The sequence below is a fragment of the Molothrus aeneus genome, chromosome 12, assembly GCF_037042795.1.
Source record: "Molothrus aeneus isolate 106 chromosome 12, BPBGC_Maene_1.0, whole genome shotgun sequence".
NCBI classification, from domain to species: Eukaryota; Metazoa; Chordata; class Aves; order Passeriformes; family Icteridae; genus Molothrus; species Molothrus aeneus.
This window is the reverse complement of record NC_089657.1, coordinates 7245982-7489774: the sequence shown is the minus strand read 5'-3', so window position 1 is coordinate 7489774 and position 243793 is coordinate 7245982. Positions and strand designations below refer to the sequence as shown.

The window sequence follows — 243793 nt, the reverse complement described above, 5'->3', positions numbered from 1 at the left end:
ACAATCCTTTGTTGCCTCTAAATGCCTCATTCTTGAGTGCTCCTGGTCGTGTAGATGGGTCCGATTTTTGACAGTTCATTATTGCGCTTTTGTCCATTTAATCTCCCTCGCTGTGTTTTGCATGTGCATGCCTTAATGAGCTCCGTTGGCAATTAACATGTTTCTAGCAGCAAACTGGTTGCTCAGACGTTTGGAGAGCGGAGTGCAGGGAAAAGGGCAACGCAGCTGCCTGTAGGTTGGTCGCTTCCCGGTGCCCGGCGCGGTACCGGGACGCACCTGGGAGCCGCCCGGTGCCGGGGAAGCGCCGGGCTGGGCCGGGCGGGCCGAGGGGGAAGCACGGAGGCGCTGGCACGTCGCTCTCTGCTCAGAGGCACCTCTAACCCTCCCCCCGAGGCACCGGCACCGCTCAATCTGTTGTGTGCGCGGTTGCGGCGCCGGGAAAGGGGTTTTTGTGCGGGTTTTGTGTTATTGAGGCTTGCTGGCAAGAGTGCCGAAGTGTGAGCAGTCGTGGACAGCAGAAACATCTTGTGAGGGAGAAGATAATTGGAGTCTCTGGCGTGTGTGTGTCTGACAGAGCCGCCCCTCCCCCGCGATCTGCGGCTTGTGTGTGCCGGGATCCGGGCGAGAGCCGGGGGGGGGTCCGGGGCCGGCCGGTGGCGAGCGCGGTGCCGCGGCCCCTTCCCGGAGCGTCCGAGATCGGGGCAAGCCGGAGCGACAGCGGGTCCGGGGAGGGCTGCCCGGCGCCCCCCAGGAGGGGCCAGGTGACCGAGCCCACCGGCGGCGGCGGACACGGCGCTCCGGGTGCCCCCGCGATGCCCTCAGCCGTGACGGGGATGCCGCCCTCCCCCCAGACGGCTCTGTCAACAACGCCGCTTTTTATAAAAATGCGATAAGAACGCACTTCCTTAATTCCCTCCCTGGGAGCGGGTTTCGCGCTGCTCTCGCCCATCAGGAGAGCTGAGGAAGCAGCCTGCGCGCTGTCTGTGGGGCCCGCAGCCGCGCCTGGCTCCCGCTTTCGGCTCCCGGCTGGCAGCCCAGACCTCTCCCCGGCGCCCGAGGTGCCGAGAGAGCGGCGCTTCCCCCGGACCTGGCAGCGGCACCGGCTCCGTGGGCGCCTCTCGGGATGCGCGCGCCCCGCTCCCGTCCTCCGGGACCTCGTCCTGCCGCGGCCGCCCCCGGCACGGTGTCCTCAGGGAGAGAGGGGTCCCTCCCGCTGTCCCCGGCCCGTGGGTTGTCCCGCCCCGTCTGTCGCGGCGGCGGGAGAGCCGGGCTCGGCTCCCGCCTGCCGGGGCTTCAACCGCAGCCCCTTCACTTGCGGGACCGCTTCCCCCTGACAGGGTTTCCGGAGAGGTGACGGGGTTTGCATTTTTTTTTCCTTTTTAAAATTTTCCCTTTAGTCTAAAACTCTCCCAATTTTTTTTAACAAATTCTGTTACGCTCTTTTCCCGCTGCCAGGATCACTGGACATTCTTTTTCGCTCCTCAAACCGTCAAAACGCTATTTCAGACACTCGAAAATGCAAACCCCGGGAAACTCTAAAATCGCCCCGTCTCTACAGCGGGAGCGCGGGGTCCGGAGCCCCGGCCCCAGCCCCCAGCCCTCTCCTTGGAGAACATCGCAGCCTAATAATGAATCCAGAAACCCGGAGCGAGGGGTTGACTCCCGTTCCTGCGCTCGGCGGCGAGCTGTGCTCGTCCTCGCCTCCCTCTATTTAACCACTCAATTAAGCGGAGGAAGGTGAGCTCCCCATTACGCCGTCCCCAGGCATTTCAGTGCCTCTCTCGTTCCCCTCTTCATTGGCAAACCCGGCCCGAGCAGCACGCACACGCCCGGCCTCCTCAATCTCCTTTCTCCGCTAGAATAATATTGTTCCTAACGACGTGGCCGGAATAGACACTTGCGTATTAAAAGTGAGGGAGGGGGGGAGATGAGAAGGGAATATTTAGTGTAATCCAAGTGCTTGATTATCCATATTCTGATCACAAAGAGTTTCTGAGGCCTGCTGGGAGTGATTAGATTAATGTAATGCGGTTTGAAGGGTCTGTGTTTTCTCTCTTAATTTGGGTCATTACTCGGAAAGCAAGCGTGAGATCATTTTATCTGCATGCAAGGAAAGATAGTCATTCAGGAGCGGTTTAAACACGCCGTAATGAACCGACCCCGAAAAGCGGCGCTGGGAAACTCCGAGCCGCCCTTCGCGCTGCCGGTCGGGGCCGCGCAGCCCCGCCGGGGGTCCTGCAAGGGCTCTGACCCCGTTCCGGGGGGCAGCAGCAGCCCTCTGAAGCCGCCCGGCTCCCTCCCGCCCTCCTTTTGCTCCTCTGGTGCCCGCGGCGCTCAGCGGGCCCCGGAGCGGCAGGGCCCGGCTCCGCAAGCCGCGCTCGCACGGGGGGACAGCGCCGTGCATCCCGCTCCCCGCTCGGGCCGGGGCCCAGGTGGGAAATGAGACACCTGCGAAGGGCCGGTTTATTGTCCCGTGATAGATATAGATATAGATATATTCCTCACTTATTCGAGCGTACATTTAAAATGGAGATTTACAGACACGTATAAAGAGCGCTGTCCTGGCGCCGGGCGGGGGGCGGCCAGCCCGGCCCGTCCTGGCCCGCTCCGGCGGCGCAGCGCGCCGTTAAATAAGATTCCTCTTATATACAACTGCGGCTCGGGGTCGCTTGCTACCGGCGGCTGAGCTCGCTGGGAAAAGGACAGAGAAGCGAAGGCTGGTTTGGATAAATAGTGCTGGCCTGGTTGAGCAGGTCCGAGTGTGGCGGCGCGCCGGGCCCTTAGCTCTGCCCGCTGCGCCCAGGGTCCCGCGGCGGAGGAGCGCTGGAGACGCTGTCGTGCAACTTTCGGACGTGCTTCTTTAAATCAAAGTTTCTGCAAAATCCTTTCCCGCAAGTGACACACGTAAAGGGCTTCTTGTCATTGTGGGTGTGCATGTGGAAAGTCAAGTTATAGATCTGGTGGAAGGCTTTGTTGCAAATGGTGCACTTGTACTGCTTCTCTCCGCTGTGGGTCAGCTTGTGGTTCTTGTAGTTGCCTGCGAAAGAGGAAAAAGATGGAAAAGGGAGTTACCCGAGGGTGCCCGGGCAGCATGGTGCACAGGTAAGGGGGGCTTTAGGAAGTGTCTCCACCCGCACCCCCGTCCCACTTGTCAAACTCGGTCCTCGTCAGCGCGGAGCAGCGCGCAACTGGCACGGCACAAATGAGAGGCAGGGTCAGCCCGGTGACCCGCGGCAAACGGAGGGCTCTGGATTAGGACCAAGGCCCGGCACCTTTCATTTAAAAAGCATTTAGGGGGAACCGTCAGCACTGCCCGGCGATGCGGCCCAGCTTAGAGGGAAAGTAATTGGGAGCGGCGGCAGATCTGTCCGCGCCCCTCGCTTTCCCCAGCCGGGCAGGGCTCGCCGCGTTTAATCCCCGTTAATGATGGGCGAGGGCCCCGGCGCGTCCCGGCTCAGCTCACCTTTCTGGTGGAAGCCCTTGCCGCAGAACTCGCAGACGAAGGGCTTGTAGCCGGCGTGGATGCGGATGTGGGTGTTGAGCGTGGAGCTCCTGTTGAACGCCTTTCCGCACTGGTTGCACTTGTGGGGTTTCTCCTGCACCGGGGTGCGAGAGGCCCGTCAGTGGGGGCTGCGCGGAGAGCAGGGGCGGCCGCCGCCTCCCGCAACCCGGCCGCCCCCCACCTACCTGGGTGTGGATGATTTTGTGCCGGCACAGGGTGCTGGCCTGGCGGAAGCCCTTCCCGCAGACCTTGCAGACGAAAGGCCGGGCCCCCGTGTGCACCGGCATGTGGCGGGTGAGGTTGTAGTGCGCGTTGAACACCTGCGGGGAAGCGCCGGGAAGGCGAGGTCAGGCACGGCCCCGCCGCCGCCGCCCCCGGTTCCCCCACCCGATGCCGGCGCCCCCCTTACCTTGCCGCAGACCTCGCAGGTAAAGTTTTTGGGCTTGCCCTCCGCCGCCCCGCCGCCGCCGCCGCCCCCCATCTTGGCGTGGCCCTTGGGGGGGCCGCCGCGCTCCGCCGCCGCCGCCTCCTTCATCACCTGGTCCAGGTGTCCCGGCAGCCGCTCCTTATGGGCGAAGGGAGGCGGCGGCGGCAGCTTCTCGGCCGCCAGCCCCGCCAGCTTGGCGTTCTCCAGCAGGAAAAGCTTCTGGTGGGCCGAGAGCCCCCCCGGCGACGGGGCGCCCAGCAGGCCGGCCGGGAAGAGCTGTCCGTGCAGGAGGTCGGCCGGGTGGTACGCGGCGTCCAGGTAGTTGAAGTAGTAGAGGGAGCGGGGGGCGGCCGGAACGGCCCCTGCCTGGTGGATGACCTGCGGCTTGATGAGCCGGCCGCTGGGCTGGCCCAGGGCGAGCTCTGCCTTGCAGCACACGCCGCAGTTGGCTTTGCAGAGCCCCGCACCGCCCCGCAGGCTGCTCTTCCACAGCTCCGAGTAGTTGAGAGTCTTGGAGGGCAGCTCGTAGCCCAGAGGCGGGATGGGGATCACGCAGGGCAGGGGCGAGCACAGGCTCAGCGGCTTCTTGCCTGGCTCCGGCCCCGGCCCGCCGTGCCGCTCCTCGAAGGCCGGCTTGGGCTCCGACGTCTTTGCCATGATCCGCTCGATGGAGAAGGCCAGGGTCTTGGAGGGGTTAGCGGTGGCGGCTCTGCCGTCGTGCCGGGGGCAGGAGGAAGGCATGACCGTCTCCAGCGACCCCGGGCTCGCCATGTCGCTCCGCCGTGCGGGAACTTGGTGTGAGCAGCGACTCGCTCCCGCGCTCGGCTCTGCATTCCAGAAAAGCCAGGAGACAAATCAATTTAATAAGCACCTTGTTCTCCCCCCACCCCACCCCCCACCGGCACCCCCTCCCTATTTACATTCAAATGAACATATTCAAGAACAATGGCACGTAGGGTACCAGATTACTGCTCATTAAGCGGAACACGCTAAAGTAACATGCAAGCTAGACCTTGTTAGTATTAAAAAAAAAAAAAAAAAAAAGGAAAGAAAAAGAAAAACCTTCCCCAGCCCGATGCCACCCAGCCGAGCCCCAGCGATGGCCACGGTCCGGGAAATGCGGGAGCAGGGGCGGGGGGCACGGCGAGGGGCGGCGGGGCTCGCCTTGGGACCACTTACCTTTGCCCAGCTCCGGCGAGACTCATCCAAGCAGCGCAGCGTGGCCACAGTCACATTTTGATAGCAAACATCTTCCTGAGCGTCAGATCACGGTCTCGAACATTTAAAGCTGACATCATATGAAGTCACTTTGAGCAGAATGACATGGGGATGCCACCATGGATCTTCCCCAAGCCGAGGCGCCGGGCTGGAGCGCGGTGGGTTGGGGCAGAGAGAGGAAGACGAGCCCCCCCCTCTCCACGCACAATTTCCTTCCAGTTTAAGACGCACAAATCGCTCGTGTGCGAGCTGGGTTTTTCCTCTCTCTCTCCCTTCTTAAAAAGCAACTTGCAAAGCAGAGGAATCGTTTTGCATGTGGCAAATTAGAAGGCAAGTGCGATTCACAAGTTGGGTGGAAAAGAGTGCTCCAGTTCTTGCTGGGGTTAGAAGAGCCACTCCGAATGAGCGTGAGGATTTTTTTTTTCTTCTTCTTCCTTTTTTTTTTTTTTTTTTAAGAAGGGGGAGAATGATTTTTTTTTCTAAAGCAACTACCACGCAACCATGCTCGAGTTATTTTGGCAACCCATCTGCAATCAGCTCCGTTGCAACCGAGCTGGAAGATAATTAATAAATTGTCACTTATCTGCGAGCCTCTCCAGCATGTATAAATTAATAGCCAACCCATTAATTAGGACAGTGTATTAATGTTAATTAAACTAAGTTTAATTCCAGCCCTCTCCCCTCTCAGGGTAACTGGTGATTAGCCTTAAATAAATGCGGAGGGAGTCGTGTCCAGGACTCGAATTCGCTGCTGAAAAAAAAAAATTTAAAAATAATAATAAAAAAGACCCGTGTTCAGCAAAGGGAAGTTCTGCAAGTTGTCACCCCCTAAAGGTGTCCGCTGCCCCGGGGGGCACCCGGCGACTCTCCCTTGCCCTTGTAGCCCTTGTCCTGCCCCCCCATCACTCCCCCCAGCACTTTCTTCTTCCCCCTTTCCCCCCCGCCCCCCCAAATAGGCGACGCTACATTATAGCGCCTGGATGCCGGGGTTTCTTTCCTTCCTCTCTCTAATTAAAACACCGTGATGCGGGAGGGGAGGATTTGCAGAAACCTCAGATGCGAGGACGCGGTAATTGAGAGAGTCCCGCGTACACCTGTTTGGGGGGGCCCGGCTGCAGGGCAGCACCCCCCGGGCTCTGATTAGCCGCCCCGTCCCTCGCCGGGGCTATTCAGCCGAACCAATTTTCCCCCGGCGATTCAGGGCGCTCAATTCTCTTTCACTTGTAGCCACTATAGCGCTGCGTGGAACCTGGTTTTGTGTGTTTCTAAAATAAAGGGGAGGATTATCCGGGGGAGAGGGGGGGAGCGAAGGGTTTAGATTGAGCCTGGCCAGAGGTAAAGCAAGCAATGAAAAGGCCCCTATATATATATATTTTTCCCCCTCCCTCGCGCGTCTAAGAAAGTTTAGAGGAATTCGGGGGTTTTGTGCGGCGCTGACAAAGCCGCGCCTCCTCTCCCCGCCGGGACAGCTCGCCGGCGGCTGTTTGCAGACAGGCTTTTTCACCTGCGAACCACAACACGCTCCAGAAACAAACTTTAAAAGCGGCGGCCGTCCCGGGCTGCCTGCGGGCGGAGGGGAGCGCCCAGCCCCGGGGGTTCACCCCGCCTGGAGCATCCATCAGGTGCTGGCGCCCGCCCAGCGCTGCCCGCCCGGAGCTGCCGGGTCAGCGTGCGGGGGAGCGATGGAACCGTCCCGCTCCCGGGGGAGAGGCTGGGACGGGACCGCGGGGAACCGCAGGAGCCGTGCCCGGTGTCTGGGCTGCGGGAGAGCCCGGCTGAGCCCCGGGCAGGCACGCTGCACCCGAGCCGCGGTGCCCGCCCAGCCCGCGCCTCCTCCGGGCAGCGGGAGCGGGCAGGCGGCGGCTGCGCTGGGCTGGACTCCGCTCACTGCCGGGGCTCGCCGGCTTTAGCGAAGTATTTAATTAGCCTCCACAAACTTCTTTTCCTCGCCTGCAGATTATACTGAGTGGAGGGTTGGGAACTATTTTACACCTTGCCACTCACATGTTAATTAATCTCTATCTAACCCTAATTGCAGTTTATTCAAGCACCGCTCAAACAGCTCACCCACACAATAAACACTGGGGCTGCTTTTATCCATATTACTCCCCGCTCACACGTTGAGTAATTAACTCCAGTACCAACTAATAGTGCAAACAAATATTTTCTGTAAACGAGATGATTTCGGGCAGGATAAAAGAAGGGCTGCGGAGCCGGGACCGGGAGCTCGCTGCCAGCTTCCCCGAGCCGCCCTCGTCCTTGCCGGGGTGTTTGCTGAGCCGGGTCTCTCCCTCTTTCCCTCCTTCCCTGGCCAAGGGGGCAGCTGGCGGCTCGCTGCTGTGCACCCACCGCCCTGCTCGGGGCAGCGGCTCCCGCAGGCCCCGGGGCTCCTGGGGGCGAGGAGAGGCAGGGGGGCCCTCGCCGAGCCCAGGGGCTGCCTCCTTCCCGCATCCCGAGGCCGGGTACCGGCTCGGGCCGTGCCGCTGCCTCCCGGCCAGCTCCAAACCGGGTGCCGCACGCCTCACGCATCAGGGCGTTGAGATCCCAGCTAAGACCCGGGCATCAGAGCTCAGTATTTTAATTGAAATCGCAGGTTTAGGCACAGCTGGAGGCCGTCTCTATCGATTCGACTTCTGCTGTTCCGGCGAGCATATTACAACTGACTGACTTTGAGACAGCTGCCCCGGCCCCGCCGCCTGCCCAGCACCGAGCCCGAGCCCCGGTGCTCCCGGAGAGCCGGGCGGGAGGGCTGGGGTGGCTTTGGGGGGGCCCAGCGGCCCAGCCCGGCTTTGGGGGGCAGCAGCCTCTGCACGTCGGGCGCGCAGCGGGCTCCGGGCTCGGCCCCGCGTCCCGCCTCTCCCGTGGAGGCAGCTCTCCCGTGGGGTTTTAATCCTTTACCCCCGACATTTGGAGGGAGAAATGGTTTGCGGATTTTTCCCAAGAAGGCGCACGCCGCAAAGACGTTCCCATTGCGGACGCGATCGCTCCTGCGGTTATTTTTACACCGCTGCCTCCCCAGAAAAACGAGTGCGGTGCCCGGGCGGGCCGGGCCGGGCCCGGGCGGGACACGCGGGGTCACCCGGGGCTCCTCCAGCGCCCGCTGCCCTCGGGGGTCCCGTCCGCGCCCGGCAGCCCCAGCCCCAAACCCTCCCCGGCCGCTGACATCGAAAACCGGCGGGGGTTCCCCTTTCTCTCATCCACAGCCAGCCCCGCTCGGGGAGCGGCTCCCGGGGACTGTCCCGGGTCGGTCCCGGGCGGGCGGGAGCGCAGGGCCCCGCAGGCTCGGCCCGGCTCCCGCGTCCGTCGGGCCGCCTCCGCCCAGGCAGTCGGCACTGGGCATTTCTGGTCCACTGGAAGATAACTTAGGATCCTCCTAGTTATTTAACTTGGCAGCTGCTTAAACTCTGCAGTGGAAGCTGCCGAAAGTTATTAGCATTATGCTTCAATCTCCCCGAAATGGTGGCTTTGATTTCCATGCTGCTTTGCTTTTTATAGGTATTTTTCTAAATACTTTTTTGCCCAATTCTTTTCCCTATTGTTTTTTACTAGAAGGTGACGGACTGCCGGGTCAGCCACCGGCCCGGGCAATTTGGATGGGGCTGTCTTTGTGAGCCGGAGTGGGGGAACAGCTCTTCCTGCGGCTTTGCAGCTTTGTGCAAGGGTGCGCCGGAGGGGCCCAGGGTTGGGCTGCGAGAAGGTCTGGGCTGCGGTGCCGCCCGGCCCTGGCCCCACCGCGCTGCATTTGGGTTTGTCTCCGTGCAAGGCAGCGATTGTGACCTCGAAGGGTCAGCCCAGGGATGGTCCCCAGGTGTTTGGCCGCAAGTGAGTTTGCAGTGGTCAGAGACTGGACAAAATAATGAGCAACGAACAGAGAAGCCAGGGTAGCGAAGTTTGGGGCAGAGGTGAAGTGAGGGTTGTTATCCATGTGAATCTGTCAGGTTATTCTTTTGAAACTTCGATACTTGGTCCAAGGGAGCAGTGCCCCTGCAGCTCTGTGTGCCTCAGTTCCCGCGGGCAGTCCATCCCATGCTGCAGAACCCACAGCATTGGGGGTGACCCTCCTTCCCTGTCACCCAACAGACACAGCCACACTGGGGCAGGAATGGTGCCTGGCAAGGCCACCTTGGATGGAGCAGTGGCTTTGAGACCCTCCCAAGGTATTTTTTCATTCCTTTTATTGAGTTATGGACGTTACTGCCTGACTATAGGCAGATAATTTTATTTTATATTTTTAGATTTTTTTTTTAATTGGGGACCTAAGTTTTTGGAGCACTGTAGAGGTTCCAGAGGAAGTGTGGTTGGTGGGATGTTGGAAGCAAACTGGCTGAGTCCTTGCATGGCTGTACTGGTCTATATTGTCAGTGATGGCAGGAGTAACATCGACATTTTCAACCTGAATCCAATTTTAAAAGCTGGTATCTGACCTGCTTCTAAAACCGTTTGCAATCTAGTCCCACTGCAAAGCAACCGGCAGGGCACCGTGGCAGGAGCTGCACAGAGTGCCTCGATGGCAATCAAATGGGCTTATGTAATTCTAAAAATGGCAACTCCTTACTTGCCACATCTCTTTCTGTCTGTGCGGAGAGTCCTGCAGAGCTGCCAAACAGAAGCAATTGAATGAACTCTTTTCCCGGCTCATTCCTCCTTCCGCAGCTCGGAGAAAGTGAGCCAGAGCCTATTCTAGTTTGCCTGTCAACAGGAATGGTAACTAACGGCTCGATCCCAGCCAGGCTTTATGCCCCAAAAACGCTGCCTGCCTGCCTGAGAGGAGCAGAGAGAGACATCCTGAGGGAAATCGAGTTCCTGGTGTGAGACTGGTCTAGCCCGGGAGGCAGGTGAGGAGTCCTTGGAATCCACACCATGTCCAAAGCCAACCTGTCCAGTAAAGCAAGGAGGAAATTGTTGAAAGGGTGAGCTGCTCTTCTCCATCTTCATTGTCAGAAATAGTCATCCTTCGCATTGCAGTAATGGAGCAATGCTGCCTTTCATTTCTGAACACTGAAACTGAAAGATGTTCCTTCCTAATGTTTTGAAATGTTGTACTTTTTTTTTTTTTTCTTGATGGAGTGGGAGCTTTTAAGTTTTTCTGGGTTTGTAGGGGTTTTTTCCCCTTATTTTCTATTTAGGAGAAAAGGTGGGAGGAAGTAGAGAAGGAGAATATAATGGGGGGATGGCCTTGTTCTCACTTTCCTACTGAAAACGTTTCAGGAAAAGGAACAAAAAACAGTGAAAATGGGTAGAAGCCCACTTCAGTTTCATGTTCCTATTCCTTCCTTTTTTTTTGCTTGGAAGAAGGAAGGCCAAAAAAGTAAGTGGGACAAACTCCACGTGTTTTGAATTATTCTCCCCTTAATGAGATAGAAAAACATCTCATTTTCAAAATTACTTCCTTTTTAAATGAAGAAAATCAAACAGAGAAAGAATCCTTCCAAAACCAATCTTTCCACTGTCATTTTGCCACTCACTCCTCACTCAGTGCTGTCCGGTCTTTCTGGTTATGCCACACCAGGTTGTTTGAGGTTTGTATTTGCCATTTTTTGAAGTGTTGTCACAGATGTTCTTACCTGCTGCACAGCTGGACTCCATGGGCTGCACGGTGTGGAGGTGGCAGTGGGTGGCAGCACCTTGTCCCCTTCCCCTGGGGAGGGTGGGACCGGCTGGACTGCAGCATCCCTGTCCCTCATGGTGGCTAAGGCAGAGAGAGCCTGGCAAGGCTCCCAGATTGACAAGTGAAAGTGTTGCTGTGCTGCTTGGGCACAAGAAATGGGTTGATTCATGAAGACATGATCTAGAAAAGCCACTAAAAATCCCCCCAACAATGAGAGCCCAGACTAAAAAAACCAGACCTCATTACTGGAGGAAAAAACTTCAGTGCACAACCCAAGTATTTCCTGAATGTTCAAGAACACCCACAAATTATGTAAAAATAGATGAGAATTTATTTATTTGATTTAATTATGAGCCTAGATTGTGATTTTTGGGGTGGGGCTGGAGATAGTGATATTGAAAAAACAGTTGTGCAAAAAGCCAGGGCAAGTCATCAGCCCTGGGGCACAGAGGAGCTGCTTCAGCTCTACCTCACAAAACACAGAGCACTGCAGAACCCACCAGGAGCTCTCAGACTTCTTGGGTGTGGAGGGTCTCACCAGGGTAGCTGTTTCTCCATGGAGCTCTAGGCCTTTGGTCCCACAGTCCGTGGATGAGGCTGGTGCTCCATGGCCATGGCCAGTTTGTGCTGGAGGGTCGGGCTCATTAATCCCTGCTCATACACCAAGCACATGATCAAGGGTGGATCTGTCATGGTGAGCATTAGCTGCCCTGGTGGGTCCCATCCCCACTGGTTGACTCCCAGAGCTGCTGCACATGGCTATGGAAGATGTTCCTGTCCCTGCTGTGAGGGTCTGCATGGGCTCGGAGGCTGCCACGTCTCTGCCTCTGACGTAAAACCAAACCCTCAATCTTTCCCTGTTTTAGCTGGATAGAAAAATACCTTTCCTGTTACCAGAGTTCATCACCACCACATTCACCACCAGTCTTTGAGCTATTTATCTCCTCCTACCTCCCTTCCAGTGCGTGCTTCTCCTCTCCAGCTGACAGCCTGGGACAGCCCCGACATCAGCTGCTGGTGGAGCTCTCTGTGCAGAAAGCCAGTCCTAAACGGGGTGGCCTTTGCTCCCCCCAGCTGTCATATCCTCCAGGATCTGCAACAAGTCCTGATTTTACAGACCCCATCTTGACAGTCCCCAGTCTGATCTGACCACCTGGTTTGTTTTTGAATCGAGCACTTGAGTCATAACATTTCTGTTTATTTCAACAACTGTATTCCTTGCATAGGAAATGAGCCAAGATGGTCTAAGGCGGGGATAGCAAAGCATGTCATGGCTGTAATTACTTTTGCTCTCCCAATATAAAATTTTACAGTATAATCAAAACCTTATTTTCGTAGCACTGGACTCTGTTATTGACTTAATCTTCTTAAGTGCTCCTATTATTCCAGTGATTTCATCGTTGTATGTTGATTTTAATCTTTTGATCTCCATATTAGCTCCTGCCTGCAACTAATTTGTTGCTCAGTGTTTTTCTTTGTTTTGACCTGTGAGGCATTTTCCTCATGGCACACAACTCTGCTGGCAGATTGCATATAATCTCTGCACTTTTTTTCTCCCATATTTTGCATAGTTACAACAAATGCGGATTTATGACTCGAAATGGAATATGTATCTTTCAGAAAGGCTGAGGAAAATATCACTTCAGGTTTAGCTTGAAAGCCTAAACTTGTTTGATTAAAGGAAATAGAATGGAATACAGCTCACCAGAGAGAGGTGTCACACAGGCTTTTTTTAGTCCAGCAAGTTCATGATGGGTGAAAACTGCAATAATTATATTATATGCAGTCAGGATCGAAGAGTTCTGAAAGCAGTGCTAGACCTAAGATGAAGAGGGCTGGGTTTTGTGAATGGCTCAAAGGACTCTCCCAGCCAAGCTTGGTTTGATACAACAGTGGCTTTGTTGAATCCTGGCAACATGGAACAGGTTTTTGAACAAATACTGGTGATGGAAGCAGAGTTCTCAACTTCCCAGCCAAAGTGCAGAGGTTGACATAGAGCTCAGCTGCATTTTGGTTGCCCATTAAACAGCAGCTTTTCCCTTTGGTAGTTGATGGTTTAACCTGTGCTGATTTATCATGTGCTTTGTTTGCATTAGCTTTTTCTTTTAAAGCTTAGAGAAATAATTTTTGCCTTAGGTTTGCTGTGACTTTTTAAAAAAGAACACAGCCTGAATGTTGGCAAAATCATCTTTGCTTTGTTGCATGCCTGTTTATGCTTCTGAACACAAATTGTCTTCTAATATTTTTGACGTTTTGGTCACTAGAAAGGCAGAAAAGCAATTTCTAAGATGCCTATGGGCCAGAAGACATGCATTACAGCAGAGGGGAAAGAATCTGTTAGTTGGTGAAATATAAAACAAATTGGATGAACAGCTGCTGACACTTGTCAGTCAAATAGTTGATAGCATTTTCAGTCTCCATGCCACATGCTTTAAGTAAGTCTGTCAAAAAAAGGATATTTTCGCTGGACTTCCCTGTAAATATGAGAGAAGTTTTGGCCTGATCTATCATTTAAAATTTTGCTGGCAGAAGAATGAAATTTTCCTCTTTTCCCAAAACTGATTGACATAACTGCACAGGCAGATTCTTCATCTAGGTGCAGTTGTACTGGCACCAAGTCCTTTGACTGCTGGAGCTCGTTCCATCACAGCAATGGGCTGAAGTGAACCAGCAGTACATCTTTACATTCCTCAGCCACCTGTGCCAGTGCTACATCTATCCATTTCTTACAGGTGCTGCCCAAGGTGTAGCTTTGCTCTGCAGGAGCTGAGCCCTGTCCAGACTGTAGTCTGTGGCCAGGAGGGATTCAAACCCAGGAGGGATTTGAACCCAGATTGATATTTTTCAGGCAAAACCAAACCATTTGTATTTGACATTTCTTCAGGGTTGACCCAGGGTGGCTCTTCCCACTCCTGGTGCCACAGTGCAGCACTCATTTAGGGGAGGGTTGGGCTGCCAGCACAGCCTGGCCACGTGCAGGCTTAAAGGCAGTGGGGATCAGGGGCAGTGCACTCCTTTGCTCAGCCACAGGCTGCAGGCTGTGGAGTGGGAGGTTCAATCCTGCTTTGCAGCAATGCTGTAAGATCTTCTCCCTGCTTACACTAAAGTACATAATCTTAAAGCTCATCTTTTGGGTCCAAATGCCTTAAAAATAGTGAGTTGGCTAATGCTTCCCTCTTCTGTGGTCAAGCCTCAGGACTGTGGAATTTCTGGGGTGCTTTTTTGGGGTTTGAGGTCACAAAAAGCTGTCACAGGCCACAGGGTCACTGCTCATGACAGAGGCACTCAGTTGAGGGTGTCCAATCACTGCTGCTTTAGGGAGGTACCGACGCGTGCTAGCAATGCACAGCCAGGGAGCATCTCCTCAAGGCTGCACCCACACTCTCTCATTCAAAAAACTGAGCAGGGCTCACTATTTTGAAAGGTGGCAGGTGGAAGTGGGCTGTGTTTTTACCCAATAAATATTTTGTGTTTAAAAAAAAAAAAAAAAAAAAAAAGAGAGACATTTCCAGAGCAGAATCAAGCTGTTTCTCCAGCTCTGCTCTGCCTGACTGCCAGCAGAGCTATAAATTTCCATGTCCTTCAGTGCTCTTTGCTACCAGCCTGGTGACCACCCCAGTAAGGCTTTCCTAGGGCTTCTTCTTGGAGCTGTTGTCCTTCACAAAAGGCATCAAAGGGAGAGGATAAAGAGGGCATGAACTCACGTGTGCAGCAGTATTTCTGTGGGTCTCAAGTGGGTCTCACCCCCTAGAAAGAAAGGACCAGGTGGTGCTTGCAGTTTGTTCCTTACTTTAAATCTTGTGAGACTTGCTTTATCAGGGAAATCCTGGGAGTGCTTCAGGGTGGGATTGAAGGCTCCAAGCATAATGAGGTCAAGGAATTGATATTTTTTGTGTGCATGCCAGTGACAGACCTGCAGAGGCATCTGAACTGGTTTTGATAGACCGAGTATGACTTAAACACTCAATTACTACCCCAGCTCCTCCAAGGACTCAGGGCCAAGTAGTTGCCCTATAAAGGTGGGTAAGAGAGGGAAAAGCTTCCTGTGTCTGTGGTCACAAAGCCAAATTCCTGCCTAAGTCCTCAGAAGTAGCTTTTTCTGGCAATGCTTCCCTCTACCAGCAGCACAGAGCAAGACAAGTATCAAGTCTGCTGGGCTACAGTCAGGGCTCAAAATTAGTCTATCCTGGTGCATCAGATGGCTCCTCAACACGTAAATGGTGCTAAATGTGCACATCCACCACCCACTCCCGAAGTGAAGCCCCTGCTAATGCCCCTGTTCCAAGGGGGTGGTGTTCCCAGGACACCTGGGAAAGGTGGATGCTGAAGGTGTGGGGTGTGGCCATCCAGGTGGGGCTGCACAGCACCTCCACAGCAGATGCTAAACTGACACAGAGGGAAGGGACCCAAAAATCCAGCACTGCAGGTGAATATGCTCCAGGCTTCCAGCCCAGTCCAGGACTCAACACCCTCTTCACAGGCAGTTCCAGAGGTCCCAATCTCCTCCCATATGTCCAGCGTGGGTCTCATGTTTTTGGGCTCTGGAATATGGTTTAATTGTTCATTATGTCAGGAAGGCTCATCCAGGTAGGACGTTTTTCCATTTGCCCGTCTTTTATTTGTGAGGGATTTGTCCTGGTGCCCAGGCTGGCCACAGGTTGTGTTTGGGGGTAAAGCTCACCAGTTCTTCTGCTGCTCTCTCAAATGACTGAGACCTGGGCTAGCAGGAACCAGTTCTGGTGTTCTAGCAGGAATCAGCTGATGGGAGGGAGGGACTGCAAAACCTCTCAGAAACTATGAGTCTAACAGAGGATCACAGAATGGATTGGGTTGGAAAGGACCTTAAAGATGATCTACTTCTAACCTCCCTCCATGGGCAGGGACACCTTCCACTAGACCAGGTTGCTCAGAGCCCCTGACCTTGAACATTTTCAGAGATGGGGTATCCATGACCTCCCTGGGCAGCCAGTTCAAGTGTGCTCCCATTAAACATGTTTTCCATCAAACCAGACTTTTATTTAATTTCAACTCAGGGTTTGCCTCTGCCCTGCTGCACTAAGACTGCTTTGGGAGAAGTTAAAATTTAAACTGAGGCCTTTGAAGGAGGGTAAGTGTTGGGTAAGGCTAATGGCCAAATAATAACAGGGGCTGAACCAGAGCAGACATCAATTAGATGTCGAGGGACAAATCACAGGACACAGAGTGCAGATAATGGTGGAGACAGCTGTGGTGGTCATAGCAGAAATGCTCTTGTACCTGGGGAACAGTGTGCCCCCAATCCTGGCCTTTGGGAGCAAATCAGGAAACCATCTTCTTAATTAATAAACTAAAGAACACCCATGAGAAAAGAAAATGCCTTTATTCTGTGAGGTTGGGGCTCTTACATCTCAGCTTAGTTTGGTTTTTTTTTTCTAAGGCAGACATAAAAAGACTCCATAATTTATTATTAGGACATCTGAATAGTTATTTATTGAGAAGCCACAGTTCTCACACTTTTACAACTGTCGGCTTGTATAAGGCAAAAAAAGCAAGATGGATCACTATTTTACACAGAAAGTAAAAGCTCTGGAGAAGGAACTGATGGACATGCAGTTACTGGTCAAAATGCAATGTACATGACATATATAAAAACCATTGTGAAACAGAGGAATTGTAAATTATGGTTACAATCTACCGAAATAAATATTCAATATATTATTATAAACACATTTGTAGAGTCTAAGAGTGTAATTAAAGTTGTCTTTGTACATACACGGTTATTTGAAATTTAAACAAAAATGTAACATTTAGAGGAGCAAACGTCAACATAAAACAACTGCTTTGGACTTGTAATGTGGCATGATATATCCATAATGATAGGATTAATCTGGTGTGGCAATTAGAATGACTAATCCTCTGGGATGTAGTCTCTATGGAGTTAACTGCATATTGAAGGGAAGAGCCTGGGACTTTAACAAGGATGCAGAATGATTCAAACGGCTGTCTGGGTTTGTTTGTTTTCTGGTTTTTAAATGAACAGAGAGAGAACAAAAAAATCATTTGTAATTGCCTGGTTTTTCTTTTAAAAACAAAGCTGTTTTTTTTTTTTAATTAATTTTAAGCAGTTGGCATCCACAGAAGAGAAAGAAATGAAAGGACTCGAGTCACTCATCTTCACAACAATTTACCATCAATGTATATACAGTACATTAATGAAGCATTGTTTAAACTTTAATAACAGGGACACACCTAGGATGTTTTCTATGTAGTTTTTCCATTAACAGTATTAAACAATGGTGCTCCATATTGCTTATGAACATATAGATATGAAATTAGGAAACCGATGAATCAAAGAGAGGTGCTAATCTTATTACCACACAGCTAACATGGCATTTGTATTGGTAAACTTCTCATGGGCATTTAGAGCTGACATAAAAATTCCTAATGTGGCTAACTGAGTTACAGACGAGGTACATGCACGGATACCAGGCGACCCCCAGCCGCTGCTCCAGCTGCCCCTAGTCATCCTCCTCATCCTCCTCATCGCTGTCCTTCATGGTGATGCCCTGGAGCCCCCCGCCCTCGCTGACCGACGCCGTGGCCTCCTCCACTGTCAGCCGGTTCCGGATGGTCTCGTAGGTTTTGCTGTTCAAGGTGGAGTCCAGCACGCCTTGCAATCGGAAATCTCGGTACGTTTTCTACAGCACACACAGGGAGAGGTCAGGGCCAACACCAGCACCCCTGCAGGAGTCAGCCTGTGCCCCTGTGCTGGGGGTTTGGGGCCACTAATGGGGGAGGCTGGGATACCAGGGAAATCCCAGTCCTGGGGACGTTTTGCATCTCCTGGGAAGTGCAGACGCCACAGGAGCATCTCTGCTGGCCACTACACCCTCCCTCAGGGTGCCTTGGGCAACAAATTACAGCTCTGGGACTCCAGCCCTGCCTTTGTGGGCTGGGCTGGGCAGCTTCAAAGCAGCTCAAGGGAGCCTTGCATAGGGCGGGCTGGTGTCTAAAAAGGCATCGAAGCAATATAAGGGCTCTGCTCCAACTGACTTCCCTGGCTCCTGGATGTGTTCATCCTGCCTCTAATGTCAGTTATTTCTCTTCAAGCAGCAGGATGCTTATCCCCTGTACCCACAGACATGATTACACATTCCTGGAATGCTCCATATTAAACAATCCTACCTACAGTATAGGGATTAAATAAACTAAGTCCAGGATACTGGACGAAATTATTGAGGTATGAATATAAGCATGGGCACATGTTTCTTAAATCTCCCTTTCTTCACCTCAATCTGGAATTGTATTTCCATGGTTCCTGTACTTCTCTTGTTATTACAATTAATATCTCTTATTTGAATTTATGCTTAAAACCTTCTCAACTCTGTGAGATAAACCCCTGTTCTCGTTGTTCATTTAATTCTGCTTTGTGCTCTGCATAGAAACTATTTACTGTTCTGCTATTTCAGATAGTCTTTGGGTTTGTTATAGCTGCTTCTGAATGTAATATTGGTATAAATAAAGCACAAGGAAAAAAGCTTTCCTCAGCTAGCTGACAAGTAGGAATAATCTGTCTGTGCCTGTTGTTTTCAGTTATGAAAAGCACATTTAATACATTTCAGTTTTAATTTATTCATCCCTTCAATGTGTTCACTGCACACAAGACCATAAACATTATAAAATACTAGACCAAAAAGCATTAGATAGAACCTAAAATGATCAAAAATATATTTACCCCCTTCTGTGATCTTATTATTTCATGTAAACCACTGTGATTTCACACTGAAATAATTATCATTAGTCCAAGGCACACACACACACAGATATACACATACACGTGCACTTAAAGAAAAAAATGCTACTTTCAGGGTATGTTATCTCACCTTTGTGATCTCTCAGAGTTGATTATATACATCCATTGTAAAAGAAACAACTTCAATTAACTATGAGAACAATCTCATTTGTATTCTGACAATAATCACGAGCCATAGCTGGGCTTAAATGTTTCTAGCAAAACAGTGTTAAAAACTTTTGGGTTGATTTAACCCATTTTAACACCAGAGCTCACAGGTGTGATCAGTGAATTTGTGATCAGTGAATTTGTCCACAAAAAGGCTAATTCTGGTGCACTTACTTTACAGCAAATAGCAAGAGAGTTTGGTTTTTGTTTTTAATGCAAGAAGTTAATTTGTTCTTATTTGCACACCTGTATTTTACATCTCTCTGCATTTAAAGTTCCCGTTTATCCAGTGCTACCTGCCATAGACCGAGCTATCTTAATTCTTTAAAAGAATATTAATGAATCCTTCATTTATCTGCCAGTGACAGAGCACATGCCACACACGTGCAGGAGCACACAAAGGCTCCTCCTGACAGTGAGGGGCACTGGGAACACCCTGGGTGCTTACCTTGACTATCCTGATGAGGGTTTTCAGCTGGTAGATGTGGAGCTGCAGGTCCATGCGGTCTGTCAGCCAAGTGCACACAACACTCATGGAGCTGGTGTACCATTGCTGCAAGAGAGACACGGCTTCTCCAGCACCCACACAGGGCTCTGTGCAATGCCCTGAGTGACACCTGTGCCCCCAGCATCCCATCACAGCCACCTCTGACCCTCACAGCCACCTGCCAGCCTGCTCATGGTGGGCCACAGACTGAGAGGGGAGACTGGCATCTGCTCTTACACAGAATTTCCATGCATGGGCTTTTACATTTTAATAAAAATAATAACAAAATAAAGTTATTAGGAGGGTAAAGGCCACCAGTAGTGCCTTGAAATCTGATTTTGCCATTGATGGCACTTGCCAGCAGTGATGTGTGTTCGGCTCGAGCCATGTTTTAACCTGTTTCTCCCACAGTGAGAACACAGTCCTGCCTTTAAGGATTTTGGTCCCACACTCAGGTTACTTACCATCTTCAAATTCAATCATAAACAGGCACAGGATGAGTCTGGGACCCTGAGGGTGAGCAGAGGGGAGGCTCATGCAGGGAAAGGTTTGGCTGGGGGGAAGGATGCTGGTGTAAGCACCTACGGGTGGGTGCCTGCCCAGGCTGTGTGGGAAGTTCTTTGGTTTCACCCTCACAGTTATGAAAGATGGAAAAGCAGCAAAGAAATCAGCTTGTTTCAAGCTGCTGAGCTCACAGGGCCCCTCCAGGGGCTGAAATTGTGCTGCTGTCTGTGCAAAAGGCTCCCAGCAGTGTGGCAGCAGCCTGCAGTGCAGGAAGGCTCTTGTGGGCTGTGGATCAGAGCCCTGCTCATGCAGGGCTGACATGGCACATCTGATGCCCACAGATGAGCAGTGAGCCCTTAAGAGGAGGAAAAGCAGGGGCTGGTGGGTGGGTGGGGAGCCACAAAACCTCCCCAAGGTGCTCAGCACAAGGGCTGGTTACAAAGCAGGCAAAAACCCATCACACCTCTGTATGCACAGCTGCACCCTTCTTGTGACCTCTCTTACACACAGAGATCAAAGCCCATACTGCAGACCAGATGTAATTGATCTAGAACCAGTTAAAATAGTAAAGAAACTGCACCAGACCAGTTTATGAAGATCCTGACAGGGCACCATCCATAGTCTGGGATGCAGCTGCCTCCCAACAAGCCTGAAACCTCGCACCAGTCCAAGTCAGGTCTTGCTGCCCCCCTCAATGCCCCCTCGGGCTGGGGGTCTCTGACACAGAACATGCCCTGTCCTGCTGCTGGTGCAGCAGGGGAATGGAGACAACTGAACATTCTGTAATTGCAAAACTTGCCAGCGATTTGCTTCCCTCCATCCTTTGACACCAGCACCCACAAGGTGGCATGAGGCTCACCAAAGTAAACAAATGAGTCTAAGCTAAACCAGCCCTGCATCACAAAAATGTGTGCTCAACACACATCTCTGAGCTGAGTGGCAGTACACCCAGGAGCTGCATGGGGATGAATTTTCCCCCCAACTCCAATGATGCTCCTCTACTTTAATTTCTATACCACCTCTTTGTAACAAAGGAAATAAGGAGATGAAAGAGTCACCGAAGAAATGGCATGTGGTGACCTCATGCTCCATGCTTACACCTTGTGTAACTTGTGGCAGAGATTCTGCTGACCCTTCCTCTCCAGGACAGAAAGCTGGCAAGAGCTTGGTTGAGACTAATTGAGACTGGCAAGCAGGAGCTCTCAGCTGTCACCTGAGGTGCTGGCACCCGACTGGGGTTGAACAGTGAGTGAAGTGACCTGGGCAGCTGGTGTGGACCTGATGAGCACAGGAGACATGAAGGTCTGGTGGGGTTTCATACCTTCCAATGCCCTAGACTAGTCTGAGAAGTCAGAGTGTCCCTGGATATCCCCCGAGGATCCCAGATACATGGACCCAGGGCAGCCAACAGCCAGCTGGTGGTTGGGTGGCACAGAGCAACTGCTGCCACTGGGGGATCTGCCTGGGTTTCCATGAAATGCTGCAGACCCACGTGGGCAAAACAGAGAAATTGTTAATGTTCATAAAGCTGCTTTTTTGCAATCAGTGTTAACTGAGTCATGCTCTTGGGTGACATTAGCTGTGACCCAGGGCTGTGCTGGCACATGGATGCCCAGGTCAGCCAAACACCTCCTTCCCCTTCTGCCACCTCTTCAAATCGGAGCCCCCAGAGGAAGGGCACAACCATGTGTTACACACACACGCCCCCTCCCTTCCCCTGCCGCCTCCCAGCTTACACAGAACGATCTGCTGGGTGTTTGTGTCAACTCTGCATGAGATGAGAAGTCCCTGGCAGGGGCAGGTCCTGCCATTTCTGTCTGTCCCACGCCACACACGCCCACAGGGCTATGTGATCCCAAACAGAAATTATAACCTCTGCCCGGAGGGTATTGGCAAGGTGACTTTGCTGCTGTGAGACCTTCCGAGCAAGCCAAATGAAATGCTTTTCTGTGTTTCTGGAGGGCACTTCAAACACTCTGGGTTCTGGGGAGATGCAAACTCCTTGGAAGCGAATGTGAATTGCAGCCCTCTCCTCTCGAGCAGCGGCTGACAAGGGCTCAGCCAGGCGCAGCGCTCGGCTGCATGAAAGGAGCTCTCTTTCTCAAAGCCAACTCACTCCCAAGACTTTCTGCTTTATGAGAAAAAGACAAAGTCTAATTCATTGATCTTGATACACAAAACCGTCACGTCACTTCATAGAGCACACACCAACTGCTGAATTTCAGCCCTGCATATTCATAAAAATAAGTTAGCCCATAAATTAAATGTTCCCTTTAGCTCTCGCTAGTGTTGATGTGCTATAAGACGCATAAGCCCTCTGATTCATGACTAACCTACCAAAGAAGATAACATTTGCATATGACTATATTATTAAAAAAACAACAAAAAAGCCAAATGCTCCTAAACAGAAACGTATTCACCTCAGACAAAAGAGCACAGAGTGGTCCTGTGGGGACACTGGCCACCTTGCTGTCCCCAAGGGGGTCTGCCATGCCCTCAGGGGCAGTGGGCTTCGTGCTGGGGACACAGGGTCCCCTCTAGGATCCAGCTCCAGCCTTGTGGCTTGTTCCCAAAGACAAGGTGCAGAGGCCACAGCCCAAATACTGAACTTTGGGCTCTGACAAGGGGTTTGCAACACATTTCAGGCACATTTCATTGGCACACCAAAGTAAATATCATAAATATATTTTCTGCAAAAAAACTCCTCATGCCTGGTTGTACAGAATAAATAGACCTCCCTGATGGTCCAGGCCTGTGGACAAAAGCTCACATGTAACTAACTCAGTGTAGTACACACACACATTACTGGTGCTGCTGGCATCCCTGTCCCTCACCCAGGGGACAATTTACACTCAGTCTGGGGGCACAGGGTGAGGACAGGCTGTGGAGCCTGCATCCTCATGGATGCATGGTGGGTACCACTCCTCCAGCAGGATGTCAGCAGGGTAGAGGCAAACCACAGCCCCATGGCTGCACACCATGAGCCAGCCCCAGCAGAGGAAATGCAGACACTATCAGAGCCCAGTCACTGCAAGCAGGTACTGTATTTGTACAGACAGAAATTCAATCCCTCTTTCAGGTTTGTTTTCCTGTTCTCCTGTCTTTCACAGCAACCCTCATTGCTGGGTGCTAGGCTGGGTGGATGAGGTGGGCCATGGGCCAGTGGGATGCACCAGGATGGGCATTACAGGAGCTGTAGCATTAAAAAAGGTGCATTTCTATGGTTGCCCATCCAACCCACCCCAACCAGCCTGAGCAATAAGCTTACTTGTTCCCCAGCCCTCTGCCTTCTTTTTTTTTTTTTTTTGAATGCAAAAACATGATCAATAAGTTCCTGAAATAGCAAGTTTGTCTCTGAATACATAAATTGTAGAAATTGGTATGAATAAATCTGCAAGTAGCACACTGAATGTGGCACATTTTATCAAAACCCAGCCCTGTGCTGGGCTCCTGTGCTTTCTGGGAGGTGGTGTCATTACACACACCCGGGAACATCTGCAAAGCCCCGTTCTCTTTGGTGTGAGCTGAATGGAAGCATGACCTCCTGTTCCTTGCCATGAACCTTGAGTTCACACTCATATTTTACATGTTACAGGAAGCCACAGCTCACCCCAGGAGTGCTGCAAACAGAATCTCGTAAGCCAGATGCAACACTGCTTCTTAAGGCACCTGAAGGAGCTGTATTCTTCATTCAAAAGCTTACATACTAGTAGCTTAAGGTCACTTCAGCTTTTGTAAAGAGTGGGACAAAACCAGGAATGCTTATAGGGCTGGGTTGTCAGCAGGGTAGCAGAGGGATTACAAGGAACCTGTGACTCTGCCTCTTTCTGCCTTTACTGGTAGTTTTTTTGTGTGTGAACAAGTGCCATACAACAGATTGAGGCTGGTATAAAGGCCTGGGACTGTGCAAGAGCACCCTGCTGAGCCTCAGCTGTGCTTGCAATTAGCAATAGGCATGAAATGATTATTGTTGTGGTGGCTGATGGCAATCTGAAGTGACAAGTTTTATGGGGGAAGTTGTAGTAGGGATGTTCAGCAAGTTTCTGCAAACCATTAATCGAAGGTTGCAGCACAGTTTAGTCAAAGCTATTTTATGTCATTCCAAAGGTCTCACAAGGATGCTGAAAGAATATTTTTCTGCTCTCAGTGCCTTGGAACGGAGTTTTTCTAGGTCAGGGATTCTTTACTGCTCTATTTAGTGTCAAAAATACCCATTTGCCTCAAATTAGCAGAAAGCTTGTAGTTAAGGGCTAGAGATTAGGCATACAAAATTACTCAGCAGGTGACTGCTGGGTGGATTTGGGGTTGAGAAGTCTTTAAAACTGACTACAAGACATTATATACTTCTGACAAAAGAACATAGTAATCCTACCTGCTTGCTTTAACCACTGTTGTTTGTCTATTATTATGTGCTTTAATGCTCATAAGAGCAAAACTACTGGTGATACTACTCAATTACCATAGTAACTCTCCCCTATGACCTCTCATTTCAGTACTCGCTTTCCAACCAGAACCAATCCAAGCAGGGCAAATCTATTTAAAACTGTGACACACACTGCACAAAGAGGCTCCGAATGCAGGCTGGCTCCCTCTCTTTGTCCAGGACATGGGCTTGTTTTGAAATGCTGAAAGGCAGCTTTGAAATGAACCCTTGAATTCAAGGTGTTTCAAAGATGAGGAACTGGATGCTGGGCGGACGCCACCACAGCCTCCCTGAGCTGGCCAGCACGAAGTGAGGGGGCCACAGAGGTGGGAAGGGAGAGAGGAACAGGCTGGCTGTGAGTTGTACTTCCCAAAGGAAAACTGAACCTGCTCTCAGGAAACAGCTCAAAGTGATTTGATCAGTCAGGAAAAAAAAAAAGATAAAATTACCAACTCTTTGTTTCTGGCATTTGCACCCCTGTCCAATGGGCCAGAAGCTCAGCTGGGGGAAGGCAGAGTGGGGCTGTGATGATTTACAAGTGCTGACGGTAGGGGACAGCTGACAGAGCTGTGTCCATCCCAGTCCTGGGTGGCCCTGAGATCAAATTGGGGGTTTGGTGTTGTCATGAGTATTCATGGCAGCCACCTCCCCTGAGCAGGTGCCATCTCCACAGGGAAGGGAGGGATGCAGCCCCAGCAGTGCAGGGACCCACTGCCTGGGGACCAGCCCGGTGCACACAGCTGCCAGTGATGGAGGAGGACTTGTGTGGAGAGTGGGAGCAGAACTCTTCAGGAGCAGCCTGCAGCCCCAGGCACTGTGTCCCTTCCTGCACTCTCAGTGTGCCCAGCAGCACAGCCAGGTCTGTACACCAGAACTGCCTGCAGCCCTGCAACCCAAAGCCCAGATCTCCCTATGGCACTCATGGAAGGATCATTCTTGTCCATTCAATCTTCTGTGGCCACCAAAGTGCTCCTCTCCACCTTCCCTCAACGTTTCTTTCGCTCTTGGTTACAGGCAGTTGTTGCTGTTCCAAAAACCTGGTGAAGATGGCAAGCCCAAAGCACAGGGCCTCAGAGCCAACGCAGTTCCTACTCCTGTCTATCAGAAATAAAGAGAAGTTCCCAGCATGAACATCCACAGCAGCTTATGCAATCCCTTTTCCAGTGGCCAGCTCTGCTGGGACACTGGGTGTGGATGAGGGCAGTGACTCTTGCCCTGCTCCCAAGCACTGTTAGCAAGGTCCTGGCCAGGCTGGCAGAGCTGAGCCCAGCTGTTTTTCGGGCGGTTCTGGAAACCTGAGTTTTGTGGTGCTGCAGCCGATGTGCTGTGCCCCAGGCAGGGAGAGTGGGGATAGAGCAGGGACAGGGCCTTGGTGACACAAATGTGTCTGAAAAGCTTGAGTTAAGATATGTGGCAGTGGCCCTGGAGGAGGAGGTGGCAGAGCTGAGGTGGATGAAAAGCCACAGGCACCCAAGCACAAACACCATTCTGGTCCCCAGTGTCAATGAGGAGACTGAGATGGACCTTCTGCCACACAATGAAGAAGGAAGAGGCACACCTCTCCCCTACAAGCATACATTTTCTGGAGGGCAAACAGAGACCTGTCCATGCAGCAAACCCCATCCCATCCTCTCATCAGCTTTCTTTGCCACAACTCAACAAAATCCATCCTGTGTTTGGGTGTTACTCCACAGAGCCCTGAAGAAGGGCTCCCCTATCCTGCCCTTCACTGGGGACCAAAAAAACCACCAAAAGGCAGCTCAGCATTTGGAGCTACAAAACCTCCTCCAGCACAGAGGGCCAAAGCTGCAGTGGGCTCGGGGCTGAGCCCCCAGGCACAGAGCATCTGGCTCAGCCGTGTCCTGGCCGCAGCCATGGGTGGCACCAATAATGACCCAGAGGCTCTTTCGATTTACACCTGCCAAGGATTTGGACCATTCCCCCAAGCTGGGCAGGGCACAGGGCTCAGGGCACTGAGAACAACATTGCTGTGAGTGCCCAGGTTTTCCAGAAGCACAGAAATTGGTGTGACGCTGCCCATGTTACAGAAATAAGTTTAGTGGCTGTGGCTCTTGGAGCACACAGCTAACCATAAAATAAGCAATGAGTTAATATTGCAGGCATTGATCAGCTAGTCTTACAATTAATGCTTCCAATAAAAAAAAAAAGCTCCCCTTTTATTCAACAGAATAAGAAATTAAACACTTGAGGGCTCATTCTAAAGAATGAATGAAATTGAATAAGCTACCTAGCACTTGAGATTCCCAGCGAGTGCTTGAATAGAGCAAACCTCCTGAGTTGAATGGATTGCCTTTTGGGACCAATTTGTCTCTTTTCACTCTTTATTCCTCCTTTTTTGCTGACAGATGTACAAAGGCGGAACTGCGCTGTGCAGCTTAGCTACATGCACCCACAGCAGCTGTCACTTTTGTCGAGCAAGTTAATCAAGCAAATGCCACCATATCCCACTTTCTATAAGGAACAACATGTTATAGACAGTAGTCTTGGGAGACGGGGAGGGAGGGAGAGAGACTTTATTTTAACTTTGAGTAGCTGGTATTTTTTTTTTTCCCTCTGTGTGTAAAAAAAAAAAAAAAGGAGGAAAAAAGCAACAGCCAAACCTGGTAGCACAAGCTGACACTTTTGTTTTCCCGTGGAACAAATATTTAATATGATTTTAACTCTAATTTGTACTAGAAGGAGAGCTGTCTGGTTTTAATTAAATTTAAGGGACTTAGAGGAACACAGTTAAAAAAAGAAATAGAAGCTTTTTGTTTGCATTAACGCTTGTTGATAATAATATATTGATTGTCAATTGCTAAGCCCAAAAGATTAGTGTAGTAAATAGAATTATCTGAATGCCACAAGTGAAGTGCTAGCTTCCCGTCTCTGCTTTTCCCTTTGTGAGGCACTCTGAATCACTGGTTGTTATTTATACATTTTCTTTGATAAAACCAACTTGTGTGGCTGATTTTTTTTTTTAAACCCTGCCTCATTAAGTGTATAATAGCATTTACGTGTGGGGCTTTCTGCTTTTTAGCCTTTCAAGCTTAAGCTTATATTCCTCTCTCACAACCATGTTTCAAAACTTGGGATGTTCACAAACAATTGGATACACACCAATATTGTATATATCAGATGCTCTCTTGCTATTGCCAAAGACTAGAAAATAACAGAACATTATCCACAAAGAGTAAATAAATAGTTATCGTCCTGCTACGCTGCTGATGCCAGATAATAACGCTGTCCGGTCATTAGGCAGCTTTTCTGTGGCACATAATTCTTTAAGTTAGGTATGAAAAGCCAACATCAAAAGTGGGTCTGTTGGTGTAGCTCCACACAGCACATGGCAGAGCGCTGGGAGGGCTTCAGGCAGCCCTCAGGTTGCTGGTAGAAAGGTGATTCACCCCAAATTCAGACCCTTTGGAAAGTATCTTCCAGAAAATAAATCTAAGCTCTGGTGACAGTTTGCAGTGTGCTAATTTAACTTCTCTGCAGGGTCTTTGCCTTGGTACGTTCAGGAACCATCAGTGTTTGGGATTTGCGACCCCTTTGCCAAACTGGGCACCCCATGTCTGCACCTCACCCCTGTGAGAGAAGCTGTGCTCAGCAGGGCTCTGGGCGAGTGGCCCTCACAGCAGGCAACATGACCCTCATCTTCAGAACTAAGCCTCTCTATAAAACTCCACATTAAATTCTAGAGATCTGGCAAAATGCTAGCAATTTGATAAAAATCCCCTGAAACCTTGGGGTCTTTTTTTTTTTTTTAAATAAAATTTTGACCTTGTTCTACCAAAGCCTTGTAGAATAAATCTGGAGTCTCCCAGGTGACACTCACAGCTACTACTGAAGTAAAAGTACTTTTTTCCCCTGGTATCTTATGTACCACTATAATGCTATCACTCCGAGTACACACAGCGTGTTCTTCAACATCCACCCCAGAGCTGTGAATTCTGGATGCCTTTTACTCTATTTTATATTCCTTAACTACGAAATTTCATTCTTGTTGACAACGTACCAATATGAGGAAGTTACAAAGTCAAAGGGTCTTGATATGAAAATAATTTGTATTATTATTTAATAAAGTCACAGTCCCTAACGTTGCTTAATAGGGTTAAGCTGCTAGCCAGAGCAACTCATCATCTGTCTAGGATGCAAATGGCATCACCGAATTACATTATTTCTTTTCCCCCCCCTTTCCCAAAAATAAACCACAAAACAACTTTGAATCGCGTAAGAGCTCTGCCTTCCAGCAGGGAAGAGCGCTGGGAGCGAGCGCAGCGCGGAGCCGGGCGCGGGGAAGTGCCGCACGCTCTTTGCAGTACATATGGCACCTGAGAGCACCCACTGCTCGGGGAGCTCGGCTCCAGGCCGTGCTCAGGCTGCCGCCTCACCCTTAATTGCCTGGGCCTTGGACCCGCCGGGGCTCGGCAGGTCGGTGCCACAGGTGTTAATGGGAGGGAGGCCGGGGCTCCCGGGGTGCTGCCTGTGCTGGTGGGATCACACAAATTCCCTGCTCTCCAGAGGGGCACAGCCTGATCTGCATGCTCCTTGCTGCAGATTTCTCCCTGCTCTTAGCCCAAAATTTTATTCCTTTTCAGAGTGGACAAGGAGGGTCAATACCTTTTGTGTTGGTGGGGCCAAGGTTCCCAACAAACAAATGTACCCAAGAAGCTCATCCCTAACAGCCCCTGCTCTCAGTGCTGCACCAACCAGTAACACCTACGCGTGTCCTGTCAGCTGTGACTCCACACGCCACAGAGGGTGCAGGTTTGTCTGTGCTGACCCTCAGTGGCTCTGCAGGCAATCTGTGCACTCTCAGCACACAGGCAAAGGCTTCCCAGAGCAGGGACACAGCCAGAAAGGGATCTGCAACACTGCTGCTCCTTCAGGGGGGAGGAACAACTCTGATGCCTTGTGCTCATTCAGGTGGCCCCCAGCCGTATGTCAGGCTGGTCTGCTCTGCTAGCCAGACACCAAAATCTCTGCTTAGCAAAGAGCCATACACTCACATTCCCAGCAGGAGTGATGGGGAATGTGTCAATGACTCCCCTTCTGCCCTGGGGAGAATCTCATGGAAAAAGCAACTGCACTGCTGGCTCCTTTCTTCCTACAGCCAGGGATGTCCTGGTCCCAATCTGCTGGGGTTTGCTGTGAGCAAACATCAACGGCAGCCCATGCAGATCATCTCTGAATCCATCCCAGCCATGTGCTGCTGCTGCTCTGAGGAGGGCAGAGCTGCCAGGCCGTGTGCTGGTCAGGGCTGGATGGAGGGCAGCAGGCAGAGAAAACTGCAGGGGAGACCCCCGTGCAAAAAGCTACTGCTCCATGGCAGGGGGGGCAGGAGTTGGTGCTCACGGTGATCTGGGAAGGAAGCAGGCTGCCACCCCAAACTTCTCTCCCATCCACAACATCCTCAAACCAGGGACATCCCAAACCTGTCGGGTTTGCAGGCTGAGTGCCTCAGCAGGTGCCTCATTTCCTTTCTGAGACTGGACAGTCCTAATCCTGTTTATACACTGAATTACACCTCCAGAAAATGCCCTTTTTAGGTAACAGGTAAAGCCTGTCCTGGCTACAGGAAGCCCTGAACTGGAAGACCCTGCCTTTCCAGGGTGTGCTGGCATGGAGCATCCCATATCCCTGCACACAGAGCGGGGGCCTGGACACACCACCAGGTGGGCTCTGGGTGCTGAGCTCTCTCTCCTTCACTGCAGATACAGCTCTGCAAAGTGCACAGCATTCACTAGGAACTGCCAAATTAAATCCCCAAAAACCTGCTGCTTTGCAGGAATTTTCTGACTTCTCTTTTCCTAAATGAAAGAGCTTCTGCATAAAAACCTATAAAGGCGCACAAACAGAAAACCACTCCTGCACGGATGCTTGTTCTCGAATACATTTTTAAGTTATAAAATATTCTCTGCTTATTTCCATTTTTCAAAAAAGAAATGAAGTTGACATGTTAAAATCTGAGTTTCTATATAAAGCAGCCTAGTAAAACACAATATCCACACAACTGCTATTTTTCTGTCCTGATTCCAGAGCCCTGTTAGTGTGAGGCAGTGATGATAAAACTGGCTGCACAGTTGCTCAGTAAGATGCACAGCAATGCATGCTATAGAATACTTTCATTATACTTGTTATCAGTTTAAATTGGAAGCTGTCATGAAGTGGGACTTGATAAACTTTATCTGCTTCTTTTATAGCCTGAAAATTCCAAAAAAGTAACTAGAGGCTGCCTGTACATCTGGGCGCCCCTGATTGCAGCAGCTCCCCTGGTCTCTCTCCTTCCTGGGGTTAAACACCGGCTGCAGTGCGCTCCCTGCCCGAGTCCCACTAGGCATTTTTGAATGCTGATATCATACATCCAGGGCCAGGCTTAAGGGAGCACCGGGAAAGGAAAGAGCCGCAGATCAAGAGAAACAAAATGACCTGGGACGGCTAATCTGGCACGCACCGCTGGCTGGCGCGGGCTGAGCAGCAATTGTGTGCGGCTGGGATGCAGGGGGAGGAAAGGAAAAGACGGATTGAAGGCGCTGCTGGAAATCAGACAATTCGTCATTGTCCGCGCAGGGGCTCTGCCCTGCACCGAGAGCTCCTTCGGGCAAAGGCTCTTTGCAGAGCCCGGCCCCGCGGGATGGGGTCAGCCCCGCACACCTGCGGGCACCGGCACATCCCGGCCCTTCCCACGCCCCTCGCACCCCTGCTCGCAGCTGGGACCCAGCCTCCAGCTCTCTCCCCGATGACCCACACGACAGGAGCTCCAATACAGCCTCTTAAACTTAGCTGGAGGGCAGAGAGCACCGTGTAACGCGTCCGCAGTTATAAACGCGCAGAGAGCTCCTGGCCAGAGGCTGCTCAGAAAAAGGCTCTCTCTGGATGGAGAAGTCCATGCTCCTGCTCCCCTAAAGCCTTGGCTACTCACATCTACCAGGAAATAAATGATCTTTCACTCAGTGCCAGCCCCAAACCACAAATCTCTGACGCCCAAAAGCACGGTGCAGATGATGTTAGCAAGCCCATGCTGACCTTAACGTAACGGAGCAATCAGTCTGCCTTCTTAGAATGATTAATGGAAAATCTCCTCTGGAAAAGAAATCAAATTAACTGTCTTCAACCAAATGTCTACTGGAACACGAAAAGCTGTTCTGATAAAGACATTTAGGAGGGGAAAAAAACCCCTTTCAAGCATGTAAAATCCAGTGACAGATCTAGGATTTATTTTATTAAGACTCTCCCTAAAATAAATTAAATGGAGCCTACTTAAATGAGCACTTCAGGAAAGAAGCCTTGCTGAGGGGGAGCCTGGAGGCCATGTGCCCAGTGCATGCCTGGGCTGTGTGAAGCTAACAGAGGGGAATATCAGAGGACAAGGGCTGCCTCTCAGGAGTGGTGTCAGTGCTAAGCTCCTCTCCCCACTCCCCTGTGACTCCAAGAGGGCACATGGGGAGGAAAAGAGGCTGCAGAAGGACAGTGCATTCTATGCCCCCTCTGGACAAAGAGAATTTGCCCCCTAGAAGATATACTGACAACTGCCACCACAATTTTATGTTTTTTCCCAGCAAAAGCGTTGCAGTGAGATCAACTCCAGGTCCAGGTCTGAGCTTTGCCAAGCCAGCAAAGGGCAGCAAAAGCTCTATGGCTTTGGCTCCTCCAAAGTGTACAGAGAGGGAAAAGGAAGCTGTGCTCCCTTGAGATCAGTGTGCCTAATTGTCTTTGTTTCACAACTCCCTCTGGAAGGGGAGAGAGGGGGAAAAAAAAAAAGCAAAAAACAACGCAGAAGAAATAGCTCCATGGAGGCCATATCAGGATGGGAGTGGGAGAGAGTTAGTGCCCTAATGAGCAGTCTAGCTGCGTGGGAGGGAAACAGGTTGTTGTCTGTCTAAGAGAAAGTGGTGAGTGTGGCTACAAGCAGCTCCGAGATGGAAGCCCAGCGCGCAGCCTGATATCCGTTCTTCCCCTGATCCTGCAACCCGGCCTCCTGTGAGTAATTCTAACTCACAGTGAGTAGCTCCACTGACTCACAGCCAGGCTTTTGAGATTGGAGAGGGGAAGAAGAGGGGAGGATGGGAAGGGCTCTGTTTTGGCATTTGATTGTGCCATGCAAGGCTTACGGTCTAGCAAGAAATGCCATGATCCTGCAAGCATGCCTTGAAGGAGCTGCCAAAATTCAAGTGAGTAACCCTGCTAAGGGCAAAAGCTTTGATTTTAAGGATAAGATAATTCCTCAGTGTCTGCAGAGGACTTGCTGAATTAACTGATCTAGCTGTGTTTTGAATTTTTTCAATATATTCAGGTGTGCTATCAGGCTCTAATGTGTAGGTACTGAAACATATGCTGAGCTGCCTGTGGATCCTCCAGTGACAAATGCTTACTCAGGCTCCTGGAAGTGTGTATAAGGATTCTGCTGAAGTCTGGAGAATCACACAGTGTCCTGCATCCTTTTTATCTCTGATATTTAGAAGTCTGATACCAGCAAGGGCAGCCTGCTTTGGAAACATGAGGACTGTCCTGCACCATGTCCCCAGCACTCCTGCTGGGCTCCTGGCTGAGGGAAGGAACCCCAAATCCATGAAAATCCACCAGATGCATCATCTGCCTTGGGATATCATTGGGGCTTCCTAAAAGGCAAACTCAGCTGAGCCTGAGGGACAGGACAGGATGCTGGAGCCTCAGCCAGGGGCTTTTGCCTCCCTGAAGGTGGTGGGAAGGAGATGCTGGCTCCTCTAGCTGATCAGAGGACCTGGAGTGAATGTTCCCCTGCACTGAGGACAGCCAAGGGCAGAGCAAACCCTGCCCTCCCTGCTACACCTGCCAGACCCAGCTAATCCCACCCTGCCATCAAGACTAGGAGCCGTTTCTGCCTTGCAGAGAAGAACAGGCTCATCTCTCGTTTCCGGAGCGCGTTCTCCGTCTGCTGTCCCGGCTGTGACACAGAGCGAGGGAGCTGAAGGCTCCCAGTGCCAGGGAAGTGGTAAAACTGCCTCCTGCAAACAGCACCCTGCCTGCTGCCACCTCGGCGGGCAGTATCACTGCGTGATTAAGTTCTTACCAGACTTTTTGGTAAAGGCAACCTTCCTGATCTGATAACTGCCAAGGACAAGCCAAATACACAGGGTCAATCCATGCACGCTTAATCTCCAGAAGGCAGATTAAGTGTATAATTGACCCATATAATCCATGTATCATCTCCAGTGAAATGTTTTTTATGTCCGGTTTAGGCAGACATGAGGCCCATAAGACAGCGATCAGAGACACAGAATTACCATTGCAGTGGATTTCATCAAAGTTAGAGATGGCTTTTTAATCACTGATCTCAGAGACTGCTAGATTTAAGCAGATGAACTAGCACTAAGCACATCTGTTTTAATCCTTATCTTCTACTCAGGCTGGTGTCTTCAAGAAGTACAAGGAGGAAAAAAATAAATTAATTTTTTTTTTAGGTCCTCGCAATCTTAGGAGCTTCTCTTGGTGTTTTGATCCCTCATATCAAAAGCATGTTTTTGTTTTTTTGGGTAAGATATTGAATTAATCATCAGAGAGAAAAATGCCATCTGCGCTATTCAGGGACTGCATCGGGATGCTGGAATTCGCAGGATCTCGGGAAGCTCACCCAGTGCTCAGTAGCCTTTTGTGTATGTGCTACTCACTGTGGCTGGGGAGGAAATAGTCACCCTATGTTTTACATTAGTGTTTACCAATTTATGTGGGAAAAAGGTTGGCATTCACACTATCTACTAGTCAATCCTAGACTTTCTGGATCACATATGTTATGACGGATTGAAACCTATACTGTGAGTATCTAAGGGTGTTTGTAAAGATACACACACATGCATGGATCTAGAAATAACTTCTGTCAAAGGGCACAACCCTCACAAGTAAAACTCCCACTGCCTTCAGACAAAATGACAGATGTATAAACTCTGATCCTATGAAATTCTGAGTGACCTAAGACAAAGAGGACCTGAATTTTGCAGGATTGGTCTGAAGACTCAAGATCACTCTGAAGATATTTTCCCATGTTTAAGATACGCCCACCTGCTTCTGCCTCATTGTTCCTACAAAAAGTTCCATTCTGTATGTCAACTCTGCTCCCCTCTCTGGGCAAAAAGTGATAAAATTTCACTTCCTGTCAGGCACCACACAGAGTTTGTGATCCTTCTGCATTGTGTGCAAAGTACCATAGGGTTTCAATCCCAAAGCACCCAGCCAGGCATAGGAGTGCAGGGAGAGAATGCTATGATGCTATTCTGAAACTCCTCTGTTACCACTGCTCTCTACCAATGGGCCTTATTACAGTGTTTTAGCTTTAAATGTTATCAAATTAGTGAACCAGGCCAAGTAAATAAGTCATGTTACTCTGCAGTAAACAGCACTGCCAAAAAGCTAGTTAGGTTTTGATTACCAGCAGAACTCCACAATCAATCTGTTCATTCAATGATCCCAAGAATACAGATTTTTAAAATTAAGATGACTCTATTTCAGGGAGGGGGAAAAACCCATCCTGACTAATTTGCAGAATTAAAGAGGATTAACTCAGAGACCACACAGAAATATAACAATAATCTGCCACAAACACCAGTATCTCCTAAAGAGCAGAGCCCTGTTCTGCAGGCATGAGCAAGTCAGGCGATGCAGGGGAAGAGAGATGGTTTCTGAGCTAAGAAATCATGGCAAATACCAAGAAAAGACATATTAACCCAGCATCTCTGGGGACATGGCCTAACATACTCTGCAGCCTCTGTTCTGGGGAGGAAATAAATGGGGAATAAATGGGAATACAGGGCAGGATTGCAGAGAAGTGTGGGGATTACAGGTATCCCAGGCATTCAAACCCCACAAAATATGCTATAGACAACCTTGCACTGTGCACCTCTGCTCCTGCACTGCCCAGGACTGTGCAGAAAGGGGATGTAGCCCACACTGTGAGTGTCTTTACTGGGACCCCACTGGGTGCACAGGACTTGCCTGCAGGCAGGTTTAAGCTGTTTCCTGCCACTGCTGCCCCTATTGGCATGCAACAGCCTAAACTGGACTGAGATTTGGCCAGGGCAAGCCAGCACTGCTGCACTAAACCAGCTGAGGACCCGGCTGTGAAAGTGTTAATAATCTCATTGCCTGGACAAACTGCAGCTAAGAGGATTGCTCCCCTGCCATGCTGGGGGAAGAAGGAACAAAATAAGGTCCAACTCCAACTTAGCATCATAAATACCATTTTTGATTATTCCTCTTCTCTTTCTTATTAACAAGGTAGTTAGTACCTGAAATGTCCTTGGAAAATAAGACCAAAGGAGCTTAAAGACCCCAGGACCATGCTGCTTTGCTGGGTTAGGTGAGAGGGGCAAAAGGCTGCAGGGCTCTTTCTGAGCTCAATAATGGAGTCACACATTTGCTCCCGTCTTTACACAAACATGGGCGAACACAGCACCAGCTTAAATGGGGTCTGGTGACTCCCTTGCAAACCCTGTGCTGGTACTGATCCACCAGGAGCACCTGAGCCATGATGGGATCTGACCACAGGAGCCAGATCCTTCAGCTGCAACCTGACAAAGACAACACATGACTGCTCAAAACATAATTCCAAGTTTTGGGTGACAAGGGCTTGGCACAATCCATTCCCTCCTTGCAAAGCAACTGCCCCACAGCTTGCCCTGCCCACGGGCACACGCTCACACACATGAGACACATGCAAACATGCCAGTAGCATCAGATCCCAGCTCTGTCCCACTGGGATGGGAACAGGAATGGGAACAGCTCCCACATGCTGCAATTCCCACCTGCAGCCAGTGTAAGTCAAAACAGGCAGAGCAATGTAAAAACCCCATCTTTGATTATTTAATTCCACACGGCTCAGGGAGACTTGAGGAAAGCAGGGAGGGAAAGAAGGGTTTTGCATTTTTTGCTTTCCACCAAGGTAGCTGCTCTTTTGCTTTTTAGTTCATGTCAACTGTTAATTTGTTTAAAATATGGCTTGGTAAAACCAAGTATGAGTGGATCAAACTGAAATCAATATTTGTGTTAATTACAGCCTTTTGAAAATTGGAAATAATGGCCCAAATCGGTACAAACACACCAACTGTGAATCATAGGGAAAGGATGAGGGAAAAGGCGGTGTGGGCATTGAAAAGAACAGTCCAGATGAGCTCTGGAAATTTAACTGCTCGTGGAATAAATTTCAACACAAACGAGCAATGCACTCGCAGGCCTGCTGCAGATGGAAGCGACAGTCTTTTGTTTCATGTTTTGTTTTTTCTCCCCATGCCTGCTTGATGGGTGATTTTCTGTCTGGTGCTCACGCTGCAAACTCTCCCCAGAGCCGAGCCTGGAGGAGGCACTGCTGTGCTCTGTGCATGAATGAGGCATTCTCAGTGGATATGGGTCATGCTAGTAGATGTACACAGTAAGATTATTTGACTCTTAATTCATGCCACTTGATATAATGTGATAAAACATTTGACATGAGAGATAAGTTCCATTTTAATCTGGTAAGTTATGGGGAAAAGAGAGAGTGGGAATTGTAAAGGAAGAAGAGGTTTCTGAGGGACAGGTAATGTGCAGAAAGAGAAGTATTGAGTGAAGGAAGAGGTTGGCTGGGGAAAAAGCAGATTTCCCTGCACACTGAGGAAGCAAAAGAGTGAGTAAAGAAAGCACAGAAGGCTGTTAGAGTTCCAGAGCCAGGAGACTGAGACATGGCACTGCTGAGGATGGAAGGAAGGAAAGTAGGGAAAGAAGCTGCTTCAAACAGAAATTGAGATACGGACAAATATCCTAGAGAGACTGAAACAGTAATGCTGCAGTCTGGTCATCAACAGAAAACCTTTACTATAGAACAGCTACAAGGACAGAAAGGCTGTAACAAAACAAGAGCAACAGAAACAGAGATACTTTTGACATGCATCCAAACCTAAAAAACTCAGGCATCACAGGTCACTGTTCTCTCACAGTCCAACAAACTGATCTTGTCCAACTGAAAATTAGCTATGAACATCTGGGTCAGTTCCTACCAGCCATCTTCATCAAGGAGACCATGTCTCAAATTTACCTTTGGTGGCAGACACCACAACATGGTCCTCCTTTATGCTAAAGCCCATTCACAATCAGCTCTGTTTTGATTAGCTTTTAAAATTAAAGTTTAGTATGTTAAATTTGCTGTCAGATTTGGAGTGCTTGTCAATGAAACAATGCAAAACATGCAGAAGAGTTGGCCCTTAGCAAACACATCTGCCAAAAACCTGGCTCAAATTTGAACAGTGAGAGCTATGACTGAGATGTTCTGATACAGAGAAATTAACACATATTAAAGAGCTCTCTTAGAAGATACTGGTTTTTAAAATCCACACACAGACTAAGACACAGTAGACTAGAGATTTAAAGCAGGCAGAGAGGAGATACGAGCCTTAGTCAGAAAGAAGGGAAAGATTTATTTTTTTAAAGCTGTAACCAATAAATTTTCTCAAAATGTGACTTATCCTCCTGTCTTATTTTGTCACATTTTGGGTCTCTCCTGCTTGGTGTCCAAGGAGGAGAGGGCATTTACTTACATCAAATAACCTTTCTATATACATCTCCTCATTGACCTTATCACGCAGGACATCCTGAGAGTGGCGGACAAATGTCACATAGGCATCAGCAACATCCATTCCTGGCTTCTGCATGGAGGAGAGAAGAAGAGAGAGAGAGAAAAACATGAATAGTGACGCAGGGGGCAGCTTCTCTGTGCAGCCTCATCACTGCTTTTCCTTCTCTTCCACCTCCTGCTGTCCTCCTGCAGTTTGCCCTTTCCTTACCTGATGAACACTTACCTGATGTCACATTTCTACAGCTCTCTGCAGAATTTAACTGATTTTTAAAGAGAAATCTAGAAGCATGCAAGATTCTGGGGGTAACAGCATTGCTTTAAAGCAGTAAAAGGAACTGAAGCAGCTGGATGAGAAAATACTTTAAAAAAAAATTCTTGTTTGAGTTCACATTGCTTGTTATATTGGATTCAAACTTACCTCAAATGAAACCCATTAAAACATGGTAACACGAGTCATTACAAGAGCTGCCACAAAATCTTAAATTTGTGTGGCACATTGTAAGTTTGTTAATAACTAGTGTCATTAGTTTCCATTACTGTGATTTACCTCAGATCACAGAGTATCATTTCTCTGCAAGGTACAATTGTCAGCCGCTGTAAATTGAAGTTAGTTAGCACATCCATGTAATTTCCAGGGTGAAAATGAGGACAGTTTGGAAAGCAGTAGGAAGGGAGTTTTTTAATACAAAGCAAACAATTATCAAGCAAAGGGCCAGTGCTTGGCCCTTGGGAAGGCAGTGACATTTCTTAACACCTACTGCAACAATGACAAGGTATTAATTTGAAAAACAATGAGGACAACACAAACGTGGCAGTAGTCAAGTGTTACACTTTCAAGCAATTTTCAGTCTGCTGATTGTACCCCTTCCAAGGCAGGATTAGATGGATTGGTTTGTACCAAGACAATTGCAACAGAATTGCAGAATTAGATTAACTAACATTTGCAGAATTAAATTTAAGTGGTGGGTTTCTGTTCAACACCAGGATTTCCCCTCTGTCCTCCAGCTGAACAGGTTTTTATTTCTCCTTCCCCTGGAAAGACAGTGGCTCACGGACCATGGGGTGGCCTCTGCACAGGTCTGGGGGCTGTGTGAGGCTGGTGGTTCAGTTCATTAAAAATGTTGAGGCTGTCAAGGAAGCCTCCGTAATATGGTTTCATTTCCAGGGGCAGGTGGGGAAACAACTGAAAACTAACCCAGGTGAATGATTTCTGCTCTGATTTACACAAAGAACTGGAGCATCTGTCTGGCTTTGAGGAGAGGAGCAGACCCTGCTGCAGACTTCCTAAGGGTGTCCAAGGTACAAATCTTTTGGAAAAGCTTGAAAGGGTTACACAGCATTTTACTAAGACCACTTCCCTGGAGATGCTTTACTTTCAGAACATAGCGGCCTCAGAGAAGGCCATGCTTCACCCTAGAAGTTACTTAAAATAACTGTTCAGTGTTCAAATTTCTGATGACTAAATATTTAAGATGCATTGAAGCAACTAGGACATTTCATCTGAAGGATCTCCACATTTTCAGGGCAAGAAATAAATTCTGAGTTTTTCTTCCCAAGGCTCTCAAAATCTTGCTCTTATTACTCCAAGAGAATAGGATGCCAAGATCTGCACTGGGGTATTTTAAACCAAGCAACACCTCTTAATGTTCAAGAGTTTGTCTTTTCCATGCTAGGCTCAAGATATGATAATTTTGTAGGCAACATTTAGGTTGGGCCAAAGGGCTGAAAAAAACCAAATGCAGATGATGTGGTCCAAGATGTCTGATAAATTTATCACGTTGTCATATGAGAACATGCAGAACAACACACCTGCATTAAATATACACACATTATGCACACACATCATCCGACTCAACTGAGTTACTCTTGGTTTCCACTGCCCTCTTACTGGGTGCAGGAACTGGTGTGGTATATTAATATCTGTTTTTCTGCATTTGCAGTTGCTCAGGATCCTTCTGCCTGTAAATGTTACAGTAACCCCTTATTCCAGCCAACATTCATATATTACACTTCAACTTAATTTAAATGTAAATTTCTGGCAAGTTAAGTGCTCTGTCTAAGAACATTAAGGGCTCTTTTCCTTATGAATCAAGGTCTAATTAGAGGAGACGATGTACAGTTTCCCTACACCAATTACAGAAAAATGGAAAAAATTATTTTCATTAACAATTTCCCAAACACATGTTGGTAGCTCATCACCATTTCCCCAAAGTAATAAAAAAGTCATTTTCCAAAAGAGTAAAATAAACCAACAATTAGAAGAACAAAAATAAAATAGATTAGCTAATGTGTTAGATGTGTGTTGGCTCAGTTCTAACATGTCTGGACTTTTTGTTTGGAAATTATACTGTATTTGTACAAGTCCAAATGAAGAATCAACAGAATGCACTGCTCCCATTTTTTTTTTTTTCAAATGTGATTCAAGCCAATTGCATAAATATGGTACCTTTTTGACACCATCTGCAAATTGTTGCCTAAACAGCCTCTTAGGTCTCCATAAGAGGGTAACTGCTCATTATTAACATAATGGAGATATCCTTTCCAGTTCAAATGTTAGAAGTATGAAGGCCCATGGCTCAATCTTGGCTGTTAATGCATAATGTGGGTTGCTACACATGCCATAAACCAAAGCACAATGCAAATTACTATGACAGAAGTTGTTTAAATTGTGCTTACGGGTACATCCACGTATTTGGAAGCAGCCTTCACCTGTAAAAGGAACAAGAAGAGAGTTAACACCACCAGTACCTTTTCAGGTCCCTGTTTTTTTTTTAAACTCTCTAAGACCATCTCCAGCCAAGACTCGGGACAACATAATGCTGAGTAGGTTGAAAAGGGTGATGAAACTCACTTTCCTGTCTCAAACGGTGGTATTTTTGTTGTTGTTTTTTTTTTTTTGGAGAGGTAACTTTACTGCTGCTAAAGCTCTAATAGCAGCAGATGATAGTGTGGGAGTTGTGCTTCTACTTCAGCGAGCGGGGGAAGACGGGGTTCGTAAGAAGACATCGTTATTTTCTTCGGAGGCCTCGCTCTCCACCTGATGCCACGTGTCTCCCAAGGCACTGCATGTCTCTCCTGCTGGGAGCTGTATCCCAGGAGCAATGCCAGCTTCCCTGGGAGCAGGGCCATGATGGCATGGTGAGGCTGGCAGGGGCCTGCACCAAGCTAGACAAAAGAAAGGACCCTAATTTTGCTCCCTTCCCATCGTCCTGCCCACGGTGTGCTTCCCTCCTGGGACATTGTCAAGACCAGGCTGGATAAGGCTTTGACTAACATGGGTAATGGAAGATGTCCTTGCCTGTGGCAGAAGGGTTGGAACAACATGATTTTTAAGGTCCCTTCCATCCCATCCTGTGATGCTTTGCTGGGCTGAAGGTTTTCTGAGAAGTTTTGCACATGAATGCCTGTGGCTGGGCTGGTTGGAAAGTTGTGTTCACGTTTCAAAACTTATCCCTGTTGCTTTCACCTGCAGCCTCTCCTGCACTCACTTGTTCTTCCCCCACATCAAGTGAATTAAAAAAAAAAATTATTATTTTCCCTCTTGTTGCTGGCCCTGATGCTGGCAAGAGCTTGCAGACCATGTTGGGGCAGTGTGCTCACGCCCTGCCACGCAGAAGGTGCTCTGAAGCTTTTCTGCTTCCCAGACTGAACAGCTACCTCATTTTCCCTTGATTTTCCTCCCTTTTCAGAAGATACTGTTGGAGGGAAGGTATCAGAGATGGACACTGCACTCTGGGGTGTCATCACAAGCTGGTGTGATCTGCAAGACCCCGCACTGACTTTGTCTGTGATTTTCCATGCAGCAGGGTGCATGTTGCCTGGCGCGGGAGGCGGGGTGGCCCCTGACGTCAGGGCCAACTCTTCCAACTGAGCAGTGCCCAGCTGGCCACAGAGACCTTTTTCCCACTGTAGCATAAGGCACAGTGTCTAGAAAGAGGATGGCTGGGATTTTCCACAACGCTTCTGCTTTTAATTAGGGTAAGCGTTGCCGGCCATCTTTGTTTGGGTGTAAAAGCTCACCTGCTTTTAAATATTTCTAAAGCTACCATTAAAACAGCCTAAATATAACACGCACACAGTTGCATCTTGGGATGAATAAATTATGTGTCCCGAATGAGAGAATGAATGTATGTGTGAGACAGAATGTGAGAGTGGGTGGAAGCACTCATATGGTGTGTGTGGGGGGTGCATAATTAAGCACAATGAGGCGATACAAAAGACCAGACTGGTGGTAATTGCCGAGGTGAACGCGGCGAGCATTGGCAGCGCCCAGGCTGCCGAGCCGGGGGGCAAGAACAGAGGGAAGGGCAGGAGGAGGGCACCGAGCGCCTGCTGCTGCAGTGTGACCCCAGGTCTGCCTGCCAGAGAGGCTGCAGGGGGACGGGGAACGTCCCAGCACATGACTTTATGAAGGAGACAGCAAAATCAGCACCAGAGCAAACACTTGTGCTGTCTCCAGGTATTCCTGTTTCCAGCTGGCTGGCTGGACACCTTGCCCTGTCTCTGCATTTATCCTCACAACTTTCTGGGGAGGTGGTGAAGTGCTATCCCTTGCTCCTGCGGAATGGGAGCGGAGGAGCCTCAGCCTCCATGTGTGAAGGCAGCTGGAGCCCATCCAGTGGATGCAGCTCCAGGAGAGCAGGCAGTCATGGCACACCCACGCAGGCAGGGTGCCCATGTGAGCACCAAACCAGCAGTTTTTCTGAGCAGCAAAGCCCAACAACCAGGAGGAAAGCCTGGAAAATGATGTGGCTCAACAGCCTGCAGAAGTCAAGCTGGGGTCCTTCCTCAGGGCTGCACCTGTACCTTCAAATATCAAATGGAGCACGAAACCAGGCAGAGGCAAACCTGCCAGCTGAGTGTGGATTTAGCACTCTTGGGTCCAGCTTAGCACCACTTTCAAACTACCTTCTCCAAAGCCAAGAGGCGACAAGAATAACTCAGCTTCCTGCGATCTCCTCCCTCCACCCACAAAAAAACTGAGCTGCTTCTCCTGCCCACTCTCCTTTAATCAGAATAATTACTTGTTTTTCTTTAAAGTCAGATTTGGCTACATTTAGTGAAATTTCCAAACTGCCGGATGTTGTGTGATTTTTGCTAGGCTGCCGTTTTTCACAAAGTATGTGACTTTGCCATGAAACATCTCAGTTTACCATACAAATTTTGTGCAGAACAAAAATAAGATCTTTTACTTCTGTCTCCCTTGGGTAGCATGGAATCTTTGGTTATAATTACCACAGGTGTAAAGCTCTGCCTACAGAGGCCATCCAGATTACAGGGAATTTTAGCAGCTGGCATTCCTGTGAGCCAGTGGATCTGCACATGCAGACACCCAGCCAGGGCCTGGGCTGCTGCTGCCAAGATGCACTCAAATGTAGCAACAAACAAAAAAAAAAAAGTCTGGCCAAATTTAGAAGGGTGTTTTCCTCTCAAAGTGCTCTGCAAGGAGAAGTGGCTAGTGAGAATTTATTAGGACAACAGATGCATTAATTTTATCTTGAATTTCGAGGCAAGAATTGGAAATGAGGATATCCTACTAGGTGATAAAACTGTCTGTCACAAGACCCCCGAGTACATGTCACTTGCAGAGTGCCTGGAAAACACGCGATGAAAAGTTGGTGGAAGGGGGTGGGAGACTAATGCTTTCTGGAGCTCAGTGGCTTGGACCATCACACTTTGTTGTATTTGTTCAGACAGGGAAAACGTGGGAGGTGGTGCAAGCATGCTGTAACAAGAGAGAGATTCTGTATTTATCACTGCAAAGACTAAACACAGCAAGTCACATTACTACTGCAGGGAGAGGAGACTTGCTAAGCCCAGTGCCAAGGGGTCAGGGCTGCTCCTCAGCCTCCTCTCCCAGTGGCTTCCAGCAAATATGGGGGCCAAAGCGAGAGACATCCCTTTGTCAGGAAGGAGCAATCCTGCTCTTCTGTCGTGTACCCAGCCCACTTGCTGTGGGCGAGGGACCAACACTTTCCTGAGACATGCACACACCACGCACAGCAGCTATTTGGATACACATCCCTTCCTGACTGAAAACTCATGAAATCCAGGCTTTGGGAAAATGTTTGAAGGCTGTGGGGCTGTTGGAGTGGGACAGCTTGTTTTGCTGCTGCTGGGCAGTTAATTGTCAGTAAGTGTCAGGGAGCAGCAGAGAGGATGCCTGAACCCTATGCACCCACATGCTGGTCCTGACAGGTGCCCAGAGCCCAGGTGCAGCTGGGGCTTTGCTCAGCAATCAAAGGGAGCAGCACTCGGCAGTGTAAACAGTGGGATGTGGTGGGAGCAGTGCAGCACCAACCGAGGAACAGCTTGGATTCACGGGGAAGGAAGGGCTGCACACTACTCTGTCTACACGGGCTGATGCCGGTACTTCCGATGCCTGGAAAGCTGCCGCCTCCACATCCTCTGCTGCTGGCACACAAGCATTTCCTAACCCTCCACAGCACTGGAATGAGAGAAGGTATCCAGGTATCCATACCCTGCATCCCCTCGAGCACAGGTGAGCACAGCCCTGGGGCTGTAACCTCACAGGGTTTATCCAGGGAGAAGAGCTGCACGGCAGGGCAGTGAATGGAACACCCTCCCTTCCTCTCTTCTCTGAAGAACAAAGTGCCTCCAGCACACCTGAAAAGGCAGAATGCTTAGTTTGAACCCCACGGTGGTTCAGATAAGCTGCCAGACTGTGTATACAAAGCTGCCAAGAGCAGTTTCTTGCCTCTGCTGTTAAGCCTTCCTAAATCCATCTCCATTTCCAGATGGATCCTACAAACTGCCTCAAACTCAGCAAAAGGGCCCAAGAGTAGCAAACAGCAGACATTTGCAAGGAACTAAGACAACTCCAAAATGAGATTTTGGAAAGCCTTCCCAGTTTGCAGAGCAGTGCCTTCTGCCTCTTGCCCAGTCTCTGTGAACAAGTCAGTGCAGGAGAGGTTTCACAGAAAGGCAAAAGGACCGGGGTGTGAAATGTGAACACAACTTTCCAAGCAGCCCAGCCACAGGCATTCATGTGCACAAGTGTCTGTGAGCTGAGAGAAGTGAAGTCCTCCTTGCACAGAGACACTCCTGTAAACTTTCTGGCACATGCATTTTCAGAAGACCTTTGGAAATCAGCTGCCATGTGTTCATCCTAAGAAGCTGTCACAACACTTTTCTGGAATACAGCTCTGATTGTTAAACCATTGCTGGATACTGAGGCCAGTTTTGCACAGATATTGGTCTAGTCCTATACCTTGCTAGGAAATATGTGGTGAGCTGTGAATTGGTTCCTCAGTGTTATGGAGAAATATGGCATTAGAAGCACCTTGTGCTTCGTGACCTCATGGCATTTCCCCTACCTTGTTCTCTTTTAGAAACACATAGTCACTCCCTAGATCTCCCTTATTTTGCTCTTTACTATTTAATGGTCACTGTTATGGCCAGAAGACTGAGAGGAATACACCTGCCATGTGAAGAGACAATGAAGCTAATTGCATGTACAGTGCAATGGTTTTTTTCATCTTCATATGTATCCTCTACAGAATAAACTTCACCAAGCTGAAGGATGGATGGGGATGGCTTTTCTCTGTGCATCCTGGATGCTAATGTACTGTATATCGGCATACAGGTTGTTTATCTATTCATGTGGGAGTTACAGTGATCAAACACCAAAGAATGGAAGAATTATTAGGTAGCTGATCTAGTCCCAGAAGAGCAGGACGCTACAATTCAGAAAAAAAAAAAAGGAAAGAGAAAGGAAATATAGTCTGTACTTACAGTAAATGACAGGAATGAAGAAAACAAAGTCCCTTCATCATATCTAGACAGTTTGGCCAAGACTCCTTCCAAAATGGTGACAAACTACAAAGACAAAAAATACTGCAATTATTTTTAATAATTGGACAAAGGTGTAAAAATCTGCATCACCTTCAAAGGAACCAATGGACCTCTAAGCATTGCCAAAGGAATGGACCACCTCTCCCTGAGCACAGTGGACAAGGAGTGGGGAGAAAGGAGTGTTTCCTTTTGGGTGCTGTGGTGTACCTCTTGCTGACTGGGATCCCCCCCTCAGTGTCCTGGGTGGTGCAGGGACACGAGGTGGGGGCAGTGTGTGGGGAATCCAGCAGAGCCTCTCTGGCTGGGGAAGGCTGTGGTTCCTGCTCCCAGTATGCAGTGGCAAGCACGCAGCTAGCTGGGTATTCTTGCAGAAGAATTGAACTGGCATATGTTGGCGGATTATGTTTAAAGGTCTCCACTGTATAATAGGGATGACTTGTTCTCAGAAAGTTTGAAACTAGAGGAAAACACACCCCACCATCTTTCTCCTTACATACCAATTCCCCTCCGTGTTAGCACAGCACACCAGACCTACACAACCACCCAAGGGGAATGCTGGCAGCTAAGCTACAGAAGCTGACTCCGATGAAAAACAATTTCCAAACAATTAAACCTGACATTTTGGAATGTATTTCCCACTACTGTCATCTCTAAATTAATTTCTTAGAAGAGCATATGGTGATCTTGCACAAGATGAGCTATTTTGTCCACACAACCTCGTGCGTAGGAGTGGTGACCACCTCTGCATGCCACCCCAATGGCTCTGCAGCAGCATTTAGCAGTGCCACCCCCTGACTGCAGCTACCCCAGTGCTGTGGGGTGATGCTGACCATGGGCTGTTACCCCATTAACCTAACACCCATTCCTTAAAGCCACTTCTGGCCCAGTATGGCAATCCTCCTAGCAGAGTACTACGTCTCATGCAGCTCCTTATCAACAAAGAGTCACCATGAAAGGACTGGGAGATGTATGATCCTGCCTGTGAGAAACAAGAAGCCAATTCAACATCCTAATGTGTCACATTTTAATGGAAACGCACATATTAAAGATGTTAACAGTGAATCACTTCACCTGAAGCTGAGGGTTACCTTTGCCACTAGGAGTGTTATCATTTCTTTGACGGTTTCCTCAATTAGTTCATCTATTTTTGAATGGTACTGGTGCTAAAGAAAAATAAAAGGAGAGGGGGAGGAAAATATTAGCATTGATCACAGCCAACAGCTCTACACTTGTCAGTCTCTTCCCTTGGTAAGCCACAATAAATAGTATTAAATCAAAGAATTATGCAGCTTATTATTACCCTGGGCCCCACTGCAGTGGCCAGTGACTACTTACACTTGTAGGAGAGACCTTGAGTTCAGGAGAATCCTGCATCAGTTTTGAAGCCTGGGCAAACCCTGCCCTGTTCTGTGTGCCCACAGCTCTGGGAGCCATGTGTGGATGTCAGAAGGGAGCCTCTACCATCCCTGTGAGAACCAGCACCCCGTGTTCCTAGAGATTCTGAAGCCCCTTTGCTCCACTCTGTGGGCATTATCCTGTCCTGGCACATGGATTGCAGCAGACAGTGGGATACACCTGCTGCAGGAGGGGCACAGGCAGCCCCTTCCAAGGGCACCACAAACCACCCAGCCCTCAGCATGGAAATGGGGGGGATGTGCTGCTCCAGGAGACCTTGCAGTGGGCTTAACCACTGGGAATGGCGCAGCACCCCTCCCACCTACTGCAGCAAAGCAGCTGAACCTGTGCTACCCCAGCTTCAGCAGGCACATGGCCCAAGTTAACCACTCATTCCAATACTTTGCTGTTTTGTACTGTGAGATAGATTTTAAAACCACTCAACAAACCACGATGAGCCTTTTTGTCCCATGCAAAAGGCAGTGCAGCCCTGAGCCCTGGGCAGTGGCAGATCCCGTAGCAGTGGCTCAGCACTGGCTGACCAAGGGCTGTGCCTGCAGCACCAGCGTTTCTGAGTCTTCAACCCAATTTCTGCACACGCCAAACCTTGCTTAGCTTGGGAGCTCTGATGCAATCAGCTGCAATATGGCTAGAATAGGTACTAAAATACAGTCTTCTACTAATTTAGAAAAGACCTGTTTCCAATACAAGATTTAATTAGTGAAAACATACAGTATATTCTTATTTTCAATGGACTGAGAAAATACTGATTATGACTGCTTTCCAACACAAAACATTTGATTTTTCAGTCAAACATTTCAAGCACTGGTGCTAGTCACTATATTCATTACCACTTGGCATTAATATTGTTTTAAAATGTTAACATCAAATCACATTGAAAGAGACAAATCTGCTTTAAATACTAATCAGACTTTGGGAAGGAAGACTGTGAGGGCTTTACAAATGCTAGCTGCTGGTCTCAGTGTATGATCGGTACTCTGAACTGCTCTACAGTTTGGGGATTTTTTTCTACGGCAGTAACATTAATATAGGAATTTGGGAAAAAGAAAATAAAAGTAGGACACACTTACCCACTCTTTTGCAAACTTTTCAGATGATTGGGGACAGAAATAAAGAGGAAAGTGCAAAAGACAGGAAAAAGAACATATGAAGATAAACAATAAATAAACCAAAATCTTTTAAAAAAAGAGACGTATGAGAACAGCAGCATCATGCACAGAAACAATAAGCAATGGAAAATGAAATGGGGTCAAAACCTCCTTCGCTGAAATGCCAGAGATCGCTACCTGTAGGATTTGGTGGCAGTAAAACAGCGGGAAGGGACCAGATTGTAGCTGACACCTGGCACTCTCTCATGGTTTTATTTGGCTCCGGAGAGGAAGGGAACCGGCTGTCCACAGGCAGGGTTCAGCCTCGGGGCAGCCACCCAGCCCTCACCAGGGCAGCAGGGCCAGGGCAGGGGACATGGCACAGCACCAGCCCAAGGCCTGGCTGGGGGCACTCAGAGCCTCACCTGGGCACGAGGACAAACGGGCACGGCCACGCCACAGGCTGCGATCTGCTGGGCCCACGCGGGGGAAACATACACGAACAAGCGGGTGATACTTGCATTGGCAGCTCCCATTCCATGTCCTGCTTTGCAGGTCAAGACATACACAAGTCCCTTATGGGATCATAGTTATGATTAATCTTTAATGCAGAGCTAGGCCTTATCAGCTCCCAGGATTGACCTGGCCTTTCCCAGCACAGCTGGAATGAAGCTGTGGGGCGACAGGGACCTGTAACAGCTTGGTACAGGTAGAAGCTGCTGATGTGCTTAGCAGACACAGCCAGGACTTCCTAAGGGAAATGGAGAAGGGGTTGTGCATATATTGGGGTGTCTCTCCCATTATGTTTTCCTTCTGCAACTGCATTTTCTGTGTGTGTAAAACTTTGCAAACAAGTATTCAGCTAACTGCTTTCATCATGTAAGTCATGAGTTTGAATTCAATCATGACTAGCTATGTGCAAAGCAATTCACTGTGAAATGCACTGACTGATGCATGTTCAATAACAAGCTTGTTTCAAAAGCAAATAAGAGCCCCAATGGAATAAAACCACAGCTCTGAGAGCAGGACAGGAGCCTGTGCATGCACCGAGGTGGTGTAGCAGTACCCTGAGCGCTCATTCCCATCGCAGCCGCAATCCCCAGGGCAGAGTGAGCCCCGGTGCCCTGGCAGTGACCATGCAGGACAGGGCCTGCCCCAGGCAGCCACAGCCATGTGCACCCTGTGCCACCAGTGCCACAGCCCCAGCTCCACCTCGGGAAGGGGAGCCTCGGCCAGGACAGGTCAGAGACGGCGGCCGTTTGGAAAGCGAGCGCCTGGTGCTGCTACAGATGCCTGGCTCGCAAAACCAGCAATTCCAACACTCCTTCTACATTCTTCATGGAAACACTCAAGGTTAAAGATCACAGAGCTGGTTTGCTTTACCCAGCATAGCCCCCACTCTCGATCAAGTTCATCATAGCTTTCTATTAGCTCAATTATTACAATCCATAATCAGTGCACTACAATGATTCAACTTGACTTTATGTGATGAGTATCTTGCCTTGTCATGTAACAGATTGTGTGTATGTTGTATTTCTCTAAGGACCATCTGACCTTAGATATTAAATAGAAACATACTAGACCAACTGAGAAACATTTAATACATACATTTATCCCCTTAGATGTATTAAAAATTCAGAGGAAAAATAAATATTTAAGATGGTAAAGTATGTTTACCAAATGTTTTAACAGCTGCCTTTAGAGACAAGGAAATGGAATGAAATGATGGGTGTTTGTTTCACAGGGTAATGCTCGCAAAACGCATTCAAGTATCTGCTAAAGTGAGTGTGGCTGAAGGTAGTGTGGAAGGGAAGGCCTTTGGGGTGGGAGGGAAGCCACAGACCAAGGTCAGGTCTAGGCAAGGAAGGTGCCAAGAGAGTCTCTGCCCAAATACAGATTGAACTGTCAGAAAAATGTGTGGATTGTTTCTAACAAAAATGTCATCTCTGGTTAGGTCTGGGCCAAAGGCCTCACCTGAGCTCTGTGGTGGGCATTGTGAGCCCTTTTTGCTGCCATTGAACTGTCTGCACAGGGACACAGGCTGGAGGAGCCATGTGCCAGCTGGGGCACTGATGGATGGTCCCATCAGCGAGATTCTGTCCCTCCCTGTCTGTCCATTCCTCTCCTTGCTGACCTGTGCAGCTGCTACACACCAGAGATGGGGGGACAGAGGGACTCAGTGAGGCACAGACCCAGCTCCCCATATTACTGAGAAGGACATAGGCTGGAATCCCAGGCTCCCATGCCTCTGCTGCATTTCCAACTGTCTCATCACTTCCAGTGGGACTGGACGAGGCAGGGTGGCATTTTGTCCTCCTCTCCCAGGTTGTAATGACAGATCTACATGGGAACTTTTACCCTCCTCAGCCTGACCACCTTGGCACACAGGTTTAGACAGCTTCAAGAACAGGAGATGGAGATAGTCAAAACACAGAGTGGCACAAGTGAATGGAGGGGGAGGTAGTAATACTACTTAAAAGAAAAAAAAAAAAAAAAAAGAAAAAGGGAGGGTGTATAAGATACTGCAGCCCTAAATGGTAACCTATGCACCAATAATTTATGTCTGCTTTACAGGTTCCATTAGTTTAGCTATCTGTTAAAAACCTCATGTCCCAGCAACTGCTGCTTGCCACAGGGGTTTAGCTGTCTCGCAGCTGCTGCACCAAACACCTGCTGGAAGTGGCCCAGGCAGATTTGCAGCTGATCCCAGCTGCAGCTGGAGCAACCACACAGCCACCTCCTCCCCTGTCTCCTGCAGTCTGAGTCAGGCTGAACCTGCAGTGGGACTGATGCTCAGAATTTGGAGGAAACTGTGGCAATCAGGGAGCATCACATGTCAGCATGGAAAGATGCAGTGAGTGCCTGGTCACACGATACCCGGGCACAGTGCTGATGTGATCAGTCTTGGGCCATCTGAATACTTAACCTGGCAGTTTAATGAATGCAATGAGCCTCCCTTGTTTTCATGATCTCCAAAATCTCCCTGTTCCCAGGGACTGTGCCAGTATAAGGGTTTGATCCTGGTTTGCAGTGGGGAACATCACAAACATAAACCTTTGCAGCTGACAGGGTAGATGCTGCAGCAGCTGCAGGCTGAGGGATTTGGGGAGACACATGGGTATGAATATGGAACAGAAAATGGTAGAGAAGTTCATGTCCAGACCTGGACAACAAAAGCCCACTCAAGATCTGCTCCAGCTGATCTGGAGGACAAGGTAAGACCTCATGATGGGCAGTATGAAATATCTTACAAGGTGCATGTCACAAATAAAATGTCAGAACTGAAATATGTATAAGAAAAATAAAAAGAACAGCTGAATCTGATCCAAACACCACTGACATCAGGGCAGAGAGCCCTGCTACATCCAGTGGCCTTTGGAGCAAGTTCTTTCAGGGGAACAAATTGAAGTGAACAACTGAAAAAACACAGGAACAACTAGCAATGATTCACTGCAAAATCTGACCATGGAAAGCTGTAGTGAAAAGGCTTATCTAGGAAATGCTGACAAGCAGCGGACTAGGTGAGCCAAACAGTATTTGTGAATTTATTCTAAACTGGTATATGAATATTCAATTTGGCTTGAAGTCACTGGAGCAAAATGAGCATTCTGATGCATTTAATTCATTCCAATTTGCCATGTCTTTCTAATTCATAGGTCAATTCACAGAAACTTCAATCTGCAACTATGGCTTCAGAAGAAAATAAAAGTCAGCAATTAATTAAAACAGGTTTGTTATTTGGGAACTTGAGTCATTATGAACCTGGAAATCCAGAATGATCAAGTGTGCTGATTACAGCCAGTACTCGAGGAAGGCAAAGCAGCTGGAATTTCAATCTACTTTTGGAAGTTCTTTATTTTTGTAGGTTTTTTTTTTCCCTTACATGCATCACAGCAACAACTTGGCAGTTCTGTTTTCCTTATGTTTTTCTACAGAAAATAGCCATACACAGAAAGTGTGTTGCTGACACCTGGCTCCAAGGTGCAGTTAATGACTCAATTTGTATGGTCATCATGCAACAACCAAGCTTGAGAGATACCGTATGCATACCACAGTCCTTGCAAAAAGCCACTCCTAAGTGACAGGGATTCCGAATGTTTCTATTCATTAGATTTGAGAGCAACCCCCTGTACATTCATCTGCACACTCTCTATGGAAGGCTAAATCCACAAACGATACAACGTCTCTGAAACGAGCACAACAGGAGACAGGAAATTTCATGACATTGCCTTTAAAAGCTGTGAAAGGAAGAACCTGCATTTTTACCTCTTGGCCCATTTCCATACTGCAAAGCTTTGTAGACTGAGCTTTGGCATCCACCATGACATTAAACATGGTGCATATTGATTGAGGGACTCGGAAATCTGTTGATCGGCTGGTTTTCTGCAGTTTTACTTCAAATGCAATCCTTGTTCTGTGAAGGAAAGTAGAAGATGATGTTTCAGTTGCTTTTAAACATACTAAGACAATAAAAATAAATTTGAAACAATACTGAGAGGAGTTTGAGAGCCAGAAAACTGAATGCTGCTGGGAGTGCCACAGTGCAATTGTTACAAATGTGCTTTTTCTAAAAATGATTTTCCTGTTTAAAAAGAAACCCCCTTTCCAGAATACACATTATTTATAAAGTGTTCAACAGTTTCAGGGAAACTGTGACTCTCTTATGCTTGATAAACAGTGTGATGATGTTACAAACAGCAGTGTCAATGCACACCTTTAATTTGGTTTCATTAGCTGATTAATAACCACACCCTGCTGCACTGAAGCTCCTATTGCTCCCTGACAGCAACTACAAATAACAGAAGCTCCTTCATTGCTTGACTGTAAGGACACTGCCAGATCATTGCATTTATAGTGATATGATAGTATTTGCTCACTGGAAGTTCTTAATTGTCTTGTAAGTTCACAGAAGTGGTTTCCCTGCACCACACACATTCACCAGATTGTATCTGCAAAGCATGCACAGGCACAGGCATATGAACACACCTGCATCACCCACCTCCCTGTTCTCCTGAGGTTTCACTGAGATCAAGTCTGACATCCCTGGCAGTAACAAACCATGATACATCCAAACCTTTGTTAGGCCAAAACCTACAAAATCTGATCCTATGTCCTATTTTAAATACCAAGGCATTTGTGAGTCTAACAAGGGAATGCTTTCCAGTGTGGTGGGCATTGCCTTGCCTTTTTTCAGAGCCCCTCTTCATATTCCAGAGGTACTTCACTAATCTAACCTAACACAGAACAATTATCACATCACACAGAATCTGCCAATAAATTAACATAGGAGCTTCAATTTAGAAATAACAAATAATATCAGCTGCAGCTCAGGAATAATTCTGAACTTAAATGATCCTCCAAGGGTTATGCAAATGAAAACTCATTTATGAATGTGAAGCTCCCGTTCTGGGGATCAGATCGGAGCTGGTATGTAGGTCCTTCTGCCTGGATTTATTAGTGAACAGGCCTTCCTTGCAAGGGCTGCTTTCCTGACAGCCCTGAAATACAACCCAGTGTGGAAGGCAGGGTGGCTCCTCCATGGATTCAACAGTTCAGAGACAGACGCGAAGAAAAATGTTGTGTCAAACTGAAATTGCTAAAGAAACCTTAGCCAGGCCCTGTTTGCAGGTGATATAAATAGGGAAGGCAGCATATTGGTTTACATCAGCAATGGCATTTGAACTGATTTAATTACCAGTGCCAGATTTAGCCTGGACTCGGGGACTAGAATGTTGATAATTACTGAAAGGACCCAAGGAGACTGGGATTTTCCATCTCCTCATGGAAAGGAGCATGTTCCTACTTATGCTCACAACCATTATATATAGTTGTACCAATACAAGCTGGGCCAGGTTTTTACAGAGGGACAACACATTTGTAGAAAGGTTGAGGCAAATCAGGGAAAAAAACCACCTGGCTTCCAGGCACACAAGCTCTTCTTTAGATGTACCTGGAAATTTGTTTATTTTTCCCAGTTATCTCAGCTCAGCTAACTTGTTCTGATTTTTACAGATCATTGCAGCTATAAGTGTGCTGTAGGGACAGCAAAGGGGCCTTAATCCCAAGTGAAAAAAAGAAAAAAGAGAAAATAAGTTTCACTGGTGGTGCTAGAGCAGAGAAGAGAGCAGAGCTCCATCACTGGGTTTTCTCCTAAAACACAGTCTGACAACTGAAAGACAACTAAAGCTCAGTATTTGTGCCAGACACAGGACCAAAGATGGGCTGCTGCAATAAATTGCTCTATGTCAAAGATATTAAATGCAACACATCTCATTGCACTTAAAATGCACTAGGGTTTATTCCAGAATGGTGAGAGAACAAGCCTCGAGCTATCTGCCTTCCTGCCTGCATCTCAGGGATTGAATGTGCCTTCCCCTGTGCTGATACTGCACATCCAGGCTAGTGAGGATTGTACTGAAAATAAATGCCACACTCACACTTGCAGAGTGGCCAGGAAAGTGTGGTACAGGACAGCCACATCACACCCTGCAGTTAATATTAGCATGTATTGACTATATTTGGTATCCATTTTTTCTCTGGTTCATCTCTTTGTCTACGAATTTTTGCACAAAGAAATACCAAGTTCATTTTTTCTTCTTGCCTTGTTATCTCTGATGCAAATGGACATAAATTGCAGTGGAAAAGTTGGAAATTTAACTTCAATATTTTGCTTTCAAAATGACAGCTGCCAGTATGTCTAAAAGTTGCTTAAAGATATCTCTGTTTTGGAAGATCTGCAGGTAACTATGCTATAATGTGGCTGATGATACAACAGCTTTTCCCAATCAACGGCAGACGTGAAACCTGTGTGCCAAGCAACACACTATCCCACTTTTAAAATAATTTTTTCTTGGTTTTTTTTCATGTATCTGTGCTTTTTAGGCAGGTGCTGGGATCTTTCTTGTGGGTATGCCTTCAGCAGTCAGAATCATCACACCAAACTGCATTTACAAAGATGTGACCTCACTGAAAATAAGTAATTACTACAAAGCACAGAAAAATGGGTGATTTATTGCCTTACTGTGAATAAGCACTCAGTCTCAACAGACAAGTGCCTGCTTGGGAGAGTCCACGACTGACAGCAATGGGGTGAATTCCAGTTTTAAGGTGGAATAGCTTTGCATCCCGTGAGCTCTTGCGAGAACCATGCCAGGATCCCTCATGGGCACCCACCTTTTCACACAGGACTCGATCATGTCACTCGCCATCAGCTTCAAGCGCTGCTCCAGGTGCTTCCCAAACTCCTCCTCAGGCCAGTGCAAATCCCGAATGAAGGTCTGTAGGGCATCGAGTTTCCAGAACATATCTTCTGAGGTGCCTGATCCATTGCTGGCAGGACAAAATGAGAACAAAAGTCAGAAATGGCATCGGGGTCTTGGCAACCTGATGTGGAGACCATTCCTGCAACAAGTGTAAGGCAGACAGCAGTTTCATACACAGGACAATGCTGGCCATCTCCACCATCAGGATTTTGAGTTTTACCATACAGTTGCCTAATCTACCTTGCTGTCATCACCCACAAAACTTTCCAGACCAGATGAGTAAGACAACATCATGAATTACACACATTAACGGGAAGAACGTGTGTATGGTAAAAATCAGCCTTAGTTAATAACCACATTAATGTATGTGATTATTAAGAATCAAGGCCAGAAATTGTGGGAGAAAATCCTTGATCAATAATAACTGCCATACTAGGCTGTATGCAGTTATTAAGATTTAGGGTTTCATGCAATTCTCCCCCCTCCAAGTTATATCTTGGGTTTGCCTTGTCCCCCCAGTGTGGCCCCGTTTCCAGGTAAGGGACAGTGCTAACAAGTGGTGAGCGAGGACACACTTTATCTCTTGAACAGCTGAAAAAAAATTGGGGTAAGTCAATTGAGCTAAGGGTACATCTCATATCTCATATCCAGGAGTTTCGGCAGGATTTACTGCTGCACCTTTTTCTTTGCAAAGGCAATTACAGGACAACAAATTTACATTTTTAAAAATTTATTTTGCAACAACTTTGGTCTGCCACAAAATTCTCAATTTCTTTCCCAAGCACATATTCTTGTACCCACACCCCTGCCCAGATGGAAGTCTTTAGTCCTGCAGTGTGTAGCTACACCAGCTCTTTTCACAGTATAATTATATCTCAAACCTCCACTTACAGAATAAAAATACAGGACTGGATTGCACTCTGTTTGTGCACAGAAATTTATGCATCTATAACCCTTTTCTCTCCCTCTCTTCTTCTCCCTCACTTTTTTTTTTTCCAGAACAATTACCAAGGGAGCTTCAAGAGTTTCAACCCCCTCCTCGCATACCACTAATGCTAACACAGTAATTTATAAGATATTTAACACACCATGCATTACCACTTGTGCTGACATCATCTATAGAAACAGATGAGGGAGGGTGTTTCTATTGTGACAGATGCCAGCTGCATTGAGTTAATGCTAGAGGAGCTGGGAACTAATGCAAACAGGGCTACTCCCAGGTGAGAACTGTAGTCCCAACATGCCAGAGGGGTCCTGAGGGAGCCTGGGCTAGCAGAGTCAACAAGATAAAGAATGAATAGTCTTGGTTGTAGGAGAAACATATCTGACACTAAGCAACAGGTAACATGTCCTTGATGGAGGGGAAGGGTGAGTAAAAGGGAACCAGGGAGATGAAAAGATAAAGAATCAGGCATTTCCTTTTGCCAGGGGACCAATTTGGACAACAGTCTCACACGTTCATCTACCAAGAGTTTTTAGTTCAAACCTGTGCTTGGGTGTAAGCAAGCTTTAACAATCTAAAATCTAGTTCCAGTTTTGGAACTGCATGGATTTACATTTAAAGTGATTTAATGTGTACAAATGCAATAATTGGTATTTACTACAGCAATATTATGACATCCATTTGGTTTCAAAATTCTTGAAGAATTATTCTCAGTCTTTTTCTCACTTTTGATTAGGGCTCCATCCAAGTAAACAATATAGTATATTCATTTCCAAAATGCACTGTTCGGATTTTGCTTGTGAGCACCACAATTACTCTAATCACGCCGGCAGCTTGCAATACACCATTGATGCTCAAGCATTTTCAGAGGGATGATCCAATTTTCTGTCATTACATGATTCTTATCTTTTCAAGGGCAATACCACAAAGCATGCACAGAGCAAGATTAAAACTTTCAAGTACTCTTTACAGACAACTGCCTAAGCTAGCCTTTAAAATAACTATCTTAGCATGAATATGAGTTGTATGGCTTTGACACATAAACAACCATGCTAATATTTTAAAAGGTTTTAAATCTATTTAAAAAGATCTCACATCAGTGTTTTCTTTGCTTTCATTCATTACCAGTGCTCTGCAATCCTGCCTGTGCCAGACTAATGGCAGAGGCGTTCTGGTGGACTCCAGGTGTAGATGTAATTGAGGGTGTTTCAGCACAAGGGAACAGGAGATTCTTGGGTGAGTTCTTCAATTTTATCTATTAAGTGAGAGGATAGAAGAAAAGCACCACAGTGCTGTCTGAGACCAGCCTATGCTGACCCTAAATAACTCTCCAGGATTTTAGAAGGAGAATGGACAAATAGCAGTTCCCATGATAGGATATCCTGGGAGATGAGCTACCTCAAATGATGAGATTTGGGTTGAGCCCACTGGGTACCACCCTCCACACTGCTCACTGAGAAATCTCCTAAAAGAGAACTTGCCTAATCTGTGCTGAGGATTTGTGGTATGTTCCCCCTGAGCTTCACACACATACCTTGGGACACTCAGGCAGGAAGCTGGGAGCACAGAGCTCAAGGCTCCTACAGAGTGACTGCTTTGACACTATTTTCCAAGCCATAATCTAACACATTGAAAATCTCTTTCTTTAGTTGCTCATGGCATTATTTGGGCAGTAATGAAGGCTATGGAGCTTTAATTGCTCTCTGGATCATCCCCCAACACGAATGAAAACTGTTACAGGGTGCTCCTTTTTCTTAGACTGCTTCACCAAAGTCAAGACAAAAATTATCTGGGAATTGCAGAGCTCGCATTAAATAAAATTAATTTTTAGATCTACATCTGGTCCACAGAAATTGGTTGACTGGCATTGAAATTGATTAATCTTCTCTTTTGGACAAAACTCTTTGCTGAGACACATAATGTCACATTGTGAGTTCTGTGGTTTGTATGTTATTCAGACCATACCCCATTGTTGACAGCTATTTTGTAAAGCAAGATACTTGCTCAAACTCTCAGTGGGAGTTGAGACAAATTTTCAAGGTTTATACAAAAAAACCCTCAAAATACACATGCCAGAAATTCACTAGTGTCTCATTCAGAAAACATCTAATTAACTGTATCACTCTTTAAAGTTTTATGTAATGCACAGAAACAAACAATACATATCCATGCCAAGATTACTTTAAATTTAAATGAGATCTAATTTGAACTGAATACACACTCAGAATCATAAATAGCAGCCATCCATGACGGTGCAGAAAAGCTAGGCATTTGTGGGATGCCTAGTGGGATGTTAACTGGTAGATTTGGTACTTTAGGGAGATTCACATTTGGTAGATTCACATTGGGCAGATTACTTGTTAAACTCCTGTGGAAGAAACAGACAGAAAGAAAAAATACCATAACAGTGACAATGCCGATGTAGCAGAAGCACATGACACTCAGAAACAAATCTGCAAAGTTCACAGCATGAGGACAGTTAAAAAACTAAAGCAAAACATTTCAGAAAGAAGCATGGGTATGAAAGTTTATGTACTGTGTTTTCAGTCTGCTATAAAATTCAAATTCCTTTTGAAAAAAAGCAAACCAGAATGAAGAGAAGAATTGCAAAGGGAAAAATTGACAGAGAATTTAAACACCTGCGAAAATAACTGCACCTTCAAGTCCTGATACCATTTCAAAGTGCAGAGAGCAGCTTTTCTTCCAAAACATCTCTCTTTTAAGGAAGAGTCTCAGTTCTTACACACATAGGCTCAATGGAAGTACTAAATTATGAGATCTGCTAAGGGACTGGAATTTGAAATAATAAAGAGAGAGTCTATAATTCCAGCCATAAGAGTTTTTCTTGCCACCAAGCTCAATGAAGTTAAAATTTTGCTGCAAAACCTCTCTTAGACCCTCCACAAATAAAGATGGGCTAATCTGGAGTGATGGAACAGTGAACTTCTTCCTCTGCGAAGACCGTGCCCTGATCCTCCCTTGCATTCCTGGGTGCAAAACAAAGGATTGTCCAGCCCCACTATTTGTGCACTGTGAATAATGAATCCAGGACTGGTTTCATGGCTGGAAATGGGCCATGAGGTGATTAAGATATTCAAAGGTTAATATGAAGCATGTGTACTTGGGCAACATGACTTCAATCAGATTTTCAGATGTGCAGCTGCTATGCAAATAGAGATCTTTAAAAAGTGGACAGCTGTATTGATTTAATGCAAGATTCTCTCCTGGAGCAAGGTGCACTGCATGCCCAAAGTTTGGAATGCACCCTGACATATTTCATTGTACTAGGTCTCCAGATGTTGTAATTGGTCTAATTCTGTTTTAATGAGTATCTCATCACAGTTATATTCTACATGCAAAATGAAAACATCAGGAGATCTGGGAATCAGCAAACCACAGAACTCAGTTACCTAATTCACATATTACCTGGCTCTCAGAAGAGAGGCCGGTTTCAGAAAAATGCCTCATTTCTGCCCTCTCCCAGGAACACTGTCTGACCCCCTGGTACACAACCCACAGGTGGTTTTACAGTCCCATGTGAGGAACAAAACCAGATGTGTTTTCACCAGATTTTTACTTGGACTCAGCGAAAATGGAATTAGAAATTTAGGATTTCAGCTTCACCCTGCATTGCTGAAGCTGCTGAAAGCTTTTCTGTTGATGCACACAGGCACTGCTTCAGCATCCAAACTTGCCTGCTCTGACACTGCATCAGGATATGGCACCTTTGGAGGTCTTGCCCATTTCCCTGGATTAAATGAGTTACTTTACAGACACCATTATCTGGCTTCCTGTGAAACTATCAAATTATACACCATGTCTTTCAAGGCATATTAAAATCTTAGTAACTTCCCTGAGACATATTTAGCACTTCATTTCTTACTGCAAGTTTTATATATCAACCCCCAAAGCAGTGGAATTGAGCTGCCTGAATAAATGTTTCCTAACGCATCAGACGATGTGAACCACATCTCTGCAAGAGCTCAGCTTGTCATTGCTGGTGAATGTTAGGGAACAGACTTCATTCTTTGTGAATAAAATCCCTTGTTGGGGAGGAAAATCACAACTCAAAGTTTTTTCTAGTGAAAAAACCCTCACGACTACGCTCTGATTTCTAATTATTTCTATGATTCTTAGTAGATTTAACTTCCTGCTATCTGTATGTTCTCTTTTTCAGGCAAAGAGGAGAATTCACTACTGTCACAAAGCTGTCCATTGTTTCCATTCATACTGTATCTGCTGCTAAGATGATATGACTGTTGAATGAGACATAGACTACATAGTGATTGAGAGAGTGTTAAATCTTCAGAAATGGCAGTGCATGTGGTTAGATACTGATATGGAATAAATAAAGAAATAGCAAGAGGTGGACAACATATAAATGTATAAGGAAAAGCAACTTAAATAACTTAGCCAGATGGTAAATACATAAATCAGAGGACCTTTGGTTTTAATATTAAAATTCAAGAAGTGACAGTGTTATATTAATAAAAACACTGTATTAATAAAATATGACTTCTAGAGTAAACAGTATACTATATTCGCACGGAAACATATTTCTTTTATACAACACATTATTTTGCTGATGCAAGAATATGTTGCAAGAATAAGTTAGTACTTTTAAAACAAAACAAAACAGCAAAATAATGGAGTATATTACGTTAACATACAGTAACTAATGTAAAAAAAATATTCTCCTGAATTGACATGCACAGTTTTTCAGGTTCAACTGATCTAATTATCTGACTAACAGTTGCAGTGAGACCTCTAAAAAATGATTAATATTACCAACAAATGTTCCATGAAGCCTGCAATTGTTCAGACCATAAAACTACAGGTCCAGGATGAGAAACTGTTTCTAGAAGCCAGCCATGCCTATTTAATATAGAGGGCTAAATATAACCTCAGCCATCAGGCAGGGAATGTGGGCATTTGCATCAACAAGATGAGGGCTGTCTGATTTAAGACGACTCAGCTTCAGGACTGGATCCTGATACGTTTGATGAGAGACACAAGCTCTGGAGCTGCACTGCTTGTTTTCCTGGTGTCTTCTGCTTCAGCCCTGTTTGTTTGTGTGAGCTGTGGAAATGCCCTCACCTGGACTGTCTGCTGGGAAGTTCTCAGTGCAAACAGCCTGGCAGTGTACCCCTGCACACCCTCCCAGTGCTCACACTGTACCGCAGCACCGGATGGAACACGTCCAGTTGCACCGCGGCTGCTCCTGTAGACCTGCCCTAGCAATGAAAGGAGGGCAGAAAAATCACAGTATTTTTACTGAGCTGTCTCCTGGGTTCGGAATAGAGCTGAACGAGACCCTTGGTCACACCTAAACGCTCAGTTCCTACAGGATGCCTGAAATGATTTAGTGATGGAAGACGCAAATGCCTGTCTCTTCCATCACTATAAACACTTGAAACCTCACTGTCGAGGCTGAGCAAACGCTCAGGAGCAAATCTTTTCACAAAAGCCTTGATGTGAAGCAAAAGCTTGATAGTGAAGTAGGCAGTCAAATCTGTGCTCTTCCTGTGACTGACACCCAGAATAGTAACAAAAATACTCACTTTCACTACAGCGGTGCTTCTTTTAAGGGGAAACATTTTTCACCATCATTCTGTAGTTGTACAACCTTATAAAATGATTAGTATAATCATATTGTTCAAGTTCTGACATTTTTATTAATGATACATTTATAAATAGCCTGCAAAGGGTTAGTGAGCAATTAATAGATGCTAAAGCCAGGACTACAGAGCAATAGAGAGAGCCCTGGGTCAATGAGTAATGTCCTAGTCAAGCCATTGAAATTGGTTGTCATTGCATGAGCTTTAGCATTTGCTCAAAAAGATCTTTCAACACAGGCACACACACAGAGACACACACGCATACGTGTCAGCTGGCTGCGAGATAAATCAGCACTCTCCGAGAGAAGCTAGCATGAAAAAAACCCATTGCAAACCCTACTTTTCCAAGACCTCTCAACTCACCAGAGAACAGACCTACTCTGCATCCTGCATACTTGGATGACTGTGCGAAGGACAAGTGTTCCACATTTCTCTGCGTGGATTCACACAAGCGCACCAGCTGCTCTAGCTATAGGGCACGGACCCCCTGCAAATTCAGCAGCTCTGCAGAGGCAGATTACAGAGCCCTCATGAGCACATAACGTCCATGCTTTCCCCCCACCATTTTTTTCAATACTTAACAGTATCTCTCTCACTGTGATTTCTATACCTAACTCTTCAGAGCATAAGGTGCAGAGTATTCAGCAATGAAAATAGAAGAAATACATGCTTGCAAACTGCCATCTGGTCAGGTTATGGAGGGCTACATATTTCAGCCTTGACTGCAAACACAAGTACAGAGAAACCCTTTCAAAAGATTCTGTGTTGTGGAATAATTTCTTGGTTAAGAGGAGATAATGAGATTTCCTTCTTGTAATGCACTGTAGAGATCCAGGACAACAACAAGCCTGGTGGAATGGCCAGCTTTGATGATCTGTCTTTGCTGGCCAACTTGAAGGTCTATCTCCAAAGTAGAGGAAAGCTGTGGAAGAATATTCTGCAGTGTTCCTGATTTCCAAAAAAGCTCTGCTGGAGAGGTGTCAATAGAAGGTCACAATTTGGTTGGGAATTGGCTGCTCCAAACAATTTGAGAATACATGGCCACAGATTCAAATGTGCTACAGTATGGATATGTGGGGTGAGGAGAGAGTAGATACAGGAGGGCAAGTCAAACAGAAAAAGTCTCTAACCTGAATTTTTCTGCAAGTTCCCTGTCGATCAGACAAAGACGAGCAGGTGGTCTGCCCAGGAGGCAAAGATGAAGATGCCTTAACATTTAGTTCTGAACAGCACATGAAAAATGTCATAAGATCCTAGGAATGACACTCCTTTTTTCCTTTGCACTGTATGTGCCACCCTCTGGCACTCACTGGTGCCTCCCTTCACCGGGCCACATCACGTTGAGCCAGCGTTTGCAACTCACACTTTTGTGTGCGAGACATAAGAACAAAATATCAACACGTGAAAAAAAAACCCATGGTGCATCTTTTCACCAGATGGACAGAAGCTTCTTGTGGAAAGCACCCACTTTCCTGCTGGAAGAAATCTTTTATATACCCAAGTCTGTAAGAGAAAGAGTCCATCCTGGGCTTTCACTTGGAGATGCAATGCTGAAAGCACACTGTAACTGGAACTCCAGAAGGGAATAACCATCACAAGAGAACTAAGAAAAGCTCTTTTATAACTATCAGAGATAACGTGGAAATGATAGATGCTGGCATACCCAGGGACAAAGCATTTTGACAGGCAAGTAGCACATCCAAGTACTTATGGACATCTATAGTTAACTCCTTGAAGTCATTAAAAAGCAAAAAGATGACAGCTTCTGATAAAAGAAAAAAAAAGCAGAATGATTTGTTTATTGAGTGCTTGACCCAGGTGGACAGGTACACGGAGTTAACTGCCTCTGTTTCATAACAGACAAGGAAATACATATTTTTTACTAAAGCAGAGCTCTGAAACTGAAGTTAATGCTAACTTCGAAGTGCAATTCTGCTTGAAGGAGTGGCTGTAAAAATGGCATTCTCCTACTCGAAAGATCTATTTCTTGTATGTTTTCTGGGTCACATCTGCTTATTTGAAACAAGATTTTTTAGGATCTTTAATCCTGTTAGCCTGCAGACCAAAGACAGCAAATGGAAAGTGAGAGAGGCTCCTGAATGCCAGCCACTTAACCCCACTCAAAACAGAGGGGATGATCAGGTGTCAAGAAAAAGCCCGAGATTTGGCAGGCAGAATCCTTACGGATGCTGAGGATGCACAAGAAAGAAAGGAAAAAACCTGGGTACTCAGACTCCAGGTTGCATATGGGAGGCTGGCTGCTGAACAAAATCTCTTTTCCTTGTAAACGGAACATATTTGGTGTGAAAAGCCCTGAAAGACCACACGTTCTTTTATACAGCAACCTCTGAGAGTGCGGTGCCATTTCACTTTCCCTAGAGAATGACAAAAAAAGCAAGGAAAAGAGTCTCTCCAGAGGTCACCTGGTCCCAGTTCCTGGTCTGAGGCACTGCCAGACTCATGTCACTTGCAAAGGGTCCATCTTTCTCTTTTAGTATCTTTATTAGAAGGAAAAGTTAGCTATTTCCCTTTGTAGGATCTGACTTGGCTTTATAGAGCAAGCATGACAGGGTTCAGCAATGCTTCAAAACCTGTGAAATAACAACAGTAATCCAAAGCACATGTCACATTTTTATCATTCACCAGCTCTTGAGTTCAATTTGGGTTTTTCTCAGGCTCCCAATTTCTTGCTGGTAAACTCCTAGCTTTCCAAATGTAAGAAATCATTATGCTTGAGTCATCTTGCCCATGTTTTACTTTGGTTTCTGCACATCTAATCCTACAGGCAGAGGAGCTGGGACTGGCAGAGCTGCCCTGGACATGGGGAGCCTGGACAAGTGCAGCCACCAGCCATGGGGCTGATGCCAGAGGCACACACTGCAGTATCCCCCCCACAGGGTGGGTGGAAAAAATGAGTGTTGAGAATAAATACAGCAATGACTCACAGGGGTTATAGGGCTGGAACTGAACACAGTGAAGCGAGATTTTTTTTGTTCTGAAAAGGAGCTATGTGAGTTCAAAAGCAGCATTGGAAAAGGCCTTTTAGAATGGGTTCCAAAAAGCCATGGCAGTTAAGAAGGTTTTCCCATTTTCATGCTTCCCTGTTCAAAGGCACACGGTTCAAACTGAGGCAGCGATGCATTTCAAAAAGCCAATACCATTTCCCTCATTAACCTGAAAATCCTGAAGAGATCAGGCCTCCTATTTATAGCATTAAACTAGAATGTTTAAAGCATTTTCTGCATGTCCAGTCTAAGGTTTGCTAATTCACCTCTATATGAATCTCCATCCATTTGCACCCAAATTCCGATTGTATCAAAGGAGGTTTCCTTACTTTACTGGCTCCCATGACTCCCGCTCAAAGCCCCTGTGAATTGACTGTGCAATTGAGGACTCCATCAGATCGACATATCTAACAACAAGTGGAGCAAACAGGTCTTGGAGGTGTTTGTGGAATTTTCCATTGCACAAATTATCTAGAATAGATAAATAAAAGTATAGTAAGACACTACTGTTACTACAACCTCTGTAACAAACCACAGCGTGGCACTTCATCAAACAACGAATTTGTCAGTGAACAGGAAAACTTCAAGAACATAACAGGAGCCAGAGTTCATGACACAGACAGCAGGAATGACTTCTTACTCCAAACAAATAAACAGACAATGAACCTTCTTTTCCATTAATGTAAAACTTACAAATACATTATCACTTCCTGTGAATAAAACCAGTGTAAGAAACACAGCACAGCAAACATTATGGGTTTAGCAGGTGGGAAAATAATTTCTTCTTTGGTTGCTCAGTACCATGATGCTGGAACTTGCCTTCTGAGGATGAGTCCCTGGCTTTTTTCACATAGTCTTAGAAAGCTAGCTGGGGTCCTGGTCTAGGACCTAGCAAAGGCAATGCCAATTTTGCCACCAGCTCCCCAGGGAGGGTTGGACTATCCAGGAAAGTGCCAAATTCAAAACATGGGTTTTGAAAGCATGGGCCCAAGTGCTTCAGAGAATTGTCTTATTTCACAAAGCACTATTCTTCTCAAGTACTTCTGCTTCCGTTTAATTTAATATTTTCCTCCCTTCAATAAAATCTTAAAGCAAGGACTGGCTTACTCCATGTCAAATAAATGCAGTACACATATATAAAACAATACACACATTCAATGACAAATATAGAGTACCTAATTCCCTGCTTATCAGGCAGCCATTACCAAGAGACTTGAGAAGATGAAGCAAAATAAAATTCAACTTCCCACCTTTGACTTCAGTGATTTAAGGGGTGTGCTTTTTCTAGTGGCAATGCAATAAAAGCTGGTGCTAAAGGAGTTTGTAAATCTGTGAATCTCCACCCATCTCAGTTCTCTGTGCAGTAAGGAGAGGCTGAAAGCATTATCAGTAACCTGAGCAGCCCACTGGAAAGGGAATGATCAGAATGCAGAATACATACAGTCACTACGGAGGGAATCGTTAATGAGCTGAAAGAGCGGGAAGCTGTCCCAGGTGTCTGGGGGCTGCACCTCTAACGCTGCATCCATATCCACCGCAAACAGTGACAGGAAGGTCTCTGCGTGCTCAACCATCAGATCTGACCACCAAGCAAAGGCCTTCAGAGTTGGCAGAAAAAGATAATAAAGATGTGTATTAGTTCTAATAAAGCGCAGGGAAAGATGTTAGGCCACATATCGTAAAAAAAAAAAAAAAAAAAAAAAAAGCGCATCTCATGGAAACTACCTTTATTGTAAAGAGAACAGTGCTTTGGGTGCTAGCCTGCATGGGCAGTGCTAATCACAGAATTAGGCACTGCAGTTCTAACACAAAGCTTTCTTGTAGAGGGTCTCTTCAGAGCTCCACTGTAAAGGCATGCAGCTGTAACGTAGCAGAGAAGGTTTCATCTGTTCAATTTACAATAAATGACTTCATTAATGATGCTAAGTATCAGGAAAAAAAAATCAACTAATTCTTATTTCTAAAGTACAGAAATTTGGGAGTTTCTTCACTGTGCTTGTAGGTTTTCTGATGTGTTTTTCAACAGCTTAAATTCTACTTGGATTCAGTACTTGCATTTGTCTTGAAAAACTAGAAGCCTGAGACATTAAAATCTGTCCTAAATCATTCACACCATGTTTTCAAGATATTTCAAACATCACCAGTAAAAGTTATTACAGCACTGTTCATTTTACATGGTTATCTAACACACTACCACCTTCATGATGCTACTGATTAGGAACCCATTACAAAGCTCTACTATCAACATGCCAAGGTAAAAAAAAAATCTATGGCAAGCCTATATTTTCACAGAGGCAGGAAAAACATATGTCTAAACTTGAAAACCAAAAAATATCAGTGAGGTAACTCATTCTCATGCACATGGGTCCTTAAAATTCGCTGTGCGGGCTCTCTGAGGTGACATTCACATCATACATGGCTCAGATGTGAATGCTGCAAATGCATGCATGCGTGTTCAGTAGTCACTTCTGGCTGGGAACATGCAGTATGAGAAGAACTGTCCACAGGACCATGTGCTGTCATTTGGAAGTGATAGGAAATTACTCAGTGACTTAAAGGAGCTAAGGAACAGCTTTGCGGCACTTGGCAAGAAAAAGAAACCTCTAGCTTAGGCACAAGAGTGGAGATGAAACGGACGACATTGGGAATGGAGGAATCAGTTTGAAGAGGAATTGCCAGTCAGGGAAGGGCATTTTTTGCATGTTTTAGGAGACATGAATAAGAAGAATGGGCTTTCACTCAGGGTTCAGTTCTGATTCACTGATGTGCACAGCACAACTCCAGCTACTGGTTCACTTCGTCACGGAGAGGGAACAGCATCTCCAAAACAGGTTACTGCCATAGTTTTTCCTGTTTTGGCTCGACTTCTCAGCTGCCAGTGATAGTGGCAGGGGGTCTTTGGAACTATTTCCACTCCTTCAATCCTTTAAAATATAAAGCAGACTGACACTGCCCTGCTATTATTCCATGAGTCGATACAAAATGGATGTGAAGGCATGGATAGACTGGGCATTGCACTCGGCATTTTCTTCCCAGAGCGCATCCAAGATGTAAACCAAATAACCAAAACAACCACATAATCCCCAAACTAATCTTAGGATTGGGCCTGCCCTGTAATAGGGGTGAAGATGTAGGCACAGCTTCAGTGTCTGCCCATGCCTGAAGCAGCAACACCAGCAGGTGAGTGTCCCAGTGGTCATGGCATGGGGACAAGGTGGCTACAGCAGAGTCCTTTGTCTGCAGACTGTCCTCAGCTTCAGGCCCATGGAGGAAGCTGCCCAGCTCTGCTGCAGCATCTCCTGCTTGGGGATGCTCAGGGGTGAAGTGGCAGTGGTGACAGTGGCCCTGGGTGTCTGCAGAGTCATCACTCTGGGAGAGCCAAACCAAGGTGAGGGAGCCTGTGTGGGGCTGACGTGTGGAGCAGTGCTCTTCAGCATTTTTCCACATTTGGTGCTGGTGTCCAGCCAGGCGCAAGTCTGGATGGCAGTGAATGCCATGCTGGGAGGCATCAAACCTCTGAGGGACCATGGAAGAACCAAAACCATCCAGAGGCAGGTGTGCTCCTGATGCCTGCTCCAACCTGCTCACAGAGGTGGCTGGGAAAGGAGTGCTGCTGAGCAGTGGACCTGTGCAGGGTCCTCTTATCTCAGCAAGGCCTGGCTGTAGTTCTCAGGAAGGCTGCAGGGGCTGTCCTTGCTCTGATGTGGTTTCTCTGGCTGTGCCTCTGCCTGCCCAGAGCCTGCCATGCTGGCACCCACCCAACACTGCCCTGGGTCTGCAGGCATGGAGCGACTGCTATGATGGCAACCAGCATTTGGGGGGAAGGGAAAAGAGGGGAGGCCAAAGAATGTCTTCTGTAACAAATTTCAATATAAACACTTCAGAGTCCTGCAATAAGAACCTGCTTTCATGAAAAAGGAAAAAAAGAGCTATTTTAAAAAAAGAAAAGCATATGATCATTGGTGGAAAAAAATTATGCCCAAATCAGTAACAGTTTTCCTTTTGCTTGAAAAGTCATATTTTAACTCCGTAATTCTCAAACTTCTGTCAGGATCCTCAACCTCCTCCCTAATTTCTGTAAGTAGGATTGGTAACACCATACTTAGAAAACCTTTTTCAAGATGGTAACATTTCATTTATTTACCATCTACTTACCTGCTTTGCTTAAATAATAATGTAAAGGGGGGAAAAGTGTGCTTTCTAGCCAAACACACCTATTATTGTATATTTTACACATGGATACACATGTATATATGTATGACCTCAAGGAGTTAAGATACATATATACATATACACATATGTATACATAGAGAGAGAAAACACAAATTTAAAAACAGGTGAATGGCATTGCCTCTGACATTGTCATCAGTCATCCAGAGGAAGGGAAAGGGAGCTAGGAGACATCTGATGGGAGAGATGATACAATGCCAGAGACCTCCTGCTCCCAGATTTCAGACATAGGCACACGGGTTCTGCTATTTCTGCCTGTGCTGTGTTGCTTTCTTCTCATGGGTAAGACAAACCCAACTGACTAGACATCATGCTCATTTTGTAATGATTTTTGAACATGCTTTGAATATTATTTTCTACATTCTCATTAGGGAGCCTGCCTGGATGTCCACATGGGGAAAAAAGGGGCATGTGTTAATTGCAAAAACTATTGCTTTTCAGTACAGTAAGGCATTTCTCCAGTAAGCAGTGCAATTTTCTGCTGAACAACCAAAGTAGACTTAAGAGTCACACCTCATGGGTCAAGCCTTCTCCAGGTGAGTGACAATATATAAAAAAAGTCACCTGGAATTATACAGGGGCAAAAATAAAGTGTAATACGTCAGCAATGCTCATTGCACAGTGACAGTAAAATGTAGCTACAACACAATAAAAATCAGTGATAAACCACCCAGCCTCTTCTCTCTTTTCCCTGGGTGCAATTCAAAGTGTGCAGAGAGCTGGCCAACTGCCTGTGCACTGCTGAAATGCCACAGCCACCCTCAGGACAGGGATTCAAAATGCACCGACAGTGTGCCGGGCTTCTGGAGAGAGATGGATTTCATCCTTCCAAGTCCCCGTTCAGAACAAGGGATGGGGATGCCTCCTATCTGTCTTGGCATTAACCTTCTGTCTCTAATCAAAACCTTGTGACACAAAAGATGCTGGAGAACAGTTCTGAGCCTTCCTCATCATGTAAGGATCTTGGCAGCATGGCTGGCTGAGTGTGACTGGTCCTGCAACTGCTTCCTCTTTTCAAAATAAGCTGTGTTTTAAAAAACAGCTCCTTCCCAGCTGGTTGTACATCCAGCCTGTGCTGGTGAGGAGTGGAATAAAACAGTTTTTGCACAAGCATAGTGCTCTCAAGCACCCCTTGCTTTAGTAAAAAGGAGGTTTATTTCACTCTTCACCTCATACATTCTCTCTCTACATATAAATACTGTATATCCAGTACAAGGCACATACAGACAAAACCAGAGGAAGACCACTACCATTCTAGGCACTCGTGTAGTACTTAGTCCATCTCCACCACAGTGTACTAGAGGTCGGGTGAATGCAAACGACAGGTAACAACAGGCTGAGGAGCGAGTCCAGGCAGGTAGGGTTGTGTTGGGATGTAACTGCAGCGCTCGTAAAATATACCCATTGCTGCATGCATGGACTGGACTGCTATGCCACATTTACCCTCCTGTGTCAGGCCACCAGCTCTGCAAGCAGCCGACCCAAAGTTGCTGTTACATTCCTCGGTCAAAGTTACGGAAGCGAGGGCAACCAGGGTAAAATCCCAGTAGGAAACATGGCACTGAGAGGGCATGCACGGAATATGACAGGAGTGACTCGTTTCATTCGGTTTAGTCACATACCTCTTTCCCCTGCCAGGATCATCCAAGATTGAATGAACAGTAGAAAAACAGGGAGGAAATTTAAATATGTAATCAGGCGTTAGTTGGGTTTTGTGGATTGCTGTGTATTATCAATAAGTAAAACTATACTGCATATTTAATACACACTGGAATGATTTTTAGGTGATTGTGAAATTATTTATCAAATGCTCTTAATGCAAAATATTGTGAGTATATCTATATCTATATATATATATATATATCAATGGGAAGGAAAAGAGAAAATAGTGAAAGAGTGCAACAATACCTACAGTCATAAACAATAACTGTTCCCTCCGAATTTTAAAATTATTAACTTTTCAATACGCATTCAAGAGCACCAGATTTACAGAGAACTCAGGGCTCAATCCTGCAAATACTTACATGGGTATGCAACATCACCTGCTCAGGGAGAAATGTCCTGACGTGCTGAGAGCAGGACTACAGCCAGCCATGCCAGCTGCCTGTGGGACCAAGTGTTTCCAGGATCAAGCCTCACGATTTTCTGGTGTATATCTGACTATGACATGGTTTCAGTGATTTTCATACACAAATCTTTCTGTTTAGGTGCTTCAAATAGTTAAGAGTGGTTGTATTAGGCCTTAGATAACCCAGACAATAAGTAACAGAGCATAGTTCATCCTAACCTCTGTGACTAGTCATTGAGCTATTACCAATAAGCCAAGGCAGAAGAGGCCAACAGGAAACCAGGTGAGTTCATCATGTACTGGAGGGGCCCAGGGAGACCCCTAGAAATGACCTGAATTCTCAGAAAGGGGCAGAAAGGAGAATGATTCTGTTTTGTTGCAGTTTTCCTTGCTCCCCTCCGGACAGCAGGAGCAGCAGCTGCAGCAGGGACCCCGCTCATGCTGGCTGGAGGCACACACATACAGCTCATGATTTGGAAATACAACCTTTCTGGAAAGTGGACAGGCTTGCTCTTGCAGGTAGTTGGTGGTGAATATTTTGGCCAGACTGGCACTGTCAGAAAGGCTGCAGACTGACATCGAGGAGAGCACAGTTAATTCATCCTTTAGCCCTCCCTCCCCTCTGAAAACACATTCCTCCTGAAGTGTACCTTGGCTTCATCATACTCGAGTGTACTTCCAGCTTTTAAAAAAGATAACCAGCACCAGCTGGGAAGACATCACACAAATATACAAAGCTCCCACCGGATCCTGTGGAAGACTTGGGCGGACACAACCTCGCCGGGGACGCTGCTCACCTCTGCATGGTGCTCTTCGTTTTGCTGTAGGACTTCAATTACCAGCTCTGCCAGACGTATTGTATCTTCTAACTTTTTAGCTGGTGTGACTAACCGGCCTACATTCTCTGTAGTACAAGAACTCAAGTTAAAAGGAAGGCAGGGTGAAAAGCTAGACGAACAGTGAGTTATTTTAGAGGTTAAAAAAAAAATCCCCATAATATTCTGCAGCTTTAAAGATCTTTTCATGCATATGTTAAATGCTTATATAATTAGTACTGAGCAAACCAGAAAGCCACATTCGTTATTATACTATGAAAATACAGTGCTCCAGCTCCAAATTTCACAATACTGTCAGAGTTGGTTTGCTTTATGGTGGCACTTTATTAGCTCAAATAAGAACATCACATTCTCTAAAGACAGCATCTGGCCACTAATGTATGAACAATATGTATCCTTCAATGTAGATGATGCTATTATAGGAATCATATCTATATCATTAAAAAATGCTTTTAAGAAGATCAATTAAAACAAATCTGTCTGCACTTGTAATAAATTGTCAGACTCGAGCAATTTAAATGTCACCTGCTTCTAAAAGCAAAACTCGCAGGTCTGTCTTGCTCCAGGATTTAACTCCACAAGGGTCAGGAGTTATGCATGCTGGAGGGAGTGAAAAGTGGTAAATCCCACACTCATGGGCAAGATTTATATGGGAAAAGAGACACAACTTTAAAACAAAAACCCCGCAAAACAAACCAAAGAGTTTAAATCCTGGAGCTTGGTGTTTACCTATTTTGAGTTCTTTTGCAGTGTTTTCTGAAAACTCTAAAAAATTATTATATTATGTTCTTCCAGGTAATTTATATTATTAATAACATATTAAAAATATGAGGTGCTAACAATACGGAACATTTAGAGCATTTCATTAGAAATAATGTAGAGGAAAAGAAAATAGCCACAATTTCCCTGAAGGACAGCTTCCAGAGAGCTGACCACAGACATGTCTCTCTGGCTCAGACCCAGCTACCTGTCCCAGCTCTCCTGAGCAGCAAGGGCAAAGAGAGGCATTTCACTACACAGCCAGTCCATACCTCTGCATCCATCGGTATTTTGGCCTCTCCATGGTATCAAAGGGCAGCTCACAGCCCAGGGGTGTGCAAACTCTCCCTGTGATGGTTGTTTGGAGCAGGAATGGAGTGGGAGACCTGCCTCCTTGGGATCCATATGCCAACAGGCCAAGTATTCACAGGGCATCTCGCTCCAGCCTTCCACACACCCTGGTTTTTTCCTAGTGTTTGGTCTTACTGGTGGGGCAGAAGCTTGAGATTGCACAAGGTGGCCCGTTCTGCTTGACTGGGTCACCCAGGGAGAAATCCCTGCCTTGCTGAAGGCTCAGGGAGCTTACAGGACTTCATTCTCCCCCTCAAAATCTTGCCAGCCCCTAGTTTTCTCTGAATACCTGTTTACAGGTTACACAGTTCCATATGTTTCAGGACAGTCCCAAATGTGGCTGGTTTTTGGAGGAGCTCAGCAAGCTGGAGTCTGGCCCTGTAGGGGTTCAGCTTGGCTGAGGGATGGTAAAGCACCATGCAAATGAACTGTACAGTTTTACTGATTTATGGCACAGATAAGGGCCTTGGGCATTTCTCCTCCAGTTTTGCTGATGTTTGTTGTATCATTGGAAACATACAAAAGAAAAAAAATCAAGGTTCCCTTTAATATAATTTACTGAGCAAATACTGAAATTGGAAAGCTCCTGGTTAACTTCTCAGTCTTGGTCCTACACTGTCCAGCACCTCAATGGCTACAAGAAGTAGAAACCACTTCCTTTTGCAAAAGAAGCCCAAAGACGGGTCCCTCAGTAAGATCTGGTTGTTTCTGCACCTCCAAAGCCAAGGAGAAGCTTTTCCATTGATCAGTGCAGCATCAGGCCCATTCTCATTTGCAACATTGATCTGCTCTCAAATATAACTAAAAGACAAAAGTGTTAATAAGAACAACTGCTCAAAGATGCTGTCTTTAAAGAAAATATTGATGCTTATATAACTTTGGCAGCCAGCAGATGTCAATCTTAATTTTTTTCCTTCTTATTTTAAATATTTCCCTGGTTAAGTTACTATACATCAGAATATTCTGCTAAGATAGCTGGAGCACTGACAGTTACATGAAACGTATACGATATACTTATCAAACATTTCATCCAACATCATGTAAAGCTCATACATATTTATAGTTTCCATGCAAAATGTTATGCAACAACAATGTTATTTTGTGCTGACGTTGATATTTGAAAATGTTGCATATGTCAGACATTGCTAGACAAAAAAATGTGGACATTTTGAAATAAATGCTACCTCTAAATCTCTAAAGCCTACCACGTCGCGCTAGGTGTTTTGTATGTATCAAGCTGCACATGAGGACTAGCTTTCTACTGCTACACGAGCGGCTGCTAGACTAGGAAACCACTGAATAAAAGAAAGGAAGACTATTACAGTACTTGGCGGCTGTTTGGCCATGCCTTTGAGCATATGATCTATCATGTTAGTCTGCGTTTGAGGAGATGATGGTGGCCCAGCCGGCGGCTTCGGCTTGGGCGGACGGGCTGGTGGTGCGTGACGGAGAGAGAGACGCCAAAAGTAAAGAGACAAATGACTTCATAAACAGTGACAAAAGAGATGGAAATTTCAAAAGGAACATAAGCAGAAATGATCAAATACAAATGGAATAAGCTGCTGGGTTTTTGCTTATCGGTATTTGGGGCATTACACGGTAATGACACCATCTGACAACACGTATTCTAGAAGTCAGCAGATTCAAACATCCTACAGCACCGTGCAATCAGAAAGCTAAAAATTCAATGCAAGTATGAAACCACACTTAGTGCAGTCACACCAGGAGACTGAGATGGGTTAATTCAGTTAAAACTCTGGAATTCAGAAAAGGTGAACTAAAAAACACAACTTGAAGTCAGCTCCCCAGTGCTTAGGCACGTTTAGCAATAGAATAATGAGCCATAGGAATTAATTGCTTTGCAAATATCAATTACACATTTTAGAATTAAACGTCACTGTTGGTTAAAGGGAGCTATAAAATATTCTTGTGCAATTTAAACATGTAAAAAAATCTGTCACTTAAAAATGTGTGGTTCCTGATCGTTTCCAGCTCATTTAATTATTTTCAACTTGGAATTCTAGTGGCTTTTATATTCTGGGTTGAATCATATATAAAAACTTGCCAGCTCTATCAAATATGTTACTTGCTATTCCAAATGTTAGAATACTGCAATCAGGACTTGACCCATCTGTCATATAGTTTACAATATCAGCATAGGAAAAATTCAAAGAAAATAGCCTTTCCTTTTACATACACCCAGAGAATAAATTATATGTTGTGAATATATTAACACAATAGTTTCTATTCCTTTTAATAACAGTTTTTAGCAGCATTGTGACTATTTTTAATCATGCCATTTGCAAGGATTCTGGCATATTTATCTGGACATTCTATTGCCAAAAGTCCTTGCCATTTTGCTTGCATTTTCCAGTGGGGGAAAAACAATCAGTTGGCTTGTGTAAAGGAGATTTCTGATTGCTTTTATTTCTCACAGAACTACAACACTTATCAAAGTATAATAAAGAATATTCGAGTAAACCATTAAGGAATGTGAGTTAGGTTGGTGCCCCTCTCCATACACAGGGATAGATACACATACACACATACATACACACATACACACATACATACACACATACATACATAAAACCACACACAATGCACACACATGCACACACACACACACACACACTCACACACACACATTTTTAGTCTTTTAAGCTGTATAATGATTAATTCAGACTCTCAGATTCAAGCTACTGTCTTTCTTTCTTTCTTTTCCTTGTTTTCTTACAACAGGAAAAGCAAATCTATTCATTCATCTCTGGAGTAATCCTGATCTTTGTTCAACATTTACCAAGGGTGACTTTGTCCCCAGAAACAAACCTCTCAGCCTCAAGTGACAAAAATAACTGCTTTTCTGGGCATTGGCCTAATGACTTTCACTCTGCTTTAAAACATGAGCAAGAATTCAATTTGGCTACTCACTGATTGCTCCTGAGTTTGATATGCAAATGTAGGAAGAGTATTTTACTGCCCATTGCTATGGAGAGCAGTTTGTGCCAAGGTCTCTGGATGGGAAGGGATGGTGGGGAGAGGGAATTGCACATCTTCTCCCACCCATATCTGACAACTACAGGGTGGGAACTCCTCACCACCCAGGGGAGTCTGTTGGGTGGCAAAGTTGGGGGTGTCAAAGAGAGAGAGCTCTTCCTAAGAGTGCCAAAGCCAAGGTGAAAGGAATCTGAGTTTCACCCCATTGCACACGTCAGCACTGCAGCCCTCAAGCATCCTTAAATGTGGAGTCCAGCCCCTGCATCCCTAACAGCTACCCATCCAAAAATAGCTCCTAGGCTTCACAGACATCCAGACTCCAGAGTGTTGAACGGGCCTGATTAGCACAAGTGTTTTCTGTCCTAGGGAAAAGTCATTAATAGAGAAAGAGGAGGAGGAAAAGGCAAGAGATGCAGCAGCATCTTCACGAGTCGATGGTGCAGCGCGTACAGAACAGCTTGGAGGAGGCTCCCGCTGTGCAGTTGTCAGCACAGTGCCCCAGGGTGGCTCTCACTTCTCTGGGGGGCCTGTGAGAGACCCCTCCAGCACCTTACCCTGCTCCTGGCATCCCCCCACCACCCCTCTTGGAAACAAGCTCCCACAAGGCACTGGAGCAGGCTAAGCAACAAACTCTTGATATAATTCTGATCTGGCCCAATCTGCACAAATATTCAGCTCTTTTCACACATTTTAGTTTTTCAGACCCAAATTCAAGGCTCTTGCATGACGGCTGCAGAACCACCTGGAGGTGAAGGAGGGGAAGAGTTCTCTCTGTTCCTGTGGGCACTGAACAGCCATGAGCCCCACCTCATGCTTTTCTTTGTTGTCTCTTTATTGCGTGAAAATTTAAAAGATTAAGGTCTGGCTAAGGAAAAGGATTAATTTCCTCTGTAAATTTAAAGAGAAATGGGGTTGTGACAGCCATGCACTATGAGGCACTAGAGCTCACACCCTTCTCCAGGTCCAGGTCTCAGAGGTGACATGTGAGGTCCCTTTCAGGGATGGCTCAGCTCCCACTCAGAGCAAGGGAGATGTGTGAGGCTGGATGGGTTTTATGGCACTTGCTCGTGATCAGCTGCAGTGTGCGGCAGGTTTTGTTTCACTTTGGCTTTTCTTTTTTCCCTGTCCTTTTCCTCTCTGATCCCTCACTACAGCCAGTTGAGTATTAGAAATTCTCTTGTACTTGCTGCTCATGTGTGTTAGATGAGTAAGATTTAAACACCTTCATCACTGAAATCAGAGCCAGGAGCAAATTCTTACTGCCTGACAAAGTGCTTTCCTGGACAAACTCTTCTAAAGGTTTTTATGCTTCTGTATGATACTGGCACGTAAAATACTTGCAGAAGCTCAAATTACTTGAAAAATTCAGGGTTTGTGCTTGCAATGATCTTCAGCCTGCAATAACAGGTATATTGATAAATCTGTGCTACATTGGTATAGATATTGCACACAATTCATTGTGTGTGGCTCTTTACATACTGGAAAATTTTCAAACTACGTATTTCTACCTCAGCACTGTGATTTCTGCTATATGGGTTACTAAATCATCAGCAACAATAAGAATTACATTTGCAGCAGGAGAAGAGTATTATTGACTTTTCATATTTTTTAGAAGAGTAGCCACTGATTCAATGATTTCCTTATAATAATTAAAAATATATGACCCTTGCCAAGGGCTTTAGCATCCAAGTGTTATATGTGCATTCATTTGTGAGCCAATAATCAAAATGATACAAAAAACTGCTGTTTTCAAGATAACTATAAAGCATAATGAACTTAGCCCAAGGACAAGGCAGGGCAGCCTTTTATTATACTCATGAAGTTAATTTGCATGTATCTGAAAGGGATTTCAGTAATGGTATTTTTTCTCTCAAAATAAGATATTTTATTTTAAAGGAAAGAAAAAAATCATAGACTTTTTTTTTTAATTTAGAAAGAGATGCCAATTCACCTCAAAACCTCAATATACTGAAGAGAGAACTGCTCTCCTGATTTTCTAATGATTATTGAGCCTAGGGAAGAATTTGTGCCTATCTGAATTCTGTCTCATGCCCCAGGCATCAAGTTGCTCCCGCAGTTGGTGGGAGACTCATGGAAGGAAAATGTTAGAATGCAGATCTCTGAATTTCTGAAGCTCTTGCAATAACTTTGTACTGCTTTAGACACTGCCTTTGAAAAGTCAAGAGGAAATCTTGAAAGCTGCGTAACGATTCTTTGTTAAGTACAGCCCAATGCCACTTCAAGGAATGAAACAAAGCAGCATTTCAACACACATAGATACAGGTTATAGTCATGCCTGAGTGAAAGTATAGGATTTATTAATGACTTCAGCCTCTACTCCTCCACACAAAGACTGATATTTTCATCTATTTTACATTTTTATTTACTCAAACAATGTAATTTTTTTTTTTACTTTTTAACCTTTGTGATTTATCACAAATTCTGGAGTGATTGGCTAACAGGGGTTGGGCTGACAGATCACACAGGACCTCTCCTTGCCTCGGACCTGGTCAATTGACAGGCAGCTGAGCTCCTCAGCTGAGGAGTTCCAGATATGTGCACAGAGCTTCCCAGGATGAGATCCAGAAACACGGAAGGCGAGTGACGTAAAGTGAGCATGGGGCTGTGACAAGGGCCAGTACGACTGCCTTGGAAAATGCCACTGCTCCTTAACAACCTGCTGTGCTGCTCTAGTCTGAAACCAAGCTCTCCTGCACCCACTGCCTCGGTGCAGGACGCCTGCCACGCCTGCTGGGGCCAGTGTACCACCAAGATGCTCCTTGGCTGCTGCCAGCTCAGGCTGGTGCAGCCCAAGCTGCCCTGCTCGGTCCCTCTCCTATGGGTGCACCCAGGTCCCCAGCCTGACACAGGCACCTGAGAGATGTCTGCCTCTGTACAGGCACTGCAGCTGCCCCTCAGTGCCCCATGGGCAGCACTGACCCCTGAACTGAGCGGGTTCCAGCTTCACAGCCACCTGGCATCACCACTGGCTGTGTTTTCAAGTGAGGCTGAGCTTGCCCAGGAGCCCACCCAGGGAGGACAGAGTGTGCCAGCCCTGCAGCACAGTGAGGTGTGGTGCCCTGGGAGACTCCTTCCCTGCACAGGGGATGGAGCTGCTGCTGAACAAGCGAAAACCTGGTATTTTTGGATAGCTCAATTTGCCTTGGGGACAGAGCAATAGGACTTCAGCAGGTCCCTCTGCTCTGCAGCTACTTTCCATGAGATGTTCCACTGCTCTGCCACCCACACCCTGGCACTAAGCACTGAGGTGAGATCTGTCTCCTTCACTGCTCATCTCTGTGCACCAACTCAGCACTACCACAAGAAACCTCTCCTTCCAGAGACCAAACCTAAATTGCAAAATGAGAATTACTCAGCCTGAAAACTGAACCTCCCCCTGAGTCTTACACCAAACAGAAGCAATTGTGAAACTGACAACTCTGCCTTGGTGGGCACCACCTCTGAAGCTGCCTGTACCCAACTCCAGCAGTGCAAAGTGGCACTTGTGCTCATGGGATCCCTGTGCAGAAGGGATGGGGAAGATATTCTTTTCTAAATAATTATGTATTTCTGACCTACATAAACAAACACTTATTAAAAGGTTACAATTATTAATCTGAGTGTTTGTAGCTTTGTCTGATTAATAATTAAAGTATTTTATTTTAAATTCTTTTAGCACAATTCCCTGTTTAATGTTCTATTTCAATATTTTAATGCAAGGCAAGAGATTACACATTTCTCAGGAGAAAGGAGAACTAAAGGGTAGCACTTGTGTGTTTTTAAGAAGTTGTTTTCAGGGTATTATTTTTATTCTTGCTTCTGGCAAAATAAAAAAGTCAGGCCAAACCCCAGACACTTTTGACTCCACTTAAGCTGAGGAACCAGTTTCAAGTGAGTCCTGCTGACCTTGCCTGAAAATTTTTTATTTAAAACCAAGGGAGATTCGTGGGCAGAAAGCAGTGGTGTCACAACTCCCTGTGCCCTTTCACTTGCTCCAAGCATTGGGAAGAAACAGGTTATTTTTAACCAAGCTGGGCCATAGGAATATCATTCTGAACTTCTAAACTGCAGGCACGTGACAGGTTGTTGCAGCAAGCACGATGCTCCATGCAGTTATTGTGCTTAATGCACAACAGCCTGTGCTCACTCTAATTTTTACAGTTAATGGTAATAATTGGGACTGTTCTATTTACTTTAGTTTATTTGCACCTTTCATAAATGTAAGAAAAAACTAGTCTGCATTTTCTAAATATTGCTTGTTATTTGCAATTCATTTTACTATGAGGCAATAGATTATGGGCCAAATTTGAGCTGCGGAGGTCTGGAGAAGCCAGAACCTGGCCCAGCCTCTTGTACTGCTCTTCTAAAGCAATTTCCCTGTGCAAACAGAGCTGAAATCAACCAGACCCTTTCTTTTTTCCCCACAAAACAGAACAATCTACTCACAAAAAGAAATGAACAGTTCAAGTTTCAAGGACTTTGGAACTAGGACTCTGGGATACAACAGAAACGAGAAGAGGGGCTGCAGAGCTCCACCATCCCTTTTGCAGAGATGTGCACTTGAGCTGAGCCTTTGCCTTGTTACATGTCACCACAGGTTATAAACAAGAGACAAACATGACTTCTGTCCCACCAGATTGTTTGTTACACATTAACAAATAAATAGAAATAAAGAAATAAAGAAAAACCCAGTCCTCCCATCAGGGCAGAAAACAGAAGGTATGAAAACCAAAAATGAACGTTAGTTTACTTATAAATGTGCTTGTTAGGTGTGGAAGATTAATGGCCAAATCACCAATATTTTTTCACCCAAAATGAGCTGCAGTTCTTTTGAAAAACAAGAAACCTTCTCTTTACAAAGACTAGATTCTCCTCTACAACTGTCTCCTAAGAAGGCACTACATCTCTACAGGGTATTTTTAATCTACACTCTATTCTATGAAAGGAGGAAAAGGAGATTATGTAGACAGCACAAATTAACTCCTTAAGTATCAATGCATCTCCATTTTCAGCCTGAAGGAGTACATATCTTAAGGAGCTATGAAAATAGAAAACAAAATAAATATAACTCAACAGTCCTAACAATTTATAATGCATATACAATTGTTCACCTGCGTCCTTTTGATTCTCTATATGAAAGAGAGAAAGCAACAAGGAGAGAAAAGAGAGAAACAAGAACAGATATGCAGGATTAATGAGCAAGTGGACCGCACAGCCCCCCAGTTATGCGTGATATATGACATTTGAAAAAAAGAAAAGTCGCCCCGTCTCGCCCCCCGCCCCCCCGAGCGTGGGGTTACCAAAGGAAGCTCCTTTCATGGAGAGAAAACGCTGCACAAATAGAAAACCAGAGAGGGAGAGCTCTGAGGACACAGAGGGGGTCTCCGAGTGACAGCAGGGTCGGGGTGTCCCCTCCAGAGCTCGGTGCAAAGGAGTAAGTAGTAAAAAAATCGAGGAGGAGAGCAAGTAGAGTGCATCCTTTCGCTGAGAGCTAACAGACAGGAGACATTAAGATCTGATGTACAGAGAAAGGACAGCCTTACACCATCTTATACACAGGATTGGGTAAAGATTTCATACGCAGGCAAAGGGATGGCTTTTTCCAAGTGTCCTTTATCTGACCTCTAGCTCACTTCTCCACAATGTAGCTGCTACCTTTTGATTGTGTACCAGTGACAAGCACTTTACAAACTGGGGTTACACAGAAGCAAAGTAAAAATGCATTCAGGTCACGGACATAAAGAAGAACTGAAAAAACTTACAGACAGTCTGAGTTTGTCACAAACAGATGGGTTAATTGTCTAACCTGGTTTAGGCTGATAGAAAGTGACTGGACTTCTCACACTGGGTTTCACAGACAGAAGCAACAGACAAGCCAATGCTAAAAGACTTGAAGCAAGGAGAGTGAGTTGGTTTGGATCTGGACTTTCTTGAGGCAATGAGAACAGAGAAAGTGAGGACAGCATGGAGAGGAGGGTGGTAGGTACTCACGAATGGTTAAATCCATCACTTGAGAGGCCAAGCAGAAGACAGGATGCTCATACATTTCTCTCTTTTTCCCTATAAAAGAGGATTTGGGCATGCAAGAGGCTTAGGTCAGAGGTAAAGAGGTTACAGGCTATAGGTCAGAGGAAAACTTCATATCAGGTTAAAAGGAAAGCCACAGAGTATTTTGGGATACACACAGGATAAAAAGAAGAAAATAAAAAAGAAAGAAAAATAAAAAGGAGGGTTAAAATTTGAGATCTACTGGATTAACCATTCAGCATGCCCATGAGTCACAAGAGAGGCTGTGACCATGACTCTAGAGGTTTGCTCTGAACTGTTTGCAAGAATATAATGATCAAAACATCATGAATAGAGGGAAATAGATTTTCATTGGTTTAAGGCTCCAAGATACTAAGGATTTCAGCCTTCAGTATCTAAGGCTTTCACAGGTATTTCTTCATAAGCATAGCCTTAAGCACTGCTGCCACTGATTTGGTTCTGCAATTCTGACAAAAGTGCCTTACACGTGGCTATTCAAATGTCATTCAAAAGCAAGATTTCAAAGCCATGTCCAGTGAACAGGAATGTGTTTCACCAAGGTAAACTTGTCATTTGCTCTTCTAAGGAAGTATTTGAATATGCAGTGGACTATGCTCATGAGAGAAAACCTGATGCATGCAGCTGGCGGATGTTGGGTTGTTCAAATTAACAATCCCAGCATGCTTGGAAATTGGTGTTACAACCACTTTTGTAGAAATAGCATCAAAAAGTGGCTGTGGCCAATCACAGATAAAGGAGGAGAAAAGCAGAAGAGAGCAGATAGTGTGGAATGAACTATTTCTCTGAAAAGGCAGCTGGAAAAAAATAGGTTTGTTGCTTCAAAGTATTCCCAGACCTAAAAGTCACAGTGCAAAAAGAGAGGGCAGATAATTAACACAACCAAGAAGAATTGAGGCACAAAAGGAAAAATACACACTAACTGTTCTACTTTGGAAATGAATGCATTTTTACTTACAGATCATAAAGTTTGTTTTTGCATAGATTTATCTGAAAGAAGAGAGCAAATCTTACCAACGAGTTAGTGATATTTATACAGAGAACCTAAGGGAGCCAGCCCTGGGTAGAAGCATCCATCAACAGAAAAGCTGTTTTTGATTCTCAATCCTTCTCCATCCTTGTCAAGTATATTTAAACATTGCATTTTACAGAATACACCAATTAAAGTATCCTCTGAAGTTGAGTACTTCGATAAATTGTCTGATAATACAGTGCTTATGAAACCTTCGTTCCTTCTCTATTTTTGTCACTCATTACCAAGTCAAGAGTTGATAAACATCCTTTTAGTGCCCAATTCTTAAGTGTTTCTCACTGGATGCATAACAATGAATTCATTACCACTGGTACACAATTTGCATCATTAGACAGAAAAAAAATGGAAAAAGAGAGGACATGTCATGTACAGAACCTGGACAATTTGCCATATAATAACAACCCAATTTTTCATGTAAACAAGAACGAAGAACAAATCAGAGGGAGTTTTAGTTTGGGATTTTTTTTTTCTCCTCTCAATATTGTCCTATAGGCATACAACAATAATCTTGGCTGTGGGAAAGCTTCACACCACACATGACAGAAACCCAGAGTCTAGAGCAGAACATACCATTCATCTGGAACACACAGATTTAATTAATTGGGAACTTGGAAAAAGTTGGGTGGGAGTTTGAAGTCGGGAACAGCAGCCAACAAGGTACCAACATAAACTGATAACATATAAAGAACGACTGAATCATAGAGCTTCAGTAACACATATCCTCCAGCAAACTTTAAAATGTCTTTTTGATGGCTACATGTGTCTCTGGTCACTGGTTATTATTCTCCCATAACTTAAAAGGTCAAAAATATCAGCTTTGCCAGATTCAGAGTGACAAGAAAGAAATCCGATGCAAGTATGGGATCACTGATCAATGACTGCAATGCAAACTGCTAAGACAATGAAACACACCCAGAAAAAAAGACATTTTAAATTGGCTACAAATGATTAAACATAGATTAAACAGTTTTTCAGCTTTTTATTTTTCATTTGTCTCCTGAAGTGTCACAAGCAATTAGCTGCAGTATACCTTCAGCTGTAAAGATGACATCCCAAGTATTTTTCAATTTGTTTTTTAAAACCACGACGTGAGTCTGAATACTACACCACTGGCCAAATGCACTAATGATCAAAGGAAAAAAAAGCTACAGTTCTTTTTAACTGTTTCCTCTCTCCTTTCCAGAAAAAGAAATGATTTGCATAGCTTCCATTCTTAACTGCTTCCGAAGCCAACACCACTGAAAAGATTCTGAATCAACAGCTTTACCGACAAGAGAGTAAATAGCAAATGAGCTTTTTTTAAAGAGCTCCCAGCCACCTAAGTTGCCACCTAGAAAGATAAGAAAAATTTTAATTTCAGAAAGAAAGAGCCTTACCTTCAATTTTGGCATACTCTGATAGTCGAGTATAATTGACTAGAGCTGCTTGCTCCAAGCATTTACGGATGACTGTTTTTACCTCCTCTTGAGGGACCGGAGTAACTATGTCTTTCATCAGAACCTTGACACAAGAAAATCTGATTTGTTGTGGCACACAGAACTGCTTTTCTCCAAGCCCAGCACAAACATCCATTCCTATGCTAGTGCTGTGTGGCTCTCAGGGCATGTGTACAATCACAGGACTCACTACAAGGTCACCTTGGCCAGCCTAAGATGTGGGACTGTATTATTCCCCTTCTGTATTTACACCCTGAAGTGTAAATACAGAAGGGGAATAAAGGGGCTGAAGTCTGTGATGATTTTTTAGGGTATGACATTAAGATCTATCACAACTTGCCCAGTGCCAAACAATGTTTTGCCCTTTCCAGGCTCTACTGACTGACTTGGGTTTGGATCTGGACTTGGCCACACTGTAGGTTAGCAGAGGTGGGAAGGATGTTGGAGTGGGGATGGGGAGGAGGATCATGGCGAGCAGGTTTTATACATCCAGAGGGAGCAAGTCTGCCTCAAGATGGGAATTTCACCAGGCAGCAGCCAGGCATTGCTGCCAAAGGTCTGTGATGTGGATCTTTGCCAGGCAGACCCCCCACCCTTACCTGACAACACAGACAGAATATTGTGCCTTTAGTGGTCAGGCTACACACCTGCCTTTCAGCTGAGGCAGGAGACACCAACCCCACCTAAGCCCCACATTTCAGTGTAAGAAATCATTAATTACATGTCTTATGCAAAGCCAACAGCTCCTCAAGCTTTTTGAGACGGAAGGATACATGACAATAGGTCATTTTAATTACTCTCTGCTGTTTCTGTGCTTACCCTTTCCAGCAGTGACAGAGTGGCTTTCAGTGCACCCTCTGGACGGCCAAATGGGAAGCAATACCTAGAAAAAGCACATCATCTTAGCATTAGACCAAATGCACATGAACAAGCCTTTCCTGAGCCATAAGGATGCTTTCCTAAGTCTGTCCAAGCAATTCTCTAGTCTCTGCCTGGAATGAGCAGTCTTTCTATAGGGTAACTTTCTGAAAGGCTTTGTGGGTGTAGACTAAGGTAGAAAAGAGAATATGGGTTAGTAATAAGCTGAGAGTTTTAGCAGTTTCTTAAATCTGGGTGTTACCTGGAGAGTTTTTAGATCTCCTTGGAGAGATAATACCATCTTCTTCTAAAAATGGGGGGAAAAAAGACCCTATGGAAAGGACATTTATTTCCAGCTGGAGACCTGGCAATGCACCAGGGTGTAGGTAATGCACATTACCCATCTGTGTGAATGTGCACAGCCTGCCTGACCTGATCAGTGTGCTGGGGGCCATTCATCCTTTTTTTGGGGGGTATCTTTCCATACTGTGATGTCCCTGCAGAAAGCCCTGCCTGTCAACACTAGGGAGAAGGTAAATGGGTTATAACTGAGCAGAGAGGAAGAGAGAAATAAGAGGATAAGGATAAGGGATTTTTTGTTGTTATATTTTAGACAAAATCCACAGCTTTACCATGCTTATGGGAGCAAGATGGTTTGAAATATCCTTTAAAGGATATATATTTAAAATCACACGCCAGCTATAAACATGCTTCACTGCCCTGTGTAGGTCTGTGTCACTTATGCAAAATTCCTGTGTGCATTCAAAACCTGCCTTTTGGCTTTGCTGCTTATAGGAGGGAGCTGTGAGGAAATCATTCTTCTCGCATTCAGCCTGGGCTCTGTGCCTTTACCTGAAATGTGTGATCTGATTCTCCAGCAGCACCCGGAGCCGCTCCTTGATCTCTTCGAAGCGCTCTTTCTCGTCCACGGTCACAGTTCCTATCCCGTCAGGCCTGCAGGAGAAATGCCACAATGACTCAGACTCCACCTCAGCACCCTGGGACCTCATCCCACAGCACACTGTCCTTTCCAAAAGGACCCTCAGCAACTGTGAGACCCAGGACAGAGGATGTGCCATGCTGACAGAGGGGTGGCTGCAGCAGCACTGCTGCCAAAGTATCAAAAATAAACAAATAAACAAGTTTCCCTCTCACATTGATAATCTAGATGTGGACAACCCCCCCACCCCCTTATTTTCATTATTTAAGAAATTGGGAAAAGCAGATTTTCCTCGAAATACAGGTATATGCAGGGAGTGCAACGCCAGCTCTTGTGTCAGGATTGAGCTGGTTGCTGATAAAATAGGGACTGAATTTCTCCAGAAAGATTCAGCTGCTAATTTAACACAATTCACAGTATAAAAGAATATCAATGACATATATATATAAACAGAATATTAAATTCTGCACTCTTTCCTAGCTGCTGAATCACCCCATTATAGAGGTTTCTTGAAGTGAACCATCTTCAATATATTCTGCTGAAATGTGCCTGAAGAGTGACATGCATTTTGCATTGGAAATGCAATGCCTCTTCAGTAGTTTAATTTTAAATTATAAAAACGAACACATTATGCAATTTATCTCAAATTTTCTCAGACTACTTGATGCCCCTCTATTTGAGGAGTGCACAGGAGTGTGTTGTGAGACACCCAGGTCCTGCTGCCTTGGGGTATTTCTCATCTTTCACGGAGCACAGTGTGCAGACAGTCCCTGCTGGGGCTCTTCCTGGGGGCTGGATAATGCCCTGATCCCTGTGCTCTTCTGTCCTGTTCCTCTGCTGGTGCCAACACACCCAATCCCCTCCTTCTCCCCCACACCCACATGGCAGAGCATCCCAGGCGAGAGGAGGGAGCGAGTCTGATCCACCCATCCACCAAAGGGATCGGCCAGGCACACAATCATTGGCTCTGCTTCCACCGCTGCGGAGCAAAGCCTCAGGATCTGTGTGCTCCTGGGCAACTCTGCCGGCACAGGCAATCTTGAGGTAATGTAAGACATCTTAAAATTGAACAAATGTTCTTACTTAAAGGCCTCCCCCAGTGTTCAGCTTAAGCTGCATAAATCCGCAGTACTAGACTGGTTTGGCTTTACAAAAGACTTGGCAAGGGATTACAAAGCTTCTAATGAACCTCCTGTCAGGGGTTAATTGGTTGGCTTTATTTTCCTCTTAAAAAATCAAAGGCCCTAAACTTAAAAAGAAAAAAAAATCTATAAAAAAATTAAAATCTATAAAATCTGTGCAATCACTTCTCCTCGACCCTACATTTACTAAGCTCTTAATATCATAAATATGAACTCTGATATTCCAACACAGGTGAATAAACCATTAAAACATTTGGGAAGAGGAACTTGCAAACCGTAGATGATATTTACTGCAAAATTTTAAAGCTAAATATACATTAAATAAAACTTGCAGCATGGACACAGAAAAATACTTGAATACCAGGGCATGTATTTAAAGTTAAACAGCATTTAATCAGAATCTTTCTTTGATTATTTGCCAAATTCAGTTGTGTATTAAGGAAAAAAACAGGAAAAAAAGATTTAGGCTGAAACTTGGATAAAATGTCTCAGTTGGGGAACACATTTCATAAACAATTTTGGAAGTATGGATCTGGTCTCATTAGTAACTAATTAGTACCAGTTATTTTGAAAAAATGAGCAAGCCACAAAAAAACCCAAATTAGATATTGAACAAAAATTAATGTCTTAACATGCTTAATATAATTTATTCCAAAGTTCCATAAAATATTTAATATTCAGATAGAGATGTCCATGCCTTTTGTGATGCTGTGCACCTCACAGCGCCTGGTTTGCTCCTAGGCAGAGAGAGATAATTCAAGGCAGACCACAATAAATGCCATACATTAAGGTGCAGGGTTGAAGCCCTCATTTGACTTTTGGCATTTGGTCCTTGCCCTGTACCCACAACAGCTCAGAGTGTCACTGGGTTAATTGTATCAGCACTGACAAACGAGGCAGTAAAAGCTGCCTGCCCTGGCAGTGATTTGCTGTGGGACTGGAAATGGTCTGAAAATTGTCTCACCCTTTGCTAGGTCAATAACCTCAACTGGTGAGATTTAATGGCAGGATCTGACAGCTTGGGCTGGGTCACAGCCCTCTCACATGAATCTCAGCCTCTCACTGTACTCAGAGCACTCACCACATAACATCTCATGTGGACATCCAGCACAGGCTGACCTGACAGCATCAGGCGTGTCCTGCCAGGCAGTGGTAGCTCTGGAAGCATCATTGACCCACACAAAGACAAAGGGTGGGCTCTGGAGAGAAAACCTCTGGAATGTGGCTTTTGCCCAAGTCACAACATCTGAAGGGATGCCAACCAAACCCCTAAGTCACACACAAACACACACACACAAGGAAAGCCTAATCCTTTGGGCTTCCCCTTTCCTGTGAGCCAGGAGGACACAAACCCAGTGGCTCTGGCCACCAGTCCCTCCACGCTGGGTGTAAGCACAAGCCACTCTCACATCTCATGCAAACTTAAGACAATCTACAGGTCAGCTGTAGCCATTTTTGGAGCAGTGTGGATGTCTGGAAGGGCCTGCCAAGCGAGAGCCATCATCATGGCAAGGACTCCCTTTCTCACCCAGCTGTGGACTATATTGCATCTGACATGATGAGCATCTCTTGAATCTACCTTTCAGATTTTCGGCAAACCATTTTCTCACTGTCCTTCACAAAGTTGACATTTTCGGCAGCATGATAGGAAAGATGTCATGTCGGCTGCTTTTCAAGTTGTTGTCACAGTGGTTAGCACCAGTTCTGTCATCTTTGCTTTCCTCACAATCCCCCATCTTGAGCCATGTCACAAATAATAATACTTCCGATGTTTTTGTCAAATTTCAAATACTATAACCCAGTTGCACATCTTTGGATTTACTAGTTATGTTAATCTTTGTTGCTCATCTTCCCAGAAGCTGAAGCATTAGAAACTCATTAATTAGTGACAAATGCAGGATATAGATAGAACTGGAAAAACACTACCCAAAGCCTTCCACTTAATTTATTAGCTCGATAATTTTGAAACCTAATTAAATATTCAAGTCAAATATACTTTGAAAATATAATCTTTCTGAGGGAACATATTTATTTTCCCTTTTGCAAGAACACAAAGGGTATATAGCTTAGCATCACTGTAATTTAAGATTCACTTCTGTGCTCTAGACAATTTCGGTACATGGCTGATGGGGCTGAAAAAAATCCCCAGGAGAAGCTCAAGCTGCACAGCTCATTCTCATGCTTATTGGCAATTTTGTTTTCAGCAAAGGTCTCCAGCTCAACTTTGATACTAGCTATTTGATCTAAATCTAATGTACAGAAGCATCAACTCCACCAGCGAGCAGCATCTCTCGAAGCTGCAGGAACTGATGTTCTCATGCACAATCCACAACCACATCACTATTGCACTGAAGCAGTGATGAGAAGTGAGAGGAGAGCAAAAGGGTGGAACAGAAGTTTTGGACGTACATGGTATATACGAATGCGTGAGGGATGAAGTGGGTTTGGGTCTATGAATTCAGTTGGACAAACAACATTAATGTCCCCATCTGTGTGGAGACAATTCCATCCAATTCTCTATAGCTCCTGCTCCTGGGTGCTTGAGGTGTACGGCAGAAGCTGTGGGCAGAGAGGGAAGCAGAAGGGCAAAAAAGGCAAGAAAAATAACTAGCGAGATTTTTAATTATAAGTAAACAAGTTTCAGATCACTCCTTCTGCTGCAGATTCACTGTGTTGGCTCTAAACTAGTAAATTCCCACAGTAAATATTTCATATGAAAAGTTTTAAATGCCACTTTCCTAATCCCCCCATGTTTTTAAGTTTTAAACCACAAAAACAACAACATCAACAAAGCAGGTGGTGAAATTAAAAAAAAGGGTTGCAATTTAAACAGCAAAAATGATAGTCCTTGTTTAGCTTAGATGGTTTGTGCAAATTCTGGGGTTAATTATAAATTATAATTAGGACCTGTGATCCTAAGGCCACTGCTTTATTCTACAAGTCCCGCCTCCCCCCATGCCCTTTTCTAATTATACCCGGTGCCCCCAGGGCTAGTTATGCTGCTAAAACAAATATATCAAAATGATTTTTTAACAAAGACTAATATATGAAGCAATAGCATGCATTTGTATGCAATTATAAATATACAGTATAGCTCCAGTGCGTTAATCTCTTTGACATAAGCCTCCATGAAATACCACGTCGGCTTCTAAATGAAAAGACATATCATCTTTTACACCTTTTATGTTTAACTTGTCTACACTTTTTTTTTTTTTAACTGGGGAAAATATTGCTTACACGTAGCAAACAGATCTTTGCACGCACTGTGAGCCCTGGCATGCAGAGCCAAGGGAAAAAAAACAATGTCAAAAACTGATGCAAATAATTTGATTTTTTAAGTAACAACTCAAATATAAAACACGTGCTGCCTTCAGCTCCCTTGCTGGTTGCCAGGTGCAGCACATATGAGCTATACAGTAAACATCGATGATTAGTGCCTTGGACGGCATGTGTCAGGAGAGGCTTTCGCAGCATCCTCGCGGGAGGAGTTGCCTGCACAGTCCCACCGGTTGCACGAGGATGGGCTCTGGGGATGTGGGCAGGATCACGGCTGCCTCTCACATCTCCCCCAGCAGACCAGACCTGAAAGAGCCCACCTGCCTACACCCCTAGGAAAAAAGTGTATTCAGCAAACATCGATTTTCCCCATCTCCCCTTTCTTCTGGGGACTCACATCGTGTGGGAAAGGTCGGCGAGAAGCCCTTTGTTCAGCCCAGTGCTCCTGGGCGCTGCCCCAGCTGCCCACGAGGTGCTGCTGAGCATGGGCACCCTTTAATCTCCCAACTCCTGCCTCCCCTTCGCTCAGGCTCTCTTCCACGCTGCAGCGCCGAGCCAAGTCACAGCTCATCGATTCTCATGTGCCATCCGCACCCCTGACACACTGCGCCGGGTGGTTTCTGAGCCCTGCCATCCCACACCCATTGTGATGAATCGTGTCAGCCTCCTGCACTGAGCTGGTGACCTGCTGGTGGCTGCCAACCCAGCCCTTCAGCACAGACAGACAGCACAGGGAGCACCTGCTGTGTCACCACGGGCTGAGCGCGGCGCTGGATGGGACACGGAGCTGGCACCTCACAACAGGGCAGAGCATCATACCCTGCCAGCCTGAACCTGCCTTACTGCAGCCAGGGCAGGGCATCTGATGAGAAACCCAACACAGCTCTAGGGGAGCACACAAAGATATCGTGATAAAGTGTAGTTACTGCTTAAGGGACAGAAATAATCCTGTATTTCTTTTGTTTCAACTAGCTGTGTGGAAATTTTTATGTGAAACAGACCAGATATGCAATTACAATACAATGGAAAAAATTGCAGGTATGTCACATGGAGTTTTCAACTCCTGAAGGCCTATGACAATAGCATATTTCTGCTGGGTTTACAGTTGTAAAAACAGTAATGAAAGCTAATGGTAACATTAGTTAACAAAACTGGTTTTTCTTGAAAACAAATTTGAGGCCATAAAATACAGTTTACACAAGAAAGGGAAATCACTAATATACCAAATTAATTAACAGGGAGACTTGTAGCTGCTTGAACCCTAGGTAAATAGTCATTGAACAACTTGCAGAAGATTATGGTACTTGGTTGTTATCAGACTGGAGGGAATTCAGTCCAGCATCCTGATTTTGATAAACTCAGTCTGCTAATATTTAGCATGCAAATGATCAATATTTAAGTCTGATTTTTAAAAGTTTGGGATTAGCAAGCACAAAAAGAGTTTTTCATGGTGTTAACTTTAACATTTATAAATAATGCTATTCTATGCCCAAATTAAAAAAAAAAAAAGCACAAGGCCATTTCTGAAAGCCACTTCTTTGCAAGGGACAGAAGCCACTGCTAAAGATTTAAGCACTAACTTTAGACCTAGAAAAGCTGAGCTTAACTTTCTGTTCCATAATACTTCTCTCATGTGCAGACAGGGAAGAAGTGAGGCTCCTCTAACACATCACTTCTCTGTGTGTCAAACAACACTGGCAGTACTGCCACAGCCCTCTGACATGAGGACAGAGAAAACAGGGAGAGAGAAGGCAGGGAAAGATCTTGGTGGCCATGTAAACCCTTTCACAATTTTATTCCAAATCACAATGTCTTTTCAAAACCATTCCTGCTCTTGCCTCTGCTAGTTCTCTGGAGGACTATTGATAAAGAAAAGCAACATAGTGGTGGTACCAAAAGCAAAGAGACATCAATAAACATACAACATGTGTTGTTGGATGTCTGGATAATTATGTGCCTTCACTACCTGTCACCTATGTAAATACATCAGAAATAACAGTTTTTTCATAATGATAGGTCTTTGCAAAAGGCATCCTGTCATACCAAGTGGACAAAACTCCATTATCAACGAATGAGTGACCACAACAATTAAAAAGCATTGAGTTCCTCAGTCTCAGTGAAGAGCAAGTACCTGAAGGCAGTAAACCATGTGAATATAGCTCTTGCTGGTCCCTGTTTTCCTCACACCCTGCACTTGCATAGTCAGGTTTCTCAGGAGGTGAAACTTAGGGCAAGTAATTTACATTTAACTCCATTTCTACTTGTGAAAAAGATGAAATTAAAAGAAAAAATATGTGGGCTGTCATGCAAATAGCAGTGATTTACAACCTTGGTACGGAGAGATCAAGTCAGGGCTCTGAATAAGATACATGAGCCCAAAGGAGAAGGGAGACCAAACTCTGACATGTAAGGCAACAGGGCTCCAAACTGTCCACAAAATCCCATTTTGACCACTTCACCTGCTGCAGCCACAGGGCCAGCCCCAAGCTGGAGCTGCATTTCCAGCAGCAGCCTTCCTGCTCCCACCCTGGCTGCGCGCAGCAGCGCTGCCGAGGCGGGGGCCGGACGGGCGAGGAGGCATCATCCCCACAGTGACACCTGTCATCCTGTCAGCCTTGACCTTCAGGCTGTCCTCAGCATCCACAGCCTGCCTGCACTTCCCGCTGACTGCGAGCGACTGTTGTCTCACTGCCTGACCTTATGCAAACACGATACAAACAGACAGCCCACCTCAGCTCCATCACTGTCTGCTGCTAATACAGGAGATTGATAGCCACATGAAATTATCTCCCTGCCCGACCTTCATTACTGGGTGGCATATTCTGTCTGACAGCCAACTTCATCCTAGGGAAAGCTAAACCACCCATTCAGGGGTGTTTACTGTCTAAAAGTGAAGGAACTCTTCTTTATGAAGAAAATCAACACTTTTTCAGATTCGATGGAAGAAGAAGCCTTTGTTAAACACAAAAATGTCTTGTAACTCAGTCTTTCCCAGACCACTGTGCATCTCAACAACGATGCAATACATGGCCACTCCAAGATGTTCTGTTGGGTGCTGTGCTGGGTCCTGGGACAGGTCTGCCACCTTGACAACTTTTACACAGAAAGTTTCAGCTCTGCCATGACCTGTTAGTTTCCTGGGGAGAGCAGGGCCAGTCATAAGGCAATGTATGGACACAGCAGGTGGGAGGGAGGGACAGAGCTAAAGCAAGCACGGCTTTACACACATCACAACTGCCAGTAAGGACTGCATGGGTAAATACTGGCTTTCCATCGCTCTCTGCCAGCCAGCTCACAAATGCACGATGCATGTGCCCTCAACAGCTCTCTGAAAAGGAATCGTGACTCTTCCACTCAGATATTCAGATTGCTTAGAGTAGACACAGAGATAAGCAGTCGCGTTTTCCTCCGAGACCTCCTGTGGTCCCTTTCTGTGACCTTCTGGTAGCAAAAGCCAGACGCTGCACCCCGCAGACTCCATAGCAAACTGTTGGGTGTTAAGCAGAGCCTGCCCTTGGTGGGAACGCGCAATGCTGCAGCCTTGCAGCTCCCACACAGAGCCTCTCGCAATCCCCAGGCAACAGAGAGACGGCACCGACCAAGAAGGAACATGAACCTTCAGCTTTCGGTTGCGAAGTCAGTTGTCAGCTAAAGACAACTAAGTCACAGCAAGACACCTCATTCCTTTCTTGGAATATTTTAAATGAGTGACTGGAATAGACCATCCGTGGCCAAACTGTCCCTCTGACAGTGCCCAACAGGTCCTCATACAGGTAGCAGCCACACACAGCCCTGGATAGCTGTACAGCATGGGACTGGCTTGAAAGCATGACATTTTCCTGGGCCCACAACTCTCCAGCCCCATGGAGAGGGAATGGGAGGTTGTCACCTTGGCCCATACCATCAGATACGTCCTGCCACCAACCCTGATGAAGAGAAAGCTTCAGCCTTGGCTGTGCTGGACCCTGTGCAGAGGTACATGGGGTAGCTGTGATGAGCATCCCACCTCCTCTCTGTTATGGGCCAGATGGGCTTTGAGCCAAGTCCTGTTCCCAAACCAGCTGCCTGCTGAGTCCTGCCTAGGACAAAGGGCAATGGGGCAGCCACTTTCACTGGCTGGTCCCATCCCCTAAACACCATGTGAGCCATCTTCTAAACACACACCTAAAAACCTAAGTCTCTGATCCCCTGTGGGACTTGGGTGCCCAAATGCTATCCAGCTCCCAGGAGAGTGTGTGACCTGAATGCTGGAGTCAGGTCTCCCTGAGCCAGGGGGATGCAGCTGCCCAGTGTGCTCAGTGATTGAGGAGCCCTCTGCAACACACTCCTGCGCACTGCACACTTTTGCTTACCTTTTTGGCTCTGGATTCGGCTGGGTTTTGGGCTCCTTCTTTTTTTTGGACTCCTTTTTGGAATCCTTTTTTGTCTCCGTTTCAGCGGCAGAGGCTTTGCCCCCCTCACCGTCTGCACTTGGCTGTGACCCACCAAGTAATTCTGCCATAAGTTGGCTTGGGGGAATGATTGAAATGTGGGGGGCAAGGCCGGCAGGAAAAGTGAAAGAAATAAGAAGAAAGCATGAAAAACCTCAAAATAAAACAAAAGGAAATTAAGCTGAAAGGAAACAACTGAAATCACATAACAATTGGCAAAGAAAGAACGAATGAGCAACGGAAAGTCAGAACTAAAAAAGAAACTAAGGAAGCAAAACTTGGTTTCCATGACAAGATGTATGAAAGTAACTGCAAAAGCAAGCGACAGCCTTGCAATGTGAAACCTGGGCAATGCGTGTTGTAACTCAGGGTGGTATTTACCAGAGGTATATGAAAACACCTAATTATTTCATAATATTCCTTTCTTCAGCAACATATGTAAGATACAAAGTGATATCTCAAAGTATACAATATAAATTAACAGAAAAAAAGCAGAAAAAGAAGCTGCAATAGATGCTACAGCTGTCAACAAAATAAACGGAGAGGGGGGAAAAATACAGCTCCAGTTCCTCCCATCAAAGGTTTGTCACATTTGAGAGAAAGGAACTGTCTTCTTCTGAAACTGAAATTGCTTTGTAACAGAGCAAGATAAAATTTCCAGTTATGTCTAAGCAATTTCTGAACTGATGTCACGTGGTCTTTAAATGAGCCATGGGTGCCCAAGGGCTTAAAGCCCTTCTGAGCACTGAAGTTTGATACTGCTGAAAATTTCACTGCTCCAACTTGTCAGATCCTCTCGCAGAGCAATTAAATCAGCACAGTGTATCATTTACTTCTATTTATTCAACCCGTGACAGTCACAGGGACTGCAACTGTATCTTTTTCAGAACTGCATCTTAGCAAGTGCCTGGGCAAGTAAGTTAAAAACCTTCCTTTCTGGATCCTCTATGTGCATTTTTACTGCTTACATTAAACAAGCAATGAAACAAACAAACAAACCGACTATGCCACTAGAAGTGCTGCTGCCAAACATCCACTGTGAAAACAAATTGGGGACTGTTGTGCATTATCCAAGGAAACCTGTATTTGACAAAGTCATCTCTTGTTGGCAGGGCACTGCTAGCCAAGAAGAATTCCTTACCTGTTGCCATGAACATGTGATGCACAAAAGGCAAAGCTGTAGTGAAGTAAGGTGGGGTCAATCATAGCTCCGTTTTCTGCGCGCTCTAGCAAATCTCTGAGGTAGCAGAGATGTCTGTGACAGCCTCTCACTCCATTACGTGCACAATACTCATCTAGCACAAAGACCTGGCCAGGACTAAACCAGCCCTGTTTAGAAATAAAGAGACTTGATTTTAAATATAAGTTATTAAATACAAAGGCTATCACACTTGGAGGTGTAGTGGTCAACTGTTCTAATAAAAAGAAATACAAACCTAAGGCTACATTAAGGAAAAAGGAGAGAGGTCACTCAAACAATACAGTCTGCACATCATCACTCAAACACAGCATATACTCAGTGCAACCATTAACAAAAACATATTATGCTACCATTAAAGGGAAATGTCATTTAAAATGCTGAAAAGTTAGGCCAGTTCATGTCAGTGCCTAGCAAAAAAATACAAAGGAAGAAACAGACACCTTTAAGAGATGACAAGGTTTGGTTATTTAAACAGTGTGAAACAGTAGTCTCATTCTGGGGATGGGATTGTACAATTGGCCGGGAGCAGGAAGATTGATCTGGGGGAAGAGGACAGAGGATTACACTGAAAAAATGACTTCTCTTGCATCTGGCAGGTAGGAATGTCCTGCAGATGGAGGAAGGCAATTCTGCAGTATCAGAAAGGGACGTTTCTCATTGTCCTTATTGAGTGCTGCTAGCGACACGCTCTGACATCGCCCAGCTCCTTGGCACCGAAACAAGGGGAGCTGTGCTCAAGAGCAGGATTCCTTTACACATCCAGGAAGCTCAGACCATTTCTTTGTATCACCCTGAGGGGCTGGTGACACAAGGCTTGTGGTGCAACGTCCAGACTCCCAAGGAGGACGCCCTTCCCTGCAAGGGGATGGCTCCGGTGAAGGTCCTGGGACAGCCAAAGTGGAGCGTGCCTCTGCCTTCAGGAGAGGGGCTAATGAGAACAAGAATAATCTCATAGATTGCTTTTCAAATGCTACAAAATTGTCAATATTTACATGGAAATTTGGGTGCTAAACAATTGCTAAGACGCAGCTCTGGAATGCATCAAGCTGCAAAATCTTTCAGCGTTTAATTGAAAAGTTCCTGCAGCGGGCGGGAGAGTAGTTGAGGCAGAGCACTGCCCCTATAGGCAACTTCTTTGCCACCCCATCTGTTACCCCAAATGCTACATCTTAGAAACAACACTGCTGTGAAAGATTAAAATATATTTTCTACCACTCAGATGACACCAAATCTTTTCTAGATGCCAAAATAGCTGCTTTGAAAAGAGTTGAAGAAATATCAATTAAGAGCTCAAAGACATAGAGAAGGATTTGCTCATCCTTATTGGGCCAACTCCAAAACAGATTGAGAAAAGAATTAAAATAATGAGGGGAAAATGATAGATATAGGGAGTAGCTACAGTGCTGGGATCACTAGAAGTGCACGTTTCAAAATGAAGACACAGAACAATGCAGATGGGACAGCCCTCTGGAAGGCTATTTTTTGGGAGGGGTGTATTTGCCTTCACCACTTTTGATGGTATTTTTGTCTGCTTTTTGGTTGGTGGTATTATGCTTGATTCTGGAGTTCTTTGTGTTGCCTGTTTGTTACATCCTTAGACCATCTCTTGTCTCTCGTCGCATCTTTGGTGATCAGGCACGGTAAAAATATGGAAATGCCATGATTGCTCTGTTTTTGGATATAGGGGTAGAAGTGCAGTTGAAATTGTTATATTCCCCTAGTACAAAGAAAGAACTCATTTCTCCCTATGGGGTGAAATCTTGGCTCTACTGACAGTGATGGGAAGGCTGGCACTGATTTCACTGGAGTCAAGTATCAGAGTCTGAGGCAAAGGAAGCAGAGGCTGAACCCAGCGATCTGGAGCATGCCACATTGCTCCCCTGAGCTGGGGTCTGTGATGTTCTCAGGAGAACAGAAGGGATGATGGTAAACACCCATAACTGCTGCCATGGTGCCATGAGGGGAAGCATGAGCAGAGATCAGAGGTTCAGTGATGAGCCCCAGACCTCTGGAGAGCACAGGCAGCAGACCCAGAGCCTCAGGAGGACCAGGAGGTCTTCACTTGCATGGCAGAGGTAGGAAATAAAACACTTGCTGCTGAATGGGGATCCAATGGAGCAAGTAAATGCTGCTCCCCACAGCCCTAAAAAAACCCCCAAGGTTTGATGAAAAGCAGTATTAAAAGAGATCCCCAACATCTTCAGGCAGATTCTGACTCTTGATGAAGATTTACTTGGCCCAACAAGCTGACACCCAGCCAGCCTGGCAAATGCAGCTGCCACACATGGGGTGTCTGTCCCCAGTGCAGATAGGTGCAGCTCAGTGTGGCCTCACAGATTATCTCCAATGAGGAAACCTGGAAGGGACAATGGAGAAAGGGCACAGAGCACAGGGAGCTCCACTGTGTTCAACAGGCTGAACTGCTCTGATAAGGAGACATATCCCAGGCACCAGCAGGGAATGCCAGGGGAGCTCTGGAGCTGGGAAAAGCAAGGCTTGGTCAGGGCTGGTGACACACAGGCCAGTTGTCTACAGACAAATGCAACTTTTGAGAAAACCAGAGTTTTTGAGGGAAATTACACATTTCAGTAGCTGAATTTTCCTATTTATCATAGGAAATCCAAGAGAATTTAATGTTGGTGGCCTGCTTCATGGATCTCTTAACCTGACTCCCTCACATCATCTCAGTTAGGCTGGGTACTCTGAAGACCTCCCCGTGGCACATGCTGTGCTGTATAATACAAATTATATGAATGCTGACACATCATGGGCAATACAGCTCCAGCAGAGAGATGGCTGTGTGAGCTGGATGCTGGCAGTGGGTAGGGAAGTCTTGGGAAGAGTTGGAGGGCAGTTTCAGAAACAACACATGTCCAAGTGAAAAGAATGAAGACCCACGCATGTGTAGGGTCCATAATAAGCTGGAACAGCTAAATACTCTTCTCAGAAGTCCAGAAAATCCTCTGAGTGTGACTGTATTATCAATTTGTGGATGATGGGCAAGACCCCTGTGCAAGCTCTGCAGAAAGTGCTCTTCCCCCTCCCCAGCACAGAGCTCTCTGCCAGTAAACATCACTTCTGCCATGGCTGGGATGAGTCAGCCAGGCTGTCTGTTTTCCTAGGGATGGCTCAGCCTGGCTCAGCCCGCGACTGGGCTCACAATAGTGCTGTTTAACCTGGTTCCACAGAAAGGAAGCAATGCTGAGTTATCCTCTGTGCCAGGGTAAGTCTTCCCTGGCACCTCCACGTCCACGTTTGAAAATGACAAGAGGTGTGACGAGGCAAAACTCTGTGGGACCTTTCATGGAACGTCCTGTAGGGAGTAAGAATTGCCCAGTGGCACACAGTGGACAGAGCAGGCTTACCACGGGCTCACAGCTCCTCCAGCCAACTCAGCACAGTGCTATCACCAACATTCCAAAGACACAGCAAGAATAGTGGGAGCTCTTTGCAGTTTTTGAGGGCACTCTGTTTTTACACCATAATCAGGACAAAAACATGGCAAAGTAAGTCAAGAAGCACGTGAAACCAAGCATAGGTGAACATAGGCCATTATTCTGTTCCTTACAACACTGCAATGGGTGATTTGAAAGAAGATAGTTAATTGGTGATGCTCCACTCTGAAGAGGATGAGTCTTGGTGCTGAGGGGAGCTCCACCGCTCTGGTAGCTTCTAGCAAAGGCCTAAACATCTCCATAACAAGCAGAAGTGCGGCTGGTGGGTTTCTTGAAGAAAAACATTGTTAATCATTTTCAGTGATGGCCTCTCACCTCTCCATGAGTTTAGCTCAACGGCCACAGCTTTCTCACCAGGCCCAAGACTGCACAGAGACAAACCAGCAGCAAGCCAACCTCTCAGACATGCATGGATGGGGATGGTCTTCCTAGGGTCAGCCATGCGTGGGGAGCAGAAGCTGCATGCCAAAGTCACTGCCTGCCAGAGCAAGGACCTTGATGGAACCAGTGAGGAACCTGCTGCAGGTCTGACAATGCTCCCACCAAGCCTACTTGTACTACTTGGGTATCTGCAGGTAAAGTGCAGCCTTCCCCCACCCCATCCTTACCTCAGGGGATGTCCACAACGGTTCCTCCTAGCCCTGCCTCTCCTTAGGAAGGTGACAATTCATTACTGCTAGTGGCATTTACTGGACCTCAGTCCTTCAGAGGAGATTGGCCCTTGCGTGTGGTACAAGGAGCAGGGCAGTGAGAGGAGCACCATGGTGGAGGGGGACATGGAGGGCCGGATTTGAGACTGACAGCCTCCTTGCCAACTGCTCAGCTGTGTTCCCAGGCTGCTGCTTTTAACAGCAAGACACTCAGGAGCTCCAGGGACTGCACAGCTGGCAAAGGCTCTTGGCACAGTGTGGTCTTTCTGCTGAAGGAACCCACCATGACACCCTAGTGTGCCACCCTGTGCAACAGTGGGAGGGCAGCAGGGTCAGAATCTGTCCCATGCCATGTTCAGGACATGTCCTCTGTTTCAGGACACTCTAGAAAGGATTAATCCTGTTGTTTTCTCAAAAACTAAGAGCCTCTTCATCCTCCTCACTGAAACTGCTAAAAATTAATTGCTCATTGGTTATTTGTTATTTAAGCCCTTATAGTACATAAGAGCCCCCAAGCCCTGCACCCCAGCCAAAGGCTACAAGCTGTCCTGGAACATCTCAGTGCCACTGTCCTACAGTGGGCAAAGACCTGCAACTGCTGCTCATGGGAGTACTCAGGATGGGCATGCAACTATGTGAGCATGGACAGACTGCAGCAGCACTGCAGTTATCCACACAGTCCCATCTGTTACCTGCTTGGGACCCCTGCTCATAAAGAGACACAAAACTGGGCCACAGTTATTCCTGGTGGGACTCCATTGACATGGGAGGTGGTACCAGACAGTCATCTTTTCCCTGTTCTTTCATCCAGAAGGACTCTGGAAGGCAGTGCAGGAGGCTGCAAAACACTGCTCTCTACTTCACATTCCCACACTGGAGTTTCTCTTTGCAGGAAGAAACATTTTAAACATTGCAAACAGAAATGATAAAGACAGTGCGACTGGAGAAGAACAGCAGTCAGTTCACTGCAGGCAGCCTCTCAAAAGAAAATACCTCTGGGCCAAATTCAAACCTGGTGTAAACAGAAGTCAATCTTCCAGCAACAGGGGGATTAGCCCCCAGTCGCACTAGCTTTGACTTTGCTGCTTGATGTTTATATCACTAGAGACCAAAGAATATACTTGCCAGACAAGAATAGGAATCATTAAGTCTGTGGTCCAAAGTGAGGCGCTGAACCATCTCAAAGAGTGAAGCGTGGTCAAAGTTACAGGGATTGGAAGAGATAAATTCATCCATGCCATGCTTTTGAGCTCTATCTGCATCTGTTCATTTATACATATAGAGAAAGACACCATTTAGAGAGATATAAGACATTTTAGTTGACAAATATAACAGAAAAAAATATACAGTATGAAGCATGAAAGCCAAGTATCTCCTCTTCCCTCCATTGCCATTAAGTTTTCTCTTTGCAGGCTATACAGTACACTTCACCTCCCATTGTCAACTTGCATCAGTTATGGACTATATTATTGTATCTAGGCAAAAGATTTTAGAATTAACATCTTGTCAACTGCTCATTATAGTGCATTTATTCTGTACTTAAAACCAGAACACAAACGTACGAATTGAATTCACTCTGCATCTTACAATAGGCCATGAGTTAACAGAATTTTGGCTCACATAAGTAAATTAGCTCCTATTTAGATAGTTGTGGTTAATTGTAATAGATTCTGCCATTCTAATGAAGTTACAGCTTTTTCCCTCTACATTTACTAGGTTTTCTAGGTATCACACCAGTTACGTTGTTCTTTCTCCAAATGCCAATGTTTGCCTTCCCCACGGCAATTTTTTTTTTTCCTAACAGCAACTTTAAATGCTACCTCACTGAAACAAAAAGATGCTCTTTTAAGCATTGCTAAGAAGTTAAATTGATATGTAGTTTGTTGTCACAGAGGCAGTAACCCGACAGTGCATCGGAGCTGCCAGTCATCCCGATGGAGAGACTGAATTTCCTCTGCCTAGATTACAAGCTGCCATTTTTGGGTGAATTAACAGCCTCAACGTATTCACACTTCTCTGCTTTGGGTGACGTTTATGGGCACTAACTCCTAGGGGCTAATTAATTAATCTCAACATGGTTAACTAAACTACACCGAATTCAGCAGTTGAAATGAAGCCTCCAAGCCAGCCTGGGTGCGGCCAGCCAGGACCCTGCTGGGAGCAGGTTTTGTTCTAGCAGCCGCTGGGGAATTAAAGGACACCTTTCACTTGGTTTTGTCTGTGCTCAGCTTCCTACTATATGGGTTCTTGCCAAATCCTCAACAAAGAAAATAGGATTTAAATCCTTCCCCTGTTTATAGCCTCCTAGGGGAACTGGGTGGCCTTGAGACAATGTGGCTGAAAGGACACAAAAATGCAGTTTTCCGCAGCAGGAGTATATGGTAACTGTATTTGTTTTAAAACAAAATCCCCCTTTACCAGAAAAAAAAATCCCAAAAATCCTTAATTAAAAAGAAAAAAAAAGTTTTAAATGAGAGTGAGAATGTTCTTTGATATATGTTTTTCTATTCAATATTTAGCCGTGAAGGATGGCATGTCTTTCCAAATACCTCATTTGTGTCAGTGCTCTCACATAGTAATGATCATTGGTAGCAATCTTTACATTTTCTGTATAGTCTGTTGTTATCTATATACAAACTGTATAAATAACATCACTCACTGGAAAGAAATCAGACAAATTGAAACATGTAACATTTCAATTAGCTGCTAGCAATACTTAATTCAGCTGTGGCTGGCAATTTTCCTCACTATAACCCCACTGAATAAACACTGATGTTTTTCTTACAGAGGATTAATTTTTGAGGGTTTGCTCCCCTGTATGCGCTGGGCTCCTGCTGACCCCAAACCCTGCCTCTCTCCCAGGACCCAAACCCCTCCCTCTCCCTGCTGTGCATTCAGCACCAGGACAGAAGCAGCTGCCGATGGTGCTGAGTGAGGTGGCAGCACAACCTCCCTGGGGAGCACATCACCTCCATGGCACCTCTGCAGCCTCCCTGGGCATGGGATGTGAAGCCCACCCAGCCCTGTGGCCTGCAGCACAGACTGGCTCCTGTCTGTTTTGACAGCTTTCTGCCCCATTGTCTCTGTCCCTTTGGGCCAAGATGGATTTGATTGCATTCACTCCCAAAGAGTTCGGCTGTGCTGTTTTCATTCCATCCCCGGTGCCCGGAAAATGTTTTAGCAGCTATTATCAGACTATTTTTAATGGCTTGCTGCTCTGCCCGGCTCCTCAGAGTTGACTGCAAGCTGACAAATTGGCTGGAGGCCTTCATTTGCCAGTTTTGCTCAGAGATTTTATTACTTTTCAATTAGGAGCCCTGATACACTGTCAATCCTCCTGCTCAGCCAACGAGGCTCTGAGAGCCGAGTAAATCAGCTGGAAATTGGAAGAGTCCTCTAGCCCTTTAGCTGGTGAACCTTTTTGAGCATATGTGCTAGAAAGCATGTTTGAAATGAGTATTTTTTATTCCAGACTAATAAGCTTTTTCCCATATTACATTCTCTGAGCAAGGTGGGCACAGAGCAGACCTTCTGCTGGTGGGAACCGACTGAAGCGCCGCTGGCTTCCACGGAGCTGAGGGTCTGGCTGGGCTTTTTACAATCCCCCTGCCCAAAGCAGGGGCACAGACAGTTCCCTGACAAGCGTGAGAACAGACACAGTGATTAAATGTCCTTCACAACTGGCCATAATCAGGGGCAATTTTACTTTCATTAAACACTTTGAAGCCACATCTTCCGTTGGGTGCCTGCTTGAAAGCTCATTTGCCCCAAATCTCTCCTCATCAGAACAACCACATGAAGAGAGAGACATCAGACATGGCACTGTGTGAGCTCAAGTGACCAGAAAAGCATTATGCACATGACTTCTGCTCAGTCAGTGATTTAAAATGTGGATTTCTGCCATGGGAAGGAGGATGAGCAGCTGCAGCTCTCCCTGCACAGCCCAGCGCCGCAGCTCTTGCATGGCCAAACCATTTTGCACCAGCAGAGATGCAGGGCTGGGTGGGTGCACATCACCCACCCAGGGGACACAGCTGTCACAATGGGAACTGGAGATGTCTGTGGAGAATGGTAATACAAATGTGTATTTCTTTTAAATGGAATATCAGCTCTGGGCCAGATGCTTAATTGGGTCAAAATTCTTAAAAATAAGGAGCAGTTTAAAGAAGTCAATCCTATACTAAACTCACCTTCCCTTAATTATTCTAAATAAACATCCCCCACACTTTGCAATTATTTTTGCATTTTGATTTTTCCAATGGGCTCACTTTTAAAAATGAAATTCATTAATAAAATTATACCAAAGCCATTAAACTTCATAGGAAACAAAAAAAGAAAAGAACAGATCTAAATATATTATTACTCTGCTTCAGATAAATATCTGCAATTTACAATAATGCCAATATCTGCATATGAAATAAGTTTTATGTATAATCCACCTTCATTCAAAATGCCCTATACAGTTTGAATGTGATTTTAAAGTACAAAACGAGAGCTGCTAATATTCACACCCAAACTGTACAGCCAGTTTTAAAGTACTTTAAATTAATTGTTTCAGTCAAATACAGCTGCTTTTTTGACCCTGCCCTGTTATTCTATCTAAAAAGGAAGGAGAAACCAAAGAAAGAAAGTTATATGATGCTCCAGTAATTTGCAATCCCTTCCCAAGGTGCTGTGCCAAGCTCGCTGGTGTTTCTTTGTTCGGGGCCCCAGCTGAAATGCTGCTGCAGGCCCACAAAAGTTATCTTACATATTTAGACAAGCTGCACACAACTGCAGCTGAAAGGTGTTCGATGGTGGTCTCAGGAGGGAGGCTGCCAGTGGAGGGACACGGCCAGCACAGGCTACACAAACCTTTCTTCTGCAAAACTGCAGACTCTGGCCTTTTATATAACATTTGGTCCCCTGCATTACTGCCTTTTTTTAATACTGCTGGGTTTATTTTGCCCATTTTTATCCAGTTTGCATTTTGTGCTGACTCCATTAACTGGATCCTTGTCATACACACCCTCCCTACATGTGTTTGAAATCAGAATCTTAAAAATCTGCCAGTGTCAGGAACACCAAGATTTCACAGTAACAAGAATCAAGGAAACCAAAGGACTGTCCCACTGTTTGGTTCTCTGAGGGCTATATTTCTCTTTATCTATCTGTTATTTAAAAAGCAAGAGACAAACCAGTCAAATCTCTCATTCTTTTTTTTTCTTAAATGTATTTCCCTGCTCTCTGCATTTCTTTTGCTCCAGCAATAATTTTGGCAGATTTTGCTTTGAGAGCAGTGAAGTTAATAGCGGGGGACAAGCTCCATAAAAGAATTCTTGTTATAAAAGGCTTTAGGTAGCCATTTTATTGTAAGAATTTCTTACTCCAGATTTGTTTCTTTTCATTAAGGAGTGACTTTGTTTTAGTACCAAAGGCAACTGAAAATCTAGTAAATTTTACAACACATTTCCCTGTTGCAAGAAAATAAAAATCCACCAAACAAACAAAAACCCAAACAACTGTAAATTAAAAGGTGACTTTGTATCTTACTCATCTGGAAAATGTGTGCTTGTCATATCTGCTTGACATTACAAGAATGAAGATGTGGTTTGGACAGTAACAAACAATGACACTAGTCAACCTCATCAGGAGACATGAAATAAAGGAATGACAATGATTGATGGCAGCTATTCATTTACAGATATTTCTAGAAAAGTCTTTGCTGGCCTGGCTGGGCAAAGTGGGAGAACTTTTCCAGCCTGGCCAGCAATGCACCATGGCAGGTGGCTCATGGAGTGCCCACTGCAACCCACTGCCTGCCCTGAGGGGCAACTCCTGCTCACCGACACATTTGGGCTGTGACTTGTTAAAGAAACACCCAAGGAAGTGCCTGAAAACCCCATTTTGTTTGCCTGTGTGGAGCAAGAGACTTCACTAGCAAATACTGATGTTCTGGAGGGTGAAACACTGAATCCCTGTACCTGGATGAAAGTGCCAGGTGGCTTGTGAGTGAGCTGCTGGCAGTGCTGGATGGTGGCTTCTCACATCCCCTCCTTGCTGTGCACGGTGGCATTGTTACCTCTGAGAAGTGATGTGTGTGCTCAGGGCTCTGCAAGCCTCCTCCCCAAACCTGCTCCCCAAACCTCCTTCCCAAACCTGCTCCCCAAACCTGCTCCCCAAACCTGCTCCCCAAACCTGCTCCCCAAACCTGCTCCCTGTGTGGAGCTGTGGCTGCTGCAGGAGCCTCAATTTGCCTCTCAGCTGCAGAGCCAAGAGCTCTTTCTTCTCCCCTTCATTTTAGTGCATGTTAGAAGACAGGTTTAAATATAATGGGCTGTTTATTCCTGTGGCTTATGGCTTTTTCCCTGCTGCAAACAAATTCTTTTCTGCTTCAGTTAGAATTTTAATAAATTGTTATGAATGATCCTGTAAATCACCAGACACACCAGGCACTGAATTGCAATCTAAGTTGTCTAAGGATTGGCAGTTAGATGAATAAGAATTTGTAGTATGCACTTACATAATTCCTTGTGTGGCAAGTCAAAAACACAGTTTTAGAACAGCTATTTATAATCTAAAACATTGTTTCACAGCATCTTTATAACTACTTAAAAATATTTTGAATTGGATGGCTGCAGAAACCTGTGAATTTGTATTTCATAAGTTAGAGTTCCAGGCTTCTTAAAGAATGTAGAAGAGATTTACAGGCTAGTTTTAAATTCATGCAGGTTATGTGAGACTGATTTAACATTTTAATTCTGCATTCCTGCAATGAAGCATCTGCAAGTTGACAATACAGAAGACACAGCAGCGTTCTCATGATATCTTTAACTATCTAAAAAAGTAAAGCAATATAAAGCACAAAACTAATAATCTAATAAGATAGCGATGCATTGTAGTGCAAATACATGTAATGTTGCCAAACCCAGGTTCATTCATTCATTCATTCATTCATTCACTCTTTCTTTCTTTCTTTCAAAGTGGCAAAAATCTGTATTTCATTGAAATTAAACTTTTGTGGGTTGTTTTTTTTTTGCAGTAAAGTCTGATAGGAAATCTCTTTGGAAATCCAAACATTTAGAAAACAAAATAAAGAAAGAAAAAAGAAAGTGTCTGCTGAGAAGGAATACTGCCTGCTACCCAGGGGGATATTTGTACACACACGCACATACTCACACATAGGAAAAAAAAAAAGAAAAAAGAAATAAAAGGAGGAGGAAGGAAAAAAGGAGTCTTGTTGATGGCCAAGAGGGATGACACCGCCTGTTCCTTCTCATAATTGCATTCAGATACTCCAGATACATATTTGCCAGCTCTCATGACCCACTGATGCTATTCCCTCCTAAGGAAAGCAGGCACTCACCAGATATTACAGAAGATTTTAACACCAATAAAGGATTTGTACTGGGTGTGTTTAGGACTGAACAAACTAAGGAGAAGCTCTCTTACAGCACAGGTCTGGGCTTTTATCTTTTGCAAAGTAGGTATACCAGTGGGAAAAAGTAAAATAGCAATTCCCCTGGCTTGTTTTTTGACTAGCACGGCTTTGATTAGTGACTGAGACCCATGCTAAAACAATAATTTATGACAATTTGGGGAAACAGCAGCACCCCTCCATGAGAAATGCATTTAAGCTGGAGCAGGCCAGCATCTCCAAATGCAGGGTGACCCAGAGAGCTGCCACTGGCTGCTGAAATCATTCCCTGCCGAGTTAACGGGAGAGGAGCTAATCTAACCTCGATGATTCAGGGCTCTTTTCACAGGGCATGTGTGGAGGGGTTTCTGGGGGCCTCCTCTGGAGTCCTGCACCTTCTCTGGGTCTCTTGGGGTCTCCTGCCCTACCTTTCTATGCTTTGAGGTGTCCATGGTTAGCCCTGCACTCTGGTGCGCTGCACCAAGCTAATCATCGGCACGGAGAGAAAGGATATTGTCAGAGTGCAAAATGATCTGTTTTCAGGCAGGAAGCAGTCAACTAGATGTAATTTCCATGAAACAAAAGAAGGTATTATTTACAGTTTTATTGTGATGTTAATTACTATTTACATCTTGGAATGAAAAATAGAAATGTTAATGATTGGCTTTACTAAGAGGATCACTTGATGCCAATGTGAAAGCCAGGGAGAGAAGGCAATTATGCAAACATCACATGCATCCCAATTTCAGTATGGAAACTTACATTTCAAATCTCAATTCAGGAAAATAACATGGAAAGTTTGTACTACAAAATCTAAACATGAGAAAGATTTAAGAGAAAAAAAAAAGCACATTGCATATGTCAGATAATCTAGTCTGATTATCTGAGCTGTGCTAGCTACAGGGAAGCACTTACCCTTGAGTCCAGCTAGAAGTTAGCAGGGTAAGAAGGAACAAACCAGAATAACATAAAGACTAGCAACAAGGCTCAGGAAAGCAGACAGGAGCCCTAACCTAGCAGCTAAATATTTGGGTTCAAGCAAAGAATGAAAAAGAAACTTAAAGAAAATCAAACCAACCAAAAAGAAAACCACTTATAGCTGAAAATTTCTCAAGCAGCTCAATAAACCTCACTACTTATTATGGGGGAACAAATCATCACAAATTCTCAAAACATCCAACTCATTGTATATGGTGTGATTAACAGTTATTAAATATAAATAGACATTACAAACTAAATATAACCACAAATGATACGTAAAACAAGTACAGACCAATCTTTCATGTTAAAAAAAAAGGGTTTCAAGAAAAAAAAAAGAACGTTGAGCACGTTTGGGAATTTTCTTTGATACATCACTAACACAGAACAAAGATTGGTGCTTTCAGACAAGTGACCACTTTTATGAAGCTTAAATATGGCCAAAAGGTGTAATATGTATTGGCAGCATTATTGACTATAATACTGTGAATGATTTCAACAGTATACAAGAACAGTTTGGGGTTTTTTCTTTTATAATGCGAACACTGGAGAAAAGCACAGCTTTGTGTAAATGGAGTTTTTCTTTGAAATTGTAGCAAAACAAAAAAAGCAAAACTTTTCACTCTAACAGGTATTGTTCACCCACGTAAAAGGAATTGTAAGTCATACAAAAATTAATGAATAGCAGGATCTATTTTTTCAGTACTTAAATGCAAATAAAATAAACTCCACCCTGGTTCGGAGCTGTCTGTTTACTTCTAAGTCAAGTGCTGCCATGGAACTGTGGATGAGAATTTGAGTGCTGCTCAAACTTCATATTTACTGAGTCAAAAGAGGCGGGAGCCAAATGGAATTTACTATTTCTCCCAAGTTCCCCAAACAGCAAGATATGTGCTTCCCAAGTTTCTGTGCAACAGACAGCTCCATGCCAGGCACGGAGGGCTGGATTTTCTGTGCGTGTGCATGCATGCGCATGAGCCGTCTCGGACTGCTACGACATGGAAGCTGTAACAACAGTTACTCGTCAAATGGCTTAACATTTACTTCTTTGCACATCCTCATTCACCATAGCCTCTAATAAGCACAAAGAAAATAAAAATACGACAGGTATAGAGATAAACGTACAAGAAATGTCTCACAGAAGTCCTTACCTTTTCGCAGGCAAAAAAAAAAAAAAGCAAAACCCAAACCCCAAACCAAAACACCCAAGCCAAATACAAAACCAATAACAAACCTAGACCCTTTTAAAAATGCAATACTTGGTATGTTCGGATTTCAAGACTGAAGGAGCTGAGATATGCATTTGTGCATTTGGGACTCCCCATACGTGGCATGCATGACTCACTGTTGCTTGGGATCATTTAACTGCTGTGCCCTATGACTTTTGCAATGAGAACTGCCATGTATACATGCTGAAATATGAAAAATGAGCAGCCTTTTCTGTTGAGATGAAGGTGTATTATGGCATGTTGCCCTCTTCCTCTTGTAGGATGTGCACAAAGACCTGTCAGAGGGATCTAGATCAAAAGGGGGAGGAGGAAGGAAAACCAAGGACAAAACATAGTAGTCCAGAAGATGCTCAAGTATTAAGCCATCACACTGATGGACTAATGAGCCAACTAGTCTCTCTCTCCCAGGCTTTGGCACAACACATCCAAGAGAGTTTCCAAGTTCTTGCAGCAAAAAGGGGAGACTGATGCTGTGCAACTTACAGAAAAATACATTGTGGATGGAGAGAGGGTGGTGGTGTTATAAAAAGCAAAACGATCCAGATTTGGAGCTGGTATTGGCATCAGAACAAGTGAGAGAAACTGAGGTCAGATCCTGACTCCCTCAAATGCCCTGGAGGGCTCAGGGGGTGAAATCTTGGCTGTTTTCACCAGAAGCAAGGATGAGGGAGCCCTGCCTCCTGGCAAGTGAGCAAGATGCAAAAACAAGGTCAAGCCTGTGGCATGTCTATAGCTCTGAGCACAGTCAGACTGAGTCTGGAGGACCACAAGCAGCACAAGGCTCTGATGGACATGCTGGGCTGTGCAGATGCAGAGTTGACTCCTGGGCCCAGTCACTGACTTCCCTGATCTGTGGCAAGGATTAGGACAAGCCAGCTGCCCCTTCTCCACCCCAGGTACCTAAGCAGAGAGGTTCAGCTCTCCCTCAAACACAGGGCTTGGCTGTGCAAGCAAATCATATACCCAAGTGTCCACAGCCCTGGGCAATCCCTTTTCCTCCTTAAAATCGTGGCAGATTTTGCTACAGCTGCTATGATGTGTCTTAGAAAGCAATACCTCACCTGACCCTTCATATTGGTCTGGTGAACTGAAAACTCTGTAAATATCAGGAATTTACCCAGCAGAAAAATTCTCCAAGCTTGATGTCTGCAGGGATGGGAGAAGAGTGGAAGGAAAGGCGTTTCCTCAGTTTGATGTTCTCTGCTCTCATCCTGCTCTGCAGGGATCATGCTGGGATGGACAGGAGTGCATCCCAGTGCACCAACCTCCCAACGAAGAGCAGCCCTCAGCATCACTTGTTAGGAGAGGGAGCCACAGGCAGAATCCCTCTGCTGCTCCCCCTTGCTATGCTTTGAAGGCTTTTAGCATGTGAAAAAGCAGCAGTAGAAGGATCTGTGCCTGCTACTTCTGAGAACTCTGATTAAACATTCTGGGCAGAGGGACATAAATCCCTGGGAATGCTCTCAGGCCAGCACAACTCAGCCAGGCCTAGAGGCTTATCACAGCCAGAAAATGTCCCACTTGCAAGAGGCCAATTCCCACCTCCCATTTTGGCTTTCTGAGAAGTGTCCTTCCTTGCCAACCCTTGTTGTTTACACCTTGCACTCCCAAAATCAGTGACTGCAATGAAGAGGATGAGGATCATTGAAATGAAAACATTGACTATAGGTTACCACACTGCATCACACTGTTTCACTTGCAGCAGCAGCAAGGCAAAGCAGAAGGGAGGCCAAAACACAGAGGCATGTGGAAGACACAAAAAAATTAAAAAGCAGCAAGCAGAGGTTTTCTGCTGTAGCACTGGTCATACAGCTGTATGTCTTGTACTTTCTATAAATACTGACATGAAGAAGTTAAACAAATATAAAAGATGGTCAAATGCTATTGATAAGGAAAGCTCAGATTTTCTGAGTTCCTTACAACAATATACTCCATAACTGCTTTACAGAGACTATTTAAAAAAGTCGAAATCTATTTTAATCAGAAGAATTCTTTAATGTTTACCACTTTTCCTTATTTTACTTATATTTAATGAAAATAATTCTTAAATTTTGCTGAAACTAGCAAGATAAGCTGTATGTTACATAATAAAGGGGCTGCAGATGATTGAGACCTTCAAGAAAAATGAGCGAAGAGGCATTTATGTGGTTTATAATCAAATTAGATTTGTAAGAGAAAAGAAATTCCTCTAAATTTCAGATGAAGCAAAGTGTGTGTAACTGCATAGGACATGCAGCACAGCTACAGCTTAAAAGATGATTGCTTTAAATTCACATCTAACTGGCCTGCAAAGCAACCTGTTAAAAATACCATATGTTTTCCTACAGTTGAATATTCAACAGGAGACCTCTTTTTGTGTGTGCATTTCATACTTGCAAGATTTGCACCTGTAGTTTTGAGCACATGATGCATTTGACAGACAGCTAATGGTGCTAATGAATTGCTCTGATCTGGGTGTGCAATTTATTGTGTGGGGTTAAAACACATGTCTGTGGAAGGCAAGGTGGGTCTCAGGCTCTCAGATCCCAGTCTCTCTCCTCCATCAAGTATTGCACTTTAAAATACCCATTGACAAGTTCCCCAAGGAATTTTGTTTCTTGGGTTTGGTTCTGTCAAACACACAGGTTAACTGCTTCTGGATCTACTGATGTAAAAAGAAGCTTTATAATAATGAAAAAATATTTTGTTTTGAAATCAGAAACACATGTGCGAATATTGATTTACATCAGTGCAGAAAATCTTTCCATCAAAGACTTTGGCTGTCTAAGAGAACTTATTTACTTACAAAATTGAGAAATTGGAGCATCTATCTGGGGTACATTTCCTCCTTTAGCATTTAGCTTTTGCACTTGGGTAGGTGGCACAGGTTTGTGAGACTGGCCAGTGGCTCGGTACATGGCTTGGACCCACAGGATTCGGTCCTGCTCATCGTCACTTGCAAAAATCACCGTGTCTCCTTCCTTCACAGCGTTGAAGAACGTTCTGCCACCATCCAAACCTGGCAGGAAAGGAAGTGACAATGCAGTTTCATAGATTTTGAGGCCAGCCAGGAGATCTCCCCCTGTTTCCCACCCCACCACTGCTTGGATGTCTCTCTACCCAGTCCCATGCTGCTCCCAGCTCTGTCCCCTCCCCTGCACCAAACTCACCTGCAACACAGCCCACAGGTCCCCAGGTAACCCAATTACTAAAACATGCCCCAACACACTTGGATTAATTGTTTCTCTCACCTACAGCTCCATCTGTGCAAGTTCCATGTCAGCACCACTGGAGCCCAATTAAAAATGGGGTTTGAGTGGGAGGTTCCCCATTAGACTGAAAGCATCAGTGCTCACACTTCAGAAAAAGGTCCTTGGGTGATATCCCTATTTCTGTCTTTGCCCTGACTTGGCACCCATACTCCCATCCTCCTGATATGAGAATTAAGGGAATAAAGGGCTTGACAACAACCTACTATATTTTTATCATCTCCTCTGGGGACACCATTACCCAGGGCATGGTGAGGATCACCATGCTTAGCAAGTTGTCCCACTGAAATAAAAGAAAAATGGTGCTTGTCCACTTGAATAAGGGTCTCAACCACCAACAGGTAGCTCCAGGTACCAGAGCCTTTCTGTCCCTGCCCCTTCCATGCACTGACATCCATCCTAGTGAGAATGGGGAAATGCTCCCACAACAAAGACAAGCATAGCTGCTAGCCTTTTATTTTGGGCATATAATCTGAAAGCACAGGTTAGAATTGTTACTCAATTTGAGCATTCAGCTCACAATAAAATTTCATTGGGATTTAAGTGTCTAATTCACTTAGGCTCCCCAGAAGAGATGAGTCCTTCCCTCCTCTGGTGCAGCTCCTAGCTCCATCCCTTAGATCTGTTTATAGTAAAGTCATGCATAGCTAATGATCAATATAAACACAAACATATTTAGAATAATGCTGATCAGAGTTCAGCTGCAGGCAGGGAGAGGAAGAGAGAGGAGTCTCTTTGGAGTGGTGAGCGTGGGAGCTGCCACCCGTACCTGGCTGCGGGTCGGTGTAGTCCACAGTGTATCCGTCGAGCTGCAGCAGCTCTTGAGGTTCTGCTTTTTTCTCCCGGTAGCTGCACATAGCAAATGTATATTGACTAACCTGAGGAGAACCACAAACCTAAGATGGCACCGGGTGACCACCACAAGGCAATCCAAAGCACTTACAGGGTGTTTGCAGGGACAGGGGATGGTGGGGTAATTTGGATGCTCCTTACCCATTAGAGACAGACTCAACACTTCTTACCAGGCTTTTGCAAAGCCCTCTCTTAGCGCACCCTCCTGCAGCACGCACCTAATTCTCCACATCAGTACATACAGCGGTTTAATTTCCTCCAAAAGAGGAAGCTCCACTGTTTAAAACCCTCTATCATTCATCCCCAGACAAGTGCAAGAGTGACACCCTGTCACAAACAATGTGAGCTAAATTGCTAGGTGCCAGTCATATTAAAGCAATCTTAAGATGCCACTGATCTCGGCAGTTGTTGTCATCAGTGCTGTAAATGGCAGCTCTCACTCCTCTGAGGTACCATCTGCATGACACGATACATTCAATGTCAAGCTCTTGACGGAAGCCGGCTCAGCTGCGGGGCTCTGCCGGGCTCCGGGATCGCCTTTAGGAGCCCATCAGGCCGCATCAGGCCCCGCGCGTTCTCGGCGCGCTGCGATCCGCACGGTCGGCAAGGAGCTCATCCAGCCAGGGGAGGAGAGGATTCTCCGTGCCCCAGGCGAGGAACTCACAGGGAAATTTACTGTCAAATGATTTCAAATGACTTTGTTAAGGTTGTGTCACATCCTGGACGCCTGACGTAATTTTATTCGTCTGGACATTTTCTTGACCTCTGGAAGAAACTTTAAAACTCTGGTGGGTGGCAATGAATTGTGCTTGTCATTTTTTGGAAGCTGGGAGAGATCCTGAAAGATGGGAGCATGGATGGGCTGAGGGGTTTTGCCTTCAAACTCCAGCCAAATTGCTCGGCTACAAAGATCCATGCAGCACTTATTTTAGTGGCATCTCTCACTAATAAAATGTAATTGATTGAAGTCGGGGCACCCGTCTACTGGCACAGCATCTCCCAGACACCACTCGGTTTACTGCTGCCCTCTATGGGCTTCTGCTCGCTGCCAGCCTGCTCCAGCAGCCCTGCCTGCACCGAGCCTTCCTCCAGGAACAGCTCCAAAAGCCACCTAAGAATAAACTCTATCATTAACACATTTGTGGGAGTAAGACTAAAAGCGATGCTTTAAGCATCTTGCATCCTCCTTAAAACTACCAGCACTGATGAAAGATTGACAAGTAGCAGACCAATAGCAGGAGCACACCAGTGCATATTCCCTGTTCTGAACTTTGCATGCCTACCATCGTATGGGCAACACAAAAATTAAAAAGATTAACACGAAGGAATCTAAAAATAACCCAGTGCCCCTCAGCACAACATTCAGACTCCTGTGGCGTTCATTCAGTCGCACTTGCAGTATGTTGCTGCCATCTCCTGGAGAAACTCCGGAATGTGCTTTATTTATGGGAAAATCCTAGAGATCTCGTCTGAGCAGTAAGGATTCGATTTCTCTGCGTTAGACAGCCTGAACTTCAGGGACTGCATGATAAATGCAATTCCTGAAATGAGTCATTGCTAACCTGTGCTAACATTTATTGAGAACCTTAATACCACTAATGCTTTTCTGCTTTTCCTGTATGGTCTATAGCAACAGGTAATTAATTCATTCAGTAGTTCAGCTGCTGTTCTCTGACCCTGAACATAAGGTCTGAATTTTGGGCTCTTCTTCATATACAAGTAATTCCATTCCTCTTTGAACCCAGAAAATATTCTTCTGCCCTATCAATAAGACAACCATAGCAACACAGTGGCAACATAGGGAAAAAGGCATTTCAGAAGTTGCATTTCTCATGTTAAAGGTTATAAATGACAGGTGTAGACAGTCGGCTCTGGTGGAGTCATCCTGGGACAGAGGCAAAGCAAACTGATCTCTCCTGTTAGAATGCACAGGATTTCCTTGGAAGAACATTGTTATTAGAAGAGACCTTCAAGAGAAACCTGCAGGTGGGTCTATAACAGGCAGTGAGCCAGGGCTCATCCAGGTTCATGTCCTACTTCTCTACTCACACAGCTCAGAAGCTCAAGCTCAGGAATTGAGCTTGCTGGCAGGAGCAAGCAAAGGATCAGGCTGGAGAGAGGACAAAGCTAATGATGGCCTCTGGAAGAGGTGCCAACTGTGCCATGCAGAGTGCCTGCACCTAAACAACTCAAGCCACTGACTTCAAGGACTGGCAGACCAGCCTGTGTGCCCTATCCTGCTGCCTGGAGCATTTACTGCTTGGGGTCAGAGAGAATTTGGTGCCATGGCTACCAGTGCCATGTGGCTCCTTCCATTTACAAGCAGTGGTAAAGCCAAGCCCAAGAAAATGAGATTCTAGAAAGCTCAGTATGTCACAGTTGTGCTTTGCTGCAGAACAACACTGTAGGGTCAAGAGAAGATTGCACTTGCCTTTCATCAGTCCTCCAAAATATTGTGCTTTACAGAGCCTGCTTTCTGTAAAGCTCAGAAGTGGCCAGACAAGTGAAACAGTTAATAGCAGAAATTAATCTTACAGCCTGCTGAGTTCACTCTGAACCATAGCTGAGTATGAGAGCGAGCGAGCAGATGGGATGGGCAAGATGAATGGTTTGAGTAATTGGAAAAAACACAGATACAGAGAGGAAACTGAAGGAAGACAGAGGAGAAATCTCTGCCCAGTGAGGGACAAATTCTCAAAGCAGCTGGGATTTCATCCAGGGACTCGATGACAGCCAGGAAAGGAGCATCTAAGGAAGCTGAACTGAGAGAAAGTAAAAGAAGGGAACTAATCCAAGGCACCCCTGGTTGGTTCATTACAAAAAGGGGAAAACACTTTGAGAAATAATTTGAGACAAAAGAACATAAGGGGAAAAAAAAGGTGGGGGAAAAGACAAAGAAATTCAGGAAGGGGGAAGCAGACAGCAGGAGACAAATGCCAAAGTTCACTATTCCCAGGCTGCTAAATTAAATCTGACTTTCTTGGCACTTGACCATATTCTGTCACCAGCTATATAATCCAACTGATTAATAAATACAGCGATATGCATTAACCAGTTCTGACTTTGTCCTGGTTTCTCTACCAGAGACTCCTGCTCTAGCGAGCACTGCTTTCCCCAGGACCCTGCTCAAACCTGTTAATTGTCATGCCTCACCCTCTGAGCTCAGTCATTTGCTCCCCCTTTTTTACTGTTGACACAACACCACCCTACTTGGGTTAAATTCTTTAATGGACCTTTTCTAAATTAACAGCATGCATTTTGTCCCAAGGGAGAGAAACCGTGCGAAGATACTGCCAGCTGTAATACAGCTTTCCACTTTGATGGGAGACTCTTGTCCTCTGGTTGCAGCTGTATGTTGCCTCCCAAGCCCTTTCCTAACACAAATGAGCAGAGGAAATGATCTAGCTTTAAGAAAGAAATATGAAAATAGCAGTTTTCACATCTCAGCATATCCATTCAGCTCTAAAAAACTGCACAAAACAGTTGTCCTAGCTTCTGTCTTCAATCAGGAGATGTGTGTACTCTCCTGGGCAGGGCTGTGTGGTGGGAATTCATCCTGTTGAGTATGGACAGGATATGCAGGACCTACTGCAGCCAGGTGGAACTAGCTGTGGCATCAGTTTAACCAGCAGTTTCCAGATATTTTGTATGTATCATTACACTCCAGATTTTACAAGAATCACCATCTATGCCTAGTTCTCAGCAAGGGTCTAAGAGAAAACATTATTTAATATGATTATGGGAACCAGCTATGGGTCATTCACCTTGGCTTGAAGACCACAGTCTAGGACTGCTGGTGTACCACACTGCAATTCTGCTGAATTATTTTCAATTTTGGGGTGATATTCAGAGTTACTGAACTCTTACTTCATTTCATTTTATCCCGAGTCAGCTGAGTTTTGCTGAAAGCAAGGACTGTCACTATTAGTCTAAATTATACTGAGTTTAGGGAGTCTGTCACTAGAACAATAGATCCAGGCGTAGACACTGCAACTGGTTTTAATCTGCAGAGAGTTGATCTGGTTCCAACAACATTCTGCAAACACCATCAGACACAATCAGCTGAAAACTGCTTCAAGCTACTCAGCAGACATGTCATCCAGGTACCATGGAGTGTTACTTCCCATATGCTGCCAGAGCACTGAAATGGGGTTATGATAAGAGATGAACAGATTCAGTCTGAAATCTCAGTGTAATTAATTCACTTGCCCTTAAAAATCATTGTAAGAAATTTCCTATTGCAAAGCCAGCAAACCCACCATAACCAACCATGGTGTTATTGCCAGTACAGCACATCAGACCTTGCAAAGAATTAATACAAGCTCTGCCAGCTAGCAAAAATCCCAGCTTTTGCATGAGGGTCTAATTGGCAAACTGGCTGAAATTTGTGTGCTGTGCTCAAGCAGCTGATACAGCAACTTAGCAAACACTTACAACATCTGAAATGGATGTACATTTTCTTTCCTAACCGGTCACAGAGAACTTTGCCCTAAATAGCTTAATTGCTTTTGCTTACCACTGCCACTGGCATTACTGCTGCCTTTACGAAGCATTTTCCTTGCTTGTGATGCCGCGGACCATTTCCATCCAAGCTCAGGGCCATATTCTGCCATCATTTTCACACTGCATATCTCAGGATTTAAAATTAGGCAAGTAACGAGTCTCTGCCATGTAATTTACATCTAATCAGTATTCTGCTCTTCTGCTGCTCATCTCAAAGGGTGTCTATGAGAAGGGTGGGCAGTGTACAGAGAGGACTGCGATTCATTTGGAAGGGAAAACTAACCCCTCTTAATGCACGGATCGGTGCTGGAGGAGCACACACCCTTGCCCTGCCAGCCATGCCATGCCATAACCCTTCCCTGAGTGGCTGGACCAAGTCCACCCAGCAAGGCAGGTGCTGGAGAGTTGAAGCTCAGGTCTAGAAATGACACAAAGGAACTGCTCGCAGCCACTACACCCAAACAAATCACTTCACTCCTGTATAACCCTTGCAGTTACACAGACACAGAAGGTGCGAGGGATTATTCCACCCAAATTACAAGGAAGTTATTGCTCCTTTCCCCTTCTCTCCAGGGCTTAACACAAGCCAAGTAGCAGTGGAAGCGCTCCCAGCAGAGCTGCTTTTTCTCCATACGTGCGCAAAGCCTCCGTTTTTGGCGGCAAGGCTCCACTGACACAAAAGAGACAAACTGCCATCAACACCTTCCTCCTTGGTGCCACCCATGCAGTTTGGCACTTTTGTGCCTTGTTTAAATAGTTACGAAGAGTTTGAGTATTTATTACCACGAATTTCTTAACCACTGGTACCAGAAGACAGAGTGGTACCACCCAATGGCACTGAAGGAATCAAGACTGTCCATCTGAAATGGGGAAAGAGGGAGAGAGCACAAGACCATGATGGGGAGGTTATTCTGCAAGCAACAGGACATGCTCTAGCAATAGAAGATGCTACAGGTAAGGGACAGAGACAAGGGATCAGAAAGGAAATGTTTTGCTATTCCTCCAAACAGCCTTGCCCTCCTGGCAGTGTCAGGGACTGACCAAACCACTATATGTCAAATGGACTTTATGCTTTGGGCTCTAAATCTCAACTCTGGTGCAGGCAGGAGGCTGGTGTGGATGAAGCTCCTGAAGGAGGGGCTGCTCCTTGTCCGCTCTCTGTAACAAGAGCCAGCTCACCTTCCTGCAGGGGCTATTTTCTGCCTGTGGTTTAGCAGAGTTCAGAGCATCCTGGACATCAACACCTTTACTGCCAATCCCTGTTCGTATCAGCACCCATCCTTTGCATTGCATGAAAAGCAAATGACAAACATACGGACAGCAAAGTATTTTTATTCCATCTTTATTGCCTGCTGACATGTTCAATATGCTCAAACTACATCTGAGGGACTGCATAGAGAGTGTTTCTTGTTTATATTTGATGTACGGCAGAACACTTTACATTGCACCAAATGTTGAGCAAACGGTAACATAACAGAGAAGCTGCAGTGGCAGCTGGAATTTCTGAGGTGGGCTACAGAGACTCTCTGGGGGCAAAAGTCTGCTCATCTTATTCAAATGAATTGCTTTTCTGGCCAAATCCTGCTCTGATATGCCAACTGACGAACACAGACCTAGTAACATGAGAAAACATGGAATAACTCTGAGAGCTTCAATTCCACAGCAAGCTGAAGAATTTATAGCAGCTAAAAATCAGAGAAGCAACTGCAACCACACTGAATGGCCAGAAGGCTCTGAGAGACAAGTCCAAACCTGCAAACCCTTGCATGGAAGAGTATCAATAGAATTATTTATGGGAGAAATGAGGTTGGGAAAAATGATTCACTGCTTTGGAGCATCCCTCTTCACAGGGCAAAAAAGAACTGAGAATTTGGTCTAAGAGGACTGAATTGTCTCTCAGGGAAAAGCAATACCAGTTGCACTACAGGTGATCATGGACTGCCATAGCACTTCTAACATCATTTCAGAACATAATAAAGGAAACATACAGAGAAAAGCAATACTTCAATCTCTGCCAAAGAACAGGGTCAGTATAAAATGCTCCCAGAAGGGAAAGGCAGATAGAGGCATGCCCTGTGGCTGCTCCACACTACCTCCTCCCTCTCTGTGGCCATTTTGACCCCATGTGGAGTACAAAATGAGCACTTAAACTGCCTCTGCTGATCATACTTGGTTATGGGACTAGGTACTCAATGAGTCTCTCTAAATAGCCTCCTACTTACATGGGTCCCACACATCCTAAATCTCCTTTACTTCCCAAGGATGGATTTCCTTTTCTCCCCCATAGTTTCATGCTATGGAAGCCAGCCATGATGGCTAAAAGGGGATTGAATACAATTAAGCTTCCTACTGAGACAGCTGAACTTGGAGCAATAATTAACACAAAACAAAGGAACCAGCTTACACCAGGTGATTTAGGACAGGTAAATCAGGTGTCTAAGGTGGAAGAGGGACTGCTTGGACTCCTCTCCTTACCAGCACAGGACAGCACACAAACAAGCATGCTCCAAATGTGGAGTCTGGTGCACCTGGTCTATACCATCTCTGTTCTTACACTTTGCCCCTCTACAGCAGACCTGCCATCTGCTTTATCAGCAGCAGGGTTTTACACTCTGAGCTGATCAGTTTGGATCTCTGGTGTCACAAGATCTCAGTTGGATCCCATGTTATTCCACAGAGCATCTCTATGCTGCTTTCATAGAAAACCCTGAACCAAGGTTTTATTCCTCACACTTGGAGACAACACACCAAGAGAGTCCAGAGAGGAGGGAGAGAGAGATGGACCCAAGAGGACTCTGTGACTTCCTCAGGTTGGTGTGAAGATGGATCATAAACACTGGGGCCACACTTCTGTGGCCAATGCAGTGGTTTCACCTGCCCTTGGAAGGTGAGGGAAGATCTAACACACAAAGTACTGAGCAGAACCTTTCTAGGTTACAGAGGACATCTGCCTGTTTCCTTGTTTCCTCCTTCCATTCTTAACAGTGGTCAAATGTACAGGTCTAATGACTGGGAGGGCAAAAAGTGAAAAAAAGAAAAAAGGGAAAAAGGAAGACACTGCAAAACAATGGCTGCAAAATGATCTGTGAGAGCTGTAGACCATGAGAAGCAGTAATAAATGTGAAGGCAAGAAAGATGTCAAGAATGATTTGATGCTGATTCTGACATAGCCAGTGATAAAACTTCTGTAGATTCAAATGGGCTCCAAATTTAACCTGGAGCTTCAAAAGAGAGCCCAAGAACCTCCAACCAAGACAGACTGAGCTTCCTCCTCGCCTCATTAATTCCTCATTAAAATTGATTCTCCATTTTATCAAGCATTCAAGTGCATCTGAAAACTCAAGGCTAGCAGTCTGCAACTGGGATATCCTTGAGAACACCCATACATTTAGAAAAGAATCCATGTTTAACAGACACCCTGCACAGAACCACAGCTCAGCATCAATCACATGGCACTGAAAATGGCCGGAGGACAGACTCAAGTACTTCATGTTGTGATTTAAGATCACTTCTAGTTACATCTGTTACCTGGACCAGGACAAAGAATCGTTTCTTCCATCTCTTCCAAACATTTTTACCAATGGCCCATAAATACCTAGGAGAAAAGAACAGGTGAATTCAGTACACAAGTGTTAATCTGTTCTCTTGCTTTTCAGTATATTTTGTTTACACTTAGAATGTTTACACTTAGAAACTGAAGTTAATGCACAAGAAGGAGCAATTACAAGACTCTCAAGCTCAGCAGCATTCATGAATGGGTTTATTTCTAGCCTGAACAGATTACCTGCAAAGAAAGTGGCATAAAAATCTTACAGACCCTTAATGTTACACAGTATTAATTCTCTCTTTCCCTTTGTCTTTCACAACTTGCTGAGGATTTGAAGCTCTTTAGTGCCAATGAATAGCTACAACATGGTTGGATGGGTGAAGAATGCATTTGCAACAGAAGAATTAAGGGAGAGAAATCCCAAATCTGCTTTAGCCTTCATAAAACCATTTTGCTGAGGGGAGCTGTCAAACAGAGGGACACTTCCTACATCAAACCCAGCACACAGGATCTCAATATCCACTGGACTGACTAAACCAGGGCACTTCACTGAGCAGCTCTAAGATGAAATCCGAGAAATTGCTTGGCTACAGATAATTCAAGCAAACTGAATAATCTCTGAGGAGGAGTGAATTTACTGTTTTCTACAAAGGAAGAATTAACTTTAAAAATTAATGTCAAAATAAGCATTTAATCTCTGTGATGAATTGGCCACTGTGACACTATAACACAAACACTGGCAAAACTAGTGGCAGCACCAGGCTAATAATAAACATAAGGATATTATTCAGCATTAATATGTTTTATGTATCATTATAATTACTTTAGTTCTGGCTCAATAAATACAAAAAAGATTTCATTTTTGGTTATGCAAGGGGTTCCTTATGCCAGAAGGGATCTAGCATACACTTGGTGAATGTTTAAATCACAAAACTCCAAGTCATGCTGATGTGGGCTTTGAGTCCTTGGCTAGTCCAAGAAGAAGGTAATAAATGTCCTTTTGGCCATTGCTGCTAACATCAACAGAAAGATAATCTCAGTTCAGGTAGCAAGAGGTATAAACCTCAGAGTTTTACATGTAGATCAAATGTTAGTAGAAGAAACCCAGAAAACAGCCCTACTATCAGCTGAGATCAGGGAAACAAACAGGACAGGGGATCTGTCCTCTCTGGCTCTGGTGCCTGTGATTGTGGTGAAAAAATTAAACTTCACACAAGATTACTGGCTCTGATCTCATCAGCTGAGAAAACAGGAGGAGGAGGAATTAGAAAAAATGAGTGATCTAGATTACCTAATAATGGATGGAATTTAACAAATTGCCATGAAAATAAAAGTGAACAAAGTCACTTCTATAGCACCAAAACCAGACTGGAGAGTTATTTCCAACATCAAGCTTCCTGGACAGTTTCAATTTTTTGTCACATCCTCAGCTCTGAAAAGCAATCAGAGCCTTGCCAATGGCCTTTGCTAGATCTTCCCAAGGATGATCTAATTTGTAATTATATGAAGGTAAAAGTGGTCAGGGATCCCTCTGGCCCCAGATTTTCTGACACTCCCTCCTGTAGGGGAAAGGTGTCTCTTTTAACCTTCCCAATTATTAGTCCTACTCAAGACAATTGTGGAATTTATTTAATTGTGGTGTGTATCTCAGTATAAATAATGCTGGTCACCTGGGGTTCATTTCAAGTGGAAAGTGCACTGTGATTTTGGTTTTGAGAAATCAATACAGGGAGACACAGAATAACTTAAAAAAATTATATTATTCTCAGTAAGAGAGTTGGACAGTTAATCTATCATTTACTCACAGGAAAAAGCATAATTTCCCATGAGGAAAACTGTTTAAAATTTAAACTGTTTGGCTCATATGCATTAAAAAAGACTATGCTAAGAATATGGAAAGTGCACTATAAATGACTGAAATAATGCCATTTTTATATGTATCTTTCTGCTTCACCTCCTGTGAACTTGAGAAAAAGAGGTTCTCTTTGAGAACCTTAAAAAGCAAAATTTCCTAATGCACATTGAAAACAAAATGACTTTGGATTGAGACAAATGTTTACCCAGAGTGCTTCATGTTTTGAGGCTTATCCATTCGCACAGCAAGCTTGATCTTCAGGTCTTGATCAGGGCAGTTTTTGGAAACAGTCATTTTGTGCCACTCTGACTGCTTTGGGCTGTTAGGAGTAGGGTGGAGAACAACCTGTAAGAATTAAAACAAACATTGTTAAAGGGAAAAATTATTCATAAAATGGGGTTTAATGTGGAACATTAATAATGTGGAATAAAAATACCTCAGATGACCTAGTTTTGCCCTAGAAGTCAGTCTGGATATGCCTATTCACATCAATGAGGATGGCTTTTTATTGCTTTTTTAAAGTACAGCTTGTTATTTTGAGATTAGGTCATATATTCTCTGAGTCCTCAGTCAGCTCACGGGGCTGTGCAGACAGAGCTGTATGATCAGTTCCTATCATTTCAGGATGGTACATCTGCCTGAGCTATGACAGCAGATAAAATCTGCATCCCATGTCATGACATGAGTGGTTGCAGGACTCTGATTCCATTTCCTGCAGCAGGAAATGCTGGGAGGATCTCCAGCTGCAGCACATCCATTCAACACCAGTGATTGCAGATGAACACCAATGGCTCAAAGAAACTGAAAGCTCCAAGAGGTCAATAGTCTTTCCTGATCACAACTGTGCTTTTCCCACTCATTCATTCCCACTACAAAGCAGAGCAGCTCCCTGGAGAGAAAGATACAGAGTATTCCCCTGGGACAACACCACATCCACCATCTTCTCCTGGTATTTCCATGTTTCCTCTGAGGTGGCCTAATCCCCTTCTTCCTACACCTGCTCCCCTTCTGATGCTTTCACTCTCAGAGGTGACTTTGCCTGGTACAAATTAATTCAAGTTTCCACTGTGCTGTAGTGAGATGAATCTTCTTTAAATTTGTTAAACTTTATGCAAGCAAATTGTTTCACAATTCTTACAAATGGCAGCATTCACCCTCATTAACTGGTGTGCTGCCATCACTCATTTCTTGCTCATGCTTAGTCTATGCTCCTGCCAAACTCCAGCCCAGACTATAATCTTGTATTCCTCTGCTCTTCAACTTTGCTGCTGATTCAACAATCTAGGGGCTGTTTTCCACCAAAATATCATTGATGCTATTATCCCCCTGATGAATTACTCTAAAAGTTATTTTATTGCCTCCTCTAAAGCCTGAGGTAAACATCAGTAGATTCTCAACTTTACCCTTATCCATTAATGTTATTTATCTCTTCTTTTATTGAATTGCTTTCTCTGTCAGGAATCTGAAGCTGTTATTAGTCACACAGATAACTGAGAAACACCAGTCTGTACTGCATCACTCTTGGAAGAAAACACATTTAAGCAAATCCTGAAGATGAGAAATGAGTTCTCCGCATGAGGCAGGGGATGCTAGAACCATGACAGACCCAAGCTCTGAGCAGCACCCAAGGAACTCCAGTGCCAGGCAGGTCATGCAAGAACATCCACCTGTGCTAAGCTGCTTCTCTTAGTGAGGCAGCAGCCATTCTGTGTGCTTGGGATGCTCTCTGCTTTGATTTCTAACTCTTTTTTCAACAAAAGACACAAACTTTTCTCAGTGGTGTTGCAATTCACAGCTCTTCCCCTCCTTGCCCTCGGTAGATGAAGCACTGGCATGACTGAAATCCATGGGAGCCCTGCCATTGGCTTCAATAGGGTCAGGATGTATTCCCATGCCTTCAGCTGCCCATTCAGCAGAGCAGGGCTTGGGAGCATTTTCCAGTTCTCCCCTGGATAAAAGTGGTGAGCTGAGGAGTGGCGGCCGCTTGCCAACTCAACGCTCGCAATAGAAAGTGGGCTTTGTACCCGCCTGGCAGAGCACAAAGCCACTGCTCAAAGGGCGGCTGAGCACGGGTGTTTTGTGTATAAAACCTGCTTTCCTCTTCTCTCCATGCAGGCAGGTTCCTGCCCACTCCAACAGCTAAACTAGGGGCTTAACACACTCCCGGTTTCATTTTAATTTAAAGAAGAAATCTTGATGCAGCCTGAGCAGACACGCGTCATCCTTCGGCCGCTCTGGGTACACCGAGTGTCCCTTTGAAGTTTGGCCGACTGAAAGCACTGGTGGCCACGGGCCAGGGGGAATCGCTGCCAGCTCCCCACACTTGCCACTGCTGGCCTGTGTCCTTCAGCCTGCAGAAACTCTGGGCTGAGGGACAGTTTCCTGCTGGACTGGGAATTAAAGCACATTGGTAGGGTTGGCTCATCAGCCTTTCAGGGCAAGAGGGGTTGCTTTGGGTGCTGACATCTTTCTCAGAACAACATGCACAGCTAATTGCTTCCCAAGACCAGCAAAGTCAGCACTGCTCATGGCTGCCAGTGGAAACAAGACTCACAAAGCAAGAGGGGCTGCACTGAGTGTAACCACTCAGGGGAAAATCCCTGAATGGCAGTGCGGCTGGCTGGGTGAAAAGCTCTGCTCAGCATGCCACAGTGGATAAAGGCAGGGTGCCAGGCTGTTTGAAGTAGGAGGTTTTGAAAATAATCCTGAAAATATTATGATGCTGTGCAGCAAAACAATTGTAGGTCTTCAGCTGTAGTACTGCAGCCTAGAGGGGTCATCCTCTTTGTCAAAAAAGAAGGACAGGGAGAAAGGAAGGATCAAGGTGTGGATGAGAAAGTCTGAAGGGGCTGTGACTCCCTTTGAAGAGAAGATTGAGAGGGGAAAAAAGGGGCTAGCTTTGCTTTTCTCTCTCTCAAGTGCAAGAACAAAGGATACTTCATGAACATAAAAACACAAATAATTAAAATGAACATGAATTACATGAGACAAAATTGCACACAGCATTCTCCACGATAAAGCTATAAATTTAAATCAACAGCTCACTAGGACCTGGGAGAATGTTCTGCACTTTTATGAACAGGATTAACACAAAACCATGTTAATTAGGAAAAATGGTGAATGGACAGAGACTCTTCCTTCTCAAGGCACAAACAGCCATGGAGTTAGCAAGAAACACCCCAACAAGTTAGTCCATGACTGGAAATATAATTCTTTGGCTTGCAACAGGATCAGTAGCTTTCCTGACCATGGATTTCTTGGCCATTGCCATACAGACAGGACGGAGAGCAAGGAGTGCTGCAGGGCTGAGCAGACAGAGCCCAGGCTGCCCCTGGAGATCACCTGGGTCATGCTGAGCCACAACAGGAGGTGCCAAGTCCTCTTACCCCAAACTGATTTTCGTGGAGTTATCATCACACTGATCTCAGCCTGAGAAGCTGAGGAAGGCATGGCAAGGAGTTTGCTGCCACTTCTGCCTGGGGCCAACACAAATTAAACAGCTGCACAAGATCCATGGAGACAAGTGAAGTGCCCCAAAGCCACAGGAAAGTGCCATCCACAGATATTCTGGAGCTATGGGCTGCAGTGATCAAGGGCCACCAGTGCCAGGGCACTGGTTTAGGGATCACAAACAAGGGGCAGAGATGGGAAGATTTTCTCTGTGGCCAATACCCTGAGAATCTGAGGTCTTTGCTGTTAACACCGCTGATGGAGCAATGAACTCTCATGTTTCACTCCCAGTCCAGCCCCTCTGAAGCCACCAGCTCAGCCACCATCCACCCCCAGGGAAGCCAGGGCTCCAAGCCTTTTGCAGGGAGTACTGCAGTCAGTGCTTTCAAAAGCTCAAACCATGCACTGGCTGCTCAGCAGATATGAGAGAAACTTAACAGTCCCTTGCCAAACTTAAACCCCCTCTTTTTGCTTCAGCACAATCCCCTTTTCTGCCTCAGGAATGTCCATTTCCGCAAGCAACCTTTAAGGCTTTCCGGACTGCCAATATTGCACACAAGATCCTCTGCCTTTGCTGAGAGCAGGCACAGCCAGCTGAAATGCTGCCATTAAAAACTCACAACAAAGACAGCATGCGAGATGCACTCCTTTCCAGCAGTGCAGAGCTTGCTTTCTTTCCCCCTCCTGAAGCTTGGCAAAAAAGCAGAGCATGTTGTGCTCCCAAGATATTTCTGTTCAGGAGAGATTTCTCTAGAAAAGCAGGGCCAGAAGGAAACATTATTAAACTCAAAATCTCCTTACCCTCCCAAGCTCTTTGTCCTCCAGAGCCAGCACTCCTGTGCTCTCTGTGAATAGCTTCACCTTCACTGCAGGAAGTGCATGGGTTGTCGTGAAGTCTCCTTGGGTGCCCCAGCTGTGAAAAGAAGGACAGAGAGGTGTTCAGCTCAGCTGGCAGGTCAGCAGCAACACTGCTCAGGCATGAAACAGTTAACTTAAAAAGTGTCTGACACAAGTTGAAGTCGTTGGGTTGTGTGAGTGACACGGGCATTAATTATCTTCTTTGGGAAATGTGGGACAGATGTTTGGAAAACCCATGATGATCCTTTGGGGAAATAAAGAGAGCATCTGGGAGCAGCATGAAACCAAGTTTGAGAGAATTTTCTTAGTTAGAAAGAACAATGTCTTCTGCAGTGCCAGCCTATGCAGTCACAAGAGAAGTAGAGGATTGAAGACATCTGCACCCAGGATGTCTGTAATCACTCATGCCTGTCCTCCTTTCTTGGCTAATTAACCTCTGCTTTCCAGGCTGAGTGTGAAGTTTGCTTTTTCTGAAGACACTGCAACTTAACCTGGGTCGCTTTCCAAGTCTCAGCTCAACCCAAGTTTAAGTCCAAGCCATTATGTCTGGAGTAATCCTAGTTTGCTAGGACTACAGAGCAGGACACCAGCTCCTTGTGGGTGGCATTGCAGTGGCCAGGAAGATGCCACCTCTGCAACTACACCATCAACCACCGTCTAGTATTTGTACTCTCTGAGTCATTCCCTGGCTTGGAAAGGAGTGCTATGGAGGCTGAATTATCCACAGCCTCTAGACACAAAGATGTCTCTAGAGGACATCTACAAGTTTGTGCAATCACAAGTTGCCCAAATGCAGAGAAAACATGAACTCATTCCATGTGGGACTCTGCCAAGAGCGTGCCATGAGCAACACCTCTGAGTGATGTGGTGGAACCCAGACTGCAACCCAGAATGCTGCAAGCTAGATGATTACACCATAACTCACTAACCACTTCTATTCCCCCTCACTCTGTTAATGACGCTTTCTCACTTTAGGCTGTCCTCAAACTAGATCCTCTGCTAAAGAAAGGCAGTTCCCTTGAAAAGGCTCAGAAGACATGGTCCAGTGACTAGATATTCCTCAAAGATGAACACCAAGCAGCAGGTTTAGCATTTGGAAAATAATCAGTAAAATTAATTTACTTCTCCTTGTGCTCCAGGAGTATGAGTTTATGCTTTGCTCCCCACTGAGCAATTCTTGTCCAACTGAGCTCAGCAGATAAGCGTGTTCAGCACAGAGCTGATTAACAAACTTGGGTTCTTCATCACCTTTGCTCTGAAGCTTCCTCTCTCGGTGTCACTGTTTCACATGTTTCGTCTTTTATAATGATGCATCAAACCTCCACCAGTGCCAGACAGCAGAGGTTTGGCTTAAACTATCTACAGCACTAGAGGTCCAGTCAGGTCCTTTACATAATATCTTTTTCATGTGTGAGCCATCAGCTACCTAAAAAAATATTTCAAGGGTAAGAAGCAAGAAACAACTTAATTTTCTAATCACAGATTCAGGTCACAGGTTATGTTTTCTCTCAAAAAACTGCGTTGTCACCATGAGAGAAAGTAGGAAGATTATCTTGCTTTGGGTAAGAGGCAAAAGTAAGAAAATATCCAACCTTCCACTGTGTATTTTGACAGCATCTGCTTTATAGAACTCGTATCTCTGTTTACTATTAAAAAGCTCTTATTTGCTGAAGCATTCCCAGACCATATGTTATCAACAAATGTTACTAACCAAATACAAACAGTAATTTTCATTAGGTTTCCTTCATGGGAACAACATTAACCACAAAGAGAATAAATGTTTCAAATGACAGCAAACATACATAGCAAACCCTTGACAACACTGGTGCTTACATATTCATACCCTCAAAAGCCCTGAAAAGATCTGCGCCAACAAATGGAGACCATCAAAAGTTGAGTTTTGTGCTGGTTGGAGCCTGTGGTGATGTCATTAGTTGCCATAGTGATGCTCAGCATAAGGCCATAATTCAAGCCACTGAAACATCATTTGTATTCAATCTGTGTACCCAGTTTATCTGGGCTGTGTATTAAATTATTGTTCAGAAAATTATCTCTGGACAGTAGCTAGGTATTAGGATCTTCTGAGGGACTAACAGTGCAATGGTTTCATTTCCATATTTAATCATTAAGCAGGTTATCACTGCAGGAGTTAGTTTGTTGGGAAAGTGCACTGGGACCTGTTGTGGACAAATGCCATGAAGTAGCTGTGCTATTCTGTCCCCCTATCACAGAACTCATGCTGACACCTCAAAGCAATAAAACATCTGCAAGTGCAGACAGACAAATGTCATTCTGGCCAAAAGGACACACACATACAGATGGATACATATGGATGTACAAACACCAAAAAAGGTACACAGGCAGAAAAATCCTGGCAGTACTTCCTCAATCAGGACAGTATTAACTGTCTGAATGCTGCCTGAACCCCTCAGCTCAGCATTTCTTATTGGCCAGTGCATCCCAAAGTCTGGAACTGATAAAGAAAAGCTGCTGTGCACAGAGAATTTACTAGAATCATGGCCCTATTTATGGCATTTTGCTGTTCCAGTGCTCTCACCAGGATCTACTTTTGTCTCCAGGGTTTCTTATTTAGGATTCAAACTTAGGATAAGCAGCTAAACTCTTCTGGCTGCAAAGTGCCAAAGGTTGAGATATGCCCCAGGTGCTAACTTGACAGATGCTGGCCCTTGTTTTACCTTTTACAAGCACAAAAAGGAGATCATCACTGTAGACTTTGTGTCTACAGATTCACCTAGAGGTGCCATCACAGTTACTGACCAAACAGCCTGAAGTGCTGTGATTTTATTCTGAATGGAACAAAAAATGACACCTATCCAGAGGGTGTGAGTGGCCAACAAGTAACAGAGGTCAGCTCTTGTCTCCCATTACCTCCAGAGCCTCATGGAGCACTTGAAGGATGGGCTTACCTGTCTGATTTCAGGAGCATTTGGGAGCTGTCACAGACACTGCCCTCACTCACACATGAGAGGCAGTGATGCCATTGCCAAAGCAGGTGCCAGGCTGCTCAGACCTAGCTGCTCTCAGCTGTCTTGGACTGCTGATCTTAAAACCTTTAGGTTGATGCTATTCAGCCCTTCCCAATTTATGGCCCAAATCTGTAAGACCACTGTCCTCCCACTGATGCTGTAACCAAGCTCTTACCCTTTCCTGCCATAAGGTCACTGCAGAAACAACTGTCATCACCCCATGGAAGTGCTGGGCTTTACTAATCTTTGGCTGTAGGGCTGAGGGCTTCTAAAATGCAGATATAGCAATTAAAACCTTACTTACTACATAGCTAAAAAGACAAAAACATTTAAACACTGTGGCACTACTAAGTTAAAATTCGTGATTGAAATACTATTTGGGATATGAATAAGGCTTGAGCAAATCCTGTAAAGATGCCTGTCCTGACTGCACTCATGTATCACATGAAACCAGGCAGGAGGGTCTCTGACTTCAGCTGATTTTCTTCACAATATCCTGCTTATGTGACCTACAATTTTCTCAGCTGTCCTTGAGAGACACTGATTTAGTAATTTCTGTTCAATTCAAGTATGCAAGTTCCTCTAAAGGAAATTTTAGTACCTGTGACCTTCCTATAAGTGAACATACACATTTAATACCCAGGAAAATTCATTAAACTCTTTCATTCATATACTGTGCTCTCCAGCAAGTCTGCTCAGCCCCTGCCTAATTTAAAAGTCACCCTTCTTCCATCAATGCTCTTGTAACTTGATGTAGCCAGAACACTGATGCCTGTGATTTATATAAATAATGAACAAGTGCAACTGGGCTGCATTGCTGGGCCATGAATCAGCCCTGCTAACCAGGCTAACAGGGGAGCAGCTGCATAGCCATGTGCTTTCCACAGGGGGGACATTTAAACATCATCTATGACCACTTCTCATGGGCTTCAAAATTACCACAGGATATCTTTTATCCCTCTCCAGCTTGCACGGAATAAACATAAAAAAAAATCAGAAAATGAAAGTAAAAATGTGTACTAAAGGAGAGCTATGCTGTCCCCTCAGTGGGCTCACTCCAGGTGTGCATGATGCCCACTGGCCACAGCAGTTTCCTGGGACAGATCTTCTCTGCCAGAGCTGCTGCCCTTCTGCCTTGTTTCCAAAAATCCACCACTTCAGTAAAAAAGTCTTGCAGAATAATATTCCTACATGTTGGCCAGATTTGCAGGAATTTGCTCAGTATAGTTTTCCCAAATTAACCAACTCAGCAGCAGTGCCTGTCCTCCCAAGACAGGAACATGTCCTTGGGAAGGTAGGACATAGCAGGCAGCTGCTTCCATCCCTGCAGGGTCACCAAAACCAGCAGCAGCATCACCTACCCTCCTGCACAGCCAGCTGGCTGTGTGCAAGGGCACAGAGGTCCAGCTGAAAGGCATTTAGTGTATGTGACCATGTTTGGGACAATAGCTGGAAGGGCAGCTTAGCCTCCCTTGCTGTCCTCTACTGTCAGAATGGGATCTGGTGAGGATGCCATGACTGGCCAGTCTGGCTGCCTCCCTCCTTTGTGCAGTGCTGGTGGAGAGAGTTGTGCTTCATGCATTTCTCTTCACTTACAACCCTCATCTCTCCTCTTCTGACATGTCTGTGTCCCTCCTGGTGTACTTGGTCTCCAAAGTGAGCTGGCTGGTGAAGGGAAGTTCATCAAGAGGACAGACAGCCTGACAGACACTGCCTGGGCTTGGTGACTGCTTCACCTTGTGTGGTGTGATCCAGCCTTGTTTTCTCAGCTTTTTGTGGTGCCCAGTCATGGTCCCTGCTGGATCTGGATCCTGCTCTGAGGATGGAGAGTTCAGATCCCTGGAGTGCATTGCTGGAGACTGAAATGCTACATACAGTCTAAATTTAGTTCTCCCAGAAATCCTGTCTAACAAATGATGGTTTTATTACTTTAGCACACTCCTCCCCTCCCAGAGGAGACCTTTAAATCTTGGGCCATAAATCATGTATGCCCATGCTTGAGCACTGGTAAAAACAGAGTTAGAGCAGAAGCACACCAGGCACTGAGCTAACCTACCTTCATGCAGCTGATGGAGTAGAGCACCTTTTCCTCTAATGTAATGCTAAGCTGTGTTTCTTTTCTACATATTCCTAGAGACACAAGCGAGGAGGAAAATAAACAGGTTTAAAGTATCTTTAACAGTTACCTATATATGAAGAAGCACACAGGACAGCTTTTTACTATATTCTCTAATGCTTTATCTGTACCAGCCATTCAAAAACACGAACTAGAGGTTGATGACCACAATTGTCAGTGATCTACCTGAACTTCCCTTGCCCATACATGGAGGCAATAGTTCATTATAACTGAGCACAGACAGGCTCACTCAGGTCAACAGCAAAACCTCATGCAGGGATAGCATTAATCCCACTGGGATGAAAATACCCATTTTTTAAAATGAAAAGAGTGCTTGGGAACTCCTAGGAACACCATAAACTAGACAATGGTGATCCTTTCACAAGCAGAGGCTGGAAGAGCTGACAGCTCCTTGTAGGGAGCAGTGCAGGTAAGGCACTGAACTGGCAGGGATGTGGCAGAACAGATGTGTCTGTGACACATGGGCAGAGGCAGGTGCTCACACCTGCACCAGGTGGGTCACAAATCCAAAATAAACAGAAGCAGGGCATCCCAAAGCCTCTGAGAAAATATGTACTCTTTGCAGCTCTTGTGGGTAATGGCAATGGATAATAGGTTTTTTGTTTGTGCTTTTGAGATTTGAAAAAGCCCAAAGGCACAGAAGAATTCTGGCTTTTTTTAGGCACTCCAAGAAAGCTCACAGGCTGGGTCACACACCTGGAGACCTGTGGGATGCACACACAACTTCACACACACAACTTTGTTTCAGCAGGAGAATGTCACAGACAACTGCCAGTTTTGGGATGCTGTGCTGGGGACAGCTACAAACTAGTTTGTGACTTCCTACAGTAGGACTGCAAACCTCAGTTGAAAACCTACAAATTTAGGGGACTGCACTACTGTGTAAATGTGCCTCAGTCACCTGCTACGGGCTCCTGCTACTGCAATAAGGAGAGATCTAATTAAAACAGTAGAGTTAGGCCTTAATTTGCCTCATCCCAATTTAGAGGCAGCAAGCAGATGAAGTGATGCCTGACATAGAGGGCCCCTGTCTTTCCACTGCTATAAAGATGTGCTGGAGGTGACTGCTGCAGATTTACAAAAAAGATTTGAAATTAAAATCTCAAAGAACACATATAGATGCATATACATTGCTCATGCAAAAACATCCTGGGCTAGGAAATACCACTCAGGTGCTAAGAAAGGCACCTTTCCATTCTGCCTGCAGAAATGCACTGAGAAAGGTTTGCATCCATAATACATCTTGATACTCGGGGCTGCTGAGCCTCCTCTGGGATTCCTCCCACGGTAAAACTTTGATGTGTTTACTCACCTTCAAAACAGGATAACCAAAGACATCAGACACAGATTGACAACACAGCCTATTTTTGTTTACATTTGTTTCCTCCCCTCCCTTTCAGCTGCCAGAACAGCCTTTCAGTCCCATCCCCTCAGAACAAGCTGAGCTGAAGTGGGAGTGACAGCACAAACAGATTTGATTCCTCCCAGACTTTCCCGCACAGACTTTGCAGTGATTTAAAACACGCTTCCACTGATGCAGCTCCCGTGCAGGTGCTGACAAATCAGCATTCCTGCAGGCACTGGCTGGCAGAGGTGGCTGTACCTGCCTTCCCTGCAGCCAGGGAACACCAGGTGAGGCCATGGCTCTGCATGCAGCACTGATGTCTGCTCTGATAGGATAACCCAAGGATGCTCTGAGTGAATCCATCGTTTCCCATGGCCAAGCATGGAACACTTCCTCTGCTAAAACAGAACACCTCTGGTAAATATTTTTCTTACAAAAAGGGCATTAATTTTCCCCAAAACACCACTGCAGAAAGCACGATGCTGTTATTCAAAAGGTGAGCAGAGACAGTGTGTCACTAAGGACTGGGCTCCTTCTACAGCAGCTAAGGAGGTGTTCCAACCTCCAGCACTTCATGGCCTGTACTTTTCTGTTTCCACAGCTCTGAGACACAATGTATGTGTCACACACACAGGCACCATCTTGCTTAACATCATGCAGACAGCAGTACCAGACCATCTCTCCCTCCAGGAGCTGCAACTCCCACATCCTCAAACTGGCTCCGTCAGCCCTGCACCACCGGCTGAGAGAGAAATATGTCTGGGAGAGATCACATCTGTGCCTGAGTGTGCAAGGCACAGAAGGATGAGGGTAAAGCTGACAGAGACTGCAGCAAAGCAAAGCCTGCAAAGGTCTGCTCTTGATCTGCTTGTGGCTCACACACAATCCCCGTGGATCCCGTTCCAGTGCCAGCACAGGGCACTGCAGCCAAGAGGAGCTGCTGAGGCCGACAGCACAGCTTTAGGAACCCAAAAAGGGATGATCTTTGCCGTGCAGAAAATACAGCTTGATTTGTGTTTCCTGAGAATGACTGATACACTGGGGAAGAAGTGTCATGAGGAAGGAAGAAGGGATGGGAGGTGGATGTAAAATCACATAATAGCTATTTATGGCCACGAGATGGCATTCCTGCCCCAGAGATGTCCCTCCACCATGCCTGCACCCAGCCCAGGACCACACACCCCTCCCAGACCACTGCACCCCTGGCTGGAATCTGCTGCAGAAATCCCTCAGCTGGTTTGGATGTGAAATTGTGGCAGTGCTATTCACCACAATCTTTAGGGTATTAACAGGAAAAATTTAAAAAAAGAAAAAAAAAAGTTGCATGAATACTTTCCATGATTTAAATGATGACTGCTTTTCAAATGCCCGGTGCTCTTGTTCAATATTATCACAATTAGAGAAGAAAAACTCAGCAGGGGGAAATGGAAGTGAAAGCCCAGCACTGTTTTACTGGGAGGTCTGAACTGAAAGAAAAATTGCTTCTACAAGGGCTGCCTACTGTATGTACTCTATCAGTGTATCTGCTTTGGATACAGCATGGGTTTACAGCTTCATTCATTAATTGCCTGTGTGCATTTACTGTCTGTGGCTGTGATCACTTCTTGAATAGGGTGACTTCAATGCCACACACATGCTAATCAAAGCTTCCTTTGGCCAAAGATGCTCCACTGACCCAGCCACAGAGCTGCTCACTTCACAGAATGACCAAATATGATTCATCTCTCCTATCAGATCTTGTCACCCTGAAAGAAAATACAGCTGCAGAGGACTGCCATTGGTTAAGGCCTGGTCATGATTTTGGACTTAATAAAGCCTGCCAGATTTACAGAAACTTAGTATCTCACAAACACAGACTGTGGAGAAGGAGACAGAAATCCTCTGCCTGAAAATACAGGTTACTGGTTCGTGCCAACATAGTCTAGACCCTCCTTTATAAAAGAGTAGAGAGCAGTGAAATATTTTCTAAATGCAAACAGCAGAAAACAAATCAAGGTACTGAGAGAGACCAATCTGATTTTTATTTATGCCTCAACATATGTTATATTCTTAGAGGGGCTTCTTGACTCCCCCTTTTACAGTGGAATGGAACAGGCACCCTTCCAAAATCAGCTAAAAGGAAGAACAAGAAGTGTGAGACCATATCTTGTTGTGCCATCACTCACATTTTTGCTGTCCTATACTTTTCCAGGATCCAGGACAGGAAGATCAAATCTAGCTAGACACCTGGGTTTGCCTTGCCCAACTTCTGACCACTAGAAGCAAAGTTCACACTAGGATCTCCTGGGTCAGTGGGGATGAGTGGACAATTCCAGCAGGTGATGCCCCCCCAGCCATCTGCAAGCTCCTCTCCCCATGAGCAGCCTTCTCCACATAGTAACAGCAGTAGGTTGCTCCCTTTAAAGGCTTTTACAATTAGTTCTGTGGTTTGTTGGGAGATGCAGCACATTCACAAAGCCAGTACACTCCACCTTAATTTCACAGAAAGGACACCTAAAATGTTGAAAAATCACTATCAAGGTTGGTCTTCTTGTTTCATCATTCCAGAGCTTTGTCCAGACAGGAGCAGGCACAGTACCAATTCTTTAAAGCATGTCCTCAATCTCCTTACTCTGCTTTGCAGCAATAGCAGCACCCCTCATTAAATAATAATGTGCACTACTTGTACACAGCACTTAATAAATAAACCAACAACTAGGCCCTTTCACATGCCTCATCCCCTGGCTTTCCCCTGGCAAATGATGTGCTGAACTTACACTAAGGCATGGCTTTCTTTTTTTTTTAAGAACGCCAACTATGAGCAATAAACACTATGACTGAATGTATCCCAGACCTTGCATTCTGCAGTCCTCCCCTTAATGTAGCACTGTTTCAGATCACGGAGTCTCAGTCTCATTTCAATGTCCTTTTGGTTTTTCCTATCCCCATTTAAGGCTGCAAGCACAGGAGTGATGAAGCAGACGGGTGTCGATGAAAATCGCCTTGGGCAGCATCACACCTTCTGGAATACTTAAATTTGAATGTATGTGCTATCACAGGAATACATAATTCCCAAGTGCATAGGAACACTCAAGAAATTAGACAGCTGGCGAGAAAAGCAAGACATTCATCTGTGAAAGAGAAGGTGCATGAGCTCAACCCTTACTAGACACCAGAGAATCCATGTGAAAGCAATGCTATGTGTGCTCTGAAAGCCAGGGAAAACACAGTCAGAGCTTGCACTTACTTGATACTGGAAGAAACCAAGTACAAGGGGTAAGTGTAAAGACACATTAATCTTCAACACAGCTTCTAGTGTGATGCAGGACTGAACATGAGACCTCTGGGAACAGGGCCCCACCTGGGATCACAATCCAGAGCCCCAGCAGAGTATTCCATGGCAGTCCAGAAGGTTCCTCCACAGCAGTGTGGCTGTCTGGGTGACACTCAGGGTAAGGGAATCCCTACAGGATCTTGCTTTTATTCTGGAGAAAAACTCAGCTGCTTAATCTAAAGCAGAATTTTTGTCCCACAGTGGCTGAGCTGGATAAGAACCAATCCTGCAGAACAGCTATGAGGGAGCATCAGGAAAGGTTCTGAATTCCTAATTAAAAAGGGCAGTAAATCACTTGCACAAAGACCTCTCATAATAGATCACATACTTGCACTTGGGTAATAACTTTTTATTGCAGTTTTTGCTGTGCTTAATGACTTGTCCACAGCCTCCACTTTCAGAAATGGGAACATCACAGCATAAATCTCAGGAGCATTATGGAAATATTGTCACACAAAAGGGGACTTGAAGAGCAGGTGAAACCAAGCTAACAGCAGAACCCTTCAGGTGCAAAGTCATGCATAGTATCATCAGAAAACTGTCTCCTAGGCATGCTAAATAGCTGCAAGTGAAGAAATCTTGTGTCAGGAATTTAGACATCACTTTGTACCCTCCAGCCTTAGCCACAGGGGCTAAAACCAACTGTCCTGAAGCTCCTGTCCCTGTCATTTTCACCTCTTAGCTCAGCAGCATCGCGGGCTCAGGGCATCTGCCCCATGCTCACAGAGACCAAAGCTGAAGGCCTCTCCTGGAAGACATTTCCCCAACAGATGCCTTGGGGCAGACTGACCCTGCTCAGAGCCTCACCCCAGGAACAAGGACTGCACCCCACAAACAATGGTGTCTGATGTTTGCTGTACCCAGCCACCTGCTTTAACACATTCCTAAGGCTCCCGGAGATTTCCTAAGGAGAAAGAGCTGCAAACATCTGCACAGCTGTGAAATGAAGTAATGTGACTGGAAAAGCAATCCAATCAGTGTGGGTAATTAAGACAGCTTATATTTAATGCTGAAGCCAATTAGAAGAGTGAGGAGGAGAAAAAAAAAGCAAGAAAAAGCAGCTATTTCCTAAAATTTCCTTTTGCTTTGTTTTTTACCCAGCATCATGAATTTTGCTTACACAGGGCTTAGCTAAGCATGCAAACCTAAATATGAATGTCTACTTAAAATTGTGTAGCCACACAGGACCTGTTCCTGAGCTTTGCCATGTCTGGAAGAGACCTACCAGGCCTGGCAACTACAGCTGTACTGAGGGATGCACACCAAGAATTAAACTCTACTCTCACTCACACCAACATAAACCCCTTTAGTTTAGCAGAGTCAAATTAGTTATATGGAATATTTAAAATTTATGCATCTCAGAAGGACTTTTCTCATTTTACCACAGAGGAGTGTTCACACCATCTCCCAAGAAACTGCAGCAGCAAAACACTGACTGCAACAGAACACTCCCATCACAGCCCTCTCTGTGCAAAGCCACTGGGCACCATTTCAAACTCCCTGGCCTGAGGCACGGGATTCCTGAATGAAAAGACCAGATTTTCCCTTTCTGCAGACTGAGAAAGCATCCCTGCTTGCCAGCCTCCTTTCCCAGAGGGCTTCTCCCTTTGCTGCTCAGTGCCCATCTCCCAGAAGGAGAAGGTGACTAAACAGCACTGGAGAAGGATGCTGTGCAGGTCCTGTCCCTCTTCATGGTCAGACAGAGGGATCTGATGGATGTGGCACACTAATTTGAAACAAAAACTCTGTCTGAGTGATAAGCTTGGAGGCTTGGTGCAGGGATCTGAACAAGGGCAGCCTGTCAGAACAGAGAGAAGCAGCAGAGCTGTCAGAGCACCTTGAAACACATCAGGGAGCAGCATCAGAGACAGCACAAAGATAAAACCAGACACCCCTGTCTCCTAGGGAGGTGGCTAAGGGAAAGGAGATGGGAGAGGTTTAGAAGTTTACCAAAGACATCACTTTATCAAGAGTGAATTTCTGGAAAGGGGACAAGGCTCAAGCCCTTGGTCATGACAAATGTAAGACGTGGCATGAAGTCAGATGAGAGTCACTGAGTGTCCTTTCTCCAGCACTGCCCTACAGCACGTGCTGAAGAAAACTACATGGAAAAGAAATCCCAAGCAATGCCAAGTGGCCTTTCCTCCTTCAGAAAACAACAAGCTCCATCCTCACCTCTCATTCTCTGAGCTACTGCACCCTTGCACTAGCACTGAAGAGACTGCTCTGCAAGGTGGATAGATAACCTCAAAATGAAAACACTTCCAGAGGAGCAGCCCACACCCCTGTCCCTTCCTGCCATGCCAAATGCACAGACAGGTTGGCCAGGTTCTTCCCCATCAGTATTTACTGCTTTTACCCCAAATGGTTCAGCTCAGTTCAATGCAGGGACACCCAATTTTCACTATTGTGATAGAGACTGAGACTTATCTGGGTGCCAAAATAACTCCAGAATCTGTAGCATTTATTCACAAGGCACATAGGTCCTTGCTGTTGTTTGGGTCTCTTTTCTTTTGTTCTGCTCACATCAGAGAAAGGTGATGTGGGATGCTGACCATGAGCACTGCCACAAGCACAGGTCACTGTTTAAATATATCCAGCAATTTCTCACTTCAGGACAGGGAGGTTGTGGCTGGATCTTTTGTGCTACTCCCAAACCCCTTGACAACGCTGTTCCCAGGCTGCACAAACAGCAGCACTACTGACACAGCTCCTGAAGGACATTTTGGAGACATGCAGAGGACAGACCATAGGCCAGTACACAGGGAAGGGGGGAGAGGTATAAACCCCACAAACATCTGCAAGAATACAGTTCCAGCATGAAAAGCAGTAAAATCCTTCTCACACTGGGATTTGAGATATCTTTTAGAGGCATCTGCGTGTTAGGGCATAATACACAAAAGCTTTTTCTTACACAACTTATTAAAAGCACTACTAATAAAACACTGCAAGCCTGATCTGAAATGAACCTTGCTATTTCAGGTCTGGCTTTCTCTAGAACTGTGCCATCCCCTGCATCTGTGCTGAGGCAGATAATCCTCACATGAAGGGATTGGGCTTAAAATGTCAGTAATCCAACATGAAGCCAGAGAAGAAATAGAAGGCCAGTGTTTACTGTTGTCCCAAAACCCACACTCCTTGCACCCAACTCATCTGATGGCTGGGTACTGAGGGCTGCTAACCCTGCTGCTGCCCTGCCTCTCTCCAGATCTGCAAATGGGATTCAAGGTCCAAAGTCACTAAGATGCTTTCTTCTCAAAAACTGCCAGTTTTGCACCAGAATGATGAAAGAAGGATCTCACACAGACCTAGGCTAGTGCTTTTGGGAATCCTTCCCTGGCTGGTGAACTGCCTTTTGTCATTAGAGATGTGGAAGCTAGGCTGGAACCCCTGGCATGGCACTGAGCTGAAGAGCAGCCACCATCACCAGTGTGCTGTCACTTCATGCTCTAGCTGAGGGCTGGCATTTGAAGGACACATGAGATTAAAGTGAACAACCCCACAAGTTAGGTAAAAAGATGTCCTACAAGTTTGAGGGGCCCCTAACACTCTCCACCCCATGACAAGGGGCTGGGATAGAAAAGTGAAGTCTTCCAGTGAATCTTACTGTTCAAATGTAATTTTTCTCCCCTGATGCTTATAAGAAATTTAGCCTTCTGTAGCCTGTAGAGCCTCCAGACAATGGCAAAGCTGAATTTCACTCAGATTCAAGGCTGGCAGTTTAGAAATGCTGCCTGATTCCAGACCTGCATTCACTGCATATTCTGAGCACAGGTGCTTAACCCACACTTTTTGAGCCTCTGAGACATAAAACTTCTGGGATGTAGAGAGGTAACTTGCTTTGGTGTTCACAGTTTCACAGTGCTGAGGCTCACAATCCCCAAGTGTTCTTCACCCCCAGGCCAGGCAGCATCCCTGCCAAAGCACACAAATCCTGGGATGCTGGGCAGGGAGCAGTCCCTCATGCCTCCACTGAGCTGCTTCCTTTCTCTAGGGGTGGTTTGCTTATTACAAAAAGCACAGAAGCAAGCACAGTGTGAATGACCTCAGTGAGACTGATGTCAGCATCTAAACTAACACCTCCAAAGGCTGTTTTGCATTGCCATAAATCCTTTGTTTCTAAGGCAGCACTGCTCAAAAATGCACCAAAACATTCTCTGAGCTGTTTCTATCACTGCCCTCATCACCAGAGCACCTGAGGGCCTTCAAGTCTTGTATTAAGCAAGATGACAAACATGTCACATCTGATTCATTCCCTCTTTCCTTCACAAGAGAACTTAGGTGCAGTAAATTGCTTTCACAGAGCTTTGGTTTCCTGTATCTCTGCTGCTGTGCCTGGGAGGGGAGGCAAGGTGCAAGAAACACCTCTAATGCAGAGAGGAAAGAAGGACAAGCCTTTTGTGATGGCCTCTGCTTTCTGTGAAGATTATTCTAGAGCCTCAGCTTGGCTGGTCTTTGGTTCTGGAAAGAAAAAGTCTTAGGACCCTCTTGGAATTCAACTATCAAACCTGCTCCCCTCCTAAGCCATTTCCATAGGTATTAGCCCAAGTGCTGGAGCAATCCAGAAGTCTGGAAGCCTGGCTCACACCTCTGCAGGAAGCCAGTGCAGAGAGAGGAGGAGTGTGATGGACTTGCATGACTTTTATCACACCACAGCACTCGGTGTTGGCTGCATTTTCTTGAGGGCTGATGGCTTCATGCCCAGACACTGTACATTTAATTATAATAAAAAGACCCACTCAATTAAAGAGTTCGCTCCTGCAGGTCTTATTTTGAAAGCAATTCTCATAGAAATAGTCCTGCATCCTGCAGTGAGAAGACCTGTGCATGGAAGGGCAGATCCTGTGAGCAAAGGTGGGATGAACAGACCAATCTAAACAAGTGCATGCAACCCAGGAGAAATGTGCTTTTTCAGTATGAATAGTAGCAATTTCCCCTAAATAGAGCCCAACTTTCTCCACTGAAGCAATAAGAATACCTAAAATAGTGACAGTTGTAAGTTCTCATGGAAATTTTGCTCTAAACTCAGCTCTCTTCCTTCCTTTTCTAAAGCAGATTTCAAAGCATTTTGAAAAGTCAGCCAGGCTGCAGCACTTTCTCTGATTGGGAATATTGTTTATGAACAGCTTACTGCAGATTCCTGCTGCTCTGGTGCAGCACAGGGCATGAGGCACCAGCAATTTCTGTGCCTCTGTGAGAGGACAGTGACAGAGGGAGGGCAGCCTGTCCTGGTCTCTGCCTGCACCCACTGCTCCTGAGCTGCTTGCAGTGCTTGTGCACTGCCAATCCTGCAGCCAGGTGGTTCTGGATTTCCTTCCACGAGCTTGGGAAGCTCCTGGCAAAACACCTCTGAGGACTGGCCACAGGGAAGGGGATATGAGCACAATAGCACTGCTCCCTAGTCCTGGAGGAGGCTTCACACCACCTCAGCAATTCTGCACTGTCAGGAACCACATTGAAAATTTAATTTAAGTGTGAAATCTCTGCAGTCATTCAGAGAAACACTGCCTCAAATCCAGAATGTTTCAAGTTAACTAATCCCACAAATTGGAAAGGAAGTAAGCCATTCATCATTTTCTCCTTCCAAATAACAAAGGCCAATCACTACTGGTAGGTGCTTAACAACCAGGTAAGACAAAAGAAAGCCAAGTATGGGGTCAAAAGTGAGGATTTGGGGACGAGGTCAAAGAGGATAGAACAAGACTCTGCCCTTGAATGGGACTGGACCAGAGAGGTCTCAAATAAAGCTTTAACTGAGTAATTTGAAACTTTTCCCAGATCCTCCCTTCCACCTCTGGCTGCCAGACTGTGTCCCTGCCAGCTGTTCTCTCTCTCGTAGGACTGCCAAAACCCTGACAGTGAGGACAGGATAATGTACCTATACCTGATGGCACCAGTTCAGATGGACACTCAGGCAAGTACTTATCTAAGCACATGCTTAACTCCATCCCTATTTAGTAAAGCACTTATGTATAGGCACAAATTTATCTCTCTATGGCTACACGAGACATAAGCCTCTCATTAACACTTTACTCCCCTCAGGCAGGGCTTATGTGCCATTTTTAGCTGCAGGACAACACTCTGCATGTGTGCAAGGAAGGCCATGCTTCTCCTCTGCCTCTGAGAGTCCCCTCTGCCCTCAGCACGCAGGAGGCAGAGCTATCTGCAGTGACTCAGCAGTGCAGAGACAGGGCAGAGCAGTGTGGTGGGGAGAGACCAAAGAGCAAAGCAAGGCTTACGTTGGCTTTGAGGCTTCAGCCTGGTCTGTCTGCAGCTTCTCCCCCCCTTCCACCTCCATGGTGCAGTACACGATGCGGTTGGGGGCCAGCGACTTCAGCCCCTGCACCTCCATGATGACAACCTGCAGGCAGAGGAGGAGAAACGTTAGAGGAGCAGCTCCTTCACACCCTGCTGGAGCCCATGGGGGCAGCCAGGTCCTCCACGTGCTGCTGGATGTTCTCAGGGGCAGGAGGCAGGGATGGTGGCACTGCCCAGGCTGAGGGGAGACTGTGGCAGCCAGCCAGGTCTGTATGGAGACCAGGATTCCCTCTGACTGCACATGGGCTCACTGGAACCCTTGGGTGTCCAGGGCTGTGCCGAGCTTCAGGAGATGGGCTTCACAGATCTACTCCTGCTCCATCTAGAAATGCCTTAATATGTGAAATCCAGGGAAAAAATGCACACAACTACTCAGCTTGTGCCAAAAGCATATTTTCCATATTAATTTCCATTATATTAATATTAATATTAAGTGGTTTGGGGTTGGCATTTGAAGACCGTCTGGTCCAATCCCCATGCTGAGACATGGACATCTTTCAGTAGATCAGGTTGCTCAGAGCACCATCCAACCTGATCTTCAAAAACTCCAAGGATGAAACACCTATGTCCCATTTGTTCCCTGTTCCAGTGTCCTACCACCCTCATTAAAACCCTTTTCTTTCTTATACCAAATTTAGATCTACCCTATTCTAGTTTAAAACTGCCGCCCCCTGCCCACCCTAGAGCTCTGATAAAAAAAACAAAAAAAACCCCAAAAAAACCCCAAACAAGCCCTTCCCCCCAACAAACACCCAAAAAACAAAACAAAAAAACCAAAACAAAACCAAAAATAACTTCCTTCATCTTGCTTATAGAAAATCTTCCTAATTAAGAAATCACCACCTAAGTTTTGTGCAGGTAATTAATTTTTTCCCCTTCTTTTTAAAGGTGATTAATCCCATTAACCACATACCTTAAACATTTCTACAAGAATCACTGTGGGAGTTTCTGTTCATGTTCTATTACAGCTATTTATGTAGTATATACACAGGGGTTTAAAATTCCTCTCCTCAGGTCTTCTGATCTGTCTGGAGCTGAGGATCCTGTCCCTGGCACACAGAGCTCCACAAAGCCTCCGATGAGTGCCCATTTTTGGTAAAAGCTTTCTTGCAGCAGGACTTTTGTGCACTGAGCAGTGCCCAGACCTGCCAGCTCCTGAAGTCAGTGCTTCACTGGGCTTTGGCTTCCCACCAGATGGGGTTCAGCTGGAGCAGAGCATTTGTGACACCCTGCTGTAAGGGTGGCCCTTCACACACAGCTGTACACACTGCACAGCTTCTGCAACAGGGGGCTACTGCTTTGTGATAGCTCCCTGCTCCTCCACATGGGAATGCTTGGAAGTCAGCCTTATTTGATGCTGCTATTGAAGGCATCATCTCTGGGTTCACAGCCCTAGTTTTACATAAGACTGAACTGAATACTATCAAGATGGTTTCAGACACTTAATGAGTTGAATTCTGAGACTGGACAACCAGGGTTGTTAAGTTTTGCATTAGCATGATATGTATAACAAGATACTCCCTAGGAAGAGAAATAAACAGGAAACTACACAAAACCAAAATTTTCTGATTTTTCTGCATCCTACATTTTTGACTCCATCCTGCTAGTTGTTTTGACAATGTAACATAAACCCACTCATTGACAGACAACAACAATTCTGTAGGGGTGAGTTGATGACTCCTTGAAGTAAATATGCCCACAAATAGACCACAAATGTGTTTGCACAAAACAACTGAGTTGGCTGAAAACAGCTACAGAGCAACCAGGACTGAGGCAGCAGCAGCACCCTGCCTTCGCCTGGGCTGCACAGACAAACTGCTCAACAGAGCCCTGAGCAGAAAATCAGCATGCAACAGAGAGCAAAGAGCAACCCAGCACAGCACAGGATATCCACACAAACTGCAAATCAATCTGCTGGGTGAATTCAAAGCCCAGGGATTTTTCACAATTCTTCAAAGAGGAAGCAATTCTCGCAGGGAAATGCAGCGAGCCCTCTAGCTGGCAATAGTTAAAGATGCTGATATTTACAGTGTTGCATTATTGTAATGGTTGTGGGGACAATACAGGCTCAGGGTTACTGGGCTACACTCAGTAACAAACTGCATGAAGAGATCAGGTAATATACCTGATGCAGATTTCTGAGCCATTTGATATACATCGTCACAAAATGCCAGACAGTGCACATCACACAGATTGCTCCAACAAGGTGCTGAGACACCAGAAAGGACACAGTGTTTAATCACAGGCAAAGCTTCCAGTAAACAGAGAGTGACTTCTACTCACCTCTCTCCACCTAACCTAAATTTGAACTGAGCAGAAGTCGGCTGCTGTGCTTTTTACTCCCATGAACTGTACACACTGCTGTGTGCATGTAGCTTACCTCCAGGGAGAATGACAGCACGACGTCTGACTTGGAAAGCTGGTTCTCATTCTCCTCTCCCATGTCAATTATTGAGGTGTTGTGGCTACGTTTCAGCTTCTGCAGCTTGAACTCAGAGCCTCCTTTAGACACAGGCATGCTCTCCAAGTTTGCCATCAGGAGATTGACAGATGACTTCAGCTCCTCAATGTACATGTTCTCCATTTCTTTGGACACAAACTTGGGAAACTTGCGCTCCTTGGATTTGGAAACAAACACAACAGAATGAATGTTTGTGACAATCAACAGCCACTTGTTGCAGTGGGAGAATCCCCCAAGAGCATCTGTAGAGATTTGTGAGCAGGGAGCTCCTACAAACCAGATGACAAATTACAGCTTCCCCCTGAGTAATGTAGAAACATTATTGCTAGTTTCTCACTGAATTACTACTTGGTACTTGTCCAACTTTCCTGTATCTTGCATGCACTTGAATTTCACTGACTTTTCTATCTGCAAACGGGCTTTTTCCTATGGATGGCATTTTCCTCAATTACAAACACTCCAGGCCAGATCTCAACTGAACTTTGTGACCAACAGCAACTTACTAAGGATTCAGAGGAGGCTGACAGTAACAAATTTGCTTTCCAGTCTCCCAGTTGTATCAGCTCCTTTAAAAACACTTCTGAGCAGTTGCTTCATCAGGTTTCCAGCTGTGAAAGGAGCCCAAAGAGAGAAAACCAGCCATGTGTGGGCAGGAATGTTTGGTCCTAACTGGAAGAAGAAGTAAAACATCCTTTCCACTACTTGCCAAGGCCTGAGTCTCCCCCCAAGAAGACAACTTTTCACTGTGAGACTTTCCAGTGCTGCTTGCTGTCAACAGGAAATTTAAACTCTAAAACCAAGGGTGACAGTGAGAGGAAAATATGATGTTCCCTAATTAATATTCTCAGCTTTGAACTGCTGCCCATCACCAGCCTGAGTCCTGCATCTTCTGTCAACTCCTCCCATGGCCTGAATCTGCTCAGGATTTGAATGTCTCTCAGTGGGTTACAAGCACTGTGCAAGGTGTAAAACAGAGAGGCAGCATCTGCAGCCAGGGAACACAAGGCTGATGTGCAAACAATCTTGGTGGCAATTCACAACATTGTAAAAAGCCATTTGTAAAATGTATGCTAGGAAAGAAAATAAGGTCATGTTTCTTCTAGAAGACTGTCATCAGGGTGCTGAAAGAGCTCTCCTCTGCACTAGTTTTTGCATCAGTCCTTAAGATCACTACAAGCAGAGCTCACAGCAGCACTCACACCAAGCAGCTGAAGTATGGCCATCTGTTTCCAGCCTCAATCCTGGGAAGCAATTCCCTCATGTAAATTAGACCTACAGTAAAATAAACTACTTAATCAGCCTCCTGTATTGTCTGTGCATTATATAAGTTGCAAGTCACCCCTAGGAAAAAAAAAACCAAACAACTGTTTCATAGATTTTGAGAACTACTGCTGCAGCAATGATGTTCAGACATTATTGCTTTTTTACCCTGCTGTCATCCATCTCTCCAGGGACTGCAATTTTGGCACTGCCCTCACAAACCTCTTCAGCAGTGCAGCAAGGACTGAGACATTTCACTGTGTGCCACCAGCAACTTCTTGAATTAGGACTAAAATGTAGTTTGAAGTGATGCATAACAGTTTAACTGGGACTATTTAACTGATGTTGGAAACGCAGAGATGCAGATCTCAAGTCTCAAGTCACCCATCAGACTGGAGATAAAGCTGGGGGAAGTCTGGAGTAAGAAACTATCAAGAGATGCAGACAACAGCAAGAAAGGGCATTAGTCACCTCCCCATGTACTGGGAGCAGAGAGAGGATCAGGAATAGGGAGAGGCACAAGCATGGAGGCAGGCAGAGTTAGGATACTGAGGAATGACCTGCCCAGCAGGCTGGAGCAGAGTGGGTCCAGGTCCAGCCCCAGACAGACATATCACTCCAGTGTCACCATCAGGTCTCATTTAGTTGCTCCTACACGTGCTCCTCCTTGTCCTTGAGGCCAGGTGACTGGGAGGGGGAAAAGGCACCACAGGACAGTAGAGCACTTGCCACTGCAGAGAAAAATACATGTCTGCCTTGGCATCACTAAGCTCTCAGCTGTAATGCTGCTCTATTTAGCTGCTGGAAAAGTACAACACACAGACTGAAAAGCCTGTCCAGATTCAGCTTTAAAACATCTGCTTGCCACAGAGTGTGATCCTCAAGCTGCCTGGCTCCAAGGCTGGGCTGATGTGCTTTGATGCAGTCGGGCTCAGTGGGGGACCTTGCCTAGCACTGCCTAGTGCTGCACTGAGCTGCACTCTACTGGGCACAGGGGAAGGCAGAAACACCCAGAGCTGTGTCCTGGCATACAGAGGCAGGAAAGCTGGCACAACAGCGACTCGTTCAAGGTCACACAACAGCTCAAATGAAGCCTTGCAGAGCCACTGGTCCCGTAAGACTCCACAGCCTTTGCTGCCTCTGAAGTGCAAATGTCCTAGTGTGAATTTCTTTATTTAAAAATGAGGTATTAATTTGCCTCAAGCATGGAATCTCCAAGAAAGACACCTCAGTGCTGGTTTCACAAGCACTGTAAGCCTCCCTGTGCAGCAAATCTGTATTAAAAGCTGCAAATTAGAGATAAAAATGGAAATGCTATCCTTTCACTGAGCTGAATTGTGAACCTGCCCTCTGTTACAGGGAAAGCTGCCTTGCCCTGAAAGGAGGCTACAGAAGAAGATTCAAAAGGTCATTTAGAGGCCTCCAAAATATGGTATTCGTGGATCTGAAAGAACAAGGTTTCTTGCAAGCAGATGCTGGCGGGACCTGACATTCTGAAAGGAAAGTCTGCTGCAGTACCATGACAGAGATTAAATATCCCTAGCTGCCAACTGAAACCCAGGTAAGCCCCTTTTACTCTAAACCACCCTCCAAGCTGCACTGTTGTATTTTGAAGGTTGAATTCTGCACAGAAATATGTCAGGTTATGTTGAGAAATTTTCCCCTGACTTTCTCTTGGATGGCCAGCAGTGTCATGGTTTGTTTTCAATATCCTTGGGGGAAGAATGGAAATGGTAAATTCTCATTTGCAAAAAATAATTCATGATGCTGCAGCTTCTGCTGGCTGCTACTGAATCATGCATATTGTTGTTCTACATACCATAAAGAGAAAATGAAATCACAAAACCAGGCAATCTTTTTCTCAGGGCCTGGCTACCTATCTCAGAACCAGAGCAGCTGTGCTCAGTGCAGAGGCTTACATTTCACTGCAAATAAATACTATAGGTTTTCTTGACAAAAATGAAATGGCAAAGGGCCAAATGCTGAACAAAAGAGCTACAGTGAATTTGATGTTTTGCTGCACCATTGATTGGCTATGTGGTCCTTGGCCATCTCATTAATTTTATCAGTGAAGAGGGGAAAACCAGAGCCTATGTCCCCAAAGACAAAACAGCAGCAGATGTTCAACAGAGGTGTTAGTGAGGAGGAGCGGTGCAGGCTCCACCAGCACCATCATCAACGCCTGACTATAAATCAATATGCTCTGCTTTTCACATCCAGGCATTTCAGTGTGGTTGCAAACAGCTCTGATATTACCTATCTTATAAAAAATCCTAATTTGGGCCCAACTCATTGCTGGGAGGACTGCTGCTGAAAGGCAGGCCCCGGGACTGAGCTTGTCTCTGTGATTAGATTTTTTTTTTGCCTTGTAGTAATGGTTTCTTGATTATCAAGAACAGCCAGATAGATCATTCCAAATGACTTCAGCCCCATTAGGGCTTTATCAGTGACTCAGAGCATCTGATTAGAGGCAAGGAGAAAACTCGGCCATGCTGATGTCAACAGGATCCTCTCCATCATCTATGGTCCATTGGAGGCCACTGTGTAGGGGTGTGATTTGCTCCTCGGGAGATGGCTCCTTGCAGAAGGGTCTCCAGGGAGATCAGCTGAGTCCTTGGTTATCAAAGCTGTCTGGAGGTCTCCAAACAGCAGTAATGTCTGCAGGGGGCAGTGATGGCCTGACTGCTCTCATGCACAGTGTGAACTTCTTTGGGACAATACATCTGAAGGACCTTTATTGAGGCAGCATTTCCCTACAGGCAGAGGAAATTGTGGCTCCTATCAGCCCAGCAAAAACCACAAATCCCATTAGGATGATTCCTGGCTCCTTTTTCACACACTATTATCCACCTTATTGTCTAGCATAGAAATGTGACACCTCTGAGGATTCACAAGGGATTTTTCAGGAACCTAAACTCTCCCAGCTCATCAGGACATTCCAAGAAATGCACATCAGAACAGCTTCATCTTGTTTGTTTGCAGCTAAAAATCTGATCACTTCTAACTGGTAATTATTATGAAAAGAAACTTGTAAGAGAATGACAGGACCTGGGGGCTGCATCAAACTCCTTGTATACTCCTAAATGAAGAGGTTATTAATGTCAGTAGACTTCTGGTTTTACCTTGGCAATTTGTTCTGCCATTTGGAGACGTCCATCTAACTCACGTCTGATCTGTGCTGCTTGCTCATCAGGGTTGTCCAGCTGTAGAAAAACAAAAGGCAAATCAAGGTGAAAAATTAACCAATGCAACTCCTTCAGGAGTAGTTCAGTTCTTCAGGCTGACCGCCTGTGCTACATTGCTGATAGACAGAGCAAGTGGTGAGGGGCCACATTCTGGAACAGAAGCCCCCACAAAGGACAAACACAAAGTTCACCAATCCAAATCAGTTTCTGATGCCTGCCCTGCTGCCTCCTGGGGCTGAGCATCCTCACCCTCAGGCAGTCTGGTGCAGTGTAGTCTGGAAAGTTACAGCCACAGTGATGACAAAAGTTCTGATTCTCAGCCTGATGAGTGATGAGCTCATCTGTTGGTGCTCACTGGATCAGCTGAAACACCACGTTGCCCCTGACCCATCGCTCTCCACAGCGTCTCCTCGTCTGTCACATACACTGCTTCACCACTGATTTTCCAGAGAGCCAACAATGACTATGGCTAAGATTGATGGAAAGTATATTTTTGATTAGCTTTTGAAAGCCTTTGTTATGGATTTAATTCAGGAAAACTACAAAGTGTCCTGACTGCAATCCAAATCCATTGAAGCTTCAACAGCTTCATTCACACCAGCTGCCCAACATAACCTGCTGGTGTGGTTCATCTTTATATTCCTGATCCCACCACCAGCACAGAGCCATGGATTACCAGCACCTTTCAGGATCAGCTGCCCCTGTCAGTTTTTCCATGAAAAATGTACCACACAACTATCCTGCACCTCTGGAAGAACCTCTTGGAGCTGCTTCATTAAGGGTAGGAAATGTACAGACCCAGATTTCCATTTCTTTGCAATTCTGAAAGAGGGAGCATTATTTGAATTCTATCTGAGCTACAGTAATTGAGGTTAATCACACACTACCCAAAATAACTCAGGAGCTAAATTTAGAAACTGAGGATGCTGCTGTGGAGGAGGGTTGATTTTGCAGTATGATAATGAGCCAACAAACTGTCTCACGCTTTCTGCACTATCTTGATTGTGCAGATGTTTTCCAGTGATGCTACAGGTGTCCAGGAAAGATCTGACTGCAGAAGATTATTTTTCTTAGGAGCCAACAAGCAGCCTAGGCAGTCTCTGTGGCTGTGGTTGAGTGTGTAAGGTATTGCTTTCCAGGGCTGTGCTTCCCAAGACTAAGTAGTGACACCAAGCCAAGTAACCTGGTACTTAAAAGAAACAAAAAAATCTTTCCAGGCTGTATTTTCAATAATTCTGCATGATAGGTCCATGACAAAAACTGATCTTTGGGAAAGCAATCCTAGTCTGTAGTAGCCAAAATAACATTTTCTTCTTGTTGTCTACAGAATGGTACTAATGAGACAGCCCCTGCCTGTCCTCCTGGCACCTTTCAGCAGCTCTCTTGTGAGTAAGGGCAGCATCCTAACAGCTCAGTCATTGTCTCCTACTGTGCCTGGGAAGGACTCCTGTGCCTGGGAAAGGCTCCTGGTGCCCTCAGAGCAAGCAGAGTACATTTTACACAGCCATAACACTATATAGAGCCATTAAGAGAGTAATGCTGGTACCCATAAAATATACTTTGCTTGTGAAATAAGGAAAGGTGCAAATGTGAGGCATACCATCTAAGCAAGACCAAGTAAGGCAACACAGACTTTAATATCATTAAAACTCAATTTCTTAACTAGAGAATCAGCTATTTATTATCTGCCACATGCATGCCCACTTTATATTCAAGTACTTGACAGCCAAATACATAAATGATTTAAGAAGTCAAAGAGAAAATGAATTAGTTTCGTTCTGCATTATGACTATGTTATGTGTATGCTGCGAATAAAGCAAAGATATAAATCATAAGGTTGCCCCAGTCAATTAAATGTGAAAAGTATTATAGATTTCAGTATATACATGATTTGTCATATGCACTGGGCTTTTCTTCAGCAGCATGCCACAAATACATGATTTACATAATTCGTAATTCTCAACTGATCATTACCCAACTGCCTGCTGGTAAATTAGATGTTTTCATACGTCTACCCACAACCACATTAATTCTCTCTGCCTGCCCTGCAGAGATTACCTACATTGGTGTAACAGTTGCTAAAGCAAAAGAATAAAAATTTAAAAGTATGTGTAGATTAGGTTTTAAGGAACCCAAAACTGACCAGCACTGCAGCCAGCCTATCACTGCAGGCATTGCAGGGCAGGTGTCTACTTGAACCCTTTCTAAGCCTGGCTTAATTTCTCCTAAAATAATTAATGCAGCCAAATGCATATGCTGTGCATGGTTATAGGTGCCAAATGCCTCAAAGAGAAAGTTTCAGGACACTCATCCTTTAACATGCCAGGAGCTCTGTAGCTCAGCAAATGGTTGATTAAGTATTTCAAAGCAAACATGCTCATGGTGAAGGCTGAACAAGATCACAATATGGGTGACAATTTTGCAGCTTTGATGTAGGACTTTAGGAGAGATCTTTGTCTCATAAAAGGTGGTTTCATTTTGTGATGCACAGTGTGAGAAAACACTGAAAAATTCATAAGCCACATCAATTAATAATGAATCTGTCAGTCCAGGAGTACTCACAACATGTGGCAACAGCATCATGGAGTGCTCCAACTGAAAGAAACATGGCCTCCAAAGTGACTCATGGCAGGGATGCCCTTGGTTTCTTACCACAAAGCTGCTGTTTTAGGAGATTAAGTGCAATGAGGCAGGACACAGTGGCACCATGGGCACACATATGCTCCATGTCACTGTCACAGACTGCTCTGCAGCACCCCAAAATGTGACAAACCCCCTCCCCTGAGGAGGAGATTGCCTTATTTTGCTCCTGTGTAGGTAAAACAGGCTACACTGCAGGGATTCAGTCATTTCCATAATTCAGCAAGAGCTGCACAATTGCTGTTTGCTGTGGACAGGTGCTGGCTCCTGCTATCCCAGCAAACTCCTAGGTTATCTAATGAATGCCTGCTGCATGAGAGCACTCAGGGGGCCCTGGAAGGGTGATTTAAAACAATAGAAAGGACTTGGAGAATTCAGTAAGGGCTGATGATTCCCTCTTAAAGAGAAATCTTATTTCATGCTTCACAGACTTTAGGGCTGCACTAGATTCCTTGGTGAAAGCATTCCCTGGGATGTAGAGCAGCCTCTCCCTGCCTCAGTGTGAACCTCAGAGTGCTGCAACACATCTCTGTGCCTCAGCAGCCACCAGGGCTGTGCAGGCTCTCACCCATTACATCTGCCTGTGGATGCTGGGACCACCCCTGCTCCACCAGGGGAGCTCAAGAGGTCCACCCTTGGGTTCACCATGGTCTGTGTGCTGTCTGAGACAGCTGTTGATGCCATGAACTGAGATGATTTTCCACCAGAGCGTGGTACTCACTGCTCATCTGAGAGTGCTGATGGATCACCCAGCACGAGCTGGTGCCATGGCAAGGGCAGGCAGGTGCCAGGCATGGATCCAGAGCAGGAAAAGATGGTATCTCTCCATGCCCTCTCAGTTCCCAGCCTGCCTACCACCACAGCTCTCCACAGCTTTGCAAGGCTGCACCGGGGCGCTGAGGAAAGCTGAGACAAGCAAACCCAGCATGCATCTTTCCAGCAGGTTGTGCAAAGATAGCTCCAGATTTATGTGCAATGATAAATCAAGGTAAATGAGAAACCAGATTCAGCAAAACAGGAAGGGGAAGGAAAAAGTGCTGCCTGCCTTTTCAAATGTTTTGCAAGCTGTTTAGAAAAGGGATGGCAGAGCACATCCACTCGCAAGGCACGCCTTTTCCATCTGTGGCCAGAGAACTTTTGAACCCTGCAAATCCCTCTGCAAGATCATCCGTGCAAGGTGTACGACACTGAAAGGGATTGAAAACTAAAGCTGTCCAGAGGCTCTGACCTCTGAGCATGCCTTAAGGCCATCTTCTTATGGCATTGCATAAGGATGCTTGGAGGCATGTGGGCAGCATACACTGAGCAACGGCTCCATGACAGAAACTGGAGCACTGGCTGGCCAATGCTGCCTGAGGTACACTTAGCTTGCCTGTGTTTCCCTATTATATGCTGAATTTACATCAGTTAATGCAAAGAGAATCACCTGAATTTCCTAAATATGGTAATACACTACTATTGAGTCCCAAATTAAGTTTTACAGCTGGAATCAGCTGTAATTAATTCATCCCAATCCATCATGGAAGAGGGATCTACATATCCTCAAATCCTCATCTTTGATTAAAAGCTTAATGGTAGACACATTCATCACTTAATTCAAAATGGGCTTTGGCTTTTGGAGCTAAAGCAACTTGTATGAGGACCTAGTCCAGCAAAGCTGCAGTACCCTGACACTCAGCAGGATTAAATGTGACAGAATAAGATGTGGGAACATCTCCAATGGTGTCTATGCAATAATTGTTTTTCTGCAGAAAGCTCTGAGCAAAAAACTGGCAAAGCAGAAACTGGCCACAAAACAGCAACGTTTTGGTTCTATTATATGCTAAATCAGCAGTAAAAAAGGGAGAGGGAATGGAAAGAGAAGTTTATGGCTCCCACTTTTCAAGGACTAGGATAGCAAAGATTGCAGTCCTGCTTGTTACAGCTCATTTTTGTATTTGTGAAGTTTAGATTTATCACAGCCAGAGATCTAAAGAGACCAACCTCCTGAACAGGCTGGTGTCTTTCACACTGGTTTGATGCAGTAAACTTTCCCATGAGGTCAGGGAGAAAGAAGTCAGGAGAATTAAACCTCTAGGCAGCAAATTTCCAGCACATAGAGAAGTTGCTACATGTTCTCAGTGGATGGCATCCTATGGTGGAGGTGGGAGCTGAAGCTGCTGGTCCCACCTGTGAGTAGGATCACACTTCTCCAGAAATCTCTGTATAGGTCACCATCAGACCCCCTTCCTACAGCAAGAGAGAACTGCAAGGGAACTGCCTTCCACTGCAGAGGCAGCTATTTTAGTCCCTCTGACTTGCACCTAATATGCTGCTCACTAATTGGTATCAGCTTATCAAAATCCAAGCAGAAACATCACATCTCCGAGTCCCTTTGATCAATACATAATAACAACAACTATAAATGATTAATAAGCAATCAGTATTGCTATGCTAAATTACTATATTGTGCTAATTAAAAGGTCAATTCCTCGCTTTTCTTAGAGCAGTGCCCAAACATCTGTGCTCTGAATCATTCAAAGGTTTCAGAGAAGTGTACCTCAGAGAGAATCTCCTGGTTTTGAACAGAAGCAGTATCAATTCTTAGCCATATCAATCCTATCTAAGCTATCACTGCATTTCAGAAAAGCCACCTCTTTTTTAAATAATAGCATTCAATAACATGAAAAAAAATCTGAAAAAAGAAATATGGATTGGAATCCTAGCTTCACTAATTGGGAACATCCACCACCTCTCTTACTGCCTGATCCCCTCCAACAGGACCTATTCTGCCCCTGAAGAGCCAGTGGCACAAAATGGATGTCTGGCATCTCTGAGAAGGGCCATGTGGAGCTGAAAGCTGTCATGTGGGATCTAACCTTACATAATACCCTTGTGAAGTGCTCTGGCACCTGCATTAAGGATCAAGGATGTGAGAAGAATTGAAGGAGACACAAAAAAGCAGCAAGAGGCATAACTATGAAGAAACAAACACAGGGAGCAAAAATGTGATGCTTTTAAAAGCAGTGAGTCTGTAAGTTGAGAGGAAGAGGAATGCAGCACAAGGTACCAGATGTGGGGAGAGCTTAGCAGGTGGGGCAAGTCCTCCCATGGGGTGCACCATCCTTGTCCCCTTACTGGTGGGGACAGTCAGCCCAGCAAACCATCTACACAATAGAGAAAAGGCTGTTATTTGTCCATATTATATGTATGATAAATAATTTCTGTGTACAGACATTATAACAATTACAGAATAAGATGTTGCAGCCTGGCAGCAGCAGCTCCTGCCATGTGGCTGGACAGCCCAGCTCCCTCTGCACAGAGCATGGCACTACTGCTCACTGGCTTTACTCTAATCAGCTCAAACCATGGCCCTGCATGCAGCTCTGCCTGGGTAGAGGAGGATGGGCAAACAGGGATGAGCTTTTGGGGTCCTGGGGTTTGAAGACCCTAAAAATTCCTCCTAGTCTTAGAACCACTGCCTTCCAGATCTCATATTGGTGTTCAGAGCAGTCTCTGAGACCACAGCAATAATACACACATGTAGTGTCATGAGCCTCCAGTCTTCACCATGTTACCACACTGCAGACAACAAACAATTCCTTTTCTTCTTGTCAGGGAGCCAAATGAATTCTAAATGGCTTTCCTGACCATAACACACACACAGCACCAGCTACAGACCTCAATTTCTGACACATCAGCTGTGAAGGCAAGAAACTGCAGATAAGAGAGCATTGAGGCTTTGAGGACACTGCCAGACCCAGTGCACAGCACAAAGAACAATTAGCTTTTTCCAGACCATGTATTGCATGTAATAGAAAATATTAACTCACATTCCAAATATTTATGAAAAGTTCAGACATAATTAAACAATTTGCAATTGAAAATTAACAATCTAAAAATTCAGCCGTGTAGACAGAGAGCATTAAATATAACTGCAGTTAATGTGAGCTGATTTAAGCACAGCTAATACAGCAGTAGCAGAAAAAGGCAGTCAATCACATCCCCTGTCATTAACAGCCTTCTCCATGTGAAATATTATTAACTGAAGCTTTCAAGCTGCTCTGCTGTCCCAGTGTGGGCAGGAGGGTTGTTTGCCTACAACCTGCTCCAGCTGGAGCAGAGGGATGAGGTGTCCATCTGTCCACCACGCCCAGGTGTCTGTCTGTCTGTCTGCCCTAGTGCCCCAGCCAAGGCTGTCCCTGCCCCTCCCACACCTGAGCCCCATGAGAATGCAGCAGCCAGGCTGCTGGGGAGCATTTTGGAGCAGTGCCTGCACCCCTGTGCTCCCAGGGGTTCACAGGAGCTGTGTGTGACGAGGATCCCAACATCTGGGGATGGGGGGAGCAGGGCAGGAACAGAGCAGTGCTGTCCTGAGGGTTGTGCACTGTGCTCATGACAGCACCAGCAGCAGCTTTCCCCCAGTCCCACTCTGGGCTTCACCCACTGCCCCAGTTATCTTTCCCTAGAGCTCAGTAGGGATAGAGCCTCCTGACAAAGCTTTTCCATCCCCAGTGGGTGGAGAGCTCTTTTTCACACTGCTTCACTAATTATTCTTTGTATTTAAAGCCAAGTAAAACACCAATTGCCCAACACATCCATCCCAGCCCAGGCTGGACTACCTCAGCCCTTAGCACATGCCAGGATACAACACAGCTGGAGAAGAGGGAGCAGCACCCACCAGCCTTGAACCCTGTGGGCAGCCTGAAGGAGAGGGCTGGGATGCCAGTGGAGATGGCACAGTCCTCTGCAGCAGACTTCCATGAACAAAAGATCATGGATTTAAGGATGGGACATGTGCTGGGTGGTGGGTCAGGCCCCAGTGTAGCTGCACAGTGACTCTTCCAGACATCTCCTCTGCCAGAAACACTGTCATCTCCTGCTTTCTGAGGAAATGTGGCTTATTTCAAACTACATTCAGCAAGGCATTACCTCTTTCCTTTGAAATTGCTAACAGGGCATGAGGCTTTTGCTTAGAGAGGTAGAGAAAATATACTGGACACTCAGAGTATGGGATTACAGTCTCTGCTATTGTTGAAGTCCCTCAGTGCTTTCTGTGTGGCAGCATTCTGAGAAAATAAGGTGATAGCCTACTCTCTGATCCCATTTCATCTGAGTCTACCCTCAGTCTTCCCTTTAAGCTTTCACCAAGGACAATGCCCTTTATATGCAGAAAAGACATAAGTGCAAAATATACAGCTGGAATCCAGATGTGACAGGGAGCACAACCATGACTGCAGGTCTGCAGCACCAGTACCTGCTCATCTCAGCCAGCTGCTGCAGTTCTTTTTAGAAATTAGGAAAAACATGAATGAAGAGATTAAAGAGAAAAGCTACTCTTAAAGCATTCTCATGGAATTCAGCCTTTTTTTCTTTTTTTTTGCATTCTGCTGTGTATCCTGGTAAAAATTGCACTCTTACTTCAAATGGAGGCACCACCAGACGTTACCAGCAATAAACCCATGGGAATAGACACATATGGAACCTACAGCTGAAACCTTTCCCCTCTCTTTCTTATTATTAATCAAGAATCTATGGAAATCAAGGTCAGGAGAGCAGTGCTCAGGGCACTAGAAAAAAAAAAAGATGCATGTGTGCAACCCATGTGGTCACATTGCCGTCCCTGCTGCACACCCTCTGCATCCCCCTTTTTCTCCTTTTCTTTTTAAGGGGAATTATAGGGAAAAACAACAGGGAAAATCAGGCTCTGACAGGACTGATGGACAAGATGCTGAGAAAATTGTTGAGACAGGTGGATGAAAACAAGGGAGCTCTTGCTGGGAACCAGCAAAGCTGGGAAATGCTCTGTGCTGCCTGTGCTGCTTTGCAGGGGCAAAGGAATCAACTGAGGTTTATGCTGTGACCTTGCATGAGAGCTGAGGGAATAACAAAATCACTTGGCTCACAGGCTGAGCAAAATCCACAACAGATTCCACCCTGTCAAAAAGCATTTCTCTTCAGACAGGTTTCCTCCCTACATTTTTATGCAACCCTAAAAACCTAAGCTGTCCTGTTTCTAAAATGCACAGATCCATCTTAAATCCATTCTCCCACTCTTTTTTAGTGGAATTTAGAGTGGAGGGTAAAACACTGCTGAAACAATTCAAGCAGTTCAAGCCTTAAGAACCTGAAAAAATTGCTTCATTCAGCCCAAACGTGCCTACATTATAAACCATGTGCAGGCTCACTCCACAGAGTGCATTTGCTGGAAATTAAGAGATGTAAGACTGCCTCTTCCATATTCCACTGGGAGAAAAAGCAGCAATCCTGTCCCATTTCTTCCAGAGCATTTTCACACCAAGCCAAACACCTCCCAGCTGTGCCAGATGTGCTTTCCATCACAGGTAAAATGAATGGAGGGGGTGACAAAGCAGCTGGCTCTGCAAGATGCTGGCTCATGTGAGCAGGAGCTCAGCTGAGAGAACGAGTCCCCGAGAGTGGGGAGGAGAAAATGGGTAAAGCAGAAAATCCCATCTCAGCCCCAGCACCACGCAGAGTTATTCTGGTTTATGCTGCTGGCAGCCTTCTTAACTGCACAATGACACACGCTAAAAATATTTGCCATTTGGACTAGATTTCATGTTTAAAAATGTATAACAAATAATTACTTGTACAAGCACAAACCTTATAGCTTCTGCTTCTGAGCAGATGGGAATTTGTAACAAACTTCATCTGGCAAAGCAGTGTCCCCTCATCTGCCATCACCTCATCCTCACTGCCATGCAGCACCAAGTGCTCCATGCATGCCAGCCCTGCTTCCTAACATGGGCAGCTCCACAGCAAAGGCTTTTGGCTGCAGGTGCCCAGGGAACAGCTCCAATCTGCCTGGCTGCAAGACTCTTTTTCAGAGCCCACCACAACTTTCAATGCAGACTAAAAGGAAATAACCAGCCTAGACAAAGTTCAGTTAAATAACTGATTCTGTATTCAGCAATAACACTCATGGTGTCTAAAACTTGCCCAGTCATGGGATGGATTCCCAGCCTAAAATTAACCACTTGCCCCTTCCTGTGCAATCTCTAGTAAAAATTCAGCATACAGCTGAATTCAGCATACAGCATAGTAAAAATTCATTCAGTTATGTTAAGGCCCAAGCTTCCATTTAAACATAAGCATATCTGATAGAAAAAGATCCAGTGTATTCTTCAGGTGAGAGAAAGACTGTCACAACCTTTGCCCAGCTCTCCCAACCCTGACTATCAGTGGCAGCCAAGAGTGACTGCTTTGATCCTAGTTTTACTGCTCCTGTACACGGACAGTTAAACATTGCTCCAATACATCTGCAAACAAATTACTTGGACCATTTCCCCAGGTGAGTCAAACTTTTAGTTCTTCCTTATCCCTTCACATAACTCTCAGGACCCGTCCAACACATTTTTCTAGTTCAGATTCCAGACTGGGATACAGGAGAGGTTTTTTTGCTGCCCTATAGAAAGACAAGAGTTTCTCACAATGTTTCCTGGGGTACCTTCACACATGCCAAAGGCTTGGCACCATGGCTGGACACCTCAGCACACCCACTGAGGCTGTGGCTGCATCCTGTTTTCCTTGCCCACCAATGTCCTGAGAATCCTTAGCTGATGCCCACAAGGCATCAATCAGACACAAGCTTTGAAAACCTTTCACAACTCTGTCACCACTTTCTCAGGTACCTTGTTACCTTACTGCAAAGTCTGACTCTTGTTTTAACACTATTTATGACAGCTTGTACTTCCTCATTGCTTGTTTTACCTTTAAGTCCTCTCCAGGGCCTCTTTTGAAGCAGAAAAAAAAAAAGACAGAAAAAAGGGGAATTGTGGATGAAAAAAAAGGAGCTGGTTTCCTCTAAATTTTGGTAGAGGTTCTCTTGAAGGTTACAGGCTTGCATCCTGAGAAAAGCAAGGGCATCACAGTGGTTTCAAACTGCTAGGAAGGTGGGGCTGGCCCCATATCCAGTTCAGCTGTGTCCACACACTGTCCCCAGGGTTTTCTAGAGCATCCCAGAGCAGCTGGAAAAGCTCTCCACATAGGTCCCTGCCACCAGACCAGAGTGATGAGTTTTGCTTCATCTTAAGGCAGGAATCACTGCAGCCTGCAGCAGACAGCTGATGACACTTTCAAAAGGAAATGCTCCTGCTCCAAGCTGAACTCTGGTTTGCTTGGTGAATTTTTCTGAGACCATCCCTTGCTGTTATTTGCTGTCAGCTGCCCTTCCCTTCTCCAGGGCTCACACTGGCATGGGCAAATTCATGTCCAGCAGAGTTTACAGTTACATCCAATTTCATGCTATCAATGAGTATTTACTCCTTTTTCAGCAGAATTTTATATGACCCGTTTTTCTTTTCCTCTGCTCCCCAGCACCCTGGCACACTTCTTCCCAGCAGCCTCTGCACAGGGAGAGTTTTGTTATTAAAGATTCTTATGAACTCTTTGTCTTTGAACAGGAGAGATTTACTTTTGGCTGATAACTTGCATCAAGTAAATTCAGGCAAGAGTGGAGAGGTTCTCTTCTGCTGTGGCATGCTGGTATGGCAGGATGCCTCAGGGACACAGATGTGCCTCCTGTCCTGCCCTTGCACACTGCACTGCCCTTCCCTCCATCATCCCCTGCTCTATTGCTACCCCAACTGCAGACGAGACAAAATATAAGGTAGAGATACCAGGGGGAGTTCCTGGCTGGCAGTGGTTCACATGGTGCTTCACATGGTGGTGATAACCACTGATCTGCTTAAACAAAATTTATTTTGATTGTCATTCTCCAGAAAACCACTCTTATTTTGAAACACATCAGGTTTTTCCAAGATCACTAATGACAAAGCTCAGATCAGGCTCATACTCTGATGTTACAATGCCAGCATTTCTACTCATATATTTAGGATTAAATAGATATTATTTTTTCCATTGATTATGCTTTTTTTTAAAATCCATACAATGGATGAAACTGCAACTGGCATTATGATAAGTAAGTGTAATGATCCAAATGATCTCATTGAACATATATTTGGCTATTTTAATTGACAGAAATAAAACTTCTACTGCCTGCCAGACATCCTCAGCTGTTTTGCAGTTGCCACACATAAAGCCAGAACAAAATGGCCAATCAATGACCCTGAATAATTGCCTTTGTTGACTGTTAATAAAGGGATCAGGAGTTACACAGCTGGGCAAAGGGCTGCACGTGAAAGGAGCAGAGTCACCTCCAGGCACTGAGCAGGCAGGGCTGGGGGAGCAGCAGGGCTGCAGCTGGTACCCCTGGGGAGAAGAGCAGCTCATCAATGAGCCAAACCAGTGCCAAAACTCTGCTGGTACCCCTGGGGAGAAGAGCAGCTCATCAATGAGCCAAACCAGTACCAAAACTCTGCTGGTACCCCTGGGGAGAAGAGCAGCTCATCAATGAGCCAAACCAGTGCCAAAACTCTGCTGGTACCCCTGGGGAGAAGAGCAGCTCATCAATGACCCACACCAGTAGCAAAACCCATGTCCAGTTTTCTCCTCCTGCTTTGCCAGGACCATGCTGTCAGCAGGGACTTCCCAGAGGAAAGCTGTGGTACCAGCCCCAAAGAAAGCCGTGTTCCTCATCCCAAATACTGCAGATGCTCATGGGGAACAGACCCCTTTCCAAATACTACTGCTGCACACCCATGAGGGGCCACTGTAACAGGAAGTACACCTGATACAAGCCAGTATTTAAAAGTGAATTGCTCTTTATTAATCTTACTGGCATTATCCCCTCTAACTTCATTCCCCTCAAGCAGACCAAAACCACGCTTCTCTTGTCTGACCTGACCATCACTCTCCCACACAAAGTTATTTTGGAATCATTTTGACAGTGGCAGCCACAGCTCCTTCAGCTAATTTACACTCAACTGATACCTAACCATCTGAGCACAACTATTTCCAGCCAAAGTCCACTGTTACAAAGAAAAAAGTGCAAATAAAGAAAAAATGTATAAGCAGAAAGGTCAATGGAGAGCAGAGTTAGAAGGTCAATGAAAATGACTACTTGATATTTTACATTTTTCTTAGAAATACAGAATAATAGAATGGTTTGGCTTGAAAGGGAACATACAGACCATCTTTTTCCAGCTCTTTCTGCCATTGGGAGGAACACCTTCCACTAGACCAGATTGCCCTAAGCCCCATTCAACCTGGCCTTGAAAACTTTAGTAATCTGAAGTTTTGCCCTGAGCAAAACTCTGGGCAACTTGTGCCAGTGTGTCACCACCCTCACATTAAGAAAATTCTTCCTAATACCTAATCTAATGCTCTCCTCTTTTACTTTAAAATTGCCCCCTCTTGTCTTATCACTATCTGCCTGTATTGACAGTAAGAATTTGGATATGCATGGGAAGGGAATAAGACTTCAAGCTATGAGGGGATGGTGAGTACTGTGATGAGGAACTGTTGCTGACATTACACCCTGCATCAGAAATAAAGAGCACTGGGTTTTAATGTGATTTAAAAATACAAAATAAAATGCTACACTTGGCGAATCCCATTCTCATCAGACCTAACAGGCATCATGGGGCTTAATAAAATTATTGTGTCAATAATTTCTCCATGGACAACATCTCTGTTTCGCAGCTCTTTTGTCAGCCCTGGTCTCAGCTCCACACACGGGTGCACGAGACTCCTGGCACTGGCAGCCCAACACATGCCTGCAGCTCATTCCACCAATGTTGCACAACATCAGCTCTCCAACAAACTGGCAGAAATATCAGCATATAAATGACTGGTGTTGAGAAGAAATATGAGACCATTTAATTACTCTGCTATTAGAATTTTATAATTTAAAACACTCAAAAGGCTCTCTCCCTGTCAAGTTTGGACTTAACTAGGTCATGAAATAAGATAGTTATATTTAGCAAAACTCTCCACAGAAGACAACAACTCGTGGTCCTCAGCCTGGGAAAAAGAGAACTCATCACTGATGCTCCTTCTGCTAAGGAGTAAAGCCTTACACTCCCTCCAGCATCTCACTGCAATTTGTGTTATCTTCCAAGGTCTCCCATCTTTGTTGGCGACTTAATATTTTGATTCTGATTTCTGATACCTGAAGCAAAATACCATCAATGTAGACCATGCCCAGTTTCCTTTCCTGTGGACTAAGGATAACTGGAGATGTGCAGTTTTGGTGCTGCTGCCAATACAGCTGCACACACAGGCAGCAGTCAGGCAAGATGCAGAAATGAGCTGCACCCATGGGAATGAGCAGGAAATGAACCAAAACTCAACAGGCTGTTGGGCAAAGTCAGGGTGCCTGACCTGTGGCCACTGTCTGTCACTGTGCCTGCTTCCTCCCCAGCACCTTCTGAACTGCAAACATCATTCCCAACGCTGCACATTCAGAAGAGGACAGAAAAATTATGCATTTGTTCTTTGTTCTCATTTATTGTGGGAAATGCCTGTAATTTTAGCTGTCTCCTCCTGTGCACGTCTGAGGAATGCTTAAGGCTCAAGCCTGAACACACAAGCAGGCAAGCCTGGTCCCACCAATGCCCACAGGGTACTGGAACCTGGCTGTGGCTGGGGCACAGGAGGGTTCAGACTCCAACCTCCACCCCACTCTGTGCTCTCCTGGGCCACCAGCACTCAGGGCTGGCATACAGAGCTCTTGGAAACTCCACTCACTTCCCTGTCACAGCTACCAATGCTTCCACAAAGACTTCATGACAAATAATATTGTGCTATCACCTCCCAATCTTCTTACTGTTCTCTGTCAGAGACAAAAGAACTGGATCAAAGGCTGGCTACAACGCTTGAAAAACACATGCACAGATCACTGCTGTTAGGAAACATCACTACTTGCCTGCATTATACAACAAAATCTATGCTATGGAGGCCAACACAGTTTTTACATGATAAAGGCTACTATAGGCCTTTTAAATACATGAGAAATTGTATTTGAATTTGTGTTGCATCCAATTCCCTATTGAACTTGCACTCTAATTTCTCACAAACATGAGTAGAATCAGATGTTCCAGAAAAAATGTAGTGTATTGAATATGAAAACTCAGCACTGAAATTGAGGTAAGGAGCAGGTTATGTAAGTTAGGAATATTGAGGCTGAGCCTTTGAAATGCATGAAATCTACTTTGTTGATCATTTCCCAATTTATAGTCAGCTCAGTGGGAACAAATATGTGCCTACTTTGATATCCTTTTGAAGAAAATTCTTGGCATCTCATTTCTGCTAAGAAATATACCTATTCTCTTTTTAATTTGGTACTTTTTAGATGAAAACTGGAAGATTAACCCAGCTGTATTTTATATTCATGAAGTACTTTCTATGGCCTGATCCATTAGACTCCCAAAGTTTCTTCTGAATTAAAATTACACTATCACATGCCAAGCTGTGACATGAAGCATTTTTCAAATTGCATGGAACACTGGTGGCCTGAACAATGAAATGTAAGGAGTGAAGGAAAGGACTGGTGAATTTTTTTTTTTTCTTTTTTTTAAATAACTCCCTTTTCTGGAAAGCTGAACACAATATGGACTGCAAAGAAGCAGCCTTGAGGAAATCACATCTTACAGAAATAAGATTAGAGAAAACCTAGTAAAATATTAATGTAGAACTTTCAAAATATTCCCTTAGTGGATGATGTATGTCAGAAGAATGATCTCTCTATATAACATGATAAAAAGAAAACCAAAAGAATAGTGTGCAACCTTAGGCTAGCACAGCTCAGTGGGAACCAGCCCAGGCTCTCTGACAAGACATTGCTGAAATAAAGTCCCTGGAGCTCTGGCACAAGCCAGCATGACCACATATAACCCCCACCATGTGCAAGCAGGACTGTATCTTTCCATTTTGCTCCTGTGATAGGCATTAAAAGTTCCCCAGGAAGGTAATCACTGATAAAATACATGAGCAAGGATTGAAGTGCTGCAAAGCATTGAGATTTTCATGTGGAATTCAAATTAGATTTAAAGACCTACGTGCAAAATTAAATTCTAGCGGCTCCATTGTATTTCCAGTTAAAAGGAAGAGGAAGAGAAGAGAGGCATTAACATAGTGCAGGGTCATGCACCAGTTATGTCTTATTAAGTATTCCAGCCTTCCTTAAGATAAGCATCACATATGGGTTCTTTTGCAGCTAGCAGTTCCTTGCTTAAAGAGAGAGAGGTCTGGATAACACCCCTTCTGTCTCCCAAGGCCTCCTGGGCTGATTGACAGGAACATGTACTGCAGGGAACAAATGCTGCTCAGAGAAAAAAGGAGATTACGTTCTCCAAAAGGGGCCAGTGGGGGCATTTCTTTGTCATGTCTTCTGCTCATCATCTCTGGTTGAGGGAAAGACAAACAGGAGGAGTGACATTTTCCTTTCCTAACAAGACACAGTCCACAATGTTTCTCCACGTTGAGAAACTGGTTTTAATGTACAGTGGCTTGCACTGAATTCAAAGTTAGGGAAGCAAGAGAGATTGCTTGAAATAAAGGCAGCATTTTGAGAGCCAAGTCCCACCTCTGGAAACCTAGGAACCAGACCCCATGGAAGCCAACTCAGAAACTGAACTCTGGCCCATCAGGTTCATTTTATGTTGGTTCCTTTTTTTGTTTTTTAGGGAAAAGATTAGCAATAAACATTTAATTTTTATGCAGCACATTTAGCTATCACTCCCTCCCCCCTGTAATGGACACCATTTGGCTTGGCTTCTCCTCAGGCAGACCCAGCAGGTGTTCTGAGGCTGGATACCCTGCACAGTGGCAACATACTCCATGGGATCATTGGATTTTTCACTGCAAAGTGTTTTTTCCTAAATCAGCAACTTCTTGTCCACTTTTTTTTGCTCCCCTATTTTTCAGTCTCCCCTCTGCCAAAACCAATACAGGTAACGCCTCTGGAGTCTGTACTTTGTGCCACCCCAAATCTCCTCTCCACCGAAATGGTTTCAAGCTGTAATTTCTCAATGTTGTCACACTTAGTGATGCTCAACGACTCTCCCATTTCTCAAGCTTTTGCAAAACCTTCCCCACCCCTTCAGCATCTCCCTGCACAACTGTGCCAGGAAGGGTCCATCTTCCCAGCCCTCCCTGTGCTCAGAGGTGGAAGCAGACAGGCGCTTGCAGAGGCAGCAGACACCAGAACAGCTCTCCCAGTTGGTATCTCAGGATCAAAGTGCTTCCCTTCCCAGAGACCTCTGCTGCAAATGGCAGCAGATCAACACATCAGCTAGTTCAATCCTTCAGACTTTCACCAGTCTCTCCTACCTAGAGCCAGGAATTCACAACTCAACTTCCTCTTTTCAGAACGCAAGGTCATGGTAGGGAAACAAAATTGTGTTAATAAATATTGATATCTCCTGATCTAGGGGAAAAAACCCAAACATCTGGCTAAGCAGCAGAAAATTCATGCCAACAACTATATTTTCAATGAAAGAAAAGAAACAGCAGTCCAACAGCATAAAACAGGATAAAAGGGCTAAGGTAGGCTGGAAAAGTCAAGTCATTGATATGATGTTTTATAAGATAACCATGGTTATTTTTTATGCATTCTCTTGCAGCATGAATGCAGCTGATGAAAAGTACTCATGGGCCAATTGAAACAAAAATAAATTAAAGAGATATCTTGATGGTAATTTAAGCCTTAAACTGCAAAAATTAATCAGTCCACACAGACAACAAAGAGCTTCAGCTGATGCTGCACTACAAAACACCTTGTTAATTAGATGAAGGTAAAAAGGGGTTTTATCATTTCAAAAAGGATGAACATCTTGAAAATCACCCTGATTTTAGCCCTAATGTACCTGCAGGGATCCATGATGCTGAAGTAGGAGTTGTCCACATGGCCTCTGGATAAAGTACAACTGTTTCTCACTTAATTTCTCATTAAACCGGTGGAAAGGCAGAGGAAGGGGGGCCTGGCATGCTGCAGCCCTTTGTGCAGCCCAAGGAGGGGTCACTCCTGGGCTGTATGCATTATTCTGCTCCACTGCTGCTTCTTGAGAATGTTTGGCATGGTCTTCCATGAGACAAGCTCTCTTGGTGGCTCTTACCTTGCTGGCAGGTGGTGTCACCCCTTACAGCAAGGCAGGGGAGCAGACTGAAGCGGCGACAGGAAATGGTGAGGGTGCCCAGTTGTGACAAATCACAGAATATGAAAAGAAGGCTTCAGCTCAGAGGAGTCCTCGTGGACTTCTGCAGCAAATAATGAATTAAACCCATCTCTAGAACCCCTAGGAAGAGGGGCTCCCAGCAGCCAAGATGTTTTGCTTGGTAGCAGAGAGCTGAAATAAGAGGCTGCCCCTCCACCCCAGAACCTGTCTGGATGCTGAAACCATTTTCTGTCCCCTAAATAATACACCATGACAAGCCACTGCTTGTTTTGGTGGAACAAGTGACACTTGTCTAGGCTGTGGAGAGGCAGCCCCACCCCTAAACCCAGAGGGAAGGCTGGCAGGAGGTAGGGTGGGAAGGATTCATTGCAGAAGAGTTCTTCAGGCTAATAAACATCTCTGGTTAGTGTTAGAAGGAAACAACAGAATTCTCTGCCAGTCTTCACTATTGTTGCATGACATTATAATTTCTCTGCTAGATGTATGCTCTTTGGATGCACACTTTGGTTTCTGTAAAGGGACTGAAAACCAGAAATCTATAGAAGGGCCAGAACTGGAAGTTCCTAGTACACGAAAACACATCCCCAACTGGCAGCTAACAGGGTTAAAACACCCTCTGATTAAATGAAAGCATCTTTAATTAGTTTAATTGACCATGCCTCAGCCAAGACCATCTGCTCAGCAGCATTTGCCTGCTCTTTGCAGGAGCGATTGATCAGCCATAGCTGGAGAATACAGCATTAGGCTACATCAGATTTATTTTGTTTAATAGAAGAGCTAATTTGCTTTAAATTTAATTACAGGGGCCAAGATTGCTCTCTAAGTCCATAACAGCACATAACATAAGCTGATCCTACAGCTAATGGGTGCACATGTAGGTCCCCACGTGTCTGTGCATATCAGACACTGGATGATGACAGCTGGGGTCCCACCCTGGCAGAGAGTGGTCTCTGCATTGTCATCCCCAAAAGGCAGCAGCACTGTGGCACACTGCTGTGCTGGCAGGGCCACCCTGCTCACTGCCCTGTCATGTCCCTCCAACTGGCTGAGGTCTCACTGGATGCTGGAGCTAACAGATGTCCCATCTCAACCACCCCTCTTGCTCCAAATTACAGATACCAAACGATGCATCCCACATAGGGTCACTGTTCCTGCACCAACAGGGACAATCATGGCACCTCTCTGTGGCTCCTGGGTGACCTCCATCAGCAAACCCCTCCCAAAGGATGTACCTGGCAACTGAGGGTCCAGCAGAGCCAGACACCGCCCTCACCCCTGACATTGCACTGTCCCTCCACATGCCAAAATCATTCTTCAAAACATTACAGGCTGAGCTGATGGAAAAGGGCAGCTGCCTCTCCTCCCCAAAGGACCACGTGAGTATCTAGGATGTGTTGTTAGGACAGGAAGATTTCATTCACTTCCCAGAGCTTTTCCTTTTTCAATTTCCCACTGGGCACTAAACCACGGCAGGCTCTGGGAGCTGCTCGGCCCTGACAGGAAGCTGCAGCTGCTGCAGGAGTAATTACAACCCTGCAGAAGGCTCCAGGCTGCCATTTCTGTTTCCATGGAAATAAATACAGAATTACTGAAAACAGACCATGATGCTTTATGGGGTTTGAGGCTTTTTATCATCTCTAAACCACTTTAACCCATTTTTATTAGTCGTGGTTTTGTTTTAAGTGGGAGGGAGAAGGCGGGGTGGGGATGATGCTTACAGAGTGAAAATAGGTGGAGCAATCAAAAGGAGTTTTAAACAGTGAAAGAGGGGGAAAAAGCCACAGGGTAAGGCTGATGCCCTGGGGATTTTCAAGGGGCAGAGCAGTGCTGGCCAAAGCTGCTGGTTGTCCATGGCACATGCATCCAGCCTTGGAGAGAGGAGCCCATGGAGGCTCATTGGTTCTCACCATCCCCAGGCCAGGCTGTTTGTAAGGGGCTCTGGGGTCCAAGCAAACCTCCCACCCTTTCAAAGGGGTCATTACAGCCAGAGTTAGTGCTTAAATGCTCAGAACTGCAGATACATATTTCATAGACATTGAGCTTCAAGATGAAGCTAGAATAAAAGGAAATTGCTTTGTGTTCCTTAAATAGGGAGTAGAAGGGAGGGATCTGATCCTAAACCCCCCCTGCCCTGAGGCCCTGAACTGAAGGGACAGGGATGTGCACAGACAGGTAACTCCATGCTGTGCACAACAAACCTGGACTCATTGTTCATTGCAAGGCATGGCCGGGAATTCCTCATCACAACAACCCAAATGAAATACTTGGTCTGGGGAGGATACACACAAATCAAACATTTATTCTGAGGTGACCTTAGCCTTCATCTCACTGTCTGAGCTGTCACAGTGCCTCACATGAGTTTCTGCTCCTACTTGGGCAGCAGTTTCCAAGTACCTCTGCAGCTTCTCTGCAAACAGAACGGATTTAGGAAATATTTTTCAGGAGATGTGTCCAACTTTGAGCTAAGTCAGCAAAGTCAGCTCATGCCACGTGTTTGGCACGCACTGGGTACAGCATGGCCGTGTGACCGTGTGCCAGGCACATGATTGACACATGCTGGGCATGTGATGGGCACGTGAGGGGCTCAACACACCAGAGCAAGTGAAGAAACCAAGTTGGGTAGAACCACACGAACTGCAGAGATGAGAGGGGCAGAAGTCAAGACAGCACCTCAGCAAATCATTTCTAATACTGACTTGAGCTAAAATCAAACACTTGAGTTAGTTCATTTTGGCAGGGGAACTTTCTGCTATGTGAGAAATGTCAGCCTTTGGACATAGTGTCCTAATTCAGCTGCGAAAATAAATGTCAAAACAGTGAATTCTAGTTTTAAGCCAGCTCCATTTGAGAAAATTTGGGTTGAAATGTTTCCTAGTTAAAATCACAGGGCCCCAAAACTTATGAAACAACTCCAATTGCACTGGTGAGATGTCTTTATGCCTTTACATGAAATAGCCAGACAGCAATGACACCTGGTGTGTGTTGCAGCCCACCCACACATGCACACTTCTCTGATGTTTTGCCTTCTACATGGATGGACAGAAATAGATGCTGAAAAACCATGACCATGTATTAGCATCACTCAGCAGGTCAGATATGCCTATATTTAGTTATTTGCTTTCAAATCTTACATCTAAGGGAACTATGCTTAGGACAGGTTATTCTGCCACAGTATATGGGACACTTCAGGCTTGGGAATGCAGAGAAAGTCTAACTGTGAATCCTGAGAGTTCAGGCAGTTCTGCAGGGAGAGCCCACTCTTCCTCTGAAGCAGGAGGATGGACTTGCACAGCTCATCACAGACAGATCTGAACATCTGCTCCTGCTGCAGGATTAACTGAACAGCACTGTACCAGCTCTGGCTCTTCTCACTGTAGCTAAAAATGACTCCCAAATACAGCTTGAGACAGAAAAGTAAATCACTGCCCTACGGCTGGGAAAGAACAAGACAGGGAGAACACCACAGCCTGATTTCAGAGATGCTCTGAATTCAGCCCTCATGAAGGTCAGCATGAAATAGAGTACCCTAGGAAATGCCAACTGCAGCAAGAACCCAAGTTTGGAATTGCCCAACACGTACAGGAAACAGCTCCTCTAGTACTCTTCCACAGCCACAAGTTAATTACAAAGCAGAAGAGTTAAATTTAAGTCTTGCCAACAGGTTCTGGACCAGAAAGACCAGACTGAAACACATTTCTCCCTCCATCACACCTCTCACACAGCAGAGGAGCTTGCTGCTGGAGCCAGAGATGCTCAATTCCAATGCTGACTCCAGTGGAGCAGAAACACTGAGCCACGTGGCAAGTGTTATGCAAAGAGTGCAAGACTCGTGTATTATTTAAAATGTTCTAGTCAGAGTTTGTGCTTAACAACACTGTAATCTTCACAACTATGCTGCTACAACACCACTTCCCATCTTTGTTTCCTAAAAGCCTTTCCAACTGCATTAATACCTTGCTATCAATAACTGCTATCTCAGATCCTGCTAAATCACTGCTATCACATTAAGAATACATTTATCTCATGCCCCCTGGGGCTACTGTATTAAAAAAAATCTCTTTAGAAATCATCCTCCTTCTGCACAAACAAAATATTATCTCAGAAGTGAATGGAAATGCACTCCCAGTGATGCAATCATTATGCAATTAGTGTGATGAAACAGGAGGCTGCATAGAGAAAAGCATCTACTTTCAGATCACAGAGGTACCAGCAGTGTTTGGGGCTCTCAGCACCAAACAGAAGACAACTAGGAGGACAACTAGGCAAAGACACCCTTTGCCACCTCTTGCCTCCTTGCACAGCCTCTGGGCAATTTCAGCCTGCACACCAAGGCAAGGGAGAGCACAGACCAGCCAGCCCCTCCATAAAATACAATGGGCTTTGCTTTTCTAATCACAGGTGACTGACTGATAAACTGCATGAACAGCACAGTGCTGCCACTCTGGAGAGAGTGATAGCATTCAGACAGCCTGCCAGGGAAGTGGCTGCTTTTTTCAATTCCTCCCAAGCATGGCAGACAAGCACAGGTCAAAAAAAGTGTAGCTTATACCATACCAAATTACCACTGAGAGGCTCATAACTACCCCCAACAGACTGGTTGCAAGCAGTGGATGAGTCCCTGCAGAAAGAGTAATGGTGAACAGCAATTTTTGTGCTTCATGGCAAGAGAGAAGTACAAAGCATCTGCTGCTGGCCAGAGAGCTCCGAAGACCCTGCTGGTATAGCCTGGATGACATGACCACAGGTAGCATCCAAAAAAGGGTTCTCAGAGCAAAGCCTGTGGTTTCCCTGGCTGCTCTGCAGAGGGAGCAGCAGTGACCCGTTCCCCAAGGGGCAGGGTCCCACCCCACAGGACCAGGGCACTTTAACCACTGCCACTGCATCCCAGGAAAACACCCAGTTGCTGCTCAATGACTGCTGACCTTGCAGCTTTCTGATGAATCCATTGCACAAAGGGCTTTCCCTTCTGCAAAGCTAATCCTCACTATCCAGGTATTAAAAACAGAGTAACTTCCATGCTAATTCCAGCTGTCATCAGAAATTATGTCTTCCTGTAAAAGCTTAAATTACAGGTTTACTCCAAGTATTAGAAAAGACACAGAATTAAATCCTCCAGGATTAAAAACCAGAACTCATGCAGGAAAAAGACTGCGTGATGCAACAGGGCAATTTGCAGGGAGCAGCTTCTGGGTTCATGGTGTCAGCCAGAAAGATTCTAATGAGCAGAGATCACAAAGCAGGGCAGCTGTGATCAAACACTGTTTTCTGCCTCAGTGGGAAGCACAAAGCAGGAGGGATCACACACACGCTCACGCAAGGCCACCCTGGTCCTTAGCAAAGCACAGGTCAGACACAGGGCTGGAGTTGCTTTGAGTCAAAAAATAAACCAAAACACAGCAGAACTGACTCAGTTCTTGACACATCACTGAAAACATTATGGTTTTGATTTTAAAGAATTCTTCCAACAGAGGATGGAGACGCAAAATCTGTGTAAACAAAATTTATGAGGGCCACTGCAGTTTTTGCTATGAAGACATATTACTCAGGGACATTTATTATCCTCTCCCCACTCTGTCATTAAGGTTTGAGATGAAGAACAAATGCAAGATAACTAAGGCTCTTTACAGGGGTAAAAACAGATCAAACATAATTCTCTGTGTATTAAAAAAAATTGGAAATGTCTAGACAGAAGACAGACAGAATTGGTCTCAAATGTATTCATTTCAGTAAGAAGCTGAAGCCTTGTATTACAGGGAAAAGACTGTGGTCTGCTCCTCCTCCAAAAACTTTCCACACCTTACTCTCTCTGTGACTCTGGCATCCTTTATCCCACTGTGATATTTATATCCAATAGCAGGGGACTGTAATCTGGGTCACCAGCAGTCTGGATAGCCACTGACAGCCCTCAGCAAGAGCTCTGGAAACACAAGCAGCACTGCAGAGTCCTGGCTATGAAACTCTGCAGAACTGGCCCTTCTGGGGTAGAAAGAGATGAATGGGAAAGGTTTTCAAATGCAAGCAGAGCTACCCTGAGTTCATGGGGCTTTGGGATGCTCTTTCCTTCCACCACAGGCAAGCAGGGATCACAGACCCCCTCTACTTAGGGAGAACCTGTGTAACCTCACTGGGCAAGTCTGCATAAGCCACCCACCGCAGGCACTCCTGGGATCCAACTGCTGATATCACAGGCTGTAAGAACCTCTGTCATCAGACTGGTGATGTGACACATGAAGGGCAAACAAGCCACAGGCAAACAGCCCACTTAACCACCCCAGAGCCCTGCTCACTCAGATACAGAGCTGAGGAATAAAATTTCCCCATCTCAGCAATCCTATGGAATTGAGCAAGAAGATGAGCAAAAGAAGGAGGCCCACTTGGATAGCCAGAACAACATTGGCAGTGTAGAAGTCCCACCATAAACCAGCCCCCACTTTCTTGGTAGAAGTTCTCTCCAAAAGAGTCTGGTCAGACAAAGTTTCAAGTTCATAATGCAGTATCTCCGACTGGCAAGCCTTCCCCAAAATACCCTCTTCCAATCCCACCTTACCTGACATGCATTGTACAGAAGCTGATGCTCAAACTTCTTGATCCCCAAAATGTTCTGGAACATCTCATAGAGCTGCTCCTTGCTGAGGATGAGCTCTGAGGCAGCACTCGCTGTCATCCTGGCCTGTTGCTTGCGGGGATCCTCCTCCCCACGGTAAATAGCATCAAACTTTGCCATCCAGGAGCTCAGGACTGTCTCCTTGCTGAGGCCATCGATCTCTGGCAGGCTGCGCACTCTCTTCTCGATGTGCTTCTTGAAGACCTCCCGGGAGTCGTTTGCCGAGCAGCCCCCGCTCTGCACCATCCTGGCAACGCGGTCGCTCTTCAGGAACACCTGCAAAGAAAAGGGGGGTTTCAAATGGTTGCAGTTGAAAAAAATCCCCCTTAAGTACCACAAAAGGAGGTTTCGCTGCTGGGGAGCTGCTTATTGACCACCAGGACATTCTCCAACTCTTCACTCTACTGCCACATGTTGTCAGAGGTTTCGGCTGAACTTTGGGAAGCGTAATGAAATCAGGTGAAGCTTCTGCTTTACCTCCACTACAATGAAATATTTTGAGGCAATTAGGACTTGATGTGATGTTATGGCCACACCTCACCAGATACATAAATCCCCTTTGGGAAAACAGGATTTTATTTTGTTCCATCTGATGTTTCAATAAGGAAGTTTTTGCACAACTACATTCACCTAACCAAGTTCTGCCCTGTTAGAGGGAGCAGAGTCATCTTACTGAAGCCAACAGCACTGCACTGGATTTATTCTGGTAGCCAGGCCCCTGGGAAACCTCTGCAAGGACCAGGTTTACAGCCAAATTCTACTATACCAGAGGAGATCTTTGCTGTCTGCTCTGCTGACACAGGAATGGGAAGTGCAAGGTGGTTCAGCATGGCTTGAACCTTTGCAGAGATGCAGGGCACTGACAGCAGGAGAAAGGGAGGGAGAAGACATTTCATAAAGATGTTCTTCCCACTGCAAGAGCAGCAAAAGGGTCAAAACATGACAGACTCCCACAGACCACAGATGTCCTGAGAGCAACACAGAGCTGAAGGGTTAAAGTCAGAGGGATTTTGGGTTGGCTCTCCTCTCCCAAGCCCTGAACACAGAAGAGCAAACAATATCCAGTAAGAAAAGTGCTGGTTTATTAATAATGCTGAGAACTGATGAATACAGCAGCTTGGGAAGAAGCTGCGCCCTCATAGGGGAGTATCTGTCAGCTCTCAATAATTAAAGAGCTTGAGGATGACCTAAGGACATGATAGATTTATTTTTTATATACCATTCAGCAACACAGTACTCCATGTTCCCAGATGCTTGATGGCACAGGCATCTCTTGGCAGTAGTAGTGGGTTTTGTCCGAGGACCAGATCAGAAATGATGCTGAGGAAGAGCTGAGACCTTTCCTTCCAATATCACCATGGGAGCTCTCACTCCCTGCAGACAAGACAGGCAGAATGCCACCAGCAACCTCCTCAGTCCATGCTGAAACAACAGCAGCATGTGCTTCATTTCCTTGTGGAGATTAAATATGAGTGATAGTGCCCCAGGTGTGTGCAAGTAATGGGTGAGAGCTATCAAGAGCCAAGCTCCTGATGCAGCCAAGGCAATTATCAGCACACTGACTGCAGGAAATGGTGAGAGGTCACAGGGACCAGCCCCCCTGGGCTCCCATGTCCCCTCATCCATGCCAGGTGCCCAGGCCTGAACCTGTGTGATAGTGCTAATGACTTCCCATACCTACCAGGGCTGTTGTTATCCATGATCCTCACCTCCAGCATCCTGAGCAGTGGGATCTGGCTCCCCATATTCCCTCAGCCCTGATTTTTTCCTCCCTGGGTGTGGAGCAGCAGCCAGCAGAGGAAAGGAAGGCTGCACTGGCAGGGAGGCAGGCACAGGGGAGCACCAGTCAGACACAAAGCAGCAGAAATCATGAAATGGGAATATTTTAAAAAAGGAAGACAATGTGTTCTGTCCTGTTTTCTGTAGAAAACACCAGGTGAATTGCCTGGCTGTAGGACAGCTTAGTAGGGTTGCCAGGAGCCAAGTATTGCCTAGAACAACATCCTAGCATGGGGGCACACAGCAAATCTTGCAGAAGAAGGGACCTGACCTCCAGGAGCTGGGTCAGGCGTCTCCTGCCACACCCACAGATGAGCCCACCACGCCACTGTGTCCCTGTCTGCCCACAGCAGAGTGGAAATGGGGCTAATGAAGCACTTCTATCACATGCACTGAAGTGACTGCTGCAAAATGTGCTGGTGACAGACAAAGCTTTACTCATTAGAAGTCAAAGGAGCTGAGAAAAGCTCCCCTGCAGTGTGTTGGAGTATGCTGGGCCTGTCTGTGCACACGGGTCTGCAGCATTCCTGCAGGCACAGCGCTGCTTTGCAGAGCAGCAGCAGATCACTCAATCCTTTAATTTGATAGCAGCCTGTGAACTAGCCTAAGACTGACAACCACATGCTTACCCTGACAGCCAGAATTAATAGCAAAATGTGGCCATGCAAACACATTCAGGGCAACAGCAAATGCATTTCTGACCTACAATGTCACCCTTATCTTTTTTTCTCTGCAAAAAAACAATCATTCCCAGGTAATGAACTTATCCTGCACCATTAGTAAGTGGACCTTTTAGAAACATCAGCCATGTCCTGCACAGAGATTACCAGTTTCAGCTGTGTGTTTTCCAAGCCATTCTGCAGATTTATAAATCAGTCAATGTTGATTTCTAGATAGCACCCAGCAGAAGGACAGTTAATTGAATAAAACTGAGATTTGCAGGAGCTGAGATAAGCAGGATCTGCTGTGATTTGCACAATGGATCAACCAAGGGGGGCACATCTCTGCAGAGAACACTGCTCAGGCACTGAGGCTTTCTGTGGCAAGGCTTTGCCTTGTGCCACTGCAGCAGGTGCCCAGGAAGAGCCACAGAGGCAAGCTTCAGCTGCACAGAAGCTGAAAGCACACAGCCATCAATTAAAGGAGAACAACAGATAAAAAGAATAAAAAGAAAGTTGTGCTAAAGGACACAGAGTGATGCATTACACTTTATGTGGCCTGTTTTAAGCAGGACAGAGCCAGTGGAGGGTCCACTTGAGAACATGGGCTTGTGTACATCTAGTGCTAATCTACTGCTCTTTTTCAGTTTGATATCTTGGAGCATTTATACAGCACAGGACTTCTGGAGCTGACACCACTCAGCCAGACCAGCAGTGAAACAGGGGTGTATTTTGCCTGGTTTTAAGCAGTTTCATTTTCCTGCCCAATAATCTTATCTGAACAGATTATGCTGCTCTTGCATCCTAAAACATGGCTCACTCCATCTTGAAAACTTTCTTTGAGAGCACATGTTCAGTGAAGCTGTGATGATCCCTTGGCAATTTCTTTTCTGATAAAAGATGTAAATGACTCTTGGCTTCCTTCCTGTACAGAGAATGATGTAGCAGGAACTACTAGACTGGTTCAACCGAGTTAATCCAGAGATAATTTGTGCCTTCCTTACACAGAAGCAGCTGCTGTCGTATCCTATATCTTCAGTTTTAGTATCTGATTTTTGTCCCCTCTTAGATTGCACTTCTAGAGAAATATTTTATGTAGGCAATTCAAAATATTCACCTTTTATGACAGAATAGCTCTAGGGAGAAAGAGAAGTGGTTTGCAGAAAGGCTAGCAAAAAAATAAACAACACTCCTCATAGAAATGACAAGCACCAATTTCATTCAAAACCAGAAATTCTTTCCTTCTAAGCAGAGATAGAAAAGGCAGCATTATGGGCTGCATACAAAGAGGTGCAAAAAGACAGATATGTATAATTATTCTTTTGCACAATTATGAACAATGTTTCATGTTCTCTGGTATCATCTAGTTTTGTAGATGCACATCCTCCTCACTCCCCCTTTGCTTTGCAGCACTTGTCAGGCCAAAGAGAAAAGACAAGACTCATGCTGAAAACCCCAAAGTCAGTTGGACACAATGCAAAAGCTTCTGCAAGAACTGAATGTGCTGCCCAGATTTCTCTTGGTATTTTTCACATGGAGCACATGACATTGATATACTGGTTTTGCCATCTTCTCTGTTTTAGAATGCACTGCTCAAAAGTATCATGAAATTATTTTTCAGCTCAAAGGAAGGGCAGTCTTCCCCATCATCAAGCTATAAGGAAACACCATGGCATAGGGGATGCTATGGTTGTTCCATGACTTACATGCAAACCCTGAACCTCCCAAACATTGTGATGTACCAGACATCAGACAGAAGCCACTTTGCATTTGCCTTTGCTTCATACTGTGATAATGGACAAACCATTAATTCAGAATTCAAGCCCATCTGTGAATAGGGACGAGGACAGGGATTCATAAGAGCATTGCATTGCCTCTCCTTACCTCATAGTAGCTCTGGACAGCATTTATAAATGCTTCATCTGCAACAATCTGGGTTTCTCCATTGAGAAAGGCCTGGAAACGATCTTTGATTGTCTGGAGCTGCTGCTTACTTATCTGTAAAATATGCCAAAAGAAGAAAATTTGTCAAAAAAGGTTTATGTACAAGGGGAAAAGCACAGTAATTGATCTGCAGTATCTTATTGGGGTGTTTATAACATGCATTTAGGCATCACAAGCACCTGAATTCACCCTAAGCATCATTTCTAAACAACTCTGCCACCACAAAATGCCCACAAGACTTTTACTACTTCAGGTATACTCAATTCAAAAGCAAGCTGCTGTGTGAGTGCTTGGAAAAATCTGTTTTGGTGCAACCCTTTCCCACTCAGCCTCTCCTCCCCTTTAGAAGCTGAGATTTCAAACCAAATGGAAAGCCTTGTAAGCCAGCAGTTGGTTTTTGTTTGGTTTTTGTTTTTCTCCTTGCTCATTTTGTTTATTTATTTTGGCTTTTCACATACAAAACATCAGTCAAAACCAGCGGTGAAAGAATTTAGTGTTGAAATCCTATGAGAGCAAACCTGTTCTCCTTTTCCTAGCAAGGACTTTCTCTGCTGTCTCTTTGCTGCTCAAAACACTTCCTGTCCATCACACAGCTGGTATAACTTACAAGACAATTCTAATTCTGTCACAGTGACATCTATAGAAAGTTTACAAGGTTTATTCCAGCCTTGTAAGATAACATGCCATTATTTTTCCAATTTATCTGTCAGTCTAAAACCAGACATAGCTAAAAACCCACCTCTTCAGCTTACAATGCAGACAAAGTCACAGCAGGCACAGAAGTAATGTATCAGCAATGCCAGCCTAACATCTAAAATGTAGACAACACTCATGCTGAAAAACTGCAGGGATTGAAAAGCAGCTGGGGGCTTGTTTACCATGGGGTTACCTCACATTCAAGGATAAGAATTAATTTTGACAGAAGGAAGCAAACAATATGTGTATATTGCAACTTCAAAGTTAAAGGGAAAGAAGAGCAGTAAGAATTAGGACAGGTATTTATTGGTGACCAAAAAGTCTAGAAAAGTGTCTTTTTTCTTCATTTGTATGCCAGTGGAAGAAACTATTCCATTAGAATGGAAAAGAATGATAAAATTAATGGTTCTAAGTGTCTAAATGGCTTTGAATAAAGTATAAAAAAACTGCAGAGATTCAAACAACTACAGCATAATGACACCTGGTAAACACCACTAGTGATAAAAAGCAGGAGAGGGACCACTTGGAAAATGCAGGGATAAATATCACTGGAGCTACAATCATGATGTGCTGTGTGGGGTGTTTGGGGACTACAGTAGTGAACATCATGAACACTGGTAATTAATGCCTCAACACCACCCTGAGGGGGGTTAGTGAGCAATAGCAATTTGATATGATAATCTGAGATTATCCTACTGCTAATGGAGAAGTGTTCATCAAAGTGACAAAGTGACACTTGCTGTGCTCTGCTTTAGAAAACATGGAACAGCCTTCACCACCTTATGGGTGCTGCAAAGGTGGGTCACTCCCACCCCCAAAACACCAGCCCAGACTTCACAGGGTCTGACACGTGCAACAAAGCTCAGCATCACAGGGCTGCAGTAAGGACCATCCCTAACCTGACCCACCTCAGCCTTGAGGCATGAACCCAGAGGAAAAGCACTGCCAAAAGCCTATAGCTTTTAGGATGGCAGACTCTTAGGATCAAAAATTAGATCCTGTATGCCATGTCAGGCACCTAAACCCCTTTGGAGTGTTTGCCAACAGCACCCTAGGCCCTTGGGCAACACGCACAACAAGCTCCACACCTATCTGAGCTGAAGGAATTGAAAACTGGGTCAATGATAAGAGCAGCCAGAGACAATGCAGTGATCGAAGACACCTGTGAGAAGGTGCTAGATCTGTTTTTATTAATCATTTAATTATCTTGAAGAAGCGAAAGGCAAGATGTTAATTAAATGTATTGACAGTTTTGTATTAGCAAGCATTGTGAATGTCAGAAAGAAATTACAGGGCAACAGATGCTTAAAAAAAACAAGGAAAGAAACAGAAAAACTACAGGTACCCTTGAAATCAGGGTGCTTAGGCACACAGAAAGACATACTAAGAGTACAGCTACTCTAAGCCAAGAGGCTTTTCATTTGGGATTTTAACAACATGCGTGGCATATTTATTACATCTTTGTGTTCAGGTTATTTCTTAGGGCAACCTCTAAAAGTCCTTGCTTGTTCAATTCCTGTAATGCCATCTAGCAGCAGTATTCTATCCTCCTTCCTCAGAACTGAATGGGCTACCTTCAGAAGGAATGATGCTCCTTGAAATTCCTAGAAATTCCCAGTACGCAGCTCACACGCAAGCTCCTGGGGGCTGTGGAAATGAATCATCAGATTTGTCTCTATGAGAGTGTCAGTTGCCTCCTCCTCAGCCAAGCTGCATGCCAGCTTTTTCCCCATCCAGGGAAAAGGAGATCCTGTCTGATCACACCTGGCTGCAGCACAGTCCAGTCCTCAGCTCACAGGACCCCCAGTCTGACACCCCTGCCAGACCAGGAGTCAGCACTGGGCATTGATGCATGGCTGTGCCACTGTTAGGGATGTTATCAAGGAGGCAGTCAATCTGAGACACAATTGAACTGTTTCCATATTAAACTCAGCTTCTGCAGCACAGCAGCAAACACCTGGTGCAGAAAGCCACACCACAAGGGAGGGAGCAGAGGAAACCAGACCTGGAGGTCAACCAAATGTGCCCAACACGATTCACCTCCTATTTTATGCCTCTTTCCTTCCCCATCAGGCCCCACAGGCATTGCTGCCAAATCCCAGAAGCACTTCTGGGGCAGCTGGGAGGCTGCACCTCCCAGCAAAGGCTGGAGCAAGGCAGGGGGGCAGTGTCAGCACCAGAATCACTCTCCAGAGCCTTGAGGCAGTGCCAAGTGATGCCACTAACTCAGCCACAGGCTTAAAAGAGCACGTGCCCTGAACACTCAACTGGAAGCTTAAGTGCTTTAAAGGCAGGGGTGTTATTTTATCTCCTGTAATTAGAGGCACCAGTGATAAGCTAGAAATCCACATAAAGCAAGCCAACAGCTTCTGCAGATCCAGAAAGGCCACTCAGTTACCTTCCATAGGGTGCTCACAAATAGCAGAGAACAGCAGAATTATTTCCACTTGGAAGGACATCAGTACAACATCACAGCCTTCACACCAGCTGTGGCAGGAGGTGAAACCCTGTTAGGCTGCAAGCCCAGCAGGGGTGTGGATGTTGGGGGCACAGCCTTGCTGTCTCCCATGCCAACAAATCCAAGTGCCATCACACAGGAGAGGTGTGATGTTTATTCTCTTTATTCTGTGAGAGGTTTATTCTGTTTACCTTCCCTCACTTCCCCAAACCTCTCTGATGTCCCCTACAACTGCTTCCCACATGTGAGCCATTAAAAAACAAATAGTCATTTCTGCATTCCAGAGGGATCACAGAACACAGCACTCTGGACCCAAGAGAACTCTCCCAAGTTAATACTGTGATGTGCTTATGCAGCAGAGTGTTTCCCAGACCTTTACCTGTCTGGGAGACAGGTAAAGGTCTGGGAAGTTGCTGGCATATTAAAAACTGTAATCAACTGAGGAGTGAACTCCTGGCACGGTGACCAGGCACAGCACCCATGGAGCTTTTGGCCTGGCATCCCTTGTGGATTGCATGGCTTTTTATAAGAAGCTTGACAGATGCCTTTTCCATAACAGATAACATTCTGGGAAGAGCTCACCAGTGACTAGACATGGGACCACATGATTCCTACCTTCTTGGTCTAATTTGTTAAGAAAAACCACATGCCCAGCACAATGTAGGGACCTCACAAGCTGACCAAAGACCCAGCAGCCACAAGCAAATCACAGAGGCAACCAAATGAATTTACTTGATGCAGATCCCAGCACACAGCACATCAGCATCTTTGGGACAAACATTCACCAGAAGCTTTCTTGCTGTGTTATTTTTGCACATACTCAGTCTGACTCAGAGCCAAGTGCAAACGTGAATGCAGGGAGCCATGGCACCTTCTCCAAAGTGTTCCAGCCAGTGAACAGCTGGCACCATCTCTGCACAGCATCCCCAGCCTCCTTCACCTACACCAGGGAAGCACAAGCACTGCAAAGAGGAGCTGTTTGCCACAGAAAACTTCCCTGAACAAAGTTATACACAGCAATGTGCCTCACTAAGCCATCCTCTCTCCAGAATGCTTTGCTGAGTCTGAGCATGCAGGAATAAGTACAGCACCAAAATGGGCCCAGGGAGACTGTAGCATCTCCAGCCTTGCAAATTTCCACAGCCTGACTGCATGAAAATTTTCTGGTTTGGGAAGGAGCCTGGCTTTGAACAGGGAAATCAGGCCAGGGACTTCTAGAACTCTCCTGCAACCTACATTATGCTACAGCTACCATAACCAACAGAAAATTTGGAAGGAAGGGCCATCCTAGTTTGCAGATTGCTGAATCTGTCAGTAAGTAGCAAGCTGCAGCATAGCACATTCACATCTGTACAGATACTCAAACCTGCTAATAAAGCCTGTCCATCAATGTGAGCTGCTGAAATCAATCAGATTTGGGCTCTGTGGAAGGATGTTTCCAAGTGAAAGGCACCCTATGGTTGAGAAGTGACCTCCTTCACTACCACATGTGAACACCTCTGATCAAGGACTGAATGTTTCAGTGCACTGATGCCCCACAGTGCCCTTGCACACTGCACATCCTACTGAGGGGGTCTTTCCTGTAGGCAGGACATGAGAGTGCATCACAGCACTGCACACGCATCCCTAGTTCAGCCCATCAGCATCACCCCGTCCCAGAGGAATCATTTCAGCTGAGGATTGCAGGTAATTCCCAAGGGAAGGACTGCAGGTAATTCCCAGGGGAAGCACTTCTGCCTCTTGGCCAGAAAGCCCAGCAGCAGACAACCATGAGCAGCACTGAGCTCTTCCTTCTTAGGGCACCTGCTGCTCAGGGACCGCTGCAGGGAAAGAAGGAGGAATATTTAACTGCTCACTGTGCTGTTGCTCTGGGTTTGGTTTTGTAACATGCAATAAATATTTCATTACTCCTCAGCACCAGGTGATTTAGGAAAAATCTAAACCAACCAAATGAGCATCTCTCATCATTGCTGCTTTCACAGCCAGGAAACCAGTTACAACACCAACAATGTGGGAAGGAAAGTGTGGGGAGGAGGCCAGAGCAGCCAAGCACTGGCCTCAGGAGAGAGGCCAGAGACCCAGCAATGGGCATGAGACTAGAACAAAAAAAAATCAGGTTATTTTGCACTAGGAAAACGTGCACTGATGGTTGTCCCTCTGCTGATGCTGATTTCCCTGCTACAAGAGAGGGCCACAGGTGGGGTGACTCACAGGCCCAGCATTTGGGCTTTTAATTGCAAACTCTCCTGAGCAGATGTGGCTGCTCTGCAAACAGCTGAACACTGCTGGCTTTTCACTGCTCACATACACAACCAGTATTAATTGGCAGTCTCAGGAAACTGTTCCCAGCCACCTAACAGTGCCTTTTCTGGTTGTTTCAGAGAAATTTAGTACTTTTTACAGAAAGAGCTTCTTGTGCTTTGGTTCCTGATAGCCACCATGCATCCTTCCAGGGATACCCTCACAGTCTGACCATATGCAGATCACTGTGCACATACCCACTGCCTTCCTGCTGCCTGTGCAATTCCCTCTTTGTGGGTGTTTGATTTGTTGCCTCTCCCTTGGTCCAATGCTTTACAGACCCTGATGAATCCACACTGGCCACCCACTCTCCAGCCACAGTCATCCTTTATGAGTGGCAAACAAGAAAAAGTCATGGTCCTGGCAAGCCACCCCAGCGTCACCTACTCCTCTCTCAGAAGAGGTGTCCAGCTGATTTGTTGCAGAGAAAATCACTGCACCACGAGCATGGCTGGGTTTACACACATGGGCAATGAAGAGCACACACAACTCCTGCCTGGAGCAGCTCATGCACTGTCTGCTCAGCCCACCTGTGATGCTGGGGATGGGTCAGAGCAATGGGGATCCTCTGGGAGAAACACTCCTACATGCCCACCTCCCTGTGCTCAGAGATCAGGCTCGGTTTGAGCACAAACAATGCAAACAGCTCCTGGGTCCTTACACAGCAGCACAGCACTGATTTGGAGGTCAGATACTGAACCAGCCTCTCACTCGAGCAGCCCAAGAACACAAGAACAGGATTTCCTGATCTAAGGGTAAATACCTGCTTCAGCAATATGACCAAAGGGGACAGAAAACCCACTAAAGCAGCCTGCAGAGGAAGAAAGCCCCTTCCTCTGCCCAGCCACAGAGCTACCACCAGCCATGCCTCCCCACAGCACCAGCTCCAATCCCTGCCAGGACCTCTCACTACCTCTGTTATTACGAGCAAACTCCAGCAGCCTTGCAGCACAAGCAGTGAGTGTTAAATGATTTTGGCACTTGCTGGAACATTTCTCCTGTAAAGAGGCTCAAGAATTGCTGCAAAAGTATGGGAAAGCAGAACATCAATCCCTTTGGTTAAGCCAGCTGCAGACACAGAGGCTCTAGATCAAGCAGTGCAGATCTCCTCTTTCCACTGTCCCAGACTACACCCAGTAGCAGATTTATTGGAGAGACAAAGCACAGGCTCTGAGTTGCTCTCTGAAATACATGGATGTGTTTTTTTATCCTCTCAAACCCTGAGTATATTTCTTTTCTCTGATTCACTCTGCCAGCTAGGCACACTTTGACATACATGAAAGACCTAAAATGCTATTATGGCTGCTCCTACTTTCTGAAATGCTGGGGTGCACAATGCTAAAAAAGGAAAGCAAACCCAGGATTTGGGACTGGGCCTTGCCATGATGACTTTCCCCTTGTGCTTTCCAAGCTACACTTTCAACCTGCCACCACAGGTGCAAGCCTAGATGCAGGTACATCAAAAGATACCTTGCCACAACCTGCTTCACTTGCTATCTTTGTACCAAGGGTACATCCAACATTCACATACCACCCTTGCATCTGTCCCCCCTTGCATCTCTCCCCTGCAAAGGGTCCCCTTTTCCATTAACATCACAGAATTGTTTGGGTTGGAAGGGACCTCAAAGATCATTCAGTTCCACCCCCTGTGTCATGGGCAGGCACCCCTCCCACTAGACCAGGTGGCTCAGCTGTGATTCCAAACAGGAAATTCTGCTCCTGTCTGCAAATTTCTTTCTCCTGTGTGTCTCCTCCTGGCAGGTCCCTCCTCTGCAGTTGATGTGCTGGCAAGTAACCCCAAGATGGAGCCACCTGACAAGAGCACAGAAAACTCGAAACTTTTTCCACCTTTGATCTTATTTTACCTAAGCAAGCCATTAGCAGAGTGAGTTTGTGACAGATCCAACAAAGTAAGCTAGCCCTGCTGGGTATCTTTCTGCATATGATCAAACAGATACAGGCCCCTATTTTTTTCCTGCTAATAAAAATATGACTTTGATCTTAGAAGAATAGAGAAGCCAGCACAAAACAGAAGCAAGAAATAGCAATGATGAAATACTAGGCCAGTGACTGAGGATGGGCTGAGGGGTGATTTCTGCTCTGAGGAACCTCCCTGGTGACTTCTGCTGCGCCGGGAACCTTGCCTGGTGAGGTCTGCTGGGTAAAACACATCATTGTGATGTGGCAGCTTTCAGCAGAACGCCCAGCGTCATGCTGCCTGTGGTAAAAGTGCAGCTGCTCTGTTAATAAAACAGAAAAAACAAACCCATAAAAATACTAGCAGAAATACAGCTAGGAAATAAATCCAGGAGACAGATAGAATAGAGGCTGTGTAGAATGGGCAGAGGGACAAGAAAAGCTCCCCAACACTGGACGCCCCTTTGGGTGCCCAAAAGTCCCTTTACTCCCAGGCTGCAGCTGGATTATCTCCTCCTTCTCCTCTCACTGGCTCTAATATCTTTCTAATTCCCTCCCAGTCCCTGTCTGATTAACTTCAAGCCCTGAGGGCCACTAACAGAACCACTTCCACAGCCTGCTCCAGCAAACCCCACTAGCAAGGGCCTTGCCAGAGGGGCACTCTGAGACATGTTTGCTCTGACTGCTGTAGGAACTCTCTGGAAATGCAGCAGACATGGCTTGGCCTTGCCCTTTCACTCCACTAGTGCAGTACATGTGGTACATACAGTGCATTGCTGCTCTGAGACCTCAAAAAATGCTTAATCCACGAAAAAGGATTGAGGGAAGATCTTCCTTCTCCTCTGGAGTGTCACAGGCAGTCTTGGAAAGTAAAATTTTCACTCCTTTTTTTCTGTTGGATGGAAAACAACACATGGTCTATGGAAGCCTGTGAGTGTTAATGCGACACAGCTTCTGAGACATTACCTCCCATCCTTTCATGTCTCAAGACCTTGGTGTGCTGCAGTGGAGGAGGGAGGTGGGAAGCTGGAGAACATCACAGGTCCTTCTCCATGAGACACCCATGTCCAGACCCTTGGAAAAGTCAGGAGCAGGCTGGGCTATGATCCTACTAGAATTTATATTTATTTCAGAATATTCTGAGGACAAGTTCCAGAACTTCAATGTTCAGAGCCTGATGGAAAGGAAGTAAAAAAGACAGTTTGGGGTATGGATATTACACATCTATTGCCCAATGGCTGCAAAGCCCTAAGCCTCCTGCTCTGTCACCACCGCAGGTATGCAAAACCTCTCATTCAATCATCTGCAATAGATAGCTGATACTGTATTTATTTGATAATTAAAAAAAACCTGCAAAATCTCTTACAAGTGCTACAAGGGAGCATTTGCAAACAATTCCCAGGTGCCCAAAAGAAAGAATTGTATAGAAGTGGTGGTTTTACACTGCTGGTCAATTTGGCCAGTGCCCCTTGGACCAGGAACACTCTGCCAGACCCTCCTGAGCAGTAACTAACAGCACAGAACCTGTTTTCACCACCTGAGCCAGTGTTATTTGGACAGTTTGGCACTCTGAAGATCAGTAACCCTTATTGCTGCTGACAGTACCCAAGTGTCTCCATTCTTGGACTAGGGGCTAGGAATGGCCCAGTATATTGTGGGTTTGGAGATCCCAGGCACAGCCTAAGGACAGTTACATATCCATAAACTAACTGATCCACAAATAGGGGTGAGGGACGAGGTGGGAACAAAAGATGGTCTGTGCTGGGGGTTCTGGAATTCAGGCACATCCTTGCTGTCCAACAAGTCCATTTGTCTGTTCCTTCTGTGCTGCATTTCCCATTTGTTTCTCTCCAGAAGTGGCTACCTGCATGAAAAGATTGAGAGCCTCTCACAGACTAGGATGGTGCATAACCAAGAAGAAAAGCAAGCTACATTTAGAGACACTTTAAAATCACTATTTGTACTATTTCCATCTCTGTGTTCCTATTCCAGGCAGACCTTACAGACTGCAGAAGCCAATCATATTTCCTGGTTAATGTATACAGCTGTTCATGCTGACTTAAAAATATTAAACAATCAGAGCTAAAGATCTCCTACCGACACTTCAGATGTCCAAACAAGAAACCCAGGCTTCTCTCTATTCTTCTTTAAGGTAAAAAAAAGCACATCTACCATCACTGGTGTTATTTTTGCATCATTTTCATCATTAAACTCTGCCTCTCCTCCGTGTCACAAGCTATTTTAAAAACAGCTCTTACTGAGCAGAAGTGGCAGACAAATGAATGGAGAATCAAGGACTCCTGGTGTGTCCCAGGCTCTGTGAAAATGCTGGTTTCAGCCTGGCAGAGTTAGCAGGGGAGGGAATGTCTTTGATGGGAATGAACAAGATGGCAAGAAATGAAGAGGAGCTCCCAGGCAGACAAGGCTGAAATGGTGAGCCCTGCTGTGGGCACCCCATATGCCCACGCTGCCCCTGCCAAGAGCTGAGGAAACCACCAGCCCCCAAACCAGAGGGCTTCTGTCTGAATCAACATGAAATTGGGCTGCTGGAGCAGAAGAGGAAGCAGATGCAGGTCTGAGCAAGATTTCTTTTCCAAGGAAAGCACATTTTCAAAGCAGCCCACTAAGAGACGTGACCTACTACACACCATGGCTCTGGCTAAGTACAGCTTGTCGTGTTTGAAATCTTCCCTTATTCTGTGCATCTGCCATGAGTTCCAAGAAACAAACAAAAAGAAAGAAAACACTCCAGATTTTAAGAAAATCTGTGTAAGAGCCAAATACATCTCTGATCCAGTAGAAGCTGTCTCCTTCAGACAGCACTTGAAAAAGGTTCAATCAATCAGTCAAGCCAGAACAGAATTTGTTTCTAGATAGAAAAACAAGAGAAAAGGTGTGAAACTGTAGTGCACGTCCTCCTCCACCTCACATTTCCTGCTAAAGTGAGTAATATCAGATTTTACAAGGGCATGTTGTTTGGAGCTGGAGGAGAAAGTTTAGTAAAAGGTAGTTTGTTCTGAGGCAACAAACTACTGCAAGAAAACAACATTTGAACTTTCCATGCCCACCACCAGGCAAAGACATGGGAATATACCTTCACAGGATGGCTGGGATGTACCTGGAATAGCTGAGAATGTCTGTCTGCTCCCTCAAAGAAATCTGGGAAATTCATCTGCAATAACATCATTCCACTGGGGTGATTTACTATTACTTAAATAAAGGCACTGTTAAAATTATCCAGTTAGTTTCCCACAGCTATACTCTTTGGAGCCAGTTTCTGTCAGGAGGCTGAAAACAAAGGGGCAAATCTTGCAAATTATCTGAGGCATCACAGAGATGGGATGGAAGCCCCATGGGGACATAGCCCCAAGGGTGGTTTCGTGCAAGCAAGTGCTCAGCTTTCCAGGCTTGGAGCACATTCACTTGATAGGGAAAGCTGGAGGAAGCAGTGACCTTTTCTCAGCTTTAGGCTGTAAGCATAAATGAAACCCAGCTAGAACAGTCATGGCACACACACAGCCTGTGTGCAGTGTGGGTAGGGCCCACACTGGCATCTGCAAAGGGACAATTAGCTGCTTGCATGAAATTAGGCATGAAGGTTTTCAAGATAAGGGAAAGGCCATTCGCTGGCTGACAGGCTCTGGAGTGTGCAGTGATCAGTCTGAGCCTTGCAACCCAGGGAGATGCCCTGGGGAAGCAGTGGAAGGACAGGGGTGAGGACCTGAGCTGAGCACAGCTCGGCACCGGGACCTTCCCCACGCAAACCCCACCGGTGGAAAGAGAGAAGCAACACCACAACCATGACTGAATCATCCCTGGGGACCTGGCTGAGGCAAGAGGGACATCCTGGCTCCCTGAGCAAGCAGCCTCTGCCCTTGGTGCCTCTGGCCAGCATGCTGGCTGTCTTTTGCCTTTCACCTCCTGCCAAGTTTAATTAGAGCTAAAGAACATCCCCCCAAAGCTGCCTGCAGTGACCCAGCACCAACCACCCAGCCCTAACTGCACAAATCTTTCCTGTTGGCTCCAGGGCACAGAGAGCAAAGGCAGCCAGATCTGGTCTGGTCCAAATACCTTCCCATCAGCCTGGAGACACAGCACTGATAAACTGGATGTAAAAAAAAAAAAATCAAACAAAAAACCAAACCACCTAAAAAGTGCCTTTTTTTGTGCCTCTGATGGCCTGTGGGGCCTTTTTTGGTTAGAGGTTAGAGGTAGTAGTTTGAAACATCCAGCTTTCCTAACAAGCCCAAAAGAGTAAGTTTGGTACCACTGCTGTAATGCCTCAGTACATTAACTCTCTGAAGTCTGGCAGTTTTCAACAAAGCAGTTGCACATGGCCCTACATAAAAATCCTCTCCAAAAACACATGCCTACACATTAAAAACTCTCTCATTTAAGCCAGAAAAGCTGTTTTAAGGATTCCTGTGAAGTGTAGTGTATTGCAGGCTGTCTCCAAAAGAAGAAAGATCCATTTTTCTGCTTTGGGCTTGAGGCAGAATAATTTTAAGGGCTTTGAGTGAATGATGAGCTCTGTGCATTTCTGCTGGGAGGGTCAGAGCCCCCTGCTATCCTCTTCCCATCAGATGAGCTGTCTCTGCTCCTCATTTGCTGTGGGTTGTGCAGAAGAATTGCAAGCTGATGCTACAAGAACAGTGACCTGCAGCAGAAGGGGATGTAACAGATGGAGTAAATATCCTCTTCAACACACCCCCAGAATATGTTGTCCAAGCTCAAAATCCAGATTTCCTATGTGTCTTATACTACCTTACAGTGGCTAAAAGATCCAGGAGGAGGGAGGAGAGCAGGCTGTGCACAAAGGGAGCAGCACAGAGTCCCAAAGAGCAGGAGGGAAGAATTGCCTGTTGCTACATCAGGTAATGAGTTTGCCTACACATTAAGAGTTCAAGTTGAAACCCCCCCAAAAAGCAGCAAAGCTACTGCAGAACTGAAGCATATAATTTCAGAGGAGGGCTTGTAGGAGCAGAAAAACACGTGGGCATACAGAAAGAGGAAAAGACAAAATAAAATTATTCTTCATAAAAGACAGCTGTGCTAGCATTTGCCTACAGCATTCTCTATCCTGGAGCTTCCCTTCTGCTTCTAGGAGCCCTGCAAGAGATCCCTGAAACCATAACAGCCAAAACCATTAAAAAAAAAAAAGGAAAATAAGCTCCCCAAATGAGCACAATGCATTGAATCAATACTCTAATTTTCCTCCTCCCAATAAGCATGAGGAATGAGCAATATCCTGGAAACACAGGTCTCTGCAGGTGGTGCAGGTGGCAGATCCCAGAGCTCGGTGGCAGCTGGGCCACAGTACTCCATGTTACTCTGACCCCATAAAATAGATCTCACAGTATGCTGTACATGCACAGACAATCCCAGCAACTCCAGCTCACCTCAGCCTACAGCATGGATTGCCTTTTTTTTTTTTTTTAACTCAAACATTCCTATTAGAAGCCTCAGCCTACGCTGAAGAATTAGAGATAACTGGTACCCACAGAAATTGGAAGGAAAAACACCAATCTTAAATACTGCTTAAAGAAAAGCTGTAGAACTCAGGATGTGGGAATGCAGTCGCTTACCTGGAAATGCCCCAAAAGATTTGAATGAAAGGAGCTTGGAGTTTCACTCCTGGTGCTGATTGCTGGGCCAGCACCAGCACAGCCAGTGATGGCTTCTCCTCTGGCATGACACACACTGCAGAGGGGGCCCACACAGCCTGCTCCAGAACAGGCAGCCCTGACTGACAGTTGTCTCAGAGACAAATGCTTTCCCAGCCTCTGGAGTATCAGCAGCCAGCTTCCCTGGCAGCTGGATGAGGGAGTAGGCACGCTGGAAGATGGAAGCCCATGGGATGTGCAGGTCAAGGCAGGTGATGCCAGGTACCAGCTGCACTGGCTCATGCAGCTCCTCTGGCCTCAAAACCTCCTGAAGAGAGGACCAGGCTGAACTGTGACCAAGAAAGCTGGGCCAGGCTGGGGTGTGCACAAAGGGGAAATGCCAAAAGCAGCACAAACAAGCCTGTTCCCTTTCATTCCACACTGGCAGGGCTTTCTCCAGCGATGCCAACGACACTTTGCCATCCAGCCCCTCCTTGTCTGCAGTTTCCAAACTTCAGAGTTTTACACACAATGGTTTCTTGAGTGGGCAAGTATCCTGCCTACACTGACAAGAGAAGGACAAACTGGTGGGAAACTTTGTTCCACCTCCAACTCATTTCCAGCCAGGTTTCAGCACTTGGCTTGACCCACGCAGCAGAGAAAGCTGCCAGGCTCCAGCTGAAACCCTGGCTGTGGGCTTTACAACAATCAAACATGTTGTAGCAAACAAAATCAGCAATAAAATCTTCCTCACCAGGAAAAAAATGCCAGGGAAGCTGGTAACAGAAGCCACTTGAGAACTTCAGCACTCCTGCCCATCAGCTCCAGGCCTGAAGAAGATACTTCTGCCTTCACTGCCTAAAAGCCCAAGTGTTAATCAGGAGCAAAGTTCCCCAAACCTGAATGCAGAATTGTTGAGCACAAGTCACTCCTTCTGGTTGATGTCTGTCTTTACAATTTCACTTTTCTCTCTGATGCTATCTCCCAGGATGCACTAAAGCTCCCCTTAAATTTAGGTGGCAAATAGAAATTTTTATTTCCTTTAATCTTTTGAACTGTGACTACTTCTTTACAAACCATGTACTATTTTTGAGCTTTCTGATTAATTCCTTAGACATTTTTTACAGAAATGTGCTTTAAACATGCAAAGCAAATCCCAATTCTTCCTGGTACAATGGAGAAGCAAAGAAACTGAAGATAACATCAGGAAAAAAAAACAACAAAGAAAGACAGAAGCCTTTGCCACATTGCAGGCTAACAGCAAGAACATGATAGAATAAAGATGCTTATCTGAGCAATCCAGAGCCTGCACAACATGAGTCAGTAAGAGCAAGGCACCCCTCAGCCTGTTTGGGAGACCAAGGAGATTTCTGAATGGGGCTGGTAGCTGAGCCCTCTGCTAAGCTGTGCACAAATCCTCTTTGCCTACAGGCTGACATTTGGGTGGGAGAGAGAGGCTGCATTTCCTGCTCAGGGGCTGCTGCTGAAGAGGAAGCAACATACCCTGTAGCTATGGAGGGCCACAGGGAAAGCCTCTGAAGCACTGTGTCAAAGGCTGGAATTCAAAAAAAAGACTTCTTTTCCCTTATTCTTGGTGCCTGAGAACCAGCATGAACCACCACCACACTCCTCAGCTTTACAGGCTCTTCCCAAGAAAGAAAATAACAGAACATTAAGCTGGCACAGTACTTACGAAGTGACAGCAAGACCCCTTGCAGTAAAATCTCTGTGTGATGCAGAAGGAATTACCCCCACAATTTCACTCCTGTCAGACAGCAGAGCACAGCACAGGGGGTGCTGTGCTGCTGATGCCAAGAGTGTGATTTCCATTAGTGTTAATAGGAACTACTGACAGAAGCGGCCAAGAAGCCAAAAAGCCTCCAGTCTTGATGAGTGCCTTTGATGAGTACAGAACTGCATTAAGTCAGTCCCAGCAGCTGCACCAGGCAAATGTTCATGGCTGTGAGCATGAGAAAAGAGCCAGGGCTCAGGCTGCAAAGAAGGGCTGGATCTCAGCTGGGCTGGGGCACTGGAGCAGCACAAATGGCCAGTGAAGTGCCAGCAATGGCATAAGCCAAACCCCACTCCAGTGACCACCTGGCTGTGGGTCACAGTCCTCAGCAGAAAGCTTGAGGGAACCAGGTGGACACTGCAGCATTTCTTGCAGCTACTCATGATCACCAAGCTCCTTTGGATGGGGCACTGAAAAGCATTTCTATCTCCAGTGGAAACATTAGATAGTTCACAAGAAAGTAAAGGTTTGGAAAAACCAGGGCTTGGGATCAGAAGATGACAAAACAAAAATCAAAAGATGGGCCATGAGAAAACTGCATGCATGGAAGTACAGGGGCTTAACATTTAAAGATGTTGTTTTGGTCCCTACTAGGGTCCAGCAGTTCAGATTGAGAGAAAAGGCCATCATTAAAACCATCACTTCAAGTTATTGAAGACTTTTTGGATAAGCAAAGGCCTAGAGAAAATTCACCCCCAAGATACGAAAATAGATTTTTACGAATTAGAGAAAAAGCCAAATACAAATCACAATCCCCTGAGAATGGATAAACTAGATGTCAAGGCTATTTTAATAAGCAGGTTCTGAGCTGGTGGTGGCCATCTCCCCAGTGTGCCACACGAGGAGAGTTGCTGGCACAGCCTTGGCACCCACAATTTGCAGCAAAACCATCAGGTCTCACAGCAGATCCCCTGCCAGTTCTAAGTGCCTACCCACCACCTCCACCACTCATTTCTCATCAGCTCTCCACAGACAGCAACAGATCATTTCATCCTGTTACTTATGCCACAGAAATTTAGATTCGAGGAAAAATAGGCATAACAACATTACATCATTTAAGCAACCAGCTTAGCTGACAACATCACAATTCTGCAACAGCAACAGACCTTTAATTAAACTAACTAGCCCTGGGCCAAAGAAAGACTTCTTTCCTGCTGATTCATTTGATAGGAGGTGATGGTGCCACAATCACTGTCACAACTCAAAGCACTTCTGAATACTTGCCCACAGCTCACTCAAATCCCTTTGGCTGCAAATGCCTCTGCAGAAGCCTGGGCTACTCAGACACCTGCCTTGTCCTGTTCACACCCAGGTCAGCTCCAGGGCCTGTTTTTGTGCTGATAACCTAAGACTCATAGCCTCCCTGTGCCATTTGGTGCAAAATGAAAATAACAGAAAATCCTACCAGGCCTAGCCCCAAGGTACTCATAACTCGAATAATTTCAGATGGTAAGCCAGGAGCAGTCCCCTTCACAGGCTGTGCCAAGGACACAAGTCTGTGTCCCTTGGGCAGGGACTGATGCTGAGCTCTGGAAGGGGAGCCTAAGCTTGTGCCAAGAAGGTTTGGACAAGCTGGGCACAGAGGAGAGAGACAGCAACTCCTCCCACCATACCCCGTGCACTTGCTGCCCCCAGGTTTGCCAATGCCTCAGGAAAATCCAGATTCTTCACAGGAGCACACTGCTGCAGGGAAGAGACACAGCTCTGTACAACCCAAAATGATGCTCCATCATGTGGCACTGCTCCAGCCCACACAAGGCTTCATCTTCTACTACACACTGAAGTGAACTGCATTTTTTAATGCTTTTTTTCTTTTCTTCTGGAAAGAAGTTAATTAGAGTGGAAAAGATCTGTACAACTTTCACATATACAACTCCTGTATTTCAGACTTTAATTTCTGTTATGCAACTACCACACACACTGTACTTGAAATTATATAGCATGCAATCAAACACCACTAACAGCACCAGGTAGTTAAATCATGCTGTGATAAACAAGGAAAATGATTTTGTGTAAGCATGGCAAATTCTCCCTTGCACCTCGGTCAAAGGTACCACCAATTATCAGATTGGTAAAATGCATCTGTTATTTAGGGTAATGGTTTAACTTTACATGCAAAGTACATGGCTGGGGGTGCACTAGGTACTCACACAGGGCAGGGAAAGGGCACCTTGGTAGCACTGATCACCCAGGAACCCCTGAGAAGGGGAGCAGGAGCAAGGCAACAAATGTGAGCCCAGGGCAGGGCTGTAAGAAACAAAGAGCTCCCTCAGGAAGGCTTTGAGGACAAGACTCCTCAAAGTATGGAAAAATCTGCTGAAAAAAAAAAAATAACTCATTCCCACTCACATTCATGACAAGAAATTAAAAGTATTACAGCAAGGGAGCCAGGCTGATACTGGAGAAAAAGCCCTGTCCCAGTAAGGATGCAGATGCACAGGAGGAGCTGACCCAGGAGCTCATGTCCCCACATCCCCAGTGGCACCAGCTGGACAAGTGCTACCAGGAACAACCTGGGCATGTTCAATCCAGCTTTAAGAGAGGAAGATGTTCAGATAGCCTAGGTCCTTCCAGCCCTGTTTTTACAGGATTTCTCCCCTTCCCTCCAGCTGCCCTGCCATACCTCACAAGAGGCATCCTGCAGCCGATGCTGCTCTGCAGCAGCCCCCGCAAGAGGCACAGGCTATATTTATTCTGGTACATTGCAGTGGGAAGCTTTAATCTGTGTAATCGCCTCAGAGAAGATTTCATTCAGTGAGGGGAAAGCAATTACTGTTTCATTTGCAACCAGTTGCCTTCCCAGGGTCTTAATCTATCAGAGCTGGAGGGTCCTGTCAGCCCCTGCACCTGCCTGGGCAGTTTTTGTGAGACAGGTTTATGCTTCTGATAAAAGCACCTGCCGATACTCAAGGTTTCCAGCCCCTGTTTGAAGCAATTTTTCTCCTCCCAGATGCTACTGCTTTTATCTGACAGCATACACCCTGCATGAAGAAAACAACTGGATATAATCCTAGATTAAAGGGATTGTAATGCAGAATTAAATACAAGCACAACCCTTCATGGGGTTTGCTGTCGTCATCCACCAAGCACAGAGTTGGGCTGTTTGGGAGGTGGTCAGATGGTGGTGGCATTTCAGATAAGTCTCTGCAGCTCCTGACTTCTCCAGACAGGCATTTACATCTCCCCACAGAGGTGGGAGGAAAAAAAAGTCCACCTAAAATAAAAAAAACACAAACTGACCCAGCAATAAAACAAACAAATCTTGGTGTTTCCATACAATGCTGCATTAAAGTCCCTTTAAGATTTCACTTCATAAACTAGCAACTAAAATCCAAATTCTCAGCAGGACTCTGCACATGTTGGAGCTGATGCACCTCAGTGGTGCATCAAAACCTCCAAGGTTTGGGGTCCCACAACAACCACGCCAGGAACCAGAAGAAGGTAACTGAGGCTCAAATCAGACAAGAAAAAAGTCCCAAGGAAAGGACATTCACTGTCTATTGCAGCAAGGACCACAACAGCAGAGCAATGCAAAAGCCCCCCAGGAAATCTTTATGACTTTATCTTATATGGTGTCAGGAAAGACACCATATACTTCTATGCAGAGCTGCATGTTAAAAAAAAAAAAAAAAAAAAAAAAAAAAAAAAAAGCACTTTAATCTTCTGCTTTATCCAGCCTGGCAGCCAAAGCAGTTTGACATGATAAAGAGACTTGAGAATTGTGAAAACTACATATTAAAAGGAGAAAATTTCTAACTGTCTTTCTCTTGTAAATTGTGGCAGCCAAAAAATCCAACCCTAAAATAAAGATGTGCCTGAAGGTAGCAATTTTACAATCATCAACAGAATGATTTATATCACTGCTGTCATCTTTGTTGGGGAAAAGGAAGCCAGGTATTGTGATCATTAGCTTTTTGATACAGATGATATTTTTAAATGAGGAAAAACACATGCATTTTAATCAGGAACTGAAGGAAATTGCCCCAAAATACTAACAGAAGAATCTGCAGCTCATGCCAAGATTTGCAAACACAGGAGATGAATATTAAGGTGACAAACAACATCAGTGACATCCCAAGCTGCTGCATATCCCTGGGTACCTGTGTGGGAGCTCCTTCACCTGCAACAAGGGATCCCACACCCTCCCAAAAGATCCATCCTCATGCCACAGGCCCTAGGCAGGCACAGCCTGGAAACTGGTCCCATTCTCCCATTGCCAGTGCAGCCTGTGGTTTCCAGGTGCTGGTGTCACACAGCAAAGTGCCCCCACTGCTCCCCAGAGTGCAGCTGGGGCTCTCCAGTCCCACTGATGGCAGGCACAAGGCAGCAGCACTGGGTACCACTGAGAGACAGCAGCACCAGGCTCGTCTCTTAAAATAACAGCTAAGAGCCAAGATGGTACTGCCTCTTTTCCCCAGAAAAGTTCCAGAAGCAAAGCCTGGCCTACCTGGTACTCCATCTCTAAGCTCCTGCCTATGCCTTGGCAGACACACATGAACTCATACGAGTAAAAGAGAGGAGGCTGCTGCTGACAAAGGATTAAAAATCAACTCAACTTGACCTTTAATGCAACAATGTGGCTTCTCATGCTTCCATTCCCCAGTGTAACCATAATCACATTTGTTGCTGAGAAGCAGGAAACTGTTTTCAGAGACCAGTTAACATGCAGGCTTCCACAAGCCTGGGTGATGTGACAGCAAGGGCAGCAGCACAGCCTTTCTTAAGCCCAGTGGAGCAGGTTTGAAATTGGGATGCATTTTAAAACCACAGAACAGAATGTCCTGCAGATGACATCAGCAGCACATCAAACTTCACTGAATGTTTGTGGAGAGGAACAGCAGAGAAAGCACTGAGAGTGCTCAGTTGAGACGGAAAGTCCTTGTACAGGAACTCCAAGCCAAAAAACAAATCTCTGGTCACAAACACCCTCAGAGCTCAATACAGAGGAGGAAGAAGACAGGGATTAAGGCTAAAAGGCTAATTTTTGCCTCCTGTCCCCCTCTATTTTAATAGAATACAGGAAAGATTCAGCCTGTATTGGAGTAAGTTTTGTTTATAAATCCCACACAATATGCAAAAAACCTCTCTTCTAAAGAAAAAGCTGTGTCACCTCCCAGTTCACAGCTTGCACTGACAGCCATGTAATCTCAGCCTGGGTACAGCAGTTTCAGACCTTCAACAAGGATTCCTCAGCCTGACAAGGATGCACTGAGCATGTCCAGCAGTCCAGCACTGTGCCATGCCTGTGTGAGTAGCAGTCATTCCACACCATTCAGCTCATGGATCAGCAGTCCTGCTTCTCAGTCTGAGTATTTCTGGCCCTGTGGGTCTGCAATTCCTCTGTGCTGCCTGCCCTCCCATGTTTGCCATTGAAAAGTGCTGATAGCACCAGAAGTTGCACTGTTTTCTGAAAGCGACTCTAATTAAGTATAAAAGCAAGTCTAATTAAGTATGGTCTGCTCTGTGAATCCCCTGGGAAGACAGAGGAATACCATCAACCCTTGCATCCAGCCATCCTCCTTTTGCTTGGTGTAACCAGCTGACAGCAGATGAAGCCCAGATCTGAGTGCCAGAATGTAAACCTTGAGCGACACAGAGGCACGTGCTGAGAAGAAGGTGCCAGGTACTGAAGGGATAAAACACTTCTCATCCTCCATACCCCGCTGAGAACAGGACTCTGCCATCCATCCTTCTGCCAACAGATCCTCCCCATCTCTGTTAAAATCACAGCAGCACCCTCAGACACACCCATATCTCATTTTTGAGGCTTCTGCAGGAAGCTGTAGGTATGAAAGCAGTCAGGATCAGGTCTGGAGCATCCCGGTGGCAGGGCCTTTCCCACAGCCAGGTAGAGAGCTCTTCTCTGCTCTCCTGTCTCATCTCTGCATGACAGAGAGCACAGATCACAGGTGCTCACCTGGGAATTTATCCTGCTCTGTGCAATGCTGCTAATGATTAAAAGCTAACAGCAAAACCTCCAGTGAAGCAAAGAGAACCAGAGCACAGCCCCAAAACATCAGTCACTACAAACACACCTGAAGCTCAATACATGTGGGGCACATTTAAATTTAAATTATGAATGAATGTGGGTTTATTTGGTGTTTACTACAGGGCAATAATAAAAACACACTCAAAATTATAAATCCCCCTGCAAAGAGCCATCACCAGTGGTTGCCCACCTTGACCACTTGGTTCAGTGCAAGTACATGGAAATGCAGCTGAATGCCAAAAGCTGACAATTTTCATGCCTGAAAGGGGGAATTTTCCTTATCTTCTATCCTTACACACTACAGTGTGCACTCTCAGTAGATGACAACCTAAAACCCCTGCTTAAGTTACTTATTCTTTTGCACCTATTTATTAAACCAAAGGTTGAAAAGAAAAAAGAAGAAACCCAACCCAGAAAGGGAACAATGTAATGAAGCACTGCCTGAATTCATCAGGACAATTGATAATCATAGCTCTGATCTTGGATTGCAATTGATTAGTTATAAATACACAGCACCAAAGGTACCAGGGCAAGGAAAGAGCTTTTTTGGAAAGGCACTGGAACAGACCCCAAAAGCGGAGCCCTAAGTGCCCACTGAAAATGGGAGATACTTTCCTGCTCACAGTGGACAGAAGGGAGAATGATATCATTAAAGCTCACATTGCATCTCCAAGTCCTCGGAGGAAAGGCGAAGAGGTACTTCATATTTCTATAAAACAATTAGTATTGACAGAATGGACTATAACACAGCACTCAGAGCAGAGCAGTAATTAACTATCCAGCAGCTTGCTTACTGGATGCAGATAGGAAGCACTGAGGCAGCAATTAGAGAGCAGAGAGGCAAGGCAGGCACATGGCTTTGCTCTAACGAGGTATTGACCTCCAAGCTGTCTGCTCAGGTGTCCTTAGAGACATCCCATACCCCACACCCAGCATCCCTGGCACAGTCATTGGCGTCTCCCTGGGCACAGTGAAGAAAGAGCTGGCAGCCAGCACGGATTTGGGAGCACCTTCTCTGCACAGGTTGTGCTCAGCCTCTTCCCCTTGCCTTGGTTCCTCTGTGCCTTACAGAGTGTGGCTATAAGCCAAGCAGAGAGCTCTGGCCACAGACAGCATCAGGGATGGAAAAGTACCACCAACAGGGGATGGTGCCTGGGAACTGATCTGCAAGATGCCACATACCATCAAATGCTTTTGCACTGAAACTCAAGGCAACTGGTTTCAGGACCTTTCTAATTTGCAAATCTCTGAATAATCCTGAAAATTGAAGCCTCGGGGAGAGCTGGGGCTGCTTGCACACTATTTCAGCCTTGTAAGTCTTAGCTTTGAACATATTTGGGGAGAAAGTCTTTTCAGTCCAGTTTGAAGTCCAGAAAAAAAGTGCCCAAACCTCCAGTGTTTCTCCCCCCAAACCCAAGAGGTACCATGGATCTGTTTCTAAACAGCTGTTCTTGGGTAGCCCTTGCTCTACCCCATTCCCATCTACTGGGGGAAGTGTCCTTGCACAGCCCAAAGGCCCTCCTTGTCTCTTTGTAAGAAGGTGAAGCAGAAGCAAATGGTGTTTCTGCTTCAAGAGGAGCACCTTCCTTCCACCTCTCCCCAGCTCTCCTCTTCCCTTTCTTCCCTCTTTTGCCACAGGAGTTTTCCAGCACTGCCTGGTGATGCTTCTCAGCAGGGCAGCCACAAACATGCAGAAAACAGGTCCATGTAAAGCCAATGCATTTACACCCATGCACGTGCTTCTGGCAAACAGCTCACAAGTTGGGCTGGCATAAATGATGGAGTACAAGAAATAAAGCTCTTTCCTGCTGTGACATTTTAAAACAATTCAGCAGGCTTTTCACACCAGGAAAAGCCAGGGCTGTGTGTGCAGCGAGGAGTGAACATGCTGCAGCTCTGTGCGTGGCTCCAGAGGCAGAAAATTACTCTGCAGTGATGCAAGCAACTGCTTCATTCCTGATATCCCTGAAACAAGGACAGAAACTGGACCAGCAAGGGTTTCACAAGGACACCATTCTCTCCTGGGTGTGGGTGCCAAGGCTCTGTAATGATGAAGGGCAGCAGAGGACCCAAAAGACATCAGGCATCACTGGGCCAGAGTGAGTACCAGAATCACTAAGTCATTCTTGCTGGCCAGACAAAACTCTCACAGGGCAGTAAAAGGTTATTTAAGAAATGGATCTGAATTTGGAGGCAACACAAATTTCTGGATACTGAGACTCTGAATAAGCTGGCTAAGGAAAGCAAGGCCTGCCACAGGGTCTGTTGCAAGTGGTTTAAGACATGAGACCTGCTGGGAGATGACAGTTTCGCATTCAGCCTTTCCAGAAACCAAAGCTGCAAAGACCTTCAGGGCAAAGGCATAATTCCCACCCCGGTGATGCCAAACTTCACCCAGTATTCAAGAGCAGCAGCTATTCCCCTGCTACCTTCTCCTAAGAGCAAATCAAAGAGGGCAGTTGGAAAAACCTCATGCTTGCCAAGTACAGCCTTAAGGTTTTGGACACAGGAATTTAAGGCAGAATCCTGACAAGCCTTTTGTCACACTTCTCACATGGGACACAGTACTTGGACCAGTTTGCTGTCACTGTATGCATGAGTTTACTCATTTTAGCAGCAGCAGCACTCACTCCTAGGCTTTCTGGTGGCAGGGACCAGCACCCTGTGCACCAGGAGGATAGCAGGGAAGGAATAATGCATTTTCTAAAGAATATCACTGAGTCAAATAATCTCGTCAGCTCTGGGGAATCTCAGCTTCTGAAGTTGCAGCAGCTGAGGACAGACAGCATCACAAAGCTGCTGCTACATGAATGACAGAGCCATTTAAAAGCAGAGCACTTTTTATTTCTTCTCTTCCCAAATGCCACTGTCAATCCCAACACACTAGAATGAGAAAGCTTTGTTTTCACTGGAATGTTCCACCAGCAACCACTGGCTTCCTGCAGCATAAACAGAATAAACCAGATCTTGCCCCCAGTGAAAAGAGTCATCTTTTGGTACCAACGAGTCACTGCTTTCCCTCACCTCAATGTCCCAGCTCATATAGGTAATTTATATCTAAATTACTTCAAAAGTGGTGCCTGTTTTCACAGCACAATTAATGCAGCAGCAGGTAACAGCAAACACACAACTCCTGCCAAAACAAATGTGCTGGTTTCATCTTGGGACCTTTTCCTCTGCTGACAGAGCTGAATATTGCTCCACTAGCATCAACAGGGGCAAAATAAATCACAGATTAAAAACTGACAGCAACAAACCAAAACACTGTGGTCCTGCTGCAAAAGTTGATAAATCCTATTTAGGTATCAAATAAGCTCTAAAGCAGAGGGTAAAGGAAGCCAGCAGGGTATGGAATAAAATTTGGCAGCTGTAATTCTGCTGCCAGAAAGGCAGTGGGGCAGGAGCATGTCTGGATGGCATCGATTGCAGCAGCAGCTTCAAGGCACTCAGGGCATCCTGTACTACTACAGAGAGCAAGCAGCTCTCCCTCACTCTCTCCTTGTGCAGATGATTTTAGGAAGGGAAGAAATTGGGAATTACTGTGCCACAACTCTGAAATACTTTCCCTGTGTAGGCAAGAAACTGCTCCCATCACAAAAAGTATAATTTCAGCGTGCATGTGCATGAATGCACAAGGTAAGAACTAAAAATAGAGGTACCCTATTTCCATGCATCAAGTCAGCAGGTACAGAAACAGCATAAACAGTGATTCAGCAGTAGCCTGCATGATGCAGGAGGTTGTTTCTTTGCCTCTGCCTCCCTGATTGTAGCCCTTCCCACCTCTGCTGAGTTACCAAGGCCCAGCAACTCCCAAGAGCAATGCCCAGACCTGCCTTGCAAAAAGAGCCCCAGCCCCGCAGGGCCAGGGAGATCTGCCAGCCATGGGGGCTCACTGGCTGCTTGGCTCCCTTGGGAAGGGGGTGATGTGAGGTGGCTGCAAATGCTTTTCACACAAGGTCCAGCTTCCAAGAACACAGGCAGCTAGAGAGTTTTTCTGTCTACAGAAGTTTTTCTAGTGCAGAGTCTACATGCTAACATAATTATTCTTTTTTTAATAAGATAGATGCATAATTTGCATTTTTGCTATTTTTTCATTAAGCTTCTGTGTCATATCTACAAAGTGTGATCATTCAAACTGGATACAAAGAGGTGCACAATGTACAATTACAGTGTATGGCTAAAATTTCTGGTGCAAAATAATACTGTGACTCCATAAACACCTCTGAAAAATTGCACAAGACGACACCAAGGACAGTTTTTGAATCCTGAGATTTGTTACATAAACAGCTACGACCTTGTACCCATGGTTTCAACGGGGACAAGCTGGTTTTTCTGCTGATTCTTACCCCCAATTTTTTCATTAATGTTTGCTTGAGAAGTCAGAAGGAGATACAAGAAAAAGGGAACGAAAAGTAGGAATTTCATTTACATTCCATAAAACCACAGCTAATCTCTTCAAGCAGAAATTAAAAAATACTTCAGTCTTCCCACTGCCCAAGCTCTGTCATTCACCCTTTCAAACACATCAAAGTCTCCCAAGCATCCAGGTGAGCAAATCCCTCCTCCAGCCCCTGGGACTAAATCTATCTTTGAAGGGCTTCCTTGCACAGCTGTAACTTACCCCCACATGGTTCCTAGACAGCGTAACTAACCAAGAACAATTAAAGTGCTCAAGGATTTCAACTTAATCTCAGAATGTATTAAAGTCCTTTCTGCTCTCACCTTGACATACTCTGAAGTCTGGATGATTTGCATTTTGATGTCTAATTGAAATGAGGATTGCTGCCTGACAGGCCTTAATCTTCTCAAAAGCATGGTTGCTCCTCTCCCCCTAAAGCAAATATTTATCATAAGTTTCACCTTGAATACAGGTCAGAGCATTGCAAAGCAAGTAATCAGAGCTGTAAAAAAACCACCAAAAAAACAACAAACTACCACAAAGATTCTGTCTAGGTAAAAAAAAACAAATTCAAAAGGCACATCCATTCCCCTGAGTCACAGCAAGGAAAGATTATTACCATTAGCATTAAGGTTATACAGCAAATGAAACAACTGGCTAAAGAAAAAAATAAATCACTTATAAGTGTCATATTTCATCATTAAATCTTAACAGGAAAACTACTGTGATTTGCTTAGCCTGAATATATATGCAATGTAAAGAGACCCTCTGACATCACTGAGGCATAACACCAAAGATAAATGGAGATGATTTGCCCCACTACAGTTGTAACTCTCTCCCAAACCTGCAGCAACCAAACAGCAAGGCAGCTGCTTCTGGCTGGTCACTGGCTCTCATGCCTTTGCTGAGAGGAGAGAATCAGAGGTCTTACTCTTCCCCTGAATGTGTGGGCTTTAACAGAAGGCAGCTGAGCTGCTACATGAGTTAAAATGCCCATGTCCTGCTAGTCACAGTTGGTTGTCCCTGAAGCCTGAGCCCTCACCAGAGCACGAACATCTGAAGGCCGCATTGTGCACTGAGAGCGCCCCAAGCAAGGGCAGCCAGAGCACATCCATATGCATCCCCAGAGAGCCCATCTGGAGCAGAGCCTTGCTCCACGGACTCCCAGCAATGCAAAACTAGGCTCAGGACTCCAGACTGCCTCCCTTTCATACAGCAGCTGGGGTTTGAGAGCAATAAGGATGAAGATTTTCCTGTCCTGCTTCTGCATTACACTGCAATTCTCCCTCCTGAAGGAGGTCAGCTCCTGTGACAAGCTCAGGAAATGTCAGAGGAGCAGGCTGCAGGCAAGCCAGGCACTGCCCTGCTTATGGAAACAGCAGGCAGGCTGCTGTCCACCTGCCCAAACATAAACAGCAGGAAAGGGTGCATGGCTGTTGTGCACAGAGCTGTTACGATCTATATGAAGCCCCATGTGTGTAAATGAAACATCAGCTCCTTCTATCATCAAATGTGTACAACTTGTAAGCATGAATTATGCAAGACTATTAACTGTCTTATTTTAAGAGGGAGCAGCTGTAAAAGCTGCTTGGAGGACACAGCAAGTCACGGAAGGGGCAGCCCCTGGTGTTCAGTGTCTGTCTGAGCTACAGCACAGCCACTCTCACCAGGTCCAGCCCCAGTGCTCCCCAGACCTGCATCCTGCACTAAGCAATTCACTCAGCATCTCATAAGCTCTGTCTTCCAGGAGTAATATTTTCACCACTTTTTTGATAACAGCTTGAGAAAGATCTGGATAATTGTGTGAGTCTATGAAGAAGTGAGCAGGGAGCTGAGCCTGTAACCTGGCTCAAACTCAAGCCCCCAAGTCAGTGCCCAAACTGCCAAGCTCTGCCTTTGCTTTCACCTTTCACAAGGAACCTGAAACAGCAAACTCCCACTGAGACCAAGGAGCTCCAGGCTGTTCCGGTTCAGTAACTCTCTTGTTGGCTAATGAACCCTCACACTCAGCCAGAGCCCACAGATGAGGATGCCAGCCTAGAGTGACGCTGCACAGCCCATGCCACAAGTGCCACCATGTCGGAGGCTGGGACCAGCCTCAGGCAGGGACACTGAATGCTGCCTGGCAGCACGAAGCACTCACCCACCCTCAGCCCAACACACAGAGCACTGCAGGCTACTGAGCTCAGCCCTCCCTGAGCAGACACTGTGCTTAGCAGACATGCTAGAGTTGCTGACAGCAAGCTCTGGCCATAAGTTACCTTTAGGATGAGAAGGCTCTTGATACAATTTTACATAAAACATTAATTCCTCTGGTCAATACAAATGCTGGTAGGACAGAGTGGCAGGGCTGTACACAGCAAATAAGCATGTTGGAACATAAGAAGTGCTGAAAGGGGAGGCACAGATGGGTATTAAGACCAGTTTCATTCATTGTATATATCACGGACTTGGAAGAACAAACATCAAACACTGTGATTACATTTGCTGATGACTCAGATTTGTGTGGGCTCCTCAATACACAAGAGGAGGGCAATAGAGTCCTGGACAACTGTGAGCAAGCAAGCACCTCGGGGGATAATTAAATTAATCTGAGCCATGGAAATGCCACACAACAAGGCTAAAACATAAAGCAAACAACATTATAAAGGACTTTGCACTCAAGAGGTTATATGAGACAAACAGAGGCTACTGCTTGTTCCCAGTGACCCACCAGGGTGCCAGGTGCTGCACAAGCCCATCAGGTGAAAACTGGTACAGGATACACACAAAGCTCCAAAAAAAGCAATCTCAGTGATACCAGTTGTATGTGCCCCCAGCCCAAGAGACTGTGGCTTTACAGAAGGGTCTTGTCACAAGGGGACCACTGGTGGCACAACAGTTCTGGTGCCACCCTGACGAAACAAATCCATGCAGGGGACCCCAGGCCAGAGCACCTGCCTCTCACCTGGCTTACCAACTCCCAGTCCCTATTACCAGCTGCTCCCCAGACTCTTGACCATTGCTCCCCATTTGGAAATCATGTACTTGCCCCTAACTGCCCGGGCAGCCTCACCACGCTGAACAGCCCTGTTTGATGCAGGACAGCTGCCTCAGAGACACTGAGGCACCTTCCCTGAGGCACCCTGCCCAGCAAAGGGATCACTGGCAGGGTACCACAGCAGGCACAGAGCCCCTTCCAGGACACAGGTCCCGAGAGCATGTCAGACCAAGACTGGGGAACACAAAGCATCTGGAGCAGCAGCACAAGCAAGGACGTGGGAGAAGTCAGAAGTGGCAGAGCTGTCCAAGGCCCTGAAGGCATGAAGATACTAAATTTGATGAGGTTGAGGAAGGGAGCCAAAGGAGGAATAAATAGAGCTAATGAGAACACAAGGCATGAGCATTCAAAAACCTTTAACACACTACAAACAGCAATAAAAAGGCAATTAGAATTCCGAGATGCATGGAGGGTAATTGCATGCACTATAAATAGGTAGTGGGAAGACTGTCCTGCTCAGCAGGATCTGATTCACTTTTGGGGTGACTTCTGTGCAGAAAGGAATATTTTGGCATGCAACAGAAGCTGAGAAAAGGGAGTTTACAGAGAGATGAAATTACAGGAAGAATTTCTATCGCTGACATCCTGCTGCATGAAATATGTACCAAGCAGGAGCTTTGCCACAGAGGCTTCAGAGGTCATAGTTTGAGGAACTCCAAATAAAAGTTCAGCAGCAGGGATGCAATGCAGCCTTAGAAGGAAACATCCATTTTATATCAGCCAGCACAGGAGTCCAGGCATTTCGGTGACTTTCACTATTGATGGAGAAATCTAACAACGCCCATGGAGACCCCATCCTGCTCAGTTCACAACCTTTGCACAAGCACTTGCACTTGTAACAGCACTTAAAACCAGCAAAATCAGAAGTTTGAAAGTGTAATTCCAGTGCCAAATTCACTTCCTCCATCCTCCAACCTTGCTACTGGCATGTTGCTTCTGTTCCCTACCCGTGCCTCAGGCACACTCCACTGCTCTGCTCATAACTCCCTTCCAGGCTGGTGTAGCCCTCCAGGGGATGCCCATGGCTCACGTAGCTGGTACAAGCAGCCAGCTCACAGTTTAAAAAACAGGCTCTCTGATATCATTTCTGCCCAGCCTTCCCTCCCTACACCAGTTAGGCTGGAACAAATGCACCAACTGCTGCTCTCCCTGCTGGGCATGTGGCTCAGGCTCTGCAGGAATGTGTCATGAGAGATTCTGGGAAAGAAGTAGCCTTTGGAGCAGATAAAACCCTCAAGAGTCTTTGCAGAATTACAACTAACATCTTTTTGAGTAGAAGGTACCACTTAAGTCCAGGAGCCCATAAACAAGTAGAAATCATACCAGGCATAGCCTTGGCTAACATAATCCACCACTGCATGATCAACTCTTTTGAGGATACCAGCTCTCTCTTGAGACAGCTAGAGGCTAGAAGAGTATTATTCCCCATCATCTGTGCATAGCCCTGGGCATATCTGATGCAGAGCAAATGGGAGATGGAAAAGGAAAACACAACCACACCTGAGAACTGCCACAATCCCTCCTCCCTGCCCCAGCTCCTTCACAGGTACCCTTCCAGAGGAGGAAAGTTCACAGACTAAAGCACCAAACACCTGATAAAGGGAGGGGGCAAAGCTGAAACTTCCCAATTCCAAAGTCCCTCAGCCAGGTCTCGTGCCCTTCCCAGCTCCCTGTTCTTTCCCAATGCAGAGCATCAGCATAGATTCCTGTTTGGGAGCTGCTCTGCTCTCACAAATGACTGAGCACACACAAAGTCTCTGCAGTCCTAACTCCAGCTAGCTCTTTGCTATGCACCAAAAACCAACCCCATGCAGCTCAGAACATCCCCACATAACAGCAGCAGATGGCTTCTGCCTGGAGGTCTCACTGGCAGAGGGTGGTCTGCAGAGCAAGGGTGGGAGGCACAGAGCTGGTTTTTGCAGCGTGCACAGGTCATGCAGCCTGGCCTGTGGCTGAAGAAGTGCTGGCTGTGGCTGTCCTTCCCCCTGTAGTGTCACCATGCAGGTAGCAAGGCAGCTGGCTCCTGCTGCGTCACCCCATTAGCTTCCTCCTGAGGCAGAGACGAGTCTGTCATCATCTCTGGCTGCAAGGAGAATGGGAGCAGTCTGCTGGGAAGGAAGGAAGGAAGGTGGTGACAATAAAAGCAAACTCGTCACATGCAACATGCAAAGCATTTCTACCCTCTTGCTGAACTAGGAAAAGGTGTTTGGCATCTTAGAAGAAAATTGCCTTTTGCTTGATGTTCTGCTTATGTGATACCCACATCACTTTCCAGCTGCCTAAATTCTCTGCTGCTGAGGTGTGGAGGAGCTGACCCCCTGCAACAGCACATCAGGCAGAGTGAAAGTAGCTCCTTGCCAAAACTACAGCATCAGCAACAGTCCAACAGAACTTCTGGATGGCTGCAACTAATTGTTCCCAAATCATCCCATATTTTCTGTGTCTAAAACATAACACCTAAGTGCTCCTTCCTTCCCAGCCCACACCCATCAGACAGGGATAGAGACACCTGAGGGGAGCACTGAGTGGAACACAGGTTGCATCTGCTGTTCATGGAGCAGCTTCTCCCTTCCACAGCCACTTGTACCAGCCACATGTCAAGGCTGGCCAGAGCAAGCCCAGAAATTTCTTCCCAAAGTGTCTCTACAGTATTTAGGTTCACTTGGCCAACTGGCTGGACAGGGCTCCCCCAAATCACTCCTTGGGATAACAGCTCATTCCCAAGCAAAGCACCAACTGGAAACCAGATGAGTGAGTGCCTTCTTGCAGAACCAACATCACTGAGCACAGAGCTGTATTTAGTATTACTGGTCTATTTCCCCTCTAACAGCCAAGTCCTTTTATCCCACCAGCCGGGCACCTTGTCCTCTCCAGTGCCAGCCAGAGTCTGTTTGTTGGCTGTGACACTCCAGGCTCTGAAATGACCCTCACGCACACACCCATGTCCCTTCCAACAAAGGTAAATCACTGTCTCTCTCTGAGGGGCTCTGAGGAAAGCATGGGGCTGCTCCCCTGCAATGTGGAGGTGGGGAAAAACTTGTGGGTTGTAGTCACATGTTGGGGTGCTCAAAGCAGTAAAACCCTTCAACAGGATTGAAGCCTTCTGCACCTCAGGGCAATGCCAACTTAGCATCATGTGCCTTGGTAACTTAAATTCCCCAGGAAAGGGAGAATGGCATCCCATAGGAGTCAGCCAGCCCCACAGACTTCACGGATTAAAAGCACACTGCAACTAACAGACATCAGTGGCTGCTACAAACTTACAGACTCTGCAAACTCCTAGTGCCATCCTCTCCAGCTCAATGGGTTCTCAGGATCAAATGCAAATGCTAGAAATCAAATCCAAATGCTAGAGCAGACACTGCTCTTTACAAGGCAACCCGTGAGACTGTTTCAAGAGGACAATTATTAACAAACAGTTTCTTCTATCAGTAGCTCCTCAAGGTGTGTGCCTGGAAAACAGCCTTTCCTCCCTATTACTGTCCTCCCCTGTGCCAGACAGGCAATTGGGAGCCAAACCACCCCCTTTTATCCCTGCTCCAAGACACTGAACTGAGCCTGTGCACACTGTGGTGCTGCAGCTGCTCTGGATAGGAGGCCTCTTTCTCCTGCAGAAGTGCCTCAGGCAACGACAACATCCTAAACAAATACTTCTTTTCCACTGCCAAAAAGTTTATTGAAATTTTCCCCCCCAAAATTCATCACCTGGCTGAAGACATACAGCGAGTGATAGACTTGCAGGGACAGGGTCACTCTGCTCCATGCTTGTACAGGATCAGATCCAGCTCATAAATGCTAAACCTAAATCATCAAGTGTGGTCTAAATCCCACCCCAAAAAGGGAGCAGAAGGTGGTCTGCAGAGGGTCTACAGAGAAAGCTAGATTTGAAGATTTTAGAAAGTCTGAAAGCCCTGCCTCTGTGCGAATGTCACCCTAATTTAGCACACGAGATCACAAAAGGGCAGTGCTGGACCATCAGCCCTGTTTGTCAGGGTATTACACAAATGCATTGTGGCACCAGCCCAAAGTCCTACCAAAGTCAGTGAGGTTCCTTCAAGATGTGCACATTGTATTGCCAATCCCCAAAGATAAACACCACAGCACCGTCACTAAAAAACATTACTAAATCTAGATTTCATTAAGTTTCTTCATCAAATATTAACATTTAGGTATGGGGAGACACCCATGAGGGCCACTATATACCTGACACTACTAAAAGTCCAAGCTCCCAACCTTACTGTGAAGTAGACAGACAGGTTTTGAACTATGACAACTACAAACACAGCACGACTTACCCCAAGATGAATAAATATTTGCATGACACTTTGACTCAGGTGTTTAAATTCTAGAAAATGTCTGACTTTATCAGCCTGAATCACAGACAAACAATACCAAATATTATTACTAAAAGCACCTTTTCAAACAACAATTTCAAAAGGTTAACATTAAACACGCAGCAACTGCACTTTATGTCCTGTCTTAAAAATGAAGCCCACACAATTCAGAGGAAAACCTGGTTGAAGCAACTCAAATATTCTGTACCCACAAATAACTTCTTGCTAAGCAAGTGCCAGGCTAGGATGCTCTGTGTATTTTTGTCAGTACCTCCCTGGTAATGACCCAGGGGAGTGCCCAGGAACCTTCCATTTCTCACATCTCCCCTCACCCATCCTCATGAAGAGGCAGCTGGACCCTATTGCTGGACCTCGGAGCATCCCCTCCAAGAAAGGTGGCCCAGTTCTGATCCACTGGGAGCTGGTGGTGCCACTTGCATAAGGAGCATCCAATGTGAGGAGAAAATTCTGATTGTCCTGCCATGCCTGCACCATGCTCTAAAAGAGCTCGGCAGGGAGGTGGCACCTTCCCTTGGACCTCACCCTGCTCTATTTCCAGGAAGGGAACACCTTTGAGGGGCCATCCATCAAACCCCTCCCACCCTCCTGGGTGACAAAAATGGAGAAGAGCTGCTCATCACCAAGGAAAGTCCCTTTGTCTGCTACTTTAAGAGAACTCTACTGTTTTAATTAGTCTTAATGCTCAAAGGCACACTAAAATATCTGATTTCTAGAGATCATTTTGGGGGTGAAACCCTGGCACTGCTGAAGCCACTAGCTGGATTCACATCAATACTCTCCAAGCAACAGCTTTATTGATCATACTGTATTGATTAGACTTAACATACTGATCAAGTTTACATCATGAAACAGAAAGAAGATGTTTACCTTGTACCACTCTGGACTACAGCACTGGCAGTAGCTCTGGGGTTTGTATATATACACTGCTAGTAGCAGAGCTGTGATGGCTGGGCTGCTCCTGCTAAATAAACTAAAAACAAATTAAATATTTCTCCAGCTAACAAAAAATTGCATGGGGAAATGACTTGCCGACCACTTTCCACATAGGTAAATGGAGAACAAGTGACTCACCATTCAGCAAAAAAAATTACAAGTTGTGCAAGAGGCAAAGTGCTTCAGGGAGAGTGTCTAGACTATGCAAAGCAAGGCCATAAATTACACCTTTTGAAACAATGGGCTGTAGCAGGGCTTGGAGCTGCATGATCAGATAAGTCTTCTCCACTCTTAGTTAGTAGCATCTCTGGCCCAAGAGGTGCCACCCACAGTAATTGAAATGTCAGGCTATGGATCAGGAACTGCAAAGTTTTACAACAGCCAAAGACCAAGCTCACAGCCTATTTAATTACCCACTTCACAATCCAATAAACTGCAAGTATATAAATAGCCAAAGTATGACAAATATTTAATATCTCCTAAAATTAAATTAAGATAAGACACTGGCAAAATAAATTATAAGTGTTTTAACTGAAAACAACTGTTTTCTGCAGATCCCAGACAACTTGAGCGCAGTAATCACATTCTGCACTCCACACTGCTAAGCAGCACAGCATCTAAGATGTGCCAGACCTTCCTTGCCATGCTGATGCTCTGCAAGCAGGCTCACCTTCACTTCAGGGTTGGCACAGAGCTGGGCACAGCCCCAGCCATGAGCCCAGCCACACACACAGCCCTCATTCGATGGTGGCAGTGGCCTGTGCCCACACTGAGCCATCTAAGTGGTGAAGCCAGCCCCTAACTATTCCTCCAGGTTTGTATAGGCATAGCACTAATAATATTCCTGCAAGCTTTGCTGCAACTACAGAGCTGTGCATGAGGTACAGCTCATGCTTGAGAGCTGCCTGCACCTTGCAGCTGCTTCCTAAACAGCACTAGACAGCAACTGAGGGACAGACAGAAAACAAGCAGAGCATCGTCTTTACCTCTCCTGCCCTGCAGAACTGAGAAAACCAAAAATCTCCAAGGGTTTCTTGGGACCAGCAGAGCAGAATCTGATCACAAAAACAAATTCCTCCAGCAGAAAACTGCTAAAACAAGTCCCAACACCACCTGAGTTCAGTCTGTCCTAGAAGAACAGTGTTCTGGTGCTTTTATGAGAGAACTTGTGTAAGTATGGCATGAGAGTAACAATCCAACCCACGATAAGGAAGATGTGGTTATTTGGAAAGCTGCACTAGCTTTACTGTGTCCTAACTGTTGTAGCATCTCTGTGCCTGCTGAAATGGCCGGAATTCAGTATTTTAAGATGCACTGTAACCAATAGAACAGTTTCTGACCCCTCACACCTGTTCTGCATTAAGCACTGTGCTTAAATCAATCACCATTCAGCAAAGCACAAGCTTAAGAGCTTTGCTGAATTTGACTGAGAATTTTGCTAATGCACCTGACGTCATCCCACAGGCTAACACAGGGACCCAAATCACGAGCCTCTTCTCCCAGGAGTAGCCCTGGTAATCTGCAACAAATCTGGAACTTTTTTCATCCTGCATTTATTCCACTGAGAACTGATTTACTCTCCTGCCTGCCTTCTCCCTTGTTCTGCAGGAAGGAAGACAGGCAGTGGCAACCACAGCTGCAACAATGTCTGACCTAATGTGCTCTCCTCATTTTATCTCCTAAAAAGTTATTCCTGCTGCCCCTTTCCCAACAAGTGTTTTCAGTTTATGCTATTTTGAATGAGCAAACACCAATTCCAGGGCTGTGCTGTGCCTTTTGACTGCCGCGCTGCAGAGATATTTAGCAAAAGTTACAACCCACATCCAAGGAGGCTTGGTTTGCACCACTACAGACACACACCTTGTCCAACATCCCTAGGCTGCTGGCTGAGCTGTCTTCCCAAAGGCTTCAGACAGCTGGGATCAAGTGGGAAGAGGCACCAAGCACGGCTGGTCGTCTCCACTCTACTTCCAACAAACCAGCATGATCTAGAGAAAAGACCACACACATCCTGGCCATGCAATTACCAAGCTCAGTGCCATCTGCAGTAATAAAACACATTGTTCTGAGAGCCATGGAGCTGGCAAAGCCACTTTCCTCCTGAGCTGCATCATGAGGCTGGAGCCTTCCATATCCAGCAATATTGTAAGCTCTGATGGGAGGTTTTCCTCATTCAGTTGGTCTCTTGCTCAGATTCCCCAGTGTCTAATAATGGCTGCCCACACACTGCACCTTCCTCCCATCTGGGGTAGAAGATAAAAATGAAATCTCCCTATTTTCACCAAGCTTTACAGGGATGAGTATCTTGCAGACCATTGTCTGCATCTCTAATGTGCCTGGAATTCAGTGATGGCTTAAAAAAGAAACCTAAGTGGGAAGCAAAGACAACACAGGCAGGTATCTAATAAGCCTTTTTTCTTTTTCCTTGGGAAATAGTGCTAGTGAGATGTAAATAGAAGAACTTACAGGTAGACATCACAGATGTGTAGTTACTCAAGTGGAGCCTTATCCCATAAACATCAAAATAAACCCAAAGCAGAGGTGTAGACCTGAACACACTCATGTAAAAAACAGTTTTTCCTCTGTGGCTGAAATTTCTGGGGTGTCAGGATCAGAAAAATACCAGTTCTGAGTGGCTTCTGCTTAAGTTAATCTGGAAATCTGAAACACAGAGCTTACTGCTGGTGTAAACAAGCAGTGCTGTCATGCCCACATGCAGTAAGTACCCAGCTACACCATCCATTCACACGTTTCCGCTGCTCTCTCCGCTCTCATATACATTCTAATTTATCAAACAGCAGGCAATTACCTTTGTGGTGCAACAGCACCTTAACTACACAGTTCCCTTTATTCCAGGGTGGTTCATGGGTGCTGCAGAACGCCAGGCTGCGTTTTCCAGCTCCAGAGCACTACACATGCGTGTGTGGCTGCACAACTGGTGCCCGCTGTGCCACTGTGTTCCCAGCCCCCGGGGCACCAGCCAGCTCTGACACAGCAGCACTGCAGGATCAAGGAGGGAGGATTACACACCCCAGGGAGCAACACAGGGATCCATAGCCCAGGCAAGAATTCAGTGCTGCGGCCACAACAAAACCAACACCTTCTGATCTGAGGAAATTGCAAAGAAGGTGAAGCTATTAGAAGCTGCCTGGGCTCTGGGAGCCTGGCAGGGGCTGGCTGCAACACAATCCATCTCAGCTGTGGTCCTCCAGCTGTGGTGGGGGTGGGCTGGTTGTTATCAGATACCCCAGACAGGAAACCACTCTGCAGGGCAACAGCTTCACTGCCTCACCTGCAAAGCCATGGTCCCTGCCTGGGCTGTGCTTGGGGTCATAGCATCACCCATTCTACAGCTGCGAGCCAGGTGAAGCCAAACCTCATCCTTCTCCTTCCAGCACTGGGCAGAACCTTCTGAGTAGGGCTGGGGACAGGTCCCCAGCACTCACTGCTGCACAGTTCTGCCCAGACACCTCTATGGTGGCACCTCCCTGACATGGGTGTGGAGCCAGGTCCCCTCACCTGGGCAGGGCTCCAGTGGGGCTCCCAGACACCCTGTCCATGGGCAGTGACTGCAGAGGGCAGATGGGCAGGGTCAGGCCTGGCATCTCCAGGGCCCTGCATGTGCAGGGGATCAAGCAGCAGCCCCTGCAGCCTCTGTGTCCAGCACCACTGGGAAAGGAGGGAGCATGGTCCCGCACACCAGCCTGGAGACTGCAAATAACAATACTTGGGGATCTTCTGCTCCTTATTTCTTCAAGGATGAAACAATTCCCTGGCAAACTGCAGACTGTGAGGGTGGAGAGGCAAATGGCACATGGGAAAGGAAGCAGGTTATCTCTCTTCTGCTGATGAGCAAACTGACCCAACAGCCCCCATTAGAGCAGGACCAAAATCCAGTTTTCTCTCACCTTTCCTCTAAGAAGCAAAATGCATTTGTTCCACTCTGGTGAGTCTTGAGCACCTGACACTTTTATCATTACTGAAGACCCAACCAATACACTGCAACTGAAGCTCAGTGCTCAAGAGGAATCAAGTCCCTCACCTTCACCCTCTGGTCTCCCTCCAGCCAGAGAAGGAAGGGCCTTTCCCAGAGGGATGTGTTAGGAAAGCAAAGCAAAGGAGCACATGAAGTTCATCAACAAACTCCAGGCTCTGGTAGTCCTTTAATTGACTTCAACAGGAGTCGTGGCAAAGAAAAAAGGGCAAGGATCATGACAACTGAATATAGGGATATAGAGAAAACAAAAAAAAAACCAGAATTAATTCACCTTTTAAAGGGTAAATTCAATTTGACATGTATTATCATGGTAAATTTAGCTTTCCCAATTCTATTTCACTGCTAAGTTTGAGGGGAGAGGGTCAGCCCCCAAGACACAGCTATTTTAGCTATGTTAATAAGCCAGAAATGTTTCCCTATGTTCTTCATTTCACAGAGAATGGATTCTTTCCTCCCAAGATCCTGTGTAACTTCCACATAGCCTTGAATATTGCTGCCATTTTGTAATTTTTCTCATTACTCCTCATTTCTTTGTTTCACCTGCACTTTATTCCCCACCTTTTCCTCTCCCTTCTGTCCTTTCACAGGGCCCTATTTTGATCTCAGTGACTATAAACTGTCCTTCCCAGCCACTCTTCTCTGAACTGCTAAAATGCTGCATGCTCCTTTGGATAAACTGCTTATCAATTTCAGTTCACTTTTATGTGAGAAACAATTGCAGGACTGACTTGGTTTTATTTCAGTGAAACTAACAATAATGTAAGTTTCATCTTCAGTTCACTTTTACATGCAGTTGCAGGACTTAGTTGTTTGTATTTCAGTGAAACTAACTAATAATAATGTAAGTTTCATCATCTTTCTCTAACACAAAGAAGTTACACGGGAAACAAAAGCCAAAACGACTTTGGAAATTCACAATCTGCTGAAAAGCATTGTAGGGAAAAAGAACAGATAAAAGAAACTCCAAACCTGGCTATAATTTCAGCTATGTACTTTGCTCAGCAAACAAAAGCAGATCATTCAAGCTTCCAGCAACAGATTGTCCTATATTGCCTTTAAACTACATGATACAGTACGGATACACTTTCCTACCTCCGTATGTTGCAATGACTAATAATAGTCCTGTGGTGTAGCAGAACTGAATGTCGTTTGCATCAATACATCCAGGAGTCTGCCTGAATTGCAAAGGTCATTTGTGAACACAGAACAGGATCAAGGCTAAAACTGCCGTCTAAGAAACTCAACCGAAAACGGTGACAAAAAATCAGCCAGCTGTTTCAGAGAGCTACATTACATCACAGATCAACTCTCTCTGCCACAGGGAAAAAGTTGGCTACATTTGACTGAAAGATGCCTGTGTCCACATCCAGAAGAAACTTAATTTCTGCCCTGGCCCATGAGCTTGTGCCTCAGAGGAGAAACAAGCTCCAAGAGAGCGCCTGGAGATGGGGAGCCCAGGTGAAGCGCTCCTGCCCAGCCTCTGCGTGGAGCAGCACACGGCCCTGCTGTGGTGACACACTGGGGGAGGACGAGTCAGGACTGTGGCAGAGACTTCACCGCAAACCTCTGCTGATGCATTTCACCAGGAAGGCGGTCTTGGGGAGCTCGTGAAACATAAACACTTGCAAGAAGTTGAAATGAGACTCAGCAACTCCCCAAGTCAGTGCCAGCACTCCCAGTTAAGCAAACTTTGCAGTAAGCATGGAGTTGCGGAGTCCCTTTGCAGGAGGCAACAGCACGTGCCTGGCGTTTCCCAGCAATATAACCCAGTTCTCTCCTTTCGACAACCTTTAGAGGCCAACATCCCAAACTTCCCGAATCGCGACTAGATTGCGTAACTAGAAGCAACGATGTATGTCACCGGCTCTGTGTGGGAGAGCATGTCGGGGAGCAGCACGAAGGGTGACAGGGGGTCAGGGGGCTGCCCCGAGCTCCGAGCCAGGGCTGCTGCCAGCAAAGCGCTCCGCGTGGGCCCAAGGTGCCCTGAGCCGGGAGTGCCCTTGGGGTGCCCGGGGAGCTGCAGGCCCGGGAGCGGCAGGAGAGGAGAGGAGTGGGCAGGGATGCGGACAGAGGGGGATCTAGAGAGCGTGCACGGGGGTAAGTCAACACCGGCTGGGTAAGAAGGGGGCAGGAGGGTGGGTGGATGGCAGGGGCAGGCAGGGAGCAGCCAAAGGTGGGTGGGTGATGGAGAGGAGAGGCAGAGCCCGGCCGGCAGGGCAGAGCCGGGCAGGGCAGGGCAGGGCAGCGCACGGCCGGTACCTTCTGCTGCCGGCGGGCCATGTCGGTGGGCTGCTTGGCGTTGAAGGGGTAGGCGATGCAGCGCATGACGAAGACGTAGAGCTGCAGCTTCTTCTTCCTCTCCTCCTCCTCCCGCTGCAGCCGCTCCAGCTCATCCTTCTCCTTCTCGCTGGCTACCGAGGGGCTGGGGCTGGCGGGCCGCGCCGCGCTGCTGCCGCGCCCGCCGGGCTGCAGCCCCCCGGCGCTCCCACCGCCGCCGGCACCGCCGCCGCCGCCGCCGCCCGGGCCCTCGCCGGGGCGGCTGGGCGAGAGCCGCGCCGCGGCGGGCGCTAGCGGCTCCTTGCCGCTCTCCTCCTCCACCAGCTCCTCCGACTCCTCCTCGCTGGACGACGGGTCCAACATCGCGGCGGCGACGGCTGGGCTCGGCCGGGCGAGCTGAGGAGCGCGCTGGGCTGCGCTCCGCTCGGCGCCGCCGTGCCCGTGCCCGTGCCCGGCTCCGGCTCCGCGCGCCGCCGCGCCCGCGCGCGCCCCCGCCCAACCCCGCCCCGCCCCGTGCGCGCGGGCGCTGGCCGCGGTGCTGCACGCGCGGGCCGAGGGGAGCGAGCGGCGAGCGGGCCCCGCGCATGCCCGGTGCGCGCCTCGCCGCCGCCATGGCCGCGGGGGTCCCGGAGGTGCGGGTTGCTGAGCGTGTGCCCTGGTGTCCCCACAGCCCCACACCGGCACCGCGGTGTCCTCAATGTCCCCACAGCCCCACACAGGCACCGCTGTGCCCGCAGTGTCCCCACAGTCCCACACAGGCACCGCGGTGTCCTCAATGTCCCCACAGCCCCACACAGGCACCGCGGTGTCCTCAGTGTCCCCACAGCCCCACACAGGCACCGCGGTGTCCTCAATGTCCCCACAGCCCCACACAGGCACCGCGGTGTCCTCAGTGTCCCCACAGCCCCACACAGGCACCGCGGTGTCCCCACAGAACCCACTGTCTCTGAATCTCCACAACCACACACAGACACTGCTGTGTCCTCAATGTCCCCACGGACACCAATGTCCCTGCTGCGCCCCTGGTGCCCCCACAGCCCCACACTGTGTCCTCACAGCATCTTGAGCCACATGAAACCCCGCAGACCTGAGGCTCACAGCATTTGTTTTGCACCAAGCAGCTCTTCTTGCACCTCGGTGCAGCTAAAAGTCTTAATTGAAAAGTGATATTGCTGGTAAAGTTTTCATCCAGGTCACTAATTATTACATGTGTAATGATATCATGGTGTTCTGCTTTGAAGATTACCTGGAGCAAGCTGAGAACTTCAGGAGGCTCTCTGAGGGATGAGTCAGTGAAGGCATCGTGTATGCAATAGTTTAGTTTTTGGTGATTTTCAGATCTGATTGAGACTTCATTTACATGTATTTGTGTATTTGTGGTCGGTGGGTGTTTTCAAGGTTTTGTTTTTCTGCTCAATTAGCAGTGCTTCTTTTCTAAATGTCAAAATACCTGTCACCTGTTAATTCATGTTAATAAATATTTAGGGAGAATAGATAAACATTGGCTCATGGTGATGGGGCTGTGAGAATAGCTTGCGGGAGAGGAGATAGGCACTGCTTCTCACGATGTGTTCCAGCGTTTTCACAACAGCTGGGCTTTCTGAGCTTTTTACCTACTTCTAATTAAAAGCTCAGAGTAGCAGATGAGTCTGGGAAAACTTCTGGGTCCTACATTTCCAAAAGCCATGAGAAGTGGCTGAAAAATTGGTGTAGTGAGTGAAAAATGGCTTTCCCCGTTTTCATCAGCCTTATCTGCTCGAGCTGTGGCGTTCTGCACATCACCTTGGCATGGTGTGTGTCCTGCCAGCAATATGGGAAGACCTGGGGATGACAAACTCTCCGTGGGGAAGAGCAAAATTGTAAAGTTCCTGCAAACAAGGTTTTCTGTGTGCTTCCCATTGAAAGGAGCTGTCCAAGCTGAAGTTAGGAAAAGACTTTTCATCCCCTCTCAGCCTTTCTCAGTATCATTTCATTTCATGCCTCCCTATTTATTTTTTCCCAGACAAACTAGAAGTAGCATGATATCATTGCTGTAATGCAAATAACCCTGCTCACCCAAGGTGTGGTTGTACTGCTAGGGGACAGGTCATACAGCACCTGCTAGTGCCATTTGGCCCCTAACATTGCTAATGCAAGGATAACCACCGCAAGGGTGATGGAATGTCTCAAAAGTCTCTTCCTCAGCAAAGTTCACTTATTTTTTTAGTTGTCTTTTAGTTTTGCATTTCTTTCTTTTGATTGATACCATTTTTATTGTATCCATCAGAAAAAACAAATCCTTGTCCTGAGTCCGGTTGTGCCAGTGCAGAAGAAAATGGAATAAATTACATCAGTGCATATGATGATATTATCTATAGGTGATAACACAACAGAGGAGAAAGCAGAAGTCTTTGAGATTTTCAAAAAGGAAATGTTGTTTATTTTATAGGAGAATAGAAAAAAAAATCTGTGACATGAGGCTGCAGGTGCTCTCCCTCATAGCTGAGGAGGCAGATGTTCAGGAGCTGCAGCTCTCTGTCTTCCCTCTCCTGGACAAAACAGCAACAAAGCTCTGTCAGATGATGATCAGAGGAAAATTGGACCATTTTTTATGAAAGGTTTTCTATGGTGATTGCTCTGATTGTTGCAGTAACTCTGCAGAGGTGGATTCACTAGAGGAAAGCAGCTGGGGATGACAGAAATAACTTTAGCTGGTAGGAACATCACAGACATTGAGTATCTGACTATAAAGACAAATTGACTTTTCTGACAGATTGTCAGAAAAGATTCCTTAAATTAATTGATGTAAGATAGATACATACAACCACCAAAAAAACATGCACGTTCTTTTTTAAGAGCCTTCAGAAATATACTTGTCCTTTAGTGGGTGAGATTTGTCTCACTAGAGAACTTTGAACTTGGTTATGTTTTGAAAGGCCTGACTGAATATTGAGGTATGGTTCATTTGGAAGTTTTGCTGGTCCAGAGAAACAGGGACATATCACAGTCAATGTGATCAACACTTTGTTTCCTTAATTCACACATCCACATTTTCACAGTGACTGTATTTGAATGTGCAGTAAGAACATTCATGCTTTTTACTGGATAAAGTAAAGAGTCAGGTCAAAAATTCTCAGGCCTCTTGCTTTGTTTTTCTAAATGCCATATTTGTCCAGAGAGATGTATGCAGCTTTCTCTAAAACATCTCTCACTTGCAGTTGTTTGCATCTTATTGCAAGGCAGTGTCTGGAAGGCACTGTGCAGGAAGGGAAGAGTAGAGTGATCAGGAAAATTATGTGTGGCTAACTTCCAGTGGTATTATTTTACAGTGGGTACTTGTGTAATTACCCATCATGAGTGGGTAAATGTAGATAAATAGGAGCATTAGCTAAGTAATTTTTGATGTTATATTGGTTTTTATTGCTATTTTCTCAGGATGCTTAAAACAAAGGCTCTTTGGGTTAAAGGGATGGCTAATGTTGGACGGCTAACTTTGTTTTCAAGATGAAACACAGCTGCAAAACCCATGGTCCTTTCTAGCTTATCACTTTGGAACAGGCTCCAGGAGGTTTTAAAAATCTGCCACTACATATTTGTTCCCAGCATCATGAGTTAATTGCATCTGCTAAAACACTTTCCAGAATAATTACTAAATGAGATCCAAAGTACCTGCATTACCAGCTCTCTTGCAAGTTCCGGTAAGGGGCAATACTCACCGTGTGGGAATACTCCACCTCCGTGCCTGTGCCTGTTTACACTACAAACAAGATGCAGAAAATACACACACACACACCAATCCCTGCCAAGGGCGAAATGCTTCCCACCTCTCATGATTGGAGCCACTGCAGCTGAGCAAAGGAGATTCCAGGTGACCTCAGGTATTGAAAACAGACTTGGATGAAGAATAGTAAAAGTGAAATTGTGAAACTGTGAAATGTTTCAAATTTCTTTCCATTTTATACAGTGTCAGAGGAAAGAACCTGCTGATATTAGAAAAATCGCTACTGCAGTGATTGTATCTCTTTCCAGTTTTTTCCATTAGACAGAGGAAATCAGTATAGATAATGATTTGTGGAAATTACTGTAAAGGAAAGCAGAGCTGAAGCAGAGGCCTTGGCTTTGGGAAGAGACTTCCTGTGTGGTGGCACCAAGTGTAGTGGCACTACCTGTGCAAGCAAGCAGGCAGGACCCAAGGCTTGGGAGAAACCCTCAGAAGGAGTGAACTCTGCTTAAAGCAGCCATTGGGGAGAGTTTAACAGAATATCTCCCTCAGGGAGGCTTGCATTTGCATGAAAACCAAACAAACCCACACTCTTTTTATTAATCCTGGTTAAAGGCCTAAACCAGAATATTTATGAAAGCTGGAAGCAATTAGTGCCTTTGTAAAATCTCTGTGCACTGATGGCAGGGAGTTGCAGGGGCTGTCTAGAAGAGGAAAGAGAAAGACCCATCTCTTGTGCTGTTTAGCCTCCTCTGAAATCCCCTGTGGCTATGGAATATGATAGAATCCTTAGGGCTGAAAGGACCAACCATTAACCCAAACTGCCATGTTCACCACTGAATCATGTCCCCAAGGGCCACATCCACACACCTTTTGAACACTCCCAGGGATAGTGATTACACGTCTTCCATGGGCAGCCTATTCAAATGCCTGACCTGTGCTTTCAGTGAAGAAATTTTTCCTTAATAGCCACTCTAAACTTCCCCTGCCAGAACATGAAGTCATTTGCAAATCACCTGCTGTGAACATGAGATTTGGAAGCAAAGAGAGAGTGCAGACTCTGGTGCTGGGGCACTCTCTGCTTCTTGCCAGTCACCAACTGCACCCACTAGCTCCTATCCCTATTCCAGCTCAGATGGTGCTGTTTTAATGAGCCTGAGATGATTTGCCTTATATATGCAGTATGCTGGGTATGGATCAGAAAACATCTCTGGAGGGGTGTACAGAGACTCCAGCTAGGATTCACCCTCACTTTGACACTGACTGCAGAGCAGCTCCTGATTTTTGACAAGGCTGCCCAGTGCCAGCCCCCCAGCAATCACATGGTGCCCACTGGCTGCTACTCTTGGTGTTTATAGGAGTCCAGCATCAGAGATCATTTGTTCTTCTGGAAGTCACCTACTGCGAATTCGGCCCTTTGGCAACATGCCATCAAAACATGAAACAAGTTTTTGCTTGGCTGTACCTCTTGCTTTAGAAAAGCAATTTTGCAATATAATTCTGAGTTCTGTACAGTATCAGGTGAAAATGAAAGGGAAAAAAGAGGAAAAATAGGTGGCAAAGACTACTTAAAAATATCTTACAGCTCATAAAGATGAGAAATTTCAGCAGCAACTGAAAAAGGAAGCAGAGGAGCTGCTGAGGGCCAGCCTGTCTTAGTGCAAGAGGTAGTGCCAAGTAAATGATACCTTGTCCTGAGGACTTGCTGTCACATCCTTGGGCACATGCTGTGAGGGACTAGACAGTTTGCACCTTGCAACAGGGCACTTTAAAGAACTGGATAATGGGAGTGTGTGAGTGGGCAGGTTCAACTAGCACATCCTTTGATTCAGGCATGAATAGAGTCTGGCTACAGAGTGCCACTGGAAAACACTGCCTCTTGGTAATAACACTCATTTACAGAGTGGAAATAGAAATCCTGGTGTGCCCTAGGCTCCATTTGTTTCACTGTTTCCTAAAATAGCAGAGGAAGTAATCCTTGTTTCTTGGTAACAGTATTATATAGATTTCTCAGTCTCCCAAACAGAGTGGCTTAAACTGTTGCTCTTTTCACCTGTTCATGCACACTCAGTTAATATTTACTTTGGGATCCTGGCTGCACCAGGGCTGTGGCAGGAGCAAAGCAAGGGCCAACCAGAGCTACTGGCCAGCAGCTCTACTTAAGCCTTGACATCAGGGAAATGTGGGATGGGGAGGGAGACACTGTGGGACACTCAGCTGCTGCAGATGCAGATGGTGCAAGAGCTGGGGTGCTTCAGTTCAGCATTTCTCCTATCAGTGCTCAGCCTCCTCCTTGCCCTGCACACAGAGCATTTACAGCAAGTTTCCTTTCTTCAGCAAACTGCCTCCTGAAAGGGAGAATTCCAGCCAGCTGAGGGTCAGTCTCTCACAGTGGGAACAGTCGTCTGTGTCCTGTGCAGTGGTAGCTGCCCACTGGGGACTGGCAGGGCATTGAAGAGATGGAGTTACCCTCTCTGCCTGCACTGCTGGAAACTGCAGTTTGCAATAAGATAACCTCTTTATCTATTTCTGGGTAGTGTATTTGTAGGTGCTTTGGAAAGGCTTTTCAGTCCTTTGATAAAGTCTGTTGAGCCATCATTCTCTCTCTTCTCCCTCCTTTGCAGGTGCCAGGTTCTGCTCTCCAGACCTGATAAGCATCTGCAGGAAGATAAGACTTCCCACAGCATCCAGGTTCTGGAGTCAGAAATAGCCCTGTGTGCTGAGGTAGGAGTGCTTATTCCACCCTGGAACTGGATTTAGATACGCCGCAGTTGCAGCTGTGTGGGGGGTGCTGTTGGCTGCGTTTGAAGCAGCCCTGGCCTCCACAGGCAATGTCGCTGCCTCTCAAGCCTCTGCCTCCCGCAGTCCTTCTTTGGGAAGGAGACAGCAGCACATTGGCTTTGGTGCCTCCTGTGCCTGGAGGCTGATGCTCATAATGATCCACGTGATGGGTTTCTTCCAGGCACCTATCACTGCTCAGGGGCACTGCAAGAGCAAATACTGCAGGGAGAAAAGGGGGGATGTACTGTAAGGGAGATGTCAGGGCAGGGACAGAGGGGGAAAGGTTGATTGCCTTCTTTGATAACATGAAGCAGGAGATGAGGAAATTTAATAGTGATAGGAAGCATACTACCTGCTCTGTGCCCCCTGCTCTCCTCCACGGGCCTGGGTAAATTCTGCTTGCCATGGAAGATGCACTTGGTCCTGACACTGGTTTTGGTCTTCTTTAGCCTCCTCCTAGGGTTTATTATACCAGGTGTGAAAATAAATAACAAAAAATTAGCCTGACCCAGCAGGCCCTGAAAGAGACCAGACTCTCTCCATGTCTGCAGCTACTCAGCAAAATCCACAAGTGAGCTGTTTATCTCCACTTTCTGGCCAGACTGGCAGCATCACATCCGTGTCAGGTTCAGCACTGAAATCCTTTTCCAAACTCTATTGAGAGGATTGTAGCAATATTTTGCTGCCCAATCAGCACTGGCTCCCAGCTTTCAAGGCATCTGTAATTAAAAATGACTGAGTCTTATTGCAGATAGGAGGACCATGGGCAATTTATCAAATGCACCCTATTCTGCTCACCCAGAGCCTGGAAATAATTGCAGCTGATCTATTCCAGCATGCACAGGGCTCCTACAAAACCTGGGCTGGATTGCTGCTGCCAGTCAATGCCTGATTGCCATCCCTGGGGTCACTGCAACTCAAGGGGCATCTGTTTAGTTATTTTTAAGTTTTTCAACCAGTCCTCATATTTCAGGAGAACCTGAACCTTTCATACCCAGGGAAAGGAGCAATTGATTTGTAGCAATTATACTCTAGCTGTATGATTACATCACTGAATATACAGTACTCCTCCTGCTAAGCAAATAATCCTGAATTTCTATTAGGCTTTTAAGTATCTTTGTTCTGGAAGATCTGCTTTTACTGGTCTTCAACACATCACTAATAACTTACAGCTAGTGTTTTTTTCTTGGTAATTATGAACCCTTGAATTTCCTTTCACATGAGCCACTTTGATTTACAGAAGTGACTAGATGGGCTTCCTCTGGGGCCATGGATCTCTCTCTTTATTAAACATCCCAATCATGACAAATACATCAGAATCACCATTTTAAAATAAATGCATTATCAGTACTGCAAAATCTACGTGAATTAATATGTAATATCAGTAAGTAGGGCGCTTGAGCAGTATTTTGGGCACAGAATAAATATTTAATGATTTCTGTTCCAAATTTAGTGTGAAAGTGATTTAAATGCACAGCATGCTCCCTGCTTACATATCAACAATTTGACACAAATACCAGCTGGCTGTTCCTTGCTTCCTGGGGACACTGCTCGGGTGTGGCCAAGTGTCCTCACCAGTGGCACAGCTGTGGCTCACAATACTTAGAAATTCCTCTGCGATTGATTCAGCAAAGGACTGGCTCAGACTTGCTAAGCTGACTTGAAGCTGTTCATAAGGGCTTTGCTGCTGCCTTCGGGATAGGATGGAACAACATCCAGCCCATTCCGTGTCCCATCTGGAAGCTTGGCCAGGACTGGCAGGAGCAAATGAGTTTGCAGAGGTAGGGACTGGGGAATTTACTCAAACTGAAAACTCCCAGACCTAGAAAGGGGCTGTTTCTCCCATGATTCTTTTGGAAATGATGGTGATCATCTTGACACTCAAAGACCCATTGGGAAGAGAAGCCTTGTGTCCCCTCCTGAGCTGTTCAGGAATTGCTGGGTTTGGTTGGCTGTTCTCCAAGATATTTCTCTGTCTACTCCAAAGGATCATTTTTTTAATTATTCACCAGGACAATACCACTCTAAGGTTCCCTGGGAAATTCTTGCTGGGTTCCCCTGGGAAAGTTTTAGGCTCCCACAAATTCAGAGAGGTTGAAAGCTGCTTTTAGCCAATTCATTGCCAATTTTGTGGGGGAAAGAAAAAGGAAAAAAAAAAAAATTATCTGGAGGCAATAAATAAAAATAAAGAAACTCAATTTCTTGCCTCCTGCTTGGAATCCCCTGCTATTGCAATGTCTCTGCTACAAATGTTATAGATGAGTTAGAAGCACAGCACCAGAGTACTACAATGTAAACCTGAGGAACGCTGCAGTTTTTGTGACATTGTGGGCACTGCTGCCCTCAGGAGACCTGAGGTGACTCTGGAAAGAAGAGCAATGCTTGATTTTTTCCTCTTCTCCTGCTGCAAGCAAACAGCTTGGATGAGGGGCTGACTCAGGGTGCTGACTGATGCCCCAGGCACAGCTCTGCCGCCAACCTCACCCTTCCCACTACGGGTTCTGCCTTCTCAGGCAAGGCAACCCACAAAGCTCTGTCTTATAAAATCCCTCTTTGCAACCACCTGCCCTGATTTGGGATATTTTCACCCAGTCTCATGGAGAAATGCAGCCCAAATACAGCCCTGGTAAGCTTACAGATGATAAAGCTCCCAAAGTTTGCAGAGAAAGTGATTTTCCTCAGCAGCGAGAGGTCTGCGACTGTGCTCACACTGCACATTTTACAAGCTGGTAAAGCAACTGCTGGTTGAATTTGTCCCTTAAAAGCATATTAATGCCTCTTCACACCATGAATACCTCCTCTAATAGTTTAATTCCACTTTGATTCTCTAATTTACTGATGGGAAAGGTGCTGAGTTGCACAGATTTCAGCCTTCTAAGTAATTTGACATCTCTGTACATGATAACACACAGCAGCAGCAACAGAAGAGGAAGGTTTGATGTAGGTTTTAAAAGTGTTTGTTTGGATCCCTTCCAAGCATCTGTGCAGCATTTGCATTTCCCGTTCCTTCCCAAGTATTTTTGTGGCTAGCAGTATCTTAGATGCAAAATTTTCTCCTTCTCTAAGAAACTTGATCCTGGAGTGATATGAAGCACTGTATATGTACATACACACAAAGAAATTAATATCTCTAAATGTAAGTGGTGGTTAAGTGGATAATAAAGACAGTAAAACTGCTACAGAACTGCCTTAGTGCCTATTACTAAAAAATATTCCATTCTTTGTAATGATCCTAGGACACTATTGCTTTTAAATAAATTATAAAAATGGTCAGATCACTTATTAAAACTATTTCTCCTGTATCATGGTTTCTGTGATTCACAGGAACATCTTACTGCATTGGTCTTGAGCAGAATTCTGAAACATGCACCACAATTTATGTGTACCATGGTGGCATGTGCAGTGTGCTGGCTGCACTGTGTGTACCTGCACACTGTTGTAAGTACACTGAGGTGTACCTGCCTGGTGCTGCATGCTCACAGTGTCATACACCCCCCATGTTGTACGTGTGCTGTGCTGGCCATGCACTGTGCTGCCCCTGCCATGTCTGCTGCACGTGTGGCAGCCTCTGCTTGGTGCCCAGGCAGCATGTGGAGAGACAGCAAACCTCTGTGAATACTTGTGGAATCATTGCTAGCAAAAACACCATGTGAAAACCATGGGCAACAGCTCATGCTGAGGAGGACCAGCCACAGGACAGTTAGAACCCCTGCTGGGGGCAGGTTGGTGTTCTACAATGATTACGTGGAGATGGAAATAACTATAAAGGCAAATAACTCTAGTGGTGTTTGCACTAGAAAGAGACAATGAAAGAGACAATTCACTCCCTGGACTCATCCAAATTTCCAAACACATCTTCAGATGGGAAGACAGCCAAAATATTCCCATCAGGGAGGAGAGCAGTGGCAGAGGGGAGAAGAAAAGCAACACTACTCACTAGATTTCAAACAGCTGGAGAAAGGCTAATATCAGTTAAACTCTGTAGCTTGAAGCACAGTGGGAGGTAAAGAACTCTTCACTGGGGATAGCTATAACTACAAATCCTGCCTGCTGGCTCCCCAGTCATCACAGGAACCAGCAGTTTCATCACCCAGACAAGCTGTTCCTGAGCAGGCTTCGTGCTGTGCCTTTTCCTTGGAGGATCCCACTGCCGTTCCATGTGGTTGTGTCAGAGCACAAAGGTGTCTGAGGCCACAGGCAGTAAGGAAAACCCCAGAGCCTGCTCCACCATTATGCAGAAGCTTGAACATGCTCCTATGTAGTCAGAAATCCAGGGGCAGGGACACCTCCCTGCAGAGAGGGAGGAAGATGTCCAACCTACTCTGCCCTGCACTGACACTACCCAAGCTGAAATCAAAGGACAAAATCAAGTGGTTTTTCACCACAAGTGATGAGAATGGATTTTTGAGGCTGACTGCAGCCTCCAAAACTGAATCTCACCCAGTAATTCCTGATTGAACATGCCTGCATTCATCAGTGCCTTAATTCAGGAGTTCCAGTCCTTCTGAAAAACCCTGCAGAGTGGAGGAAGCTGGTGTACCTACCCAGCTTGCTGAATATTGTCTTTATTAAACATTTTGTGCTGTCTTTTTGGCCTTTGGCTCCCATTTCATTGTGCCATTTTCTGCTAGGCGACACCATCATATACTTCCCTGAATTAACTTGTGCAGAGTCTGGTCAAGCCACTTAAGAGGCAATAAATTATACTGAATTACCAAAAATGCCAAGCTCAGAGTGGTTCATCAAATTCTTGCCTGACTTCCTTGCACTGTTTTATGGAAAACTCTACAGCAGTGCAAAGACACCTTTCTATTCTATAATATTTTCTAGCTATTAAATAACACGTTTCTCTGTCTAAAAATATCCAAACCAATAAAGGTGTCATGTTTATTTCTTGCCTTCTTATTGTCCTTCATCTGTTAAAAGTCTCACAGTTGTAGATGAGAAAGAGAGAAATCTCTCAGAGGGCCACTTTCCTTAATGTTTGCTGCCCTTTTGCCCTCTGAAATACAAAGTGGAGGACTAGGTAAATGCTGCTGCAGCTGATGAAGCCCTCTGAGGGCATATGTCACAGCATCCATAATTGGTTTGTCTCTTACTGCCTAATTTCCCATGATAATTCATGGCTGAGGAGCTGCTGCTCCTGGTCCCATCAGCAGAGCATTGTGTCTGCACTGGGGGGGGGAGGGCTTCCCAGGAAACCCATCTCAAAACCACTGCCACATGCAGGGTGTTTTTCGAGGGAAGGTGTTTTTTAAATATTCTCTGCTTGCCTGTAAACCCCCACAGGCAGCAGGCTCAGATGCACAGGACTGGACACAAGGCAATGTTTAAAATGGCAGCGTGGCACTTGGCTGGTCATGAAAACAGCTGAGATCACAAACATTTCTGAGACCCAAAGGCACAAAAAAAAGCACAGTTGCTGCTGCCTGTGATTTACAGGTCCACAGGGACTTTGGCAAGTCTCTGAAGAGACACATTCACCCCATCTCTAAGAGTAAGCAAGGGATCCAGTAATCAAGGTATGAGCCAATCTCTGAAAATGCAAATACAATATATATTCTTCAAATATCTGCCATTACTCTTCATTTTTTGCCTTTAAGAATAAATCCAAGCCTTTTCTATTTTAACAAAATATTGCTACATTGCAGCCCTTTAGATATTTCATTAGTGGTCTTGGTGCCAAAAAGCTTTGGGTAATTAGGAAAAAATGGTACTAAAAAGGGCATAAGATACAAGTTTAATAATGCCACACAGATAATGAATCTTTCTTTAATGATAAAGGGCATTTGTCCAATGTTTTCCAAGCATTTTGAAATCTAATTTAATCGGACAAGGCTGAATACAAGTAAATAAAACATGAAATTTACTGAGTGGTTGCCAGTCATACAAACACTCCTCTGCTTGTAGCATTGTGTCTTGGTCATTTCACTGGCTTCAGGAGATACTTGAGTTTTTTGATGGGTTGCACAGACTCAGTGTCCCACTGCCTGTGTGATGGTGGGGCAAAAGAGGACAGGACTGCGGAAACATTGACCTTTTCTTTCCCTTTAATTTCCACCTGTAGCACTCTGATATTTGAAGTTCCACAATTGAATGTGTGGTGTGTTGTTAACATACTGCACTGCAAACTTTAAAATCTGGAGGTTTGGGGATTTGCAAACAGTATGGGAGGCAAGGCTGTAGGCTGAATAAAGCAGAGCAGAAGATCCTCAAGCTCTGCTGCTTCCAGGTCTCCAGCCCATGTGGCCACTGTGGTAAAGCTGCAGTGACACCCATCATGGAACACGGGGAAGTGGTGGAGGAAGGAGGAGACAGGAGTTTGCAAAAAGAGGAGTGAAAGGGCTGATGGGCCATGGCATTCCTGTGAGATCTGCTCGAGCACCCTTCAAGCCATCTATCACTGAAACTGCAGGTTCCTTACAAACAAGAACTATCTTTTGCAGAGATGGCAGCACAATGGACTTTTTCAGGCTATGGTCAATCCCCTTTCATGGCAGGTACCTTCAATGTGTTTGATAGTTCCTGTCTTAGCAGTCTGGATTTGTCTCCTCAGCCATGAAGGGAGCCCACACAACAAATGGAGATGTCAATAATAATGTCTCCAATGCCAAGGGAGTAATGAAACCAAAGAACTGAATTTCATTTGCTTCTGTGTTGTTCTAAGATAATTTATCCTAACATTTCTCCCAAGTATAGAGCATGTCCTGCATTGCATCCATAGCTTGAAGTACCTAGGGAGAAATATCAAAGGAAGAAACTTTGTCAAACTGCAAGGTAAGATCCATTTATGTTTGACTCCATCAGTGAATCTTTAAATTTTTGGACTGCAGCCATGCTGACATTTATTTCCACAAGACTTCTCCAATAAAACAGAGTATCTGATATTAACGTGATTGACCTGCTGGCCTTGCTGAAACTGCAGGGAAGTAAGTGTGCATTTAATCAATTTTGCTGTGCATGTAGAGGTCATCTTTGTGAGTGGTATCCTGGAGATGCTGTTCAGTTACTTGCTCTCTGTAGAAAAGGAGATTTTGGATTGTGGTATCATCTAAAGAATGCAAATGTCCAACAAATGCCTTCCTATAAAAGCATGTTGGGAAGAACCTTGGTGCTGCAGATGCAGAGTGCCATGTGCTTTGGAAATTTGGTTTTTTCCTCCTCCCTGGATACTGTGAAAAGCCTGTCACCTGGTAATGGGTCACTGCAGAGAACATGCCCAAAACTGCTGAGTGAAAACTATGGGCTGCCATATGAAAGATTTTGGAGTAAAAAAAAGAAAATCAGAATTCCTGAGAAGGTCAGTGGTTGGGAAATGCATGGACTGATGTACAAGATAAGGAAGAGGCTAGCAAGGCTTTGCTCTAGAAGATTAAAAAGAAATTCAATTAAACTTAACCCAGATTCTGCTTTTGAGGTTTTTTTCCTTAAATGAGTGACTTTCTATAATAATTTTGGTGTGAGCAGTCAGAGTTGACACTTGTGATTTAGTTGTATCTGATAGCAACCTGATCTGATGGCCAACTGTGTAAATTGTGCCCACCATGACGATCCTATGTTTGTTTAAGTGGCACTATTTTCTGTGTCATTTGAACTGTAAATTCCTAGCACAGGGGCTACTTTTCTATTTTGTATTTATACAAAGGTGCACACAAGAGTATTACCAGAAAATAATTACAACCTGGTGACATAAATAAGTGGAGAACTAATGATTTGGCTCCCATGTGGAACAAGCAGTTATCCAAGTGGGTAGTCATATTCCGGGAGACTAAAATTTCTCGGGAATATAACATGATATTCTCCATTCATTCACAACCCAGTGTGGGTTTTTTTAAGATTCAGACTGTACAGTGTGAAGGAAACTGATAATGAATTTTTTTTTCTCGAATAGTTTGAAACTATTCAATCAAAATGCAAATAAAGGTATCTTCATCAGAGAGGAGGGTGCTGCCTTCATGACTTGCTGGCCTTTGTCTTCTGCTAAAGCCCCCATAAGAGTGTGTGACCAACTCACATGCTATCCAGATGAGATGAATTTTGCTTGGGGAGCTCTTTGTTTGAGAAATGCACAAAAAAATTGAGTGCCTGTATTTGAGAAGGTGATTAAAAAGAGAGTTTTCTCAAGTCTGGCACTGTGTGATTAGTACAAGTCTCCAGAGCCTGGCTGAGAAGTGAGAGGTACCATCCCAGAGAGGAGATGTTCAGGATCACAGATGCCAGCACTTCCACACACACTCAGTGGCAGACCTACAGTCCAGGTGATCTGGGAAAGGCAGCAGCCCCAGGATAGCATCCAACACACTGTACATCCTACCAGCTTTCCTCACTCATCTCACCCATTTCTTGGTTGAGTCACCAGGGAGGTGAACACTTCCTGAAGGAAAACAACATGCCATCATCACTTGCATCAAGAGTTTCCTGTCAACCTTTTTCCCTCTTTCAAAATTCTGCCACTGTGAATATCACATGGCTCTGACTGCAGAAGCTGGGCCAGACTCATACCCTTAAAGATGGCCACAGGATGGCCTTTGATTATCTAGGTCTGTTACCTAAAGGCAGAAACAGAAATAATCAAAAAAAATGTGATGCCTATCCAGAAGAAAATGCTCATCAACTGACAAATTAACACCATGTAGAAAAGCAAAAATCAGAAATCCCTGAACTGCTATCCCAGCAATGAGAAACTTTTTGCAGTTTTGGGACACCCTCTTTTGAGGAATAAGCTGCTGCTCACTTGAGTGCACTTATTCTCCCAGCCCAGCAAATGTGTGCAGCTCAGGGTACACCTCTGATGGAAGTGGAAGTGAGAAAATGCCTAGGGAGGGCTGCCTGAACTCAGGTATTTCTGTGCACCTGTCAGCATCCCAAATCCCTAGAGTTTATTTCAGCTAATGCAAAAACAAGTGGGATCCAACTAGATACTATTTGCTCTCAGAAGGGAGGAATTAACTGAAGAACAGAGATGTTCCTCCAGGGGCCCAAGATCAACAGTTGATCATTATTCGTGGTAAGTGGGGAAAAAATTCTCAGTCATGCATCCATTTGGTACTTTGAAAAAGTCAGATTCCCAGTGCAAAACAATGATGCACCAGGGCAAACTTTGAAACACGACAGAAGACACATAAATATATTTGGAGGCTGTTGCAGCCAAAGCCTTGGAGAGCCCTGGTCCCCCTGCTGGCAAAGAATACCTGAGATGGTTGCAAAAAGGGAACATCTCAGAGAAACAATGAAAAGAGTAATGTTTGCATCCAAATGGAAAACAAACAGAAAAAGGGAATGTTGCAATTACTGTAATTTGGTATTAGAAACTGGAAAAATTAGATAAGCAAATGAAAATAATACAAGAAACAGGCTACAGTTACAGAGAAAAGAGCAGTAGGGAAGTCTTTAAAATATATTAGGGATGAAGATAAACTAAATTATGTCCTTGGACTATTACCATATTGAAATTAAAGAAATGACAACAATTATGCAGAAAGGCAAATGTTTTCAATGAACAAATATTCCTGTTCTGAATCTAGGAGAAGAACAAGCACAAATGATGAGTTCCCACCAGATGATGGTACAACAATTTGCATAACAGCAGAAGTCCAGGGGATAGCAAGCAACAGATACAATTGCTCAGACTCTCCAAATCAGAAGTGTAAATAATTTGCAAAGAAGTGTTTTGAGGAGAAATTACAGGGTTTTTTTCTGGCCTGCTAATGCTGGTTTTGCAGGGATCATGGAGTAATGGCAAAATTACAATAGGAGAAGAAAAGATGCTATTTAAGAGAAAGTTGGATGGTTTGTATGCCTGATGAGTTCTGATCCTGTGGAGATAATGGATCCCAGACAATGAGAAACAACTGCAGAAATTAAGAAAAAGAAAGGTATAATATCATTAATGCCCATCAACAGGAATAGATCTTCTAAAACTGACTAGATTTTTTTAATATAATGAGATTACAATTTTGCTTAATAAAGGGAATAGGGTTGATTTAAGCCTCTGTAAAATGTTTGACTTGGTATTCCACCATGCGATGTTCAAGAAGCCAGTTCAATACAAAATCAACACAGCACACAAAGTGAATTAAATATGAGCTAAACAATTACCTCTTGAAGACCAGTTAATGTGGGCATGTATCAAGTGGAATCTCCACAGAAATCACTGCTTGGTCTCAAGGCAGGCAGTTTTACTGGTACCTGGAAAAAACTACACAAAACCCTGTCATATCTGGCTGGCCACTGACCCATGGTGGGACAGGAATGAGCAGTGGAAAGGAGAGATCCCTGGTGCAGGGGCAGGTGTTCTGCTTAGGCAAACATGACAAAACCACACACATTTTCTTTTACTTATAGGTGAAGTCAGTGCTAAAAGGGATTGGGGCACTTGTGCTTGGCAAGAATGAGGATGTGGTGGAGCTGTGCCCAGAAGATCAGCTTCTAAGAGGGAGAGCTGGGTCTGAGGAGGGGTAATTAGGTATAAAGGGGCTAAAGGACTAATACAGGGGAGCCTGAGACAATTGTTTCTGAAACACTGTGCAGTGGGAGGTTGCTGGCTGCTGCAGCATGCTCCTAAGTGCTGAAGTGCATCCACTGACAGTGAAAATGTTTTTATCAGGCTTTGCACTGGAAAACAGCATCTTTTATTAGAGTGATGACACAGCTTGAGACTGCAGCCACTACTATCAGATAGAATTCTATCCATTGAACAAGACCTCTATTTTATTCCAACACAGTCCAAAGGTTTTCTTTTTTGAAAGTTACTTCAGTGTCTCATCTCTTGGAAAGGGCTTAGTTTAATGTAGACAAATTCTTCTGTCTTTCCCCTCCCACTGTGTTTCATAGAGTAGTTTTGTCTCTTCCATGATCAACTGCTGAAGCACCTCGTCATGCATCACTTAATAGCTGGCACATGTAATGATTCTTCATTTAGCTTCCATACAGTAATGATGGATTTTAGGTTATTAGCCAGTGATGATGGCTAAAGTGTTTTAGGAGGCATTTCCCTCTGAGCAGCTCTCATGCTGGGTGCCAGCACAGGGCCAGGCAGTGAGGGGACAAGACCCATGCAGAGGTGACGCCCTCACTGTCTTGGAGTGTACAATGGTGATCAGCCAAAGTAGTCTAAGCTGGTGCATCTGCCAGGGGGAGGATGGAGGAGGAAAAGGGCAATAAGAGCCATTATTAATCACTTGTGGGCTGACTGATTATGTGGCTACTTCCTTATTGATAAGGAAGTAGCAACGAAGCTCTCAATGCTCTTACATCACTGGGCAATTGCTGTGCTCACTGTGTAACAAAACACTCGTGGTCACAGGGAGCAGGGACAGTGTCCCTGTGGGACACACCAAGCCTCTGCACCCCAGAACCAGCTGGGACTGCTGCTGGTCCCTCCAAAGAAAAACCCTGGCTAAAGGGCATTTTGGTAGGTCCATGCCATCCCACACAGGGTTTCTCAGAGAGTCCTCTGATGGCACATCCTTTCCTGGTCACAGCCATGGGGACACTGCAGGACACACAGGCTCAAAGTCATCTATTCCTGTAATTTAGGCTGTGCCGAAGGCAACCAAGGATGGTGAGCTCCCAAAGTGATAACGTCCCCAGAGATGAAAAATGGTCTTTAGAATTTTAATTCCCCCACCTCAACTGACCATTACAGAGAGACCAGAGCCTAAAAGTAGAGACCTCCTAAGCATGGGAGCCTAAAAGTAGAGACCTTCCATGACAGGAAGAGTTGCAAAAGTAGGATGGTTATTTTGACTGAAGATCAATGTGTTGCATTGCTCAGCCACATGGGAGGCCACAAACTTGTGATGGAAACAGTTATTTTAGAAAGAAGGAAAAACCTAAATACTTGATACTGTTTCTTGTAAGTAATGATCAGATACTTTATTTATATTTTTTAAAGATGATGAATCATTTATTTTTGTGACTGAATTATCTTTTTCATTTAAAAAATTCTGGGCAAACTAATTATTTAACAGAGATCCCCAAAAGCTTTCCAGCACAGCTATTATTTCACATCATATTTCTGAGGAAAAGTCTGTTTAAAGTTTCTATTTATTCAGACAGCTCCATCCGAACATGTGAAGCATTTCTTAGTTCCCTCTGTCAGTTGCCACCACTGATATCAAAGGCTTTATCAGGGGGCCAAACCTGTTGTGCTGCTTTATTACATATTAGTCATCCCCAACTCTCCTCCAGCAGCTGAAGATCACAGTGATTTGCCCTCGGTGGAGGCAGCGCTGTGCTGCTCCTCCCACGCCTTGCCAAAAGGCTATTTCCTTTATACATTTTTATATTTTGACAAGATATTAGCTGAAAGCAGCTTGTCTGCAGGCTCCTCCTGAGCACCACCCTGGCTGTGCCAAGGGAGCAGGAGTTTGTGGGGGAGCACAACTCCCCAGGGACAGGGGAGGGCGCTGGGCTCCTCATGGTCAGAGCAGCCCAGGAGCCTGATGTGCACTGGGGGATGGAGTCCATCTCCCAGAGAGGGGGTGTCTGGTACATTTGTAATAAGAAATATTTACAGGTCCCAGCCAGACCAGCAGCCAGCTCAGAGCACTGGCCAATCTCTTGAGGTGCTCATCTCAAACTAATTCTGCTTTAGATGCCTGTATCTGGGATTTAGTGTGGATAGCAGAGCGTGAAGACACACATTTTCTGGCAGTCCTTGTGCATTATTAAGTTTTTTCAAAGTTACTCCTTTTTTATTTTAAGAATTTGGATGGAGGCTTGTTGTTAGAATGATGTGGTTTTTTTCCTAGTGGGCTGAAGAATTTATGTCTCCACTGTGTTTGTTGCACTGTGAGAGAAAATACCAACACAAAAGAAAAATAAACACACAAAATGGATTTTGAACCCACATTTTTGGAGTGATTCGAAGTAATTGCAGCACTACAAATTTTCAAGAGTGCTTTGGGTTTCTGGGCTTGCAGAGTTAGAGCAATTTAAAATTAATGGAGTACTTAAAGTTTTTAAGAGCACTTTAATTTGCAAGTGATCAGAGTTCAGGGATGCAGAGAAAAAATAAATTAAAATAACTGGAAGTGTTTTTCAGAGCATTTATCGTAACTCTGGCATAAATGGCACCATGTTCAAGGGCTGCCAGCACTTTCATTGTGTCCTTTGTGCCATGGAGCTTTATCTCTGTGACAATCATCTCTTCAGCAAAATCAACTGGCTGATCATGGCCTCTTAAGAGAAAATTTATATTTCTTAACAGCAAAAAACCTGCATACTCTTTGGGCATAATTTCTTTGTCAAAAGCTTCTTTCAACATATTTGAAAGGACTTAGACCTAGGTGAAAAGTTAGAGAAATCCACAAAGCTGAATTATAAGCTGCCACCACATGTGCTGCTGGTTGGATGTGATGTGCACCAGCCCTTGTGGGTACCCACATGCTCATAAGTCTTCTGGCACTATTTCACCTCTAGGCTTAACTTCCAGTTCTCTGGTCTGCCCCAAATGTCCTGCTTCAGGAAGACAGCAGGAATGGCATTCCTTCCTCTGCACAGGAGTTTCTATAGTCATATCTCAAGGCATATACATACATAGGGCTGGGAAAAAAATTGGTTTTGAACACATTAGTTTACCTTAGAGAAGGGAAACTATCAGATCTTACAAAACCTAAAATGAAATAAAGTAACACTCTGAGATTTCTTTGAAAAATGTGCTCATGAAGGTATCTTTTCATGCCAGGATGAAGGCAGTTACACTGCTATGAAAGCACTCATACAAATTAACATCTAATGTAGATTCTCAATGGACTATCAGGGAATTTCCTTGCATATCTATTGAAACTTCTGAGTAAGAAATTACTTCTCAGTTGTTCCATTCATCTACAATAAATCTCATGACTGTAGAGGGAAAGATGGTATCCTGAAATTACAGCTTCCCCATCAATGTGCTTGAACACGTTACCCAGGGATTGTCATTTTTCATCTGAAAGCAGACATCAGAGTTCCTTTTTCAAAGCATTATTTGAAGTAGTAGATGATGTGGAGAAAAGAGCTGACAGCAGAAAGGAAAATAACATTTGCACGTCTTGCAGAGCAATTTGGGAGAAGGCAGGTGCCAGAGGAAGAGCTGTTCCAAAGTGTGGGAGAATGGTGGGGACGTTCTATCTACCATAGGGGTGTTACCTGTGCTTGAACCATTTTTACTTCTCTCTAAAGTTCAAAGCTTTTGCTCTTTGTTTTCTTTCAGCACGCACACAACAAATCCTGTCAAGAAGAACTGATAAGATAATTCATTTCAGAAATAACTCAGACCACAGAAAATGCCCACGAACCTCAGTGCAATGAGTCCTGCCCACGACTGTGGTTTCTGAACATTACAAAGAAAAAGGAGGAGGATGTGAGGAGGAGGATTTTCCTGCTAAGATAGGAATTGTGGATGCAGAAGGGATCAGCTGAAAGAAGCAAAGGGTTCAGCAAACCTACAAAATCTTGGAAATGAGGAGGGGGAAAGGTGAGAAGTCAACTGATCCCACTCCCTCCTAATCTGCTCTTGATTATCAAACTATTTAAAGTTAATCACTCATCGAAAAAGCCTGTGCAATATCAGGTAGCAGAAATATGTGCCCTGTAAATTAGCAGTCTTCGTTGGTGGATGCTGTGTGCATGCTCCCAGGAATATTGTTGCCCTCTGAATGGGGATATTCAGGCCTGTTTATTTCCTGAGGCATTGGGAAATATCCTAAAATTCAGTAGTGATGCTTTTAGATAGCTATGGATAGCTGTGATCTAACTTATTTAACCTATGCCCTGAGTTATGAAAACATTGGAGCCAAAATACTGCACTTAACATTGTGAGATCCAAAAGGTGCTTGGAATATGATTTAGAGGTCTACATACCTGATTTTCAAGGCATTTATAGTTAGGGTTTGGTTTTTTTTCTAAAGCCTGAGGTGCAAATAGGCAGTTTAAGGGATTTTGTAAATTGCCAGCAGATTGGGAAATTATGAGCAAGAAAGGACAACACAAATGCCTGTTTAGTGCATTGCTTGTTATTACAATTAATAAGTGCCTTCAGCTTTACAGAACACTTTGGAAAGCCTCTATAGGATAGACAATGCAATTATGTCTGGAAAAGGCAATCTCATCTCTGCAGAATAATTTACGAGGACATTAAATCAATAGGCAAATCATAATTAATTAAGAAGCTTAATGTGTTGATTTTTTAAGGTCTAATTATACCTCTATTTATATCAGTTACAGGTAAGACTTGAAGAAGGGGAGGCAGAATGGTTTTTAAAGAGTTTTCCCTGTTTAAAAAAAAATCCAACCATACAGCATTTCCCAGAGAACTGTGAGCTGAGATCTTGAATTACAAAAGAGGTAAAAGAGATGATGAGATGCTGAAGGAAGAGATTCATAAGTAAAAATTTAATCATATTGTATAATAAAATATTTTTATCATTGAAATACCTGAATGTAAACTTAGCTTCCCTATTGAAATAAAGCACTTAGTGCTCTGCTTCTCCAAACACAAACATGAAACAATTTGACTTTGCGAATTTAAAGCAGTTCTTGCACGATGTACTTGGGCTTTCTGCTCATCAGGAATGTGCAAAAAGCCATGTTGATCATCCAGAAATATTGCCATCATCTTCTATCACAAGCTGCACTATGGCAATGAACATTCTTAAAAAAATTTTTGGAAGTGTTTTCCAATATCCAGTGAATGTGGTTTTTCAATGTTTCCCCAGCCTTGCTAGGGTGAAGATAGCAGTGATGCATCACAGAATTTACCAGGAACAGTAAAAGGCTGCAGACATCATCTTCCCCGTCCCTTGCTTCCTCCCATGCTGCCACAGGGCAGGTGCCTGATGCCCAGCACAGAGCACCCATTCTCACGGTGTCTGAACGTGCTCTGCCTCTTGCTGAAGCAGTGACCAGATCCCCCAGTCTGAGGGGTCAGGCCTTGGCAGGTGATGAACCATCCATGAGGTACAGGCAATGCTGAGCCCAGCTGGGAATTCAGAGCACCTTCCCCAGCTCCTCATGGAGCCAAACCTCTCTGCACAGCTGAGTCTGGGCAAAGCTCGTGTTCCTCAGCCCATGTCACCCCTGCTGGCAGGGGTGGCACCATGGGAGGAGTGTCCTGAGTTCCCAGCGTTTGCTGGAGCTCAGCAGGGCAGGACTGGCCCCAGCTCCCCAGTCAATACCCAAGACAAACACATCCCTGCTGTGTCACTGAACTGACATGGTGTGTGCACAGGGATCCTGGTAACTGCTTTATAGGAGAAGCACAAACCATGACACGAATTTATTTAACTCCTGTCAAACGACAATCTTCCCACTGGGTGTAATTTCCTGAGTGGAGTCAGATTTGATTTCAGTGTTACTCCGTGGCACAGAGATTCATCAGGCCAGCTTGGCATTATAAAGCACCACAAAGCATGGAATACTAACTTTCGATTTTTAGGGTTGAAAAAAATGTTACAAATTGTATGAAGAGTGTTAAGGTTTTTATGAAGGCAAGATTTTATATGTGTTTAATAAGGAACAAATTTAAGAATGGAAAAAGTAAGAAGTGGAGGGAGAAAGGAGGTAAACTGTAAAGAATTAAATAAAAAACTCTTTAAAAAATTATGATTTGCAGAAGAGAATATTTGAACTACTTCCTAGCCTGCTTCATTTCCCCATCATGGACTGTGTCACAGCTTTAGTCTCAAATGTAGGCTAATTTGCCGGGCTACCCATGGCAAGGGAAAAGGAATGCAGACTCACTTGCCACATCCCAGCTGTTGGTGGTATTCCTGTAGGGTTTAGGTCATTAATCTCTTCTGATTTGCAGACCCTGCTAGATTTAGCTCTGGCTGCTAGTTTGAAGCTGTCTGACCTGCTTTTTCCCTTCAGGTCTCCCCCTCTGGATCTGCAGCCCTGTACATTGATTTATATCACCATGGGTTTAAATCTGTAGAGTTTCTCTGAATATTATTAATTCTCCACTTTCCCAAGGACAGAATTGTTCACTATAAATCAGAGGTCTTCTTCATAAATTCTCTTTGTCATCTGTGGTGAGCATGGATTGAAGTTAATTTTTGCAGCCCCAATGTGATGCCTGTTATTGCTCATATTTTCTGTGTACTTGGTGTGGTAAAAAAAATACTGATACAGATACTTCCCAGAAAACCATAAACCACAGAGAACCTTTACATATTCAGCTAAAATCTTTGCCTGCAGGAGCCATACTGTTTTTCCTGATCCCTGTTTGGGGGTGATGCACAGCTACACCAATAATGCGAAGGACAAAAAGGGGAAATGTGAAGAGTTTTACCACCACTACCACCTAGATATTTTCCAGAGAATTAGTAGGTCTTCATCTATTAAACTGTGTATGTTTTATTAGTTCTAGAAAAAATGCATTAGGCTGAAAAAGATCTCACAAGCATTATTCTTTTTTTTAATGCCCAGGCTGCTGTTGCAACGTGGGCTCCAGAGCCAGGCAGGC

The 243793-nt window shown here is 45.5% G+C and overlaps 2 protein-coding genes across 14 annotated transcripts; both read right to left on the bottom strand.

Annotated features, from left to right (window-relative positions):
* Nucleotides 1-2445: 2445 nt before the first annotated feature.
* On the bottom strand, nt 2446-5583 carry FEZF2 (FEZ family zinc finger 2). The gene is made up of 5 exons (XM_066558113.1): nt 5109-5583; nt 3912-4756; nt 3688-3822; nt 3464-3596; nt 2446-3037 (listed from the first exon to the last, which is right to left on the bottom strand). The coding sequence occupies exons 2-5, from the start codon at nt 4698-4700 to the stop codon at nt 2781-2783; spliced, it is 1314 nt and encodes a 437-aa protein (XP_066414210.1). The 5' UTR covers nt 4701-4756; nt 5109-5583; the 3' UTR covers nt 2446-2780.
* A 10512-nt stretch (nt 5584-16095) lies between these two features.
* On the bottom strand, nt 16096-220241 carry CADPS (calcium dependent secretion activator). Of its 13 annotated transcripts, XM_066558057.1 has the most exons (31): nt 219846-220241; nt 180047-180160; nt 175668-176000; nt 151401-151481; nt 146938-147174; nt 144479-144600; nt 128401-128512; nt 124355-124494; nt 122276-122342; nt 114162-114270; nt 112930-113142; nt 101667-101803; nt 96377-96564; nt 86300-86401; nt 85409-85472; nt 84530-84653; nt 82067-82135; nt 81187-81204; nt 71930-72036; nt 66276-66432; nt 65164-65305; nt 58433-58579; nt 55180-55335; nt 52273-52420; nt 47989-48003; nt 46591-46665; nt 45443-45526; nt 40364-40396; nt 37650-37757; nt 19143-19247; nt 16096-17432 (listed from the first exon to the last, which is right to left on the bottom strand). In XM_066558057.1, exons 1-31 carry the CDS (start codon nt 220224-220226, stop codon nt 17253-17255), a joined length of 4068 nt encoding a protein of 1355 aa, XP_066414154.1. In that variant the 5' UTR covers nt 220227-220241; the 3' UTR covers nt 16096-17252. The 13 variants fall into 13 exon arrangements, with proteins under 13 accessions (XP_066414154.1, XP_066414155.1, XP_066414161.1 ...); XM_066558058.1 differs by lacking the exon at nt 47989-48003; XM_066558064.1 differs by lacking the exon at nt 58433-58579.
* Nucleotides 220242-243793: the final 23552 nt, after the last annotated feature.

Bases quoted from the DNA above. Each gene is read 5' to 3' on its own strand.
- CADPS (XM_066558057.1), bottom strand. From the start codon at position 220,226: ATGTTGGACCCGTCGTCCAGCGAGGAGGAGTCGGAGGAGCTGGTGGAG. The intron at 144,601-146,937 runs GTAAGCTACATG...CTCTGCCTGCAG, and splicing joins TGCTGTCATTCTCCCTGGAG to GTTGTCATCATGGAGGTGCA. The intron at 17,433-19,142 runs GTAAGCACCCAG...TGTGTGCTGTAG, and splicing joins CCCTCATCAGGATAGTCAAG to AAAACGTACCGAGATTTCCG.
- FEZF2 (XM_066558113.1), bottom strand. From the start codon at position 4,700: ATGGCGAGCCCGGGGTCGCTGGAGACGGTCATGCCTTCCTCCTGCCCC. The intron at 3,823-3,911 runs GTAAGGGGGGCG...GCTTCCCCGCAG, and splicing joins CCTGCGAGGTCTGCGGCAAG to GTGTTCAACGCGCACTACAA. The intron at 3,038-3,463 runs GTGAGCTGAGCC...CCTCTTTCGCAG, and splicing joins CAAGGGCTTCCACCAGAAAG to GCAACTACAAGAACCACAAG.